The sequence below is a fragment of the Meleagris gallopavo genome, chromosome 7 (assembly GCF_905368555.1).
Source record: "Meleagris gallopavo chromosome 7, MGAL_WU_HG_1.1, whole genome shotgun sequence".
In the NCBI taxonomy this organism is placed as follows: Eukaryota; Metazoa; Chordata; class Aves; order Galliformes; family Phasianidae; genus Meleagris; species Meleagris gallopavo.
This window is the reverse complement of record NC_139410.1, coordinates 21,318,028-21,593,080: the sequence shown is the minus strand read 5'-3', so window position 1 is coordinate 21,593,080 and position 275,053 is coordinate 21,318,028. Positions and strand designations below refer to the sequence as shown.

The 275,053-nt window shown below is 51.6% G+C and overlaps 17 protein-coding genes across 50 annotated transcripts in view; 10 read left to right on the top strand and 7 right to left on the bottom strand.

Annotated features, from left to right (window-relative positions):
* Nucleotides 1–19,021, top strand: part of SPEG (striated muscle enriched protein kinase) — a 31,047-nt gene extending 12,026 nt beyond the window's left edge. For 4 of the 10 annotated variants that reach the window (XM_085228253.1, XM_085228246.1, XM_085228245.1 and 1 more), the window contains 38 exons: nt 1–243; nt 349–492; nt 947–1,129; nt 2,607–2,818; nt 2,982–3,070; nt 3,267–3,448; nt 5,386–5,646; nt 6,541–6,699; nt 6,860–7,049; nt 7,163–7,392; nt 7,506–7,625; nt 7,798–7,902; nt 7,974–8,180; nt 8,283–8,406; nt 8,482–8,654; nt 9,300–9,412; nt 9,608–9,776; nt 9,865–9,958; nt 10,108–10,308; nt 10,430–10,490; nt 10,654–10,731; nt 10,841–11,013; nt 11,095–11,121; nt 11,289–11,441; nt 11,558–11,600; nt 11,695–11,763; nt 11,869–14,044; nt 14,154–14,300; nt 14,376–14,492; nt 14,580–14,747; nt 15,083–15,205; nt 15,357–15,521; nt 15,699–16,311; nt 16,396–16,635; nt 16,706–16,929; nt 17,240–17,315; nt 17,505–17,654; nt 17,798–19,021. The exon at nt 1–243 is cut by the window's left edge and continues 1,172 nt beyond it. In XM_085228253.1, coding sequence (XP_085084379.1) covers nt 1–243; nt 349–492; nt 947–1,129; nt 2,607–2,818; nt 2,982–3,070; nt 3,267–3,448; nt 5,386–5,646; nt 6,541–6,699; nt 6,860–7,049; nt 7,163–7,392; nt 7,506–7,625; nt 7,798–7,902; nt 7,974–8,180; nt 8,283–8,406; nt 8,482–8,654; nt 9,300–9,412; nt 9,608–9,776; nt 9,865–9,958; nt 10,108–10,308; nt 10,430–10,490; nt 10,654–10,731; nt 10,841–11,013; nt 11,095–11,121; nt 11,289–11,441; nt 11,558–11,600; nt 11,695–11,763; nt 11,869–14,044; nt 14,154–14,300; nt 14,376–14,492; nt 14,580–14,747; nt 15,083–15,205; nt 15,357–15,521; nt 15,699–16,311; nt 16,396–16,635; nt 16,706–16,929; nt 17,240–17,315; nt 17,505–17,654; nt 17,798–18,005 — 8,210 coding nt within the window. In that variant the 3' untranslated portion in view covers nt 18,006–19,021. Of the gene's footprint in view, nt 244–348; nt 493–946; nt 1,130–2,606; nt 2,819–2,981; nt 3,071–3,266; nt 3,449–5,385; nt 5,647–6,540; nt 6,700–6,859; nt 7,050–7,162; nt 7,393–7,505; nt 7,626–7,797; nt 7,903–7,973; nt 8,181–8,282; nt 8,407–8,481; nt 8,655–9,299; nt 9,413–9,607; nt 9,777–9,864; nt 9,959–10,107; nt 10,309–10,429; nt 10,491–10,653; nt 10,732–10,840; nt 11,014–11,094; nt 11,122–11,288; nt 11,442–11,557; nt 11,601–11,694; nt 11,764–11,868; nt 14,045–14,153; nt 14,301–14,375; nt 14,493–14,579; nt 14,748–15,082; nt 15,206–15,356; nt 15,522–15,698; nt 16,312–16,395; nt 16,636–16,705; nt 16,930–17,239; nt 17,337–17,504; nt 17,655–17,797 lie in introns of those variants that run through there. The other 6 variants (XM_085228247.1, XM_085228251.1, XM_085228248.1 and 3 more) reach the window with 6 other exon arrangements.
* Nucleotides 19,022–19,428: 407 nt separating this feature from the next.
* GMPPA (GDP-mannose pyrophosphorylase A) lies at nt 19,429–23,533 on the top strand. Its single transcript, XM_085228263.1, has 12 exons — nt 19,429–19,471; nt 19,540–19,637; nt 19,712–19,815; nt 19,913–20,105; nt 20,239–20,298; nt 20,376–20,506; nt 21,171–21,305; nt 21,481–21,578; nt 21,713–21,759; nt 21,832–21,924; nt 22,005–22,173; nt 22,261–23,533. The coding sequence occupies exons 1-12, from the start codon at nt 19,429–19,431 to the stop codon at nt 22,359–22,361; spliced, it is 1,272 nt and encodes a 423-aa protein (XP_085084389.1). The 3' UTR covers nt 22,362–23,533.
* Nucleotides 23,534–24,160: 627 nt separating this feature from the next.
* On the bottom strand, nt 24,161–28,322 carry LOC104911763 (rac GTPase-activating protein 1-like). Of its 2 annotated transcripts, none has more exons than XM_085227797.1 (16): nt 27,893–28,322; nt 27,596–27,798; nt 27,395–27,519; nt 27,241–27,322; nt 27,078–27,131; nt 26,619–26,696; nt 26,409–26,529; nt 26,006–26,226; nt 25,746–25,907; nt 25,561–25,656; nt 25,302–25,494; nt 25,125–25,230; nt 24,904–25,036; nt 24,721–24,823; nt 24,525–24,642; nt 24,161–24,452 (listed from the first exon to the last, which is right to left on the bottom strand). In XM_085227797.1, exons 1-16 carry the CDS (start codon nt 27,975–27,977, stop codon nt 24,401–24,403), a joined length of 1,932 nt encoding a protein of 643 aa, XP_085083923.1. In that variant the 5' UTR covers nt 27,978–28,322; the 3' UTR covers nt 24,161–24,400. The 2 variants fall into 2 exon arrangements, with proteins under 2 accessions (XP_085083923.1, XP_085083922.1); XM_085227796.1 differs by having other exon boundaries at nt 24,162–24,452; nt 26,006–26,166; nt 27,893–28,321.
* A 3,950-nt stretch (nt 28,323–32,272) lies between these two features.
* LOC146543993 (acid-sensing ion channel 1-like) lies at nt 32,273–32,998 on the top strand. The gene has a single exon (XM_085228287.1). The coding sequence runs from the start codon at nt 32,273–32,275 to the stop codon at nt 32,996–32,998; it is 726 nt and encodes a 241-aa protein (XP_085084413.1).
* A 17,715-nt stretch (nt 32,999–50,713) lies between these two features.
* Nucleotides 50,714–71,484, top strand: ASIC4 (acid sensing ion channel subunit family member 4). The gene is made up of 10 exons (XM_085228016.1): nt 50,714–52,234; nt 67,007–67,151; nt 67,309–67,436; nt 67,646–67,805; nt 68,055–68,111; nt 68,195–68,348; nt 68,705–68,796; nt 69,045–69,124; nt 69,442–69,546; nt 69,692–71,484. The coding sequence occupies exons 1-10, from the start codon at nt 51,659–51,661 to the stop codon at nt 69,809–69,811; spliced, it is 1,617 nt and encodes a 538-aa protein (XP_085084142.1). The 5' UTR covers nt 50,714–51,658; the 3' UTR covers nt 69,812–71,484.
* LOC146543992 (acid-sensing ion channel 1C-like) lies at nt 57,151–67,001 on the top strand (the record flags this gene model as incomplete). Its single annotated transcript, XM_085228191.1, has 1 exon — nt 57,151–67,001. A coding segment is annotated over exon 1 (687 nt), but the record flags the coding sequence as incomplete, so codon positions are not given.
* Nucleotides 71,485–71,625: 141 nt separating the features above from the next.
* On the top strand, nt 71,626–73,859 carry LOC104911692 (uncharacterized). Of its 5 annotated transcripts, XM_085228015.1 has the most exons (4): nt 71,626–71,993; nt 72,120–72,884; nt 72,970–73,123; nt 73,230–73,422. In XM_085228015.1, exons 1-4 carry the CDS (start codon nt 71,644–71,646, stop codon nt 73,284–73,286), a joined length of 1,326 nt encoding a protein of 441 aa, XP_085084141.1. In that variant the 5' UTR covers nt 71,626–71,643; the 3' UTR covers nt 73,287–73,422. The 5 variants fall into 5 exon arrangements, with proteins under 5 accessions (XP_085084141.1, XP_085084140.1, XP_010711949.3 ...); XM_085228014.1 differs by having other exon boundaries at nt 72,553–72,884; nt 72,970–73,859; XM_010713647.4 differs by having other exon boundaries at nt 72,153–72,884; nt 72,970–73,859.
* Nucleotides 73,860–75,171: 1,312 nt separating this feature from the next.
* CHPF (chondroitin polymerizing factor) lies at nt 75,172–79,586 on the bottom strand. The gene is made up of 4 exons (XM_085228613.1): nt 79,146–79,586; nt 78,013–78,577; nt 77,668–77,850; nt 75,172–77,474 (listed from the first exon to the last, which is right to left on the bottom strand). Exons 1-4 carry the CDS (start codon nt 79,457–79,459, stop codon nt 76,212–76,214), a joined length of 2,325 nt encoding a protein of 774 aa, XP_085084739.1. The 5' UTR covers nt 79,460–79,586; the 3' UTR covers nt 75,172–76,211.
* A 1,719-nt stretch (nt 79,587–81,305) lies between these two features.
* TMEM198 (transmembrane protein 198) lies at nt 81,306–85,956 on the top strand. 7 transcript variants are annotated; one of them, XM_085228616.1, is made up of 5 exons: nt 81,306–81,461; nt 83,262–83,512; nt 83,615–84,190; nt 84,311–84,519; nt 84,672–85,956. In XM_085228616.1, exons 2-5 carry the CDS (start codon nt 83,281–83,283, stop codon nt 84,816–84,818), a joined length of 1,164 nt encoding a protein of 387 aa, XP_085084742.1. In that variant the 5' UTR covers nt 81,306–81,461; nt 83,262–83,280; the 3' UTR covers nt 84,819–85,956. The 7 variants fall into 7 exon arrangements, with proteins under 7 accessions (XP_085084742.1, XP_085084743.1, XP_085084744.1 ...); XM_085228617.1 differs by lacking the exon at nt 81,306–81,461 and adding an exon at nt 81,751–81,881; XM_085228618.1 differs by lacking the exon at nt 81,306–81,461 and adding an exon at nt 81,769–82,201.
* On the bottom strand, nt 83,614–98,798 carry OBSL1 (obscurin like cytoskeletal adaptor 1). Of its 4 annotated transcripts, XM_010713654.4 has the most exons (28): nt 98,264–98,797; nt 96,419–97,450; nt 95,886–96,155; nt 95,549–95,809; nt 95,120–95,425; nt 94,927–95,022; nt 94,750–94,827; nt 94,388–94,663; nt 94,036–94,308; nt 92,689–92,961; nt 92,229–92,504; nt 91,877–92,149; nt 91,323–91,598; nt 90,957–91,232; nt 90,536–90,811; nt 90,177–90,458; nt 89,367–89,642; nt 89,015–89,290; nt 88,676–88,942; nt 88,333–88,602; nt 87,998–88,264; nt 87,582–87,848; nt 87,230–87,342; nt 86,951–87,104; nt 86,707–86,868; nt 86,510–86,614; nt 86,172–86,438; nt 83,614–86,040 (listed from the first exon to the last, which is right to left on the bottom strand). In XM_010713654.4, the coding sequence occupies exons 2-28, from the start codon at nt 97,407–97,409 to the stop codon at nt 86,033–86,035; spliced, it is 6,915 nt and encodes a 2,304-aa protein (XP_010711956.2). In that variant the 5' UTR covers nt 97,410–97,450; nt 98,264–98,797; the 3' UTR covers nt 83,614–86,032. The 4 variants fall into 4 exon arrangements, with proteins under 4 accessions (XP_010711956.2, XP_010711955.2, XP_010711957.2 ...); XM_010713653.4 differs by having other exon boundaries at nt 94,750–95,022; nt 98,264–98,796; XM_010713655.4 differs by lacking the exon at nt 90,536–90,811 and having other exon boundaries at nt 94,750–95,022; nt 98,264–98,798.
* Nucleotides 98,799–99,119: 321 nt separating this feature from the next.
* INHA (inhibin subunit alpha) lies at nt 99,120–101,403 on the top strand. Its single transcript, NM_001303163.1, is given in 2 exon segments — nt 99,120–99,483; nt 100,203–101,403. Coding segments are annotated over 2 exon segments (990 nt in total). The 5' UTR covers nt 99,120–99,227; the 3' UTR covers nt 100,937–101,403.
* A 497-nt stretch (nt 101,404–101,900) lies between these two features.
* LOC100549421 (gap junction gamma-1 protein-like) lies at nt 101,901–105,432 on the bottom strand. 6 transcript variants are annotated; one of them, XM_085228622.1, is made up of 3 exons: nt 105,303–105,432; nt 102,893–104,084; nt 101,901–102,805 (listed from the first exon to the last, which is right to left on the bottom strand). In XM_085228622.1, the coding sequence occupies exons 2-3, from the start codon at nt 104,058–104,060 to the stop codon at nt 102,798–102,800; spliced, it is 1,176 nt and encodes a 391-aa protein (XP_085084748.1). In that variant the 5' UTR covers nt 104,061–104,084; nt 105,303–105,432; the 3' UTR covers nt 101,901–102,797. The 6 variants fall into 6 exon arrangements, with proteins under 6 accessions (XP_085084748.1, XP_085084747.1, XP_085084746.1 ...); XM_085228621.1 differs by having other exon boundaries at nt 105,299–105,431; XM_085228620.1 differs by having other exon boundaries at nt 105,168–105,306.
* A 2,147-nt stretch (nt 105,433–107,579) lies between these two features.
* On the bottom strand, nt 107,580–125,894 carry STK11IP (serine/threonine kinase 11 interacting protein). Its single transcript, XM_019617138.2, has 24 exons — nt 125,689–125,894; nt 125,404–125,606; nt 123,956–124,030; nt 123,553–123,648; nt 122,540–122,647; nt 122,266–122,337; nt 121,272–121,401; nt 120,987–121,090; nt 120,266–120,355; nt 118,525–118,566; nt 117,866–118,033; nt 117,489–117,570; nt 117,023–117,379; nt 116,670–116,860; nt 116,184–116,294; nt 115,188–115,383; nt 113,451–113,936; nt 111,869–111,984; nt 111,569–111,666; nt 111,199–111,377; nt 110,877–110,961; nt 110,541–110,623; nt 108,888–109,114; nt 107,580–108,563 (listed from the first exon to the last, which is right to left on the bottom strand). The coding sequence occupies exons 1-24, from the start codon at nt 125,750–125,752 to the stop codon at nt 108,423–108,425; spliced, it is 3,504 nt and encodes a 1,167-aa protein (XP_019472683.2). The 5' UTR covers nt 125,753–125,894; the 3' UTR covers nt 107,580–108,422.
* Nucleotides 125,895–125,898: 4 nt separating this feature from the next.
* Nucleotides 125,899–156,470, top strand: SLC4A3 (solute carrier family 4 member 3). Of its 6 annotated transcripts, none has more exons than XM_085228608.1 (23): nt 125,931–126,234; nt 129,977–130,117; nt 130,810–130,966; nt 134,231–134,568; nt 134,858–134,991; nt 135,561–135,772; nt 140,640–140,791; nt 141,804–141,984; nt 142,644–142,779; nt 142,978–143,152; nt 143,582–143,678; nt 145,394–145,578; nt 147,508–147,721; nt 148,048–148,269; nt 148,710–148,798; nt 149,315–149,509; nt 149,948–150,154; nt 150,848–150,937; nt 152,527–152,693; nt 153,093–153,346; nt 153,567–153,736; nt 153,879–154,052; nt 154,755–156,470. In XM_085228608.1, the coding sequence occupies exons 2-23, from the start codon at nt 130,064–130,066 to the stop codon at nt 154,830–154,832; spliced, it is 3,681 nt and encodes a 1,226-aa protein (XP_085084734.1). In that variant the 5' UTR covers nt 125,931–126,234; nt 129,977–130,063; the 3' UTR covers nt 154,833–156,470. The 6 variants fall into 6 exon arrangements, with proteins under 6 accessions (XP_085084736.1, XP_085084734.1, XP_085084732.1 ...); XM_085228606.1 differs by having other exon boundaries at nt 148,650–148,798; XM_085228607.1 differs by lacking the exon at nt 125,931–126,234 and adding an exon at nt 129,724–129,901 and having other exon boundaries at nt 148,650–148,798.
* Nucleotides 156,471–156,543: 73 nt separating this feature from the next.
* Nucleotides 156,544–159,468, bottom strand: LOC146543991 (uncharacterized). The gene is given in 3 exon segments (XM_085228623.1): nt 156,544–157,309; nt 157,410–157,864; nt 157,867–159,468. Coding segments are annotated over 2 exon segments (771 nt in total). The 5' UTR covers nt 158,426–159,468; the 3' UTR covers nt 156,544–157,309; nt 157,410–157,652.
* A 1,541-nt stretch (nt 159,469–161,009) lies between these two features.
* Nucleotides 161,010–228,938, top strand: LOC100548805 (myosin X-like). The gene is made up of 41 exons (XM_085228160.1): nt 161,010–161,153; nt 169,068–169,166; nt 172,075–172,233; nt 174,569–174,756; nt 174,870–175,004; nt 176,453–176,577; nt 177,343–177,356; nt 177,967–178,051; nt 178,891–178,994; nt 179,747–179,876; nt 181,028–181,146; nt 183,786–183,932; nt 184,679–184,779; nt 186,808–186,874; nt 187,192–187,284; nt 190,045–190,113; nt 190,707–190,789; nt 191,825–191,933; nt 192,706–192,786; nt 193,754–193,878; nt 194,595–194,712; nt 198,087–198,193; nt 201,026–201,331; nt 205,196–205,235; nt 206,738–207,529; nt 209,542–209,665; nt 210,081–210,324; nt 211,069–211,164; nt 212,778–212,871; nt 213,459–213,514; nt 215,181–215,323; nt 216,275–216,469; nt 217,253–217,410; nt 218,754–218,877; nt 221,082–221,379; nt 222,279–222,486; nt 222,896–223,032; nt 224,068–224,191; nt 224,501–224,950; nt 225,652–225,843; nt 226,612–228,938. Exons 1-41 carry the CDS (start codon nt 161,133–161,135, stop codon nt 226,723–226,725), a joined length of 6,174 nt encoding a protein of 2,057 aa, XP_085084286.1. The 5' UTR covers nt 161,010–161,132; the 3' UTR covers nt 226,726–228,938.
* Nucleotides 228,939–229,645: 707 nt separating this feature from the next.
* Nucleotides 229,646–272,311, bottom strand: LY75 (lymphocyte antigen 75). The gene is made up of 35 exons (XM_085228161.1): nt 272,077–272,311; nt 270,230–270,604; nt 269,672–269,845; nt 269,239–269,403; nt 268,616–268,726; nt 267,252–267,392; nt 265,809–265,997; nt 264,802–264,959; nt 264,335–264,445; nt 263,105–263,193; nt 262,593–262,765; nt 262,221–262,417; nt 261,275–261,417; nt 255,688–255,769; nt 255,050–255,121; nt 253,570–253,693; nt 252,167–252,202; nt 251,753–251,928; nt 250,645–250,709; nt 250,059–250,135; nt 248,832–248,968; nt 247,711–247,816; nt 246,345–246,505; nt 245,527–245,656; nt 242,598–242,830; nt 240,505–240,673; nt 239,360–239,521; nt 238,319–238,441; nt 237,694–237,888; nt 237,093–237,313; nt 235,982–236,156; nt 235,317–235,484; nt 233,963–234,085; nt 233,324–233,491; nt 229,646–232,220 (listed from the first exon to the last, which is right to left on the bottom strand). The coding sequence occupies exons 1-35, from the start codon at nt 272,159–272,161 to the stop codon at nt 232,036–232,038; spliced, it is 5,199 nt and encodes a 1,732-aa protein (XP_085084287.1). The 5' UTR covers nt 272,162–272,311; the 3' UTR covers nt 229,646–232,035.
* Between the last annotated feature and the right edge of the window lie 2,742 nt (nt 272,312–275,053).

Genomic DNA, 275,053 nt, shown 5'->3' with positions numbered 1-275,053 from the left:
GGCTGTACCGGAGGCCGGAGGTGTCTGCTGAGGTGCGGTTCCTGCCCTGGGCAAAACCGGGCATGGAGCAGGAGGCCCGGCTGGAGAGGAGCTGGGCAGGGCAGCACGGCACAGGGAAGGAGGTGGAGAGAAGACAGGCAAAAGTGGCAGAGAAGAAAGAGAGCGTCCGGATGGCTCAGGAAGGCAGAGGCACGCGGAGCAAGGGGAAGGGGCGCCGGGCCCGGCCCACCTCTCCGGAGCTAGGTAGGGCTCTTGTCCCATGCACAGGGGGTACTGTGGTGCTGCCACACCTCACTGGACCCTCTGCTCAGCATGCTCATGGCCTTGGGGCCATCTATCCCTGTGCAGAGTCCTCCGATGACTCCTACGTCTCAGCGGGCGAAGATCCCTTGGAAGCGCCCGTCTTTGAGATCCCCATCCAGGACACAGCGGTGGCTGTGGGGACAGAGGTGCTGCTCAAGTGCATTGTCACAGCCAACCCACAGCCAGAAGGTGAGTGGTCGTGGGGCATGAACGCAATGGGCTCTGGCACGATCCCCCTGCCTGTTCCAGGCCCTTGGGGCCACCCGAGCTGTGTGGCAGAGCTGCAGCTCTGTGCTCCTCAGGAAACAAAGTGCCAGTGTGCGGTGCAAAGGGCAGGGTGCAGGCAGAACCTCTGTGATCCTCCTGCGCTGGGATAGCAGGAGAAGGCACCAGGCACGGAGCAGCTGGCAGAGGCTGGAAACGAGCAAAGAAGCTCTGGTTCCCTCCTCCAGCCTCCACTGGAGGGCAGAAGGATGCCAGTAACCTTAGCAGGGCCTCTCTCCATCAGAGGCCCTGGGGACCTGGGGCTGTTCCCGATGGCAAAACGGTCCCCAAGCCGAGCAGAGACCTGTGCTGACAACCGGGGGAGTGAGGACTCTCCTACCCCGGGATGGTCCCGAAGTGACCCTGCTTCTGTCCTTAGTGTCCTGGAGGAAGGACGGGGTGCCACTGAGGAGCAGCACGGCACGACCCATCAAGGCGGAGGGCGAGCGGCACACCTTGCTGGTCAGGAGCGCCCGGGTGGCCGACGCCGGTCTCTACACGGTGACGGCGGCCAACGAGGTGGGAGCCACCTGCTGCAGCGCCATCCTCAGCGTGCGGCCCGGTGAGTGCCGGCGGCCGGGATGCAGGCGGAGGGGGGCGGCGAGAGGGCCGGCGAGGCGACGGGCTGCCTGCCAGCTCTGCTGTCACTGCTAGGAAAGCGGCTTCCTTACCCTACAAGGCTCTGTCTGAACCGAAGCAGCTGACTCGCTGCCGGGTTCTGCCGTGGGGGGAGCGGGGTCAGGCTCCGAGCATCCCCAACGAGTTGGCAAGTCCCGTGCCTTGCGGGGCACCTCAGCTGCCCGCCGACACGCAGCCCTCGCTGATGCCCAGCATGCTCTCCGCCATCCGGGGATCCCCATCCCATCGCAGCCCCGAGAGGTTCCCATCCCAAAACTTCCCCTGGGAAGCGCAGAGCCCCGGGGAGCTGCAGGATCCCCGATCCCCGCTGCCCCGCGGCGACCCGGGGCGCTGAGCGCACTGCCAGGCAGCTGCGGCCCCTCGGGGCCGCTCTCCCCCGCGGCCGGAAGGGAAGGGGTCGGCAGCCCCCAGCCCGTCGCTGGGCCCTCCCCCGATTCAGGCCCAGCCCCGAGGGCCGGGCGGCGGCGCGGGGTCGGGGCGGCGCTCGGCCGGGGAGGGCTCAGCGCTCCGGGCTGGATGTGCGCCCGGCGCCGCCGCATCGGCCCCGGCCCCGGCCCCGGCAACGACAGCGGCGCTCCCGCGGTTCGGTCCTGCTTGGGGAGGGGGCCGCGGCCCCTCCGGTGAGTGCGGGGGGCACCGGAGGGCCGCGGGCGGAGGGGCTGCAGGGAGCCCTGGGGGATCGGCGGGAGTCGGGGATCCGGACCCCCGCAGCTCTCCGCTCTGCTGCTGTTGCACGGGGGCAACGAGGGGGTGAGGGGCCGAGCCGTCACCGGACAGTCCGCCCGCCTCCCCGCTTCGGCAGCTCCGTAAGGGAATCCGCTGATGGGGGGAACGGGGGGGAACGGCAGCGGCCACGGCCGGGATGGAGTGGGGGCAGCCCCCCCACCTCGGGCAGCGCTCTGCCGGCAACACGCTCGCCCCCGGCCCCGCACACATCTCACTCCCATTCCGGCCCCACGCTTCCCCCACGCCGGCTCCTCTGCCCACGCGTGCTCCCTGCTATGCCGAGCTCGGACCCCGGGAGCGGCCGTCCGGGCTGTGACGGAAGCGCAGTTGCCAATGTCACCTTCAGCCTTCTGCCGGCTCGGGGCAGGGGCAGCCATTCCCGGAATCCGGGCGGCTTAAGGATGGGAGCACGGCCTGCTGCGTAAGAGCCACTTGAGCCCCGCTGTCGCCTTGTGGGATATCGCGTCCACTTATCGGCCCCGGGGCGTGTTTCGCACCCACCCCCCGCGCAGCCCAGCACCCCTTCGCTGCCGGCTACTGTGCTGCTCCCGGCGGGATGCAGCATGGGGTGGGCTTCCTCGGGCGCCTCCAGGCACAGAATGGTGTGGAAGGGTCCCCACGCCCCCTGCCTGGCTCTGCCTGCTGCCTGCTCCTTACTTACCCTCTCCTGCTAGCCCCCGCCGTGGAGCGGCATGGGAACCTGGCCCCCCCCCTGGGCCAGGTCAGCCCCATCACCTCAGATGAAGAGTACCTGAGCCCACTAGAAGAATTCCCTGAGTCTGGGACCCCGCAGCACCGACCAGCCATGAAGCTGCAGCCCAGAGCGGAGCATGGGGCTGCCCACAGCTCTTCGGAGAGCAGCTTCAAGGCTGCACCCACCTTTGAGGTGAGCTGAGAGCCCCCCTGGGACCTGGCAGAGAAGGAGCTGTGCCCTGCGGTGCTCTAGGGCTGCCCCTATGATGGGGGACAGGTGGTCCCCGGGGTGGTGCCAGGGACATGTGGCCCCAGGGTAGTGGGTGCTGGATGCTTCCTGACCTCCACTTCCTCAGGTGGCCCTGTCGGACCAGTCAGTGCTGGAGGGACAGGATGTCAGCATGAGTGTTCGTGTTCGCGGAGAGCCCAAGCCCATCATTTACTGGTGAGTCCTGATGCTCACTGGGTCACAGTAGGGCAGGGAAGGGGGCAGGCATGGGGATGTCCCCATTTGGGGCCTGCCAGCTGAGAGCAGCACCAAGGAGAGGAGCTCTGATCTTGGTCTTTGTTGAGATTGAGGAGAACGGGGCTTTCTGTGGGGCCAGCTGTGACAATGCCTCTCTACCCATGTCCCTGAGCAGGCTGCGGAACCGGCAGCCCGTGAAGTACGGCCGCCGTCACCATGCAGAGGAGGCGGAGGGGGCTCGGGGTGTGTACACACTGCACATCCTGGCGGCTGAGCGCACTGACACCGGCTTCTACACCTGCAAGGCTGTCAACGAGTATGGCACCAAGCAGTGCGAGGCCAAGCTGGAGGTCAGAGGTAAAGCTCTGCGAGGGCATCCCCATTTCCCCATGGGGCTGGCCAGTTCCGGCACCCTGCATGAGCTGTGTGGGGAAGGGGCTGCTGCAGACCCCTTCTCGGTGGTGCTGCTTCTTGTCCTTCCCTGCTGCAGAGCAGGTGGGTGTGAGCCCAGTGCGGGAAGGGCAGTGCATGGGGGGGTGTCAGGAGGGGGACACGGAGTGGTCATACTGCTGCAGAGGCTGGCTCCACAGAAGGAGGCAGGCTGCCCCGCTGCCCAATCCAAATGTGCGACCCCACAATAGTGGGTCCCGCTGCCCAGCTATGTCAATGTCCCCAGCCTGACCCAGAGGCTGCTGCTCCACCAGCATAGCTTTACCTTAAGTCCCCTTGTCCACATGCTGGGGCTGGGCGCTGGCCCTGGCTGTGCAGAGAAGGCTCATGCCCTTGGTGGCCCTGCAGGGGACATGTCCCTCCACCATGCACACAGCTCCTTCCTTCCCTGCCTGCAAGCTGTGCCCAGGGGACTGCTCAGAGAGAGCTCTCCCACCTGTTTGCTCCCAGCTCAGAGCAGGTCCCATAGAACCTGGGTATCTGGGGCTGGGCTGCCCCTCCCCAGCTCTGCCGTGGGCTCCAGCATTCTCCTATGGCCCCTTATATGTGTGTGCAACTGGGGAATGTGTGGGCCAAGGGACCAAGGGACTTGCAGGAAGGGGATGAGTGATGCTGCCTTTCTCTTGTCCTTTGTTTTGTGTGCCCTGCTCCCCCCAGCCCTCCCTGCTGATGGCTGCCTGAGTCTCTGGGCTGTCCCAGTCCCACCCCAGCCTTCGCTGCACTGCTTCTGTCCTGCCAGGCCCTCGCTCCCGGCAAAGCGTGGTGGCACAGGAGTGGCCATGGGAGCCAGGCACGCACCCAACGAATGGATGGGTGATGGCTGAGGCACCAGTCCCCCTGCCGTGCTCCATGTCTGTGGCACACAGCGTTGCGTGTTGGCATGTGTGTGTGTGCCGGCCCCGTCTCCGCTGCACTAACCCTTCTGCTTGCTGACTGCGGTTTTTGTCTGTACGCAGGGGGAGTACGATAAGGGGGTTCATCTCTCAGAGCCACGGGGGCTCTTAGTTGGACACCTCTTAGGCAGTGGACCTCACCTTGCATTATTACCTTCTGCTCCATTCGCCGCCTCGTCCTGGACGCACTGCGGGGACGCGCGGGCCCTCGACGGCGGGTGTGGGGCATGTAGGGTGGTTGGGCACCATGTCACTGGGGCCGAGCAGTGGGCGGAGGGCGGTCGGTAGTGCCAGGCACCCCCTCAGCCGGGCTAGGGCGGCTGCCCAATGCTGTCTGGTGTCTTGCTCCATCCGTGTGTCTGTGTCTGTGTGTCCTGCTGCTCCTCTCCTCACTGCTCAGGGGAAGGGAGCAGGGAGCTTGGCCCCATGGCTGCTCTGTGCCAGCCGGGGACGTAGGAAAGGGAACATGATGCAATCGCTCCCACCTCAGAGTGTGAGGGACAAGGGACTTGGGGACCCCCGTGCTGGGGCCATGACCCTAGGGTCTGCCCAGTTCCACCCGCAGAAGCAGCGCCAGCTCTGGGTCTCTTCTCCCCAGGTGGGGGGGCTTGGCGGGATGTGGGCTGCGAGGCCGTGACCCTTTTTGTAGCTCTAATAAAATCTGTTTGGTAAAGCGCTGTGTGGTGTGTTCCTGGCACGGACACTTCCCCTCACCCCCCCGTCGCCTTCCCTCCGCCTCCCACCCCAGCTCAGCTCTGCTTTTCACATCTCGCCCCCACCTCTTCCCCGCTGCACCCCTTTGCCTGCACCCCGCTCCCTGCCCATTGCACCGGGCCCCTTCCCTGCATGCCCCCGCCCTGCACGGCCCCCTCCTTGCCACCCCCCATGGTTGCTTTTCAGTTGCTGAGATGCGTCTCTCTTTCTCTCTCTCTCTCCCCCCTTCCCGGGCAGCTCGGCCCGAGTGCCAGTCCCTGGCCGTGGTGGTTCCCCTGCAGGACGTGGTGGTCGGGGCGGGGGAGCTGGCACTCTTTGAGTGCCTGGTGGCTGGCCCGCCAGACATGGATGTGGACTGGCTGTCACGGGGCCGGCTGCTCCAGCCCGCCCTGCTCAAATGCAAGATGCATTTTGACGGGTGCAAGTGCAAGTTGCTGCTCACCTCCGTGCACGAGGACGACAGCGGCATCTACACCTGCAAGCTCAGCACGGCCAAAGGTAAGCTGTGGGCACGCAGCCCTCGGGGGTATCACTCAGGATCCGGCCTCGGTGTGGTGCTGGGGGGACCAACACACCTCCATCCCAAAGCATAGCTAAGTGCTGGAGGGGGTGGGGAGATAAAGAGCGATTTGTGCCCCCAATAGCTGGTGCTGCACAACTTCATGGGCTCTAGTGCCCTATGGAAGGGCACCAGTCAGTGAGCCTGAGCCTGAGCCTGCAGCCCACACCACTCAGCCCCACTCCAGCAGCCATGCAGCACCCAGGCACTGGGAGATGTTTGTGTCGTGACTGTACCATGCATCAAGAACTGCATGCCTTCCCCCGAGCTGCTTGCAGAACAGCTGCACCCATTCCCAGGCTCCAGAGCTTCTGGCTCCTGTTACTGACATGCTCCTGCTAGTCCAGCACAGGGATGTGGACATTTGGTGTGGGGCCCGTCCTCTTCTCCAAAGATGCCACTGGTGGCAGGAACCACTGCACACTGCTAGCTGCCCTGTCCTGTGCCCTCTGCACTTCCCCCTACATACAATCTATTTCTCTCCTTCACCAGTCAGGGACAAGTGTCTCTGTCCCATTCCCCTCCTTGGGTGGACAGAGACCCTATCAGTGAGTCCCTGCTACAACCATCCCCATTGCATTGCACTTGCACCCCCAACCGTGACCCCCCTGCCCCAGAAGGACAAGGCACCTTCCCACTACACCCAGCAGATGGCATCTCTACTGTTTGAGGGGAGGGAAGAGGCACTCAGCCAGCAGAGCCCAAGCGCTGGATGCCTTGCACATGCATTCTGAGCCCCACAGCCCCCATGAGGTGACATGCTGTGCCCTGCCCCATGTGTTCAGTTCTGTCTCTGGCCGTGAGGGGTTCACCCCCCCATGCTCTCCTTGCAGATGAGTTGACTTGCAGTGCCCGGCTGACGGTGAAGCCCTCCGTGCAGCCACTCTTCACCCGCAAACTGGAGGATGTGGACGTGGTGGAAGGACGGACAGCACGCTTTGACTGCATGGTCAGCGGGACCCCTGCGCCAACGGTCACCTGGAGCCACTTTGGTAACCCCTGTTCCATGGCCTCTATCCTATGGCCCTCATCCCATGGGGTCTGCACTCCTAGAGGAAACCCAGCCTTGGTCTTGGAGCATCAGAGCCACAGGGCCAGAGACACCAACGGCTGTTCTAGGGCTGCTGATGCCATATGCATGTCTCCACACAGGCCAGATGGTGCAGGAAGGGGAGAACGTGCGTATCCAGCGGGATGGGGGACTGCACTCATTGGTCATTGTGCATGTGAGCAGTGAGGATGAGGGGCACTACATGGTGACTGCCAGGAACATCCATGGCCACGTGGAGTGCTCCGCCGAGCTCTATGTGGAGGAGCCACGGCCGTCTGCTGCCTCCCAGATGTAAGATGGTGTCCCCCTGCATGATGCCCATGGGATTTGCCCCAGCTTTGTCAGACAGCTCTGTGCTGCTGGGGCCGGGCTGGGCGCACTGTGCTCATCACAGGTGCCCACAGCTCCAAGCTGGAGAAGATGCCATCCATCCCAGAGGAACCAGAGCAGGCGGAGACCGAGGCAGAGTGTTTCACCATGCCCGACTTCCTGAAGCCACTGCACAATCTGGAGGTGGTGGAGTCCAAGGAGGCGGTGCTGGAATGCCAGGTGGCTGGGATGCCCTACCCATCCATCACCTGGTTTCACAACGGCTCACGCATCGACAGCACTGATGATCGCAAGATGATGCAATGTAGGATTACCCATTGCTTTCCCCTTGGGTAGAGCCACCTCCTCCCAGGCACAACACTGCCCAGGGAGGGAGCTCTGCACCACGCTGATGGGCTCTTGCATCCATCCCTGCAGATAAGGACGTGCATCGCTTGGTGTTCAGAGCCGTCAGCCACACGCATGCTGGCGTCTATAAAAGCGTCATTGCCAACAAAGTAGGGAAGGCCACATGCTATGCACACCTCTATGTCACAGGTAAGTAGGGTCACCACCAGGGGCTGCTACCCCCGTGCCCCAGATCTGGAACTTAGTATCCCTATAGCAAGGTGACAGCGGATGGGACCACAGAGTAGTTCAGCTTATGAGGGAGTTGGTGCTGTTTGGGGGCTCCCGGAGGCTCACCCCACTCCCCACCTCTCTCGTGCAGATGTGGTGCCAACCCCCCCGGATGGGCCTCCCACAGTGGCCTCGGTGACCGGCAGAGCCATCACACTGACATGGAACAAGCCCAAGTGGCTGGACACGGCCATAGGTGAGGGGCAGAGGGTGGGCATTGCTGTGACACAGTAATGGGGGCTCTGCACTGACCCTGTCCCCATACAGACCCCAGCTCAGTGACATACGTGGTGCAAATGCAAGTGCTGGGCATGACACAGTGGATGGTGCTGGTGGCTGGCGTGCGGGACACTACCTACACGGTGCACGGGCTCACCAAGGGGGCTCAGTACCTCTTCCGTGTCATTACCGCCACCCCCAAGACCAACAGCAAGCCCTCCCCGCTGGTGGGGCCCGTGAAGCTCCTAGATCGGGGTAAGTGCACAGCAGGGTGCTTGGGTGGAGGGGCAGGATGGGCGGCTGCAAGCCCAGGGCTGGGTGTGGGATCTGGAGTAGTGGTGACAAAATGTGTGGCAGGTCCCTACCTGGACGAGGCTCCAGTCATCCTGGACAAGCCTGATGTAGTATACGTGGTGGAGGGCCAACCAGCCTCCATCACCATCACCATCAACCACGTGGAAGCCACTGTCACCTGGAAGAGGTAGGACGCACCCTAGGTGTTCCTCGGGGCACGCACCCAAGGGTGACATGCAGAGCTGATGGCGTGTGCCCACAGGGGCGGGCAGGTGCTGGGGGAGCAGGAGGGCACGTGCGAGATGACGATGCCGGATGATGACCAGCACTGCCTGCGGCTGCTGCACGTGGGTCGGGGGGCTGCAGGGCTGCTGGCCTGCGAGGTGAGCAACCGCCATGGCACTGCCCGCTGCACCCTCCGCCTCCACCTCGCAGGTAGGTGCCCCCGTGCCGGGGGGCTGTGCCCCTCTGCTGTGGGGTTGGCATCCTCCCATAGGGTAGCACTGCCTTCGTGGTGCGCCATGGCTGTGTGCCATAGGGGGCACTGCCTCATTGCATGGCGTTGCTCATCTATGATCCGTACTCATATGCTGTGGGGATACTGTCCTACTGGGTGGGAGTGCCCCATGGGGCTGAAAGCCTGTGAGCCATGCATGCATGTCTGGTGTCTTATCTGAGTAATTTTATTTATTGAGTAGAGGTGTCCCACATGCCCCATGATCATGTGCATGGGGTGGCACTGTGCCACGGGTGACGCAACCCCCATGGGTGGCACTGTGCCACGTCCCATGGTGCCCCTTGGCCATGTGCTATGAATAGCACTGCTGCATTGTGCCCCTTACCTGTGTATGACACACATTGCTCCATAGCCAAGAGCCATGAGGAAAGCTCCACAATACCCCACATCGGTGTCATGGCTGGCGCTGCCCCACAGTACCTCACATCCATCTAAAAGGGGGAGATGTAGCCCCACTCTGCCCCATGTCCACGTCCATTGAGTGGCACTGCCCCATGGTGCCCTGTTCTCAGTGTGTTGGTGTGGCATTGCCCTATGGTGTCCCATGCCCCATCTCTTGGCAGAGGCACCGCGCTTTGAGTCCATCATGGAGGACATCGATGCCCAGGAAGGGGAGACACCCCGCTTTGCCGTGGTGGTGGAGGGCAAGCCGCTGCCGGACATCATGTGGTACAAGGTGGGATGGGACCCCAGCACTTTGTCCTGATCCACAGCCCACCAGACACACAGTTGCTGCTCCCCTCTCGCTCTGGTTTGGGCTCCTTGTGCTGGGGCTTTGGGTTTGTGCTCTCCCCAGATGACAGTGTGCTGCAGGTGCTGGCAGTGGGAGCTGGTGGGGGGGATGGACCTATGACACCTGCTATACCCCCAGGATGGGGAGCTGCTGGAGGAGAGCAGCCACCTGAGCTTCGTTTACGAGGACAATGAGTGCTCCCTGGTGGTGCTGGGTGCTGCCGAGCCCGACAGTGGGGTATACACCTGCACGGCCAGGAACCTGGCAGGAGAGGTCTCCTGCAAGGCTGAGCTGGTGGTGCGCACAGGTACAGACAGCCAGGTCCCCTTGGCCCTGTGTTATGGGTATGCCCCCGGCCCCTCGCTCAACCTTGACAGCACCTCTCCTTCCTCCAGCCCAGCCTGCAGCTGATGCCACCATGGAGGAAGATGCGCTGCACAAGGCACGACGCCTGACTGACTACTATGATGTGCATGAGGAGATCGGGAGGTACGGGGCCAGGAGATCCTCTGAGGACAGTCATCATCCTCCAGCAATGGTCCTGGGGCATCTCCCTGCGGGTACAAGTGCCTACCCCAGCTTCTCAGCGATGGGGAGGTCTTCCCTCCCCACCTCCTCATCCCACTGGCATGTTGCAGGGGGGCTTTCTCCTACCTGCGGAGAGTGACAGAGAAGAGCAGCCGCCTGGACTTTGCCGCCAAGTTCGTCCCTGGCAGGACCAAGGCCAAGCAGTCAGCACGCCGGGAGCTGCACATTCTCTCACAGCTCGATCATGAGCGCATCGTCTTCTTTCACGATGCCTTTGAGAAGAAAAACGCGGTCATCATGGTGATGGAGCTGTATCCTCCAGGAGCATGGTGTGGGGGCCAGGGGAGGGCTGAGGGGCAGAGTGAGTGCATGGGAGCAAGGTGGGAGGAGGGCACGGGCACAACGTTCTCTGTGCTCCTTGACCATTCCCAGCTGTGCTGAGGATGAGCTGCTGGACAGGATGGCAAGGAAGCCTTCAGTTTGTGAGTCTGAGGTGGGTGAAGTAGGCAGGGAGACAATTGATGGCGGGGATACCAGTGTCCGCCTCCTCCTACAGATGCATGATGCTCATTGCATCGTGCCAAAAGGAGGTGGCATCTGCCAGCCACATCGGGCCTCCTGCTGCCTGGTGCCATCCCACCTCTGCTCCCTCGCAGGTCCGCTCCTACATGCGGCAGATCTTGGAGGGGATCTGCTACCTTCACCAGCACCAAGTCCTGCACCTGGACATCAAAGTGAGTGCACCCTGGGTCCCTGCAGAGGGGGCAGCCCCTGTGCCCCGCTGTGCCTCTCCCAAGTGGGAGTCTCCTGCCAAGCTCCAGCCTGCCCTGCACTCTCCTGTAGCCAGAAAACCTCCTGATGGCAGATTCAAGCAGTGAGCAGGTCCGGATCTGCGACTTTGGCAACGCGCAGGAGCTGACACCTGATGAGCCACAGTACTGCAAGTATGGCACGCCCGAGTTCGTGGGGCCCGAGATTGTCAACCAGAGCCCTGTCTCCATTGTCACCGATGTCTGGTAAGGGCAGCCAGGTAGACCTGGCATCCCCACTGTGCTGAGGGACTGGCACTGTGTGGTGACCCTTTCTCCTCTCCACAGGCCTGTGGGGGTCATCGCCTACCTGTGGTAAGTGCCTCACTGCATCCCCAAAGAAGAGACCCACATTCTGTTCCCTTTCCGTGCTACTTACCTCCTCTCTGGCTGCTCCTGCCCATGGCAATGGGGCAGCCCTCAGTCCCCAGGACATGTCAAACTATCTCCTGCATCCCAGTGACAGTGTCCCCTCCTCACAGCCTCACTGGGATCTCCCCCTTCGTGGGTGAGAACGACAAAACGACGCTGATGAACATCCGCAACTACAATGTGGCTTTTGAGGAAAGGATGTTCCAGGGGCTCACTCGGGAGGCCAAGGGCTTCGTCATCAAAGTGCTGGTCAATGACAGGCTGTGAGTGCTGCGGAGCCCATCCCCTCCTGGGACATGGCCACATGCCCCGTTGGGATGGAGGAGCTGGGTGAGGAGCTGACAGGATGCACGCCTCACCTGGCTCTGCTGCTTCACAGGAGACCCAATGCGGAGCAGACTCTGGAGCACCCCTGGTTCAAGGTGAGTCCCAGCACGGAGCAGCACCCAGGGGCAGCAGTGTTGCTCAGGGCTTGCTGTAGGGTCTAAATGACTTTGCTGTCCCCTCTCTCTGCAGACGCTGGCCAAGGGGAAGGTCATCAGCACTGACCACTTGAAGCTCTTCCTCTCCCGTCGGAAATGGCAGGTGGGGTTAGGAGCTGGGAGATGGGAGGAGGGCAACATGTACCATGCCATGCATGGTGCTGTGGTGCCTGCCTGGGCCTGACCCAGCCCTGTCTGTGGGCTGCAGCGCTCACAGATCAGCTACAAGTGCAACATGGTGCTGCGGCCGATCCCGGAGCTGCTGGAGGACACCTCCAACCACCTCTCCATCGCCGTGCCTCGCCACCTCAAGGAATCTCCAGCCCTCTCGTCCTCGTCAGATTCGGATGACCTGGACGAGCTGCCCTTCATCCCCATGCCGCACCAGGTGGAGTTCTCTGGCTCCCGCATGTCCCTCAATGAGATCCCCACGGATGATGAGATGCCGGGGCCAGCTGAGGGCCTGCGGCAGGAGGTGGCCATGCCAGGGGACGGCTCTGCCATGGAGTGGCAGAGCGAGGCCAAGGGAAAGGCTGTGCTGGCCCTGGGGAAGAGGCCGAGGGCCCCAGGGCCGCGGCGGCAGTGTGCAGAGGTGGAGGCACCCAGCTCCTCCGATGAGGAGGCCCCTGAGGCCCAGAAGCGGCTCGAGTATCCCCGCAAAGCCATGAGGAAGGGCTCCAGCCTGGAGTCCCCAGAGAGCGCCCGCCGGGGCGAGCTGAAGCGGGGCAGCTCGGCCGACAGTGCCCTGCTGAGCCGGCCTCCAGGCCTTGAGGAGGGGGCTGAGCTGGGCCGGGAACCTCGACGTGTCCTGGCCAAGGCGGCCTCCATGGAGCTGCCGCGGCGGCGGGGGGCCGAGGACGAGCACGCCCAGCGCCTGGAGCTGATGCGGCAGCGCCTGCTGCGGGGTGGCACCGCCGACGGCAAGGTCAGCGGCCTGCGGGGTCCGCTCCTGGAAACGCTTGGGGTCAGCCCCAACAAGAAGGGGCAATGGCCGCCCCGCATGGAGCAACTGGCACCCTCAGTGCCGCGGTTGGTGCGGGCAGCGTCCAGCGAGGCAGCCACGCCCCACCTGCTGCCCCCGGAGCGCGTCCTGCAGAAGAGCAGCTCCTTCAGCCACGGCGATGCTGAGCCTGTCGTCCGGCACCGCCGCTCCGGAGCGCCCCTGGAGATCCCAATGGCCCACGCTGAGATCCAGCGGCTCAAGGAGTCCCCGTCACTCTCGGCGCTCTCCGAGGCACGGCCCCAGGTGCCGGAGACCATGGTACCGCAGCCCCCTGCGGCCAAGGCTGCCCAGGAGAGGAGATCCAGCACCGAGGAGCGGGCCCAGTCCCAGGCCAGAGCTGCCACCACCACTGTGGGGAAGAAGCCAACGGAGGAAAAGGTGCCCACTAAGGCTGAAGCCACCAGAGCAACAGAGACCCCTGGGGTGGGGGCTGCCAGGCTCAGAGCAGCCACCCTGCAGCAGCCTTCGGCCCCTGGTGCTCGCACCCCTAAGATGTCCTCCTACGCGGAGGTGATGCAGGCAATGGGAGCCACGTGGGAGGGGGAGCTGGCCACCAAGGAAGCCCCCCGGCCCGCCTCTCCCACTGAGCCCCCTGCACCGGCACCAGCACCAGAGAAGAAAGAGGTGCAGCCCACCGGCTCCTCCAGCTCCCTGCTCATCCAGGACATTGACTCTGAGGAGGTCTTCGAGGCCAAATTCAAGCGGAGCCGTGAGTCATCCCTCAGCCGTGGGCTGAAGCTCCTCACCCGCTCCCGCTCGGAGGACCGGCACTTGGCCAGCCCCTCGGCCCGCGACGACGGCATTTACCGGCCCACACCAGCCGGCGTGCCCCTGGAGCTGCGCCGGAGCCAGCCCGCCGGCTTGGAGAAGTCCAAGTCGGTGCAGGACCTGCACGAGGTGGAGAAGGACAGCAGCTTCCTCCGCAGGATGTCTGTGCTCCTCAAGCGCACCCCACCCCCCGAGAGGAGGAAGAGCAAAGGCGAGGAAGGTGGCGGTGACACTCCGACCCGCGGGCGCCGCTTCTCCTGGAGTCTGGGCTTGGGCAGCTCCAAGGAGCGCAGGGACTCGGAGAGCCTCAAGTCGGAGCCGGGGGCTGGCGGGGAGTCGCCGGTGGTAGCAGTGCGGCGGAAGATCAGTGCCACTATGGAGCGGGTGTCCTCGCGGCTGCGCAGCCTGTCAGACGAGCGGCCCGAGGACGAGGGGCCGGGGGAGCTGGGTCAGCGGCGGCCCTCCCTGCTGCGCCGCTCCATCTCGGAGGGGGACAGCCTGCGACGGGTGGGCGTTGTGGCGCAGGACCAGGTGGGACCACCTCCGGCACCCGCACCATCCTCCGAGTCCCTGCGCTCGGAGGGCAGCACCCGCTCCACCGCCTCTGCCAAAGGTGAGCTGGGAGCACCCTGGGGCCGAGCTGCCTCAGCACGGCCACGCAGGCGTCCCGGTAGGTCCCCAGGAATCAGTCTGAGCCACCCTCTCCCCTCTTGTACCCGCAGGTGAGGGGCAGAAGCGGTCACGCTGGGAGCGCTGGGGGCTCTCCCGGACGAAGAAGGAGAAGGTGGCCTCACAGCCCAGCATCCCCTCCAGCCTGCTGCGGGAGGATGGCTCTGCAGCTGGGCGGCAGCATGCACCCAGCGAGTCAGGTAGGCATGACCGGCATATGAAGCACATGGGTCATCTCCGGACACCCCGTCCTTACCATGACCTCTGCTCTCCAGATTTCCCACCCATTTTTCACATCAAGCTGAAGGACCAGGTGCTCCTGGAGGGCGATGCCCTGACTCTTTGCTGCCTGCCTGCTGGCTGCCCGACCCCCAGAATTGTCTGGATGAAAGGTGGGGGCTGCTGCTGCCAGAGCTGCCTGAGTGAGTGGGTACCCAGGGAGCAGCTGTAGCACTGCTTTCCTCTGCTCCCCTTTGCAGATAAGCGGTCACTGCAGGCAGACAATGTGCTGAACATCATCTCCTGCAAGGACGGCCGCCAGATGCTCACCATCTCCAAGGTCTCCAGGAAGGATGCGGGGCTATATGAGTGTGCAGCCGCCAACACCCTGGGCACAGCCATCAGCTCCTGCACGCTGGCTGTGGCACGTAAGGACACGGGGGTGGGGGGATCTCAGGGGACAGAGGTGCTGCCCCACAGGGACAGAACACATGCCACGTGCTGGGGATTGTTTGCTCGGGCTGCTCGGGGCTGGCTCTGGCAGGAGGGATGCATGCTTAGGCACTGCTGCTAATATGGTGAAACAGCCATGGGGCTGGGGACTCTCTGGGGCAGAGCACTGGATCACTGCTCTGCACATCCCAACTAGGAGCTTCCAAGGCTTTTCAGGCTGCTGCTGCACAGGTATCTCCCTGTATGTCCAAGCCCACACACCCTTCTGCTGGCCAGGCATGCAGCCTGCCTACTATGTGTCCCCTGGCAGGGCTTCCTGGGCGGCCAGGCACCCCGGAGATCGCCCAGAAGTACAAGAACACGGTGCTGGTGCTGTGGAAGCCCGCAGAGAGCAAAGCCCCCTGCACCTACACGCTGGAGCACAGGCTGGAGGGTACGTGGCCAGTGAAATGTGGCCGCCCCCACTCTGCCTGGGGGCACCTTTGGCTGGGCTACAACGCTCACCCTTGCATGGATGGGTGCTGGAGGCCTGGGAAAGTGGGACAGGGTGCAGCCGGAACCTCATCATGCCTCCATGCCGGCAGGGGAGCACGAGTGGAAGTTGGTCAGCACTGGCATCACTGACTGCTACTTCAACGTGACAGAGCTGCCCCCTGGCAGCGCTGCCAAGTTCCGGGTGGCCTGCGTCAATAAGGCTGGGCAGGGGCCTTACAGCACCCCATCAGGCAAAGTGCATCTGGAGGCAATGGGTAAGCCAGCTGTTCCCGTAGGGTAGTGCCCACTGTGAGCCCCGTGGCATGGGGATGCAGCAGCATGGTGCTTTGGGGGCTTTTCCTCCAGGGATTTAGACAGTGGGATGCTGCTTGCACCCTGCTCCTGGATACACATACCACAACTCTGCTCGTGGTTCTCCTTCCTCCCTGCAGACTCCCATGCTGCTCCAGCCAAGAACACTGCCATCCCCGTGCCTGACAAGGCAGCTTCCAGCCGGTCAACCCAAACACCCCAGGCACAGTTGGAGCCCCCGGCCCCAGGGCTGCCCCCAACCACACCACCTCGCAAGCACAAGGCAGTTCTGCAGAAGCCTGAGCAGCCACTGCAGCCATGTGTCCCTGAGGGGGCGCAGCCAGACCCCAAGCTCCCACCCAACATCACTGTCTGCGAGCCCCCAGAGCTGGTGTTCACTGCCCCTCAGACTGCTGCCATGCCCCACACAGGCACCACTGCTGCTCCCATGGACACATCTGCTCCCACCTTGCCCACGCGGGTGTCCCACCAACCCAGGGCACCCTCTCCATCCAGACCCTCCCCTGCTCCCTCGGCATCCACCACCCCCAACACTGCACCCACCAGGAAGATGCCCCCCTACATGGTCACGTCCTTCGTCTCTATGCCCCCCGCCTCGCCCCCTGCCCAGGAGGCACCTGCCTCCACCCTGTCCTCCAAGGAACCCTCAGGTGACAGCAGGGCCCCGGACGGCACGGCACTGCGGCAGGGTGTCCCCCAGAAGCCATACACCTTCCTGGATGAGAAAGCGAGGTGAGGAAGCGAGGGGGGGTGTGCTGTGCCAGGGTTCCCCTGGAGCATCCTGCACAGGGGGCTGAACAAGACACTGTGCCTCAGGGGCCGCTTTGGGGTAATTCGGCTATGCAAGGAGAACGCCACAGGAAAGCTCTTCATGGCCAAGATTGTGCCCTACGAGGCAGAGAGGAAGCAGAGCGTGCTGCAGGAGTATGAGATCCTGAAGGCACTGCATCACGAGCGGATCATGGCCCTACACGAGGCGTACATCACCCCTCGCTATCTGGTGCTCATCTGTGAGAACTGTGCTGGCAAGGAGATCCTCTACAGCATTGTGGACAGGTCCAGGGGGTGGGGGTGGCAGGGTTTGGGGGCCCAGTGTGGGAACCCTGCTCATGTCCCCTATCCCCAGGTTTCGCTACTCAGAGGATGACGTGGTGAGCTATGTCCTGCAGCTGCTGCAGGGCCTTGAGTACCTGCATGGCCGCCGCATTGTGCACCTTGACATCAAGCCTGACAACGTTGTGGTCTCGGGCACAAACGCTCTCAAGATCATTGATTTTGGCAGCGCCCAGACCTACAACCCCCTGGTGTTGCGGCAGCTGGGGCGACGTGTGGGCACACTGGAGTACATGTGTGAGTGAGGCATGCTGTGCCTGTGCACGGAGCCTGGGGAGCCGAGAGGTGCCTGGGGAAGCTGAATAGTGGTTGGGATGCTGGGGGTATCTAGAGGGGACTGTTGGGCTCAGTGGGAGCATTTGGGTGTCTGTGGGGCAATTGGGGTACCTGATGCTGGGTTGTGTTGGGGTGTCAGCAAGGGGTGCTGGGAGGGAAAAAGGGTGGGGTGTTGGTGGTGCTGTGTTGGCTGTGGCTGTTGGGGGTGCTGTACTAGGGGTGCTGGGTTTGGCTGCTGTGCATATGACAGAGCTGCTCACTCTGTCTGCAGCGCCAGAAGTGGTGAAAGGCGACCCGGTGGGCTCCGCTGCGGATGTTTGGGGTGTTGGCGTCCTCACCTACATCATGTAAGAGAAGGGGACTTGGGGGTGAGCATCTGAGATGTAGCAATCCCCATGAAGGGCCGCCAGGCTAGGGGGGGATGCTGTAGCCCTACAGACTGTTCTCAGCTGGATGTTTGTCCCACATGGGGATTGGGTGGGTGCTCGGTGCCCTCTCACCACTGTGCCCAACCCGTGCCACTTGTTCTCTCCCAGGCTGAGTGGGCGGTCGCCATTCTTTGAACTGGACCCCATTGAGACAGAGAACCGCATCCTGGCAGGACGCTTCGATGCCTTCAAGCTGTACCCCAACGTCTCACAGAGCGCTGCCCTCTTCATTCGCAAGGTCCTCACCGTCCATCCCTGGTGAGTGCCTCCTGAGCCCCATCCCTGCTTGGGAATACTGAGGGGGACACCCAGGGGGTCTTGGAGGGAGGTACTGGTGTTTGGCTTGGGGACAGTGTGGAGGTGGTGGGCACCCCGTGGTCTCTGACACTGAGCTGCCGCAGGAGCCGCCCCACAGTGAAGGACTGCTTCGCCAACACCTGGCTCCAGGATGCCTACCTGATGAAGCTGCGCCGCCAGACTCTCACTTTCACCACCAATCGCCTCAAGGAGTTCCTGGTGGAGCACCAGCGGCGCCGTGGCGAGGCTGTCACCAAGCACAAGGTCTTACTCCGCTCCTACCAGGGCAGCCAGCCACCAGGGCCGCAGTAGCCATGAGGGGTGAGGAGCCAGAGGAACATTCCAGGGGCCGCGGGACAGGGCGGCCAAGGAGCCAGGATGAGCCCACGGACCCCACCTGCCAGGGATGCCGGCAGGGCAGGACAGGGACAGAGACGAGTGGCGTCTTTCAGTGGAGTCTTGAAGAAGAGTTTCTGGAAAATGGTGCCCCAGCTGGGGTCAGATGGCGATGCTGGAATGGATGGAGAATGTGGCAGAGGGTTGGGGGAAGAATGTGATGGGGACAGGATGGAGATGGGGGTCTGGAAGATCTGCCAGCATGCCGGCCAGCCTAGGCCACGTGGTCAGTGGGGGACTGGCCCCAAAATGTGGCCGCCCCTGCAGTGTCCAGCGCAGCCACGTGCCTTACCCGCAGCCCGTGGCTCCCACTGTCACGACACAGGGGGACAAGGGGTGGCCCCATCCCCTAACATAGACTGGGGATGCCCACGGTCAGTGTGCTTTGCACGGGAGTGCCGAAGACAGAGGCTGCTCCGCTGGGCTGCGCAGAGGGGCCAACCGGCAGCACAGGCCTGCTCCTGCTCTAGAGGGCTGCAGCCCAGGCCCCACACCGGTGCCTTCCCTGGGCTACACATGCTCTGCACCTACTCAGGCCCACACTGCTCTTGCTTCTGGGGGCACCCCGAGCAGGAAGAGATGCTTGCAGCCGCCCGTACCCAAGACGTCCCGTGCAACCCCTCCCGCCCCACGTGCAACTCCACATGTGCCTTGCTGAACCACACACCCCACGCACACGCGTGCCCTCGCACACACACGCTGCCCTGCGGGGTGCTCCATGCTGTGCGGACCCCATCACCTCCCCTGGGTGCCCCCGGCTGGGGCAGCACTGGGCAACTGCACTGCAGCGACTGGACTTTATGGATAGCGGGGAGAAGTTCTGCCCCTGCTCTGTGCCCCCGCCTCTCTGCCAGGCCTCAGAGTCGCTGCTGTCCCTGCGAGCCGAAGCGAGTGCCGTGCCAGAGCAGCAATAAAGGCCCTGAGCAGCCCGAGTCTGTCTGCGTGCCTCTGTGGGAGGGGTAGCGTGGCTACGGGGTGGGGACAGCCTGAGGGGGCCTCAGCTCAGGGGCCAGCTGAGGGCTGGGAGCAGCAGCGGCTCAGGGCTGGCTGCGCACACACACAACGCGTTCCCTCACGCCCGCACCACCAGGCCTCGCTCACAACCCGCATCGCAACGGCCCCACGCACAAGCGCACACCCACACGCCCCGCACACGCATGCGTACAGCCACGCCCTAAACTCGCGCGCGCGGCCGCTCTAGCAGCGCTACGGCGCCCCCTCGCGGGCGGCGGGCGCGGCGCCGGGGAGCGGGGCGGCGCCGTCGGTGACGCGGCGGCGCCGTCGGAGCGCGCTGATGTGTCCCGGAAGTGCCGCGCCGAGCCGGGGCAGCCGTGCCGTCATGCCGCTGAAGGCCGTGATCCTCATCGGGGGCCCGCAGAAGGGTAAGTGGCCGGGCTCCGCGGGGCTGTCGGCCCACGCCCGGGCCCCGCCGACCCGCTGTGCACCGCAGGCACCCGCTTCCGGCCGCTCTCCTTCGAGGTGCCCAAGCCGCTGTTCCCCGTGGCCGGCGTGCCGATGGTGCAGCACCACATCGAGGCGTGCGCCAAGGTACGCGGGGGCCGCGCTGAGCCGGGCCGGGCCGGGCGCCGCGCAGGAGCTGCCCTCCCACTGTGCCCCCGCAGGTGCCCGGCCTGAAGGAGATCTTGCTGATGGGCTTCTACCAGCCCCACGAGGCCCTCAGCCGCTTCCTGGCGGCGGCCCAGCAGGAATTCAGGATTCCCATCAGGTGGGTGCTCTGCCGGGTGCCCCCCTTGGCTCTGCTTGTCCTTCTCACCCGCCCCTAAGCTAAGCACGCCTATCCCTGAGCCCTCTCTCCCTCGCAGGTACCTCCAAGAGTATGCGGCTCTGGGCACGGCTGGGGGCATCTACCACTTCCGTGATCAGATCCTGGCAGGTGGTGCTGATGCATTCTTCGTCCTCAACGCGGACGTGTGTTCCGAGTTCCCCTTGCAGGAGATGCTGGACTTTCGACTGCAGCACGGTGACAAGGACAGCTTCGTCATCCTGGGCACCACGGTGCGTGGCAGGGACAGGGAGCGATGCAGCTGTGGCATGGGCTTGGCTGGAAGCTGTTGGATGAGGCCCAGGCTGTGAGCTCTGCTCTCACCCACTTGCTGCTCCCCTGGCACTGACACTCCCCACTCTGCAGGCCAACAGGACGCAGGCTCTGAATTATGGCTGCATCGTGGCCAACACGGACACGCAAGAGGTAGATGAAAGCAAAGAGTGAACAGTAAATTTGGTGCTGAGGTTCTGCCCTGGCCCTCACATCTCTCCTTCACTCAGGTCCAGCACTACGTTGAGAAGCCCAGCACGTTTGTCAGTGAGATTATCAACTGTGGCATCTATCTGTTCACACCAGCTATCTTCCAGCACATTGGCGAAGTCTTCCAAAGGAACCAGCAGGAGCTAGCGCTGTGAGAGCCCCTTTCTGCCCTGTGTCTCTCCTACCCCACTGCTTCCCAGGCCTGCAGCAGCACACTCATCCTCCATTCTTTCTCTATCTTCTTTCCTCCTTTGCCATCACTCACTTGTTTCCTGGTCCTGCACCAGCTGTCCTTACCTTGGGTAAGTCAGTCCTTCTGTGTCTGTGATGGCTGCTTTGTGCTGGATTGTGCCTAGTGGTAATGCGTGCTTTTCTCCCTGCTACAGCCCTGCAAGGCTGTCCTGTGCATCTCTTCCTGATGCCTTTTCCCTTCCTTTCCTCCCATCCCATTCTCATACAGCTCTGGACAAGGGGCTGAGCAAGCTTTTCAACTGGGAGCACTCTGCTTCCCCTTTCAGCTCTCTGCACCAGTAGCCTGTCACCTCTGCCACCACCCAGCATCAATCCTGCTGTGCAGGGCTCTGGGCTAGGTGACAGTATCTGCCACACCTACACCAACCTGGGTTGGGTGGAGGTCTTGCACCATCCACTTCTGGCACAGAACTTATTCCAGCTAGCAGAGTAACTGTAGGCTTGGCAGGGATGACCCTGTCTCTGGGGAGAAGTGCACATCTAGGAAGGAGTCCCCCAGATTTGGAGGGGGTCTGCCTGAGTCCCCTGCTGGGGCAGGGATCTAAGAGACCTCTTGCTTGCAGAGAGGAGAGCTCCAATGGCTGGCAGCGTGCCGAAGTGATCCGGCTGGAGCAGGATGTGTTCACGGCCCTGGCTGGGAGCGGTAAACTCTACGTCTACAAAACTGATGGCTTCTGGAGCCAGATCAAATCAGCTGGGTAAGAGCTTTGGGTAGTGCAGCAGGAGCTCTGAGTAAGTTGTGCCAGATGTGGGAGAGGCAGATGCCCAGACAGAGCCTGGTGGATGGGTGGGATGGCAGGTACTGAATTCAGACTCTCCTCTGTCCTGAAGGCACCAGAGACAATAACAAAATCTTTTACTTTTTCTCTCCAGCTCTGCTATCTATGCCAGTCGTCTCTATCTGAACCAGTACAGCCAAAGCCACCCAGAGAGGCTGGCCCAAAACAAACCTGGAGGCCCTATCATCCGAGGTACTTCACAGACATCTCCCCAGAGCCTGGGAGCTGCCTCATGTAGCCAGGATCCACAGACAGCTCTTCCCATGCTCTCAGAGCCAGGTGCTCATCTGGGCTGCTTCCCTTGACATAGCTGCCTTGTGTTGCAGGGAACGTGTACATCCACCCTACAGCTTCTGTTGACAGCACAGCAGTGGTGAGTGCAGGGAGACCACGGGGTTGAGGACACCACTGTCCATGACCTTACCACAATCCTCTGTCTTCACAGCTAGGCCCCAACGTCTCCATTGGGGAAGGAGTGACGGTGGGAGCTGGCGTGCGCATACGTGAGTCCATCATCCTGCATGGGGCCTCACTGCACGTAAGTAGGGTTTGCCGTTGGGCAGGGGTGGTCTCCTCTTCAGCCCCCTGCTGCACCCCTCATTCACCACTGTACTCCAGGACCACACCTGTGTCCTCAATACCATCGTGGGCTGGGACAGCACCATTGGGCGCTGGGCCCGGGTTGAAGGGACACCCAGCGACCCCAACCCCAACGATCCCTATGCCAAAATTGACAGCGAGACACTCTTCCGTGACGGCCGCCTCACGCCTTCCATCACAATCCTGGGTAAGTACATCCCAGCCCTACACCAGGTCCTACAGTGTGAGTCAGGGTCCTCTCCCTCTTCTTAAACTCCTCACGCTCTCCCTGTAGGCTGCAGCGTTACCATCCCTGCTGAGGTTGTTATTCTCAATTCCATCGTCCTTCCTCACAAGGAGCTGAGCCGCAGCTACAAGAACCAGATCATCCTGTGAGTCAGCTGCTTGCTGGGGTGGGGTGGCCACTGCCAGCCCCCAGAAAGGGCTTCACCTCCTGGGGGCTCCCAGCACTCCAGAGAGCCAGGTGTGGGAACCTTGCAAGTGCCTGAAGCCAGCTCCAGATAGACATTAAAGCTGGTGAGCAGTCAGCCTCACATGCTGCTTCTCTTGCAGCCCAGGGGTCTGGGTGAGGCTTTGGACCTACACAGGGCCCTTGGCTCCAGGCCAGCTGCTGGCTGAGCAGAACACCTGCTCCCTGCGGCATCTTAGGTCCCGTACTCTGGGTACTGCCATACCGAAGGGCACTACCGGCACGGCCTTGCCCTGGAAAACTTGGTACTCCTGCCCCAGCTCTTCAACAGCTGCTCTTTCCAACTCCTCATAAGGTGTTGGCCCATCCCAGGGGAGCCTTTGAATGTGCCTATTCTGCCCGAACATCCCACCCAGCATAAGCCTGGTGGGAGGATTCAGCAGTGTAATTGCAATAGCCTGAGCTGGACTTCTGCCTACCATGGGGCAATGCCAGCAGCATTGGGCTGGTCTAACAGCACTGGATGGGATAGCAAGCTGTCACATCACTACTGGCCCTGGAGGTAGCTGTGAGAGTACCTACTCCCACAGAAGCACCTTCATACAAAGGCTTGGTGTGAGGCAGAGCTGGCAGCCTGTGCTCTCATCAGGCTGTAACCTGCACAGGTAGCAGTAGGGCAATGGCTCCCTGCCTTCCTGGGGGCCTCACTGCATGCCTGCCCTTACACCAGCGATGGCCACAGGAGCAATCATCTCACTTGTGTGCAGGGGGCAGAGAGATCTACCACCTTGCTGCAGCTTGTAAAACCTGTTTTTATTGAAGGCAGCTCACTGCGGATCCTGGCACATAGTAGAAACCAGTGCTGCCCTTTATCCACTTATCTCCCTGCCTTCCCTCCATGTCATGCAGCTCTGCGCTAAAGTCCTGCGTGCTGCCGAGGGCACATCACGCCTCACTTCCCACCAGGCAGTGCATTAGGGATTCTCCATCCATCCCATACCACCCCAGCTGGATGGATTTGTAGCAAATCCTTGCTCCCAGCCTTGTGCATTCCTTTGCCAGCTCTGCTGTGGTCCTGGGTGGGGATTAGCTGTTCCCTGACTTTAAGCACATTAAACTCTTTCAGTTTTGCCTCTGCCTTGGATGTGCTAATTTTCTTGCCCTCTGGTGAACACCCCTGCATTGAGGGGAGCTGAGCCAAAGTACTTGCTCCCTTCTGATTTTTTTTTTTTTTTTTTTCCTGTGTCCCATATCTGCCCTGGGTTTTAGTATGGACAAAGGTTTCTCAGCTGCTGGACATGGCTCTGGCAGTTTTTCCCCCTGTTGTGCAAGGCCCCTTTTCCTTAAGTAACCCCTTTACTGCCTGTTCCTTGTGCTACATTATAGGTGTCGGGGGAGGGGGGAAAAAACAAGCCCTACCTGGGCCATTGCCCATCTACCCACTCTGCTGCAAGCAGAGCCTTGCATACTTCTGCTGCATGTTGCAGCTCTGCTGAAGGGGAGGAAGGAGTTAAAAGGGGCCCTGAGTTAAAAGGAAGGTGGGAAGTCTTGAGGCTGTTCTGCCCTTAGCAGCAGCTCTGATTACTGGAGACCATCAGCATCTGGGCTGACAAGGGGCCCCTCAGTAGAGGGGCTGCAGGGGGCCCTGTCTTTCCCTCCCTGCCCACCCAGCCCAGGAGTGATGGCAGCTGCCTTGTCCCTGTAGAAACAGGATGCTGGGGACTGCTGTGCACAGTGCTTTCAGCACAGCTCTTGCCCACTGAGCCCTCAGCCCAGCCCAATCCTGTCCACACAACCTGGAGCTCTCGTGCTGCAGATGCCACTCACACCCAGGCCAATTTTGCTGCAAACATTTAATACAAACCAACCACCAAGCCCAGTGTGGGGCATCATCCCTGTACCACCCAAAGCTACAGGGAAGCTGAGCACCACAGGCCCACGCTGCCCTCCTCTTTCTCTTCCTCCTTGCTATTCTGGCACCAGCTCCATCCCTAGGGAGCCACAGCTACACTGGAGAGGGGAAGAACCGCCCCACCTTCCCAGGGTCTGCCCTCTGCCTGCGGGGGAACACGGGAGATGAGTCAGGATGCAAGGCAGGCACCCCCACACTCCCCTCCAGCAGCACTCACGGTGCCTGGGTGGCTGTGCCCACGCAGCTCCGCAGGGCACCAGGCAGGCAGCACGTCCTGGTAGGGCTCAGCTGCCCCACGTGTGGCTCTGGGGCGGCGATGGGGCAGAACAGCGGCTCTGCAGGACACAGGGTGGGTCAGGGGTAAGGGGTCACATCCTGGCTCTGCTGTGACTACGAGAGTCCCGCACGCTCACCGTGTTTGCTGCTTGGATCTGGTGTTGGCACCGGGTTCTCTTCTTCTGTCCCCACAAAACCCCTCCAGAAGTCAGATGGCAGTGCCAGGAGCCGAGCCACCACCTGTACAGAAGGAGGAATGGAGACTGGAGGAAGGGGCCGGCAGCACCGGTGGCAGCACCTGCAGCCTGTGCTCCACTCACCTTGCACTGCCGCGGTGTGTCCTCCATGATGGCCAGTGGTGTGGGGTTGGCGGAGCCATGCCCCACCAGCGTGGGGCCAAAGACACGGGAGAGGTTGAGGACATCCATCTTGCAGTCGGGGCTGCGTGACACCCTGTGAGGGGATAGGGTGGGCACAGGGCTTGGCTGTAGGGCGCCCACGTCCGCGTGTGGGGTGGGGGCTGGAGTTCTGCAGCCCTCACCTCAGCAGGTGCAGCATGAGGAAGGCCAGCGTGTCCCTGTTGGCGGCAGGCAGCTTGCCCACCACGTGCCGCAGGGCCGTGTCGCAGGCGGCCTCGTCGGGGATGTCTGCGCAGGCACTGGGTGTTACCGGAGCGGAGCGGCCCCCGCCCCATCCGAATCCCCACATCCCCGCTCACCGGCAGCCCGCAGGAAGGCCGGGTGCAGACCGAAAGTGACCAGCGGCTCCTTGAGGCTCCGCAGGAAGTCCTTGAGCACGCTGCACACCACGTGGATGTCGGCCACGCCGCTCGGGGTCTCCTCGCCGCGCAGCAGCCGCCGCTTCCACTCCCGCACCAGCGGCTCCGCGCCCGGCACCCGGTACAGCCCAGCCTGCGGGGACCGAGCGGCTCAGCCTGCGGGGAGCACGGCCTCACCCCACGCCGCCACGTCCCCTACCTCGGCCAGGCCTCGCTTCTCCACCTCGGTCACGCACTGCACCACCAGCGCGGGGATCAGCGGAGCGGTCGGGGGGGCGAAGTCGGCCAGCACACCCTGGAGAGGGGGGACAACGAGAAGGGAGGGCAGCGCTGGGCCCGCTCAGCGCCCAGCCGCGGTGCCCGGGGACGCGGCCACCCGCTCACCTCGCGGGGCCGGGGCTGTGGGCGAGGCCGGGCGGTGCACGGCCCGGGGCAGCGCTCCCGGCACTTGGGGTGCAGCAGCAGCTGGCACTGGCGGCACCTGAGCGCAGCCCTCCCGAAGCGCAGGCGGGAGCTACAGGCACCGCAGGGCTCCGGGCGGATGACCTGGGGTGGGGAGATGGGGTGAGGGCCCAGCACTGCTCTGCCGTGCTGGCTCCCCTCACCATAGGGGCCAATGAAAAGAGAGGGTGCTCGGCACGCACCATTTTGGAGGAGAAGTGGTGCTGGGGGGACGGGAGATCGGGTGGAGGGGAGTGAGGGGGGCCCGGCGCTGGCTGCCCCGCAGAGCTGCCCTCAGCCTGGCTCTCCTGTGCCGATGCACGGCCACCCCGATCCTTGCTGGTGCCCCACACTGTGGTCAGCTCTGCAGAGAGAAGGAGCAGTGCAGGGATCCCCAAAGCCAAGGGATGTGGGAGGCTCCCCGCTTCCTGGGAATCCATCAGCCCCCCAGTGGGGACGGAGGGGCATGGCACATCCAAAGGACCTCAGTGCCACACAACCATCCCCCAGCTGATCTCCCCTGCAATGGAAGCACCCCAGTTCCAGTCTCACTTCCCCCGCACAAGCATCCTGCTTGCGCCCAAGCCCCCTGCCCCCCACCATGACCTGCATGCGTGGAGATGCGGTGTCCCTGGCGCGAGCAGCGGCGTGGCACCAGCACAGGAGGAGGGGGGCTGCGGGCAGACTCCAGAACCTCAGCAGGATGGGGCACAGGGGGGATGGTCTCCTGTGAAGCGGGGACAGTGAGGAGGTGCCTGGCTGCAGCCCCACAGGTTGTGCTCAGTCAGCTGCCCAGCCCAGGGGATCTCCACTCACAATGCTGGAGGGTGCCACAGAAGAACGGTGCCGCTTTGCCACAACCACAGGGCCAACCTGAGGGGCCAAGGACAGGCGCTGGGGACAGAACAAAAGTATTGATGAAGAGCAGACAGAACCTCTCCCTATCTGCCCACCAAGCACCCAGATGCAATGGTTTCAGCCCCCCAAAATCTGGCTGCATCCAGACCCCACAGCAGCCACGGAGGAACCCAGACCTGGGCAGCAGGAGCAGGGCTGCAATGCAGAGCAGCACATGGGATGCCCACACGTGGGGATGAATTATTAAGGAGCCCAGCTGGGCCACAGCACAGGGTAATGGAGTTTCTATTGATTGCAAAGGTTTGCTGAGAGACTGCGCTCCCAGCCCAGCAGCAATACATTAACCCCCTGCCAGGTTCCTCACAGCCCTCTGCGCAGGGATGGGAGATATCATGCCCCAGCATCCCTCCTACATACCTGTCTCTCCTGGGCCTTGCGCTTCAGAGCCCGCACGACCATCAGATCAACATCCTGAAAGACAGCAGAGACGCTGGCGTTTGCCAGGCCAACAGCACCCCAGCACCTGAGCTCTGCCCATCACCATGGGCAGTTCCTGAAGTTCCCCCAGGTCACTCCTCACCACATCATCCTCAGTGCGGTCATAACTGATGTCTGAGTGGGACAGGAGGGACTGGCACTGTGACTCATCCACAGCAGACGACCTGTAAAAAGAGCTTGGTGTCAGCACGGCTGGGGCACCCCCAACCCTGCCCAGTTTCCCCAGCCCCACTCACCTCCTGCCTGCTGCCAGGGCTGTCCCCAGACGCCATCCAGCCAGGGCACTGAGAACAGAGAACTGCTCTTCACTGCTCCACGGCTCCTGCATCAGCAGCTCAAGCACCAGCTGCAGCCTGCGCTCCTGTGACCCAAACAGAGTGGCATGAGGCAAGCACTCCCAGCACCCCTGGTGCATGCCAGCTGTCAGCCCAGCAGACCTGTTTCTCCAGCTCAGCCTCTGCGCGGTGCCGCTTCTTCATCTCCACCTCCACCTGGTTGCGGGCGTGCTTCAGCTTCACCTCCAGCGCCGCTCGCTCAGCCTCAGCACGGGCCAGATGCTCCTGGGCACGCTTCCTGTCCTTCTCCAGCCAGCAGCACCGCTGGCGTGTCGCCTCAAAGCCGCGCACAACGCGGATGAAGTCTGCAGGTAACAGCAGTAGGTGGTAAACCGAGCTGGAGGCCGCCCCCCAGAACCCCCCCCACGAGCCCCACACAGAGATGCCCCACACACTGACCTTCCTCCAGGTGTCCGTCCAGCTCCAGCAGCTGCCGTGCCCGCTCCAGCTGGGCCAGCAGCCGACCGCAGCGCCGCCGCAGCATCGTGCCCCGATGGGCGGATAGACGGGACGCACCGCACACCCCCTACCCTCCTCCGCCGCTGCAATCGTGCTCCGCCCCGGGACAGCGCAGGCTCTGGGGGGCAAGGGGCCCTCTCTGCCGGCCTATGTGGGCCGGGGGCCGGGGTGGAGCCCGGCCCGGCCCCGCCTCCCGCAGCCCCGACGGCTCCCGGCGCGGGGCCCGCGGCTCCCACGGCTTCGGTGCTCCCGGCAGGGCTATGTCCTGCAGATGGAGCCACCTCCCTGCCGCAAAGCCCTGCTGCTGTCCGGGCCCGCTGGGATTTTGTACCCCACAGGACCCCCGCCCTGCGCACCCTCTCTGACAAAGTTTCCAATCCCTCTGTCCCAGAGCAGGGGCTCTGAACGGGTTGGTGGTGCCTTTGCTGAATGGCAGCCACCCCTCCTTGATGCCTGTTCCGACCTGCTGCAGATGCCGGGAATAGCAGTGGGGCTGACGGCAGGGCTGGGCGTGCAGAGGGGCCCCGTGCAAACGCGCACACACATACACACTGGCTGGGTCTCACCTGCTCTCACATCTCTCCGGCTACCTCTTTGTGCCCCTAGCACCTCAGTGCCTCCAGGCACTGAAAAGGGAGAGGGGGTGGACAGGGCGGGTAGTACCTCACGTCGCAGGATGGCTTAGAGACACAAAGAGGCACCAGCATGGGCTCATTATGTAGGGTCCAAGTGAGCAGGACTTAGAGCAGAGCCCCAGGAGCAGATGGTGTGGGGCGGGGTCCCCCCATGGGCACGGAGCTGTGCCAGGGCAGCCCCAGCACGGCCACAGTGGGTGCTGAGCTGGCAGGTGGGGAGCAGAGAATGCCTCTCCAAGGATCTCCTTCCTCCCAAGGTTGAATATGAGTCAGGGTTTGGAGCGACTTTAATTACTGCCAGATCGATAGGCTCAGCGTGGCCGAGCAAAATCCAATTGCGGCCCCAGGAGCCTCTCCGCTCAGCCCTAGCAGGGGACAGAGGGGTGTTTGTCCCCTTGGGGTAGCTTTGCCTCAGCCAACACATCCCCTGGGGCTGGACGGCAGGCTGGGAAGCCTCCAGTTTGACAAACTGGGGAGCTGGGACCTCCACTGCTAATCCCCTTCCTCACCCACATGCCAAGGCCCAATGCATGGAAGAGCAGGAACAGCCCCGAGGACACCTAAGCCCAATTACAAGGGACACAGCAGGGACACCTTCTGATGCTCATGGCTGGGCAGGGTGCACCCGCCACCCACCCCTACTGACTCTGCGGCTTGGCCAGGCGCTGCATAAATAGCTGTTTGTGCCTCCGCTCGGCCCCTGCGTGGAAAATAATATCGGCTGATGGAACATAATGCCCTGCTTCACATGTTCAATTTTATCATTTTCCGAGGCAGGCAATCTTCGTTTAAAGCTGAATGGGCTGGGGAATGTTAATGAAGTGCCGGCGCTGCTCTGCACCGCGCTTTATCTCTTGGAGAATAATTTGGGTGAGCTCGGAAATAGAGTTCCCAGTCCCAATTCAAGCAGCGGCAGCACCGTGTGCCGATAAAAGTGTAATTCCTGGCCAGCGTGTGGCCCTGAATACATGACAGCTTAACCCTTGGAGCCCCACAGGGATGGCACAGCCTGCCTGCAGCTTCCAGCCCAGCCACCAGCCCTGGCGCAAGGTGAGTTTGCAGGAGGGGTCTGCTGGTGCGGGTGCACCTGGGCAATGCAGCACTGCTGTGGTCCCTCTGAAGATACTGAGGTCCTTTGGCTTGGCAGCCACCAGCACAAGAGGTGAAGGGACCCCCCTGCTGGGGCAGCAGTGGGGTGCGGTGGATGGAGTCTTCCCCCATGGCTGAGCGGGGTGGGCAGGTTTCCAGCACCGTTAATCAGGGCTGTGAGAGCCAGGATTAATGTGCACTCCAAGCCTCTCCAGTCCCAGCTGTGATCCAGCCCTCTGCTCTCAGCCAGAGCCGCCTCCACGTGCTGAATTATCAGCCTGAGTAATTAAGTGGAGAGCTTTGTTTTAACGCAGACATCTGATGCCTTCACACCGAGGAGCACAACAACTGGTGCGGGTGTTTATGCTCCATGCAACACATCTGGCTCATGGGGAGAAAACCCATCACCGCCTCCATGGCACAAAGTTAGGTGGACGGGGTGGCAGTGAGCAGTGAGCTTCACCTCCATGGCGTCGTCCCTGCCCCTGACCCCTCCAATGTGACACTGTGGTCCAGGGCTGCCTGCAAAACAGGAGCTTGCCCCACTGCGCCCTGCGCACAGCACAGCGTGTTGTGAGATGGGCGATAATTGCTGGCTTGGAGATAAAATGGAAATGGGACACAATAAAACATGGGTTTATCGGAGGTAGGTGGTGCCTGGCTCACCCGATACCTGCTGCTGATAAGGGAGCTGGCGTTCAGAAGGGGAGGAATGCAGATCTCAGCTGTCTGGGCCTGTGAGAGGCAGACACCGTGCCATGCAGGAAATTGTTGCTTTGCACAGATTAGGGGATTAGCACCAGTGGGAGGAGGGGGAAGAGCCTGGCGCTGGGAGAAACCAGGCTGCGAGGAGAGAGGAGATAGCAGGATGGCAGATGCTGCTCCTGGCACTGCTGTGAATGTGCCTCATTGAACAGCTTCCTCTGCTCCCCCAAAACTGATGGCTGCTCCAGTATGGGGACAGAAATCTGCCCCGAGCATCCCATGTGACAGCAGGGGCTGTGGCACATTCAGAAGTCGGTGCCATCACGTTCTCTATGCACCCGCATCGTGGGGTTGCCCCGTCCTCCTGCTCCTGTGAAGGAGGGTTGGCCATCCCCGCCAACTGGAACTGATTCCATGAGAAGCTACATCAAACGCTTTAATAAAAACCAGATATATCACACCTCTTGTCTCCTCTCCATCGATTCATTTAGCAATTTTACCCAAAAAAGGCAATCAAGTCAGACCGGGCAGATTTATTCTATGTGAGCTCTGAGAACATCTTTATTGCTCCCCATTCCCCTGCCCTCGAGGTCCTCAGAAGCATTTTTCTCTCAATATTTGTTCTACTCTTTTACTAGGGATGAAGCTCTGTTGATGGGCAGTAATTGCCATGACTGCCCTGCCTTCCCATGATAAAGATTGGTACCTCCCCGGCTGCTACCTCTCCCTACCCTGCTCTCCCATCCTTCCTCGACAACATTATTGACTTGGATAGTTCATTAACAACCCCCCTTAATGACTGCAGCCCAGCCCACGAGGCAAACCTCTCCTGTGATTTCCCTTGGCAGCTGGCTGCAGGATGTGGTGCAAGATGCTTTCTGCATCTCTGGAGCTACTCAGGTCCACAGCCTCTTCTAGAACCATCATTGATATAAGCTGTCTCCATTTCGGCTCTCATTTTTGGGGACCATTCTGCCTGCAGCATTGACCTCTCTGGCCGGGCTGGCTGGTCCATGCAGATGGGCAGACTTTGGGTTTTGGCACACAGGATGCCGGAGCATCCTTCAGGCTGCCCGCCCCGGCACAGCTCCCAGGCTGCCGTGTGCCCGTGTCACTGCCATCCCTGCGCCCTCATGAGCTGGGCTGGATCTGAGCCAGGCGTGATGCCGGGATTAGGCACTGCCTCCTCCAAATGAGCTGTTAATTATCATAATCTGGTAATTGAGAAAAATCTAATTATGCAAAGCTAATGGATTTAGAGCTATGCAGGGGAGCATGGGCCATGGGAGCACAGCCGGTCAGGGCTGGCACCACAGAGCTGTGGCTGAGCCACCACCAAACCCACCACTCATAGGGCTGTTCTGCTGCTGGGTGCCAGGCCAGGGCTGAGCGGCTGCAGGAGAGAGCCCAGCCTCGTGCCTGGGCGTCCTGGTCCCCATGGCCTCTGCCAAACTGTGGCTGAGCCTGAAGGTGCAGAAGATATGACAAGGGTGGCACTGGGTGGTGAAGCCTGATGTCCTGGAGCTCTGCTCTGGTGAGGCTGGGTCAGAGCTGGGGCTCCTGAGGGCCACCTCTGTAGGAGACACTGCACTCCCATGCATCTCTCCCCACACCAGAGCTGATGCAGCTCTGCCCAGGCACCTCTGTGCCTCCCTGCAGAGCTTGTGCTAAGTACCCGGAGATGGAGGAAGGAAGCAGGGCTAATTGCTAGGCTCTCAGGGGATGGATGAGAGTGCCCATGGTTTCCAGGGTTGCTTTAGAGTCTCTGGCTCCATCATTAAGTACGTCTGTGGTCTCGGCACTTAGAGAACTTCCTGCTCTTCCCACTTTGTCAGGGCGCAGCATTACACTGCTCAGCGCTCCAATTCCTCCATTGCACTCACAGCTCAGCATGTGGCCGGAGGAGACTCAGGGGCCTCCTCTGCGCACCTGGGCACATCCCTGGCCCTCAGCACCCCTTCACCTGGAGGGCTGCCCCGCCGGGCTCCCAGTGCATTGTGCCCAGCTGAAAGATGATGCTGTGGTCCCACAGCAGCGCCCGTGGAGCCTGGAGGAGTTTTCCCGGCGCTCCACACTGCACGGCATCCAGCATATCTTCCAGCACCGCCGCTACACCACCCGCAACCTGCTGTGGCTGCTGGCCTTCCTCGGCTCACTCGCCCTCCTCATTCACGTCTACACCAAGTGCGTGGGTTTGTACTTCCAGTACCCGCACAGCACCCAGCTGGAGGAGGAGATGGAGCGCAACAAGACCTTCCCCGCCGTCACGCTCTGCAACCTCAACCCTGCGCGCTTCTCGCGGCTCTCCAGCCACGACCTATACTGGGCAGGGGAGATGTTGGGGCTGCTGGACGGGGCGGGCCGGCCCCTGATGCATGAGGGCACGGAGCAGGATGTGCTGGTGGCTCTGCGGGGAAAGCTGGACCTAAGCGAGGAGGAGAAGAGCCGCCCCTTTGACTTTGTGGAATTCGTGGAGCGCGTGAGCCACCGGTTGGAGCTGGGCGAGATGCTGGTGCGCTGCACATTTGGAGGCAGAGACTGCTCCAGCAGTGATTTCCAGACTGTGAGTACCACTGTGGGGGGCAGATTGGCACAGGCATGGGGCATCTCTGGGTGATGAAGAACCCTTGGTGAGCCAGAGCCAGGGTGGGGGGAAAGGACGGACAGGGGAGCACGGATTGGGATCACCCTGTGTGGAGCAAAGCCCAGCAGGAATTGGATGAGACTTGCAGCTGTCTCTTGGCCACAGTGCCCACCACAGCCACTACTCCACACTCTCTGCTGCTGGCACAGCAGATGCATCACTGTGTGGCGGGTGGGTCTCTAATTCGCCGTGACGGCTCCGCTCGTCGCACTAATGAGAACAAAGTGGTGCTGCCATGCCAGGTGCCAGGCAGCTGGCAGGCACCAGGAAGACTCTGCATGGCCCCATGTACTTGTGCTGTAGTGTCCCCGTCCATTCACCCTGCTCCATCTCCAGTGCCCCAATGGTGCTGCAGAGCCTGGGGTGAGGCGAGGTGCAGGCAGGGAAGTGGTGATGCCGTCTCCTCCCCTTCTCCTTGCTCCTGAGTCAACAGAGTAAGGATTACGGGGCTGTAAACAAGGGGATCAATGGTGCTGATGGGAACATTTTCCATTAATAGCTCCGGCCTGTAAAACACAGCGGTCAGGGAGCAGGGGGAGGCTCTGCTTTCAGAGCCATTAACCCTTCCCACTTGTGGTCATGACCTGGCATTTTGGTGGCGAGGCCAGGCTGCTTGGTGGTGCATGAGCTTCCAGCACGGGTGGGGGATGCTTTGCCATGCGGGATGCCAGCATATCGCCATGCACGCTACGGCATGCCACACACTGTCCCTCTGCAGGCCATGTCCTATGTCACCTGGTTACCTGACCTTCACTCCAAGCTTCCTGCCTCAGCCAATGGCAGATATTTTAATGTTCTATTAATAGTTTTACCCCCTTAAATTATTGATTCAAATTTACAGCCAGTGCTGCCTGCTTAATAACAGGATCCCTCAACAATCAATCGTAGGTCCTGCACAGGAGGTTGGAGGAAGGATGCAGGTGATGGTGAGTGCCGGCCGGGCTGGGAGCATGGCACAGGGCTGGGCATGGGCATCCCTGCACCAAGTCCCACCTCTGCCGGTGCCTCTCCTGCAGCCAAAGGTGCCATCAGGCAGGGGGCAGCCCGGGTATGATGCAGGGTGCTGGCAGGGACGCACCGCTATCTCTGCCACCCAGGCGCTGCCTGGCTCCGCACACCCAGTGCCTGCGGCAGCAGCTGTGCCGGAGCTCATCCTGGTGAATTATTTAAAGCGTCCCCGGGTGCCGTGATAAAGCCAGACGCAGGGATGGATGGGGAGCTGGGGCTGATCCCCCCGGCCCTGGTGCCAAGCTCTGCAGAGGAGACAATATGGGACAGCTGGAGGTGAGGGGATGAGACCAGCACCAGAGAGAAGCATGTTGTCCTCCCATGGGCACTCGTGGGTGTCCATCCCCGAGGGTGCTGCCAGGCAAGGAGCGGGTTGGGGGAGGCTGGACAAGGTCCCTGGAGCAGGGCTGATGTGGGCGGTGGGGAGGCAGAGAGGGGGTGCAGGTGGGGGAGCCCCAAGCACTCTGGCACTGATTACGGATCCGCCTGGCAGGGGATGCGGAACCTGCCGAAATAACAGATTTAATTATCTCCGTGAAGCAGCAGGAAACCAGCATGCGGGGAGGGGGTGAAGGGAAAGGGGGGGACAAGGGCTTTATCTAGCAGGGCTGTGCCCCCCAAACCTCCACCCTGGGGGTCCTCACAGCAGACTCTGCTAAGAGTCCCTCTCCCACCTCCCCTGAGAGGCTCAGCCCCTTGCTGCAGAGCAGTCCTTCCCCCTTCAGGGTCCCTGTGCAATGCAGAGGGGACCCTCTCACCGTGTACCCCGCTGTGCCTCCCCCCTCCCCAGCCCCAGCTCCTGCTCAGTATGCTGCTCGCTCCCTCTGGGCACTGGGCAGGAACTCTTCATTTCACACATCATTTCCTGCCGCTGCTGCAGAGGCACCCGCAGTCCCCATCCCCTCCCCAGCCCACAGAGCTGCCCCCATCCCCAGCCCCGTAGCACTGGCCTGTCCACTGGCCCGGGGACTCCTCCCTGCTATCCCCTGTGCCCTTGGCTGCCCAAGGCCATCACACTCCGTCCCCTGATTTCATCCCTTTTTCACCACCTGCCATCCCTGTGTGCTCAGCACTGCTCCAGGTGCTGCACCAAGGCACTGTGCCCCATCCGCTCTGATCTGTCTCCTTATCACTGCCCACCATCCCCATCCCCTTGGCACCACAGGCCACTCCATGCCCACAGCCCTGCCCCTGTGCCTCACTCCTTGCCAAGCGATGTCCTCACCCCCAGCCCCAGCAACCTGCCCCTGCCCAGAGCCCAGGGTGGTCCCAGCCCCCAGGACAGGAAGAGTTAATGGCAGGGCTGAGGTAGGAGGGGCTGCGAGGTGAGGGAGCAGCGGGAGCAACCAGGAGTGATCAATACCGTGTGCTTGAGCCGCGCACAAATCGCAGCTTGGAGCCATAAATCTCCTTCCCGTCACACACAATGAGGATGAGAGGGGAGCTTATCTCCTGACTGCTGCTCTGCCAGCGCTCCTCCTACGCGCGCCTGCTGTGCTGCCAGTGGGGCCGTGCCAAGCTGCACCCTGCAATGGGCACCCCATGGTGAGCACCCCACAATGGGCACCCCACGTTGGACACCCTGCAATGAGCACTCCATTATGGATACCCCACGATGAGCACTTTATGACAAACACCCCATGATGGGCACTCTGCAATGGGCACTCCATTAAGGGTACCCCATGATGAGCATCCCATGATGGTGTCCATCTACAGGGCAAGGTGGAAAGCTCCTGAAGTATGGGTGCTGCCAGGCTGTAGGGAGCAGGGTTTGGAGAGTAGGACTCAGCACATGTGGCTTGGCTGAGTAAGTGGGTGTCTCCAAGCAAGATGCCCGGCCCTCTGCTGCTCTGTTGGCTGCCTGGGATGAAGGCTGAAGGCAGACTCAGACAGCCTGCTGCTGGCTGCTGGCCTGGGTGGGTGTCAGCTCTCCAGTGCTGGGGAGCACTGGTGTGTGGAGCAGCAGCAGGCACACATGCTGGGTCAGCGACCCTGTGCCATGTCCCTAGCCAGCCTCCAGCTCCCCATGGTAAAGCATGCCTGGCTGCTCTGCTGAGTTGAGATGAGGCCAGTGCTGTGCTGGGAGCACCCAAGCCCTGCTTGCAAGCTGCTGTCCAGACCACCCATCCAGACCCAGCAGGGATGCTGTGGAACAGCACTAAAGCAGTCCAGCACTGACCATATGCAGGAGCTGGGTAGTGTTCCTCCCTCACTCAGATCTCCCAATCAAGCAGCCCAGGAGCACGGAGCTGTGCAGTCAGCAGCTGGGCAGGTCGATGGATCAATCCAGCATCAATACAGGGCGGGAGCAGGGAGGAGCGCTGCTTTGATCAGGCTGGTATCAACGGGCAGACAGCAGAGGCGGTGCACGGGCAGCCCTGGGACTCCCTGGGATGCAGGGGAACCCAACTGCTGTGCTACTGGGAGGTAGGGGATGCCCAGGGACAGAGATAAGCTCCAGGCTGGGTGTCCAGGAGGCACAGCCCTGGGCAGGGGGCTCTGCTCTAGGCAGGAGTGTGGGAGAGGTGCTGGGAGCCAGGCAGGTGTTAGCGCAGCTGCTAAGCAGGGGTGACAGGTGGGATAAACGAGCCCGGGCTCTCCAGGGGCCAGTAAATTAGAATCAATAGGAAGCAGGAATAATTTATTTGTTTGATACCGCGTGTTAATTAACTGGGCTGATGGGTGTGACAGGAATGGCACTGAGGGGTGCTGCCCACCCCCCTCAAAGCTGGTGCCCCTCATGGAGCTGGGATGGATGCTGGGAGCACCATCCACACTATGGCCCTGGTTGTGGGCCCACGCTCTCTCTGGAGCTCATTACTCACGCACGTGCTGCCCACTCCTTCTACATGTGCCCTTGACACAGCTGGCTGCAGATGTGTGCCACTGCCATGGGGATGGAAGGGACACCAGCCACCCTGTAGCAGTGCTTGGCTGCACCGGGACCCTCCACCCTGGCTTTGCCACCCCAGCTTGGCCCTCTGGCCCCAGGCAGCACCATCACCTCCCTCTGTTTTTTTTTTAAAGAATAACATTTCTGCTAAATACTTTAATCAGATTAGTAGCAGTGTGTCTGCAGTGCTGTTAAATCAATGCTCCCCAACACATCTCGGCGGCTAGAAATCAATTACTGTTTAAGCCGTGCCTTGGTCCCTGGCCTGCGATCAATATGGGAGATGTATTACTCTCCCAGAGTCTTTCCCACTAAAAACCTTTCATTTGTATAGCAGGAGCTGAGGCAAAGTGCTGCTGCCCTCCCCTCCGGATGCTCTGTGGGGACCATGCGGCCCCAACTTGGACTCCATGCCTGCCCCATCCCCACTGCCCTGCATCCCAGCCCTGCATCCCCTACCAGAGCTCCACATGCCCAGGTACCCCTGGCCACCACCACTGCCCAGGCCCCTATGGTGGTACCTCTGCTCCCCGTGTGCCCCTACACCACAGCTGTATCCCTCTGCAGCCCCAGTGCATTCTCCCCCCCCAACCTCCTCCATCCGTGTCCCATAATTTGGAGTCAGAACTCCATTATTCACGATAAGGATCTTTAATTAGCTGTGAATATTAATGACTTACTCTGTAATTAATCACGCTTTGCTTGCTGGGGAGGGGGTAGCTCCCACCGATATCACAGCTGAGCACAATGGGTGGGGGGACTGCTGGGCTGGGGGGGCCCTCCATAACGCAGGTGGGATGTGGGGCTTGGGGGGCTGAATCCAGTGTGGAGCCCCTGCCCGTGGGGTACCATACGACTGGGGTCAGCAGCCACATGTCAGGGTAGGAGGAAGATGTGGGCAGCAGGAAGGAGAGCTCGGAGCCCCTCAGCCACTGGCACATGGCATCAAGCGCTCCCGCGAGGGCACAGTTTGCTTAAACAGAGACAGATTTAACTATTTCCATTACAGCTAAATGATGAGGCCCATAAACTTTATGGCTCCGTGCGCACGAGAGCGGCTCTAATGGCCTTCGCCATCTGGAGGAGACGGCTCCGTGGGGGCCGTGCTTCCCGCCCTCCGCCAGGCCCCGCGCTCCCCGCCTGGCAGCCTGGCACCGGGCATGCAGCCCATCACCCCATGCTGTGGCCAAGCATGGGGCACGGCACAGCGCCCCGTGGCACCGGGTGTCACCTTATGTCCTGAGCAGAGCCGTGTGGCCGCCGGCAGCACTCCCAGCCCAGCAAGGGCTGCTGGCAGGGTGCTGTGCGGAGGATTAGGTTTGGTGCAGATGCTTTGAAGTCTCATGAATATGAAGCAGCGGCTCAGGGCGGCTCTAATCTCTCCCTTGTCACGGTGACAGGTGTGACAAACACCGGGACACCAGGGCAGGGGGCAGATAGGGGACAACAGAGCACCTCGGGCTGTGGGCACATGGCTGTTCCCACCCCAGCACCTACAGTGCGTTGGAGCCCAGCACGGCTCCCATCGATCTGGCTGGGTGCCATCTGCTCAGTGGCACCGTGTCCCTGCCTGCCGTACCCTGGGCTCCATGGAGATGTCATGTTTGGGGCCGCTTCTCCTGTGACAGCCTGAAGTCCCCAGAGCTCTCCTAGGAGACAGTAACTAGAGCGGACGCTTGCTCCTCATAGGACGTGACTGGGGCTTGCAGAAGAGTCTCAGGGATCAATTCAGAGGTTGTTTTGATGCTCTCCTGGATGCAGGTTGGTGGTGGCAGCTGCTCGCTCAGCCCAGGGGGCTGCACATGGACGAACAGTGGCTGGTGATGCATGGAGAGGACTGGAGGAACGCCTGAGGTGTGAGCCCCAGGGCGAGCCATGGGCTCTGTAGCACTGCAAGGTGGGAGCAAAGCTGCTGAGCCCAGGGAGCAAAGTGCAGGACGGCCCACAGCACCCGTGGCTCTGTGGGTGGAGAGCAGGGGACAGTGAAGGGTGCGATGCCGCACACCCATAGCCAGAATGGAGCGAGGCAGGCAGACAAATGCAGAACAGATGTTTAATTATCAGCCCAGTGTTCTCAGATCCCTGGAAATCTCTGCTTCCAAATGTAGATATTTTACTACAGCATACGCTTCTGATAAAAGCTAGAGCAGTACCACCAACCCATACCCCCGCCTTCCCACGTGCCATTTGTCTCTGGGGCTGGCACCACTCTGGGTGGGGGCACATGGCACACTGCAGCCCCAAAGGCACGCCGGGGTGCCAGTGCCTTTCCATCCATCCCTGATGGCCTAGCACTGTGGTCAACACATCCCTGAAGGCTGTGCACACGGCGGATTCCCTGCTCTGCCACTTTGCAGATTCAGGGCATGTTGCTATCTTAAAACCTATCAGGTTTGCTGTCACCTCGCAGGGCTCATGAATCTCAGTGCTGGCTGGCAGAGCTGTTACCGAAATGACCCTGCGGGGAATGGCTGTGCACACCCCGACCAGGAAGCACCTCCATCTCGCAGGCTGTCAGTCTATGGATTTCTCACCACTCTGAAACCATGGGGAGCAGCTCCAGCACTATGTGGGGAGGAGCCTCCAGAGAGCCATGTGCCACCTCCGGGTGGCATTGCATGGACATGGGGAGGGAGGACCCCAGTGCAAAGCAAGGGCAGACCAAGCGTCTATCACACAATCATCCCAAGGAGCCAGGATGCAGAGGATGGGGTACTTTTCTTGCTGTGATCACCCCAATCAGCACTTGGACACAGGGGCTGCTTCCATCCCGTGGAGGGCGATCGGTGCTGAAGCCACAGTTGTTGGTCAGTGGTGAACACCACCAGCAGCTGACAGCCCAAACCCCTCATCAATCTCCCTCACACGGCCCACGGATCACCTAAGTACATCTGATTTGTCAAATATTACAATTAATTTAGGATTGAGCGGTAGCCCCGTCTGCGTGCCGTGCTCTCCCGTCTCCCCCTGCTGCCACCTCTGCCCCTGCCCCATGCATCATCCCCGGGCCCCCGCTCTTGCCTGGGATAAATCACCGCACTGCCGTGCTGGGAGCCACGCCGATTGCTTGCTGTGCGTTATGGGATCACAGGGGAAATCATGGCACAGGGGCGGGGGAGATGCCGCGCTCCGGCAGAGATTTATTTATTTGATTTCATCGGGCTCAGGGACTTTTTTTTTTTTAATATATTTTTTTTTTCATCTCTCAAATGCCCGCTGGGGAATTGCAGCCCATGGAATATTAATGCTGCGCAGGACGCCGGCTCGTTAAAATGTCACCTGGCTGTAATTCCTCCTGCGCTTATTATTCCCTGGGGAGCGCTGGCTCCCATCCCTCTCCGCCTATGGGGCAGCCCCACACCCCCATGCCGCAGCGCCAGCGCATCATCACCCCGATGCTTCTCCATCACCACCTTCCATCACCATTTTCCATCACCGCTGCAGTATGGTGGGATGCTTGGGCTCCAACACAGCCCTGCTGCACTGTGGGACACAAGGTTGTCCATTGGGCAGGGCTCGGGGTAGGGTGGCACCAGGAACAGCTGCCTTAAGGAAACTTTGGCTCAGTTCCTGCAAATTAATGTTTTTTTCCCAAACAGTTTCCCAGCGCTAAGCGCGACGCGGGGAGCAATTATCTTTAGTGTCGATGTTATTACCATAAAAATTGCATTGAGGACTTTTCTCCTCCGATTAGAAAGTTAACGATCATCACTGCCTTCATTGTTCCCCGCACCGTGCTCGCTCTAATAAAGAGTCTGTGCACTTTACTTTTCACTTAGCATGAAAATTACCCAGCTGCTGCTGCGAGCGGCTGTGCAGCCCCCGCGCTCGGCTCCCGTCACGGGCCCTTGGCATCCACTGGCAGGGCGCAGCCGCGAGCGCACGGGGCAGCCCAGGGCTTCCCCAGGACCTGGCACTGGGCTGAGTGTGGGCTGAGTGACAATGATGCTTTTCCAGGGATGTGCCATCAGCAGTCCCTGCTCCACCCCCTGCACCCCTGGCTCCCCAGCTCCAAATTTGCCAGCATGGCCTCCTGAATGTGCCAGTGGCTCTCAGCTCTCTCCGTGCCCGGTGTGAGCTAGCAGCACGGCTCCCCACCACTCCGCTTCCCCCTCCTAGGCACCCACTGGGGTTCCTGCCCTGCTCTTCACCTGGACACCCAGGCTGCAACTCTCACTGCTGGTACCATCATGTGCAATTATTACATGGAGTGTTTGTATCATTTTGCTCAATACCAGCATAGCTCTTTAAATTCTCAAAGTGCTGTAAAAATCTTAGCTCATCTTCAGAGAGCGTTTTCTTTTTTTTTTCCAAAGCTCTTCATTACTCCCTAATTGTTCAAACTTCTCTTCTTTTCCTTCTGATTAAAAGCAGATTTTAAAAGTGCAGCTCAGTTTCTCAGCTATTTTCAAGTCAAATGGATTCCATCCCCCTCTCCGTGTATTAATAACCTGTTCTCGTGCATCCCCCAGTGAGCCAGTAAAAGCCCTTCTGAGCAGAGACAAGGTGACAGCAGCACTCCGGAGGGAGCGATTGGAAGGGGGTTACAGCTTGGAGGGAGAGCGATCCATCCATCCAGCTATCTATCATCCACCCTGCTATCATCCATCTACCGGAGAAATAACATTTGCAATTCCGCTTTAGCTCTTTGTAATAATCATTAATATATTTTTTTTTAACCTTCCCCAACTGGCAGCAGGAGGAGATGCGGCGGTTTGGGGAGCAGGCAGTGCCGCAGGGTGTGTGCAGAGCGGGAACGGGGCTGCATTGGCATTGTGCCTTTGTGCACGATGGCCCTGCTGAAGGGTGGCTGGGCAGCATGGGAACAAGGGGACATGTGTTCTGTGGGGAAAGCAGCAGATCCATTCCAGGGAGGGGAATCCCAGACAACCCGGGTGCCTCCTCTGCCTCCTGGATGTGTGTTCTCTATTTGGCATGCATGGCACAGCCCCTTGATGCCCACACCCTCAGCACAGGCCATGGGATGCCCCATTGTGGCAGAGCCAGGGCTTACCCACACTGGGCTCCCATGCCAGAAGAGCCTTTGGGGATGCCCGTGGACTCATGGCCCAGGTGTGAGGGGAGCTGCCAGGCACCAAGGTGCCGGTGTCCCGCCCCGGCAGATGGCAGCAGGGATGCACCACAGCCTGGCAGCGTGGGGACCTGCCTGGCGCCCCGACCTTGGAATAATCTTCAGTAGGATTAAGAGCTTAAATGTATCCATGTAATTGCCAGGCCCCTGCTGAGCTGGAGAGCGCGTGAGTGCCAGCGCAGAGGGAGGCAGCGCCCAGACATGCTCCCCCTACTGCCACCACAGGCACCAGGCTTGCTGGGTCCTTGGTGCAAGATTACAGCAGCCATCAGCACTCAGAAGATGCTTTGGGTGCTCAGCGTGCCCAGGGGTCTCAGGTACCCCAAGGTGAGCCTGGAGACTGGGCTCAGGGCACCCATCTGCTAGCCATGAAGCCATGAAGTGCCAGGTCCCCAGGCGCTGGTGGCTGTGTCCCATTGGAACTGTCCTGCCGGCTGTGCGGGGCTGGGCACTGAGTGGGGAGCTGCCATCCCAGCCCCCTCCCTGTCTGCCTAATGGTCCCTGACATTTAAATGAGATTTAGTGCTCAGCCCGATGCTGAATATTCATGAGCCCATGCGGCCCTGACAGCCCGGCTGGGGCTGCTCTCATGATTAATAATTTGTTTTTCCCGTTACTGTAAACCTCACCTGCACTCACTGCTTGATCCAGCTCTGCTGGCACCATGGGGGCACCCATGTCCTCACAGCGGGGCCAGCGGCTCCATCCCACCCTGGACATCCCCTGGCAGGGGTCCAGAACAGCAGCCTCCAACTTGGGAAACCCCACCACCATACATGGGGGGTGAATGTATGACTAGGAGTGAGAAGAAGGATGGGCGGGGAGATGTGAACTGTGAATGCTTGCTGCTCACTGGGCACACAGTGGTTTGTCACCAAATCGTGGCTTTATCCCACCCTGCCAAGCACCAGAAAATCAGTTTATTGCTCCAAATAGGTGCTGGTGGCTCCTGGAGTGATTCCATGCATCCCAAAATACCAGTGCCATGGACAGATGCCACTAGGTCCTCCTGCTCCTTGCAGGCTGGGCTCCATCACTGCACCAGGCACGATGGCTCTGCACAAATTGCATAAATATTCATGGCAAACATACAGAAATGTGCCTGTCCTGGCTGATTACACGCGCCCATCCTGAAGGCTGTGGCTGCTCCCTGGGTCCTGCTGGCCAAGCGCTTGCTGTAGGGCAAAGCATGGCAAGAACAGCCGCAGTGCCCACCCCAGTGCAGCACAGGGGGAATAAGGAGGACCTTCCATAAGCACAAGGTTGAGGCTTCACCAGGAGAGTCCCCAAGACACTCAGTGCCACCTGGGGTGTCCTCTGGGGACCCACTTTGGGGTCCATGATGCTGCTCCTGATGCTTTGGAGGCTTTGGAGGTGTCCTCAGGATGCCCATCAGTGTTCCCATTCAGATCCCTGCACGCTGCAGAGATTAATCCCCCGCAGACCTGACCAAGGTGCTGGGCTAATAGCCTGATTTATTCCTTCCCGTCTCTCTGGAGCACGCGAGGTTCCCCACTGTGTCCTGAACGACCTCATGCATAATACCATGCACAATCCTATTAACACCGCCCCGCCACGCGCTCCCTGCTTAGCGCCGCCACTCGCCGATGCAATTTCCCCATGATATATGGGAAAAATAATTGAACTATATTTGAAAATATATTGAGAGTTATGGCTCGCACCCAGTGGGATTTATAGGGGCCATATTTCACAAAACCACAGCCCTGCTCACCGAGGGGTGATCCCGAGGAGGTGAGGAGAGACCTGTGGCCAGAACAGCAGAGGAATGAGCACCACTTCTTGGTGGACTTGGGGATGCATGGCACAGGGGCGCTGCCCCCAAGCCTGTCCCCATCACATCCTTCTCCCTGTTCCACGTGCTCTGCAATGGCTTTCAGACAAATCACCATGCCAGGCACATCAGGTACCATGGGGCTGTAAATGATGCCGTGGCACAGGAGAGCATCCATCTTTCATTGCATGGCTGTGGTGCTGCATGGGGAGACCCAGACCTCCACTGCACATCACCACGCCTCAAGGGGTACACGAGATGATGGACAGATGTGCTCCAGATGTGCTCCTGGGGCTGGGGATGCCCCTCTCCGTGCCTCAGCCAGAGCAAAACACCCATCTGGCTGCAGCCCAGAGAGCAGCCCTGAATGGGAACACGTGGGCATGGGGCAGCTGCAAGCACTTCCCGGGCACCCGGGGCAGCACAGCAATGCCAGGGTTGTGTCTGTCTGCAGGAAACTCCCGGCGTGCCCCGGGGAAGGGATCTATAAATAACCGGCGGGGACTGTTTGGGAGCTGCTTTGTGATCAGGACAAAGAGAGGCGGCTTTGCGCTCGCTCTTCATTAGCTGCCTTCCTCTGGCTGGCCGGGCCGGGATGCGCTCGCATCGAGCGACAGCAGGATGTAGCTGCCGGTGTCAAGGACGTGAACAATAAGGGCTTTAAATAGCAGCGCTGCCTTTGAAACCCGCTCGCCTGCTCCAGAGATGGAGCTGGGGAAAATTCCACGGTGCGAGAAGGCTGGGAATGATGCACCCCAGGAAGTGTCCCCATGGATGGGACCATGGTGACAGGGGGTGAGCAGGTAGTGCCGTGGATGGGACGCACAGAGCTCACGGGGCCATCCCACTGCCAACCTGCCCCAGCAGAAGGGGCTATCGGTCAGGGCGGTGGACGCGGGGCTGGGTGCTGGGTGCTGCCCATCACGCTGATAGAGATGGATCGGTGCTGGAGGGACACGTGCGCCCGCATGCATGTGTGCGGGGGGGGCCCGGCTGCGTGTATTAGCAGGCCCTTAAATCAACACAGCACTTCAGACAGGAAGGAAATAGGCTTTGCCGACGGCAGGAGCGGCACTTGCTTTGTGCACATTACAGAACATCAGGAAAATGTCAAATTTACATAAAAATGATACAAACTCATTGGAAGAAACATGCATCCAATTATCGGCCCTGGCGCTGGCACGGCTCCGCAGCCAGAGGCTGGCCGGCCGGCCGCTGCGAGGTGCCCAGCCCCAGGGCACACATTTCATCTCTGAGTGTTTAACATCAAAGCAGCGCACAGCCAGGGTTCTGCGGGATGCAAGCTGGGCATGGCTGGCGCCTATTCTGCTGTTTTCGGGTGCACTAGGGCCATGGCATGTGGATGGGGCTGTCCTCAGCTGCTGCCCGCCAGCTGTGCCTGCTCCCTGCTGCCTAGGACTGATGGCCCATCCCGACTCCCCGGCACGATGGATGCTCCGTTCCCACCCGAGCCGCCTGCTGGGATTGATGTCTCACTGTGCGCAGGCAGCGGCCGTAATTCACGTCCAGGAGCTGGGCTCCCGGCTCGTTACTCACTGGGCACCGACATGCCGTGAGTTACGACTCTGCCTCATAGGGGCAGCAGCAAGGTGCCAGAGGACACGGTATGGAGACAGAGACATTCCCGTCCTGTGACCATGCTGTGCCCATGTACCAACCTCCTGGCACTGGGGTGGGCATGGGGGTGACGCTGCTGCCTGGTGCCCATCTGGGAGTGGCACCTGCTGGGATTCCCTCTATTGCACCCGCCGGAGGGTGCCCGGGCTGTGCTGTGTTGTGCCGGGGAAACTGACGAGCTGTTAATTACAGGTGCTGCTTGGCTGCTGCAGCGCGTCTCTGCAGCTCGGCTGGCAGAGCCGTGCGGCGGGTGACACACTCCATGATAAATTGATATCCCGTTTAGCATCAATTTTCCCTTCTCTGGTGGCAGACAGCTGTGCTAATGGGATGGGACAAGTGAAAATGAAATAACAGGCCCTGAGCGCACCAGCACGCATCGCACCGGCAGCCCTGCTGCATGGCTGTCACTCCTGTGGGGACAGGCAGGGACACACACCCATGGGGACAGCACCCCAAGCTGGCACACTGTACGGCTGTTTGCAGCACTCGGTGCCCTGTCTTGGCTGCAGGCTCCTCTGCATCAAATTGGTGCCTGCAGTGTGTTTGCGGTCACGGTGTGCGCAGCGCACGATGCCCAGGGATGGCTGGTAATTGCAGAGTGCACTTACTACCTGTGGCATGTTTGTTATTTGCACAGCACTAGCCCTGTGTCTAAAGCGCTGTGTGGCAGCTGCTGAAATGCGTTCAGAGGCAGTGCCAGCTGTGGTTTTCCTGTTTGCCAAGCGCTCAGCCATCTCTGCAGGCAGCGCTGTGTTCCAGGTGTGCCCAGCGCCTGTTCCATTTGGCATTTCAGCATGACCGATGCTCGTGCTGCTGCTGTCTGCAGTGTGCTCGTGCTCCTGTTTGCACCCCGTGCCCAGGATGCAGTGCAGCATGGCACTTGGTGCCTGCAGCGCACCCCATGCTCAGTGCCCAGCTTGGAGCACGTGGGTGCCCATCCCCACAAAGAGAGCCGGAGAGGGCTGTGTGCTGTGGGGTGCTGAGCCCACAGCCGTCCCTCTGGGCAAGAAGAAATAAGGACACATGGCTCCTGATGGCCCGTAGGACACGGGGGTGCCCTCACTGCATTGGTGGGGCCATGGCACGGAGGTTGAGGCTTTAATCACACAGATGTCAGGGAATCAGGAGCAATGGTTCCCATGGTAACGCTAACTCTGCCCCTTGCCCGTGGCACGGCGGCTGTGCACGCGCGGGGCCATAATGGGCACCATGTGGCTGAGCTACGGCTGCTCGGGGACCCATAACTTTGAATTCCTGACTTGGGTGCATTTAAAACCTCAGTCGTAATGCCGCGTCAAGGCAGTTTATAGCTCTGTTGTTTTAGGACAGATGAGCAGGAGGCAGGAGCTGCTGGTAGGGCAGTGGGCAGCACTCCTATGCTCCTCCTGCCCTCTGTCCAGGGGCGCTGCCAACTATCCCGATGACAATGTCACGGTCTTGGTGGCTGTAGGGCACAGGGCAGGGCCCGCCGGCGCAGCCAAGCGCGAAGGAGCAGCTGAGCAATGTCTCACGGAGCATGAAGAGTCGCTCCTCACGCTCTGCTGGCTGGGCATGCTCCCCCAGCTCCCCACGGCCCCGAGGAGGGGGTGAGCAGGAGGAGTGTGTCCTGCGGGTACCAGCCCTGCTGGGACGCATCGCTCCGCAGACAAGCCCAGGGACCAGAGCAACTGACTCCGTGCGGCTCCAGCCCTGCTGTGCGTCCTCCTGCTCCCCCAGTAGGGACGGTCGTGCTGAACAGGGACGCTCAGGGTGGCACTGGGCTCTCGCCCTCCCTGCGCACAGCTGTGCTCTGCCCCTCTGCTGTCATACGGCTACGGGGACGGCCCGTGGCTACAAGGTGTCTCACAGCTGTGCCAGCTGTGCCCACGCAGCTGTGACGGAGCGGCAGCCGTGCACAGGAGCTGGAGGACGAGGACGTACGCCCGGCACCGGGGGCTGCCCAGCGGCTCGTCCCAGGACAGCATCCCGGCGCTGAGCGGCACCGCTGGAGCACCTCCCAGGCCCACTGCTGCCCTCCGTGCGCAACTGCCGCAGCTCCCGTAATGTATTCATCCCAGGGTGCCCCGGTGCAGCTGCAATATCATTATTGGCGTTTATTACACCATTAGCTTTAAAGTTTTATAAACCACAAGGCAGGTGACAAGTGGCTGGGGGAGACAGACGGGCTATGTGGGGACGGCAATGGGGCGGTCCCAGCTCAGTGCTGGCCCCAGCATTCTCACCGCGACGGAGCTTTCTCCAGCAAGTCTGTGGCACCCTGCACGGGCACGTGCATGGTTGCAGAGCCACTGGCAGACATTTTCCTCCCAGTCTACCCAAATCAGGCCCTCAGTCCCTACAGAAGCCCCTTGGTGCGTCCCCACAGCCAGGACCCAAAAGCTGCAGCATCCCGGTGCTGGTTTGCAGGAGGCAGCAAAAGGTGTCCAGGGCACCTTGTGAGAACTCTTGCGCTCAGCTTACAAAAGAGACGTTGTAATTGAGGTTTTGTGCTTAATGAAGGAATAAATTGAATGGGAGTGTTGTCCTTAATTGGGGTGTTGCATTAATTAAGGTATTGCACTTTGTTGGGGTAAAGCATTTAATAAGGTATTGTGTTTAATAGGGTTTTTTATGCAGACGGGGTCAGTGCATTGATGGGGTGTTGCATTATGGATGCATGTGCTGTCCCCGGCAGATGCCACCCATGGCTGGGAACAGGGGACTGACACCCAACATGTGGGGGGCTTTGACTGTGCCCAGTCCCACTCCTATAATGGGACCAGACACCCTGTCATCCCACATCCCACGGCTGCCCACTCCGACCCGCCAGGCGGGCACGGGAGCACAGGAAGGATCCAACTGGCACTGCGGCTTTGCAGCCACGTTTCCTCCAATTAGATCAAAATTAATGATTATCCTACAGCCGCTCCCTGTGGGCGCAGGGCCGCATCCAGCTCTGGCTCCGGTCTCACTGCCTCCCATGGCTAAGACTGGTGCTGGCAGCTGGGGAGAGGACAGGGGGACCCTCACTTGTGCCTTTGCGTCACAGTCCGTCCGGATGGAGGGGGCACAGCCAATAATCAATCTGTCGGCTGGGCAGCAAGGCAGGAAAATCACAAACAAATCTCTCCCAGATTGGCCTGAGAATAGAAAAGGACAGCGGCTGTGTCTCAGAGGGGATGAATCATCACCACGGTGCTGGAGGGCAGCGGGCAGGATCGGTCCCACGCACACACTGCTGTGGGTCGGGGCCAGCCGAGGGGCACCCTGCTTAGCTCCAACTGCCCGATACGCTGCAAAGCTCCTCCTGCTGCGCTCACAGCATTCATATGGTCTGAGGCTGCAGTCTCCCTGCCTCCACTCTCGCCCAGACCCCGCTGCCTGCAGCCTCTGTCACTGCTCTACTATTGCTATCCTCTGTGCTCTTTCCAATTAGCGGGGATTTTTCCTGATGGCTGATCCCGGACCGGGCATGGGGCAGCTGTGGCCAGCAGTGAGAGCTTCAGCTGCCCTGCAAGCAGCGCTGTTCCTACTTTCCATATCTGAACCAATGAGGCTTCTCCTCCCCTTCCCTGCCTCCTGGCTGCTTTTCCCAACAGCTGCTTGCCTGCTGGGCATTTGGAATCCTGGCTTCTATGTGCACAGCCCCCTGCGTGTCCTGTGTAGATCCAGCTATCACACTGTGTGCCCGGCCAGGGCTGCCCTGGGCAGTGAGTGTGGTGACACTGCCCACTGCCCATCCACTCGCCCTGCCCTCTGGCTGCTCATGGGCTCTTCTGCTCCCCAAGCCAGCCAGGCTCTTCTTGCTTGTCCTTTTGAATCGGATCGGATTGTTTTCAGGCCATTTCTCCGATTTGTCAACATCATTTCGAATTCCAGTCCTGGCTTCTCCAGCCCTCGCAGCCTCCCCCTGCCATCAGAGCGCAGCGCGTGGGCTCTGTGCCAGGACCCTGCTGCTCACCCAGCCCAGCGCAGCATGAGGGTGCAGGGTTAGCCAGGAGGATTCCAATTTCCTGACCCACCAGTGAGTTCCTGGCTGGCTCCCTTGCCCTGCCTGCTCCTCGCCTCCTCCCACCAGCCCTGTGTGCATGTGCCATGCTCAGCCAGTCGCAGGTGGGAGGCTCTGGTGCAGAACAGTGAGAAACCAGACATGCTGCCAAGCCCCAGCCGAGGCTGATCCAACTGGTGCCTCACTGTGTCCCAGGAGAAAGCAGCCTCCAAGCACTGATCTCCCTGAGCCCTCCCAGCTGCCAGTCCTTCGAGCAATAGCTGCCTGTGCTGCCCCAAGAGCTGAGTTCCCAGCTGGACCCATCGCATTTGGGCAGTGGGCATCTCTGCCAGCCTCTGCATACACCTGCCAGCTCCATCCACAGCACATTGCCTGTGGCCCTGCTCGCTGCCCTGCCCTGCCCTACCCATGCCACAGCTAGCATGGGGCTTGTGTCCCAGTGCCACCTGTTTGGGCACAGCTTGACCCCGATCCCAGCCAAACTCTCACAGCCAGTGGGCACAGCAATGAAGGAGCGGAGGGAGGAGAGGGTGCACCTCTTTGGCCGCAGAAGGTCATGGGGAAGTCTGCTAGCCACACAGCATGGTTTGCCCGAAAGATATGGGGCACAACCCCCACCCCGCGGGCATTCAGGTCCCTGCCGTGGACCAGGGCAGGCACGTGTGCCTTGCACACCCCAAGCAGGGTGATGCGGGCGGCTGGGCTGTGCGTGCTGCCTGCCGGAGGCAGCCCATCATGCCGTATTGACCTGCACGGAGGCAGGAACATGTGTGCCATGCACGGATCGATGGGAAGATTGAAGATGCGTGTGTGCTCGCTGGACGACCGGGGAAAGCTTTGCTGTTGGCATCGGCAGCACAGTGAAGGTCACGTTGACCTGCGGCGGGCGCCCCGGGGGGATGCGAGGTCTCGCCGCCTGTACCCTGCCAGACACGTGCCTCCCGCGTCTCCCAGGGGCTGCCCGGTGCCGGGCTTATGCCGGTGTTCCCCCTGCGGTGCCACCCGAGGGCTGCGCGGCTCGTGGGTCTGAATGGAGCGAACCCTCCGCCTCCAGCTGGGGAAACTGAGGCGGGGAGCCGGGGCGCATCGCGGCGGAGCCGCGCACGGGGAGCGGCAGGATCCGGGCAGCAGCGGGGGCCGCGGGCAGAGCCCGGAGCAGGGCGACGGATGGGGCTTCCGAGCTGCCACGGGGGCTGCGTCCCGCGCGGGGAGGGCGCGGAGCGAGCAGAGCCCGGGGCTCGGGGGGAGGCACTGCCCGCAGCGCTGCCCGCCCGCGGTGACCAGCTCCCGGGACCGCGCCGGCGGGGGTTTCCCGGCCGGTCTCTGTGCCTCCCGAGCCTGGGCGCGTCGGGCCGCGGCAGGGAGGCGGTTAACGGCCAGAGAGCCGCCGAGGCAGGAGGAGTCCGCGGGCGGGCGAGCAGAAGGGAGCCGCCGGGCGAGCTGCCCGCAGGCTGCCCGCCCCCACGCGCCGCGCCGCGCCGAGCCGCGCCGTGCCGCGCTGCCCCGGGGCGCACGGGCCGGGCCACGGCGGGGCGAGGCGGGGAGAGCGGCGGCGGGGGGCAGGCTGCGTGCCCCGCCCGCCTCGGCACGGTACGGCTCGGCACAGCTCGGCACGGCTCGGCGCGGCACGGCGTGGTGCGGCTCGGCTCGGCACGGCGCGGTTCCGCTCGGCTCGGCTCGGCGCGGCTCCGGCGGGTCCCGGCCATTCAAACAAGTGGCTCCGGCGGCACTTCGGAGCCGGGGCTGGAGAGTGGGCGCAGCGCGTTCCCTGCCCCGGAGGCGCAGGGCCCTTCACACTGCCTCTTTCTCCGGCGCTCGCTCTTTATTTGACGATGAAATAATGTTGACATGTCTTGAATTATTAAGTATTCCCTGGATTTTATTAGCACATGATGCCTAAATGCTGCCTGTATCTGCCGGGGTCTTAACCAGAGAGGAGCGAAGGAGAGAGGCAGAGACACCGAGCGAGGGAGAGGAGAGAGAGGGGTTTTTGACAGCTGTATTCGTGCTGATAAGCGAAGGCACAAGGAGACGATCGACGAGTGAGACAAGAGGGGAGCGGCGGCTCGGAGCTGCGGAGCGGGGCCGCGCTCCCTCCCGACACGGCTCGGCCCTCCCGGCGCCGTGCTGGGCCGTGGGGGGGACCCGAGCCCCCTCCCAGCGCCTGGCCGGGCTCTCGGCTGCTGCCCGTGCCGGGGGGCAGCTCGCTGGCGGGGCAGATGCCGATTGAGATCGTGTGTAAAATCAAATTTGCCGAAGAGGATGAGAAGCAGAAGGAGAAAGAAGAAGGGGACAAGGAGAGCCTGATCGAGGAACCGGCTCGGCCGCGCTCCCGGGACCTGGCCGCGTTCGCCAGCGCCAGCACGCTGCACGGCCTGGGGCACATCTGCGGCACGGGGCGGCCGGGCGTGCGGCAGACCCTTTGGGCGCTCGCCTTCCTGGCCTCGCTCGCCTTCTTCCTCTACCAGGCGGCGAAGTCGGCGCTGCTCTACCTGGAGCACCCCCACGTCGTGGCCCTGGACGAGGAAGCCATCCGTGAGATGGTCTTCCCCGCCATCACCATCTGCAACATCAACCGCTACCGCCACTCCGCACTCACCGACGCCGACATCTTCCACTTGGCCAACATGACCGGACTGCCCCCCAAGGACCGTGACGGCCACAAGGCCACCGACCTGCTCTACCCCGACCCCGACATGGCCGACATCGTCAACCGCACCGGCCACCAGCTCGACGACATGCTCAAGAGCTGCAACTTCAGTGGCGAGAACTGCTCCTCCCGGGATTTCACGGTGGTGAGTGCGCAGCTGGGTGCCCCCCCGGGGACCCTATCGGTGCAAGGGCTCTGCCCCTGTTGTGCCACATCGGAGCAGGGCTCCCTGGCTCGCTCCGGCTGCTGAAGTTTGCATCTCTCCGTGCTTGAGTTTCCCTCCAAGTTTCACACGGAGAGAGAGAGAGAGAGGATGCTTGCTCCTTCTGTGGGAGCACTCTGTGCTGCAGCACGGCACTGCCGCCGGCCCCAGGGCTGTGGGGGGGGATCGAGGGTGGCTGGGGAGCGGTCCCCAAGTGGGTGAGCAGCGGGAAGGGGGAACACGATGATGCAGAGCTTCTCTCCAGCCTCAACTCGCCACAAGTTGAGCTGATCCATCGCAGGATGTTCTGCACAGTGAGAATGGAATGGGGGGGCAGAGACCCCTTGGCACCTAGCAGAGCCCCCCTGCCTGTGGGCCATGCACAGCGATGTGTGCAGATCGGGTAGGCACATGCACGTGTGTGCGTGCAAACACACGTGCCCAGTGCCCTGAGTGGGTTCTGCTCCGGGCATGGCCACGTCCATGAACCCCGGGATTGCCCTTTGTATCCACGGGTCCCCAGCCAGCCCAGCACCCTGCTGCCACCTGCGAACACATTGCCAGGCACTGCGAACTCATGGCTCTGCTAATATTGAGCCTGGAATCGCAAATCCCTGCTGTGGTTTGGGAAAATAAATGTGCTGAACGGGCTGAATACCTGATGGGACCCTTTTCAGACCATAATGACTCTGGAAATGAGCCGGCACTCTCCCACGGCTGCCAGGGGCTGCTCGGCTCGCTGCACTCCCGGAGCAGTGCTGCCAGCCGGAGCCGCTCAGTGCCGGGGAGCGGGATGCAATGCCGGGGGCTGTGGGGGGAGAGGAGGCTCCATGGGGCTGGAAATGGCTGATGCAGCACGTCCTGCTTCACCACAAAGCCTGCTCTGTGATGCTGTCTTAGGCAAAGCAGCGTCTGAGAGGTGCTTTGGGGGGGGGGCTATGCAGGGTGGAATAGTGGGGGGGGGTAAGGGAAGGGGAGCAGCAGGGACACCCCACAGGTGCTGGGGCTCTGCAGGACTCCCTGCCTGCTGTAGCTGAGCAACTGGGTTTGGCTGCTGGAGAGGAGTGGGGTTCAGTAGGGTGAGCACAGGGAGCCCTGGTGCGGGACATGGCATTTGGGGTTTGGCCAGTGGAAAGGCAGTGAGGCCACATTGTGTTGGGTGGCAGCATGGTGTGGTAGTGGGGTTTGGGCTGAGTATAAGCTTGCCAGTGTGCAGAGTGACCATTAGGACAGTCACCAGGACTGCCCCGTGTGCCATCTCTGTGCACCAAAGTAGGCTTCAGGCAGGAGGGCGGTGGAATCCTGAGCTCAGGACATTGGGGGCTGCCAGCAGAAAGGGGGCATTCCCATCACCTCTCACTGGCTGCTTTCCTGACGCACCTGGAGCAAAGGGGAAATCTTGGGGAAGAAGGTGCAGGGCACGGGCTTGGGAGGTCCCTCTGCTGTGGCCACATCCCAAAGCCTTGCCAGGGGGACCTGCCGAGGCAGCACGCCATTTGTAGCGGGAGCTGCTGCTCCTGTTCCCTGAGCCAAACCCATCCCTTGTGCTTCTTCCTGGGGGCGACCGAATCACAGCACCAGCAGCATATCAAGCACCAGTAGGTCCTGGCTGCTGCGTGTGGGTTAGGAGCTGCTGTGCCCACCAGCCGTGCCCTGGAACAGAGTACTCTCAGTCCAGCCCTGGGTCACCACATCCCTTTCAGAGGTCACCGATCTCCATGTCCCCACTGCGGAGCATCCAGTGCCCAAAGCAGCAGCTGCGGCCCCAGGGAACGCAAGGAAGGGAAGTTCTCCTTGCAGCCCCCAGAGCTGCATTCACAGGGTAGTGGCCACCCTCCCTTCTGCACACAATGGCCACATGCATGACAGCCGTGGTGGCACTGGGCAGCCCACCCGCTGCGGCTGGAGCGTGCCCCCCGGCGCTGCCGCTTGCACGATAAATAACTCGTGCGGATCCTTTAAGTAAGAGCCGTGAGTGGTAAATGATCTTCCCCTATTTAACGTCACAAATCCTCGTTCTTTATGGGATAGCAAATTAAGAAACTATGGGGAGAAAAATCCCCAGCGTAAGCATCTTCCGTGCAATAAAGCCGGGCTGGGCTGTAAATCTCCCCGGGCGGCGGGGACAGCACTGAGCCGCAGCGAGCTCCCCTGCAGCCTGCTGCCAGCTGGGCCCCATGCACAGGCTGTCGGCAGCCCTGGGAGAAGCCTTTTCCTGCGCATCCCTCACTTGGACGTGCCCCGTTCCCCGTGCTGCACAGCGGGCAGAGCCGGAACCACACTCCTTAAATGTCACGTTTTCAGCCAGTTTTCGCACTGGTCTCAGTCCTCTGCCCAATGTGGTGCTGCCGCTCAGCCACCGGGGCACTTGCCCATCCCATTTTGCCCCAGCAGGCCGTGCCGTGCCGTGCTGGTGCATCCCCATTCCCATGTCTCTGAGGCTCCCCATGTTGCTGTCCAGAGCAGCCCTGCTGCTGTTACACACGAGCCACCCAGGCACAGCTCGAGGCGCTGCTTGTGCCAGAAACCGGGGGACTTGAATGCAATTCGTTGCCATTTAATTTTACACAATTCCTGCTGCTTAATCCACTGAGAAATGCTAATTTATACAATTCACGTCTAAAAATAAATGTCAGTCCGGCAGCTCCCAGCAGTGGGTAGCTGTTCCCCCAAACCCCTGCCATGGCCTTGTGTGAGAGACCCCAGCCTAGGGAAAACTTCTGGCCCCCATGTACCCAGGCACGAGGCAGCCATGTGCTCAGATACCCATATGCCCGTGTGCCCAGGTCTCGGATTGCAGCAATGGGGCTGGCGGATGTGGGGTGGTGGGATGTGGGATACTGTGGCATGACAGCAAGGAGCTCACGGAACATGGGGGTGTCACTGCAGCCCTCATCACAGCCGCTCTTGGGGCACCGTGGGATGTCGGGTGTTCCTGCAGGGGACACGAGCAGGGTGGCTCCAGGCCTGGTGGCAGCGTGGGGATGGAGTGCTGGGGCGGTGGGATGGCAGCGAGGGCGGTGGGTGCCCAAGGGATGGGGGGGGAGTGGGGCGCGGGGGCAACGCAGCGGGGGAGCGGAGATGCTGGAGGAGCCAGCGGCTTTCCCACCGTCTCCCTGATTGAGATCGGATCACCGGGAGCATAAAAAAGCTCTCTTCATAATTATATTTAATGAATTGACTTTAAAAGCTCTTACACTCTTATCTGGCTAATTTAATATCGCACACTTAATAAGCCTGTCTCCGATACGGGGGGAGCCAGCGGCCACGACGCCCGCGCCTAGTGTGGCTCCCCGGGGATGTGCCACGTGTCCTGTCCCGTGTGCAGGGTTGGGAACACTGCTGTCCCCTGGGGCTGGGGCACGCGTGGGATCCCGTGTGGCTGTGCTGGGGCTCCCTCCGAGGAGGGAACAGAAGGTTTACAGAGATGCGCTAAGTGATGCCAATGGTTTGGAGCCCATAAAGAGAGACGGTTTTATGTAAGACGACTATATAAAGCGCCGCTGTTCTGCCATTGATGAGATATAGGCCTTTATTTATAGAAGGCAATGTTTGCGGTGTGAGTGCTGAAAGCCAGCCAGGGACCCGCAGATAGGGCGTCGAGTCATTTCACATGCAGCTGCCGTCGACACTGTTCACACATTAAAGAAAAAAAATTAACAAGTTTGCAGCCAGTCAGGTGGAAAAAACAATAATTGTCGAAAACCGTATTTCCCCCTTTTTCCAATAACAAATAGCTGGAGCGCTGCTGAGGAGGTTTGGGCTCGCTTGGAGCCTGCAAAGAGTGCGCTGATGCTGCGACACAGCTGGGTGGGAACAGGAGATGGGCACCACGAGGGACCTGGGAGCAGGAAGAGGTGGAGGTGACGGCATTATCACCACGGCATGGAAAGGGGCCGCACAGCAGGAGCGTGGGTCTCCCCAGGGCACTGCATTTCCTCCCTGTGCACACTGTGGGGCTGAGGACGCTCCGTGCATGGCAGCTGCACACAAGGGGATGGTGTGGGGTTATCTCTGTGCCAGATGTGGCCGGGTTTTTCACCGGCGAGCGAGCAGCACGTCCCCGTGGTCAGAGTGCCCTGCCAAATTTCGTTTCATGCACGAAAGGAGGGAAAACTTCTCATGATTAATTGTGCAATAGGGGAGAACATGCAGCTCTCAAACCTGCTCCGTGTTGATCACTGCCCTTTTTTCCCTCGGTGGAAGTGCAGCCAGCGAGAAGGGGCGGCTCTCCCCCCCGGCACCACCCGGCCATGCACAGCCAGGTCAAGAGGGTGTGAAACCCCACAGGGGCCGGGAACGGGAGGAAAACCGGCCAGGGTTCAAGCTGCTTTCTCGCAGCTCCCTGCGCATTGCTTCGGGCTGATGTCTGAGGCTGTCCCCTGCTTACACTGCAAAACCTTCCCTGTGCGCGTTGATCCGTGCCCCCGGTGTGCTGCGCCAGCAGTGGCTGCAGGCAGGGCACTGCCAGCCCCTCCACGTGCTGCTGCCTCGTGTCGCCGGTAGCAAGGAGAGGAGCAAGAGGCTGAGTGGATGCATCTGGGGTCTGCGCCCTGAGAGACGTTGTTGCCTACGTGGCCAGTACTCGGGCTCTGGGCATGGGTGGGGAAGGTCCTCGCATGGGCACCTTGAGCTTGCTGCTGCCCTTTCTGGGAGCAGATGCGTGCTGGGTGCTGAAGGGCCATTAAGTGCCGGTTCAGCTTAGATACAGTCAACAGGTTTTACTCCAGCAGAACAAAAGGTTGCCTTCTTGATTGCAAAGCCAGGAACGCAAGCACAGGTGGAAAGGGGAGGGCAGCAAAGCGAGAGGCTGTGAGCACAGGGGATATATGGGGCCAGGGCCATGGGGTGGGAGGGGAGAGTCAGCACCAAGCTCATCAGTCAGAGCCCCTGATTAATCACACGCTGCTGGCCCTGCAGCCTGCAGCTCATTAGCAGTTTAATTCCCGATGCCCATCGCACTGGAGGGCTGTATGGTTCTGATTGCTGCCTTCTGCAATCAGACCGTGTCCCCCCCGCTCCACTTGCGGGCACGTGTGCTGCTGAGGTCTGCTGTGCCCCCTGGGATGGGACGGTGTGGGTGCTATGGGTGCTGTGGTCAGACCTAGGTGCTGCACATTGGTGACAGCCACTGCAGAGGGCTGGCAGCTGTCCCTGGGGCCAGGACGTGTCCATGTCCCCTCGCATGTCCAGCCAGACCCCATGGCCAAGCCAGCCTCACGGTGACATTGGGCCAGGAGCGGCTGTCATGCTGTCAGGCGCTGTGCTCTGCTGCACTCATTCCTCCTGACGCTCCCACAGGGTGGTAGCTTTGCACCCTGCACATCCCCATGCAGTGCCCCTCACCTCCTGCATGCTGAGACCCTTCCCGAGTTGGGTAATGGGCACCGAGTGGGGGGACATGCAAAAAGCTGTCCTGGGTGCACAAAGGTGGGCACTCCAGGGCTGCAATCTGCGCTATTTCATCACAGCCTGAGGAAGGAGGGGACCACACGAAGCCACAGCCCCAGAGGAGTGGGGAAGCATCTCCATCTGCCTGCAATGCCTCAGTGGCAGGAGTGACCCCAGGCATGGGGCTGTCCCCAGGCCACTTCTGTGCAGGAGGCATCTGCTGCAGCCCCTGGCAGGGCAGGGAGCAGCCGCCTCCAGGTCAGCATGGGGGGTGAGGACGTATGCAAAGCTGAGATTGATGCAAATAGTAATTATGTCCTGGCTGCTCAGCCACCACTGTGGCTGCAGAGGAAAGGGGCTGAGCCAGCAGCATGTCCTCTGTGTCTGTCCCCATGTCCCTGGGCAGCTGTGGCCCTGCTTTGCCCCCACTGCCCCGTACTGCCCAGCTCCTTCTGCTAGCCCACAGGACGCAGATGGAGGAGGCAGAAGTGGTGCAGCCAGCGTGCCCAGTGCTGAGGTCCTGCTCATCACAGAGCTCTGCAATTACATGTGCTAATTATGGGCAAAGGTTCACAGGCAGTTCCTGCCCTGCCAACACCATGCTGCTGTGCAAGGATATGACAGGAAAACCAGGGCTGCTCAGCATCTCTCCCTTCTACACCAGCCCAGTGTAGAACAGCCAAGCTCCTTGCAGCCCCACCCCACCCCATCCCATGCCATTCCATTCAGCCCCACCCCACCTCATCCTGCCCCGTGCCAGGTGAGCTTGCCCGAGCTGGCAGTGAATGATGGCATCCTTTGAGCCCCGCTGCTCATGGCAGTGATGGCTGCTCCATCCACGGTGCCTGGCAGATCTCAGTGCAGTTGCTTTTCAGGAGGAGTTTTTCAGCCTCTGACCCCCTGTGCTGCCGCCGCTCTGACATCTTGTTTTCTTATCGCCTGACATGACCTTAATTAACTCCCCAGGCTGATAACACTGGGCTTCTCCTCGCAGAGCTGGATCTAAGCATCGCACTGTGCCTCACCCATCAGGGAATGACTGTGCACACACTGGGGCAGGCAGGGAAGGGATACCAAGTTGACACGAGTGGGACAGGTGCTGCATGGCACTGCGTCCTGCCCAGCTGTCTCGCTGCCACCAGCCTGTATCGATGGAAATGCCAGCACTACTAACTTCTGTGGCCACGTTATCTCCTGCACTAGCAAATATTAGCAGGGGGCAGATTATTCAATAGCAAAGTTTGTAGATGGGAATCACAGTGTGCCACAGTCCAGCAGAAGCCTGCACTCTGAGGGGTTGGACCCCACTTGCAGCCCCCTCCCCAGTTCACAAAATCCTGGTCCTGTACATCCCAGGTACTCCGCTTCCATCCCAGGGTTTCCAGCAGCTGAGCTTCCCCAGGTGTGGGCATCACTTGGAACATCTCTTGCAATGCTGGAGCCTGCAGCCAGGTTCCCTCTCTGTGCAGCTTCCCTGGGGGAGGCTCTGGTTGTCACCTGAGCTCCTGGCCCCAAGGAGGGGTGCCCAACCAACCGTCCCCACACCCAGGAGCACACAGGCTGGGGAGAGCCATCCCCTATCATGTTTGTTCCATTGATTTAGCGCCGCGGAGAGGGTTTAATCAGCCTTTAGCCTGCACGCTCCAGCATTAAGAACAAATCCATTAGCCACGAGATAACCACAAAGGGTTGCGCTGAGACTGGATGAGGTCCCAGCGCCTTCAAGATGCAAATTGGCAATCAAAGATCAAAGCCGTGCAGCTCCCTAATCTCTACTAAAAGGGCTCAGCTATTAACGAGCCCTTTACCGCTGGGCTGTGATCACCCCACTTCACTCCCGTCCCGAAGTGCTGGCAGTTGGCACTAGCCCCTGCCACCCCTCTGACCCCCGTGCTGGCTCTGGGGATGAGGGTGCAGCAGGGGCTCAGATTGTTTGTTTATGCCTTGCTTCCTCCAGCCCTGTCTGACAGTGTTGGTGCAGTGAGCGAAGCCCCAGGAGCAGGGAGTCAGTGGGGTGACGGGGGCTGGCGTGGAGTGGTGTAATTGGAGCCATACAGGACTCATGCGGTGACTCTGGGGACGGGGGAGATGGTTGCAGTTTGCTTCCCTCCTTCTGTTCATGGATTTATTTTGGTTCAGCCTCAGTACAGCCTCACCAGGTGGCTCAGGTCAATCCCTGCCAGCCCCAGGGAAATCAGCGCTGGGGAGAGTGGTGTGGGGGCGGGCGATGGGACTTGAGGGGGGCACTCTGGGGCTGTGTTCCCTTTTTTTGGATATGCCCATGCTCCGATACAGTGCTGAGGGCCAGCTGCAGGATGGGGGCTTCGCCCCACTTTCCTCCTGCTTATAGTCCCAGCACACCAGAGAGCTGCGAAGCCACCAGGCTGTGACAGGAGCTGAGCTGCCAGCCCCATCAGCACATCTCCAGCAGCACAGATGGGCTGCCAGTGTTGGGGCACGGCTCACCGGGACCCTGCTGGAGCAGCACGCGCCACTGCCCAGGAGCCAGCACAGCACTTCCAGCCTGGCGGGCTGACAGTCCGATGCGCCTGGCCCAGTTTGGGGAGCAGCATCCTGCCTCGCCCGCTGGGGTGCTTGCTTTGGGCTGGGCTTGTTGTCCTCAGGCTGGTGGTATAGCCATGCCATCACTCAGCAAGAGGAGCAGGCAGTGAGGCTCTGGCAGCATCCCAGCTGGGCTGACAATAAATCTTATCAGTGTAAACCCATCCGCAGGCAACAGGATAACCCCCGTGACAACCGGGCGAGCACGGAGGCTTCATCTGCGCGGCAGCAGTGCCGCGGATTCGCAGATAACTGCCACGGCTGGAGGGACCTGCTTTTGTCAACACCTGCAGGGAGGCAGTGGGGCAGCCCAGTGGCGGCCCCACGATGCCAGCCACGGTGTGCCCAGTGGGATGGGCAGATAGCGTGGGATCAGGGCAGCACGCACATAGCTGAGGCTGTGCCACGCGCAGTGACAAAGAGCCAGGAATGTGTGGCGGTGGCAGCGCACCCCCTGCCCGTGCCCTACTCCGGCCGGGCAGGGGACAATGCCAGCTGCGGTGCCATCCGCGGTGCCAGGCGGTGCGGGGACGGCGAGGCGGGCTGGCAGGAGCTGCTGCCCCGGGCTGTGCACGCCGGCTCAGCGCCCGCATTTACTGGCGGTGCGGCCGCGCAGCCGTGGGAACGGTAATGAGATGGAGCAGCAGAAGGACGGCGAGATAAGGCTGCCTGCGCTGCCCCAGCAGATTAAACGCTGGGATTAAGCAGGCGGTGCCAGCTCTGCTGCCTTTTTATCTCGCTGCTTCTCCCCTCTTATTCTCCCGCAGTCGATAGTGAACGGTCTCCGAGCTGTCAGCAAAGGAAATTGCTTGTTAACCCTTTGGGGACAGGCACAGCGCTGCTGCACATCTGCCTCCAAAGGGATGCAGTCCCTGGGGCTGCTGCTGCCAGCACCATGCTGGGCACTGATGTACTGCAGAGTGACAGCACGCAGAGAGCAGAGCCCGATCTGTGTCTGGCCCCAGGGACCCTGCGTACCCCACCTTGGGGCATTCCTGATATCCCTGCTTCCAACAGCGTGCGGGATGGATTGGCTCAGCACTGCATCTGGACACGAGACCACATGGTGGGGACCATCCTCCGGTCCTGCAGCCAAGTGGCACAGCCGTGCCGCGCCTGCACCGCACAGCACATGGCATCGCGTCTCCGCCATTTGGAGCCCAGTACCCAAAACCACAGTTATTGCTCTGTGCGCGTGTTTTGTTCAGTCTGCAGCAGAGCGAGGCTGGGCTGCAGCCCATCACAGCGATTTTCTGGAGCATGATGTGCATTGCGTGCCTGGGGGCTGCATTCCCAGTGTGCGGGGGGGTCTGAGGATGCGGAGCTGGCAGGGGAATGATGGGGGGTGTACAGAGATGGCAGGAGCACTGCTTGGCACGGGCCAAACCCATGCCAGGAAGCACTCCCTCCTGCTCTTCACCTTTTCCAGTCCCTCTGGCTCCGTGGTGCCTCTGGCTCAGTCCACACCAGCCTTCTGTACAGAACCACGGGGCATTGCCATGAGGCAGAACCTACAGCTCAGCACCCAACCATGTGCTCAGCATCTTAGAGAGGTTTACTGTCTGCCATCAGGATGAGCAGAGCCCCCCAGCTCATGTCCTTGCCCCTCTGCATCCCTGTTCTGCGCTGGGCACCATCCCCCATCATCTGTCAGCAAGCCCCAGCTCTTCATCTTCAGCAATTCCCTTTGCATTGGATCCTTCAAACCACCCAGGTGACCCTCCTTGTGTCAGCTTTAAAGTGCTCAGCGCAAGCAAATGGCACGAATGCACAAGCAGCTGCAGAGCAGCTGGGAGATCTGCAGGGAGCAGCTTAGCCCCACCAGCTATTGCCTGCCCTGTGGCCAGGGCAGTGGTCCAGCCCCGGTGGGACGCTGTCCCACAGCTGCTGTGGGATGCAGAGGGCATGTTCAAGATTCTGCATAGCCTTGCAGGAGAAGCGTGGCTTCTGGGCAGAGAGCTGCGGGAGCTGGAGCAGATGCTGCGCGGGACATCGGGCTGTGCAAGCAAGCACAGCCTGAATTAGGAGAGGAAATGGGAGCAATTGGCACGTGTGGGCTGGCAGGAGAAAGGCTGCGAGGGGATGGGATTGCTGTTTATAAATACATCAAGGGAGTAAACACAAGGGAGGGAAGAGAGCTATTTGAGCTGAGGGACAATGCTGGCGTGAGAACAAATGGTACAAACTGGCCATGAATAAATTTAGGTTGGAAATGAGGAGATCAGTGAGGAGCTGGGACTGCCCTCCCTCCCTCTCCCTCCCCCCCCAGGAGGGGAAAGAGGGAAAGAACAACACTGAGAAGGCATTCGTTGCACTGATGAAGGAGGCTGTGTGCTGGCACTGAGGACCACAGGTCCCAGCCCCTAGCCTTGGTGTCGCATCCACCCTGGCACCGGTGGTTAGACCCCTTGGGGCGGTGGTTTGTGGGAAGGGCTCCACACAAGTGCGGGTGCCCCAGCAGCTCTGCCAGCTGACAGCACAGCTGAGCACTTGGTATTCCGGCCACGAGCCCACTTGGCACCAGCGGGGCTGCACCAGCCCCAACTCCCACGTCTTTGCATTGGCTCAGCTGGCCCTGTGCAGAGCAGCACATCTGTGTGAGGAGGTAGCAGGAGGGGTCCCGGTCCCTCCAGGATGTGCCCTTGTTTCAGGGACATCCGATGCAAATTGGAATGCTGCGGAGGATGCTCCAGAGCACCCCCTTGCAGAGCCCAGCTTGGTACTGGTGTCCTCTGCTTGGGGCCAGTGCTACTCTGCTGTCCCAGAACTGTGGCTGCAGAGCCCAGTGGAGGTGTCAGTCCCGTCCCCAAGTAGGGCTGAATCCAGCAGGAGCCATCCCTGCTGCCAGCATTGGCCCTGCATGGGGAAGGGGCACATTGCAGAGGGCTGCGAGAGTAGGGGACAATTGCACCGGTGCTGAAGCTGGGATAAAGCCAAGCTGGCACTGGTCCCCATCCCTCCAGAGAGCAGGGAAGGGAAATGGTGCGACCATGCATGAGAGGGGACGTTTGCAAAGGCAAAAACATCCCACTGGCTCAGAAAATTGCTGCAGAATCGGGCTTGAAATGAGTTGAAATTGCTGAATCCAAGCGGATCTCATATCCTGGGCAGTTGCAATGCTGGCGTCAGCGCTACGGCTTCTCTCTCTGGGCGCCCAGGCGGGAACTGTCAGCTCTTTGCAAGGGGTGGGATGCTGGGGACACAACTGAAGGCTCTGGGCAGTGGGGGGGGGCTGGTGAGGAGCTCCAGCAGGGCCGGTGCTGCAGTGTTTCAGGAAGGCAATAGCGGAGTGGGAGGCAGCATCTAAGGAGATGGCATCACCCCAGCTCTGCCCACATCATCTAGAGGACACCCCTGGATGGCCAACCCCTGATCACCAATCCCTCCATTCCCAGGGCAGCAGCACTCCAGTCTTCCATCCCCAACTCATGGTGCCCTGGTGATCTCTGGGTCCAGCGGGTGCCCGTGTCCTACAGCTGCATGTTCCAGCAGGAATACAAGACAGGGCTGTGTGTCCTGGGATGCAGGAGCAGGACCTGCCCGCACCACACATGCTGCAGCTCATTTCCCTCACATGCAAACATTTGGCTGGAAGCTTAGTGCGGCCTCTTGTCTCTGCAGAGCAATCAGGATTTGTCGCTGCTTGCAATGTTTAATGTCGTCTTCCAGAGGCTAAATACCATGGGGAGCCGTGTAAGCTGCAGAAATACCTGTGTGAGCTGGGATCAGCCGGAGGCAGACACAATGGGCTTGTCATGGCAGGGATAGGGGGGTTCGGGGATGTGTGGGCCAACCCTTGTGCTTCCCTGTCAGAGGAAACTTCAGTGTTAGCAAGTGGGCTGGGGTGAGGATGTTGAAGGCCAGCATCCACAGAGTGCCCAGCACCAGGGGAGCAGGACAGGGAACTCTGTGGGGTGGGATAAGGATGTGGAGGTCCCAGCACTGCTTGGGGTGGGAGAAGGAAGCTTTAGCCCCTGAGTGGCAGCGATCTCTAGCTGGGATCTGCCTGCTGCGGCGCCAGCAGCTATTTCTGTCAAGGTCAAAGTGTCTCCACGGCAGAGAGCAGGGAAATGAGGAATCGTGTTGAGAAATTACCTCCGTAATGGGGTCTCCCCTGCGTGGGGATGCCGGTGTGTGGCAGCTGAGCAGACAGACCATGAAGTGATGCGGGAGTTCTGCTCCCAGCCCTGAGGCCTGCAGCACCCATGGGTGCCCTCTGAGAGGAACAGGGTGGCCAGGGGGCCACGTCCCAGCAGAACACATGTGTTCCACCCCGCGAGGGGACTTTTCTGGGTCAGCTGTGGGGGAGAAAATCATCTTCCCTTCTCCTCTGTCCTTCCTCTCCTCCTCCTCCTTCTCCTCCTCTCGCACTCCCTGTTATCTAATTGGGTTTGTCATGCTGGAAAGCCAAAGCCCTTCAGGACTGTGCTGTGCTCTCGCCAGCGAGATTTCACAGCTGTCCTCAGCACCCCAGCAGCCGACAAGTGAGTAACTCAGCTGTGAGCTGTGGGCACCCCTGCCTGCCCTCCGCACCAGCGGCTGTGCCTGCCTGCCTATGGCTGCAGTGGACGGGGGATGAAGCCACTGCCACCTCCAGATCTCTTCTGCTCTGCCCAGCCCTGTCCGTGTCCCTGGGGTCACCTGTCCCCACGTGCCCTGCCTCTGCGTCCTACCGCATCCCTCACCCTGCTGCAGGGTAACGGTGATGCTGCTCGCAGATGTCTGAGCTGACACGAGATGGAAGCACTCAGAGAAATGACATTTCCTCTAGCTGGGGAAGCTCATCCTCCGTTTAACGAAAACTAATATAAAAGCTGCCCTGGTGTGTGCAGGGCTGATGCTATCGGGCCGGCAGCCTCCAGCTCTCAGAGCCGCAATCAATCTCAGTGAGGAGTCGAGCTCTGGCAGCCCCACACGGAGGCACTGGCACGAGTCCCAGGAGTGGGGGCACATGTGGGCAGCTCCCCTGGGCCGGGGTGAGGCTCCAGGCTGTCCCGGAGGTGCCAAGGGCAGGGAGCCTATAACACAGAGGACCCAAGGCAGCACTGTGCTGTGGGAGAGTCCTCACGTGCCATGGGGCAGGCTGCTCTCCCCTGCTGCCCGTGGGGCTGGGACAAGGCCCTTCCTCCCAGCCCGGCGCGGCCCGGCCCCGGAGCTCCCCCAAGGCCTGGCCGAGGCCTGCCCCGGGCCTACTCCCGCCCTACTGCCTGCCTACCCCCGCCCTACTCCGGGCCTGCTCCGGGCCGGGGCCGCGAGGCCGGGCCGTGCCCAGCCTTGAGCCGGCGGGGCCTGGCCTAGCGCGGCGCCCTGCTGCCCCCTGGCGGATCCCGGCCCCGCGGGCCCCGGTGCGGGCTGCCGAGAGAGCGGAGGCTGCGGGGAGCGCTTTGAAGCGGCCTGACGAGCTGTCGGGGCCCTGCCGACAGCCGGCGTGCCTCCCCCCTCCGCCACCGCGCTCTGATCACAGCCGCAGCCGTCACTTCAAAGCGCCCGCCGGGCTCGGGAGGGCTCCCACGCAGCACCGGGCCCACGACGCAGCCCCACGGGGACGGAGGGCGATGGGGCGCCGGCGGAGCCCGGCACCGCGGTGGGGAGTGGGGCCACACACGTTGATGGTGCCCTCAGGCCTGGCACCGTGCTGCCAGCTCAGGGAAAGGGCTCCCAGCCCCACAGCCGCTTTGCCCCACATCGGCTGGGTGCCCCTGGGGGTGCATGCAGGACCCTGGGCCAGAGAGCGGGGAGGGGTGCGCTGGGGTGCAGCTTCTCTGGGCGAGGAGCTGGACGTGGCATCCTGTCCTGGGGCGTGGGGGGCTGCCGGGACGCCCAGCCTGGGGTAGCACCACGTTACCCCAACCCCCAGCCCGGCTTGGGGAGGAATTTTCCATTCCCAAATCGAGGTTGGGGAAGGCGTGCGTCGGCACCAGCCCCCTCCTCTCCCTCCCCTCGCCCGTCACAGCTCAGGAAGGCGCCTGCCACATACGGCTCTGGGAAGGTGCCGAGCAAAAGGCTCCCGGGAGAGAGACGGTGAGCGGGGCTGTAGGGTGGGCGCGTGGGATCTGTCCTGACTACAGCCATGCCGCTGCCCCTATCGTGCTGCCCAGATGGAGAAGCCCTCGCACCAGGACAGGGTGGCTTCCTGCGTGCCACTCGCATCCCAGGGCTGCACTACATTGGCACACGGCCGCAGTCCCGCCTGCGCCGCCTGCTCTGGGGCTTGGCCTTCTTGGCCTCTGCAGGGCTGCTGGCCACTGGAGCTACCGACCGCCTGCACCACTTGCTCTCACACCCCGTGCACACACGGGCACGCCTGGCCAGAGTGCCCCAGCTCCGCTTCCCGGCTGTAACCCTCTGCAACCCGAACCGGGCGCGCTTCCTGCAGCTCACCAAGCCTGACCTGTACTCGGTGGGGCAGTGGTTGGGGCTGTCTCGGGAGGACCGCTCGCTGGTGCCTGAGCTGCTGGCCGTGCTGGAGGATGAGCAGCGCCGCTGGCTCACGCGCCTTGCCAACTACTCACGCTTCCTGCCACCCCGTCGCTCCGAGCGCACCATGCAGAGCTTTTTCCACCGCCTGAGCCATCAGATAGAGGACATGCTGGTGGAGTGTCGCTTCCAGGGCGAGCGCTGTGGCCCGCAGCACTTCAACCCTGTGAGTCCGTGCCTCACACCAGCCTGCGTCCCAGGGACTGATGCATCCTGTAAAGAGGGCAATGAATGTTACCTGCTTGCAGAGGGCTCTTCACCATCCCTCTCCATCTCCATCTTCAGGTCTATACACGTTATGGCAAGTGCTACACCTTCAATGGGGACCGGAGGAACCCTCGAGTGACCCGCCAGGGTGGCATGGGCAACGGGCTGGAGATCATGCTGGACATCCAGCAGGAGGAATACCTGCCCATCTGGAGGGAGACCAGTGAGTGGGGCTGCGGGTGAGCCGGACACTGGGGGTGCTGGGGCTGAGGTGTGGGTGCTGGGGTGTACAGGGGTGTGTGGCTGAGGGTTGTGCTGTGGGCAGGCATGCAGCCCTGGGACAGGGCTGGCTGCCCACTCTCCCTTTCCATCTCCCACAGATGAGACATCTTTCGAAGCTGGCATCCGTGTCCAGATCCATAGCCAGGATGAGCCGCCCTACATCCATCAGCTGGGCTTTGGTGTCTCGCCCGGCTTCCAGACGTTCGTGTCTTGCCAGGAACAGCGGGTAAGTATGGCTCAGAGGGCTAGTATGAGACTGAGCTGGTGTGGAGCCACGCAGGAGGGCAGCTGGGCAGTGCCATTTGTGGAGATGCCACTTCTCCCCATGAAACTCTAACTTCTGCTGGGTGGTGCATGGTGCCCCGCAGCTCCAGGGAAGCACCCCCAGCACCCAGCACCATGTGTCACTACAATGGTACTCTTTCACCCTGGCAGCTCACCTACCTGCCGCAGCCATGGGGGAACTGCCGGGCCAGTGTGCAGGGAGAGCAGACACTGCCTGGCTATGATACCTACAGCATTGCTGCCTGCCGCCTGCAGTGTGAGAAGGAGGCCGTGGTGCGGAGCTGCCACTGCCGCATGGTCCACATGCCAGGTAAGGGGTGTACCTGCTCGTGGGGGGCTCCCCAACACCCCACTCCTCCTTCCCAGGGCTGCTTCTTCCAGCCTGCACCCAATGGCCACTACAGCCAAGGGTCACTCCTTTCCCATCCTTCTGCACCCAAGGCTCACCCCATCTCTCTGCAACACTTAGCCCCTTCCCAGTCTGCCCCACATCTTTAGGGGAGCGAGCATAGGAGAGGGGGATCGGATTCCCAATCCCTGACCCACTGCTTCTCCACAGGCAATGAGTCCATCTGCTCTCCCAATGTGTACATCGAGTGTGCTGACCACACGCTGGGTAGGTTTGGGGGATGGGCAAGAGATTGGGTGAACTGGGGGAGATCAGGGGGTGCAGCTGTGCCCAGTATTGCATGCCTCCAGATGCAGCAGTGGAGGACAGCCAGGAGCGCTGCAGCTGCCCCACACCATGCAACCTGACCCGCTACGGCAAGGAGATCTCCATGGTGCGCATCCCCAACAAGGGCTCGGCACGCTACCTAGCCCGAAAGTACAACAAGAATGAGACCTACATTCGGTGAGCTGCTTGGGGCAGGAAGGGTCTGGGGTGGCTCTCAGAGGCATGTGGGGATTCTAGGAATCTGGGATACCCCCACCCTGCTCCTGGCAGTTTGTGTAGGCCAGGTCTTGGTACACATAGTACCTCCAGCATCCTCTCCCCAGGGTGGTTGTGGTGTCCTCCCTGGTGTCCTCTCCCCATCCCACAGTCCCACCCAGTCCAGGACATGTCCCTGTCCCCACCATAACCAGTGTCCTGTAAATCCAGCCTGAATAACACACCAGAGAGCTCTAAGGGGCGGGTTGGAGAGGGCCTAGGGGAGTCTGGGCTCAGTGGTGGTAGGTGGGCTGGTGACAGCCATGGTGTCCCCACAGGGAGAACTTCCTGGTGCTGGATATCTTCTTCGAGGCACTCAACTATGAGGCCATTGAGCAGAAGAAAGCCTACGACCTTGCTGGGCTTCTCGGTGACTCCCCAGCCTTTCCTCAGGACCCACTTCATGGCTGGCCATCCCTCATCCTGCACACGCCTGCTCCCTCCATCCTGCAGCCCCTGATCCCATCACCATGCTGTCCTATGCCATCCTGCAGCCCTGTCACCATGCTGTCCCCCTCCATCCTGCTGCCCTGGCACTGCTGTCTGGCCTCAGCCCCAATGGCTTTACTCAGGCTGTGCAGCAGCTGCTGGTGACCAGTTCTCTCTCTTCCTCCCCAGGGGACATCGGGGGGCAGATGGGCCTGTTCATCGGCGCTAGCATCCTTACCATCCTGGAGATCCTGGACTACATTTATGAGGTGCTCTGAGTCCTCTAAGGAGCATGGTGCCAAGCAGGGGCGAGACTTTCTGGGGAGAAGTGCCATGCCACCCCAGAGGGCTATCTATCTACAGCTCCCAAACTGGGGAACTCCCAGCAGGAGGCGGTGGGAGGAGGATGGGTATCCCTCAGAGGGATGCAGGTAGAGATGCTGTACCCAGAATCACCCCATGTCCCTGGGCCAGCAGTGACCATGAGGCAGGCCCATGCAGACTGGGTTGCTTCCACAGGGTCCCACCTTGGGGCACCCACAGGATCCCTGTGGGTGCCCCAAGGCTGACCCCCTTTTGCCCCCAGGTGATCCGCGACAGGGTGAGTCGTGTCCTGCGGCGCTCCAAGCCACCCCTGAAGAAGCCCTCGGGGAGCATTGCCACACTGGGGCTGGAGGAGCTCAAGGACCAGGTACTGGGGACATGAGCAGCTTCATGGGAAAGGGACATCACTCCCAGGAGCCAGGGAGCTTGATGGCCTCAGGCTGCTGAGCCAGGCTGGATGGGGGAATTAATGGGGACAGGCAGGATCCCCACTGACGCTGCCATCCCTGCAGAGCCCCTGTGAGACACTGGGCCGGCACGTGGAGGGCACCTACAATGCGGGCATCCTGCCCAACCACCACCACCGTCACCACTACCCTCACCAGGGTGTCTTCGAGGACTTCGCCTGCTAGGACAGCTGGGGTCAGGGGGTTCCAGCTGGGGTTCCCCACCCCTTGCAGCCCCATCCTCATGGAGAGGGATTGTGGCCCTGGGACCGGCACTGTCGCTGCCCCCAGCCCCTTCGTCCAGCCCCTCCGCTTGCCCTGTCTCAAGCACACAGAGTCGGGGGGCCGCCCCGCCAGCCAGCAGCAGAAGTGGCCTCACAACTTGGCTGCCTGCAGGAGCAGACTAGCAGGGGGCAAGGACAGGCACACTAGGGGGGATTGGGGGGGCAGGGGGCCCCCGCAAGGCAGTGCGTGCAAGGGGTGAGCTGGATTTCCTGCAAACCCCTCCAAACCCCTCCCCACTGACCTCTCCTGAAGGGGGTCTCTGCCCTGCACTGTCCCCCCAGGACCACTCATCCCCTCCCAGAGAATGTCGCCATCATGCTGCAGGTCAGGCAGGGCCGGAGGACACTATCTGCAGCTTCACCTGCATGGCACCACCCTGCCACTCATCTGGCCCCTGGCACCACCACCACTGTGACACCCCCCAGACATCTCCCCACCTTGCCCCAGTCCCACATACCCTGCCAGGGCTGAGGTTCCCTCCCCACTGCTATTCCCAGCTAGACCCCTGCACTGTGACTTTCCACACTCCTGTTTTAGCCCTGCAAAATGACTGTCTGCCCCAAATCCTCTCCTCCCAGTGCCCCACATCCCGTGCATTGCCCAAAGCAGATTGCCCCAGGTGCAGTTCCCCGGCACGCCTGGGCAGTGTTGAGGCACCTGTCCTTGTTACCCAACTGTTGCAGCTCTTCTGCACCATGCACGTACCCCTGCCACCTTCCTCCCCCCAGGTGCCGAGCACCCACTGTGCCTCCCCCAGACTGTATACAGATAGGAAGGTGCCCTGCACCCAGTCCTCCTGCTGCCAGGGGGTGGCAGGGCCTCAGCAGGACCCCCGGCACCCCAATTCCCATAGGACATTGCCTCCCCCTCCACTGTAGCAGACACCAGCGCAGGGCAAATAGCCCCAAAATATCTCAGGAGGCGGGGGGCGGGCTAACAAAGCCCCCCTCAAGACGCACATGTGGCAGAGAGGAATCCCCATGGCAGGAATTGGTGACCTCAGGGGGAGGCTGGCTGGGACCAGTCCTTGTCCCCAGTACCCGGAGACCACAGCCATGCCCTGGCCAAAGCCATAGTTGCAGGAGGAGTCCTATGTGTGGGGCATGGGACATAGGGTACGAGGACCAGGGCATCTGCATAGCCCAGTGTCCCTGCAAATACACCCACAGTTGGAATTGTTTTCTCCAATGGTGCAAGCATTGTGGGTATCCAACACTCCTGCACAGGGGCACACAAAAACAACCCCTAAGTAGGGCATGCACAGTGTGCACCAGGGGGGTCCTGGTGCCCGTGGGGTTGTGGCATGTATGGTGTGGGTCCCCAGCCCCAGGGAATGCCCCCATCCCCCATGCCTACCACCTCCTCCTGCACCATCATCTGGGCACAAGCAGCAGCATCTCCACGGTGCTAGGTGGGCGGGATGGCGCCCAGTGCTGTGTGCAGGCCATTCCAATAGGAGCAAGCCCTGGAAGGGGTGGGCATAGGCACCATGGTGGGAGGGGACCATTGGAGATGTGCGTCATTGTTTTATAAATGTACAAAAGCTCCCTAATAAAGAGGCACAAGTAGGTCTAGAGCTGTCTGCATGACTGGGGGGCACAGGTGGGGGGAGGTCAGTGTCGCTGCCCTGTGCATCCCCAAAATGAGGAGCTGTGTGTGCCAGCACCCAAATTGTCTGGACTGGGCTGGAGCACAGTAGGCAGGGCAGCACTCAGCTGGGCTCTATCGGCCTCATGCAGGCAGTGCTGGGGGGAGGGCTGTGCTCTCCCTACCCCAGGAGCTGCCAAGAGCCCATAGGGGAACCAGAAAGGGCAGAACTGAGGGTTGGGGACTGCAGCAAGTGCTCCCCATGCTATCACTGCACCCTCTACCCCAACGCATGGCCAGGGTTCCCCACTCGGTGTTGGGGTGCCCCAACAGCAGCGCTGATGAGCACTGGATCCCAGGCATCTTATCAGCGCCAGACACGGTTCCTATCAGTGTGTCACTGCTGCCTGCTGTGCCACTGCCCTCACAACTGCGCTGCTGGCCGCTGCTTCTCCACCAACCATCCCCAGCTGGGGCACTGCACGGGTCGGGTCAGGTTGGTGGAACCCCCGGGTGATGGTGGAGCCTGGAGGTGGGAGGTGGAGGGTGAGGGCTGGAAGGTGAGAGCTGGGCTGGAGGGTGAAGGTAAAGGGGGAGTCTCCACGCTCCGGGCCATCTGCAGCACAGGGAGGTGCCCTGACCCGCTGCCCCGCAGGATGTCCCAGCACAAAGCCGCCCTGATCCACACCAAGGTGGTGACGGGCAGCTGGTGCTGCGTGCTGCCCCGCTGTGAGGACGTGTCGGAGGAGCTGAGCGAGGAGGAGTGCAGCATTGCCCGGCGGGCGCAGCGCGTGGCACTGGAGGTGCTGGAGGATGCACTACGCAAGGACCGTGTGCTGATGAAGAACCTGAAGGATGTGGTGGTGCTGACTGGGGTGGGAGGAGAAGGCTGGGTGGAGCGTTACGCCATGCTGACCGAGCGGCTGCTGCGGAGCCTCATTGCACAGCTCCAGCAGGCAGCCTTCCTTAAGAACCCGCGCAAGGCCGGCTCCTATGCCTACGTCAAGCAGAACTCATGGGACCGCACCATCTACCTGTGCCCGCTCTTCTGGCAGGCGCCCGATGAGCTGCAGAAGGACTCACAGCCCGGCACGTTGATCCACGAGGCCTCGCACTTCCTGGGCCTGCACGACATCACTTATGCCACGGCCAGCTTCAGGGCAGGCGGCGGCGGCACGGCCATCTGCACAGACGGGCACATGCCCCTCTCCGAGACCCTGCGGAAGGCGCTGCTCAACGCCAACAGCATCGAGTATGAGTTTGAGATCGTGCTGAGGCACCGGCAGCCCTATCAGGGTGGCTGCTACGCCTGCTGCGGGGAGACGGCACGTAACTCCGTCTGCGAGAACGCACTGCCCTGGGGTGGGCCGGCCTGCGGGCCCCAGAGGTGAGCGTGGCCCAGGATTGGGGCGGTGGGTGGGAAAGGCTTCACGGCCACATCCCCAGATCTAACAGCCCCCTGTCCTGCTCAGCACGGCTGCCAGCACCATCGGGGACATGGTGCAGCTGGCCCTGCTGCCCACCCGGGATGCCATGCGGAGATGCCTGTGGGACATGCGAAGAGCGGCAGAGGCCCTGGGCCAGTGCCAGCGGGCCATGCTGGTAGCCAACATCGCCGGCGGGGTGGTGAGTGTGGCAGGGGGGGTGGCAGCCATGGCCGGGCTGCTGCTGGCCCCTGCTGCATTGGTTAACACGCTGCTGTTGGCGGCCGTGGGTTTCGGCATCACCACAGCTGGGAGCATCACCAGCACTGCCGCCACCATCAGCAGCAGCGTGGGCTGCCTGGTGAGGAAGGGCGAGGCTGAGATGCTGCTGGAGAAGTTTGCAGCACAGGCGCAGGCGTTCACGGGCTGCCAGGAGACTGTGGAGAGGGCACGGAGGCTGCTGGAGGCTCTGGGGCAGGAGGAGAGCCTGGATGTCATCCTGGGGGTGTTCCGGGTGGTGGTGGGGCTTGGGCGCAGCATCTTCAATGGCAGCAGCGCTCTCAGAGTCAGCACAGTGGTGGCAGGGGCCAGCAATGCCACCAGCCTTGCCGGGACAGCCTCCTATGTTCTGCTTGGCCTCTGCCTGGCCCTGGACATCTTCTTCATTAGCAAGGACTCAGCACATCTGCACCATGGCACATGCTTGGAGCTGGCGGAGAGAATCCATGCAGCCACAGCCATGCTGGAAAGAGAGTTTGGTGCCATCGATGAGTTCTGCGAGAAAATCAGGCTGATCCTGGAGGAGCAGGAGTGAAGGCTGGCACAGGGCTGAATCCCACACTTGGTGCTCCTGCCCAGTTGCTGGGGACGATGGGAGCCCTCCAGCAGCTTTGAGTGTGCACAGATTTCCAGTAAAGCTATTGTACTTGCTGCCATCAGCACTCCGCTCTTTTAATTCTGTTGCACTCTAAAGGACACAGGGCAGGCCCAGAGTTCACCACCTGGACACCACCTCCTGCCACATTCCCATCACCCACGTCCTCTCCCACAGGCATTGCTGGCCCCTGCGGCTGCTCCTTGCCTGCACTCTGCCAGGGTTCAAAGTGCTCCCAGTTCTCCACACCCTGTACTAATATAGTGCCCAGCAGCCGCCTGCTGGGAGCACGTAGTGCCTTTTTGGAAGGCTGCGGTGAGGGAGCAACGCCTTCAGAAAATCCCTGGGAGGAAAGCTGTGAGCAACAGAGAAGTGTGCTCTCCTGCCCTGTGTGTTGCTCTCTCTGCAATTGCATGCAAAAATACAGTACACAAATGCGCCACTCACACATGAATGGGCAATTGCAAAAGTCTCTGTTTGCTCGATCGTCACAGCTCAGTGACAGCTCAGGGTTTGTTTTTGCAGCCAGCTTCACCTGATGCCGGCTTGCTGCATTAACACGGGATGTTCTGTCAGCTGATCAAACTGGGCTCCTCTCACAATGAATGTATCTGTAACGCATCTGCGCTGGCCTCGCTCCCTTCCGTCCCAGATTCAAATTTAAGGGGAATTAAGGATGTGCTTGGGGAAGATCAAAAATAGCAATATTCAGAGCCTGCTGATTGTTAGCATCCAAACTGTAACAGCCGTGCATTTACACACACGTGTCCCTACAGTATGAATCCAAGGAGCAGAGCAGGAACACCTGTATGGCTGAGATAGGCTTCTGTGGGAAATAATTGCCATAGAGCCCTGGGGGCTTCAGGGGTGTGCAGAGCACTCGTTCACTAAAAGCAAGTAGGTTTAGCTGATTTCCTTGGGGATTTCTTCTTTGACGCAGGAATTTCGTGACCAATTGCTGAAAGCAGCTGCCCCAGAAAGTGCTATTGCTGCACTAAGTGTGGCCAGGGGCCTCAGGCAGTCCGGCTCCCTGCCCCACAAGCTACTGGAGCACTTTGGGGATCAATAAAGTGTAGAAGCAGCTCAGAGAGAGAAGGCCTGATGCTGACATCACAACTTCATCAGCACCCTGCTTTGGCACCAGCAGAGCTGATGCAGTCAGGAGGAACAAGAATTTTGAGCACCAGGGACACCAAGGCAGCGCACCAGGAAGAAAGCAAAGCCACGGCTGTCACCTTGCAGCTCCCAGCCCAGATACAGAGAGCAGCAGGTCGCCCAGTGCTGAAGTAAGTCAGCCCTCATCCTACAGTGGAGGGGACACAGTACTCACAGTACTCACACAAGCAATACCCCCAGGCAAGAACCAGGCAGAGGCACTCATTCATCTCTCTTTTATTAGTGTAAACATCCCCCCCTCCTCTCCCCACTATTAAATACAAACCAGGAGCACGGAGCAGCTCCCTCAGTCGCTTTCTCCTTAGGAGATGCGTAGCTGAACCTCCCCTGGAGCCCAGCAGTTTAGGGAGGGATGGGAATGTTGGATACCACATTTCCCCCCACCCAGGCAAGCAGGGCCAGGGGGAACTCAGGGGGTCAGCATGGCCTATAGGCCACATCCCCGAGGCAGGGACGGCTCTTGTCAGAGGGCTGTGACCTCCAGCGTCCTATCAATACTGCAAAGGCCAAGGCGGCCCGGGTCAGGGTTCCCATGGGGAGCAGCTCACAGTATGGAAACACGGCAGGAGCCCTCCAGTACTTCCCGAAGCCCCAGGGCTGCAGCTTACTTGCTGGCAGCCTGGAAGACTCAAGCTTCTATCTCCTTGCCACGTGACGTATGCTAAATCCAACCTCATTATTGCTTTGTTACGGGCCCACCCCGCTGCTCCAGGCTGCAGCAGCACAAGGACATAGCCCTGCCCACGGCACAGGGCTGATGCTGCCTTTTGCCACAGGGTGCCTTGAGGGCCTGGCCAAGGGAGTTGAATGAGCACCAGGCACAGCCCTGCATCATGGGGGGGAGGAGGGGAAGAAGGAAGAGTGGGATCTGCCCCAGTCCCAGCTGGTCCCTCACAGCAGTCACAACTCTGCCACAGGGACTCAGTGTGGAGCGGTTCATGGGACAAAGCGAGGACCTCCTCCCCACTGGGCCAGCAGCGAGCAAGGTGGCAGCAGGCAGTGCTGGGGTGAGGAGCTGGGGGTCCCAGCACGCAGCTCGGCAGCTACAGCCCAGCTTCACCCCACACTCTGCAGCATTGCCGCCGCCCCGGGACCAGCCCAGGCTGGCAGGCAGCTCTGCTTAGGGAGCATCGGCAGCAAAAGTGACCGCCATGCTGGAACGAGGAAGACAGATTTGGGGCAGCAGATCAGGTGGGGCAGATGGTGAGACAGGCAGGGCCAGCACCTCTGTGCCCCAGGTTCAGGTGCTGTTCCCCTGCTCCTGCTCAAAGAGTACCATGGCCAGCTGGGAGCGGGATCCAACACCTTCCAGACTGCTCTGCACGCAGCGGTGGTAGATCTCCTCACTAAGCCGCGGGTTGCAGGCCTGGTGCCGGTAGTGCTGCAGCAGGGCAGGCTCGACAGCCCGGAAGACATGAAGGTTGGAGTACTTGATGAACATGTCATAGATGTCCAGGGTCTCCAGGATGTCCTCATTCTCCTGCACGTCACCTGCCATGCGGGTGCGTGCCGCCATGTAGTCAGCATTGTAGAAGCAGGCCTCATGGAAGACATCACGGTCAAAGCGTCCTGCATCCCGCAGGAGGTCCAGCGTGGCAGGTGGTGCCTGGTTGTGGTAGGCGACTGCAGGGTTGTAGCCCTGGAAGTGTATGGGGAAGAAGACCTGCCAGTTGTTGATGGTGTTCATCCGGCAGCGGTTCAGGAAGTCAATGGTGACCTCTGTGCCCACACCGGCCACAAAGAACAACGTGTCCACAGGATGCTTCTTGGAGATGATGTCCATGACCTTGATTTGGGAGGGGGCATCTGTCTTCACGCTGATCCATGGGATCTTCACCTCAGCATACTTGCGTTCATACTCTGTGATCTGGGCCTTCACAGGGGCAAAGATATCGTTCTGGGTCACCTGCTGGGCCTCGAATGGATCGTAGATGAATAGGAAGGTGAGCACTGCGTTCTCACTGCTTTCGAAGGCAGCTGCCGCATAGGCCTCCAGGAAGCGTGCAGCATGGTCCCGCTCGTGGGCAGTGAGTGGCAAGATGACGTTGATGCGGCTGGCCTCCGTCACATAGGGCATGGGGATAATTTCCACCTCGCTGAGGGGTCGCACCAGGTGCACGCGCTTGGTGACAGAGCGGCTGTGACCCTTCTGTGTGACCACCTCCACCTGCAGGTCCAGCGTGTACTCCATGCCACGCGTGGGGTCAAAGCGCCGGTAGCCATTCACCAGCTGCTGCTTGCGGACGTGCAGCACCGGCTGGTACTTGCGATTCAGCTCCTCCATGGCTGTGGCCACCACATCAGCCACATCAGCTAGGTCCGCACCCTGCAGCTCGCACTTGGGGGAGCCATCCACACAGGCATAGACCTGATCCTCTGTGAAGTAGTCCCAGCGCAGCACCTCAAAGCGAGTTTTGGGCTGGAATGGAGGAGGGATGCCGACAGGCCACATGGCACTGTGGTCCCCGTCTGCGGACAGGCTGCTGGCATTCTGGATCTCAAGCTGCAAGGGGAGAAGCAGAGGAGTCAGAGCCCAAGTGGGTGCAGATACACCTGCCAAGTCACACTACAAACAGCTGATCCCACCCCAGAATGTCTGCAGATCTGAAGGCCCCAATATGAGGGCAGAAAGGTGACCCTGACTGGAAAGTGACAGCAGAATAGCCCAGATCCCACCCAGCCAAGCCAGCTCTCACCTGGAGTTGCTGAATCTCCTGGTATGTCCTCTCCAGCTCCACCTGTGCAAAGTACTTATGCAGCCGGTACATCTGGACAGGATCCAGCACAGGGTGGACAGTGAATGCACTCTGGAAACGGAGGTCAGTCTCCTGCTCAGGATCTACATTCTTCCCCAGCTCAAAATACTGGTAATGTAGGCCCTGAATGAGTAAGAGATGGGTTAGAGCTGACCCAGACCCACAACTCCACCCCTCTGCATAAAAGCATAGAAGGCTTCAAGGAAAATGGTGCACAAGAAAAAGGGCATCACTGGCGACACTGCCAGGGGCTCTGCTCTGTGCCAGCTCTGCTGCAGGACCTACCTCATGCTCCTCGGTGCAGCTTACTGCCGTGTGATCAATGATGCAGCGTCCCAGCCACTCGTCAGGCCGGGAGCTGAGGATGTCATTGCGGCAAGACTCCAGGTGCTGCTGCAGGCGCAGAAGGAGGCTGCGGGACAGCAGGTACCCAAAGCCTCCAGAGCAGTAGCGTCCCTCGGTGTCCCCGCCAATGAACTCCTCGGGGCGGCCCAAGTAGAGATGGGTGTCGATGCTGAGATGGGCCACCAGGCGGTTGATGCGGTGCGCCTCAGTGTAGGTGTCATCCTGCACCAGGAAGAACCAGTCGAAGTCATTGACATAGTGCTCCAGCAGGTACCGGATAGTCTGGTACACGTTCCAGATGGGCCGCTCATCACCGTGGGTCACCACCGTCATGCCGTGGGGCACCTTGCGGCCCCGTGTGCCCGTGAAGTACACCAGGCGCTCCAAGCGGTGGGCCAGCGTGCGGTTCACAGCCACCGCCAATGTGCCCAGCGTGCTTTTGGAGGTCAGCACACCCACGAAGAGTCGCTGCCGCATCCCCAGCTCTGTGCTGATGTAGCGAGTCCTGCAGGAGGGACAGAACCTGAGCCCACAGTGCCGGCGCTGGGCCACATGCGAGTGCAGCCAGAACCCAGCTGCGGGAACCGGAGGGGAACAAAATCCCCATCTCACAGCCACCCCCAGCTGCCACTCTCACAATGCTTTCCAGGTTGAATCCTTCCAGCCGGCCCCCAGGCAGGAAGCGACCCCCCCCCCGGCTCCCACGCTCGCATAGTGGCCCCATTCAGCCCCACGGCTCCCCCCGCCTGCCCGCCCACCTCCCGTCAGGGGACAAGGAGGGCCTTTCAGAGCTCGCTCTGCACCATCGGTGGGGTGAGGGCTGGGAACACCAGGGTGCCCGGGGCGGGGGAGGGGGTGGCGGGGTGGCAGGGCAGGCAGGGCTGGGACGGAGCAACAGGGGCAGGAGGTCAGGAGGAAGAGAAACAGCAGGAAGACGCCCTGCAACAGCCCACGGGGCAGCGAGCAAAGGGCAGCACAGCCCGGGGAAGGCAGGCGGGAGGCGGCCGCCCCACCCAGTCCCTCCGCTCGCCCCCGCCGAGCCTCGCCCGGCCCCCGCCGCCCCCGCCCCGCACCTGACGGCCTTCTTGGCGACCCTGCCGGGGCTGGGCGGCCGGTAGGGCACGACGCGCGGCTCCCAGCTGTCGGCGCCCAGCCCGCCGGGCACGGCGTTGGGCCTCCGCGCCGCGTTGCCGTTGTGCAGCCCTCCGGCCGGGGGGCCTCCCGGAGAGCCGTCGGAGGGCGGCGGGCGGGCGGCGGGGCGCGGCGGCGGCCCGCAGGGCTCCTCCACCCAGGTGACGCTGAGCAGGCTGAGCGTGAAGCCCAGAGACACGCCGATGGCCACCGGGCCGGCGGGCCGCAGCACCGACAGCACCAGCGACAGCCGCATGGCCGCGCGGCTCCGGGAGCGGACGGGACGGACGGGAGCGGCGGGGGCGGCTCCCACTACCCGCTCGCGGCGCCGCCGTCCGACGTGTCACCCCCGGGCTCCGCCCCCTACGTAACGGAGGGGAGCCAATGGGAGACGCCCGCGTCGGTGACGTCACGGCGCGGCGCGGCAGAGAGAGGGAAAGGGGCGGCGTGGGGGCGGGGCGCGGTTGCTAGGAGACCGCGCGGCCTAGTGCCAGGCCCGGCCCCGCCGCGCTGCGGTGAGGCCCTGCGGGAGGCGGGCGGGCGGGCGGCCAGCAGCTCAGGGCGCCGCGGGACTGTACTCCCAGCACGCCTGAGCCGGAAAAGCGTTCCCAATTAAGGAGCAATTAAGGCCTCGAGCCTTTAGGAGCCCCGCGAGGCCGAACTTCGCGCAGGGCCTGGCCAAGCGCTCTGCAGCCATCAGTCCCAGTGCCACGGGGCCCCACATGAGCAACGGGGAACTGCTTAGGAACGAGGGAAGGGGCGCTCAGCCAGCAGAGCTTGTCCCATCCCCTCCGCACGCTGGGGCACGGCAAGGGGCCGAGGCTGCAGGGTCCAGCTCAGGCCCTGCTATGTGAAGGAGCAGCTGGCAGCGTCACGCAGAATGTGGGACAGTTGTCCAAATGCAGCCCATTCAGAGGCTTTCTTCTGAATAGGCGAGGAAGTGGAATAGGCAGAGGCGGTCACATAGAGAGCAGTTTTATAGAGGTGCCAGAAGGGGAAACATGCAAAAGAAAGAAATGAGCTGAGATTTTCCATGGAAAATGGCCAGAAAGCAAATGGAATCATAAACAGCCAAAGTTGCCTTTGTTTTCTGTATGCACAGAAACACGACAGAAATAGATACATTTGATTTCCTTCCCAAATGCAAATATTTAATGTTGATCACCTAACACGAACCCAAATAATTCTACACTTGCGATAGAAAGAGACACTCGGCTCTGAAAGTGCTCTCATTGGCCTGGGCTCGAATTCAAACACAGAAAGGGACCGGAAACAGCACCAATCCTTCAGAGCCACAACACAGAGCTCTGAAAGCCGAACCAAGACAAAGCGGTGGCAGAGCAAGGCCCTGCAGCAGCCTCCCCCCTTTGCAGCCCATCGAGACAGCAGCCAAGCCCGGTCCCGAGCATGGTCCCGAGGAGCTCTGAGGCAAAGCAGTCCCCCGGTTGTGGCACTGCTGCCCGGGCAGCCCTGGCAGCTGCAGCTCTGGGCTTTGTCTCAGGCTGGCGTGGGGCTGTTGGGGGCTGCCAGGGGAACGGTGCCTCTGCCAAGAGCCTGCTGCCTGCCAGGAGGGGCCGTGCCTGGGGGCTTTGAGAGCTGCAGCTGGGAGATGGAAGCCAGGGGAATTCTGCCTCTGCAGAGCTGCTGGTCGTTCCATTTACCCAGCCTCCTACCTGGGTAAGCAGCAGCAGGTTCCCCAGACACAAGGACCTTTCCTTTTTGCTAATTTCCCCTTGTGCATGATTCAAAGCAAGGCCCGGAACACAGTGCATACCACAGAACAGAGCCTGGTGCATGGCCTGATGCACACCTTCATGCATGCCCCAGGGCTCTCCGTAGCATACCTTGGTGCATAGCCCAACACATGCTGCAATTCACAACCCCAGTGCACAGCCCAATATACTTCGGAAATCTGAATGCACACTCTGGCACATGTCCCTATACAGTCCGCAATGCGAGGCCTATTGAACAGCCAAGCACATGCCCCAAAACTCAGCCCCTCTGCACGTCCTGACCGTGCCCGAACGCACAGCCCGAACGCACAGCCCCAGCGCCGCCCCAGCGCCGCTCCATCACTGAAGCCCCGCCCCCTCCCCGGGGCCCCGCCCCCTTCCGGCGAGGCCCCGCCCCGGCGGCGCGGTGACGTCAGGCGGAGCTGTCCGCTCAGCACCGCGCCGCCACCATGCGCGGGGGCCGGGTCCGGGGCCGCGAGCGCCGGGCGCCGCGGGGCCGCCGCCGCTGCGTGGCCGGGAGCGCAGGTGCGGGGCGGGTGCTGCACGGGGGGGACCGGGGCGAAGCTGCGCGGAACGCACGGAGCGCCGGCGGCGGGCGGGGCCTGGGAGTACCGCCGGCGGCGGGAGGGCGGGCGGGGCCGCGGGCGCGGCCGGGGTTCAGGCGAGCGAGGGCCCCGCTCCCGCTGCGGGCCGGGGGGAACCCCGCCGCCCCCGCCTCGAACAAAGAGCGAGGCGGAGCGGCCCGGCAGCCCTTGCGGCCGTCGCGTAGCAACGCCGCGCCGAGCCCGCCCCGCCGGGGGCCGGGGAGCGGGACGGGGCGGGAGGTGGGGGGAGGGAGCCGGGGGAGCCGGGCCGGTGGGTGCGGGGCGCGGGCGGCGCCGGGCAGGGTGACCCCTGCCACCGCTAATAGGATCGGCGCGTGAGCTGCTTTGTGCGGAGCGTGGGGTAATCCGGGGCGGGACGCGGCGGCGGGGCCGCGGGGACGCCCGATTGCGGGGGTACTGCGGCGGGGTTCGGCTGTAGGAGCGGTACCGGAGTCCCGCGACCGGGCCCGGCGGCGCGGCGGCGGCGGGTGGCGGAGCGCCAATGAGCGGCGCGGCGCTCCCCTAGCAACAGGGCCGCGCCAATGGGCGCCCGCGGCCGCCCGCAGCGCTGCCCGCGCCCCGCAGCCCTTCGCCGGTCCGGCGTGGGCTGGGGGCCGCGTCGCTCCGTGCCTTCCCCGCGCCGTGCCCGCCCGCACCCCGCGCGGCATCGCCTCCCGGCGGGTAAAGTCCAATCCCGCTTAGCCTCCTCCCGAGGGCATAGGGGTTTAGGCAGGCACCCGCCCCCGGGGATTAGGGGCTGCGTTTAGCCCTCCCCGCAGCCGGCGGCGGGCGGTTTGCAGCCGGCGGGGCGGTGGGGAGCGCTGGGGTGGTTCACCGGGATGCATTTGTGCCAGGGATGGGGCATGCTGCGCTGGCATAATTACAGACCGGTAACGCTTGGGGGGTGGTTGCTTTGAGGCTGCTGTAACGTGGCACTCAGAAGGATAATCGGTGACATTATACAGGTCCCAAACAAACTGAGCCTGGAAGCGTGTCCCAGGAACAAAGAGGTGTGGGACCAGGCCACAGGTGGGAGCGGGCAGACAGAGGGCTTAATTGGGCTTAAGCCGGAGCTGGATCCGTCTTTGCAAGGGATTATGACCCCTCCGTCTGTGCAGGCACCGCAGGAGCAGGGCACCCCCCAGCCCCGTCCTGACCCCTGGGTCAGTGTGAGCAGGGCACAGGGTAGGGGGCAGCAGCTCCCATCAGCCTCATGGGTCGGTGTGGGGCCGGGTCGGGCACACGGACCTGCTTTCCATAAGGACACTGCAAGCTGGAACGGAGATGAAAAATAGCCAGAAATATGATTAGAGGATTGGCGAAAATGCCTTAGAGTACAAGCGTTAAGAGCTCAATCTGTTTAGCCTATAAAAATAGAAGATTGAGGGGTGACTTAATTACTGAGCATAATTACTTCCCAGGCAGAAAATGCCAGGTAGTGGCAGGCTCTCCCATCCAGCAGGGAAAGGCAGCAACAGGAGGGTCAGCAGCAGGAGGTGGACGCTGTCCCCCTGCACCTTTTGTCCCTAGCCCAGCCGTGATGGAGCCATTTTCCCACGGATGGGTGCTGGGATTTGGGGCAATTGTCTGAGCTTGGCACAGAGCCTGGCTGGTGTCTGGGCCAGGAGCATCCCAGGGATGGGATGCGGGGCTGCAGCCTTCTTTACAGTGGGATGGAGGATCGAGTGGGCCCCATTGGAGGGGCTCACTGCATTCCCTCTCTTCCCCCCTCTCTCTGCAGCCGGAGCTGGTACCAGGGCATGGATTTGCCCACGAGCGATGGGACAGGAGCAAAGCTTTTGATGCCTCTCCCAGGACTCCCCAGAGCCATGACTGCAACTGTGCAGACGCTGCGCTTCAAGCTGCTGCCGCACGACACAGGCCAGGAGTGGACGCACAGCTGCCAGCAGGAGATAGAGCGCCGCTACCAGGTGGTGCCCTCTGTGGTGTGTGCCATGTGCTGCCTCTTTGGGATCATCTACTGCTTCTTTGGTGAGCCAGGCTGGGGCATAGTAGCTGGAGAGTGAGCAGGGAGGGGGAAATAGGGGCTCCTGGTGGCCGTGCCCGCCGCTGACTGTGGTGGTCTCTCCGCAGGTTACCGCTGCTTCAAGGCTGTCATGTTCCTGACGGGACTGATGTTCGGCTCCATCATCATCTTCATGCTGTGCTACAAGGAGCGGGTGCTGGACACGCAGCTGAGCGTGGAGGCATCAGTGGGCATCGGGCTGGGCATTGGAGTGCTGTGCGGGCTGGTCACCATGCTGGTGCGCAGCGTCGGCCTCTTCATGGTAGGGCTGCTGCTGGGGCTGTTGCTGGCGGTGGCCACGCTGGTGGTGATGGAGCAGTTCTACCACCCGCCCACGGTGTGGATCCCCATCGCGTTGCTGCTGGGTGTGGGGATGCTCTTTGCCGTGCTCACCCTGCAGTGGCAGCGTTTCTTCACCACCCTCTCCACCGCCGTCTTCGGCAGCGCCATTATGACCGTCACCGTCGATTACTTCATCGAGCTCTTCCTGCTGGTGCAGTACATCTACGAGCGCATCAAGGTGGCCCCTGCTCGCCCTGTGTGCTGGTACAGCTGGGTCATCCTGGGCGTCTGGCCGCTGCTCACTGTGCTGGGTGTCCTGGTCCAGTGGAAGGTCACGGCCGAGGGCTACTCTCACACTGAAGGTGAGCGGAGGTTGGGGGAAAAAGGGAGAGGGTGAGGTTGGACACGATATTGGGGTGCCACCAGCGGGTGGTTGGGGTGCGACAATGTTTTGAGGTGCTGACCACCCCGCTGCCCCACAGTGATCATCAGCCGGCAGCAGCGCCGTGTGCAGCTGATGCGCATCAAGCAGCGGGAGGACCGCAAAGAGAAGAAGAAGAAGCGGAGGCCCCACCACCCACCGCCCCACCAGCACAAGGCCCACCCGCCTGAGCCTGCCTACCGCCGCAAGCCCAACCCCGTGCGCCGCTTCGATGGGGATGTGCTCTCCCCAGTGAGTCCCGCACCCAGGGTAGAGATCTCCCCAGGCCTTGGCCGGCTCTTCCTTCTGCAGGGACGGGATGGGATGGGTTGGGATAGGATGGGATGGGACAGGATGGGATAGGATGGGACAGAGCGGGCCAGGAGCAGAGCCCGCTCACCATCTGCCCTTTTCTTATGCAGAGCTACATCCAGAGTTTCCGAGAGCGGCAGACGGGGCCATCTCTCAACAGCCTCATCGCCAGCTCCCATGCCGTGGTGGACCTGGACTATGACTGCAGCTCCACCGTGCCCCTCACCACAGGCTCCGGCCCTGCCATGCGGGTATAAGCCAACCCAGTGACCTCGAGTGACACCAGCACCCCAGCCTGCTCCCACAGACCTCTTTGGACACATGGGGCTGTTCCTTCAGCCTCAGGGCTGTGGAGGCTACGGATGGAGAACCTTCCTAGGGCAGCATGGGACTCATCTCGGTGAGCCCAGGATGCCCGCGGGACTCAGCCATGCTGGGGACACCCCCAGGCAGAAACTCAGCCCATGGATTGGGGCTACGAGCACCCGTGGACTCACAGAATGTGGTGTGAGCAGCTCTGCTGCACGTTTCCCCATGGCCTGGGCACACTCCTTCTGTACCCTGACACCCTCCTTTCCATGTTCAAGCCCTCCCAGAGCAGCTCCCCGTGCCTGCTCCTTCCCCATCACACCCCACAGTGACTCCCCAAGTGCCTGTCCCCATGTCCCTTTTTCAGAGAGCAGCTCCCCAAGCCCCTGCTCCCACCGTGACTACCCTGAGCATGTGTGCCCCATCCCGCCCCAGGCAGCACTCCCAAAACTCTGCCTTTAGGGGTTCCTGCCCTACACACCTTCCTTGCCCCCAGAGCAGCTTGCCTGCGTCCCTATTTTCCTGGGCTGAAGTGGGGCAGACTTGGGCAGAGGCTGCCAGGGCATGGGGCTGCTGCTGTGGGGTTACAGCACTGGGGCTCTGCCCCACCCGGGCACTGTGCGCACTCCCCTGAATGTTTTGATGGGAGCAAGGACACAGTCTTCAGGCAGAGACTGGGCTGCTCCAGGGACCCCCTGGCATCACAGGCCATCGCTGTTTTGCTGGCGACTGGATTTTATAGCAGCTGGGGGGCCCTGCGGGCAGCACCTCTGCAGGGCAGGGCAGGAGCCCCTGCTCAGAGCATCGCTGCGGACAGAGGCTCCCACCTTGTATATACTTCTCTTGCTGTGATTTGTATTAATTTATTACGGAGTGAGCCAGGACCTCCCCGCAGGCGGGATGTGGGGGGACCAGAGTGGGGTGCCCCTGGTGCTGTCCTGTCCCCGGCTGCCACCCCAGGAACTGCATGTTTCTGCCACACCGTCTCTGCAGCGCTGCGCAGCCGCCGTCCCCCTTTTCAGCCTCTTTTGTAAATGTGCCAAACGCTGCTGAGGCCACGGCCACACAGTAAAGAGCCTTTCAGAACTGCTGTGCCAAGGTGTGGGCTGTGCCGGGGGGCTGGGGGACATGAGGTCCGTGCACTCTGTGTGCACCCCAGCTTCTAACTCCCTGCAGGGACAAAGTGTGTTGGGGAGCAGGGGGAGCACAGGCCCCCACCCAGGGATCAGATCCCCAAAGCAGGAGTGGATGGGACAGATGGGCACGGGTGCCAGTGCCACTGCATCCCTCTACATGCTCACCTTCCACCAGGAGCCGCGCAGTGGAGCGGTCGTCGAAGGCATCGCAGGTGTACGAGTCCTCGTCCTCAGGTCCCACACAGTGGATGATGAGTGTGCGGTAGCAGTCCAGGTTGCAGATCTCATACTTATCTCCGGCAAAGATCTCGGTGTCCCCGCGCAGCCAGCGCACACGGCCCCGGGCGTGTGACACCATGCACTCCAGCGTTGCCTTGTGCCGCGCCAGCACCGTCTTGTCCCGCAGCGGCTTCACAATGCGGATGGGCAGCACTGGGGCACAAGGGGGGGACATCAGTATCTGCCCCCCATGGCCTCATGGTGCCACCCTGCACGCCTGCTACCTTCCACCTTCAGGCTGGCCTCTGATCTGGCTTTCCTGGCCGCAAAACGGATGGCACCCTCATCCTCAGGGCGCACGGTGCAGAGCAGCAGGAAATGCCGTGTGCCTGGAGAGGGGGGTGGAGATGGTTGGGCACATTGAATCCCCATCCCCAAAATGGGGTATGGGGCATGCTGCCCAGTGTGGGAGGCACAGCACCTTCTTGCCGTATCTTCACCGTGCTGGACACCTTGATTTTCTCCCCATCATGGAACCACTCGCCCAGAACGTCACCATGGGACACCTCACACGTGAACACGGCATTGTCACCTTCCTGCACACAGGCATCTTGTAGCTCCTGCACTATGTGGACCTGGTGCTCTGCAGGACAGGGACACAGTGCTGGGGCCAGCTGGGTGCCAGTCCCTTCTGTGGCATGAAGCTGGGCAGCCAGCAACCATACCATGGACACGCAGTGTGGCGGAGGCCCGGCAGTCACCTGCCTCACAGGTGTAGATGCCGGCATCGGACAGCGCACAGCGGTTGAGCTGCAGGAGGCGGCGCCGACCCACAGAATACATGCGGCAGTGGGGGCCCGGCTGCAGCTCCATCCCGTCCTGTGTAGGCAGTGTGGTCAAGGTCAGCTGGGTTGGTGCCCCCTGCTCTGCGCACAGCCTTGCAGAGAAGGTGGCACCTGGGGGATGAGGCCGTCAGCCTGGATGGGGAGGACATGAGCTCTCACCTTGAGCCACTTCACCTCAGCACTGGGACGGGACAGCTCGCATTCGAAGGTGGCAGCCCCTGCCTCCGGAACCTCCAGGTCCTGCAGGAGCTTCACCATGCTGATGGGAGGCTCTGAGGGGAGACAGTGTGGTGGGAAGGGTCAGTGAGGGAAATGCACTGGCACTGGGGCACAGGGACAGAGAGCAGTGCCTGGGGTATCTCAGCAGTGAGTAGGGGTGACCTTTCCCTGGGCACTTCTACAGGCAAGCTCCCCACTGCTAAGCACCCATCTCCACAATGGGAAGGTTGTGTGCCCTGCTCAGCCTTGGCATCACACCCCCAGTGCTGTACCCCATTACCCAGTGCCGTACCCCGCACGAGCAGGCGGGCGCTGCAGCGCAGAGTGTCAGCAGTGAAGGTGATGGTGCCTGAGTCCTCCAGTGCCAGCCCCTCCAGTGTCAGGCTGTGAGTACAGCCTGTGGCGCTGACCCGGCACCTGGCACTGGGCTTCACCCGCACACCACCACGTGTCCAGACCCCTGGCACACCGGCGTGGGACAGCTCCAGCAGAAAGGTGGCTGTTTGCTTCTCAAAGGTCTCCACGTCAGCCAGCGGCCTCCGGATTGACACTTTCTGGGCTGCGAGGGATAGGGACAGTGCTGACGAGTGGTGCCCTAGCTCAGAGCCCCTTATTCCCAGTCCTTGCTGGAGCAATCCCCAAATACAGTCCTTGTTCCTGGGCACCCCGTAGCATCCTGTCAGTAGGATGATCCTGCAGGGTACTCACGCTCCACACTGAGCTTGCCCTGTGTGCGGTCGTGCAGGCTCTCGCAGCGGTAGGTGCCACGGTCAGAGGGGCTGACACTGCAGATGGTGAGGGTGCGCCGGCATCCCGACTCACACATCAGGTACTTGTCGCTGGGCTGCAGCAGCACGCCTTGCTTCAGCCACTGCACTTCAGCTGCCTCATGGCTCACCTCCACCTCCAGGCACACGTCCTGCTGCTCCTCTGCCACCACGTCCCGCAGCTTCTGCACAAACAGCACCTGTGCCTCTGCACGGATGAGGGGATCATTGCGCAGCCCTTTAGATGCCCCACTGCCCTGTCTCTATCGTACTCACCCTGCACACTGAGCCGGGCCGTGCTCAGCAGCCCCTCGGCATTGGCTGTCACTGTGGCCGTGTCACCTGGCTGGCAGCCCCGTATGGTGAGGCTATGGCACAGCCCACTTCTGGCCACCTGCAGCCGCTCGCTGGGCACGACTGGCCGCCCATCCAGCTGCCATGTCACCGCCACGTCCTCAGGGGACACCATGCACTTGAAGGTGGCATCGTCCCCCTCCAGCACTGTCAGGCTCTGCAGCTCCACAATGATCTCCACCACTCTGCGCACTGAGTGCGGCCATCAGGGCACATGCCCATAGCACAGGGTTTTGGGGTACCCAGCCCATGGGATAATGCTTACCCTGCACTGTCAGCATGGCCAGCGTGCGGTCATCGTTGGACTCACAGCAGTACTCCCCAGCATCCTCAGGCCCGACACAGCTCAGCACCAGCGAGCGCTCCCGGCCTTGCACCCGGACCTTGCGGCGCGCATCAGGCTCCAGCACCCGCCCATCCTTCAGCCACACTACATCGCCACGGGCCTTGCACAACTCGCACCACAACACCACTGTTTCACCCTGCCGTGCCCGCACATCCGAGAGCCCACGCAGGAACTTCACCTGCAACTCTGCACAGACAGCCATCAGCGTGCACATACCCCCAGCACCATGCTGTACATCCCCCTGCCACCAGTGCTCACCCCGCACACTGATGTCAAACTGCATCTGGTCATCAGGGGACAGGCAGGTGTAGACTCCAGCATCCTCCTTGGCCACATTGCTGAGGACCAGGCTGTGCACACGGCCATCACACCGCAACTGGCAGCGCTCGCTGGGCACCATGAGGTGCCGGGGGCAGAGCCAGGTGATGTCAGCTCGCTCCTTGGACACGACAGCTGAGAGCACGGCACTACCACCCTCCAGCACCAGCAGCTTCTCCCGCTCCTTCTGCTTGTTCACAAACAGCACCGGTGCCTCTGCACCAAGAGCAGAGCTCAGCCCGGGGTTGGGGACATGGGTCCTGCTCTGCAGGGGACATCTCCATAGGCTCACCTTTCACATGCAGCGTGAAGTATACTTCATCGTCTCCAGCATCGCAAAGAAAGGTGCCGGCATCCCCCAGTTCCACTTGCTTGATGGTGAGGCTGCGTGCTGGACCCTCGCTGCACACCAGCAGCCGCCCACCTGAGAGCAGCATCTGCCCATCCTTCTGCCACTGTGCGGCCGCTGTCTCTGGGGACAGCTGGGCCACCAGTGTCACACTGTCTCCCTCCTGCACCTCCAGCGGGCTCTGTGCTTCCTCCTTGTTCACAATGCGCACAGCCTGGGCTGGGAGACATGGGCAGGGGTGGCACTGCTGATGGCAGGGATGGTTGCAGTGCCCACTGGTATGATTTAGGGACTTGAGTTGCCGTGGGGCTAATGGTGATCATGGTGGCACTAACTGGGGGTCTCTGTGGGACAGGCTGACTGAGGCTGGCAGCTAAGGTCCCTCTGGGTAAGGGATCCCAGCAGGGATGCTGGCAGAGCCCACTTCTGCATCCTTCCCAGCTGCTGAATTAAGGCCATTGATTTTTGCCCCTCACCAGCCCCAGGCCTTTCTGGGAGCTGGGATACGCGCACAGCCTGCTGATACAGGCCGTGCTGATAAAGGCCTTGCTAAGCTCAGCTCTTGGCAGCCAAAGCAGGAGGAGAGGCGCCTGGGAGCCTGCCAAGGATAAATTTAACCAGCCCCCGCTTGGGGGAGGTGGAAGGCGTGGATCTGATGGCCCTGACCTGCCCCTTCCAGGCTGACAGTTCTTTGGGGACAGGGCTCTCACCCTCACCTAGTGCTGCCACCCTGCTTCTGCCACCTCCGCTCACCTGCCACCTCCACGCTCGTCACCATGCGGTCGCTGGCAGCATCACAGACGTAGTACCCTGAGTCGCCCGGCTGTGCCCCGCGCACAGTGAGCTCCCGTAGTGCCTCATGGGCCACAATGCACACCCGCTCCCCTGGCTGCAGCTCCTGGCCATCCCGCAGCCAGCGCACGGCAGCATTGGGCTGGGACAGCTCACAGGCCAGCACCAGGTCCTGCCCAGCCACCAGGCAGCGATGCTCTGTGGTGCCCATGTTCCCCACGATTCTCACTGGTGGCTCTGGGGCTGGAGAGAGACACACCGTGACACTAGGTGCTTGCCTGCCCATTCAGCCCATCTCCACTTCATATGCTCCCTGTTACCTTCCACAGTGACACAGAAGATGACACTGTCGTCTTGGGTGTCACAGAGATACTCCCCCGCATCCCCATCTGTGGCACCCAGGATGACAAGTGCGCGGCGCTGCCCATCCTCCTCCAGCCGCACGTGCCCCGTGTCCTGCAGCTTCTCCCCATCCTTGTACCACTTCACCTCCCCATGGGCGTGTGACAGCTGCACCTCCAGCACCAGATCCTCCATGGCCCGGCAGCGTCGGCAGGTTGGCAGTGCATCCCTCTCCAGGATCCTGACTGGAGGGTCTGTGGCACCGCTCGCCAACAGAGCCACCGTTAGCATTGGCCAGGAGCCCCCACGTGAGAGCAGACCCAGAGTGGGATCCTAAGGGGAGCGAGCTGCTGCTACCCTGCCCTATCTATGCACCCAGTGCCCCAGGTTCTCTCTCACCTGACACCTGGACAGTGAACGTCACCGCATCATCAGCCGCATTGCAGAAGTATTTTCCAGCATGCTCAGCTTGGGCAGCAGGGATGAGCAAGCGACGGTGGGCACCATCCTCCTCCAGCACCCAGCTGCCCCCTGCCTCCAGCTGGACACCCTCCCTGGCCCAGCACACGGGTGCATCAGCACGGGACAACTCACAGGACAGCATCACTGTCTCCCCTGGGGACACCTTCACAACAGGTGGAGGTCTCTGTGGCTGCAGGATCTTCACTGGGGGCTCTACAAGGACAGCATGGCACTGGTGCAACACGACACAGGAGATGAGAGGGGAGGGGGCACCCAGGGTGGTACCTGGGCTTCCTTGCTAACCTGTCACCTTGACATCGAATGAGACAGCTTCATCCTTGCTCTCACAGATGTACTCCCCTGTGTCCTCAGCACTGCTCCTGGGGATGAGCAGGCTGCGCCAGGCACCATCCGCCAGCAGCCGCAGCTTGTCGGTCTCATCCACCTCCAGCCCATCCTTGAACCAGCGCACGGTAGCATCGGGCACGGACAGCTCACAGCACAGCTCCACGTGCCCTGGCGCCAGCACTGGCAGCTCCAGCGAGCGCTGCGCAGGGTGCAGAATCCTGACTCGTGGCTCTGCCAGGGCACAAAGGAAGGAGGTAAGGATGCACATATCCCTGCTTACCTCCACTGCAACCCTAACTGCAGGGCTGTGCAGGTGCCGGGGCACTGCCTCTTGCCCCAGCACAGTGATGCAACAGCTGGAAGGCAGGAGCGGAGGGAAAATGTCCCGTGCAAGCAGAGGTGCACATATGCTTATTGTGCACAAGTGTCACAGCCAAGAGGCCCTTCCAGAAGCCCATAGATCAGCAACAGCACACTTCCCCACGTGCTGTCCCAGCTGTGTCACCCACCTGCCACCATAACGTGATAGGAGGCAGCAGTATCTCCGGTGTCACAGATGAACTCTCCTGTATCCTGTGGGCAGGCGCAGGGCAGCACCAGGCAGCACCGCGGCCCCTCACGCTCCAGCACCAGGCTCTCGCCCTCCTCCACCTCTTCCCCATCCTTGTACCAGCGCACCGAGGCCTCGGCATGGGACAGCTGGCACCACAGCTCCACACGCTGCCCGGCCACATAGGTGTGTGGGGTCTCCTCGTTGGAGCTGACAATCCTTACTGGTGCCTCTGCACGGGACAAAAGGCTCAGTGTTGTGACATGGAGTGGGTGAGCCTCATGCAGAGATGGGCAACACTGGCAGCTCACCGCTCACGGTCACCACAAAGCTCACGGTGTCATCCCCAGCATCGCATGTGTATGTCCCTGAGTCTGATGGCACAGCCGTGGGGATGTGCAGCCTCCGCCAGCATCCCTCTGACTGGATCCCCAGGGTCTCGCTGGGCACCACAGCCTCACCATCCTTCAGCCAGTGCACAGGGGCATCCGCTGGGCTCACCTCGCACTCCAGATGCAGTGGAAGCCCCACCAGCAGCTCCTGGAGCTGCTGAGCATCAGGCACTGGGGCGATGCAGGCCTGCGGGGCTGGGAGAACCAAGAGAACAGGGTACAGCTCACTGCCAGACTCACACACAGAGGCGCTGCAGAGGCATGGCTCTGTCCCAGAAAGGATGGAGCAGACCACCCAGCTGAGAAGCTGCATCCTGTGATGAGGCAGCTGGGCATGCAGTCAGGGCAAAGGGGAGAAGGGGAAGAAATGGGCACCCACCTGCCACCCTGATGCTGTAGAAGACAGAATCACCACCCACGTCGCAGACAAACTCCCCTGTATCCTGCGGGCGGGCGCAGGGCAGCACCAGGCAGCACCGTGACCCCTCACGCTCCAGCACCAGGCTCTCGCCCTCCTCCACCTCCTCCCCATCCTTGTACCAGCGCACTGGGGCCTTTGCACTGGACAGCTGGCACCACAGCTCCACACGCTGCCCGGCCACATAGGTATGTGGGGCCGCCTCGTTGGAGCCCAGGATCCTCACCGGTGGCTCTGCACAGGGATTTGGGGCTCAGCATGTTGCATGGAGGAGTACTGACGATGAGCATGCAAAGCCCTGCATTGCACAATGGCTTCACTTGCTCCTTCTTTTCAGGCTGCAAGCCACTACCTTTCCAACATTCTGCATGGCACAGGTACTGGGGCTGCCCTGCTGGCTCATGCTGTGCTGCCTGGCAAGGGACACCATAGTGTCCCCATTTCTGCTGCCAGCACTGTGCCATGGGTGCTCAGGCTGATTCAGTGACCTGCCCTTGTCCCTGCCCTGTGCCGGGTATCCATGCTGTGACCACGCTGAGATGTTTTGGTTGCCTCCAGTGCTTGGTGCCAGCACATAGCAGTGCATTGTGGCATGCAGCCAGCCTGCAGGGCCTGACCTGCCCCACGCCGAGCCTGCATCCGCCCTGCTCCCAGATCAAACACTGTGACCACAGGGGCTGCTAGAAGCAATCACATCGCTCCAGATGCTGAACCTGAAACCCACTACCTCCTGTTGGGGTCTGCCATTTCCCCATGCCCTGGAAGCCCCTCAGAGCAGCAAGCGGCTTTAATCCATTGGAAAGTGGGCAGTGAGCCTGCAGTATGGTCAGCCAGAGTGAGATGGGCTGGAAGCTCCAGCACGTCCATCCCTGCCCTTAACTTCTGTGCTGAGCACCATCAGCTGTCAGGTTGAGGCTGTATGCCTGCAGCCCTGCTACCTTTCACTAAGTCAGCCCCCATGGCCTTCTTGTTTGTGGGGCTGTGGATTTGGGGCTGGCAGCAGGAAGCCTTTCACTCCTTTTCAGGTCTCATTATCTTTTCCCACCTGAGCCACCAACAGCCAGGGCAGCTGCTGTGTGGTGCTGCTGCCAACAGCTGGTCACTGGTAGCCAGGCAACTGCTAATTTTTAGGGCAGCAATTACCACTGTCCATCAGTGTGGCGTCCAACTGCGAACTGCCCTGTGCCAGGTGCTGGCTGCCCCACCTCTATTTTTAGGCACTGGAGTCATGCTTACCAGGCAGCAAATACCATTTTTGCAGGGATTCACAGTGCCCAGTGCCATGCACCCCTCTCACCATGCACTCACCTGCCACCGTGATAGTGTAGAAGACAGAGTCACCACCCACGTCGCAGACAAATTCCCCTGTGTCCTGCGGGCGGGCGCAGGGCAGCACCAGGCAGCACCGCGACCCCTCACGCTCCAGCACCAGGCTCTCGCCCTCCTCCACCTCTTCCCCATCCTTGTACCAGCGCACCGAGGCCTCGGCACGGGACAGTTGGCACCACAGCTCCACACGCTGCCCGGCCACATAGGTGTGTGGGGTCTCCTCGTTGGAGCTGACAATCCTTACTGGTGCCTCTGCACGGGACAAAAGGCTCAGTATTGTGACATGGAGTGGGTGAGCCTCATGCAAGGACGGGCAACTCCAGCAGCTCACCGCTCACGGTCACCACAAAGCTCACGGTGTCATCCCCAGCATCGCATGTGTATGTCCCTGAGTCTGATGGCACAGCCGTGGGGATGTGCAGCCTCCGCCAGCATCCCTCTGACTGGATCCCCAGGGTCTCGCTGGGCACCACAGCCTCACCATCCTTCAGCCAGTGCACAGGGGTATCCGCTGGGCTCACCTCGCACTCCAGCAGCAGCGGCAGCCCCGCCAGCAGCTCCCGGAGTCGCCGTGCTTCAGGCACTGGAGCGATGTGGGCCTGTGGGGCTGGGAACCCACGTAGAGGGGTAAGAAATGTGGGAGGTGCTTCCCACCTGCTGCTCTTTGACTTGTGGGATGCTGGGTGAGCTCACCTTGCACATGCAGCGTGGCCGAGTCCCGCACACCGCTGGCCACAAAGGTGACATATGCACCATTCTCTCTCAGGCTTGCTGAGCGGATGAGCAGCGAGTGTTCCGTCCCACAGTGCTGCATACTGAAGCATCCACTCTCCTCACTTTGCAGCCTTTTGCCATTCAGGAACCACTCACCCTGCACCGTGGCTGACAGCTCCACAGAGAAGCGCGCATCCTCACCATCCCGCACCCATGCATCCTGCAGGCCCCTCTCCAGTCGCACAGCTGGCACTGCAGCACAGCATGAGCTCAGCTCCACAGCGTGTGAGCACCTGGCACCACACAGCTCCCATGCTCCCACCCGCATGGAGATCCTGTGTCCCCTCACCGAGATGCACACAGCCAGGAAATTCCACAGGGTCACTGCGGCCGTGCTTGTTGACGGCACAGACTCGGAAGCAGTAGTCAGCCTCGCGGGGCACACTGTTGCCCAGCACCTGCACGCGGCCAGGGAGCTCAGTGCTCAGGCACTGCACCCAGCTGCCACCCGCTGCCTCACGCCGCTCCAGAATGTAGGTACTGGGCGAGCGATGGTGCACATCGGGTGCAGGGCACCACGTCAGCAGGGCTGCGTTGCTCTGCTCCGTGCTCAGCTGGGCTGCCATCGGTGCACTGGGAGGGTCATGCTTCACACCTGGAACACATGGTGCAGTGGGGATTGGAAGGTGCCATCCCATCTCTCTGCCATTTCAGACCTTGGTGAATGGGGAGAATGGAGGGTGCGGGGAGGCCCCATGCAATCCAGCCCAGTGCTTACACTTGACACGGAGCTGGGAGGATGTCAGTGACTCCCCGACAGAGAAGCAGATGATGCCCGCATCCTCACGGGTGACGTGCACCAGCACCAGGAGGTGTGTCCTGCCAAAGCTCTTCAGCACGGTGCGTGGTGACTCGTGCAACTGCAGCCCATTGCGGCTCCAGCAGATCCCCTCCATGGCCTCCCGTGTCTCCACACAGAAAGCCGCATTCTCTCCTTCCATCACATCCAGTTTCCGTGGCAGCCTCTTCACAATCAGCCCTAGGAGAGGAGACATGTGAGGGCAGGGGGACACTGGAGCTGCATTATGGGAAGGCAGAGCTGGGCCCACCCCCACCTCGGACGGAGACCTCAGCAACACTGCGGCCCCGGTCTTTCATTTGGCAGAGGTAGACGCCGTCGTCGTCGGTGCGGGCATCGCGGATGGTCAGACGCCTCACCACACCGCACTCCTCCATCACGTACTTGTGACTGGGCTGCAGCTCCCGGTCCTCCAGGAACCAGGAGGTGGGGATGCTCCCCAGTGGCACCTGGCACTCCAGGACTGCATCCTCCCGCTCTGCCACCTCCACGTCCTCCAGTGGCACCTGGAACCGCAGCCGGTGCTCTGTTGCCAGGAGAGATGGGAGCTGAGGGTGCTCAGCATCCTCCTGCTCGGCACCCTCCCAGCCCCCTGAACACCACCTCTGGGAGCACCCATGTATCCCCGCATTCCTCCCATGTCGGCAGCACAGCCGTGAGGAAAGGATATGGCAGCCCCCAACAGCTATTTTGGGATGTGGCAGCTGGGCGGGAGGCATTCGGTATGGGGCCTCAGGGAGTACAGCCCCCGTGCAGGGTATCCAGCATGGCCCCAGGGTGCACACCTACCCTTCACCTGCAGCTGCACGGCACTCAGTGTCTGCCCGGCTGTGTTGGAGGCGGTGCAAACATACAGCCCCTGGTCCCGGGGCCGGCAGTACAGCACCTTCAGGATGAAGTAGCCCTCGCGGTCCTCGTAGACCAGATGCCGGCGGCCGGGGGCCACGACCTTGCCATCCTTTTGCCAAATGATCTCTGGCTTGGGCTTGCCGGTGACATAGCAGCGGAACTTGGCATGCTTCCCCGCGCTGACAGCGAACACCTTGGCTCTTGGTGTGCCGTTGGGTGCTGGTGCCCAGGTGTCGGTGCTCACGTGCCGCGGTCCCCGTGGTTGGGTGCTGTCAGAAGGGGAGCACCAGGGCTCCACCAGGAGCACAGCTGCAGCCAGAGCCTCCTTGGAGCCGCTGCGTGCCCGGCACACATAGACCCCTGCGTCCGGGGGTCGGACTCCAAACAGCTTGAGGTAGTGCCAGTCCTCAGGCTGCCGGCCCACTGCAAAGTGGCTGCTCTCGAAAAGGTCACACAGCCTGCAGCCATCCTTCTCCCACTCCAGCAGCGGGCAGGGTTGCCCCAACACTCGGCATGAGAAGGTCACATCTTCCCCACGGCACACCCGCACCGATGAGGGTCCCACCAGGAAGGTGGGAGCTCGGCCACCAGCATGGCCTTCCTCCTCCTCCTCCTCCTCCTGCTGATGCTCCCCAGCCTCCACTCGCAGCGTGGCGGCAGCATAAGTCTCACCAATGCAGTTCTTGGCCTTGCAAACATAGAGGCCGCTATCCTGCGGGGTGACGCAGGACACTCGTAGGCTGTACACATCCCCCTTGGCCTCCACACTGAAGCGGCCTGAAGGCTGGATCGGGGCTGTGTCCTTCTCCCAGAGGACGCTGGGCCGGGGGTCACCTGCGATCTGGCACCTCAGCATGGCGTCGGTGCCGCTTTGTGCCGTGAAGGCGCGTGGGTAGGCCAGGAACCGGGGAGCTGCCCCGTGGCTCTCCATCACCCTGGGATTGGGGCAGGAGGAGAGCCAGGAGCTTCAGCCTAAGGACAGAGTGGAATCAGGCTGTGGTGCAAGACATCCCACCCAGAGCAACACTTCATTATGCCTCAGCTGGGAGGTGGGACCTTCCCACGGGGCACGGGGCTCGCTGTGTCCCTGCAGTGCTGGGGATGGGGTTGGCTGAGGAAGAATGGGTCCCAGCATGGCCCTTCCCCACCCGCTGGGGCATTCCTGCAGTATCGGGTGGTGGCAGAGCCGCATTCCTTCTGCATCTGGGCTGGCTCAGTGCACAGGTGCTGATTAGAGGCTGTCATGGGGCTGGAGGCATCCAGACGCATCCGGGTGCTTCCTGCCCGGCTCAGCGGGGTGCATGGGAAGAGGGGTCCTGTCTGAGCGTGGTCCCAACTCCAGCCCCTGCATGTCCAAGGCCAGGACTGGACATCACCGCAGGGTGCAGAGGGACAAATGAAGAACAAGTCCTGCTTTCGGAGAGTACCACCTCCATGCCCAGTGCTGCAGGTACCCATGCCTATGCACCATGCCCATGCACCATGGGCAGCAGTAGTGCTCCGTGCTTGGAGCCTTTCTTGGGCAAGCGTAAACCTCAGCCCCTGCCCGTGCTGCGGCCAGGGCAGCACAGAGGCTTCTCTGCCCCCCTCGGGGACAAAGAGAAACCCAGATATTCCCTGGTTGGGCTGAAGGGGAACGTGGGACAGAACTCATCCCTGGGGGCCAGGGCCAGATTCCCCCCTCCAAGCCACACCAGCACACACAGCCCCACAGCTCAGCCCCCCCTTGGCCTCCCCCTCCTCCGATCACCCTGCCCAGCACCATCTCCTGCCTCAGGCACCCACCTCACACCAACACCTCTGTCCTGCAGCTCCTGGTGCCAGCACCCCACTCTGCTGCTCGCCCAGCTCTGCTCCCCAACGTCAGCATGCAGGGACTGACCGTTAGGAATGCCTGCAGCTGCCGTCCCCAAAAATACCCTCCGATGACACGCCAGGATGATAAGACTGAGCCTGCTCCATGCAGTGCCTCGACGGGGCAGGGCTGCCCTATGTATAGCACCAGCAGGCAGGCAGCACAGCAGCAGTGGGGTGCAGCAGACCTGCATGGTGTGGGGTGAGATGGGTGTGGGTTCAGCCCATGGCAATGCGCTGTGCACAGCACGCAACATAGAGATGGGATATGCTGCAGCCAGCCAGCCCAAGTGACACTGTGAGACCCTTCTCCCGTAACTGCCACAGTGTCCCAACCTCTATCTGATGCTGTCCCCAGCCATGGCCTATCCCCAAGCAGAGGCTCCCTATTCCCACCTTTCCTAGTGTTCCCAGTAGCCCAGTTGCTGTGGCAATGCCACTGCTTGCATTCTTGGGGCGTCCCATTCCTACCCACTGTGAGGGCACCCAGCCTGCCACCCCCATGTGCCTCCCGCATGTTGCTCTGCCCAAAGTGCACCCTCAGCCTCCCGCTGGCCCCCAGACTCCAGCATGGAGGCACCCAGCCACAGGCCCCCACACCCCTTCCATCCCTGCCTGCCCCCAGCCCCACACACTCACCACTCCAGCAGCATGCACCCCACCCACCCCCTGCCTGGGCGCCGTCCCCCCCCAGACCACACTGTCCTTGCAGTCCTCACATTCCAGACGTCTCAGTGCTTTCACTGCCCAGAGATAATATTCACGGCAAGCAGACATTTGCGTCAGTGTCAGATACGTCTCAATGCCACCCTGCCCCAGGGGCAGCGCAGTGGGCAGACTGGCTGGGCTGGCAAGTAGGAGCCCACGGCAGAGCCTCTCAAGCTGCCCCACAGCCATGCTGCTTCTCCTGCACCTGCTGCCTGCTGTGCTGCCTGCCAGTGCCCTGGGCAGCTGCACCGGGGCTGGTGTCGACCGGCAGCTCGTCCTGGCCAAGGTGCGGGCACGGGTACTGGAGCACCTGAGCCCCCCAGCCAAGCAGGAGCTCCAAAAGGACGTGAGGAGGGTGCATCGTAGAGATGTCCTTGAAGAAGTGGAGGTGCTACCTGAGGAGCAGGAGGACACATCCCAGGTGATTCTCTTCCCTTCCACAGGTAAAAGCCCTGGTGGGATGGAGAGCATGCAGGGGGTGAAGTGGGTGCTGCTTTGGGGCAATGGGGATGTGGCAGGGCCAGGTGGCCAGGGAGGTGACATAGGAAAGTGCCCAGAGGTGGAACACGGAGATGGGGAGGGCTTAGGAGCAGGCAGGGCTGGACACTGGAGTGGGATGGTAGAGAATGGGGCAGGATGTTGGGAACGGGATGCTAAGTGATGGGGTATGATGCTGAAGGATGGAGTGGGATGCCTAGGGATGGGGCTGCAGTAGGATGCTCAAGGTTGCAACAGGATACTCGGGGTTGCAGCAGAGTGCAGGACAGAGCAGGGCACAGTGGAATGGGTACACCATCACCAAACCATCCCAGGGCATGGGGGGGCTTGGTGACCTCACTAGGCAGCTCAGCCCACCCTGGCCATACAAAGCAGGCAGCTGAATCCCCCTTCCCAAAGCCACGGGATGCCAGGTGCCACAGCTCTGCCTGGCTGGCAGCACGAGCCAGGCAGAGCCTTGCACAGGGCTGGATCTGCTGCAGGGTTCGGCTGGAGAACACAGAGCAGTACGTGCCGTGTGGCACTGGATGTCATCAGCTCCCCTTTGTCTGCAGCAGGGTAACCTGCCTGTGCCCATGGACGTCCCCCACGGCACCCGCGGGTGTCCCCCATTCCCTATCCCCACACTGTGGCATTGCACTCTTGAGCCACTCTTTCCCCACAGATGTGCCGTGTGAGCCCACACAGCCAGATAAGCTGCTGGAGGAAGAAGGCATCTTCACTTACCTCTTCCAGCCCTCGGAGCACGCCCTGAGCCGCACGCTGACATCCGCCCAGCTCTGGTTCTACAGCGGCCCCTCAGCTGCTTCCAACCACTCAGCCCCTGCTGTGCTGACCCTCTCACTGCAGGGCAGGGTGCCGGTGGTGGCCACAGCGTCGCAAACACCAGAGCACTGGACGGTGTTTGACTTTGGCCCTGACGCGCTAACCCAGCTGGCACAGCCGCTCTTCGTGCTCCTGGTGCGCTGCCCCAGCTGCCCCTGCCTGGCCGATGGGGACAAGATGCCCTTCCTGGTGGCCACCACCCGTGCCAAGGCAGCTGGGCGGGTTCGTCGCTCCACCGTGCCCTGGTCACCAGCTGCACTCAGCCTGCTGCAGCGCCCATCGGAGGATGTGGCCGCCCACACCAACTGCCGCCGGGCGTCCCTCAACATCTCCTTCGAGGAGCTGGGCTGGGACAATTGGATCGTGCACCCCAGCAGCTTCGTTTTCCACTACTGCCACGGGAGCTGTGCCGAAGGCCATGGGCTGAGCCACCGGCTGGGTGTGCAGCTGTGCTGCGCCGCTCTGCCTGGCACCATGCGCTCGCTGCGCGTCCGCACCACCTCTGATGGTGGCTACTCCTTCAAGTATGAGACGGTGCCCAACATCCTGGCGCAGGACTGCACCTGTGTCTAGTGGCTGGCACAGCATGGCTGAACCCACCTGGGTCTCCCTGCTGCCTCTGGACTGCCCCAGTGCCAGATGATGAGCCCATCCCACGGATGGAGGAGTCGCTCACATGGGCACTGCACAGCCCAGGGCAGGGAGAGGGACCCAGGTGAAAGTTTTGGTGGTGCCACCCTCCCTGTGACAGCTGGGGTTTCATGGTTCCAGGCTGTGTGGGTACTGCAGCCCTGCCCTAGAGCTGTGCCCTGCAATGGTAGCCCAGTGCCTGGAGCCAGCTCACCTACATCTCTCCTCCCACAAGAAAGACAAGCTGCAGAACACAGCCACCTCCCCCTGCTCCCAGGAACAGGACAGAGACAAATGGATGTGCCAGGGCATGTCCACACTGGGGCTCACACAGGTGGCGAGGCTGGTGGCACGCAAGCAACAGCAGAACCTGTTTGCAAGATCAGTGAGGCAAGATAAATAAACCTGCTTTCTTTACAAAAGCAACACCCGCTTCCATCAGAAACAGCCTCGGAGGCAGTGCGGTTATGGAGTGGGGTGCAAACCCAGAGGCTTTGGGCTGGAGGAGGGAGGGGAAGGGCAAGCTGCAGGCACTCAGCAGCATAGTACGGTGCTCTGCAAGGGGCCCAGCTCTGCTCCAGCATCCCAGGGAGGGGACTGGTGGAAGCGCCAGGGCTGATCCATCTGTCCCTCCAGCTGCATCGGGATGGGGAGCACAGGGAAACCCTGCTGAATCGACAGCTGCGCAGGAATGTGGTAATTGGAGCAATCCTACTCCCGCCACGCCATCAGAGGCTGCCTTTGGCCGAAGCTGCCTCCGCACAGTTGGAATGACTGAGTCACCCTGGGCCAAGCAGGGCGTCCCCATCCCACCACCATCAGCCCCACGCAAGCAGCTGGCCCGCCCAGCCCATCTGCGCAGGATCCCCTTCCCCACCCCTTCCTCCCAGAGGACCGGATGCAGAAGTTCAGTACAAAACGTCTCCAGGCTTTACTGAATATAGATATTAAAAAAAAAAAAAAAAAAAAATTAAAAAAGGAAAAAAAAGTCACGATTACCCAAGTACAAAACAATGCTACAAAATTCACCGCGTGACCCATGAGATGATCAGAATGCCCGAGTGTCTCCCCACCGACCTGCTCTGGGCACTGCACAGACGCACACAGGGCTCCCAGCCCCACACCAGGCTGGAGAGGATTGGCTTTGGTCCAAAGCCCAAGCAGAGCTGCCGGCAGGGAAGTGGAGGAGATGGGAAGGACAAACACAAACCCCTGTGCTCCCTAAAAAGAGCAGCCTGGAGAGGGGGAAGCTGAAGGGGAGCCGAGAGGGACCCTGCGCAACCCACATGTGCTCACTCTATGGGCACCCCCCAGCAGTGGTGCCACTGGGATACATCTCTCACAGTCCCTGCTGTGAGCTCTACTTCAGGCTCAGTGCCAGCCCGTGGTGCAGCCTCACCAGCCAGACCTGGGTGCAGTGTGAGCATTCTTACTGCTGTCGTGACCCGCACATGCACAGAGAGGGCAGGGGAGGCACGAGTTGGGGGTGCTGTGGGCACAGGGCATGGGAAGGGACGTGGGGATACAACAGGAAACAGGGAGGGGAGGAGTGGGCTCAGAGTGGGAATCGGGAGGGGTGTATAAAAATGCCAGGGTGCACGCTGCTGAGTTTATAAAAATGTACAAAAATAAGATATTCCTTTTTTTAAAAAAAAATTAAGAACAGTGAAGGAAGGTTCCCCAAGCCCCTGTCCCCATCGCTGCCCACCGGGATGGAGATGCCCCAAGCAGCCCCACCGGGCAGATACATGTCACCATCCCATGCTGTGTCACACCATTGTCCCGCACCGTCCGTCCTCATCGCTCACAGCCCTGTGGGAACAAGATGCAGATCAGCGGCCATCCTGGGGTGCCCCACCGCCCCACCCCACCCACCAGAACCTGGTCCCCCAGGCTCACCTGTGCTGCGCTCGCAGCCGCCACCCTTCTCGTGCGCCAGGTTGAGGCGGTTCTGCTCGGCAGCCATGCCGTTGGCCTCGGGGCTGCTGCTGCGCGAGGGGCTGGGAGCCCGGGGGGGCGGCTGCAGGTGGAAGGCCATCTCCAGGTGCTCCTGGGCCAACCGCAGGTGCTCACGCAGCCGCTCCAGCTCGTGCTCGCGGGGAGCGCCAGCCAGGGCGAAGTGCTCGGTGGCCGAGTTGGCCAGATTCTCCCGGTAGTCCAGCTTGCCGTCGGGCAGCGGGGCTTTCAGCGGCTCCTTCTTCAGGGAGTGGTAGGTGGGCGGTGCACTGGGGGGCTTCTTGGTGTAGTGCAGTGCAGGGCTGCTGGTGGGTGGGCTGTTGGGCTGGCTCAGCGCATCGCGGATGCGCCCCACACCCAAGTGCAGGAGCTCGCAGATGTTGAGGAAGAGGCAGAGCCCGCTGACGGCGTACATGATGAGCAGGAAGATGGTTTTCTCGGTGGGGCGCGAGACGAAGCAGTCGACCATGTGCGGGCAGGGGCTGTGGCTGCACACGTAGGAGGGGCTGACCTTAAAGCGGAACAGCAGGTACTGCCCGAAGAGGAAGGCCGACTCCAGCAGCATGCGGCACAGCAGCTGCAGCACATAGGCACGCATCAGCCCGTCCTGCTTGATGCGGCGCCGGCCGTCGTGCTTCTCGCCACCCTCAGTGCCCTTCTCCTTCTCCACCTCGATCTCCTCGAAGATCATGGGGTCCTCTTCATTATCGTCCTCCGCCTCCTCGTAGTCCCGCCCGGCTCCACGCCGCACCACCGGCATGCGGCCGCGCTGAGTTGCCGGTGCCCGGCGCCGTGAGGACTCAGGCATGCGGGCAATGCGGTGCATGGCAAAGCCCAGGTAGAGCACTGAGGGGGTGGCCACCATGATGATGTGGAAGATCCAGAAGCGGACATGGGAGAGTGGAGCGAAGGCGTTGTAGCAGACGTTCTCGCAGCCTGGCTGCTGCGTGTTGCAGACGAACTTGCTCTGCTCATCGTAGTAGATGGACTCGCCCCCCACAGCCGTCAGCACGATCCTGAAGATGATGAGGACGCTGAGCCAGATCTTGCCCACGAAGGTCGAGTGGTTGTTGATCTCCTCCAGGAGCCGCGTCAGGAAACTCCAGCTCATCCTGGCCAGGCAGTCAGCTCAGCCCTGTGGGAAGGCAGGCAATGAGCCACAGAGCAGGCAGCAGCGCATCTTACCCGGCCCCCCAAAGGCAGCAGAAGCCCCCACGCAGTGCCTACATCCCATCCCTTACCTACCGGTGACTCCCAGGCTCTGTATAGCATAAAGGTGAGGGCACCAGCAGCCGCCAGCACCTCCTCTCCTACTGCCAGCAGCCAAGATGCGGGAAGTAGGGGAAAAGCCGGGACACTCACCAGTACCGGACAGGATGTATCTGGGGGAAGAGTCACCACGGCAAGGATAAACACAGGAGCAGGGCAGTGCCGGCTCTGGCGGGCGAGGGGACAGCCCCGTGGAGCCAGGCACTCGTCTGCCACCTGGTCCCAGGGCCGTGCCGCACCACGTGGCTCGGGCACGGCGAGGGAAGTGGAGCACGAGGGACCAGGGTGACGACAAGGGGCAGCACGAGGCAGGCAGGGAATTGCACAAAGTTGCAGCTGACGCCAGATGTCGGGGAGGAAATTGCGGGGAAAGCACAGCAGTTTCTAGCCAGATCCGCGGGGAGACGGCGCACAGCCCAGCCGCCGGCGTGGGGCCGATGCGAGGGCGGCAGGTGGCGGCTTCGCAGACCGCCCCGAGAGATCTCTCCTGCCGCTATTGTTCTGCTCCGAGCCTCGCACCAGCGATGGGCACGCACCGGCACCGGGACTCCGCCAGCCCCGAGCGACGGGCGCCCGAACCCGCTCCTCGGCCACCCCGTTCCCCCGGCCGAGCACCCCGCGGGGTGCCGCTGCCACCTGCTCGCCGCCGCGCCCCGCCTCAGGGACGACGCTTTGTGTCAGCGGCCGCTCCTCGCCCGGCGGCGCAGCGCCCCGGAGCCGGGGCGGGGGGTGGGCCGGGGTACCCAGGCTGCCCAGAGAGGGATGCGGGGCACGCAGGTGACAAGGGCTCCCGCCGGGGCAGGTGGCCGAGCCGCCACGCGCGGAGCAACACCGCGCGCCCCAGCCTGACCCAACCGCGCCCCGAGCCCTCCCCGCCCCCAACCCCGGGGCCCCGCACCCCACCGCACCCGGAGGATCTCAGCCCCGGCGCTCCCCCCGCCCCACTCACCCCACGCCGGGACGAGCGGCTCCCGCCGGCGGCGCGGCGGACAAAGCGGCGGGGCGTTACGCCGCCGCCTCCCGCCGAACAAAGGGGCCCGGGGCCGCCCCGCCCCGCGCCGCCCGCCCGCCGGTACGCACCTACCGGCCCGCCGCGAGCCGCGCCGCTTCCCGCCGAGTTCACGCTGCTCTCGCCCGCCCCTGGTGACTCACGGCTGGGACGGGAAGCGCGGCCCCCAGGGCCTCTCCGCTCGGTGCGAGCGGCGGCCGGAGCGGCGGGCGGGGCGCGATGCCGCCGGGCTGGGGAAGCGGGCGCGGTGTCCGTGCGCTCCGGCCCCGCGCAGGCAGCGCCGGCTCTCGTGGCTGCGACTTTGGGGCGCCGGGCCGGCCGCTGGCTTTCCGCGCTGTTGAAATTGGCTCCGGAGGGCTGGCTGGTCAGGGGATCCCCGAGGGTCCGTCCTCCCTGGGGATCCCCGTGGCAGCCCGTGCAAAGCACCGCGTCCTGCCGCCCCCGGCACCGAGGGAGAGCCGCCTTGTGCAACCCGGGGAAGCTGCTGCTGCGTAAGGACCGGCCGAGGGGAAGCGGGAGCGCCGTCACCGACCGCAGGACCGGGACCAGGCCGTGGGGCGAAGCCTGGCGCTGGAACAGGCGCACGGCACGCAGTCAGGGGGGAAGACAGCGGAGAGTGGGAGAATGTGGCGAGAGTGCGGATAAGCAGAGCTGCCAGGCCTGGGGGAAGCCCACCTTCTGCCCCCAGCAGGCCTCAGGGTATGCAGTGCCAGCAGCGGGGTCCTTCCTGACCTGGGTGGGCTATGCTGGAACAACCGCTGCTCCCAGGGCAGCCACCGAGCTGTGTTTGCTCAGCTGGGAGAGGAGCCTGACTGCCTGCCCTGGGCACAGCTTGAGCCATCGCCTCACCTGGCCCAGGGCTGTGCCGCACACAGCCTGTCCCCACTCTTCCCCTACTAATCAGCGTTTCTGGCACTGGGACAGGGAGCAGACGGCTCCATTAGGGACTGTTTGTCCTGATACAGGACAGCTCCACAGCCACTTCAATGACCCGATAACAGCCAGAGGCACGCTCCAGCAGAGGAGTGCAAAGGGCAGCAAGGTTCTGCTGGAAGTAAACACCCATTAGAAATAGGGCTCTCCCAGTTAGAGAGCTGAAAACCAGGCCCCAGGCTCTGTCTGCTCACAGCCCAGCTGCTGGACAGGAGAGACAGAGGAAAGTGGTGAAAGAGTCAGACTGATGACTGAGGTGTGCTTCTGTACACACTGCACTGGCACAATGAGACCGGTTACCCCATCACTAGTTCCAGCATGAGCAGCTCCACAGGAGCATTCAAGGTCAGAGAGCAACTACAGAGGGAGTGGGGGTATGCTCTGGTTGCTATCAGATTAAGGGAAAACAAAGCGAGTGCTTGATGAAGAGGCAGCAGAGGGGTTACAGCAGCACCTGTGAGCTTTCTCTGGCAGTAGCCAGGGAGCGGGTGAGAACCAACATGCTGGTGCTGAGCCAAGGAGATGCACCTGTAGAGAGAAAGGGCTAGGAGCAGGAGCAAGGGTGAGTGGTAAAAAGTAAGTAAAATAGCCTGAGAACAGGCATGGGCAGGCAAACAGCTAAAACTTTTAGTTCTGGCAATCCAGGCTTTGTCAGGTACCTCAACACATACCCAGGTGTAGCAGAGCAGGGATGCAGCTTGATTAGGGTGGAAAACACCAGCTGGGATGGAGCTGTGTCAGGGATCGGTGTGCACAGAGGAGACAAAGACTGGTCTGGTAACTCTAGTTTTGACTCTTGTACTTTATGTAAAACACAGTTAAGGAAAGGGAAGATAATACTTAACACAGGCACCTTAAATGGCAAGACGAAGACAGAAAAACCTTACTGTTGATTACTTGGTGCTGCTTTCTGAGACTCCTTCCCCCAGACAAAGTGCTGTGTGCTGGCAGTGCTTCCACTGAGCTCATTGCCATTCGCAGTCTGAGATCACTGCAAAGGAACGGAGAGCAGCAGCCATATGCCCATTTAGGAAGAGGGGACAAAGTGGAATGCATTGTGACATCTGCCTCAAGACACTATAGATCTTGTCAATCCGGTCTATAGAAGGCTAGATAAAAATATTGGCCACCGTGGGCCTTCAGCAACTGAAATTGCTTCTCAAAGTGACAAGAGAAATTCTAAAAATAAACAGATTCCAAGAAAGCACCCAGCGGCGTGCAGTGGGGTGGCCTTTACACTACTACGAAGTTGAACTTCCTACTCTCCTAAGGCTCTGAGGATGGTATAGCTGGGTTGGTTGTGGCCTTGTTCCCTTGCCAGCCCCAGAACTGGCTCCTGGAAACCGATGAAGCTAGTATGCAAGACCTTAGTAGGACATCAAAGCAATGCAAGAGGATGAGGCGAGGAAAATATGGCAATTCAATAAATATAAGCTTTTTATTACAATAGAAAATAGTAAAACTCATGTTAAAATAGACTCTTGCTTTTGGACTGCTCAGAAAGCCTAAGCCTCACTTCTACCTGCCAGTGTCCATGCGGGTCCTGACCCCCCCCCAAGCAATGAGCAACACACTTCCGTGGTCAGAGCCTCTCAGCTCCCCTCCCTCCCTAGTGACAGTGAAGGACTACAGCAGCAGACTGAGCCATGCCCTGCCAGGCAGACAGGTAAGGGCTCTCTGTGGGGTTAAAAGTACAACATATGCCTTATCCCTTTGTGCAGTCAGGCTCCTGTTTGAAGCAGGAGCTTTTGGGAAGCTGTGGATAAAAGAAGAGGGAGAAAGAAAAAGAAAAGAATAATCAGCAGACACTGGCAGCTATTCTGAGACAGCTAGGAAGGCAGCAAATACATCTGCTAGAAAGAACACAGCATCTAACTGCCTCTGGTCTGCTGATTTGCCTGAGTCACACCACAGCCCGTTGAACACTCTCTGGCTCAGCTTTCCTCTTCAATAATACTTCGTACTATCCTGAAGGAGACTAGCAAATACCACCAAGTCAAAACTCTGTAGCTTACACAGTATTACAAGGGACATCTCCAACCACCTCCTTCCATGGTTAGCCCCGTGCAGGTGAGTGACTGTGCAAAGTCTGGACCATTGTGTGCTCCCCTCCTCCTCACCAGAAAGGGTCAGGGGCAAGACTAGAGTAGAAAGCAAAGGCCATGGGACAGCAAGATCAGATGGGAGGGGACACATTTGTGCACTGCTGCCAGCACAGCAGCACTCACGACTCCAGGTTTTGCCTGCCTACAGCTGGCAAGCTCACTCCAGTCCCTCGTACACAGCTCTCCGTAGCTCAATAGAGAACATCTCTTCCCAGGGCCTGCGGATCCACTCCACCAGCTCTACCAGGAGCTCAGGGCACTCTGTGCGGATGTGCCAAGTGCTCTCCACCTTCAGCACCTGTAAGGGAGGAAAGAGAAGAGGTGGATGAGCAGGGCCCCACCTCAAAGGCATTTATCAGCCCTGAGCTGCTACTCTGCAGCACAGCTGCCAGCTCCTCCCAGTTTCTAAGTGATATCCTTTCTCCTGCTCTGCTACCAGCCATGAAAGTGTCCCTGCATGACTTTTGTATAGCAGCATATTGCTGCACCCCCTCTCCTCTGTGGTGCAGGGCCCTGGGTTAGGATGGGAGATGACAGCCCCAAAATGCTCTTGGCAGTAACAGGATTTGAGCACAATCCAGCCCCTAGCATCTTGTGTGCCCCATGACCTCCCCTTGGTTACCTCATCATAAAGCATCAGCTTGATGTCACAAGGACAGAGGCGATAGGTTATGACATTGCTAATACTGCTGATCGGCTGCTTCTCCTTCAACTGGATGTTGCTCCTAGAAGGCATTTCTGCCTCATGATCTGCATCCAAGGAGGGCTGCACCTGCCACTGGTGATTTTCTTCCAGCAGAAACAGCATGCTTCGTGTGCTCAGCAGGGTCACAGGGGAAGCAGATGCCCCTAAAAGGATATGAGGGAATGAGAGGCTTTGCTCAGAGCCTGAGTCACCACAGAACCAGCTTTGCTTTCCACTCCTTCCATAGGGAAATCCTTTCCAGCAACAGTAACTGGGTGAACAGCAGTATCCAGCTTCCAGACTAAAGAAGGGTATATAAATGTACCTGGGCTCGACCAAGCTCATTGCTAGAGCATGCACACAAAAGACTGCCACCCAGCTAGCCTTGTCCAGCCAATATCTTCATGTGAGGCAGGAAAAGGAACTTCAGTACTTTGACCGCTTCAACAACCTGCTATTCCTTATTTAAAAGTCAGCAGCTCTAGCTAAAAGGCCACCTTTTTTGGACTGAATTTGCCTGCCAGTAGATGTGATGGATGGAACACAGGGTAAATAAAATTAAATACTAAGATGGGACATGTCATAAATACAGCAGAAAGCAGGATAGTTTTGGAGGGAGTATAAGTATCACCCATTTGCTTCCACTGGATGCAAATGAAAATCACTAGAATTTGGGAGTAAGTCAGATGCACAGAACTGGCTGAGGCAACAGGGAATCACAAACTGCTATAGCAACATGTTGCTTTTCTTGTCACATTTCACTCTTGGGAATAAATAGGAATATCAGAGATGGGATGTTCAATTAGTCCTGTCTACTTGGCACAAGGCCTCAGCTTGAACTGTGTCCAGTTTGGGGCACTGTATTCTAAAAAAGGAAAAAAAAAAACCTGCTGAGTAACAAAAGCATAGTTTTAAATTCTTCTTTCCACAGGCTATCTATTCAGCTTAGATTGAGACTAAGAAGCATACTTCCCACTGAATCCTCCTAATTCTCTCTTATACCTTTCTGGTGGCCAACGGCAAAAGAGGCTGCAAGAGCAGTGACAAAAACAGGGTCCTAAGATAAGAGGACACCGGAATTGTTCAAGGAATACTCAAATGTCAAGTATAACTCATGTGGACATCAGCAAGATCTGGCATAGAACTGTTGGACTCAGCAGACTCCTCTTATTCCGTTGTGAAAGAGATTAGACATCTGCTTTTTCCTCACAAACTGAAGAGCCTTTCAGCTCCTGACACCTTACCAGCTGTGTGTGACCCCTGAGCTCATGGCAGTAATACAACCCTTGGGTCACCGCCAGCTTCTAAGAAGCCATTCTAAGTTTTCACCAAATCTGGTGTGCAGGACAAAATGCTCCCTAGAGTCTGGACTTCTGTGTAGAAAAGTGCTAGGAGATTCAGTGGATATATCGGAAGAAGCATACTACTGTCCTATATCTCAGCACTAAAAGTCTTTCAGCCATGCCCCTGCCACATCTTGCTAGTAAAGCCATGCCCCAACCGCATTCCCACATGCTGAATATCAAAAAGACAAGCACCTAAGAAGAAAACACAAGGTGTGGTAGATCTAGCCATTGAAATCTCCTGTACCTTGAATGAGGTAGGCCAGCAGGTAGAAGAAACATATGCCACCTGCAGCTGCAGAACCTGTGTCCCTGGAGTCCAGCAGAGGCCTGGAGGAGATAGAACAGTAGAACTCTCAAAGAGGCACTGCCTTGCTTAGCAACTCCAGTGAAACCCCTTTGCCTGCTCACCCCTGTGCAGCAGAGACCTGAGCCAGTTGCCATAAGCCTATCGCGCATATCTGGCAGCCACTCCTGCTGTGCCTCTGCTGCCCTGTCTTGAGTGCTCTGCTTCCCAGGCACTGCTGGACAAGCAGATGTCCTTTTCTACCCAAACCCCCAACCTCTCAGAGACTGCTCTTACCAGAGCCAATGTTGAGGATTCATTTCCACAGTGGGGATTTCCTTCACCTTACTCCTGTTCTTTGCAGGCAGCTCTTGCATAAGATCTAAAGAGGGTAGAAGGTAGATGTCTTATTGCAAGCCCAGGGGCAGTATGTAACAACTCAGGAGAGTTCTCTAGTCTGTAGAGAGACACTGGAATTCATGATACTAGTGGGTTCTCCCCCAGACTTTTTTCTGAGCTGCCAAGATGTGAATTTCCAACATACATCCAACTTCCAATCTCCTTTTAGCTTTCCTGGGGAAAATCCTCTCCCACCCCCCTGCTACAAATTCACTCTTACATGTCAGGGTCTGAAGGAACTGGTCACAGCAACTTTGGCTCCGGATCAGCAGATTGTAGGAGGCTTTTGGGTTCTCAAACTCCATTCGCAAGCTCTGGTGGCAAAGTCCCACTTCCAGATGGGAAATATCAGACAGGTAGTGAGAGTCATCCTTCTTCAGCCAGTCTGCAGGTTGTCCCCTAATCACAGAGCACAGCCCTCAGCAGCAGCAGGCTGCCCCATCTCCTTTCCCACAACAGATTGCAGCAGGGGGCTTTACCAGAAGAGCCTCTGCATGTCACCACACCTCTCAGGTAAGGCTGACAGAGGCGGGTACTACCCAACACTCACAGCTTTGCTGCAAGGTCTCACTCGCCACCATTCTCCTCACCTGATAACCCCAGTAACTTCCAGCACATAGATCCTGAGGTTAGAGGCAACCAGAATTGAGAGGAACTCTCCTTGCCGACCAAACTTCACGATGGTCACCTAGAGCACAGAGAGAACAAGTAATAGTACTGGCCTGCCTCTTTGCCAGTCCACCCATGGAAAGAGCTGACCCAGACATGCTTCAGCTTCCTTTGCACCTCTCAGTCTGCCCTGAGGTAGTCTGGAGAACTTGTAGCGCACCTAGGATAGCCTAGGAGCAGGGCTGCCCACAGGTTGTAGGAGAGGAGCTACCAGAGCTCACCTTGAGGAAGCACTGGAACTCCTCATCGTTCTCCTCAAAAACCTCCATATCCAGATACAGCTTCAGGCGATGATCCACAGAACGGAAGTCCCTTGTGTTCAGCACGCTGTTTGCAGCTGAGGAGAGCAAAGGGTGAGATCAAAACTCTTCCCACTGACCAGAAGCTGAAAAGCATGCAGACCTGGCACTAGCAGAGCAGCATTATCCTCTCAATATATTCCCTCAAGTAATCTCTTCTCAAAACAAGGACAGAGCTAAGGCTTTCTGGGCTGTGGCCTGGAACATCAAATATGAGGGGATTCCATCACTCTGACACTCACCCCTTGAGACGTTCTTTGGTCTAATTCATCTTCAACCTACACTCAATTGTTTAATCAGAGGGGAACACTGCTTTGCTGACAGATTTGGCAGGAGAGCAATTCCACAGCTTGCCCACAAAGCCAAAAAGACATTTCTCATTTCAGATGATCAGCTTCTTTAATTCTGACTCAGACTACAATAAGGCTGAAAGGGACTGCAGAAGACATGAAGAAAGTTACTCAAAAATTTAACTTGGGTCTGCCATGCAATTGTATGACCAAGTCCTATATACAATAGCCATGATACTGTCCAAGAGAACAAACATCCCACTAGGGCCTGTTCTCCACCAGAAATACTACACTAATCAACTTTTCAGAATATATGTTTTCATGGCCCCAGTTTTGTATTAGAATCTTGTGATTTGACCTAAAATGAGACTGCTTTACCTCTCATGCTTATTTTGAGTGCACAAGACTGAACATAGTGGTCCTTAAGACTAGTTCTATACCAAGTCCTCTTCAGAAGCAGAGCAGACTTGAAAAGCCAGTAAAGATCTCTAGATGGAGAAGCTGATGGGTTTTAGGTCTTGACTAGAGTGCACTTTCAATAGAGTCACTTGGTGGAATGGACCAGTTGACTGGTCCTCTCCAACTTCAGTCATTCTGTAAGCTACATACTGATGCCCAAGCAAAAACAGTCTCTGTCACAACAGAAATCCTAGGCCTTTCAAATAAAGCACATGTGGACATCCTAGTAGCTGCTGCTTTGTATGATATCCCTCACACAGTCTTTTTTTTTTTTTTTTTGGATGGGCTTTGTCATCTGAGCTTACCAAAACCACTGAGGAAAACACAAGTGGCTGTAAAACCTCTAAACAGAGCCTCCTGTAAACACACTAGCCTTACTCTATGCTTAGGCCACAAACTAGAAGCAGAGGAATTTTGTGTGTATGCTTCTCCAAAAACAACTTTCCAGCTGGCAGCTCACTAGTACTACAAGAACCCTGTGTATTGGTAACTGAGCAGTGCAGCTCCCAGAAAAAGATCCCATTAGTCAAAGTCTGAGCAATATTAGGGACCAATTAGGTGCTGACTCAGTTTTCCCTTCCTTCAGGCATGAGGATTGAACAGAGCGGGATGTGAAGCACTCTGCCCACAAGAACCAGTCACTGAACCTTGTGGTTGATAATCTCTTTCCACATTAAACTGGAAGCAACACAGCCTGCAAGTACTAGAAACAGTTCACAACACCTCTAAACCCTGTGCAACTCTGACATACTCACAAGGACTGAGGTTCCATGTTTCCTCTGAGTCAAAGTTCATAGAGAGATGTGAAGAAGTGGGTCCACGAGAAGCACTGTAACGGTAACTCCCCATCATGCTGCCCGCATTGATGTCTGTGTGGCTGAGGGACAAGTACTGGCTCTTCATGCCCAGCTCCTTCTTCCCATAGCCTCCATCTGTACTGCGAGAGCTGGAATGGATAGTGCTGTCATGCTCACCACTCAGCTCTGGAGTCCTGGTGCTGTTACTGGTATCCATCTCTGAGCTGTCCTCCCCACCGATGTAGAACTTCCCACTCTCCCTGGCCAGAGCAGGCACATCCTCCTGCTGGCTGCCTCCCTCCAGGACAGAGTCTGACAGGTCCTCACTTGTGCCATCATGGCTGGGTGGCACAGGCGTGCTGGAGCTTACTTCTGAAGGCAGGATTACCACATGGTCACTGGAACAACTGGGACAGGCTATGAGTTCACCAGCTGCTGAAGCATCTATGGAAGATTTAATTAGGGATAAAGGAAAAAAAGAAAAAGAAGGAACAGCTCTGCTACAAGGCTTTACTTTTTCCCCCCTCCCTCTGCAAACCTCAAACCATCCCTTTCAAAGCAGACAACAGATAAACTCTGACTTGAGCAGTTTGTTGAGCAATTCTGCTCTGAATCATATCCTACACAACTCCCCACTGCAAATCAATGAGAAATTCCAGATGATTGCCAACTGCCACCTGAAATAGCCATGCTCAGAACCAGAGTGACCAGCGTAACCTGTAGCTGCAACTGAAACCATATCAGGATTTTGGCCGATTTTGCCTTTCCTCCACTTAACATCCACAAGTGCTTACAGTGCCTCTGAAGCCCAAGCTTACCATCAGTCAATCCAACTTTCTTTAGTCACCTCCTTATCTTCAGCCAGCCAACCTACAAGCCTGCTGTGTCCATTCTCCAGCTGTCATCCCTTCTGACCTTACTTCCTGATGCTAACCTTCACCCACACCACACCCCCAGCTATATCCTGGAACTCCTTATGGGGAAAGACTAGCCTAGGGTGAAGAGGAAAGTTTCCTAGAATGGAAGAAAGCACTGCAGCCATGATGGTACTTTTGCCCCCAGTGCAGAGTTCTCTGATCCCAGAATACTTCCTCATACCAGCAGCATCTTCTGAGCTAAGGCTAGACACAAATCTGACATTTCAAGTACAAGCTGAGCTTTGAAAACTCAGCAATTAGAAGACGCTTATTCAGTACTAGTAATGCCTCAGCTAAAATACCACATCTAGCTTCAGACACTCAGAGAAAAATGTGGACAAGTCAAGAAGAGCACAGAGGAGATCAGCAAGAATAACTGGATTGTACAAGATATGACTGACAAGTAAATTATCTAGGGATTTGAGCTTATTTAGTCTAGTGGACAGAAGACAGGACTAGCTGTCTAGGGGGGTAACAGCTCTCCAGCACAAAGAAAGAAGGAAATCACTCTCCATAGAGGAAGCAAGAGTGGACTTAAGATCACAGCCTGGAAAGACTTAGGTTAGGGTTGTAGTTGTTTTTTTGATGTTCAACAGCCAAAGCTTTATCAAAAATACTGAAGCAGACTCTGTAAAAGCCTCTATTATCAAAGGCCTTTTAGAACAGCCAAGGCATCACCCCCTCCTACACATTCTATGCTCTGCACCATGGCCATTTTGGTAGTCTGCCTATGTACTAGAAAGCATCCTTTTTTCCCCCCCTGGAGATTACACCCTACCTTGATTTAAGGCAACTAGTGTCTCCAAATTTTTGGTGTCTCCATTCTCTGCAGGATAAGAACTTTGCTGCCCGGAAGCCAGGGACTGCAAAAACTCATGTTTGCACTTCAGACACTGGAGCCTCAGGGATTCCTTCTCCTGGTCCTGATTTCGCCGATTCTCTTCCACAGCTGGGGACAACACTTCAAGCACATACTACACAGCAGCAAAGGCAAAGAAAGTGTCAGCAGGCAGCTATAACTGACCTAATAAAAGCAGGCCTCATCACATCACTTCAGGAGGGAGCATCACATCACTGCAAGGGGAGCAGGACCACATCCCAGCTACATAAGACCCAACAGCCAGTCTGTGTAAGCTTTGCTATGGGCATGGAGCTCCACTGCTGAATACCAAGAGAACCTGTTTGCAGGTCTTTGCCTCATATCTACGTATTTAGAGGCTCCTCTTGGAACTCTAGTCTCAAATGTCCTACCTATTTGCATCTTCTCTGTGGCAGCTTGCATAACTGTACTTAAACAACAGTACTTGGAGAAAAATAGTTGGATTTGAGTTCAGGGTCACTACAGCTATGGTACAGACCAGAGTTGCTGTAACACCGATACTCTCACCATACAGAGAGCTGAGCACAAGCTAGCCCATCATGCAGCATCCAGAAAAAATTATGCTGCATGTTCACAACAAGTAGGGATCACTAACTTGACTACTAGAAACCAGCACACCTATTCCCAATGTGAAAAAACTACAAGGCTTTTTCCTTGAGAGCAGATTTATGCTCCTGAAGCTCTGCTGTTCATGGCCATGCTTAAAGGGCCCTCCACAGGTCATCTGTGCAACAGCATCAATCCTGAGCTTACAAGTGAGACATTGTCGACCTGGATTGTCACAGGACTGCAGATGTGTGTGTGCTCAGAGAACACAGGCTCTGTACTTGAAGAATCCAGCATCTTCCAGAAAAAACTGCCCACTTCCCCATTCTTCCCCCCAACTTCCCCTACCTGCAGGCACTGCTCCGGACAGTCATCCAGCACCACATATTTGCGCTTCTGCCGGTCCTTGCGAATGTAGGTAAAGTGCAATATAAGGACAGGGAAAACTCGTTCCAGATCCTGCAGGAGACAGAAAACCCAAATTCCAGGAAAATGACACAGCATCCAGCATTCAGACTACATTTGTTTGTAACAAATGTCACAAACAATGCCATACACGGACTTGATTCTCCCAGAAAGATCCTGATAGCATCTGGGAGCTGGACCAACTCCAGCATCGGAATAGAGCTGGTGCTGGCTTCTGCTGCTTTAGCGCAGGTACTCAAGCAATTTCAATGCTGTTAGATACATAAGCATAGAGTAGAAGAGACTCTCAGTCAGGCTTTACAGGCATTAGGAAAACACCTGCAAGGCGCTCGGACAGAAGTCAAAATCCAGAATGTTGACCCATACAAGGAGTAAGATGCCAAAGGCTCAGAAAGAGGAAAAGCTCACCATCCTCTTCCAGGTCATCTCAGAGGTTTCTATCTTCTGCAGGCATTTCAGCTCCAGCTTATGGAGGACTCTGGCAGCTTTCAGTTCCACCTCAATCACATGCCTAGCTGTGACCCGCAAGAAGATCCAGTCTGACTCTGGGTCCCCTTCACCTTCTATTTGGCTCACGAGCACTGGCTGGCAAAGGTCCACTGCCAAATAAGACAACAGCACAAGTCAGTGCAAAGTCACTAGAAGTCCCACAGTGTTGAGTAGTATGATGAAGGATTACAAATATCACATTTGATCCAACTATTCTACCATCATCCAAGCCCTCAAATACAGCAGTGAAAAAAAAAAAAAAAACCATTTACCTTCTGGCTTCTCATCTTCTTCCTCTCCCATCATTAGCTCATCTGCCTCCTCTTCTCTCTGTTCTCCTCCCAGAGGCTCACTTGGCTGTACTTCAGGTTCTTCTTCCCCAGCATTGTGGAAAACAGGAGAGGATTCTTTTGGAGATACTTGAGGTTTTACTTGTTTTGGGTCAAAGCTCTCACTCTGCAAATCCAGTGCTGCAGGCCTGCCTGTGATCTCATCAGCAGAACGGCTACGGCAGATGACAGGTACTTGGTCATGCTCCTCCAGTCTCTTGTACTGCAGCCAGTCAACACCAAAGCGATCTCTGAAACTGTCCATGCGCTCCATCTCCTTCTGATGCTGCAGAACCAGACCTGTAGAGAGAAAACCTGGGAAGTATAACAGTAGTCACCATGCCAAAGCGCTCATCTGACTGCAGGCAGCTCAGCTGCTGTATTACTAAGGAGGAAGAACAAGCCTCACCAGCAGAGGAAGATAAAACTTGGGACTCATGTTCTGTGTCACTGGGCTCTGAAATGCTTGCTCTGCGCACTTTGACTTTTCCCTGGAACAAACAGGATAAGAATAGTTGGGAGGCACCAGAACAGCGTCTGATCACAGGCTCTGCCAAGCCAAAAGGCTCACTGCTGTTACAGCACAGAGGCACATTGTGAAACATTTGTTACAGTACATCAAGATTGAATTTAAGACAAGTTCCTTCCTAATGTAGAGCAGTGCAGAGGCTCAGTCACACTCAGCCAGTACAAGACCACATTCCACAGCATCAGGCTTTCATGGAGCAGCAGCCCCCTCACCCAACACACCAGCAATGTGGTTAAGAAGCTGTCTCTGTTCCAGACCTTGCCTTTCTTTCGAGGAAGCCTGACAGCCACATTTTCAGCTGGGGATTGGCTGTCACTGAAGTCCGCAGCACAGGAACTGTCCAACGCATTGCGGTCCAATATCGTCTTCTCTGAGGTAGAAGTGTGGATGGACTGTGACACACTTGGCACTAATTCTGGAAGGTGCTGCATCCAGAAGAAGAGAAAGCTGTCTGCTGAGTGTGAAGGGGGGGGACAAGAAAACCAGGCCACAACTCAAGTTAGCAACTTCCCTGCCCCTCACCCCGGACCTCTACCATCTCAGTAGAAATGGTGACAACAGCTCCTGCTCAACTGACAGGACTGTTTATCAATTTAACTCAATCTCTGTGTCTCTTAAAAGCAGCAGATGAGATGCTGGGAAACATTTGTTTTGCTGAAATGCAATTCAAGTGTTAAGTGTCAGACAGTGCCTGAAAGGGAAAGGCAAGGCTCCAAGGTCTGCAAGGGCACATAGAACAGAATAAGTTATTCTGGCCAGTCCCAACAATTACTTAAAATCATCATGGACTGAGCCAAAATGAATGTGCTTAAAACAATCAAGATAGTTAATTTTACAGGATGCATGAGGATGCAGAAACCCGTCACACTTCCCACTCCCAGAGCCAGCAAGATTAGTTTACAGCAATTGTACTTACCATTAGGTCCGAGGAAGAGAGTGGCTCTCCATCCAAGAGGAACTGTAATTAGAGACCCATGTGCAGTCAGGTTCTTGGCTGGTATATACTCAGGACAACATTTACTGACTCCTATTTCCCTTCAGGCCATCCAGAGTTGGGATCCTTGGCACAACACTGCAAAGACTACCAGAAACAGCCCTGTTCCTGCCTATCCATAATGCCTTTAGTTGCAGCTACTTGACTCAATAGTATGTACGGCCAGAAGGGACCTGACCCTCCCCTGACGCAGCTCCATGCTGTTCCTTTGGGTCCTGTTGCTGTCACAAGAGAGCAGTCTCATTTTCTCTGGACTGAACAAACCAAATGACCTCAACCACTCCTCATACATCTTGCCCCCTAGACCCTTCACCACCCTCCTCTGAATGCTGATAGTTTTATGTCTTTCTTACCATTGTGGTGCCCAAACCTATTGAAGCAAGGCTGCACCAGCACAGAGTAGAGATGAACAACCCCTTCCCTTAATTGGCTGGCAATGCTTCAGATTAAGGATTAGAGTAAGAAAATGGCCCTGATGGACAGGAACATCAGTACAGAGGCAGCACACGGGTTTTCTGATGTGGCAGCAGGGAGCATGGCTGCGTGAAGCAGGATCCTGCCAGGAGCGGCAGCACACTGAGTCCTTAGCCTCAGTCCCAACTTTCTGCAGAAGTAGCCAAGAGCTGAGTGCACATCCAGCAGGATAAGATTTCAGTTTGCACTGTTACTGGAAAATGTATTAGACTGATGCGAATGCAATGCAGTATTTTCACTGAGGTAGAAACTGACATTGAAGGGCTGTTTATACAACTGAGTTTCACGTGAACAAGTTGCGTCTGGGAGATTCTCAGTTAGGGCACCATTTTTTTTGTTGTTCTAGAAGCCACTGAGCATCATCAATGCTTGCTATTACTCACTAGTTTGAGAAGAGGGCTCAAACAAATGACTGGAGTTTTAGAAGACAGCAGATAAAATAATTCCAGAATTTATAGTGTGATATTATATAGAGTGATATGATAGGATACACTGGGTTGAAAGGGACCTTAAAGATCATCCAGTTCCAACCTCTCTGCCTTGGGCAGGGCTGCCTCTCGCCAACTCAGGCTGCCCAGGGCTCCATCCAACCTGGCCTTGAGCACCTCCAGAAATGGGGCACCCACTGCTTCCTTATGCAGCCTGTTCAGTGCCTTACCACCCTCTGAGTAACATCTAACCTAAATTTCTCCTCCTTTAGTTTAAAACCATTTATCCTTGTCCTATCACTATTGAGACTGTGTAAAAAGTTGGTCTACATCTCTTTTTTGCCTGCTGCAGGGAGCCTGCTTTGCAGGGTGTGGACTCAGTGACCTCTAGAGGTCCCTTCCAGCCCCTACAATTTTGTGATTCCGTGATTTTTTTTAGGCTCCCTTCAATTAGTGATATGGTACAACGGAACACAGGGAAGTTACAAAAGAGGAGATTCCCTCAAGCACACTCAACTTGTCTCAAAACTGAAGAGGCAGAAGGGGAAGAAGTGTTAAGATCTGAGGTCTTACAAACCTGAGATCAGCCAGCATACTTCATAAAAAATTAAAGATAAGTTACTCTGCCTGAACCTCCCCACCCCAGAAGTGCTGGATTCAATTTTCAGGTTTACAAGATTATTTCTCCTCATTTGCCCCTGAGCACCAGAATACCCAGGATACCTTCAGCACCAGGGCAGGAGGCCCACAGCAATACTCACATTGGAGAAGGCCGCTCTGGGAGATACATGTAGCAGGGTTGCAGATCGGTGGTTTTGATGGAACCATAATGGGTTTCCCTCTAGATGCAGCTAGGGGAAGGAATTAGAGAAAAAGTTACTAGAAACCACATTCTATGCCTCAATTTAATCTACCTAGAGACTCCAAGATTTCTTTCTGCCTCAGGAAGCATCTTTGCAGAGGAATGGGGATCAATTCAGGAGACATCTAAGCTTTTACAATGCTTCCTGAAAGCTGTTCAGCAAATAGCAAATTAAATTCAAGTATTTCCTATCGAGCCCCTAAATTATCAGGGGCCTTTTCAGTACTGACTCTGAGAAATGCTGAGAGAAGTCCTTTGTAAGCAAATTTTCCTGCACAGATGCTATAGTGCCTGCAGTTATCTACCTTCAGACTTCTTCAAACACTATAAATCTGCAAAAGCACCACAGGAGAACTCCTAGTGAACTTGATGGTGTTAAAATTGGAAGAAAAAAAAAAAAAAAAAAAGAGATGGGGATGAATATACAGGAAAAGGCTAGCTTGAGCAGGGTCACAGAAAACAAACAAACACAGGTGTCTCTCTAAGGCTCTCTCATCACCTTCCCTCATTAAAATCAAATCCTCAGGAGTTGAATTTACTTTCCTCTACTTTCTTTTTAACCTTGCACTCTCCCAACCACTACATCTCCAACCTACCAACCCACCAGCCTTCACACTTACTTTTTTTAAATAGTGCAGAGTGGACAATGGTGCCAACTGGGCATGTTCCAGCAGCAGGTTATAGGCTACATCCAGGTGCTGAAGATTCACCAGCTGTTCAACCCCTACAACAAAGTGAGAAGCCATCGGCATACTAGAACATACAACTTTAAAAGCTTGTCCCTGCCCCCTTCCCCAAAATTGAACACATGTAATAATAGCTGTGCCCAAGATTTGAAATTCTGCTCCTCCTTGAGAAAAAGAGAAAAGCTCAGACCCAAAGACTCCTCTCAGCTGCAGGCTCACCATTAATGCTGTCAAGTTCATTGTTGCGCAAGATCAGAGTCACCAGCTTGGATCGGCTGAAGATGCCAAGGTTTGGCACTTTGGACAGGAAGTTATAAGCCAGATTGAGGTACTCGAGTTCTGAAAGGGTCTGTTAGGAGAGAAAAGCAGCACTGAGATCTTAGCTCAAAGTCCAGTCCTGAATGCAAGACAGGGTACTAGTCCCTGTCATTCTCTCCATCCCACCAAAACCACTTAAAAAGCAAGCTTCTCAAACTACAGCAAGACTTCAGTGTTCATATTTGGAGTAGTTTGTCTAGGGGTGCTGAGCACAATCTAACTGGTTTACAAACTTCGCTAGGAGGATTTTTCCTCTTATTCACCAACTTCAATGGAGCACAGGAAGGAGATCTGGACATCTTGCCCCAGCCAAAGGACTGAACTTGCTACCAAAAGAAGCCCTTTCTCACCTTTGGAAAGACAGTGGTAAATGACATACTGTGAGCCTTAGGAACTCACTGAAAAGATGCTTCACAGCTTCTATGAAAAGCAGCACACCCAGCTCACCCAGCAGAGCCTGGATTTTAATGCCTTTTCCCAGGGACACACGTGCTGCTTTGACAAACTTCCATCCTTCTAAAGTAACTGACAAGAGATTTTGTACGGCAAGAAAGAAATGCTTTTGGCTGCCTGGACAAACCAAACAGCAAATCTCAATAGCCCCACACCTCACTGCACAGATAACAGCAAAGCTTCAGCCACACTGACTTGTGGCCAAGTGATGAACATGGCAACGCATACAGCAAGGCTTCAGAGCACATGAGGAACGCTGCCTTCTTTGCCTCAGCGGTGCATGGGCTGTACACACAGGGGAACAATTTAAAGGCTGCAAGCACTGCCTCTACATCACACGCCTGTTGGACCATGTCTCCACCTCCTGTCTTACACCTCACTTAGCAAGCGGCAGTGTCCTCTTTATACAAGGGAACTCTGGTGCTCAGCCCAAGATACTCACCGTTAAATATTGCTCACAATCTTGGACCTTGTTGTGACTCAAATCCAAGACTCTAAGTGCATTCAGTAATTGCTGAAGGATGAAAAGATACTAGATCAGTTCTTATAAGTGTCTCTAGTGCAGCATGAAAAGGTTGTCCTGCTGGGAGAGGCCAGCAAAATTAACACCACTCATCCCTCTCACCCAGAGAAAGCACCAGAAACGAGTGGTCAATTTCTGGCCATGATCATCTGCACACTTATACTCACACATGCAGGAAAGATGCCCAACTCACCAGTGAATCATCCAAGGCAGTGATGGAGTTATAGCTGAAGTTGACCATCTGCAATTCCAACCAGGGGAGAGCACAGCTCAGATCTCCACCACATGCTGAAATGATTTCCTAGGAGGAAGAGAGGAGCCATTCCTTGGTTAGCACTAGCTGTTACTGTAACAGCAGATGAACATACAAGAACACCAAGTCTAGAACAACGGTGACAAATTGTGCCTTACAGATCGTGCCTTGCCCAGAATGGATTAGTGACTTATAAGTCATTGCCAAGTATTTGGTGGTAATTACATAGTTAGATATTCAGAAAGAAGGGGAGATGCCTTTGCTTCTTACACACAAGTAGCAATAGTTAACCTGTTACAATTCAGAGACTCTGAAAACTTAACCACAGGCTCATCCTAACAAAAACACTTTTTCAGACCTCCATCAAGGACAGACCCAGCAATCAGACACACATGCTCCCGTTGAACAACTCATGCTCTGACAGGCAAAAGAATCTCTCAAAGTGCTCTCTGTCAGCAACCACTGCTCCCCAGCAGGCAGCTGCTTCCAAGCCCCGCAGAAGCCCACAGCCCCACTGCTAATATGACCCACACTACTCAGTTCTCCATGGTTGGAGCTTGCTTTCATGTCTCAGAAACCTTCAGTGCAAGAGTGCAGATAAGGGCACAGCACTTCCTTCTGACAATCAGCTCTAACTTAAGATTGCTGAGGTGCAACCAAACAATCCCTGACCAGCTACAGAACTCTGAATGGAGAAATGGGCAGAGACAGACTTATCCAGTACAAATATTGGCCAGAACCAAAAATTCTCGAGCAGCTATAAAGGAGACTGCAGAGCACAGGTGTAATTAACCAGGGAACACTTCATCATTATTCATGGGGTAAGACACCAGAATGGGGTAAAGGAGAAAAAGCTGTATATGAGATGGATAGATATGGTGCTTAAGATTGCCCCTATACTTCCCTATTTGATCTCCTGCATAGCTTCCCATGAGCTGCACAGAGACACTCACCTCCAGTGTACTGATACATTTGGAGCAGGTTAAAGATTCCAGCTGAGAATAGACAAATCGCAGACCCCGGAGGCAATGTGGAGGGACAGATCTCAACTGCAGCAATGATGAGAAAGCAAGGACAACATACATCAAAATATACAGTGCAAGAGCAGCTGCTATTCTAGGCCCATCTGCACAAGGAGTCTCCCATTTTCCTGCTGGAGCCTCCCTTCCCAGTACTCTAACCATTGTTCACACCCAAGCTGCACCCTAAGCAAGTGTTGCAGTTTAGATGTAACCCTGTAGGCAGGCCACAAAAGCCAACCCAGTTTTTAGGAGTAGAGGCATTCTCCAACCGCAAAACTAAGTAAAGAGCAGCCACACCGCAAGACTGAAAGCCAGTTCTGCCTCCTGTACTTACTTCCAAGTGCCGGAGGGACTTGAAAGGGAAAATCTTCACAGTAGATTGTAAAGCACAGTTTGGAACATGAATGAGCTAGAAAAAAAATCAGGAAAGAAGCCTCATATAAACCTCAGTTTATTAAGCAATACTTGTGAAGCAATACTGTTGATGTACCATGAATGGGCGCGTTCTCCAGCTCAGATGTTACATAACATGCTCTGTTATTTAGCATTATTTAGTGCCCTCCATGCTGGCATCTACTCTATCTCATGGTCCCACAGTTCAGTAAAGACCCAACAGAAATGCAGGCAGCACAAGGCCGCCTGACCATATAGCTCTGTTTCTTCTCCCTTGCTCACGCGGCTTCACCACTTTCAGAGGTGCAGGAAGGTCTGACAGATGGGATCCTCATCAATCAGCATTAACTGAATAAAAACAAATCTAGCTGCTGGAGCTATGGTTATCAATCAGCTGAGTGGAACTAGAGTACTGGTGGGAGGTGTACGAGTACATTTCACAAGAATGGGCCAGTTAAGGCAAATCATGAGCAGATACGTGAAAAATAACGTTGTTCTCCAAAACACTGTTAACATCAGACTGATGTGGTTGAAAACATCTCCTTTGCATTCTGTAGTGCAGCCATAGGCTCTATCACCACAAAATAGCTAAGATCATGTTCATATATTACAAAGGAGCTTATTAGACTCAGCTCCTTTCCTTTTCTTTCAGCGGACAGCACAGTCTTTCAGACAAAGGAAGCAGTGAGGCAGTTAACGCTCCTACTGCAGACACCAGGGTACAAATGGAGAGACCATCTCTGCCAGCTACATGCACGCAGAAGTGACTCATCAGGTGCAGAAGAACAGACTCTCAGGGCCTCCTCAGCACTATGGCTTTCACAGCTCCAGCCACGGCAGCAATGAATCACCGCCTGCTTCTGCCAGCACTCATGAAGCATGCTGAGCAGGATCGTTTGCAGGGGACGCTCATTCTGGGAAGCAACCACGGTCAATTTCAACAAAGTTCACGTCAGCTACCATCTCTGTTTTGTGTCCAGAGAACTTAACCATATCCTTCTCTGTCTTTCCACAGACTTAGGAAGCTGAACGAGCTGACGCTACAGTAAGCAGCTTGCCCTCTGCCCGGGACCTGTTATTTGGTTAATACAAGTAGTGACCACAGCATACTCCTGACTGAGCATCTTTCCCTTCCTCACCCTGTCGGAGGAGCTGTATTTCTGCACTGCCTCTGGGCTCCCACTCTGATCTCCAGCTCAGCACGTCGCTGTAAAACTCCCAGCAACATTCAAACCGTTGTCTCCCATCTCCCCCACGGGGAAACACACAGACCCGCAGGCTCAGCCACAACACCTCTTAGCACAGCTGTGGGTCCCAGGAGCAGCCTATACGCGCAATCCCCTTCTCCTTCCGAGCCCGTTTCACCCCTGCTGCCCGGGCAGTACGGACCTTGAGGGAGTGCGTTTTCTGCAGCATGTCGAAAAGGAACTGCGCCTGGAGGATGGCGGCGGTCTCGGCCGGGTGGGAGGGCAGTGCCACGAAGCCGCGGTGCTGGTTGCGGGAGCCCAAGTGCTGCTCGAAGACCCGCGTCAGGTGCTGCAGCGTGGGGGTGAGCAGCGTCAACGTGCTGGAGCCGTCCAGGACCAGGTCTCCTACGGGGAACGGAGAGCAGGGCGGGCCCGTGAGCGCCGTCGCCGGCCGGGCCTTCCCACCCTCCGAGCGGCCGCCGCTCACCTGTGTCCTGCAGCAGCCGCGCTAGGCCGCTCACCAGCGGCTCCGCCGCCGCCGCCGCCGCCATCCGCACGGGGGAGGCCGACGCGGGACGCGGAGCGGAGCGGAGCCCTGCTCGGCTCGTGTCTGCTCGCCCCGCGCTCACCGTCGCTCCACGGCCCGGCGCACTTCCGCGTTACCACAGAGACGCGCCGCGCCACCGCGGCTAGAGCGCCGCCGCTTACATCCGGTTGCCATGGAGCCCGCCCCAGCGTCCCCCTCCCGCCCGGCGGGGCCCGCGCCCCCCGCCCCGCCGCCGTCCCCGCCGCCCGGGGGGGCCCGGCCGCACCGCCGCTGGGAGGGGGGCGCCGCGACGCCGCCCCGCGGCCCTACCTGCAAGCGGGGGCGGCACAAAGGGGCGGCGGGCCGCGGCGCGCCGTGCGCAGGGCCCGCGGGAGGCCGGGGCCGCAGCGCCGCCCGCCCGCCACCGGCACGGCACGGAGCGGTGCGGCGCGGCACGGGTCGGGCGGAGCGCGGCGGCGGGCGGCTCTCCTAACCCGGCTGAGCGAGGTAGGGGCCGGGCCGGGGCCGGGGGGGCCGCGAACACGCGTGGGGGGCGCCGGTGCCTCGCGGAGGGCGTGAGCAGGGCCACGGTGCGCCGTGCGGGGCGGCACCTGCCGCCTCCGTCCCGTCCTGCCGGCTATCCGTGCGTCCGTCGGGGCTGTCCGTGTGTCTGTCGGAGCTGTCCAGGCGCAGGGCTGGCTGCTTATCCGGTGCGGCTGCGTCCTTTCGGAGGGGCTCTGCCTGTGTCCGTGTCCGTGCCAGCTCCGTCCTGACCGGTGCCTCTGGGAGCAGAGAGCCAGGGGAACGTGCTGTACCCCACGCGTTATAGTCCTGTGTCCGTTTGTCTGTCTGTTCGGCAGGATATGGAAGTCACTGAAATGCTGGAACCTTATAAAACACTTTATTTTAGTTACAGTGTATCCGTATAGAAGAGGAAGCCGCTGGTTAAACCACTGATGCTTAAAAACTTCGTGTGCTCACTGCTTTAAGTGCTGCAGCTTTTCCTTGTGCTGTGCCTGGCCCTATCCCTCCCCCGGAGTGCAGGAGAGCTGGGCTCAGTGCTTGCATCGGATTTGGCTCTCAGGCTGTGGCTGCACCTCCTGCTCAGCACTGGCAGAGCTCAGCCTGCATGGGGAAACCTTTCCAGCCCCCCCATTCTGCCCCTTCTTAGCATCTCCTGCCCTCCCGCATCCCAGTGCTTGCTGTGCCTATGGGGCTTTATTCCTCTCCCTACAGCAACCCGTTGTCTAGACCCCCCCATGGCTCCCAGCCAGATTGCTGGCGGATTAGGGATGAGCTGAGGGGACCTGGGGGCTGCTTCTCCTCTTGTCTGTGCGGCTGGGATCCAGCAGCAGCCAAACCTTCTGTCAAGGGGCAGCAAAGGCAGCAAGCCCCCGTGTGCTTCCTTGGCAAAGCAGGGCAGTCCCTGCTCTGGCACAGTGAATTGGCCTTTGGGGACCAGGGAGCCCCTCTGGAAGCTGTCAGCAGCATGTGGCCCCTGGGAGCTGTCAGTGCTAAGGGGAGATTCCTGCCTCTTTGCCTCCAGCTGAGACCATCGGTGCACAGCACAGCAGTGAGGGTGAGCCCATGCTGTTGCTGATGCTGACGGCTGCATTCTGAGGAGAGAGTCCCTGCAGGAACTGCTGTGAGCAGGGTTAATGCACTGGTGGAGAGAGAGGGAAAGTGTGAGAGCGTGCCAGCCAGCAGCCTGTGTGTTTTGCTTCTCCCCTTCCAATCTGGCCTGCTGGCATCACACTTCTATTACTGAAAATCACTTGTAGCGGGAATGCTGAATCACGTCCTCCCCACAAGCAGGAGATAGAGCAGGATGGAGGTATCCTCCTTTCAGCTTTCTTTGCTGTTAGTACCCCTTTGTCTTGTATTCCTCTGACAGCAGCCTGGGCTAGGTTCGCAGCAGGTTGGGCGTCAGCATGATGCTCATTAGCAGAACCCTCCTTGATATTCATTTCAAACTTCTCTTTTACATTTTAATTCATTTCAGAGTCTCTTTGTGTGGGATCATCTGAAAAAAAAAAAAAAACAAAAACAAAAAAAAACCCAAAACACCAAAAACCTTTATTCATGTTTCACACCCTTGAGATGTTTCCAGAGTGCTGGCACGTCCCCTCCCCATCTTAGTCATCCTATACTGAGCCAGACAAATTTAGCTCCTAACCTTTCCTTATAACCAATCCCTCTGGCCTGCTGGCAGATTTTGTTGCTCTTCTCTGAACTCCTTTGGTTGCAGGTGATAGAAATGCCAGGCAGGATGCGAGGAGCATCTCTGACATGTTGCAGCAGGCTGCAGAACAAGGGGCAGGGGGCCTCTAGCGGCCAGCAATGAATGCATCCAACGGGAGTGATGTGCCTGGAGCGCTTCCCGCAGCCTTCAGTTTCAAATTTGCTGCTGTTGGATTTCATGCAATGATACCCTCTTCTTGAGTTAAAAGCAAAAAGAAATAAAAGACACGTATTACTCTTTTTTCCATCAAGTCTCCTGTGGAAAAAAAAAACAGTCTCCTCTTACAGCTCACTTCCAGACCTTTCTCCTTTTTCTGCTTTCTTTTCGAACCCCTTTTTCTTTCATCTCTTTTGGAAAACAGGGTGCAAACCTGAAGATTACAGCTTAAGGAGGAGCCCTCGCAGACCTACAGAATGAATTGGGTATTTTCATCCTGTTCCTTTTGGTTTGGATTCTGCATTTGCTTTTCAGACTTCTGTCTTGGCACAATATTTCTCTTGAGCTGTTCAGGTCTCATAAAGGGGTTTGGTCACTGTGGAGTTCCTGAAGTGTGCTTGAGGAACTTCTTCCATTAAGTTTTGCCTTGTTCATGATAATGAAGAGGGTGAAATTCAAAGGAAGGAAAAGAACAGCAAAAATCTCGGGTTATTTAGCTAGCAGGCTTTACCTAACATTTTGCTTCTCTTTCTGTCCACATAGCTGTGTTAGTTCCTCTGGTATTTCTCATAGAATCATTAAGGTTGGAAAAGACCTCTTAAGATCATCTAGTCCAGTTGTCAGCCCGTCACCACCATGCCTTCTAAACCACGTCCATAGTGCTCTATCCTTTCACATTCACTCCTGTCATTAACAAATACTCATCATTTAAGTCTTTCCACCACTGCTCTGCCCAGCACTGAGCAAATACTGCATGTGAAGTGCTCCTGGAACTGCAGAAGGAACAACCACCATCCATGCCTGCAAGGTCTGGGCCTGCAGCCTCACTATTGTGCTCTGCTGCTTGCAGCCATATCGCATTGCAGCATGCCTAGCTTCTAGCTGTAGTGCTTCTGGCACTGTTCAATAGTTTGTTCATTTGCATGACTGTATCCTGAGATAGCTGCTAAATCTATAGAAGTGGTCTGAGAGCTAAATCTGTACAAATGGCTTGAGGGAAGGTGGCTTGGACCAGGAGAGCGTACTTCATTGGTGACGACACTCGCTCTTCAAAGTTGCCTTACAGGTGGCCCCACAATTTTTGGCTTCATAACATGTGCCTTCAGGTTTGGAGAATAAGCAGAGACTCTGTAGTAGCACCTTCTGGAGATCTTCGAAGGTAGAAGAAGGGATGATGGAGTGGTCTTACTGGTGTCACCTTTAGACTGTCTGTTTTAGTGTTACGTCTCAAACAGTGGCCCATACCAGGTACTTCAGATGGGATGGTAAGAAGTGCCTGAGCAGATCTCTGGGATGTAGCCTGTAGTCCTCTCATACTTCTTCCAAAGCTTCCAAAGCTTTCACAGCTAGTTGACAGCTTATTATGGAAGATGGGTTTTGTCATAAATACGACAGCTTGTTACCCAGAGAGATAGCCTAGCTATCCTCTAATTTTGCACTTTTTTTCCCCCCAATGACATCACTGAAAAAAATGTTCCCTTTTGCCAATTTTGTAGTCATTTGTATTCTTCCCTTGTAGTGTTAACAAATGTCTCTTCTCTTGCTCAGCAAGATGAGAACACTTTGCTTATCCATCCCTCTGTGCAAAGTGCTGTGGATGTGCTTGCAGCGTCTGTCCTTCTCCGCCTGAGTTCAGATGGGTTTTCAGGGGCCTGAATCTTCCCAGTGCTGCTCTGCGAGCCGTCTCCAGCTCTTCCTGGTGGGACAGGACGTGATGCAGCTATGCCAGGTTCAGCCTGCCCTGTTACTGCAGCTTCCCCGAGGCGGCCTCTCTGGGTTAGGACCACAGGGACTGAGGGCAGTGGGTGGCAGTGTCCCACGACATTCCCTTGTCCTGCCCTCTCTCCACAGGTTATGCCACTCTCCAGGTTTGCTGGGTGCCTGCCGGTGAAAGAGAAGGGTTGATATTTTGCCCAGGCCCTTAGGTCCTGAACCAAAATGGCAGCTGGCGAGTCCCCTCCCGTAGGAGATGCCTTCATCGACCTGCAGCAGGTGAGGTGGAAATCTGGAAGCAGCAGAGCCGTTTCTATCTCAGGAACTGCCCTCAAGGCCGGATGCACTCCCCATGCAGACAGCAAGCTGAGGTCCAGAGAAGGCCGAAGGCTGCTTCCGTGTGCCATCAGGTGGTGTTGGCAAACAGCAGGAGCCTCTGAGTTCACACGGTGTCCGTAGTCCTGGTGGGATGGGAGCTGTAGGGGCTTTGTGGTGCCAGGGGGCAGCTGGGGGTGTTGTGGGAAGGCACAGCTTGGCTAAAGCCACCTTGCTCCCTCTTTGTGCCCAGCACAGACAGATTTGTCACAGTTGGGCCTCCTCCTGTTTCCATGGAAACTCAGGAGTCCACTGGCATTTTGGCTGTGTTGACAGACAATTGTATCAGCTGCAGCTGCTCAGGAGGCAGAAAGGGCAAGTGTCACCTGGTGATTCCCCAGCAGCAAAAAGCAGAAGAGCACCCGTAGCCTGAAATGTGAGGAAATTGGGCAGAAAGGCCTGAGGAAGGCATGCCAAGGGAAACGGGAGCCCCAGGATTGTAGAAGAGCTGTGCCCAGAAATGAGTAACTGTTCCCCTACCCTGTGGGATGCTGCCTGCTGCTTCTCAGAAACCCAGTTCCATCTGCAGGGCACAAGAACCTGGAGGATGGTAGGAGTCTGCAGTGTTTGACTGTTATCTGGCGATTTCTGTGCAGGGCAGAGATCATGCAGAAAAAGCTTCTCCTGGTGCCGAGGACGATGAGGACTTGGATAAGACTTTATCAGTCGAGAGATTTGGGGACCTGATAAGCAAGTCAGCATCAAGTGATCTGGAGAAGCAGAAACGCAGCTACAGTGAGAGAGATTTTGAATGTATGTAGCTTTGAACCATTGTACCCACATCCATTCCTAACCCTCGCTCAGCCCCATGTATTCTACAGCCTTTTGCCAGGGACCCGCAAACATTTCCTCCCGTTAGAGTGTTCCCAAATTGCTGCTTTTGTACCCAGTGCTTGCTGCCTTCTGTCAGTCTGTATCAGTGTCCCAATTTCCTGGAGGTGTAGCTCCTGCTCAGCCCAGGTAACATGTAGCTCAGGTCACCTCCTCACTTAGTGTCAGGGACCTCTGCAGCCACCTCTGCAAACTAAAGTTTCCACTTTGAAATTATTTTTCTTCCATATGGCTGCAAAGAAACATCCAAATATGGCTGGAAGCCAGGCTGTCCTCCCAGTCTGAAAGCAGATGGTTCCAGTCAGACATGCCCATGTATTTCTAAATAGCAACCATGAAACCATCTTATCTGCTCAAAAAAGGATTGAAAATTAGAAATGGAGCATGAGTTTAAAATGCTGCAGCTATTTCACCTGGAATCCTCTGATCAGCATGCTCATTCCTCTAATTGCCCTTCCATGAAGAAAGCAACAGTCAGAGTCACTTTGGCTGTAGAATGAGAGTGTACCCACAAGAGCAGTCATAAGCTGTTGCCTGCTGTAGATGGTCACAGTAGGTTCTAATAGTGGCAGTAACGGGCAGGAAGAGCCCCCCAGCCAGCAGGCCAGCCTGTGGCAGACAAGTAGCAATGGTTGAGTGAGTTTCCCTGTCTCTGGCTCTCTGCAATCAGATACTGCTTATTTCCCAGCTTAGCTTTGATAGGATACAACTTTAGGAACATTTTGTTCTAAGTACATCACCAGGCTGTTTTCTGCTTGGCCACTCATTTCCAATTGGTGTTGCAAAAGTTTGCTAGCAACATTCAATTACTATAATGTACTCCAGCTGCTACTTTCTGCTTGTGCCATCTTTCTACAGAGGTTACATTCAAACAGCGCTTTCCACCTGAGCACACACTCACACTCGTGGCTGCAGGGTACTCATTGCTTTGCTGCAGGTTGGATACCTGTACTGTGCTGGCAGTACTTACCTGCTCAGAGCTCTGTGTGCACAGGTGTGTGAGTTGGCGCAGAGCATGCAGATGATCTGCTTCAGCATGCATGGCAGAAGCTTCTTGGAAAATTTGCCTAGAGATTTGTGCTGTTCCGTTAGTTTGGGGTGTTTTCTTTTTTTTTTTTTTCTTAAATAGAAGAGCTTTCTCTCTTTGTTAGAATCTGGCTTGTTTTTCTTTGAGTTCCTGATGTAACCCTGTTACCTAGGGCTAGGAATGTGTCAAACCATGGCTCTCAGAAATTTTATACAGCATGTATTCCTGAAGCTGAAAGATCTGGTAGATTATTAGACTTTGAAAGATATTCCACAGGCTCATGGGGGTGAATGCTCTCTGGATTTAAAAATGTTTCCTGCCCTGGTCACAACCAGGAACTACTAATATGTGGGTTCTTTCTTCTCTTTTATTCGCTGGAAAGTGTAATCAGACGCTGGTTTGGCTATAGCTTTCCATTCAGACAGGCAATGTGAGGAAGGGCGTGGGGAAGGAGAGTAGAGGCTGGGTGCACAGAAGCTGCTGAAGGATGGGGAGAAAGAAGAGGGAAGAACAATGCATTCTGTGCTTGGGAAAGGTGTATTTTCCCCCCCTTCAGCTTTCCTTTGTGGGAGAGGTGATCAGCCGGCAGAAATGCTGAGGTAAAGTGGCTGTGCCAGACCAGCCACTCGCCATCGCTGCACTTTCCTGCAGCCTGAGATTTGGGCTCTCTACTGGTCCAGAATGCAGACATTTCTGTCTTGGCCTGATGCAAACAGCCCAGAAGTGAGAGCTGGGCTGTGACTTCAGCACCAGCTTTGTGCACTGTTGGGGCCTTACTTGCTTTTCGTTGCATGAGGAATTGATGCCTGACCTATCCATGGCAGGAGGAGGTTGGAGGATGCAGAACAGGAGTGCCTTTCTGCCCAAACCTGTCTATTCAAAGGAAAGAACCAAATAGCACTTTGGATGAAAAAGTGTTCATTAAGAACCTCATCTTCCCATTTTGCATTTGTCTGACCATTCACAACCTCTTCTAATTCTTGCCACGAGGCTTAACCAAGGGGTGTGTGAAATATTCCTGCTGTTCCCAAGGGGGGAAACAAGGGAGAAAAGACTTGAGAAACCAAAGGAAAGGAAACATGACACCAGAACAATGAACCTGCCTGGCTCTCCCAGGGAGAAGGTTACAGCTTCCATTGAAAATGTCCTTTGAAGGTAGTTTTCACTATAAACAGATTTTGCTGCCATGTCACAGGAAAGCTGGGAAGGAACCAAATCAAAACAGGCTGGAAACAATTCCTCAGGAAGAGCTGCTGAGAAAAGCCGCCTTGCAAAGCGGCTGGTGCCCCCGGCATTTCAGCTGCTCCGAGTGCGGCCCCAGGGGCCATGCATCCTGCAGGCTTCATCTGGGAGGCTTTGTGCCTGCAGATAGACCAGGCAGAAGTGGCTTTCCCACCTCTTGCTGGGAGATGCTGAGCTTACCCTGCTCCCTGCATGGTGCATTGACATAGGTTTTGAGTGATGGCTCAGAAATGCCATTAATTTCATCTCGTTGTGTAATTCCCACGACACCCAGGTCAACTCCATATGAATTTCTCTTTGTGGATTAGTTTGAAGAAAAGTCCTTCTGCCCTGTTTTTTACCCTGGTTTTTGAAGAGAACCTCCTAACTGAGCCTGCACTTCAGAGGCTGGTACCTCACAGAACCTGAGATGTGAATTTATGTTGCATCTGCACTAAAAGTCTCAGTCTGTGATTCCTGTCCAAACCCGTGAATGAAGTAAGGCACATCTACTTAAGTGCAACTAAAGAACACTATGCAGGAAAGAAATGTTTGTAAATGACCCAAACTCTGCTTGTTTGAGAATGTGAGAAGTATTTCCCTGTGTTTAGGAAGGGGGTGTTTTCTCTGGCAGATCCCTGCAGCTCTGCACAGCTGTGTGAATGGCTTTCAGCAGCCTCAGGAGAGCCCTGTCTTGCCCAGGGTGGCAAAGCAATGTTGGGGTGGTTTGGCACTGCACGAGGGCTGCCTCCTCAGCCGCTTCAGGCTGACCACAGCCTGCCACATTATTGGAAGAGCTTTGCTGTGTCCCTGTGGGCTGGTGGCTCTCCTTGCCCTTCCTGGCCCTTGATCTCCAGACCATGCTGTTTCCTGGAGGGGCGCCTGGCAGGTTCCTCCCAGCCTCTTCCTGCCCCTCTGACTCTCTTTTTCTCTCTCAGTCCACCGCCAAACCTCGCACCACATCCATCATCCCCTTTCCACTCACCTCCCTTCTGCCCTCAAGTTCCAAAAGAGGCCCCCCCGTGCCAGCAGGAGGAAAAAAAGAAGAAGGAAAAAGAAGAAAACCTCAGTACCCCCCTCAGAGGTCACCCCTACCATCCAAGAAGTGGACGAGGAAGGAGGAGAAGAGGAGGAAGAAGAGGAAGAAGAAGAGGAGGAGGAAGAAGGAGAGTCTGAGGCAGAGGAAGCCCAGGAGAAGGAGGTCTTTGCAGAGTCTGAGGGCGAAGCTCGTGGGAAGGACACATCCCCTAAGCTGGAGCCCCCAAGCAAACCAAAGGCAAGGCTGGGGCGTCCCTGCCTGAGTGAGGCTTGGAGGCTGGGGCAAGCGGGGCGGAAGGTTGATGGGACAGTAACAGAGAAGTCATTGCCTTGAATGGATGCTGAGGAAGGTGTATGCATGACCATGTTTGGGGTGTAAGACATGAGGGAAGATCAATGTGACCATTCTTAGAAGATATCAGATATGGGGGGGGGGGAGTTTATGTAGCCTTTTCTAGGCTGTGGGGATGGTGGGAGGGGACACGTGCCTGGCCTTGCTCTTGCTTTCAAGGCTTTTGTCTCTGCAGTTCACCATTGGCAGTGATGAGGATGAGTCTGGCAGCACTCTGGCCCCAGCACAGTTCCACATGGAAGAAGAGGTGTCCTCCACACCATGCCTCACTGACCTGCTGCAGGACAAGGGCCTTGCCTCCCTCCAAAGGTAGGAGGGCAGGTGCTGAGCTGCTGCCACTCTCCTTGGATTGGGTTGCTGCACAGACCCTGCACTTGGGGTGGCACAGGGAGGTGTGTGGCTCTGCCCAGTCTCAACTCTCCTGCTGAACCAGAGAGACTGTAGAGCCCAGCGACTGCAGCAACACTGCTGCTCTCCAGCAGGATGGTCACTTTCTGGGACTCTTTGGTCCTCTTTGTGTTTGGGTTCCTCAGCATGTGGGTTTGGGTGCACATGTGCAGTAGTCTTTCTCTCAGTTAGCTTGTGTTGTGGTGCTGACCAAAAGGCTGGGAGGCACAGTAGAAGGGCATGAGGTCCTCATCTCAGAGATGTGTCCCTAACACATACCTCAGGCTGATCCTGCTCTGCGCTGTGGGGCAAGGAGGAGCAGAAGGGTTGGTAGAACAACCTCTAGGCATTGGGACAGGTGACTTCTGACTCTGCTCCTTCTCAGGGAATTGTTTTTCTGGGCTGGGTCAAGGAATCTCATCCCCTGAGAAGAACCATTGTCTGCCCCCACTTATCTCGTTTTCTACCATCACTCTCTTTGATCCCTGCAGCCTCCCTGGACCTCGGGAACGTATTTCTCAGGGCTGGGAGAAGCGCAAGCCCTGGGGCCAGCTGGCAAGTGGACAACGAGTTACCTATGACTTAAAGGAGAGGATGTGCATTGGCAGTATGACCACGCTGGAGAGTGCAGCATATCAGCGTGTCCCCACGGATGAGGCTGAGGCCCAGATGCTGGCATCTGCTGATTTGGATGGCATGAAAAGTGAGATTTTACCACACTATAGCATGTGTGTCCTTTGCATCTCCCTGCTTTGCTCTCATTCCTGACAGCTCCACACACAATCTTCAGCCTCCCCCGACAGATCTGGTCTTCATCTCCCTGTCCCTCAGCCCCAGCTTTTCTAGCTTTGACTCCTCTCTGTCAGCTTGTTTGTATCCAGAGCTCTGGTTCCAAATTTCCAACCAGCACCTCTCCTCCCACGCACCCCACAGGTGCCAGCCCTCCTCCACTCACCCCACTGCCCTCTCCTTTTCAGGGCTCCTTGCCTTTCCCTGAGACCCAGCTCTCTCCTTTCCTGACACACTTTCCCAGTTAGCAGCCCTCTGTGTGACACACCAGCTCTGGAATCGCAGCCACCTGATGTGAGAAGCCTTCCCCCTCCTGCATGCTGCTCATAGAGAGGCAGCTGCCCCTTCCAAAACACATCTGAGGGGACTGCCCCTGTGTGCGCGTGAGAGCAGAGAGGAGAGACGTCATGGAAATGCACGCTCCGGGCCTGAGGACATGGAGAATTCAATAGGTTGCTTTGCATGCTGGAGAGGGAGGGAGACACCAGAGGGGAGTGAGGGAGGGAAGCGGTGCTGCACGCGGAGCCTGCCTGTCCCTGGGCATCCAGCAAAGAGCCTGCAGCACAGCGAGGATCCTGCTCCGAGGAGCCAGAGGAATATTTCTCCCCAGGAACATTCTCGGGTGCAGCTATCCTTTCTAGGACCTCAACAGGCCCCAGCAGCTCCATGCCCTGTGCCCAGGAGAGGGAGGCACTGGGGCTTGCTCCAGGGCTGTGCTGAAGCCCCCCTAGGGCAGCTCGCTTTCTGCACTTCAGCCTGGCAGCCCCAGCCCCTCCTCGGAAGGTGAGTGGCTCATGGCACCTGACCCCTGACCTTCGCAAGGACAACATGAGCATCCTGCGGGAGGGCGAGGAGGCGGCAAGGGAATTGAAAGAGGGCGGCAGCCCTGAAGCAGCAGTAAGTGCCCGCGTTCGCAACTCGCTCGGCTATGAAGACTTTGATGAATTTGCCTTCAATTTTGAAGACTATGATTTATGGGAGGCCATCAGAAACCACCTGGGTTACCCAGGCGGGGAGCCCACCTGTAAGTACCACAGCAATGACCCCTGGGTGCAGCTGTAGAGCAGAGCCCCCTGCTGTAGTGCTTAGCCCTGACTCTGTGTTTGCTGCTCTCTCCGTGTCAGGTTGGTCAGATTTAGAGAAGGCACTGTCTGCCCCACTGCATGCAACCCGGTGGCTGGGGGTGTTGGAGGAGCTGTCTGGTGTCCGTGTGTTAGTATGAGGTCTTTGTACAGATCCATTTTGTAGTATTGAGGTGCTTCCCTGTGTGCTTCTTTCTTGAGCAGCCCTGGAGGCAGCTGCCCCTTGCTGTTTGTGCTTATTGGGATGTAACCCACATTGTGACCAGAGGAAAAGCCTCTGCTCCCAGTCACATATAAGAATAGAGTCATGTCTCCTTCCATCTGTGGCACAAGGTGACAGTGTGCTGTTGCTCTCTGTTTGCTGGAATCCGAGCGGGGCTGCAGATCTGACAGCAGTGCTGCAGATCTGACAGTAATGCTGGGTATCAGGTTCTCAGCTCTGCGCTGTAGACTAATGCCCAGAGGAGAAAATAAACTAGTCCCAGTGTCTGCAGGCTTAAGTGTTGTTTGTGAAAGTAGCTAACAGCAAGCTGACCAGAGGGCTTGGAAAGGGGAAAGAGGCAGGAAGGAAGAGTGGGAATCGCAGGGAAGGAGAAAGTAGGAATCCCAAGAGCAAAGAGCATCTTTCTGTTCTCTGCATGTTTCCTTACCTGTGCACCCCTTGTGGAGAAGTGGCTCTCTGAGCCACCCCAGAGGCTGCACAGAAAGCAGCACCTTACTGCCACCTCATACAGGCAGCCTTTTCTCAACAGCTGAAGGTGGCTGTGTGTGTCACCTTGGCAGGGATGCTGCTCGTAGTCATTGCTCCATGGTAGCTGCCCAAATATCCTCATCTGCATCATATTCTGCATGTTTCAAGGCATTGTACAAGTGCACAAAGGCAGGTAGCATGGCCCCAGAGCTATCCCCAGGCTTTGCAAGCAGGTGTGGGGAGGCAGAGTGCAACATGGGCTCGAGAGGCTTGGTGCAGTTCCGGGCTCTACCACAGCCTTTTGGTATGATCTTAGGTAAAACATTTAACTGCTGATTCTTCTCAGTCCCAGCATCATTATTTCTGTCTCAACTAGTCCATCTTCATAAGCCTTGCAGCCTCTGGGAAAAGAATGTCTGCCTTTGTGCTTCTACAGGGACCAGCAAGAAGGGATTTGCTTCTGGCTGGTTCTGATACTTGTTTCTGTAAATTCTTAGACAACTTAATAGGAGCCAAGTTGAAACCACGAACCTGGAGTTAATTGGCCCCATCAGCTGTCCCAGGCTGAGCACCTTGTTCATTAAGAGTGAGAGCAATAGCTGCAGGCTCACCTAGGGAAGGATGGCTGCTCTTGGGAAGGCGGAAGGTTGCTTCTTAAAAGTGTGATATGCATCACTTATGCAGTGGGGACATTTGGCTTGCTAGCAGTTAACTGATTCATTGATCGCTACAGCTAATACTGCAGGTGCTTGAAATAGGATGTACTGTACAGTCAACAATTATTTCTGCACAATAAATCCACACTGTGGATTAATCCTGCAGAGATGCAGCAGACAGAGATGGCAGAGACAACAGTATCAGGTCTGTGCAGAGCCAGCTCATGTCCAGCCAGGGCCACTTACTCAGCTACTTGCTGTGTGTTCCTCTTCCAGGATCAGTTCAGATCCAGGAGGAATGTAATAGCTTTTCTGCAGAGCAAAGTCCTTGTTGGACCTGAGTGTGTCTCTTTGCATTCCTTTTAATGACTGGAGTATGGGGAACACTTTGCAGGGACAGCTGGGTGGTAGCAGGGATAAGCACAGAGAGCTTGAATTTCTTCAGCTCCTCTCATATCTTCCCTCCTCTTCACAAATGTACTGTAGAAACAACAGGCATGACCCAATCTCACCTTGTGTGTCTGCATGGGTATAGTCCTGTCTTTGCCTTCACCTTCCCAATTACACATGCTCTGCTGCATGTCTGCACACACTTAGGTGCATGGTTATAGTACATATCCCAAATGTATGCCTATATATACACTCATATTTACTCACACATGTTCTGTCTCGCTCCAGCTAGAGCTGGGAAGGCAATTGCTGAGCAATAGCTTTTTCCAGAAGCCAGCATAGCGCCCTGACTTTTTATATGCTGCCTAGCATTTTGTTTAGTCTAACTTTAAGTATTCCAAGAGATAGGGTTTCAGTCTTCTTCCTAGAGATAATGCTATAGCTTTACACTGGGGCAAATAGGAAGGGTGTACCATCCCTGTGATGCTGGGCTAAGAAATTGCTTTTTAGTACCAATACAACTATTCTGATGCCTCTATCTGAACTTTCTGCTTGTGGATAAAGGGTAATAAATGGAGGAAAGCAGGAGCTAATGAATGAATTGAAGGCATTTTCCTGATGAGTTGGACTGACTAGGACAGGTACTCTGGAGGAAGACCTTAATCAGTGTAAAATAACATTTGTCATCTTCAGACTTAAGGTGGAGGAAAAATGAGTTATGGAAACCAACAGTGGCAAGAACATCTTTTGGAAAAGACTGTAGGAAGTGCTCTGACGGAGAGTAACGTACCAATTTGTTGTCTTGGAGCCACCATAGGAATCACGCTGAATCCTCAGGTGCTGTCACTACCTCATGCTGTGCTGGAGAGCTTGGCTTCAGGCAAGGAGGGAAGATCTGCTCTCTGGGCATACTACCCTTGGATCTTGGTCTGAGATCCTGTGCTGAGTAAGGACACAAGACTTCAGGTGCTTGCTTGAGCTTGATGTTCATTTGGGGGAAGCTGCTGTGGGGCATGCAAGAAATGAGAAATCCATGCAAAAGTCTGAGGAAGCTGGAGACATACGTATCAGTGGGCAGTTATTGGCTCCTATTGACATTACAGCGCAGTAAGTAGAGCAGGGAGGAGTCCAGCTGGCAGCAGGACTTGCATCAGCATGGCAGCCAGTGGGTGAAAATCCCCTGAGGCTCAGTATTGATTCGTGTTATATTTAATTCAACAACCCAGATTTCCAAGAAGCAAGGCCATGGCATGCCTGGCCTGATGTTGGACTGTTACTTTCCTTGCCAGAGATGCGCAGATATTTTCCTGCAGTGAGCATCAGGGAGAGCACAAGGCCTTCAAGCCCAATGCTTTTCACTACCTTTCATGCCCAGAGAGCTGCAAGTCTTGAAGCCAACTGCAGAAAAATACATGGAGTCTTGAGTTTCACCCCAGAAGACTTTGGCTTCACCTTGCAAGGAGCTCAGCGAGCCTGCATGGACCAAAGCTGAGTAAGATCACTGACTCTGTGATCTACCTGGGACAGCTCACTTATTCTGGAGCAGGGCTCTGAGGTTTTCCCTGTCCCCATGATCTGAGGAAGATGCACTTCTTTGCCATACTGATAGGGCTTCAGGTTGCTTTTTGTTGTGGGAATATGGAGAGGGTTCGTGCACCACTTACTCAGGCACAGCGAATAAAACCTAAAAGCTTTATGCAGTCATGCTCCAGCATATGCACAGTCCAGGAGGAAATCTTGATCTTTAAAGGAATTAACTCTCAGACATCAGGAACAGCTGGAAGTAGGCAGGTGAGGCAGGAAGGATCTCCAGAGGACCAGAGGATGGTGGTGAGTTCTCCAACTGCCAGAGCTTTGCCAGTATAATCTAGAGAAAAAGGTGGGTTTGGATGTGTTCTCATGCCAGACAGTGCATTTCCCCTAGACACACTGGTGGTCTTTTCTCCCTTCCCATGTGTTCAGGCCACCGCTTTGAAGACAACCCTGGTGTGAGGAGGCATCTGATGAAGAAACCATCTAGGAGCCAGATCACCAGGACGAGCAAAAAATTAGCATCAACCCCATCAGTTAAAAAGAAGAAGAAGAAGAAGAAGTTGGACAGAAAACCCCATGAGGTATCTTTGTGCAGTCCTCCTGCACTTGTTCAGAAGTGATAAATCAGGTTGAGAAACAGACATTTTATAGAGTGATGAAAGTAGTTTCAATATTATTAATGTTTTACGTGGCCTCAGTAGGGATATTTCAATCTCTCATCCATTGTCAATAAAACCTGAAAACACACTTTTCTAATAAAAGCTGAGGTTTCTCTGAAATCACAGTGTTTCAACTTTAGGAAAGACATTAAAAAAAAAAGTTACAGAAATTGTAGTGCTGTTTGGGAAGTTGGCAATTGTATAATCAATGAATATATAGATGTTGTAATTTCTTGTTGAAATAAACAAGAGAGTTTTGGCTAAGCAGGTTATTATACCAAAAAGAGTACAGATAGAGTGCTTACCCTTGTCCTGGGCTTGCTGTAAAATTCCAAAGGAGGAATCTCCAGAAAGAGATCCTTCCCCACTGGTAGTCAGCTCTTAAATGGGCCTAGGAACGGTGGAGCCAGGCTCTACTCCTTCCGACAGCACAGGAGAATTGCCTTCACCCGTGCTCCTAGGGCTGACTCATTGCTCACCTGAGGTGATCAATCAGAGGTTCAGACTGTGATTCAGCAGTTCCCATATAGTAATACAGTAATATCACCATCTTCTGGTATGAAGGTGCGAAGGCCAAACCATGACAGAATATTAGCATGGGAAATTTGGGGGGAAACTTCTTACTCTAGCTGAGAAGCAGGCAGAGGACAAAGTTGTTAGTTTGGTAGAGAAGTGCCCAGGTTTGATTCACTGTTTCCTCTGCCTGCATTGTCTCACTTGTAACTTTCTGCTGCTCTATGTGCTGGTGAAGGCTTCTGCCATACTGCCAGACCTAGCTGTTTCTGTTCACCAAAACTGTTAGCTAAGGCAAGTTTGCCCAAGCATTGCTTTAGAACAAGCAGCACATTGAGAACAGACCTGAGGCTTTCCACGTATTGCTTATAGAACCATACTCATCAGGGGAATTCTCACATCCTCACTGCTATTCACACAGGTGTTTGTGGAGCTGAATGAGCTGGTGGTGGATAAGAACCAGGAGATGCACTGGAGGGAGACAGCCCGCTGGATCAAGTTTGAGGAGGATGTGGAGGAGGATACGGCCAGGTGGGGGAAACCTCATGTGGCTTCACTGTCCTTCCGCAGCCTGCTGGAGCTCAGGAAGACAATTGCCCATGGTGAGTCGGAAATTGCTTTGTGCTGCTGGCACAGGATTTGTATATTACCCTGGGACAAGTTTTACTGGACAGCTCCTGTTGCTGTTTGGCTGCTCGCTGAAGACATGCTAACAGTGTCTGTTCAGGCTCCTTGTTGGATGTGAGGAGACAGACCATCCTACAGTCTGTTTTCCAGGATACTGCAACAGCCCAAGGATGTCTGATGTGGCTCCTTGCTCTGCTTTGCTGTCCTCAGGCACGTGGCACTGCAACACCCAGCTGTGCCAGCAGGTCTTGGACCCATGAGGGGAAGGTACTAGAGCTACTAGTGCATCTGGAGTTGGGTGTCTTCAGTGTCTTCTCACTGAAGAGAGATGCTTTCTAACTGGACCCCCTCAGGGTGAGAGCCTGGAGTGCTCACATCCCACAGATGGGATACCAAGTGTTTCTTCAGCTCTCAGACTGCCTACACAGCATCTTATGGTTTCTCTGGGACAAAGGTTTACATAGAGGACATGGGATACCTGGACTTGTGGCATTTCTCAGCTGAGAGCATTTAAAATAAGAAGGCCCGAGAGGCTCCTCCAGTGGGAGGAGGGCCTGGCGTTTGTGGGGCTGTTATAGGGCACCTGTGTTCCCAGAGCACATGGGCAGCAGGGCTCTTCCTCTCCTCCTGGCAGGTGCTGTTCTTCTTGACCTGGAGCAGACCACGCTGCCTGGCATTGCTCACCTCATGGTGGAGACCATGATAATCTCTGACCAGATCAGGGCAGAGGACCGAGCCAATGTGATGCGTGCCCTGCTGCTGAAGCACAGGTGAGTGGGACACAGCTGAGGCCTGTGGGAAGATCAGAACTTCTCTGCAAGCCCCAGGTAATAAGGGAGACTGGCAAGAACTTGGCTATACCTCAGGTGACCAGATCACTGCCTTGGTGGGGCAAAGGTCTCTGATGGTGAGAGAGGGCAAGGAGACTGTCTAGAGCAGTATAATGAGGCTACTTCTCCCTCCTCCAGCCACCCAAATGATGAGAAGGAGGGCTTCTTTCCAAGGAATCACTCCAGCTCCAGCATGAACTCTATTGTGGGGAACCACCACCACAATCACACCATAGACACCTGTGTGCCCCTCATGGGAGAGGAGCGAATTGAGATGGCTGACCCCAAGGCCCATGAGACTGAATGCAAAGAGGTGAGGAAGATGTGGGGGGGTTACCTCTCCTTTTTCCATTCCCTAGGACCACCCTTTGGCCTGGGACAGCACACAGCAACGCTTGATGCCCACACCCGGGCACCTAGGAGGGCTCGTCCTCACAAAGGCTGTGCTTGCCTGAATCACCTGGAGCACTAGAAATCAGGTCACTGTATTACGGTTTTGGGATCTAATTTTAGCCTCATGCTTTATGTGAGTGTCTGCTGAAGCGTGTGATGGCTGCGCTGGCCCTGGCATTTGCAGGATGACCTTTTAATGTAAGGCTGCCTCGCTAGTGAAGCAGGGAGCCAGGCATCTGGTGTGGTCCAAGGCAAGCCCAGGTGCCAATGTGCAGTGGAAAGCAAGATTGTGTATGGAAACAAAGGCACAGGGACATGCTTCTTACTCATTTTTATTCTTCCTTGGCAGAAAAATGTGCATGCCCATAACTCTGAGGGGCACCGTAAATACCTGAAGTTGATGGAGAAGATTCCTGAAGATGCAGAGGCCACTGTAGTCCTTGTGGGTAAGAGGCTGCAAACCCCAACACCAAAAAGACCAGTTTAGATCCCGGTCTGGGACCAGCTTGGGTGCTCTTTCTTTCCTGAAAGATATTTGGACATCTAGTGCGCACTTCCAAAGTTTAAGTTGAGAAGGAGCTTTGTGCACTCGCTCTTGTGGTGACAACACACATCTTGTTTGTTTGTAATAAATATGAAGTGTGACTGGGTAGAATTGGTGGATTGATTTTTTTTTTTTTTTATTATTATTAATTTATTTTTTTTTAATTTTTTTGACAATTAGAAGTACTGAATGTGGGTAGTGGTGCCTAGCTTAGAGGTGAACACTTAACCAGTCACCAAAACATCCCATTTTGAAGTTCAGAAGTAGTTAAGTGCCCAAGGCATTGATTACCAGCACTGCTGTAAGGCCTTGTTGTCTTCTTCCCAGCCTCGGAGCACACTTTGCCAGCAACTGGGCTGGTTTTGGTTGTTGGTTGCATGTGCCAAAGAGCTTTGAGTTTTGATAATTAGAACCCAGCAACTGGCAAAGCCTCTGGGATCAGTATATCAGCACCAGGACGTATTTCTCTTTACAAGTGAGAGCCATGGGCAGGCAGGCTGAGCATCAGTGGGTTTAGTACCTTCTGACCACAAGAACAGTCCTCTTCAGCGCTTTGCTGGCAATGAGTTCTGAGCAAACAACTGTGCTACAAGCAAAGTAAATGTCACTGCCTGTCTAGCAGGCAGAAAACTTGGGCAAAGACTCTTGGCAGCTCAGCCAAGCTTAACCGTGATGAAGCCAGATTAGTTTCATAAATGCAGTTTGGGTATTCAGATGACTAAACACTGACCGTTTCTGTAGCTTGGGATCCTCACGGCCATTCAGATCGCACAGATTTGCCAATCTAACACAGACTATAGCTCATTGCTGGACACAGATGGCAGAAAGTTCAGTAATAATGTTAGAGAAATAGAAGTACTCAAACATTTGTGTTCAGCATGGGAAGGAAGCAGCTGGTATGCTGGAGGATGCGGGAGTGTTTCCCAATCTGTTAGGAGCTGTGAAGGCTGCCAAACATTCATGAGATATGGACATCATAAAACAAACTGTGTAATTTGTACCTATGAGTCTTTAGAGAAGTGGCTTATTTTCATCTGAAAAAGGTCTAAGAATTCAGGGAACATACGAGAAAACTGGAAGAAAGCTAATAATGTCAGTGCTCAAGAAAGAACATGCAGCAATCCAGCATCTATAGGTTGTTTAACCTGACATCCTTTCCAGTCAAAATAATGGCAGAGCTAATATGGCATTCAATTAATAAAGAGCTAATGGATAAGAAGGTAATTATTGCTAAGTAGTGAGGTTTATGGGAAATAGGTCATGTTCAGTAAACCTGATTTCATTTTTTTTTTTTTAGGAGGAGTTTCTTTGATAAAAGTAAATGCCAGTATGTAGGAGACTTCCTTCCATGAGGCATTGGCTTAGTAGTAAACAACCTTCTGATTTAAAATCAGCTCCTTATAATGTAAGTAGAGCTCATGCGTAGGAGATTGAGAAAGTAAGCTAGGGAATGATCAGTGACCAGGGAGACTTTGAGCAGTCCTCTTTGTCAATTGTCTAGAGAGCAGCTTGGGAGTGCAGGGCTAAGAGAACTTCCTGAATTGCCATTTCCACTAGGGCAGCCCAGTACAGCTCACCTCAGTGATTAACTCTGCTCAAAACATTGCCTCCTGGTAGGCTGTGTGCAGTTCCTGGAGCAGCCAACAATGGCCTTTGTCCGACTAAATGAGGCCGTCTTCCTGGAATCTGTCTTGGAGGTCCCAATTCCTGTCAGGTTCATCTTCGTGCTGCTGGGACCAAGCCAGGCCAACATGGACTATCATGAAATTGGTCGATCAATCTCCACCCTCATGTCTGACAAGGTGAGGAGCTGACTAGCAGTAATGTGGGATAGTTCCTTAGAAATCAGTCCTGGGATAAGAGTTCTGAGGTGAGGCCCAGGTGAGAAAGACAAGCCTGAGCAGCTAGAATTTTTAAAAGCAGCTTAGCTAGACCAAGGTAGGGTGCTCTGTTGCAGAGGGAAGAGCAGGATAGACGTTTGTCTGGAATGGAATTGGAGGTAAGGGGAAGGGTTTGTACATAAAAGCAAGAATAAAGTACCACCCAAGATTAGAAGAGTTGTGTTCAGTTCATATTTCACAAACAGAGGCGAGGAGGCTGAGTGGTGGCTGTGACCATGACGCCTGGCTCAGAACACACTGATAACACCACCTAGCAATGCCTGGTACTGTTCATCAAGAGTTTTGCCTTCTAGCTAACCCTATGGTTGCAACATTCTTGTAAGAAGCACATCAGTGCAGGAGGAGAGATGAGGAACAGAATAGTTTTTCTTCCAGGCACATGTAATACAAGAAGTTCCCCATCTGGCTAGATAGCAGGAAAGTGAAATTCATTATTCTGGTAAGGAATTAAAGGCAAAGAAGAGATAATCTAAATATCTGTTGAATACATTCAAGACAGGAGAACAGAAGTTCACAGTGTCTTCCTGGCTAGTGCCTTGAGACTATAACTGAGTAACAAGCCTAGCTCTCTCTTCAGGACTGGTAAAAAGTCCACTCAGAGCAGGTAGGTTGTAGGCAACAAGAGCTGAGCAATCCCTTCCCAGGAGTTTCATGGAGCTCAGCTGAGGCTGTTTTAAGAGATGAGCTGCCATATTCCAGCTTCAGTGCTGTATTTGTGGACTGATCATGCTCATCTGAGCCTCTGCTACTCTCTGATCCAGGATCAGGGGAGTGAGCAGCAGCAGCTGAGGCTGTCCATTGCAAGGTTACACGGTGACTGGCGCCAGGAACAGAGAATGGTATCACTTACAGCTTGAAGTTGTGGCTCCAGGGAGTCTGTGTACTGCAGAGACTTTAGCTATCCCTACCTGCTTCACAGGCTATTTACTTGTTCATCATCTTCTAGCCCTTTCAGGAAGTAATGCAACACTTCCACCTGTTTGCCAGCTACCTCCCCTACTATTTGTAGTAGCACTGTCCCCTCATGATCTCCATGGAGCCCTTCTTTGTCATCTTGTCCTTGTTGTCAGGAGCATCTCCAAACCTTCCTGCCTGGTTTCACCTGCACAGCTTCTCTCCTATTGTAGATACCTGTTTTCTCTTCCTCTACCATTGTAATAGTAGCAGAATCAGCACAATGATAAGGTGTTACAAAAAGAAGGATGCTCACTTGTCTCTGAAGATCTAGGCTTGCAGAAAGGGATCTCCAGCAAGAGATCCTTCCTTGGTAGCTGTCAGCCCTTAAATGAAGTCTAAGCCAGGTTCCGCCCCTTCCAGTCACACGGGTGAATTATCTTCACCTGTACTTCCAAGGCTGACTAGGGCTTTTCTCCAGGTGCTCAATTGGTGGTTCAGGCTGTGATTTGGTAGTTCTCATACAACCGTATTTTCTATATAGGCACCAGGATAGCTAGGAAGCATAGGGCTGGATTTGTTTGTAGGAGAGGTTCTGCCAGGGGAGTTGTGTGGTCTGGTGGAATGCGTAGCTAGCAGAGATGCTGCAGGAGCACAGTTCTGGGCTAGAGCAGTAGGGCTGAGGGAGAAAAGCAAGGAGGTCATTGGGAAGGATAGACCAGGAAGGGAGGAGAGGTGAGGTACTGGGTAGAAGAAGAACAGGGAGGGAAGGTTCAGAAGAGTGGGTCATGGAGTGGCAATAGTGATACAAGCAGCGAGTGGAGGGAGTGGGCTGTTACTGAAGGGTCACAGTAAGCGATGATTCTAGGCTGTAGATGGCTGAGCACAGGCTTGGTCTGAACCTTCTCTCTTTTCCTTTTTCTCTGCTCCTCCCAGCATTTCCATGAGGCTGCGTACATGGCTGATGACCGTCAAGATCTCCTCAATGCAATCAATGAGTTCTTGGACTGCAGCATTGTCATTCCTCCATCTGAGGTGGAGGGGAAAGACTTGCTTAAATCCATTGCCACCTTCCAGAAGTTGCTGCTGAGGAAGAGGAAGGAGAGGGAGCAGAAATCCATGAAGGAAGGAGATGTCCAGGAAGCCAAAGGTCTCTCCACTCACATTTGGGCAAAAGAGTTTGTGCCTAGTGTCCTGCGTGCCCCAGTGGGCCTTCCCCTCACAGAGCCTGGCAGAGGGGTGAGCAGGGCCTGGCTCCAGCAGTGGGCAGTGGTGGTGGGGGGCAGAAGGCAGGGGTATAATGGTGGCAGGACAGAGGCTGTAAGCAGCTGGGGACAACCGGAGGCTGTGGGATGTGCGGTTATGGGAGGCCAGATTAGCATGGCAAGAGGAAGATCTCCACGGGGTATGGAGAAGGGCAGCCCAAGGGTGGTCCTGAATTCCCTCGCTCAAGCCCTGCCCTCCATGCACCTCCAGAGCTGTGTGAAGTGAAGGCTGAGGAAGAAGAGGAGGAAGCTGAGGATGACCCTTTGAAGCGGACTGGAATATTTTTTGGAGGTCTGGTTCGGGACATAAAGCGCAGGTACCCCAAATACCTCAGTGACATCAGAGACGCCTTGCACAGCCAGTGTCTCGCAGCCGTTCTCTTCATCTACTTTGCTGCTCTCTCTCCTGCCATCACCTTCGGGGGACTCCTAGGTAATGGGCCTGCTTTCTGGTCTGCTCTTTGCACGCTGGAACACTGGCTGTGTCTGTGGGATGCTGTGCAGGGGTGGGCTTTGGTGTTGCTTACTTAGGGAGAATGGAGGTTCTGCACTGTGATCACTGCCTTGTCCTCTCCCTGCTCCTTGGCTTCTCCAGCCTCAGCCCACTGCTTCTTTCCAGGCAGAGCCCAGGGCTGGGGACAGGCACTGGGAGCCATCTCCCCAAAGCTCCCTGGACTCCATCTGCACTCCCTGCCCAGTGCAGGGGATGTCTGACTGGTGGGACTGTCTGCCTCTGTGTGGAGCTGTGTCTAGAGACTGCAGTGATAGTGCCTTGTCTGGGCTGTAACACTCACATGTTATTCTTTTTCCCAGGAGAGAAAACTGAGGGTCTCATGGGGGTCTCCGAGCTGATAATCTCCACCTCGGTTTTAGGGATCCTCTTCTCCCTGCTTGGAGCCCAGCCGCTCCTGGTCATTGGCTTCTCAGGGCCTCTGCTGGTGTTTGAAGAAGCTTTTTACAAGGTACTTTGAGGCAGTACCCATTTGTGGCACCCACTCACTCTGCTGATGCACTGAAGAGGGCAGTCAGCATTTCCCAGGTCTCCACAGGGACTGTGTTATCTGGATGCTGTGGGTCCTGCCAGGCTGTTCTCAGTTCAGCCAGGGCTGGTTCTGTTTTTGCTGACCTGCTGCACGTTAGACCACTGGGACTTTTGTCTCCCATTGCCGTTTCCCATGGGCTGACCCCATTAAAATGTGACAGTGGTAACAGCACTTCTTATCTGCTGAGTGCAGTTGAAACTTTGTCCCCCAGCCCTGCATGTCATTCTTCCCGATGTAATGAGCACATGTAGCAGCATCCTAAAATACTGCTCTGGAATATTTTACCTATGACTCCAGCCCTGAAATTGCTGTTTCTTGCTGGATGCCTGTGGAGAGGAAAATGCCTTTTTCCAAGAGAGCTATGGTCTCGATGGGGAGAAGAGGAGGGAGAAAGCCTGAGGAGGCAGAGTAATTTATTACCTTTTTCCATTTCAGTTCTGCCAGACACAAGACATTGAGTACCTGACAGGCAGAGTGTGGATTGGTTTGTGGCTCATCGTTTTCATCTTCATTATTGTGGCAGCTGAAGGAAGCTTCTTGGTGCGCTACATCTCACCCTTCACCCAGGAGATTTTTGCTTTCCTTATCTCTCTCATCTTCATCTACGAGACTTTCTACAAACTGTACAAGGTGAACCTTCCCCTGGGAGATGGGTTGCCATGTCTCTTGGGGCCCCCAGGCACCTGCCTCTTGAGCATATAAGGGCCATCACAGCCATAGCTTCCCAAGGTGTTGTGCAGAGCAGCTCTCTGCTGGCCTCCTACAGCCCAGCATAACTGGCCCCTGTGCCACCAGAGGCTGGCAGGGTGATCCCTAACATCTGCCTCCCATTCTCTTCCTGCAGGAGGCATTAAACAGAGGCCTCTTCCCTCTCCTCAGCCCTCTCCAGCCAGATTAGGTTGTGAGGCGAGGTGATAGATGCTGAGACTGTCTGTGTCCACCACCTAACTACCCCTCTCCCCCTTTCTGCAGAGCAGATGCCTTCCACATCCCCTCATCCCCAGTAGTGACAATATCCTCTGTCCCTCCCTGCAATGACTGTGCCTGCTATTTCTCTCACCTGCCCAGGTGTTTGCAGAACATCCTCTGCTGAAGTTTTACCCACCAAATGTGCAAAGCGGCCTGAACGCCAGCATGCTCTCTGCAGATGCCATGTCACTAGGAATCAGGATGCAGCCCAACACTGCTCTTCTCTCCCTCATCCTCATGCTAGGCACCTTCTTCATTGCCTTCTTTATGCGCAAGTTCAAGAACAGCCGCTTCTTAGGAGGAAAGGTGAGAAGTGGGGCCAGATGATGAGGATGGAGGGATGTGCCAAACAAATAATGCTTCTTGCTGCAGCCCTTTGTTCCTTGTTGAAAGACTGAATGAACTTGACTAGAGCACAGTGATCCCTTCATGTCTTATCCAGCCCTATGTGATCATAAAAACTGCACCCTGGAGTGCTGCTTTGCTCCTTGTGATGCTGGTACCATCACCCAAAGAAACACAAACAATTGCTTAAATGCCATGCAAACAGGATGGTAATTTGGCCATAGGCTGTGGGTGAGAGCTGGCTGTTAATCATAGTATCTTCCCTGTCCTGCTCCAGTGAGCCTTTCTGAAAAGTCCCTTGGGCCTTGGGAAAACTCCTTTGGCTGGATACACATCTGTTAAAGTAGAATAAAAGAGGATGAGCTTACAGCTTGTTCCCTTTTGACGTTTCTGTACATGCAAGGCATCTGTGTTATACCTGGAGCACCAACAAAGTAGGCCAATTGGAGCAACTGGCTGATCACATGGGAGTGGCTGGAGGACTGTGCCTTATAGGGCAGTGGGATGCTTAGCCCCGTGGACCAGCACTGCACTTCTTGTCTTGCTCAATGACAGCGCTCAGGTTCGCTGCAGCGCTTACCCCATCTGGCCCTTGGCATGGTGGGTGTGAGGAGCCAGCATGTGCTCTTTGCCAGCAAGGTGTTTGTTCCACAGGCTCGGCGGATCATCGGAGACTTCGGGATCCCCATCTCCATCCTAGTCATGGTGCTGGTGGATTACACCATCACAGACACGTACACACAGGTAGGTGCCAGCGCTGCCTCGGAGCCCCTCCTCCAGCACAGGCAGTGATCCATGCCATACCGTGGCCTTCTCTTGTGCAACTAGGGATTTACATTTCCTGCCTTGTTAGTCATAACAGTGCAAAGCAAACAGAAACGCTCCCCTCAACCTTACTCCCACACTGAAAGGAGGCTCTGAGGGTCTATCTGAGATGGAAACCAGAGCTATAAAGGCTGGAGTGCTCCAGAACCTCTCTGATGTTTCTGCTGTTAGTAGAGGAGGTTTTAGAGAACCAGAGAGAACCAGTGCAGTTAATTCTCTCTTAGTAACTCTAAAACTTCGTATTTGATTAACAAGACATAACCAGTTTATTCACGCTGAAAAGGATGCCATAGAATAGTTTCAATGGTGTACTCAGTTGTATTTTTAGTACTTATATGTATATGCTCTCCTTGTCTATAGGCTACCAAATATTTTCATCATTTCGTCTCAAACACAATGATCTCTTTCCCAGCTTATGCACAAATTTAAATGTTATGAAACATACCCATCTCACAGATTTCCTTATTTCCCCCCCTTGCCCCCCACCCCTTTTTATAATAGGTGCACTGTTAAATCTTTTTGTTTTGGTATTTATTTCAACTAACATTACGGAGAGGGTGAAAGGCAGTTCCTGTTTGGCATGCAAGCTTTTTATAAAGGCAGCCCAAGGCTTAATGGATTCCAAGTGTATTCTTAGTAATTTAAATATCAATGTAAAATCTGGCTTTATCAGACAATAGTAAAATCATATGCTTTGTTACATCCTTTCGTACCCCTCTACGCTTCTACAGTTAATATCAAAAGCATTATCATTTCAGTATTAACTCAGCATATGTACAAAGCTTCCTGAGAAAACAGTACTTAGTTACACAGCTTAGCTCAAGTACAAGCATTCCAGAAATATTATTCATACTTATGCTGATTAACATAAATGCAAATCATAAACTCTCACTGCAGTGTTCATGCAGACAGATAGCAAGAGCTGCTGTAGAGCACTGCAGAGCCAAGCGTTTAAGTGCTGGTGAATGCATGGTTGGGCCCACGGATGGATGGGAGTCCGTGTGGTCTCTGATGGGAGCGCAAACTTGATATGCCCTCTGAACATGCTAAGGGTGAGGTCATTTCCAGAGAATGTGGCCAGTTCCAGGGCCCACGCTGCAAAATTAATACTGAAAAATGTCTCAGAAAAGGCTTAGTGTTTGGAAAACCACCTCAGAGAAGAGTTACCAGTCCAAGATGTTGGTTTATCCAAGCAGAGGTCAAGGAGCATTTTAAACATGATCTGCAAGCCCTGACATGCGGGTGAGGTTCCTGAGAGAAGATAGATACTGGTCTCTTGGACAAAACCCAAGTGAATTCCAGAAGCTCAAAGAGGAAATGAGACAGGCCGTTGTTAGAAATAGGGGACATGGGCTTTTTACACTGAAATGGATAACCCATGAGAAAACTCAAGTCAGGGTGGTGTCCCATCACTAGAGGCGTTCAGACCAGGGTGTCCAGGAAGATCAAGGCTAGTGGGCATGTATGCATTGATGAATAACTGCTCGGTTTTGCGGCTACACCATCAGAAGCTGAATGTCCCATCTGGCTTGTCGGTCACATCTCCTCACAAGCGTGGCTGGTTCATTCACCCCATGGGCAGCAATGGGACCTTTCCATTGTGGATGATGTTTGCCTCTGCTATCCCTGCTCTCCTGGTCTTCATTCTTATCTTCATGGAGACACAGATCACTACGTGAGTACTTCCCCTGCTAATGCCCACCATCACTAACCTTCGGGAAGGTTAGGCTGGGGTGGCCACTGGTGCCATTGGCATGGAAATGCACCCAGCATCCCCGTGGAATAGCCGGGGCAGGGTCCTGCCTGTTTTAGGATGTACCTTCTTGGGTTCTTCCATCATCTCTCAGCTCCCCCGGGGATACAGTGTGGTGGAGATCTGCCTCATCCAAGCACAGGCGGAAACCTCTAACTTGAGGTTGGCTTCTGCCATTCCTATGCCTCTCCATCTCCTTGTTGTCCCCATGTATGCCCTGTTCAGGGAGTGAACGTTGTCCCCAGCTGCATTGCTGTCCCTGGGCACTGACGCTTCCTGTGATGCAGTTGTGCCTGACTGACGTAGGCTCTTTTTCCTCAGGCTGATTGTGAGCAAGAAGGAGAGGAAGCTGTTGAAAGGCTCTGGCTTCCACCTGGACCTGCTGCTCATTGGCACTATGGGTGGGCTCTGTGCACTCTTTGGACTGCCCTGGCTGACCGCGGCAACAGTGCGCTCCGTCACCCACGTCAATGCCCTGACAGTCATGAGCAAGGCCATCGCACCAGGAGAGAAGCCCAAGATCGAGGAGGTGAAAGAGCAGCGTGTGACTGGAGTGCTTATTGCTGCTCTTGTCGGTGAGCCTTTGCTTGGGTGAAGTGGAAGGGTCAGGGCTGCCCACTCAGATCTCACCGTGCCTGTGACCCTACCCTACTTGCAGGGACTGCCCCCACCTACCCTCACAGCAGCTCCCTCAACATTGGTCCTTCTCTAGCCAGACCCGTCTTGAACTCTTGGGGGGCTGGGGGCAGAGAGGCTGGCATGGGATGAGCTGTGCTCTGAGCTCTGTCTCTGCAGGCCTGTCTATTGTGATGGGGAACATGCTACGGCAGATCCCGTTGGCTGTGCTCTTTGGCATCTTCCTCTACATGGGGGTTACATCTCTCACGGGCATCCAGCTCTACGAGCGACTGCTCCTGATTTTCATGCCATCCAAGCACCACCCCGACCACATCTATGTTGTTAAGGTGAGTGAAGGCAAGCTGCAGGAGGGCGGAGGAGGAAGAGACAGGCAAGGGAGGATGATGCCTTCTTGGTGATGCTAGCTTTGATGACCCCTTGGTGATCCATGTGGGAGGATGTGTTCTTAGACTGGATTTATTTCCCTAGGTAAAGACGTGGAGGATGAATCTCTTCACCTGCATTCAACTGGCCTGCATTGTGCTGCTCTGGGTGGTGAAGTCTACGGTGGCATCTCTAGCCTTTCCCTTTGTTCTGATCATGACAGTGCCATTGCGACGCTTTGTGCTGCCCCGCTTCTTCCACGACAGGGAGCTCAAAGCTGTAAGCAGACAGCTGTCCTTACAGCCTAGCTCAAAACACTGTTGCGAGGTTGAGGAGATTGGGCAGACCAAAAGGCTCAGAGATCCGTGGTCACCAAAGCTTTGCCTTTCCCTTCAGTATCTGGTGGTCTGGGATGCATGGTGGCTTCCTCTGAGTTTGTAGCCCTGAAAATATAATGTGGGATGGGTGGGCAGCCAGAAGGAGACAGAGAATCTCTGCGTACAGAGATATGGAGAAAAGGCTTGCTTTTCCATCCTTCCCCTCACTTGTGGCTATTTCATCAAGGAGACACCCTGTTTCTGGAGGCAGCAGCATGGGCAGCATACCAGCTATTTGGCAGAGGAGCACTTAATCACGGTTTCAGGGTGCTGGCAGCTCCCCAGGTGTTGCCTCCTGAGCTCCTGTTGGAGAGCACTCTGGAGTAGCAGCCAGAAGCACGGTGTCCCTGGGTGCTGCTGGCAGTGGAGGAGCTGCTGTGCTGAACCAATGCCCCAGTGCTTGTGCACTGTCAGAATAAGAATGTTTTGGGTTGGAGAAGCATCAGTAGGCATGAGGGGCAGAAAAAAAGGGGCCTGTTGGGAGGGAGGGAACAAGAGCTTTGCTAATCCTGGAGCTGGTGCAGCTACACTGCATAGCTTACTGCACACTATTGGCACGCTGGGCTGCTGTGGCCTTCAAAACCTGCTCTCTGTCTCTCCCCAGTTGGACTCAGAGGATGCAGAGCCGAACTTTGATGAGGATGGCCGGGACGAGTACAATGAGCTGCACATGCCTGTGTGATCTGCAGCCTGCCCTCCCTGCACTTGGGACAGGCTGCTCACACCTGCTTGTCCCCTCAAGGACTAGTAGGAGACTTGCCACAAGTCAAGCAATCTTGCCTGGACCAATGAATGGCTGATCTATAGCTCCGCAGAAGGCAGCCCCTGCTCCTGCTGCCCCATCACTCACTCAGCAGAGGCTGCTCATCTCTCTCCTCTCAGACCTGAGCGGTTGAGAGGTGCCTCTCGCATCCCAAAACTGTGTGGGTCCAGAGCGCCTGTGGGTCAGGGGTCTGCCCTGTCCCTGCTGGAGGCAGCCTGTGTTCAGTCTCTGGGTGGTGAAGGGGAGCCATGCCAGCTGGTACCACTGTGTCCCACTCCATTTCCACGAAGCTTGGGTGTCGTGCCATGATGCACTATTGGGCAGTCACAGAAACAGGCTTGATGCTATCTGTGCACGGACAGTGGCCTCCGCACAGGCTGGGTGAGGACACCAGCCTCTATGCTCAGCTAACAGATGCCTTGCTCCTGCTCTCTCTGTTCTTGCAGCCAAATTGCTGTCCCCTGCACCTGAGTCTGGAGTTCCCTGGGAAGCACTGCCAACTGAGCCCTTAGTGTGTGCTCCAGCACAGGGGCAAGGAGAGACCAGTGCTCTTCCCTGCTTGGCACAGCTTCCCCTGCACCCCTGGGACAGGCACTACTGTGTCCTGGCATCTTGCAGATGAGGGGTGCTCTGCAGGTCCTGTCCTCCAGGCTTTCAGCTGGAAGCTGCTCTCACAGGACTGGTTTCCACCCTTGCCCAGCATCCAGGAGGCTATTTGTTTCCTCATACTTTTTCCAACACTCCTCCAAGTGCAGTTTTTCTTTTGGGAACAGATGAACAAGTACCTTGAAGCCTTGGGTGCTTGCCCAACAAACAACAAATGTTACAAGGGGTCCCAATCCCCATCTCCCTGTCCTTGAGCACAAACCACATTTAGGAGCTATGTAAGAGATATGGCGCTGGAGCATGAAATAGTCCTGTGGGTCCTCTCTCTTTCCCTGTGCGATGATCACTGGTTCTGGCTCCTCGCAGCCCTATGTTGAAGTCACAGAACCCCTTGGCCCCATTTCAGCTCCCACACTGGAGTGACCCTTCATGTCCATTCCATTTGGGAAGAAGCAGCATTCAGCGTGCCCAGCACTTAGCCCTGGCCTCTTCGGGCCTGGCAGGGATGTGTCCTAGGTCTCCTGTCCTAGGATCTCCATTCAGAGCAGGCAGACTCAGCTAGCAGCTCTGGCATATGGGCAGCTCTGATATAGTGCCCTGATGGTGGGAGTCAGAGTGGCCTTGTGGAGGAAGCTGGGATACGTGTTCCAACCTTGATCAGCCATCAGATTTGGGACAAGCCGCTGCCCCGGTTCCCGTTTATCAGCCCAGCTCCTGTGGGGAAGGTGGGTCCCACACCTCCCCAGGAGGCTGCACAAACACCCACAGAGAGCAAAGCCCCTCCAGCAGCAGGCTCCAGCCCCACCGCCGCGCCCATGCAGGGTCTCTGTGTGTCTGTGGCCGTGTGCATCCTGTCCTCCCTGTGTAGTGTAGGAGGCTGTTGTTGCTGTGCATTGTGACTCCTCTGACTGTAGTGGAAACAGCTGCACCAATAAACTTCACAGGAACCATGCCTGGCTCCCTGCCTCCCAGATGAATGGGGGAGATACAGTGGGCAGAGCTGGTGGGATGGGTGGGCACTCAGCGAAGGAGTAGCGGGGCTGGAGAGCAGGAAGCAGGGAAGTCTTTTCCTCATTTACCACCCGAATCAGTAACTAAAAGTTTATTAATTGGGGGTATGCTAAATTGATTAAAATTCCCTAAATCAAAATTGCTGCTTGCCCACAGCAGCAGCTGGTGAGGGAACAAACCTGGCAGGAGTGAGGACTGTCCCATCATCCGATGTGGGCTTTGCCACCATCATTAGTGGCTGCAGGAGCTGAGCTGGCTGGGTTGGGGACGCCATGCTGCCTGCTGGGCTAGTAGTTGGGAGCCCCATATTTAACCAGGAATATGCACTTGCACCTGCATGCAGCCATACACACACATGCCTGTGCATGCACATTCAACAGCACGCAAGCTCATCTCTTTACCCAGCCTGCAGAAACGCGCCAAGCAGCTAAGTACAGAGGAAACATCATTAAATACACTTTCCCTCCACACTTTCTTCCCAGATGTGAGCCAATCTGGGCAGACAGCCTGCAGCCCTGCCCCAGCACTCTTCCAGGTCCCTGTGAGCTGGTTCCAGCCTGGGGGTAGGTGCCGGTGCTGCTGTGGGACACGGGATATCACCCTGCTTCACGCGATTAGTATTGCTGGCTGCTCCTGGGGCTGGGTTTGCTTGCAGGCATGGGGTGGGTGGCAGAGGACTGAGTAGGGGCGGTGGTCATCCTGCTCCGGGGCTGCTCCCTCTGTGGGACAGCCAACTCCCGGCGCAACAGCATCTTCTCCAGGTGCTGGCAGCGCTGAATCTGCAAAAGGAGGCAGAAGGAGTGCTCGGCTCCTGCACGTGCAGCACGGTCAGACAGTCTGGACAGGAGCATTCACACAGAGCCAGACCGCACCACTTACTGCATTGATCCTGCGGATAAGGACGGGCCCGACCTCCAGCTCCAGCAGCCAGTCGGCTTCCAGGATGCTGCGGTGGTACTCCTCCAGCTCCAGGTGCTTCTGCAGCTCCTCCATCAGGGCAGCTGGAGGTGTATACCCCCCACGTCCCGCATTCCTGGGCTCCATCCCCTGGCACTGCAGCTGCAGGTGCAGGGCACGGATGCGCCAGGTGATGCTGCGGATCTGAGCGTGCAGGGCGGCTGCTTACTCGGCATGGGGCAGCAGGACCAGCAGCTCCTTCTGACTCTCCCGCAGCCGGACCCGCAATGCCCCAGCACTGCTTCCCGCTCCCCAGAGCTGCATTGGGATGAGAGAGTCTGCGGGCTGGGGGACCTTACTGCTTGGCTGTATGGAGCCTGGAGGTGGGCAGAGGCTGTACCTGCTTTGGTGCAGACGGATCCACGGCTGGGCAAGCTAGCCATGATTAGGCCCTGGTAGATGTCAAGAAGCAGCTGCAGAACTTTCTCTACGGGCCCTGCATTGGCAAAGCCAGTCAGATCACACAGACTGTTGGGGCTGAACACCCGCTCATGGAGCATCGCTCCCCGCAGCAGCAGTGCCCAGTTGTGGCGGTGGGCAAAGAGGAATGCGGCCAGGTGTGGGATGGAGGCCAGGGGGAGCAGCTCCTCACGTACATACAGATGCTCACAGAGTAGGAACACCACCCTTGTGTCAAACCTCTCCTTCAAGGCCTGCAGGTGCTGCAGGTAGGAGCCCAGGCAGTCCACATAGCCACACACAGAGGGGCTTGGTGAGCCGAGCAGATGCTTGGAGAGCAGCTCCAGGTCCTCCCAGCTGTCCAGCCACCCCAAGGGGCTGTGCAGCAGCACCAGCAGCAGCACTTTGTATAGAGCATGCAGGTCAAAGCTGTGCTGGCACTGCTGCATGTGCCCCACAAAGATATCAATCTCACCTTCAAGGGCAGAGTAGAGAGTCTCTGTGGGGGTGGAGGGCTGGCAGCTGGGATCAGAGCTCATCTTGAGGGCCAGAGCCGCAGCAATACACCATGCAAGGGGAGCAGCTGGGTGCCTATGCCCCAGCCAAGCTCTTTGGGATGCTCTGGGATGGGACAGATATCCTCCTGCTCCTTGCAAGTTGCTCAGTTATGTCTACACTCTGACTTGCAACTTCTCCTGTCTTGGCTGCCTATACAAAAGCAAGCTGTCAGCCTGCTTGTCTGGAGAAATCCTAAAAATAGGAAGTCCGTTCCCCAAATTATCAGCTGTATTATTTTAAACCATTGTGTGTTTATAGAAACTATTTGGTTTTCTGTCTCTGCCACCTGTGTCCAAGCACGCTCAAGCTATCTTCTTAGTAAGCTATTTTTGCTCTCTGCAGCCAGGAGGGGCTGGCATACCTCTGCTGGGATATTGCGCTGGCACCGCTCACATGGCTGCGCTGCTGGGAAGTTAAGAACATCACTGGCCAAATCAGCTACATGGCAAACCTGGGGGCCAATGCCACTGCCCGTATCTCTGTATATCCTGAGCCCAGCCATCTGCTTTCCAGTCCCTCAAACGTTAGAAAAGTAAATTAAAAAATCACAACAAGTGAATCACACTTCGCTTGGACTCCACACATTTCTGTTGCAGCCCCAGCCATCCACTCTGCCCCTTTCTGCCCTCCATGCACTGAAATAAGGCACACACCAGCCCAGGGAAAGGCTCTGAGGAGAGGAGAAAGGGCTGAGCCGCAAGCACCTGGACACGGACACAAACCTCCCTCCCCATGGGAACGGCAGGCTCAGACCTGCCCCGGCCTTACAGAGCTGGCTGCCATCCCCCAGACCTCAGCCACGACCTTGGGTGCTGGCAGGGTGACATCTCCCCTCTTGTGCCTTCCTGCAGCCAGAGACAAAGGCAGAGCTGCGGGTGCCTGCTGGAACAGCCTGGCCGGAGCGATGCCCGCAGCCGGCTGAAACCTTTCTGAAGCATGAGCTGCACAGCAATGCCGTGTGTGAGCACAGCCCTGCACAGACGCGTGGTCTAGCAGGATCTGTGAGGCTGTTTGTAACGGAGCCATCTGTGAGCTCACGGCACACGCGCCGTTAATAGCAAGGTCTGGGTCAAACAAAAGCAGGGCGGGCATAATGGGAGAGGAAATTAGGTGGATGTGCTTGGCTGGCCCCATCCATGCGTGTTCCTACTGTAATTACAGCCCTGTGCAGCTCAGCTCAGCTCCTCCATTCAGTGATCTCACCACCAGAGCTGCATTTCTCTTAGCCCAGCTGTGCAAACCACACGTTGGCCCCTCAAAAACATGCACCAGTGTGATGGGAGCAGGGGCAGGGACCTCAGCTGGGACATGCAAGGGAATAGCAGGATGGGGCAATAGGACCAAGGGCCCTATCTGCAGGAAGACAGCTGCTTAGGGACTTGGTATGCCCAGCACCACCATGGCAGCAGGAGAGGCACTGCTCATGCTCCTGGGGTGAAGCCAGGGGAGGTGCCCCTGACACCACTCTTGTACTCTCCAGGGGAGCAGGTGCTGCACTGCTCTGTGTTGCCCTGTGAGAGCCTCTCTAGGCAGCCTTAATCACATTCCTCCGGAGCAGGGACACATCTGGCACGAACATGATCCTGTCCCCAGGGAGCCTGGGCTGATTCCTGCCACATAGCTCCCCGGCAGCTCTTTCGTGTGGCTTTAATCATCACCATCCTTACCTTGCTGGGGACAGGGATGGTTTATGGGAAGGAGGAACTGCCCATTGCAGGATGGTGCTCACGCTGCTCTGAGGAGTCACAGGGGTGATACGCTGCCAGCCATGTGCCAGGCCCGTGGCAGAGGGAAGCAGGATGTGCCTGGTGTCCAGGAGGAATTCCTGCCACTGTGTCCCCCCGCCAGCTGCCCAGCAGCAGGAAGCTGACTCACGGCTTGCTGTGTATCCAGCCCCCCTGGTGAGCAGCACCTAGCAGAGACAGGGGTCTGCAGGGGGTCTGTGTGGATGTGGGGAGATGGCTGGGGAGGTACAGTCGATGACAAACTCAATGCTGCAGAGGGGACAGTCAAGGACAGCACTGCGTTGATGTAATCCCCTCAGCCAGCAGGGTAATTGGCCTTGTGGATAGGAGTATTAGATGGGAGATAAGGGCTGGAGCTGAGAGGCTGGCACAGCCTCGTGCCATGTTTTCCTAAGACAGGGAAAGAGGTGCTGATTAAGCTAATCCAGCACGGATACGGAACTCTATTTTATGATTCTATGGTCGTGCCCAAGGGGGCTCTACAGCGATCTGCTATCGAAGTGAAAGGTGCACTGACAGCCACTGACATGTTGGGAAACCAGAACGTTCGGACAGCGAAGGTGGACCAGAGCGGTGGAGGTGGTTGGCACGGGGCAGGTGGGCATCTGCCTGAGCGGGACTGTCCTAAGGCAGAGGCTGCACGGTGCCATTCCCATCAGCCGCACCACTCTCCCCGTTCCAGACGACATCTGTCTGCCCGCAGCGGTGTCCCCACCCGCTGTCCCCTCCGGCTCCACGCCCTTCGCCGAGTCCCGCAGCGCTCCGCTCCCCGCCGCCGTGCCCGCTGCCCGGAGGGGGGGTGGGGGGCGGAGGGCTGGCCGGGCCGCTCCCAGCTGCTTGCGGGGCGGAGCCAGCAGCACGGCGCGGTGCCGGCGAGCGGTGCCGGCGGGACGCGGCCAGCCCAGCTCGGCGATGCGGCGCTGAGAGCCGCTCCGTGCCGCCGATGGACGCCTCGCTCCGCCAGGTGGGGGCTCCGGGCGGGCAGGGGCAGGGCAATGGCGGGGCCAGGCTCGGCGGGGAGAAGGATGCTGCGCTGACCGTATCGAGGGAGCCCAAGTTTCACTTTTTCTCTGGCTCTCGGGTCTGGTCGGCGAGCGCCGCCCGGGCCCGGTGTGCCAAGAGCCGGCTGTGCGGAGAGAGCCGGAGCTCACGCGATGCGCGGTTCCGGCCGCTCGTGCCGAGGGCTGCTTGCAGGAGCGGGGAGAGGATTTGTCGCATGATAGTCATGGCTGCCCAGATACGCTCGCGTGCTGCTTTAATCCCCTGGAGCGACCGAAGGGTCCGGAGCCTGTCGCTGCCTGCGTGTGCGTGTCACGGCTCGGCTGCCGCACGTGGCACGGGGCCAGAGCCCGCTGAGGGATCGGGAAGGCGTGAGGTGATGGGAGGGGAGAGAGCGTCCGCCTCCATCCTCGGCCTCGCCGTGCCGCTGCCCGGTCACCGTCCTACGGCTGCTCTGCGGCCGCGCCGGTACCCGGCAGCGCCGGGCTGCGCTCCTGTGCGTGGGGCATCGCGCCTTCTGCCCTAATGCACGTGTCCGGCGCCGTGTGTGTCCCAGGCCTGCCCGAATCCTCCCTACCTCTCTCCTCACCCTGTTTCCAGTCCAGCCTGGTGCTGCTTTTGGTCGCGGCAGCGCGCAGCCCGTGTGGTCCCCTGGTCCGTGGCTTTGTGGGGTGATGGAACCATCCTGGGCTCTGCGACCGAACCTCGTGTTTGAGTCCGGGGCCGTCAGACTCCCCCCATCCGGCCCCCGGTGGTTTGCAAGCCGTTAAACCCAGCGTCTGCCCCCCGCACCCTCCCGCCTTCCTCTGGGTGCACGGGGAATGGGGCAGCCCCTGGGGAGCAGCTAATGGACCGGGGCCGCCCCATCCCCCTGGAAGCAGTGCCCTTATCGGAGCAGCTGTTTTCCCAGGTCTGGGAGGGAAGGAGTGGCTGCTCCGGGCTGCACGGCGGGGACTGCCCCCGGGCCGGCACAGCAGAGCCCAGCTCGTTGCAGCCATTAACTGATTAACCTGCTGCTCTGGCAGCCCGAACTGCCTGCATCTAATCAGATGGAGGCCAAGTTTCCCCAAGGGCCATTTCACCAGAGCCTTTATGCCCACTCCTCTGTCATGGCCTTTTGCAGCAGGAATAGCCACTGAGGTGCCTGAATGTGCCTGATGGAAATGGAAGACAGCAGGGGACCCAGGTGTCCGGGGCTGGAGAGCCACAACGAGCACGTGTGGGAGAGCCTCGAGCTTTGCTTTGCAGGAGGGATGGTGGAAGCGGGGAATGTGGTTCCCTGCAGCCGGAATGCTCGGCATGCACTGCACCCCGGCTGCTCTTCCTCTTTCTCCTTGGGGGTTCTTGGTGGGAGGGCAATGCCTGAGCAGAAGGGAGTTGCTCCACCTCTTGCCGCTGCAGCAGGAGCCAAGATCGTCCCAAGGGATGCATGTCATCCTTCACAATGAGCAGCTTAAAGCCAGCGTGCTGCTGGCCTTGCTTTAGCAGGCTCCCATCCTGTGCTCACAGTGTTCAGACAGCAGCTGAGCCACACGGTCGGGATCTGGGTTAGATGGGGATGCTCTGGATCTTCCAACTTCCCTATCTCCTTCCTCCCTTGGCGGTGGAGACCGAGGGAATTCTTTTTCTTTGAAGTTTATCTATGATAATTGGCTTGATGATGGGTTCAGCCTGCTTCTCCTGGCTGCGTCCATGCAGAGGCAGTGCCCATGCCCCACTGCTGTGTCCTGCTTGCTGCAGCCCATCCCGTGCCAGACAGGGAGGAGCAGCCCCGGAGGCAAGGGCTGTGGTTGGCGGGTGGTGGTTTCCCTGCATGTCTGGCAGGATGTGGGTGACACAGAGGATGTGACTCGCTCTCCGATATTCCCCGAGGAGCAGGAATGCCATGACCAGGGTTAGAGGGGACGCCGCTCCCATCCCATCCTTGCCTGTGCCTTGGCTGGAGGAACAGCAGCATGGCCCCACATCTGTCTGGGCCTCACAAGGTGGGGTTGATGTGGGGGGCAGTGAGCACAGGCATTGGAGGATCCTTCTATAGACTCATATGCAATGAGGAAAATGCTTTGGCTGCCTTTGGTGACACTGAGCACGAATGATGTGCTGTCTTTCCAGATAACAGTGAGCTGAGTGCCCAGTGTGTTAACTACTGTTGGCTTCAAAAAATGCCATGTTGGAAAGGAGAGGTGCACAGGGCATCGTCGTCAGCAGGGGGCTGCTGTGTGGGGGATTCCCAGCATCTTCCCCTGAGGACTGCAGGCTACACCGCTTTTCCCAACAGCCTCTGTGTAGCTCAGCAAGAATGTGGTGATCTCCTAGAAAAGAGGATCTTGAGAGACCAGGAAGAGAAGGAGAAATGCTGACCATTACGTAGGTAATGCTCAAGGTCAGTGAGAATGTGACACAGAGCAAGCCCTCTCTGTTCAGTTGCTCTGAGCGGTTCAGCAAAGAGAAGTATCGCTGCCCAAGTGCAGTGACCTGTGAGTGTTCCAGGCTCTTGAGATCCACTTTTCTAGGAGGTCACCATATTCCTGCTGAGCTATACAGAGAGCCCATCAGGGAAAGCAGTGCTGTATGGATGACCCTACATGCAGAATCCCCCCCATCCCAGATGCATGTTCCCAACACATCCCAGAGCTACAGAAGTGGGGTGAAAGGCTCCCTGCAGATAAAGGGCTGAGGTCTTTGGTGAGGAGGTAGAAATTAGGGCTCTGGGGCTAGGACTGGGGTGTGCTAGTCCTGTTACCTTCGTACAGAGTCTGTGATTGGGATTTGGCTGAATCATGCTTTCTGGAAAGTCTTCTTTCTGAGGATCCCCCGCTTTTTGCAGTTTCTCCAAGTGGTTACACAACCCTGCTTTAAAATAAATCCTGTTACATTTCTGCAGTGTCTGGCAGCCACATCCGCCTTTGGGTCCTGCTTTCCTTTTGCTGGGTGAGAGCTGTTCCATTCCAAGCAGCAGCCTGCAGGAGCTCCTTCCCTGCCCACCCAGGTGAGCAGCAGGCTGAGTGCTGAGGGCTGTGCCCATGCTGGGCCCGTGCTGCTCTCATCCCTGTGCTATGGGTGTCTGGGCCAGATAGGGCAGCCCTGGTTCTGGCTAATCTATCTAACGAAGTTAGCATTTTCACCAGTTCTTTTGCATTACAAGGGATCTTTCTGAATAGCAGAAATGACCAAGCTTTTTACATTTGCTCTTTAAGCCTTCTTTTTCACACCTCAAAGCATAAGTAAACAGGAAACTTCCTTGCTCCTGTTTATCCATCTGAGACACACATCAGCTCTGGTTGCAACCAAATGTCCTGGGAGCTTCAGCAATTCGCAGTCCTGTTGGGTCTGTGATTTCCAGAAGAAATTCCTCTCTTTGAAGTGTTCCTTGCATTCCTTCTCCTGAGTCTGACCTTTCAGTTTGGCTGTATGTTAATCCCATTTTGTCCAAACAAGCCTGGAATCCACAGCCTCATCCTCACGGACACTCACTGCTCCACCAGATGTTGGCATTATCAGCGCTGCTTTTGGTTTTACATCCTTACTGAGAACACGGAGTAGTACTGGCCCTGTCACTGCAGAGAACTGTTAGAAACTCCTTCAGTTAGTATTGCCCCTTATCTGCCCCGTATGCTTGTATACTAATTGAAGAATGCAGCAATCTGGTTGACTGGACGTCTTTCTACACATTGACCAGTGCTGCACAGTGATTGAAGCTGGAGTACCTTGAAGTTCAAATGGCTGAAAGCAAAAAGCTCTTTATTTCCCCACAGGCTGTCGCACTGAGCAGCATGTGGTTGCTTGGGATAACCCTGCAGAGCCCTCAGTGAGGCTCTGACCCTTCGGTCTCTTGGAATTTCCTCCGCATTTCCAGGCTTATCAAAAATGAGTATCAGCTGGTGGGGGACTTTATGGGACAGATCTCTGGGAACGCGTGGACCTGTTGATTTTTAAAATGCTTCACATCCTTTCCATTCATCAGTATGGGAAAGTTCAGCAGCATCTCAGTATGATGCAAAGGGGATACTTTCCAGGAATGTTTATTAAAAACTTGTGCGTGCTTCCATTGTTATTCACAATGCTGCCATCCCCAGCTAGTAATAGGATGCTGCTACCAGCACATGTCTTTTTCCCCAGAGATTTTGAAAGAGAAAATAGTGAAGCATGAACTCTACTGGCTTTACTGTTTCCCAGCCTATTAACTTTTGAGGGCTGTTTCCCTTTTTTCTTCTTTCACTATTACTTCAGAAGGGCTGAAAATGCATCCCAGTGCAGAGGTGGGTGCTCCACTTGTGTTCTTAGTGGTGTTCGAGGCAAGGACACTCGGGACGAGCAAAAACCAGGAATGTGTCTCATGTGAAGAGTTTGAAACACTCGAGAATTCTTTATTAGTGACATGACAAATAGGGGGAGACGTGGCAAAAGAGCAGAAAGTAATGGATGAGACAGAGAAGGTGGATTGGAATTTTCTGTTCCTCCACCTCTGACTGAGAGAAGGAAGGATTTTTTGCTTCGTATAAATAAGGGTGATTAAAAAGAGTGCTTTCCCATCTAACGTGGGACTAGAAAGTACAGCTCCACATGGCAGGGAATTATTGAAGTCAAGGATGTTGTGAGATGCAAAAAGGTGTAGGATGTATGGGACCTGCCTCACTGTGTGTTAGTTGGCAGAAGGGAGAGGGCACCCAGGGCAATGTCCAACTAGAGGGAAGGGTGGGGACAGCCCTTGCTCAGCTAGGAGCACCTAGCTGGTCAGTGAGAACTTAGTGGGGACTGGAGAGCACCTGCCATGAAGCTGGTGAGGGTGTACACTGGCTCCCTCCTCCTCTGTGCATCTCATGCCCATGGCAAAGGGTCTTGCTCTCCCCAGTTGCGCTGTGCCGGCTGCTGCCATCTCTCCTTTCCTATCTCTCATTGCCCGTGGTCTCCTGAGCCACCAAGCCCTGCTCCTTCTGGTCAGCCCTAACCTAGGGGCTGGCCCTGTGACTTCATCTCAAGCTGACACCAGAAACACCCCAGGGTTCCTTTGCTCCCTCCCATATGGATCTAGGGTGTCACAAACTCCCCTTCCCCATTAATCTTTTATCCATTAGCTAAGTCTTTCCATATCTATCCTATCACTTATTCATGATCATCCAGATCAATCTGTTGAGAAGTGCATTTATTGAAACCCGAGCTTGGCTTTCTCTGGATTGCACAGGCCCTTAAGCCCCATTGCTGTTGCCTGGCATACCACCACGAAGCCCACTGAGGCCGGGAAGAGAGCTGGCTTAGCACAGTGCAGCTTCCAAGCCTGGGTGCATATGGTTTCACCATCCTCAGGACAGAGGTATGTATATACACTGCAGTACGTATGGCTGAAAATCTTACAGCACCCACACTGATTCTTGAGTCTCAGTGCGGAGGTGGTTGCCCAAAGCAGCGTGCTGCCAGGGCGTCTTGTAGCACTGTATTTGCAGGTAGGTCTGGTGTCCAGTGACTTGCTTGTGGCACAGGAACTCTGGCACATCAGTACTTTGTTCTTTCAGTAGCTGCTGTTGCTTCATTTTTATTAAAAAGTAAAAAAAAAATATTAAAAAAGGAATTGGGAAGAGCTATTCTCGTTATAGAAGGAACTCGAGGGCTTCTCCCATGGAAGCTCAGCCTTGCTGCCTAGCAGTTCTTAAGTTTTCTGCTCAATTTAATCCTTTCAGAGGATCAATGCGAGGCATGGTTGTTGGTGGTGTGAGGGCAGCCTCTCCAGTGTCACCATCTGCTTCTGTATTTAGTCAGGGCGCCTAGGGGAATGTCTTGTTTAGAAAAAAGGGCTGATTGCAGGAAATGGGGGCAATACCGGGCAGAAGTTTACTCTGTGGTTCCTATTCTGAACGTCTCAGCCCTGTCTGGAAACAGCGTAAATGAATGCAAGTCTACTGGGCAGAGGTAATTGCCATTGTGAAAACAACTGCGACCTTGAAGTAAACTGTAGTAAGTTCTGGGAGCTGAAATGCTGTAGTGCTGGGGAGTTCCATCACATTGCCTCCTGCTCTTGGCAGCACACGGGAGAAGGGTCTCCAAAATCACATGGTAAATGGTGCAGTACTGTAATGCCATACAGTGCATTAAAAGGCCTTCTTTCATCTTGCTTTCTGCTGGAACTCTGGGAACAACTTAACAGTTTTCTGATGTCGACTCTTTGCTCTTGACACTGTGATGATAGCTGAGAACTTCTGGTGCAAAAGGTCTCACTAACACTTGTTGCTGTTAACACGTTGGTGCAGAATCTGTGTACAGTTTGGGAAATGGGTGATTTCTACTCAACCGTGTCTTGCCCACGTGCCTTAGGGCACTGCTTCAAGCATCCCATTTCAGTGGGACATCTGCAGAATACTGCAGCAAAGTTAGAATTAAGTCCGTTTTCTTCATGTCATTAAAACCAGCTTCTTTACTGGGAGGGCTGGAGGTTGTTGGCCAATAGGTATGTCGTCTACAGAAAGGAAAATCCAGGATACCAAAATAAAGGACAATGAACTATTGTTCCACATTCTGTCTAATGTAATACAGAAATCTCTTCAAACGTAATAAGCCCGTAAAATCTAATGGTGCTGACGTGTTTAAGAAAAATGTAAGGGCTTCTACAATCAATATCTTAGAGATAGAAAACAAATTAGAAAGAACATAGGTTTGTGAATCGATGAAAAAGTCCTTAATATTAGTGAACAGTTGAGCACAATGGCTTTTTCAGAATACCTAGCAAAGCAGAATTTGTGATTTCGATGGGAAGACGCAGGACAGATTGGTTTGCAATAAGCAAAGAGCAGGTTGTTATGCATAATTCTGCATGACACAGGCTGTGGCTGGGAGGGCAGGGCAAGCTGACCCAGCAGGCTGATCACCCCAATGCTTCTGTAGGAGAGCTGAAATCTGATTGCTCCATCCCTCCCCATTGTGATTCAACTGGTTTTTATTTTGGGAGAAGCGTGATGTGGGCAAGTTACGTTGCATCTGAAGATCAGTGAGGATCTGCACCACTCTGCAGGTGACAGACCTTTCAGTAAACCCATTTATTGCCTTTTTTAGGTGCTGACTGACTGCATCCTTGCACAACACTGTCGTGGCATGATTCTGGTGAAAGCTCTATCAAAAGCTAAACTAATTTTGGTCTGCGTAACCTTTTTGTTACCTAGCCCAAGAAAACATATAAAGTTTAAGACCGTTTGCAGAGTGATAGAACATCTGGTGGCCACAGGGCACTGATGTTTAGCAGAAGGCCATGGGTAGCTGCTTTGGCCGTACTTCTGTGTGACTAGAAAGTCTAATCCCTGTTCACATCTTAACCCCTTTCCTCATCCCAGATAAGTCCACTTTCACATCATCCTCTGTGATGCAGCTTGTATATTGAGGTCTGGGGGGTTGGAGATTCATGGTCCTTGAGGTCCCTTCCAACCTGGGTCATTCTGTGATTCTGTCTGGAAACACCTGGCTGAGAATCACCCTTAGCCGGGCACAAGTATATTTTGCCAGAGGCCTGCTGCTGGAAGATGCTGAGCCACTTAAGGAGAAACACTCACATCGTGTCCCTTGCCCAAGGAAACTCTTGCAAGAGAGGAAAACAGACAGCTCTGCAAAGTCTGCTTAGTGTTGGCTGATTTCTGAAAGCACTTTGACCTAAGTGATGTGTGGGTGTATGAAACTGTAAACACGCTTTATTTACATTTTCTATTATTATTATTATTATAGCATGACTTTTGATGACTGGCTGTTCTAAGTTTGAAAATGTTTAGACAGTTTAACCCACTATTCCATTTCTATTTTTCCTAAAGATTGATGTTTCCTCTGGCTGGCCTTGGGTGTTGGCACCCTGTGTGCAAATCCTGCCTGTTCCAGTTCTAATGGGAGGTTTTCTGTTTTTCTGCAGGGTGCCAGGGTATGGCTGCGGGAGCAGGACCAGCTGCAGCCATGCACTGTTGGCCTGTGTGCCGATGGAAACGTGCGCTTCACCTCCGATTACGGCACCGTAAGTGGAAATTTGCACAGGGCTATGCTCTATGCCTATGCAGGAAGAGCACCTGGTGGCCATACATGGTGGCTTTCTCTATTCAGTGCCCTTCGTGAGAGCTGTCCTGTGTGCTTCCTTTGCCTGCCCTCTTAGGTCAGTTGCTTGGTAACTGACTGGGCTATCTTGCCCGTAGTGAAAGCTCAAATGAAAACATCTTCTTGGATTGGATGGGTAATTGATCCCTAACTGTAGTGTCCTCACTCTCTGGCCCTGCTTCCCTGCAGCTCTGAGGTAGGATGTCCAGTATTATACTACAGGGCTTTTGCCATTTGTTGTTACTTCCTCAAAAACATCTCAATCACCAAATCCATCAGAAATGTGACTTCCTGGAAGGAAAGGAGGAGCCGATGTTTATGAAACACAAGAGACTGGAAAACACATTTGAAACAGAGCAGCCCAATGCTTTATGGATAAACGTAACTGAGATATTGAGCGAGATATTTGTTCCTTGCACTTAATGGACAGATTTGGGGTTGAGGAGGAAACCTTCCTCACCTGCTCAGCCTGGCCTGGTTGGCACTCCCCACCTTGGGTTGTCTGCTGGCCAGGTTTTGCTTTATTCCTGATCATTGTGGGGACTTGGAGCAAGTCTTGGTCATTTTGTTTTGACTGTGGGCTTGATCTGAGACAAAATCAATTCATCACTGGAGAGAAAGTGGAAATCTTTGGCTGTGTTGTGAAGTGCTTGTGTAGTAATTTGATGGCTTGCTTGTAGTTAGGAGACAAAAAGCTGATATTTTCTTCTCAAATTAATAAAGATCTTGTTAATGCATGTAATGTTCCCTTTTAAACATTAACTGTTGTTGAAAAGGGGGATTCCAGAGGCATCTCTGCTGGGAGATCAATTTGTCTGTGCTTTCTCTCTTGCTTCAGGGAAATTCAGCCAGAGGCAGCTCAGCCACGCAGACCACAAGCCAGCCCAGCCCCACTATGTGCAAAGCTGGGGAGGGGGTGATATCTGGACTGTTAGAAGTGTCTGGAACTGAGCAGTGGGAGAATGAAGGTCCTCTCACTGGCATGGCTGGAGGTGGGAAGGGTCTTGGACGAGATTCTTCTTTAGATGGGCATGATGTATAAAGCCAGCCAAGAGCCTCGGGACAGGGTTAATAGATGATGATCTAGTCCTGCTAATCATTTAGCCTTGCATTCAGGGCCAGTTTCTCTTCAGGGTCCCATTTTCTCATGTGTTGTCTACAGGAGGAAATAAACAAGCTCTGACCCATCACACAATTATTTTTCATGCATAGCAACCTCTTGGCACAGGTACTCTAAACACCCGGGATCTTCTTCGGGACACTTGTGCACTCAGCTTTTTCCCCAGACATCTTTTTTATTGTTTCTTGTCTGGCCCAATGGCCACAATTGCTGACAGTGTGGTGGTAAGTGGGTAATTGCCAGGGAGATGCAAGGACAAATCATGTCATGCAGTTTTGGACTTGCCCCCTTCCAAGATTTGTCTGAGTCAGCAGAGAGAAGAGAGGCGGGGGTTTGCTGACTCATGGGTTGAGAGTGCTATGGTGGCTTTCCTCCTGATGGTCCAGTTCACATCGTACCTCTGCAGCTCATATTCTGAATTTAGGTGTCTTATTCTCCCATCCTGCTTCCTGGTGAGCTCCCTGCCCCTTGGGTACAGCCCCAGCTCCATGAGGATGATGCTGCGAGGGGGCAGGGTGACCTCATTCTGTCTGCAGCTTCCAGCTGCCTGGCTGCCCTTCTGCAGCAGCTGCAGCAGCCTGCAAGGAGAGGGCGGGAGAAAGCAGTTAGATCAATGCTATGGATGATGTGCTTATTCTCTAGGGGATCTGTAGGGTTCTTTGGTGGCACCTGGGGAAGCTGACAAGCAGGGGTGAAGATGAAACGGTGCCCCAGAAGGGAGGGAGAAGCCCAGTTTATTTGCAAGGATTACTATAGGCTGCCTGTATGAAGTATCTCGTTTTTCTGTCTTGGTTTTTGCCATCTAATGCAGCTTGAGGTGCTGGGTGGGAGATGGCACACAGCTGAAACTGAGAGTGGGAAGCAACCGAAATAGCATTTGTGAAATGCCAGCATCATGCCTGAGGAGGAGGAAAAGAGGGCTGGGATATGGCTATGGTGGAGGGGAAAGGCAGTTTCATCTCAGTTGTGTGCAGGGAGGTGAGAAGGATGACCCAATAGCTGAAGTATGGGCTATTGAGGAGGAGGAAACTCCAGCAGGAAGAATGTTGCAGCAAATGAGGCAGGAAGAGTGTATAGATAGAGGAGAGGACACTTCTAGAATGATGATAGTGGTTAATAGGTGTCACTTTGAAGGCCACATCAAATGCATACATGCCAGCATATGCACAGGAGATCTCTACTTTGGCTTCTCAACTGCTTTGCCTTCCTTTGCCCTTGACACAGCCACCAGACACTCTGTCTACCCCAGGATGAAACCTGGGATGTGAACAAGCTTAGCCTGCACCATGCTGCAGTTAGAGGCATGATCCCACCTGTGCTTCTGTGCATGGCTGCTCCTGATCTGCTGGGCATAGCTCATCGCTCATACTGAGCACAGTGTGCAATACCTGTCCATGTGGTGCCCTGCTCTGGCCATAGGGACTTCACTAACAGCCAGGTAGCCCTGCACTGACCTGTCCTGGCAGTGCTGAAGATGAGGGGACAATTCTGTAGCAAAGGCAGGGAGTGTGCTATGTGGGTTGTGGCCAAGGAGCTCCAATAGGTAGGAACAAGAATGGAGAAACTGCTATAAAAATAGGAAACAAAACTGTGCCTTATTCATTTCCTTTTCCAGTGCTGAAATATAAAGAAAACCACTTGTTTCTGTAGGAAATCAGACTTGTATGCCCAGGTGACATGCTCTTATTTGTCCTTTTCCCTGTTTCTCCAGGTGTTCCAGTACCCCAAGGCCTCCCTTTCCGTAGAAAAAGTCTTGCCCATGCACCAGAGCAGCGTCAGTGGGGTAGAGGACATGTCCATGCTGGGAGATCTGCACGAAGCCTCCATCCTGCTCAACCTGCACCAGCGTTACCAGCAGGGTAACATCTATGTAAGTGCTGAGCTGAGCCTCGGCCCTGCTGGCTGACAAGTGTTGTTTATCTTTGGGGTTGCCACTTTACATGGGAAATACTGATTTAAGTTGTTTCCTGAGCATTGTTTCATGTGGATAAAAAGGGATTTTTTTTTTCTGCTTTGTGCCTTGTTAGCTCCATCAGCCCTATGAGATCCTTTTCTTACTATAGGGGCTTCTTTGCCTATGTAGAACTTCCAAAATGTGGCCTTCACCTATAGGATTTGTGTATCCACCACGAACATCTGTCACTTACTAGCTGGCACATGTGTTGCCCAGATTCCCTGTTGTTGCTGTTCAGAGGTTGTAGATGGCCAAGTAGACAGGAAAGAATAACAGGCTGTTGTTGTGTATCGCTCCTGCACTCAGCTAGGAAAGCAAACCTGTTGCCTGCTTTCCTGCTTTTACAAGGGGCTGTGCTTTTTTGAGTTGCTCTGCTCTCCTTGCACAGCAGAATACCAGCACATCTCATGATTTCCCTCTAGGCCCCAAGGAAAGAGGCAGGCATCAGGGGAGGGATGAGGGAGGGAGAGCACTCAAGGATGAGGCTGCTGGATAGCAGCGTGCTCTGTTTAGGCTGAATGTTGTGAAGACTGCCTTGGGCTGCTTTACCCCTACCTTGGCTGTCCATCCTCTGTGTGTACTCAGAATTTTTCAGATTATGACAGGAAAAATGTAAATATGTGTTGCATAGCAACTGTTCCTAAGGCAACCGAACTGTATGCACCTGTATTCCAGGAAATGGTCAATAAAGTGACCTGGTTTCTGAAGCACCTCCCGCTCTGGGACGAGGAGGATGAAGTACCGTTCTTACTGCGGCTGCCACCGGAAGTGGCACACTGCTGCCTCTGACCATGTCACCACAGCCCTGTCCCTCTGTTCCTCATCAGCAGTAGCTCTGTGCCTCCTCCAGCCATGTGGAAAGGTGTTAATGTTCAGACGTGGTGCCATTTTTGCCTGCACGCAGGTGTATTTAGTATGTTCCTTCACAGCTAGAATATAGTAGGCCAGGGTTGCAGGTGAAGCTTTACCAAGGGGAGTTATGCCTATAGGTCAGGGCAAAAAATATCTGGAAGGAAATCAAGGAGATCAGAAACAGGCAAGAAATGTCTCTGGAGAACAAAATCACCTGAAGGAAAGGTAACTCAGAAGAACCAGTATTTAAAATAATAACAATAAATAAAAAGGAGGAGGAAGAGGATGGCAATTGGAGAACTTTTCCAAAGAAATTTTATTCCAACTCTATCAAGCTACTTCAGAAAATACGAGCACAACAATAGCCTGCATCATCTGCTCTCTTATTGTTTCTGTCACCAGTGAACTGTATTTCTGCCTACAAGGCTCTGTATCAGAGGGTCTTCAGGTCTTATTCCCTTCTTGCCCACTTATGTGGGTACTGCTGGTAATGCAGTGAGGCTTAGGTGATGGCTTGTCCCTGGTGATCTGTATTGCTGCTGTATTAAATAACAATTAAATAGTTTGGTGACTATTGCATCTTATTAGCCTGGCTTCTGGCTTCGGAGCTTGGCATTACAGTATAACAGCGAGAAAGCAGATGTCTTTCTCATCGCCAAATGTTCCACTTACAGCTTCTTCAATGGATGCATGCAAATCCTTTTATCTGTACGTGATGACTGGTAGTTCATGGTTTGGCAGTAATACTATGCAGTGCTCCAGGGGTTTCATCTGACACCCTGCTGAGAATGGCTGCTCCTGGAGTGGAGCAGCAGCCCTGTAAAGGAGGTTCCCACCTCAGTAGCAGGATTTAAGCTGGACGTTGACCACATTGTGCTAGGAGATAGCACCATTGCTCTGTACTGCAGCTCTGAGAATAACTGGATTTGAGCTGGCTGGCTGAACCAAAAACCAGAATGAATTTCCTTCTGACTTCACAAAAGAAAATGTTTGAAATTGGATAAATTGACTTCAGGTATTTTGTTTTAAACCTTGCAAACTCTTTTCTTAAATTGAAGTATTTTCAAATGAAATATTTTCAAAATAAAGTATTGAGAAAATGTCACAATATTTTGACTTGAAATCCTTGAGCTTCAGCTGTCAATCTCGATTTGGTTTTACCACGTGATTTAAGCTGCTCCAAACATCATTTTTTCAGCAGCAGCAGAATGACACACTTTAATGTCTCTTGTCTTCATGTCCCCTCTTTGTTCAGGAGCTGCTTGAACCCATCCAAGCCTCCTGCACTGGGGATCCTGGGGTGGAGCCGTGAAGGTGCCCCCTGACGCTCCTTAGTCTTAGGTTTATTTTTTTTTTCTGGAGCTTTATTTCCTTGCTGTGTTTTGTTTTCTCCCCTCAGACCAACATTGGCTCCATCCTGGCATCAGTGAACCCCTACAGGCCCATCCCTGGTCTGTATAGCATGGATGCCATAGAGCTGTACAGGCAGCACCGCCTGGGTGAGCTGCCTCCCCATATCTTCGCCACCGCTAACGAGTGCTACTGCTGTTTGTGGAAGCGTCACGACAGCCAGTGTGTTCTGATAAGGTCAGAAAGGGGGGAATTGGCTACTCTCTGGCTGCATTACGTGCCGTGGGTGGGGGGGCTGTTACTTCAGTTTGTCCTGGAGCTGTGAGTGCAATGCATCTCTTCCTCCACAGCGGAGAAAGTGGAGCTGGAAAGACTGAGAGCACCAAGCTGCTGCTGAAATTCCTGTCAGCCATGAGCCAGACCTCCCTTGGGGCCCCCGCCTCTGAGAAGAGCACACATGTGGAGGAAGCCATCCTGGAGAGCAGGTGCATTTCGCCTCCATACCTGCAGCTATCACTTTGCAGGCACTATCTTCTGGGCAGTGCTTGTGTTTGGGCTGTTGGGCTTGAACAGAGGGTTAATACTCCAGCAAGGCTGGTATTTCTACACCCTTCAGTAGCTCCCCTGCCATGCCCACCCTCGAGCTGGCCCACAAATCATGGCACAGCCCTGGTCTCACATCTCCTGTGGCACAGTGCCCTATGGCCACAGATGGAGGGGACATGGATAACATCCCTCCCTGCGGCAGGGCAATGTGGACAGTTGGAAACTTTGGGAAAAAAATAAAAGCTCTTAAGTATGGCGCAGTCACGACTCAAGACTTGTTGTGATTAGTTGTTGTTCTATAATCTGCTATAATGATTAACTTCTGAATAATCCCCTATCTGCGTCCGTCTCAAGAAGAACCACGCAGCAGACAGATGGAGACATTTAAAAAGCCCGTATTTCTCAGGGTAACAACTGCAGTCGTTTTTTTGTTCAAAGCTGTGTATGTCTTAAAATTGAGCATGACGACATCCAGGCCGTGCTTGTAGGATCACCAGGCTCTGTGCTTGTCAGGCTTTCAGGTTATTTTAAAATTGGCTGCATTGCAAAATGGAATATTTTAATCCTGGGTTCTATGTGTCCCTTTGAATGGTATTAAGTTTTTTCCCCGGTGCAAGAACCAAACTGCATGGTAACTCGCCCCTTCCCATCTGTATGATCTTCCTGGAGACTGGAAGGTGACCAAGAGACACCCATCCAAAGTTTGATAGATTTTTTTTTCGGTACTTATTTGTGAAGTGGATAATGTGACTCTCCTAGATTGAAGTTCCCAATTATGTAATTTGTATGTATTCCCTCAGCTTGGAAATCATGTGACTTGTATCAACCTAATCATGTTTTTAAGTAACAGGACCAGGACCCAACCAATCAGTGCAGAGCTGTTTGTTTGAAGATGTTTGCCTTTAATTTTAAGAGATTACTGAAATTGGCTTCTCTTTCAAAAGAGGAAGTAGAAAAAAGGAAAAAAGAGATGGTTTGAAGCTACAGTGTTTGCCCTAGATGGCGTTCCTGACCATCGTTAACAAATTACAGGCCCATTCTGTGGGGTGCTGCTGTATGAAGCACACAGCCTGCCAGAATCTTGCCATTTCTGAAGCCATACTGGTGGGGAATGCCCTCAATGGAACGAACACCAGCTGCTCACACTGATCAGGGTCTGATTTAATTAAGTCAATCCCAAAGGTTTAAAATTGTGTTGCACATGATGACAAATTGCTCTTGCCATCCTTCCTTGCCCTTGAGCTCTTCCTGCTTGTCCAGACTGGTGTTTTAACAAATGAATCTCGCACAGCAGTGTGTGCTGTACGAATGGCAGAAGACTGGACACAGGCTTTGTTGTAATGGTATCACATCACCACCCCCATCTTCATTGCCTTGTTTCTTGCAGCCCAATTCTGGAGGCCTTTGGAAACGCCAAGACAGTTTATAATAACAACTCTAGCCGCTTCGGCAAGTTCATCCAGCTGCACTTCTCTCAGCATGGGCACATCCAGGGCGGACGAGTCACTGACTGTATCCTTTTCTTTGGTGGACCAGGAATGGTTGGAGGGAGTGGAGAGAAGGAGGATCTCAGGGTGGGTCCAGAAATGGCTCATCACCATTTATTGATTATTTAGAAGGGTGAAACCAAAGCAAGTCAATTGCTCTTGCACAATATTTGGATGCAGAGAACAGCAGGAATTCAGAGCACCAATTACAGCTCCTCCTTTTGGGGTGCCCATCTCCAGTTTCCTTGAAACCTTAATCAAGGACAGGAAAGGGTGGATGTAGTCCAGTTATATTGTGCCATGACCACTTTCTTCCTTGTTTGCCCACGTAGCCCTATCCCAAAGGCTGTGACACATCTTTTGTCTGCATGGGGCAGCTGAAGCTGCATTTATTGATGCTGATGTTCAAAGCCGCCGATCACTGCAAACCACACCAATTTCCACTGGAGCAGCAGCCAGATGAATTTACTACTGCTGTAAATAACAGGCTGGAATTGTTTAGTCTCTGCTCTTTCTGCTGTCAGTAGATGAAAGATAGCTGTCTCTTGCAGAAACCCAGCAATCTGATGCAAGACTTACGTGAAATGCAGTCTCTTGGGTTGGAGTGGCCCCTCTAATCTCCCTAAGTAGCTCATCCTTTGTTAGGTTACCCCACCATTATGCAGATCCTGTCTTCTATCAGACCCTGCCCTTCTATATGTCTCTTTGGCACATTGTACCTCTGTGGAAAGGGAATAGTGACGAATAGCCATATATCATTTGAATGCTTTCTCCTTGATACGTGGTTCAGATTTACTGGAAAAGGTAGGTGTCACCTCTACCATAGCCATGTTGAAGCAGTGTCAGTGCTGCTGCTGTCTCCACCCCTGGGAGCAGAATGCAGACACCAGCTCTTCAGATGTTACCTCCACAACTGCACCAAGTGAGGAAGAGGGTGGTGGAGGAACAGGAGGTTCTGTATCTACTAGACCCTGTTCTCATGGCTTTTATGAACACCAGAAAGTCCAGAGAGGCTCTAAGAAAACAGGTTCAATGAGGAGAAAAGGAGAGAGCAAGTAATTAAGTTCCATAGAGGGGCTTTTGGTGGTACTACTCCAAATGTCATCAGCTGTGCTCTGATTCAGTTTACTTTACTTTTACTTCAGACTCTGTAGGCTCACTGAAAAGCAGGGCCAGAACCTGCAAGGATCCATTTCCCTGTGGGCACACTTTCAGTGAGTTACATGCTTAGCAGCACAGTCGCACAAGAAAAGATCTTGATGTACAGCTTGTTCAGGCAACATCACTGCTGAGCTGGAGGCAGCCTCTCTTGTGCATTGGTCCTAGAGATTTACCTGTATCCCATCCTCCCGCTGCCTTCGCAACCACAAGTGCAGCCTCTTCCTTCTGGCTATGCCTGCATTCTTTGTTTCAGAACAGAGTGGTACACCAGAATCCTGGAGAGAGGAATTACCACATCTTCTATGCTCTGCTGGCTGGTGTGAGCGGGGAGCTGAAAGGTAACTCCATTTTCTGGGGTATTGCTTAATCTCTTCTCAAGTCCAGCTGTAAAGCCTTGGCAACAAAGGGAAACAGTGGGGATCGTGTAGGTACTTTAAGAAAGCACAGAAAATATATTCTGCTCTTAAGCAAATTGCTCTTCTCTGTCTCCCTTTCTAAGCTGGCATCCCAGGCTGCTTCCCTTCCCCTGTCTGTAGTGCATTCCTACCTCTTGATCATCCTTTTCTCTCTTTGTAGATCTTTCAGTTCTCCTCTATTCTTTTTGAAAAGGGGGATCAAATCTGCAGATAGTATTCAAGATGTGGTTGTGCCAAATATATGCGCAGAGACCTAATTCAGTTTCTTATGTTTTGCACTGTGTTCTTTCTGTGCAATTTTCAGTAATCAGTTTTTGATTGCTGCTCAGCACTGAGACGTGTTCAGAAATATTACTGTGGCTCTCTGAACCAAGTGGAAATACTTAATTTAGAGGTCACTGCTCATTGCGTATATAGTTGACTATTTTTCTGTATGCTTAACAAGATTGAATTTCATCTTTTTCTTCTCTTTTTTCCAAGTCAGTTCAGTATGATAAGGTGCTTCTGTGACTGCAGGCAGCCTGGGGTTTGAACGTTTTAAATCATTTTGATATCACTGCAAGCTTTGTTCCTGCACACCCCCTCGCCCAGTGCAGTCACTGTCTAGGTGCACCCTTTGAGCATATGGAATCTATTTAGATGAACATACCCATTGTGGTGACCATACCCATTGTTTTAGGGAACCAATACTGTGGAAGGAAAAGATTGTTTGCTAAATAAACTTTTTTCTCTCTCTTCTCCTGCTTCCTTTGCTATTGCAGAGAGCCTCTCCCTTGCTGAGCCAGAGACTTATCGGTACTTGAGCCAGTCTGGCTGTGTGAATGATGAGAACTTGAATGACGGAGAAATGTTCACTAAGGTCATGGTGAGTTCTGTTCTAATCCTCCTGAGCTTCCTGGGCACAGTCTCATGGGCTAAGTGTGCTGCAGGACCTGGACATTACGGGCAGGATTGATTTGTCCTACACTAAAATATGGTGTTCAGCAACCTTTGAATCTTTTCCCTGCTCATGGTAAAAACAAGGCTCATAGAGTGTTCTTAGTGTACAGGAATGGGAGAGTCTGGGAAGCAGTCAAAGATGAATAATCATTTAGAACGATGGAGACTCTGGAGGATATGATCCTCACCCCTGTGCCCCATACTGATTCCTGAGAGCTCTCTACATGTCCTGATCCTAGAAATCTCACTTTGACCGTTTGAAAGGGAACACTTAGGCATTCTCCAGAGATGTTCTAGTTGTATCACCCCTGCAAATGGCATATTCTGAAATGCCACACAGATTTCTGTCAATGTCTGTAACTTTACCAGAGGTCGTGAGTTTATCAGGATCAATATGCAATTCACATTTTGTTTGACAAGTGACGTGTTATCAGCCCAAGGGCTCTACTGATGTACGTGGAACCAGATAGGCAAGGTGAGAGGAGGCAGCTTAGGATTTCAATAGCTCCTGCTTAGATGTGATTTAAAGGAAAGAAATGTCTCCAGTACAGCAGAGGTTTTCAATGACAACATGGCATTTATACTTCAGCTGAGAAGAGAACTCAGGGTGTAAGCGTGGTGGTTCCATTGTACTTTGGCTGTATCTACAGCCAACACTGGCTGTGTGGTTTTGTGTAGACTGCCATGAAGGTGGTGGACTTCAGCTCTGAAGAGATCCGAGACATCTTCAAACTTCTTTCTGGCACTCTTCACCTGGGAAATGTTGAGTTTATGACAGCTGGCGGGGCCCAGGTTACAACCAAAGCAGGTAAGTGGGACCCTCATGACTTGGTCAGTCGTGCAAAACCCCCATAGGACCCCCAACAAAGTTCACTCTTCTCCCAGTCCTGACCAGCAGTGCCTTTGCCAGAGGATTCCCTGCAGTTTAGCCTTGCCTCCATTGCCACAGGAGGCATGGCTTCAAGCACAACATGGTTTAGTCGGGCTTGGATACTCTGAAACCAAGTTCACAATCTCACAGTTTCTCTTTTGCTTTGAAAGAGCAAGAAGAAATAGGAACAAGGAGGAGTTTTAGATTGTAGCAGAAATGCTAAATCATGGCCTGAACCAGTGATTTCCACCAGCACGTGGTGTGAAGGCAGGGCCAACCCAGGGGAGCTCAGGTGCATGCAGTGCATTGAGTGACCAGAAGAGGTGGAACCAGGATCCATCTCTTCCCTGACCTCACTTAAGTGTTGGCAGTAGAGGTAAGGGTATCTCATTGGAGATCCCTGCCTATCTGAGGTCTTTCTAAAAGTAAGCAGATTTTCTTCCTTTGTTTCTGTGTCTGTGGTTGCTGCGTTTGGGCTCATTCTCATTTGCTGCAGACAAAGATTTTGCCACCCTGCTATCTTTGTGGTACTTTCCATCACATTACAGCTTTACATAGATAAATCTATTTCAAATTTTTCTTTGAAGCACCTGCTAGTTTGCACTCTGTTACAGATAGCTGGCCTGAGCTGGGCTGATAAAGTGAGTCCCTAGACACATGGAGGTAATGAACATATATCACAAATGCTTTATGTCTGAAATTAATTTCATTTCTTCTGGACACGCAAGTTCAGCAATCTCATGCTGTGCTATTGTGCCTGTAGGAAAATGTACCTTCCCATTCAGTGAATATTTGCTGCTGCTGAGTTTTACCCTGTGTTCTGCTGTTCTTGTTGTTGGCAGAAGGGCTGAATTTAACCTGATTCTCTGAGCCCCTAATAGGAATTGACCCTGCCTTATAGTAGGTATGTGAGCACACAGCTTCAGGTGTGCCAAGGAGAATTAAGTAAAGGGGCTCCTCTTGCTGGGGCTTAGTTGCTTGCCTTAGAGGAATCACTGGGAATTCTATGCTGAGCTGCAGAACGTGGATTCCTTGCCCTGATGGGGATCCATGCAGGGGGAAAAAAATGTGTTTATCTTTCTTGTTAGTGCTGAACATTGCCAGTGACCTCCTGGGCTTAGATGCCTTCCAGCTGTCTGATGTCCTGACTCAGAGATCCATGATTCTGCGTGGGGAAGAGATCAGCTCTCCCCTCACTGTGGAGCAGGTATGTATCCTAGTGTATTCTGCTACCTCTGTGTTTCCAGGCCTTCTATCACCCACTCAGGTTTAGAGTTCCCTGTTAAACCCATTCAGCTCTCCGCTGTGTCCTTCAGTTTTTTGCCCTTAGCAGTAGATCAGGTCCCATTGTTGCCTCTTCTGCTTTTTAGGCTTTGGGGACAGGCAGAGCACGATAACAGTTTTAGATCACCTTCAGACTCCAGGAATTGGTTGTGCTCCTGTCGTGCAGAGGGTGCATCAGATGCTTTGTGGTCATTGCATGTACGCATGCTTTTGCCTTGCGGAACTCCCAAGTTATCTTGCATTTATTGGAAGGTAACAACTGACACACAGTTACCACAAACCATCCAGCAGGTGTTAGGCTGTTACCACAGTAGGCTTGTTTGTGTATCCACATGTGCAGAAGAGCTCACCAAACTTCTGTGTTCTTGTCTCCAAACCTGTACTGCCTGCTGGAGCCAGTCCTGCTAATCTCTTGTATTTCTCTGTGGCTCATTGCGGTGTTGTTCCTACCAGCTGTAACTCACGGTGCCACTAGTCACTTGAGGGCACTCTTGGTGTTTTAGGTCCGTACATAAATAACTGGTAAATCATCTTTTGTCATTAATAAAAGGCATGGTGCTGGGAAATGAGAGCTACTGCTATTAGGACAGAATAAGCATTGTGTTATAGCAAAATAAACATCTGTAATGGAAATCTTGGGCTAGCACAGACAGCAAAGGGTTATTGATCTGCCCTGTGCACTGGCAGAGAAGCCAGTGTTTCTGGGTTCCCTCTGACAGATGTCAGTCCAACCTTTCTTCTGATTTCCTGCCAAAGGTGTTTTCACAGCCTCTTTAAGTACATTTGCTCCAGCTGCACCGGAGACTGGAGCTGAAAAATGGCCCTCAGACAAGGCCGGCCTTTGGCATCCCAGCTCTTCACTTTACAAGCTTCAATTTATGATAAGTTTTTCACTTTGTATTCATTTTTCTCTAAATGGCTTAGGTACCATTGCTAGGTGAGCCTGTTGCACCGACCAGGAGGCCTATGGGGTTGTACAGGCTCTTAGCCCCCGTGTTCTGTGCTCACCTCTTCCCACTTGCTACTGTGGGAATGAGATGATGCTGCTGCCAAGGATTTCTTCTTCTGTAGCGGGCTTGCTGCCCATTTGAGCTTTGACATTTCAGTGGGTTGAATGGATGAACCCGCCTGAAGGCGGGCAGGGCTGGGAGGGTGAAAAGGGCCTTTGAGAATCTCATGCCATGTTGTGGGGGATGTGGTTTTGCTGTACAGCTGGATGGGGAGGTCTGGCTCCACTTGGATTCTGCAGGCAAAGGTGCTAGGGCGCTTGGGATCCTTCCCTGTCTTGATGCATGAGAAAGATCACCTGGTGGAGAGAAGAGATACCTGGAGAAGGCTTACGTGCCTGAGCTTTGAAATATGGAGAAGGAAGGTTGCTGTGTGCCTTAGACCTTGGGTTGCTGGAGAGCAGATGCTACCCCAGAGGGAGAGAGGAGGGAGAGTATCAGTGAGATTGGGAGGAAAGGAGGATCCAGCTGGTGGGCCTTGGGAGCAAGCTGAGGGACTGGGTGGATTCAGGTTCATTCAGTCAGAATCTTTACCTGGGGTCTTTCCTGGCTCCCTTCTTATCTTTGTGTTTGCTTCCTTTTGATAACCCTTCTTTTTGACCTCCTCTTCTTCCCAGAAACATAAGTCCCAGTTTTTTTATCTGAATAGCCTGTGTGTGGAAGGCCAGCATATGATCAGCCTCTTATGTTGTGGTTCTGTCTCATGTCTCTTTTTAATTGAAGGATTTGGGGCATGCCACTTTTGTTTAGTCCAAGATCTATCAAAAAGCACAACCAGCCCATTCCAGTTCCTTCTGTTTGAGAGTTCAGAAGTTCAGTTTCGGACATTCACCCCTACACTTAGACACAATTATCCACTCCATGTTAGCATTCACAGTTTAAGCTCTTTTTTTCTCTCTTGGTTATGATCACTGCATGGGATGTAGGATTGGCTCCAGGAAGGTCTCTCCACTCACCTCGTTGTGGGACATGTGTCCTGGCTGATGGTTGGCTTCCAGTGAGATGATGATGTTTTGGAGAGGCACCTGATAACTTGGTGGCAGAATGCTCTATTAGATTCTGCCTTGCTGGGTTTGAAAAATTGAGCTGACACCATCTGACTGTTCTACAATAGTACTAAACCAAGAAATCAGGATGTTCTGTGATTTTTTTTTTTTTATTTTTTTTTTTAAATGCTGTTTTGTATGTTGTTGCAAATACTGGCTCAAGTGGTGCAAATGACTGCTATGGGCTCTTAGTTGTGAGTTATTTTCCCACCTACCCTACTCCAGGACCTGTTCCAAAATATATTAGTGATTTTATTTATTTTTTTGCTACTTCCTTCAGCCTCTCAAGCTCAGTTACCTAAAGGTAAAACATGGTACATCCGTGCATGTCTGGCCTATTTGCAATCTTGAATATTGATTGTACCTATAAATACTGCGTCATATATAATCAGTACAGAGGCCAAGGCATCGAAAGAGGAATGGAGGGATCTGAATTCCTGTAGAGATTCCTGGTGCCCCTCATGCCTTCTGCTCTCCCTGTGACTCCTTTTTTTCCTCTGTGTTTACAGGCAGCAGACTCCCGGGACTCCCTCTCCATGGCGCTGTATTCCCAGTGCTTCTCATGGCTCATTAGCAAGATTAATACGAAGATCAAAGGCAGGGAAAACTTTAAGTCTGTGGGCATCCTGGATATCTTCGGCTTTGAGAACTTCCAGGTCAGGATTTTGTCTTTCACAGGGTGTGTTGGTTTTGGAGAGATCAGTTGATGCAGGGAGGATGTTCTGTAGGTTTGTATCCTGTGTAAGATAGCATAGGGCATTTTGGGACTTGTCTGCTGTCTCCTCCCTCTGGGAGTGGCAAAATCTGTTTAGCTGTCCATTTTTGGTACCTGTGTTTGTGCAGGCTGATGTTCAAGGTATGGTTTGTGACACAAACTCTAAGCAAATACTATTAATGCTACTTCAGTATTATATATACCTTTAGTATTACCTGTATCTGCTAGCTTTGTACTTACATGCAAAATAAATGTCCAGGTTTTACATGTACGTTATCTGGTTACCTCTATTTTGCCTTTTGCTGAGAATCTAGTGTGTAATGCTCCTGTTTGCAATTATGAGGAATGTGTGGTGAGCAATTATTTAGTGACTGCTCAGACATTTCAAAGAAGAGAAAGCCCAGTGGCCTAACCTTTACAGAACAGTGTTTCTTTTGTCTTAAGAAGAAATGTGATTGCCTCTAGCATCCTTTACTACCATTTAGGTCTATTGCGTTAACCAAGCATGAGCTACAAAAACTGTTCTCTTGATGGGCCTCCCCATACTGTCTTTCTCATGTCCATTTTGACACCCTTGTCCCTGTGCTCTCTGGCTTTGTTCCAGGCCTGGCACCTTCCTGTATCTGTTGCAGGAGATAGAGCAAGGACAAGACTATCACATTTAAAAATCTTTGTTTCTTCCCACAGGTGAATCGTTTTGAGCAGTTTAACATTAACTATGCAAATGAGAAGCTCCAGGAATATTTCAACAAGCATATCTTCTCCTTGGAGCAGCTAGAGTACAACAGGTGACAAATTGCTTTCGTGGGTGGTAGAAAGGAGGACTATATTCTTCCTTCGTGCTGTCCAAGCAGGAAAGGCAGCTGAGCCTTGGTGCAGCCCTGACTTTGGTGCATCTCTAAGCACCATCCGTGTGCTCTTTGCCAGCATAAGTCACTTGTCTCCAAGCAAAAGCTGTCTGTACTGTAGGATTTTGAGCCCTCCTGTTATCAAATGGTGAATCTGAGTCTAGCCCAGAAAGAACTTGGCTTAAGCAATGACTTTTTGCCAGGCTCTCGATCTAGCTAGCAAACCCTCCCCAGCACCTGAAACACAGTCCAAAGCAATTACAACATGTTATGGGTCTCCTGAAAGTTGTGGCTCTTTACATACAAGACTCTTCTATTAGACCTGTGAAAACTTCACCTTGATAGTATGTCTGAACACGTCTTCCTGTTCTGTGCCTCTCCATTTGAGTTCATTGCTTACAGTCGGGTTGGTTGTTTCTGTCACTTGCTGAAGATAGGATCAGAGGGGTAGCTGCACTAGGTTAGTCAAAAAACCTTTCCTCTCTCCAACATCAGCTGAAAGTGGATGTCTAAAGGAGAGTGGGAGAACAAAGAAATGCACCAGATACTTTTTCCTAGTGTTTTCCCATTTTTTCCTTTCACTTTTTCCTTAAGATGTACCATAGTTGGCTGTGGTTTCATGTACCTCGTGTCTGGCACACAGTGCTGCCCTCTTCCATGAAGTTCTACAGTCTTTCCAGAAACCCATGTCAACTTCCAGTGATCACATATCGTGTAACAGCAACTCCCAAACTCACCCACTTATTGCTACCTATTGGTAGATATCTGACAGCTCTTTCTGATCTAAAGTTTCCAATGCTGTGAAAATATCTCTTTTCCTCAGCAAGGAGACTTTAATCGGACTGTTTCCTGAGGTTAAAGAGCACAGGGCCTTCTGCACAGTTGTTTTTCCTTTGTGAGCTTCATGTTGGATTGTACTTTGTAAAGTACCTGGGATGCTCTAGATTATTGCAGCTTCTAGAGGAGCCTGCTAGAGAACTGCTTCAGTTCTTGCTCTGAAACAGAAGCCTTTATGTTTGTGAATGAAGCAATTGAGTAGGGTCAGTGAGGGCAAATGAGAGCAGCCGTGTAAAAGGAGAAGCTGAATAGGCAATTCATGAAATTCTAAAGATTACAAAACTGCAAGGCTATTTATGTACTCACTTCTCAGGCCAACTCCTGCAGGAAGCTTGTGTTGGGAATGGTAGCATTGCAACAAAAGATTTTTTTTTTCAGATGATTACATAGGAGTTTAAATTCCATGACTGAACTTTGGGAAGAATGAGAGCATTTTGTTATTGACTACTCTTCAAGTTGTTGTAGGGTGATGTGATTAAAGCTCATCATCCACAGTACCTGCCCTGCTTCTTTGGGTTTAGTAAGTAGCCCTATGTCATTCAATCAGACGAAAGTGATCTGTGACACCTGAGACAACTTGACTCAATGGTGATTGCACTGATTTCAGAAATCTCTACTTTCTTCAGCTCTGGAAGTACTTAATGCTCTCAGAAGAAATCCAAGAGGCCTTTTGGTAAAAAATATATGGCCTTTCTGATACACATTATTGCAAGCATTTAAAGCTGCGAGCTGGAATTTTTGTCATTAAAGCAATAAGATTCTCTCTTCCATGTAAGGGGTAGATAGTTTTTTTTTCCATTCTTAAGAACTGATTCCACTTGGCTGCTCCCAGCTGTTGGCCACAGATTTCTGAATGCTGTAGACTAGAAAGTATGACATCTGGGCTGAGGGCTTGTAGGGAACACTTCCACTGTCTTCTTAACATTAGCCTTTACCTGGAGGAACTCTGTGTGAGAAAATCACCTGTTGCCTGTAGTCTTCCTTGCAAGTGTCTTTCTTGGGCACAGGATAGCCCAGCTCCTGTAAATCCTCCTCAGTCCTGGGAAAGCCATTCTCAGCCACTTCTCTCCTGTAGCTCAGGGCATTGGTTCTTCCTTTTCACTTATTTTTCTGCTTGTTCTTGACTGTCAGGGAAGGGATAAACTGGGAAGCTATTGACTGGATGGATAATGCGGAGTGCCTGGACCTTATTGAGAAGGTGAGCAACTGTCTGGGACAGATTCCAGGGATCATGGTTGTGTTTGCAGATTGTCTTAAGGCCATCCATGGGGTCTCTTGATTTTTAAAAACAAGTGGTTGCTTAAGACCTCTTTCCTTTATATTTGCCAGAAGCATGAGCTGTTTTAGCCCTAGTCCCAGCTCAGGAAAATGTATCCGTGCTTTCAGCTTGAGCTTTGCTGGGTATAACATGTGGGTTATTGCTCACCACATTGTTCTAATCTCTGTTTCTTGGCTTGGTGCTATGTAGTTCAAGCTTTTGCTGTCTGTGAAAGCCTGTCTCTTGTTTGGCTGCAGAAACTGGGTCTGCTGGCTTTGGTGAATGAAGAGAGTCGATTCCCCAAAGGCACAGACAACACCCTTCTGGAAAAACTTCACAGCCAGCATATGGTAAGTAAGAAAATAACCCGACAGGCAAATGATCAGTATGTTAGCCCCATCAGCATTTCAAAGCTGAAAGTGAAGGTTCTGTTGATGTAAAATATGTGCTTTGTGCAAGAAACTTGAAATGCCCTAGGCTCGAGTCTGCAAGTGTTTAATAAGGCTGCGCTGAACAACAGTAATAAGTGAAGGAACCTGCAGATGGTTTCTTGCACACGGAGAGGGAGTGTGCAGGCTGCAGGTGGAGGTCTGACTTTGTGGCATGGGAAGGAGGTCGGGTTCTGCTGATCTGTGATGGGACGTGCAGCAGCGCCGTGGGCACAGGATGCGGCCGCGTGGCGTGGGTGGTTTTCTTCTGCCAACTGACTCACAGCAGCCTGCTCCAGAGCACGTCAAATCTATCTCCTGGGGCTGAGGATGGTTTTTGCTTCGTGACTTTTAATGGAAACTCTTATTGTTCTTAATTAGTTACATTCTTTCCTCCTCTTTCTTGTGTTCTGGACACAGGAGTAGGAGGGCTCTTTCCTGCAGGTCAAAAAGTTATCCTGTGGACACAACAACCACAGTGAGATCAGTGTAGCAATCCTGTACCCTGTCTCCAGTACAGCCACCACTCTGTTCATCATAGCAGACGAACAGAGTCCTAATAGACTGAAAACAAAGCAAATCAAATGCTGTAGCAGGCACTGACAGAACAATTCACTATTTTAGCAATAGCCATGTTGGCCAGTAGGTTACCCGCTCCCCTAATTAAGGGTTCATCCTAGCCTGAAAACATACTACTTTATATCCTTTATCAGACATTTTTTGCTGGCATAGATGCAGATATTCTCATTTTTCTCATGAAATTTTTTTTTAGAAATATTTCCTTTCTTTAGGCTTAAATGGATGCCTTCAAGTCAGTCCACTTCAGATTTCTCTTACACATCTCAACCTTTAGTATAAGAATGCCTGATTTAGCTTCTCATTGGTATTTTGTGTATTTTAATATATCGATATTTTAATATGTCACTTACCTTGTATTTTCTTTGTTAACTGTCCCAACCTCTTCAGTTTGTCTCCAGATGGAGAAATTTCAAAGCTCCTCTTTCTTTCTGCTGTTTGTCTCTGAACTCCTCTAGGTGTTTTCCCTAATCTTTTCTGAGATAAATAATCAAACCAGAAAGCTGTTCCCTTGGTAAGAAGGTGCCTGTTTACTGTACAGCAGCATGAGACTGTCAGTATTATTTTGCATTCTTTTATGCCCCATGACATTTTGGTTGCTGTTTTTGGTGATTTCTGTACATTAAGTGGCCTTCTCATTAAGCTGTTCATAGTGTCACCTCTATCTGCTTTGAGGAGATAGCAGTTAACGTGGAACCCCAGAGCCCATAGGAGAGAGAGAAGAACTCTGTGAGGAGCTAGAGCACAGGGAGGAAAGAAGAGTGAAGTAGACAGTGGTCTGGAATTGGTATTTTTAGAAGGCTAAGTGTTCTTTGTACTGGTCAAGTGTCTGTGGTAGGCTGGAAGAGTGTTAGAAGGCATCCACTCGCTTGCAGGAAAGCCTGATGGACCTTGCAGGAGAAAAAGCCATCTTCTATGTTTTCTGTAGATTGCAAAAGGGGGAAGAGCATAAAAGCTGAGACTTAAGAGAATATGACCTTGTACAATCAATAGGTGTACAAAGGTTAGGCTTAATAAGATTATCGCAATGGAAAGACTATCAAAATAAATGGAAATGCTCACCGGTGTCATAGGCTTACAGTAAAACTCCACAAGGAGCAGTCTCCAGAAAGAGATCCTTCCTCAGTGGCAATCAGCACTTAAATGGGATCTAGGAGAGATGAAGCCAGGCTCCACACTTTCTAGTAGCACAGCTGAATTGCCTTCACCTGTGCTCCCACAGCTTGCCTCAGGTGGTCAATCAGAGGTTCAGGCTGTGATCAACAGTTCCCCTACAGACCTCTGACTCTGGGTTGAATAGCAATAGGGGAGCTGGGAGAAGGAAATTGGAGAATTGTAGGCATGGATGAAACATACGAACCTAATAGCTGGGAGCTGGGCAAGCGTTTGGCAGTGAAATCCACTTGGGGTTACTAATCAGACAGACCTTGTGGAAATAATCAGAGTTGTAGAGAGCGGGAGTATAGAAGTATCATGAACTTGCGTTTTTCTTACTCTGCATAGCCAATGCTGAAGGCAGAATGCTCAGCTGAATGGATCACTGATCTCAAGTAATGTGGCTGTTCTTGCGTGTCTAGGGGTTATCATGTAAAACGGGGGAGGGGGGAAAAAGGGAGATTGGAAGAGCTAATAAGAGAAAGGAAAATTAATGTGGAAAAAGAGGAAGAGAGGTGCAAAGGAAGATGAAATATAGAGGAAAACAGGAGATTGATATGTACCTCTTTTGACAAATACATAGGAGTTCTGCAAAGCTGCCATCTTCCCTGCATCCTGATCCCATGTACTGCACCACGTGGTTTGTGTGGAGCCGAAATTTCATGGGTGTCAGACATGCAAGAATTAACATTTCATCCATGGCATGCCTGCCCAACCTTGATTCTGCAAGCCCTTGCTCACATGAGGAATGCCTTGAAGGACTGGATTTTTCCATCTTATGGGAATAACATATTTGCAATGCAGATGCAGATAACTGCTGCACATGTGATCAGGCTCTGCAACAAGTAAAGTCCTTACCCATCTCAGCATTGCCATAGTCACGGCCAAGCTCCTGACTAATCCTATTTATTCCTGCAGTGACGTTAAGATGCTTTTTCCCTTTCATTTCAGAGCAATCCTTACTATGTGAAGCCTCGAGTGACAGATCATCAGTTTGGCATAAGGCATTATGCTGGTGAGGTAGGTGTTCACAGTGTATCTATGAGATGCTTGCACCTGGGTGTGAGGTCATGGAATATTTAGATTTCCAAAATGAGGAATCTCTCTGAGCTGTGTGTATGCCTCATACCAGAGCATAGGAGGTGCAATGGGCTTGAAACAGCATGTCATTTTCAATCGCTATATCCTCTAAGTCTGAGAGGAAGGAAGGGCTAAGATTCTCATAGGCTCTCAGCTGCTGAGCAGTGGTAGCTGGGAGCACAGGGCACTACGTGGCACTGGTGATATTTCCTGACACAAATGGAGTAGCTTGCACCTTGCAGAGGATTTCCCCACTTGTTGACTGCAGGGCGTTTCTCTGCAGCTGCTACACCTTAGCTCCTGGCTTTGAGGTTGGTTTTCCTTGTTTGTTTAAATTGATGGCTAAAAGCCACCTTTCTGCTAGTAACTGCTGAGCTCTGGAACTCCTTCTTTGATCCTAAGAATTGAGCTCCTGACATGTGCCTGCAGCATTACTTTGTAGCTCTGCTGGAGGTCTTATATATTGGCATGCTAACGCAGAAGCGCTTAATGACTTGTACTGCCCTGTTCCAGCAGCTCTATCTTTGTTGCAGGTGCTTTATGATGTAAGAGGCTTTCTGGAGAAGAACAGAGACACCTTTCGAGATGACATCTTAAACATGCTGAAAGACAGCAGGTATGTATGTCCCCCTTATGCTTGAGAGGAGCCCACATCTGCTGGACTGGAATAAGCCATGTTCACCTAATAACCAGAACAAGTATAAGAGTTTCTTGCCTTTGTGTAGAGGCCACTTGGTTTCCACTCTGCTTGTTAGTCACGGGCTCTCATAAAAGCATAGAATCACTCAGGTTGGAAAAGACCTTAAAGACCATTGAGTCCAACCATGACCTAACCATACTACCCTCCAACCTGAGCTGTTGCTGGGAGACCAGGCACTGTCCCCAGTATTATACCCCAGTGCTGCAATGTGACCTTAGAGAAATGGGCTGTTTTAAAACTGTGAAACAAGGGCTGCAAGGCAGAGATGGGACCTTGAAGATAAAGTGAGGTGTTAAGTAAGGTGGTGCACCTCAGAAATGTTTGTGCTGCTGCTTGACCACATGCCTCTTACCAGAGTCCGTATAATTATTGCTTTTGGTCTCCAAACTGCTGAGGCTGTTTCAGATCGTGTCTGCCCTGCTGCAGAGTTTGCGCTGTGAGAAGCCTTGACACAAGCTGAGGGAGCTGAGAGAATGAGCTGCTCTTGATTGCCTTACTCAGACAGCAACATCTGGGTAACATTTATACAGGGCTTTAAGCCAGAATTGCGGTCACTATTGTCCAGCACTGCAGAAGGACTTGATATTTCAGCAAACCAAGAAGGGAAATTCTGCTAGAAATACTCATAACAATCACAGTGCTTGTGCCATTTTGTAAGAACTCATCTAAGGAGAGGTAAAATGGTGTAGAAGAACCCACAGAGATGACTTACACTGAGTAGCCCTAGAATCTCTCTGGTTCCAGAAGAGCTGTACTTGCAACAACATAAGCATGTCTTGGGCACCACAGGTGCAGCCACAAAAGCTGTTCTGAAGAGGGACCAGCACAGTGTAGCTGGAATACCTTGCAGGATGCTTCCCCATGAGATGGGGCGGTACCCAAGAATGAGAGCCATACACTCACAGATGGCAGGTGCCTTGTGTCGTCTTTAATTCTTTTCTTCACCCTTAGGCTGGACTTCATCTATGACCTTTTTGAAAGAGTCTGCAGCCGTTGCAATGAAGAGACGCTGAAGATGGGCACCCAGAGGCGCAGACCGACTGTCAGCTCCCAGTTCAGGGTAGGATGTCTTCCAAGAGAGCAGAAGGCTGCTGGGGAGGAGCAGATGGGTAAAGCGAGGCCTGCAGCCAAGAAAAGTCATTCATTCTCCTTTTGTGTCCAGCAGTGGAAATGTGCAGGAATGTGGTAGAGCTAAAAAAAGACAGTGCCACTGCCCCAAGGATTTCTCTGCATAGTGTAAAATGCGAGATGTTAAGATTGGGTGGAGTGATGGAGAAAAAGAATATCAATTATATTTTTTTATCTGAAGCTCTTAAGGTTTTTCGATCTCTCATGTTGGTTTGGTGCTTCAGTTAAGCGTGTGTGTTCTGTTCAGGCTGCATCTTTCACAGGTATAATGTCAATCCCAATAAGACCTTGTTGGGCAGACCTTGCGGGTATGAATCTATCCACCAAGACTGTCTGCACACTCTTGTTAATTTCACGGTTTTAATTTCCTTTATTTAAAGTTTAAAAGATGTGTAAAAATAATTTGAATTGGCTATGAAGCTCAGAGAGCAGGGATGGACATGTACGCAATGTTATGGGAAGCTGTGGGTATATTTTGGATGGGAAGGGACAGTCTGGATTATTGAGGGCAGGCTCAGTAATACTACTGATGGTGTGGTAGAACAGCTTTACTCTTTTACTTGATGAACATGATATAAGGAAAAGTTTTTGGTAGGAGAGTCAATGGAAAATATCAGGAGTGGGTGGCTGCATGAAAAGTGTATCAAATGTACCCCTTCCTTTCCTGTAGTCACCCATCCCCATTTTGTCTTGCTGCTTTTTAGGATTCTCTCCATTCCCTGATGGCAACGCTTAGCACTTCCAACCCGTTCTTCATCCGCTGCATCAAACCAAACACAGAAAAGGCAAGTCTTTCATCCAGCAGAATGCATGCATGTGGTGAAGGCACCTGTGAGCACTTGCAGAAACGCTTGCCCAGACCAAACAGGGAATAAAAGCAATCCCCCCTTCTAGTTGCTCTATGGTTGAGGAAAAATATACCTTCCAACTGATCAGATTAAAAAAACCTGCATGCTGAATAAGGTGCAGCTTTTCACCACCTCCTCCTGTGCTTGCAAATCCTGGAAGATGAACTGGGCTTGTGCAGAGCCCATTGCTGTGGTAGAAGAAGCAGTGACTCCTGTTTGTGGTGCCTACAGAACTTCTGGAATGCACAGCTTGTGTGGTGGGAAGCATCTCCTGCAGCTCCCTGGCTCCGAGGCAGAGGAGGTGGATGCTTCGTGAGCAAGTCACTGTGCTTAGAGACAGGCTGGCTCCTGTTGTGCTGCGAACCATGGCAGGAGTTCTGCAGCTAAATAGGTTGGGTGGGGAGCCCCAAGCTGATAATTTTCTTTGTGTATTTTGAAACCGTGTGTGATACGGCAGAGAAAAGCCTGCTGGGATCTGTGTGCCAGGAAGAAATCTGCGGTTTGTCTTTGGTTTTGGCAGTAAAAGGCTGATGGGATCTTCTGCATGGCTGCGAAGACATCTGAGTCAGAGTTATGCATTTTGTGTGTATCAATATATTATATCATTGCTGTGCTGCCACAAGCTGAATGTGACTGCACTCTGCAGACCTTTTTTGCAGGATCTGCCCAATTCCCTTTTGTCATCCCTTTTCCTGCACCATGCAGTGCTGGGAGGTTGCTTTCCTAATAAGCCAAAGCTCACCCTTTTCCCTTGGTGCTCCCAAATAAGCAGAGTTAACCATCTAGAAATGGACATACAGGCTGTGGCTACCTGTGCTCGGAGGAACCATGCAGGTCAGCAAAGAAGTAATAGCACACTTTGTCTCTCTTCTGTTGTATTTTTTCAATCTGGATCACAATGCAGGCACCGAACCTCTTCAATCCGGATGTGGTTCTCAATCAGCTCCGGTACTCAGGGATGCTGGAGACAGTGAAAGTCCGGCGAGCAGGTTTCCCTATCCGATGCCTTTTCCAGGACTTTCTCAGCAGGTAATTGCTGGTATTGTATCACAAGCTGTAACAGCGCCAAGATACACGACTTCAGAAGTTTGTTCCCTTCGCCATTACTGATACGGATCATTTGTGTGATGTTTTTCTAGCCAGGCCCTTACTGACCATATCCTAGATCCATTTGAGTATACTTATGGAGACTGCCAGCCTTTAGGGTAAAAGTAAGAATGTTCAGGTTGTGTGTAACTTTGCCGTAGGTTTGGTGCTGTGATTCTATGAGAACCAGCTGTTCACAGTAGAGAGAGACTGTATAAGTTTAAGACCTTTACTATGGCAGGCCGAAGGAAATGTTAATGGCAGTATGATTGATGGTTAATATTGAGCGTTGCTTCCTTTGTGTTTTGGAACATTATAGGTGACCCTTATACTGAACAAAATAACTTCTGCATGATGAAGGCATATGCTTCAGAAATATAGTTGTTCTTTATTGAAAAATGCAGTTGAGTTGGTCCCAATTACTGGGATTGCAGCAGTAACTGCCAGCACAGTAGGAACAGAAAAATGGAAGGAGGAATGGAGGTTTCCAGATTGGAACGGAGACTTCCAAATGAAGAAAGGTGGTTTTAGCTGGGATCTGTCTCCTAGAGGGAGAAGGACTGATGGGAAAAAGATCGTAAGAATCATGTTAATAGATGGGGTGGAGGTGTGAGGGCTAGTGTCATGCATAGTCTCATGAGATTTTGTTTGGTTCCTAGGTACAAAATGCTTGTGAAGGTACCAAGTTTCTCAGACGACAACAACAAGGCTATATGTGCACGCTTTCTTCAGGCCTATGACAGCAGCAAGAAAGAATGGCAGTTGGGTAAAACCAAGGTACTTCAGTGTGGGGCAGGGCATGGCTTTGTTCAAACTACAAGAGGATGTGATTGCATCCACTGAGTTGTTTTGTTTTTTTTTTTCCTGGGAAAAAGCATTCAAACGCTTGTTCTCACTTGCTTAACTCAGGTTTTCCTCTCTTCTGGTGAATGCTTAACACTTCTGCCATGGCCTTCATGGTGATGGTGTTTTTTTCTCCAGACAACCACCTGGAAATGTGCCATTATCTCTCATGTAATGGGAAGGGACCTGTGGGATTCATTCTGAGTTTTTTTTTCAAGTTTTGAGACGGCTTCATAAAAAGGTGTGAGGTACATTGCTGGGAGAAGGGAACTGCCTCTGACATAACTTTACACATACTCCAATAAATTATTTGAAGAATATGCCGAGATAGATGGTATCCAGTGCAGACAGCATTATAAGCAGCGGGTGTACAGTCCACATCCAGAGCAGATGATGGTTCACTTTCTAAGGCCTTGCTTTGTATGACTGCAGTAATGTTCTAGAAAGAAGCTTTTCTCATTTTGGTGTATTCCCAGCCTGTGATTCAAGTGATTTCCATGTTTGATTTGGGAATCTGCTTTCTCCTCACTGGTCTCTGCAAACCAGGAACCATTTCAGTCATTCTTGTCCCTAGATAACCCGTGCTGCTTGGGTAGCTGCCATTCTCGCAGGACTTGAGTGTTAAAGCCTGTGTGGCATGTGTGTGTGCTGCAGAGCTGCTTTGCTCAGAGAAAGGAGTTGCAAGAGCTGGTAAACAGGGAGCTTGAACTTTCTTCCTATTATGATGGGATAGAATATGTCTCGATAAAGAAAAGAGCTGTGATTTTTTTTTTTTTTTTTTTTTTCCTAGAGGCTTTTTAGTAAGGGTGAAGTGAAGCTACCAGCTAAGGGCGTATGGTGGAGGTTATCATCTTGGAGAGAAAGTCCCCTGTGTGCCCTTGGTACCTCTTTGGCTGCTTCAAGTGCAGCTCTTGTACCCAGGTGAGATCCACCCTTAGGGTACAGAGTTGGGAACAGTGCTGCAAAAAGGTGTGACAGGCCACTGAGAGCATAACCTAAGAAGGAATAGGAGGGGTGGGTGAAGAGCAAGGCTTGTAGAAGGGAGAATACTTCCTGCAGAATGAATGGAAGGATAATTATATCCCTTACAATTGTTTGGAGGAGGAAGGAAAGGACTCTGTGAATTAGTGCAGGGGATTGTGAAGCTTGGGAAAGGATGTGGGGGAGGAAGGGCAGGATGATCTTTGTGTTTTTTCATTAAGAATAGAGCAGCTGCTGTGCTGGCAATTGTCAAATTAATGTTTATGAAAGCTATTAGTGCAGGTTCAATCCGGTGTCATGGCAGAGGTGAGGGCTTGGATGCAGACGTAGTGATGGAGCATCAGCCTTGTGCTGATGTGCCCTCATCTCCACTGGGGATGTGTTGGGCTCCTACGTCCCTTTCTTCTGTGCTCAGGAGCACTGTGCTGATAAACTTGGCCAGTGTGCAACGTGAGCAGACAGAAGTAGCCTGTAGCTTTTTCTAACTGTTCGTTCCTCAGATGAAAGTGATCTCGTTTTCAGAAAGCGACTGTGAATTATGACAAAGAAACAGCCACCTTACAGCTATTTCCCACAAAGCATCCAAAATATTTCTGGATTCAAATTCACTTCACTCCCATTATCTGCAGGAGGCTGAGAAAACACTCTCAACATGCCATTAGCTTATAGACAGACACTATTTCTGCCACATGTTGTTTGAGATGAACCCTTCCGTCTATGAGTATATACAGAAAACTCTGCAGGGTTAGGGTAGGGTCTTGAACTTTGCAAGCTTCAAAGTTGTTTTTCCCCCCCTCCTTACTGGCATGAAGTCTGTTTGCTTGCAAAATGCTGCCAGACTTGAGTATTTTTGCAATTTGATGAAGATAATGAACTGAGACAATGTTTTGCTGGCTGCCTTCTTGAAATGGGTGACTGCTGCTCTGTTCTGGAATGTAATTGAAAGAGCAATCTCTGCCTCAAAGAAGTCTTTAAAAGATCATTGAGTTGACAGAGGGAGTGGATGTACAACTTGCAGGGAAGGGTGCCAGCTTCATGGTTGGCAGTACCCTGATAATGAACCTTCTTTTAAGGCTACCCACGGTTACTTAGTCATTACCAAACAGCTCATTTCTTTAGGCCATCTTAACAGAAGTCGTTCTCCGGGTAAGAGCTAAGGGCAGGGTGATAACTCAGGCAGAGATTTCAGTACGTGGTGGGCGTGGTTGAGGGGGAGAAAGAGCCTAAATAGGTGATGGGGCTAAAAGCAAGGATGGAGAAGGCATTTTAGTTCAAGAGGTAGTGTAGTTGTGCAGTGGTGAGTTCCAGCTCCCAGCCAATGCTCACGGCTGTGCCATGCTAAGTGGGGCAGCACTGCCCTCCTGCAGCCTGCCCTGCTGCCGACCCTGGCAGGAACTGAGCCCGTGTCACCGCGGCCATATGGCAGTGGTGCTGTGCCTGCAGCCTGTGATGACCAGCCGTAGCCAACTTTAATCTAGGCTAACCCTGCTGATAGCTCCGTGTGGGCTGCAGGCCTTCTCAAGAGGCAAAGCATGTATTTCGACAACTTGCGCTGACCTCCCTGCAAGTCAGCTGATTTAAAGTAGCTCAGATACGTCAGGCCGTTTCCTGCAAGCAAGCCCTTATCTTGCTTTGTCTCTAAGATAGCACTCCATCCCTCGTGCAAGCATTTAGCGCTGAGCAGAGGTTCAAAACAGAGGTGGTGGAAGATGGCAGAGAGAAACCAGTGGAAAACCAAGTGCAGCCGCTGACGCTCGGGGAGCTCTCCCGCGGGGCTCAGGTTCAATGCACGATGCTGCGCGGGACTTCAGCCAGGAGCTTCTCCCGGCTGCTGCTGGGGCTGAGCGGGGGGAATGGGGTACGCTCCGCTTCACTCCTCTAAGGGCCCTTCGGCTCTCCTGATGCTGCTAGGGCCGCTGCCGGGTTCCCGGAGCCTGGAAATCGCAGCCTTTCTCGAAACGCGGCGGAGTTCCTTCGCAAAGCGCTCCCCCGTGGCAGCGGGTTGCTGCGAGGCGGCGCGCGGGGACGGCTGTCAGCCGGGAAAGGGTTAAGGCCGGGCGCAGGCACGGGCTCTCCTCCTCCCTCCTCTCCCTCCTTCCTCCGCTCCCTTTCAAGTCTTGACCGCAGAGGGAAGGAGGCGGGGGCTGGCCGCGGGGCCGTGCTCCGACGCCGCCAAACTTTGCGCGGTGCCGTGAGCGAGGGCGGCCGGGGCGGCGGCGGCTGCGGGCAGCCCCAGGCGCTGCGCTCCCGCAGCCGGGACCCGGCTCCCCCGGGACTGACTTCTTTCCTCTCTTTGTGTTTCTCGAAACTCCTCCCCGCGGCGTCAGGTTTTCCTGAAGGAAGCTCTCGAGCAGAAGCTGGAGAAGGATCGGGAAGAGGAGTTGAGGAAAGCTGCTGTAGTCATCCGGGCCCACGTCTTGGGCTACATGGCAAGGTCAGTGCCGCGGGCTGCAGTCCCTCTGCTTGTGAGCCCGAAGTCCCGCAGCCCTTCTCCCCTCACCGGCCCGGGGACATCTCCTGCTTCCTCTTCTTGAATCCTCGCGCCCTCCCTCCACGCCGCTCCTGCCGGATCCCGGTGCCCGCGGCTTGTCCCAGTGCCACCTTTCCCAGCCTTTGGGCTTTGCTGCCCCATCTGCACGTGGGTCCCCTCCTTTTCCTTATGCTGTCAGCGCTGGTTCCTGCTCTGCCCGCAAACTGCTTCATCCCCACTCGCAGCTCTCCCTTTGCTCACAGTCTCCCTGCCTGCTCGCCTTGTGATCTCCCTCTCCTTTTAGTGAGCTTTTCAGCGTTGGGCTTTGGCCAGCTTTGCACCAGCGATCTCCTCTTGCCTCTCCCTTCTGCACCTGACCGGGGAGGGCTGGGTGAACCAACTGTGGTGGACAGCCTCTCCTCTGCCCCCGAAGCCGGCCAGCAGCTGACTCCCCAATGGCTGTGGCATGCACGCTTAATCCCAGCAAGATGCACTAGCGAGTCTCTGCCCCTACACCTGTCAGTCAGGGCTGAGGGGAGGTGGGACCCTGGGCTGCACGGCTCTTGCAGAAGCTGTTCCATAGAGCCCCAGGTGGCTCATTCTGCACTGGGAAATGCGTGTGAAGAGTTGTACCCTGCCTTGCCAACATGGGGGCTTCTATTCATTTATTTATTTCCCTTTAGAACTAGCTCATTTGTCTTCCTGTTTTTTGTATATGAGATTGTAAGTTTTCTGTGTCAGGGCCTCTGCTCTGTTTTACTTTGTGCCTAGCATTTGGACAGAGCGACTGGGATTAGCACAGAAATTGATTTTTCTGGGAAGCATCGCTGCAGGCACACAGGATTATTGCTTTGCTGAGTTCTTTGGCAGGTGGCTGCTGCCCAGCAGGGCTGTGACAGGCAGCAGTGCTCCTCTTGGCTGCAGATCCTGTGGTCTTGCAACCCGCACAGAGCTGGATTCATGTCCCACGTGTTGCTCCTCCACATCTCTAGAGCAAGCTATGTTCCCCAGTGTGGGCTGCAGGTTGAATTTCTGTGGGTTGGCAAGGGGATGAGGGGATAGCAGGACAAGGAAAATGAAATTGGTGGTTTGCGTGCAGCAGCTCAGGCTGAACGGTGTCTGCTGTGGTCATGAGGGATGAGAGGGCGCTTCAGCCTGGCAGATAGGCAGGCAGATCTGCCTGGAGCTGGGCAGGGTTTGGCACACTGGGGAGAACTTCTGGCAGATGCGTTTTGTAGAAGTCAGAGCGCCCTTTCTGATGCTGCCTTGGCAGAGGGTGCTGGTGCAGCTGTTTGCGCCCCGTGTGTGGGGCACAGGGAGGACAGAGGGACTGGAGCTGAAGGGCTGCAGCCCAGAAGCAATCCATCTGCAACTTCCCAACTCTCATTCCCTCTTCCCTTTCCTCTGCTTTTCACTGTGCTTCCTCCCTTTGACTTCATACTTGTGGAAAACGTGTGACCTCTGGGCACTGCTTCCATTAGCATCCCTCCCTTGATTTTCTTGATGTATCTGACGTGCAGGGAGGTGGCAAGCTGACAACGTGGGTCCCTGTTGCCGTTTGAAGAAGGTTTGATTGCCAGGAAGGGGATTCTGAGGTGTGCCTTCCCCTCAAGGGGTTGCAGAAGGTCTGTGAGAAGGATATGTAAGAATACTGTGCTATTTCTAGCATGCTTTCGAGGACTGTTAAGACAGTACAGGATTACTGTATCGTGCTGACCAGAGCTTCCATGCAACATGTTTTCCCTCTGCGAGTTCCAGTTTGGAGTTAAGGGGATTATGATTTAAATATTATCAATGACTATTTCCCTCAGCAAGGTATGAAAGTGTCTGAATATCTTCAGTTGCTTTAAAAAAAACATGGCGGCTTATTTCTATCCTGAATAGACTTTGGTTTCAGGTCAATTAAATCTTGTTACGGCCCTTGTCAAATAAATAGAAATGCTGCCCAAATGTGGTTCTCCTGTGGGTGCTTTGCTGGGATTAAGCCATTCTATAGCCTTCTGTTTCCTAATGTAATGGAGCAAGCTCCTGAAATCTCTCAGTAAGCCAGGATTTCTGGGTTCAGTCCTGCTTTGTCAGAAATCACTGCAGGGCCTTACATTGTTCTTGAAACAGAGCTGCTAACACTGAATACAGGATAAAAGCAGCAGCACTGTTCCCTTCAGCATAGTATTTCTGCCTGCAAGCATACAAATCCCAGTCTCATTTTTCTAGAGTATTGTGTTGGGAGTTAGCATCCAGCTGACAATCCATGTGACTCCCAAATCCTTTTCTGACTTGCTGCTTCCTAACACAGTCTTACATCAGGTGTGTTTGGCCTTTGATTCCTCTGTTCTTGACCTTATGGTTGGGTCTTTTGGACTTTTGAATGTTTGCTTGGATCTAGCTTACAAATGGGTCTGGATTCCTGTGCATTGGTTATTTGCCTGGGTTGCACATTGTGTAAAAACTTCCATCAGAGGCTGTCTTTTTCAGGTCTTTGATAAAAGCAGTCAGTAATACAGAGGCATCACTCGAGTACAAAAACAGAGTAATGATTCTTTTATTCTGGGTCCTACCATGGACCTGACTGCTTGGAAGGCACAAGTAGGTGCCCATAGAAGCCCACCACTGATGAGTGCAGTAAGGAAAACACAAGTTGCGGGCAGAAGCAGTTGAGGAACAATTTGTTTCGCTCCTGAGAAATGCTGTTCCAAGTTCATTTTTCCACAGGTATGATAAGATCAATCATACTCTAGGGCATAAGAAACATGGAGCGTTGCTTCGTGTCGCATTAAGTGTCTGGTTCTGTTTCAGGAAGAAGTACCGGAAGGTGCTAGCCAGTGTTGTTACAATCCAAAAGAACTACCGAGCATACTTCTGGAAGAAGAGCCTGCTGCGCCTGAAGGCCTCTGCCATCGTCCTGCAGAAGCACTGGCGTGGCCACCTGGCTCGCAGCCTCTACCAACACCTGCGGCAGCAGGAGCTCCGGCGGCAGCAGGAAGCAGAGGAGAGGAGGAGGCGAGAGAAGGAAGAACAGATCAGAAGAGAGGAAGAGGAAAGACAATGGCAAGAAGAGGAGGCGCGTAGGAGGAAGCAGGAGGAGGAAGAGGTGAAGGAAAGGTACAAATGGTCTTTTGTGCTCGTCGTTCCCTACTACTGGAGCTGCTGAGGTGCAGCAGTGGGTTTGTGGCAATAGGTTTTACTGATCAGGCGGAGGTGCCTAATTTTCTCTTTACCTTCACAGCAGTAAAGGAAACTTCATGCATTCTTCCAAAACCTGAAGGGAATAGCCGTGTGAGAGAGTACCAGAGTCTGTGGGTCTTAGTGTGTCCAACAAGCTTGGGTATGAGATGGGCAGCACACCTGTACTGCTACTGCAGCTCTTACACTTAGAATCATAGAATCATATCATTGTTTGGGTTGGAAGGAACCCTTGAAGGCCATCTGGTCCAACTCCCTGCAATGAACAAGGGCACTTTCAGCTTCATCAGGTGCTCAGAGCCTCTCCAGACGGACCTGGAGTATCTCCAGGGATGGGGCACCCAACGCCTCTCTGGGCAACCTGTGCCAGTGCCTCACAACCCTTACTGTAAAAAAGAGTGAGAACAGATATGCTCACCCTGTTCCTGCTCCTGTGCACCTCTCTACAAGGACACAGATGTGTCAGGAGGAGAAAGGAAAAGCTGATATGACAAAAAGAGGCAGTCTGAGCAGGGGCTGTATAATATAACTGTGGAGAATCTTGTACCTCATGCAATGTTTCCTATTCACTCCTTGGTTACCTACATCTATCCGGACAGGATGTCTCCTGACAACCTCATATTTTAAGAAGTGTAATGCTTCCATCATGCAATGATTAGGTACATTTGAAAAAGTAAATCCTATATAATTTTGAGCATTTTATGACTAGTTGATTATGTTTCTTACTATGGAGTTTTGTTATATGCTTGGTTTGGAGTTGGATCATGGCAGTCTGTGAGAAGCATCGTGGAACTCCAAGGTCAGAAGCATGGCAGAAGGAGAAGGTATTACTTAGGATTTCATAGGTGGCAGCAGAGTGATGTATCTGCTGGGACAAAGCATGGAGTCAGTGATGCCAACTGTGAACAGTTTGGTCAAGGAATTTGTTGAACATCACTCGCATCTCCATTTTATCATTGTGTCAGTTTTCAACAGCAGCCTCATCACAACACAAAACTGTACAAGTTCAGAATGGGAGTACCTGGTTTATAGGGATCAAATGCCACAGATGTGCTCTCAGGTTTGAAGTCCTGCTGAACAGAGCTGCTCTCTACCTTGTTTTAGATGAAAGGATTTCTTAGGCTTATTATTTCCTCTGTATTTCTGCTCTTGTGTTCTAGTTTTCAGCCCATGAAAGACATGTTGAGCCAGCATCATTACAAAGAAGTGGCAGTGTTCCTAGGAATCAGGAAAGCTTCTTGCTTTGTTTTCACTTCCTACTTGGTCTCAAAAGGTTTCATTCAATGAGTAGCTGAGAAAGGTACTAGGGGACAAAGTGGGGAACTCCTGAACTTCCATGAGGTGGGAGTCCACAAATTGCAAATTGGCTAATCTGGCCAAACTGGCAAATTTTGCTAAGCACAGAAAAAAAAAAAAAAAAAAAAAAACAAACACCAACCAAAAAAGCACAAATCAAGCAGAATATGCATGCAGAGAGAGAATCAGTAAGATCAGGGTGCAAACTGAGATATAACCAATTGAAAGGTGATATTCATGGTTATTGTGCATGCACTGTTAGTAAAAGGAAGACAAGGAACAACTTGGTCTAATGTTCAACAGGAAGAACAAATCAGGATGTTTAGAAGGGAAAGCACTTGACGCTATTTTTATTTGTCTTCCCAAAGGACTCAGCTGCTGTACAATTAGCACAGATGTTCAATTAACAGGGAAAGAAGAGTTTAGAGAATGCTCATGTAAATCAGATCACCAAGTCTAGGTAACTTCTTTGTAGAAATAATACTTGGAAACTTTGAGAAATACTGGCTGAGGCAGTTTGAATCAGTAGCTCTTCTTTTTGTCCTGCTTTGGAGTTTCCTTAAAACTGGAAAATTCTAAATGTAATGACTTCTTTTCAGCATGGAGAAGAGGAAGAACCAGGAGAATGAGGGGGTTGTGGAGCAGTCAGCTTAACCTCAATTTCAGGGGTAATACTGAAATGAATAATGAAAGAAATAGTTCTAAGTGCTTGATATAAGAGGTAAGAGCCAATGTAGGCACGTGAAGAGCAAACAGCATTAAAGTTATCTGTTTTGTTCTGTAATAGTTTGTCATATTTACAGATGGGGAAAGCCCCAAAGAGTAGTAGGTATCTTGACTTCAGTAAGGGCGTTGGTACTGGGACAGCACTCATAAGGCACCATAAGGAAGGTGGTTTAGTAGGTGAAAAAAGAGTAGGGTTTGTATTTTGCCTGTGTTGTATTATTGCATTTTAATTAGTAAACAATGGTAGTTATTTGTTAAGCGACGCCTATTGAATGGGATTCTTCCAGGACATGTGCTGAATATGGTCTTACTACAATGTTTCCAAAATAAGTTGGAAGAGGAAATAGAAGTAGCTTTGTTACATTTGTAGATAGAATTGTCAACACGCAGGATTATTTCTGTAAGGTGGGGGGTGATTACTCTGTTCCATACAGCCCTGGTAAGGATTCGGTGTGAGTGCTGTCCCTAATTTCAGCTATCATAGTTCAGGAAGAGTAAGGATCACCTGGAGATGGATGGAAAGTAGCAAGAAATAGCAGAGCTACAAAAGGTGCAAGGGGCAGCTGAGGGAATTGCTGAGTAGACTATAGGTGGTATTTCCCACTTGTTTTGTAATGGTGCTGCTTCTTGCACCCTCAACATCATTCCAGGCAATTGTTTAATTCCTGACTACTCCTAGAGATTTTCAGTAAAGTTGGAGTCATCTGCATCCCACTTGTGTCAGCTTTTGTCTGTAAACATTTCCTAGCTTATTTGTGTGTGAGAGAGAGTGCAAGGGCGGGAACTCTTGTGACTTGCAGCTGCAATGTAGAATTTGGCTGGGGAAAACCGTAGGGCCTGGGAAATAAATATTGTTGCCCTCCTGTTCTGCATGAGCCTGGATTACAGATTTGCAGGTGACCACTGCCAGGGTGAATGTAGCTGCACAGGGTTGCTGGCAGGCAGTCTGTCTCTGGCCACATCCCATCCCTACTCCATTCACATGACCCCAGCATTGGTTGTGCTGCTAGTTCAGCTGCGTGTGGCATGATTGCTCTGGAAAATCTGATCGTGGGGAGAGCTTCTGCTTTTTGATCTGGATGGAGACACAGCAGCGTGGGATAGTTTTTTCCTCTGTCTCATGTTTACTAACAAACTGTCTTACAGCCTTTACTAGTGAGCTAGGTTTTGCTTGCTGCTGAGAAATTCCGGGAGCTGGAGCACAGATCTTCAGAAGAGCAGCTCCCCAGCTTAGCTGCCTAACCAAGTGCAAATGTTCAGTAGTTTTCTTCTGGATTTTCTATAGTAAACGCAGAACAGAACACAGATTCGCTGCTGGGGTTGCAGTGATTCTGTTTTGTTTGAAAGCAGTATTTCCTGAAATCTATCAATTACGCTTGCAAAATGTTGTTTAATATCCATGGCCATGTAGTATACCCCATGATGTTCAGAGGATTCAGCTGATATTTATCATGAATCTAACTGATCTGTCACTGTTTCCAGTGTCCTTCTTCCCGTGTTTCAACTAATCCAATTTCCTGATTGATCTGCACGTTAACTGTGTGGCGACGATCTGTTGTATCCATGGAGGTCACGCCAACCACAGACAACTGGATTTATACTAAACTGTAAAAGCTGTTAAATGGATCTTAAAATGGGCACTTTACTTTTAACCCTTATCCATGGAGGGATGATGTGTCCATGTAATTCTAAAAGCCTTCCCCAGGAGAAATGAAGCTCTCTGACTGTCATGTCTTGTGTTTATCTTTCTTTCCTTCTCAGAGAAAAGGAACAGCTGAATTCTCTGCTCCAGGTGGCTCCGGTAAGTTTAGCAGTTATTCTTTAGATACAGCTTCTCTGAGTGTCTGTGAAGGGTCCCTTCATTGCCTGTGCTTTGCCTGGAGCTCATGTCTTTATTGTGGCAGCACTGCTTATAGAATGGGCTTTGTTCACTCAAAACTGCAGGTGCTTGGCTTTGGCAGAGGTGCACAGAGGTTACAAGGTGTGTTCGTTCTTTTTTTCTAGGCTTGTGTATTTGCTTGCATAGCTCCTATTTGAAAATTTCAGTGTTGAAATGCAGCATCCCTTTTTATCTCTACTGCTTGAGCTTGTTACATGACCTTGTGCTGTGCTCTGCTGTGACACAATCTGCTTTTCTGGACTGTTGCCTGTAACAGCCAAAATAAGAGTGCAGACGGCTGCTACTGTGGCTAAAATAAACCCCTGGTAACTGATCTAATTGTTGGTACTTGATACATCAAAGAGCAGACCACCTACCCTGAGGTGTGTGAAAACAGCTGTGTATCTTCTTACTCCTCTTCCCGAAGCATTTGTTCCTGAGATTCAGGCCAGCTCTGCTCAGGAGAGATAATGGATTAGAGTATAAAAGTTAATTTGTCTACAAGTAAGAGCCAAGTAGAGAACAAGCAACAGAGCAATCATAAAGAAAATATGGATTGTGGCTTAATGGGGCAATGCATGGTCTGCGTTGCTGTCTTCCTATTTGGAAGTATATTAAAACCTTGTATTTTTTTAGTTTTTATTTTTTACTTTTTTTCTGTGTGTCTGTTTTCAATATCCTCAGTTGAAGAGAGTGGCTTCATTATATTGCTAAACCTTGGTGAAGGCTACCAGTATTTTCTCCCTTCCAGTTATTGTGTACTTGCTAGAAATTTCGTCAGTTATTTCAGTGTGAAGAATAAAAGATGACTGAGTCCTCATCAGGCACCCAGGGATGCCAAAGAGTCCCAAGAAATTGAGGGTGGAGTTTGGATGGGGTTGGAGAGGGCACAGTCCTCCTCATTACAAATATTCCTTCCAGCCCCAAATCCTGATGGCGAGACCCCAAACCAAGTAAACAATGAAATCTGTAAATCTTTTCATGATGTATTTGGAAAACGTTCAATTTTTCAACCCATTATGCTTATGTATATTTGTATATAGCTACTTTCTCCTATTTACATGTGTATGTATGAGACAGAGATAGCTTAAAAAGGGAGGATGCTTCTACTGAAATATTAGAGGGCAGTAACTTTAGCAGCTGACAGAGAGGCTCTTCTAAAAATTCACTGATCCCAGTGACCTACAGAAAGGAGGTAGGCTGCTGGTAGAAAGGAGGTACCTGAAGATCAGTAGTTCTGCCTTTTAGCTTTTACACCATGGATGATCGCAGGTGCCAGTTGGAAAAGGAGAGGATGCCTCGTGTCATTCTTTTACATATGAGAAGTACGAGGCAGGCAGAGGAGATGGGAGAAATGAAAGATCCTGGCAAGGAACACATGTAGGTTAAAGAAGCTGCTTTAATGCTATTGTAAATTCTTTAAGGTGGAAACAGTAAAGACCGAGGAAGTAGATATTCCACTGCAGGAGGAAGAGAGACGTCAGATGGAGGAGATCTTAAGGCTGGAGAAGGAGATTGAGAAGTTGCAGCAACAGAAAGAGGATCACATGTCTATCATCTGTGAAAACACCAGGAATGAAATCAATCGGCAGCGGGAGGAGGAGATCCAGAGGCTGGAAAAGGAGGCATCTAGGGTTGCCCAGGAGTTCTTAGAACTGCTAGATTTTGGCAATCTGGATGAAAGTGTGCAGAACTTGGAGCGTTCCCTGTCTAGTGAGGGGACGCTCAACATTGACTGCAGCCTTGTTGCACCGCTGGCTGAAGAAGAGGTGGATGAGGGTTTTCATGCTGATGATGAAGTACGGCCAACTTCCAATTTGGTGGTTGTCACTCAGCAGGGCATGAAGAACAGTGATAACTGCCTGGAGGGAGATGTGGGCGCAAGACTTTTGCATCTCCAAAGGGAAATGGGAGAGGCTGCCCCTGCTTCAGCACAACCCATGGAAAGAACCAGTAGCCCCAGAGAGCGGAGTGTCCTCTCTGATCCAGCAGAAAGCAGTTACAACACTGTCTCAGATACGCTGAGAAGTAACAGTGGAGAGGTGGGAGAGCCAATTTACAATTCCCCTCAAGATGTGGAATCTGACTATGACCATGACGAGTTGGATGGTTGTGGGGACGCAGGCAGTGCCTCAGCTGAGCCTCTGAATGGTGAGGAAAGTCTGAGGCACTCCCATGGCACCAGCCTGGACTCCAATCGGGGCAGCCTGGACTCGGTAAGGATCTCCTTCCATTCATTCTTCTGGACCTTAGCATGTGACTTTGTTGATATTTATAACATCCTTGCTTGCTTACTGATGCCTGCTTGCTGTAGATATACTTGCTAATATGTAACTCTCTTACATCAGCAATCAGTTTGGGGAAAAAAATTGGAAAGAGAGAGAGAAAGAGAAGCTGAAGGCCAGCAGGCTTGTGTCTGTCCAGTGCCAATGGTACATAAGCTAGGATATGCATACCTAGGCTAGTTTAGATTGCTTCCTTCACCAGATATCACCATAAGGTTAAAAGCAGGCAATTGATATCTTGGAGGTTTATGTCCTGCTGCAGAGATGTCACAGAATTAGTCTGAGCTGCTGGTGTGCAGTCAGAAGAGGAAATGGAGAAGGCTGGGGTTTGGTTTGTTCCCATCACTTAAAGAAGTTCTGTTAGTGTTCAGAGTCAAGGGGTTATTTTCAGCTGATGTGCACAAACTGAGCTATTGTAAGGACAGAAGGAATTACTGTGCAGATCAGCATGGGTCTCAGTGCACACACAGGGCATGGAAGCTTTCTGTTCTTAAAGCTGGGCTGTTCGCCTTGCACTTGAAGCATCTCAGCTTTGAGATGGGCTTTCTGAGTGCCCCCAGGCTACAGCTGCTTAAGAGTGTCACGATAAACCAGGATGTCAGATGAGCCCGCAAATGATTGTAAAGAGTTCAGGAGCCCATATCAGCCATAAAAATCCTTCAGATGTAATGTCTCCGAAAGCAGGAACTTGAATGACAAAATGTCTTTTAGAAAATTACTTGACATTCAGTTTACTTCCTTTGTTTTTCTTTTGCAGTGGCAGATTTTGACTTCTCTTGAAAAATTACATGTTTTTTTCCTGCTTGCATTTCTCTAATGTCAGCTGCCAGCCAGCTGAATTTGTTATGATGTGATCTGCTTGAATAAAGGTACCTTCTCTGTGGGCAGGTACTCACAGATCACTGTCAAGTAATCTTTCAAGCCATGAATCATCCTGTCACAGTGCTTATCACGACATCACCTTGTTTCTACCATTCTTCTTAAAATTTAAATAGGATTGGAGGATTTTGTTGTGCTCCTCAATGAGAGAGACCCGTGAAAAATCCAGTTGCATTGTGTCATGGCACAAGCCACAGGGAGAGGTAACTGCAGCTGGCTTAGGGTCCCATCAGCAGCTGCTGATCCAGAAGTACCTGCTTTTTGAAGCTTAATGGGAATAGATGAAAAATGAGTGCATGGAAAATGAATGAGACAAAGAAGAGGGCAAAGGGATTGCAGAGAGGAGTCGGAAGTGGAAAATAAAAAGAAGCAACGTACGTTTGGTGAAGGAAAAAGGACTAAAGAGCTGTTTTCATTCCTATTAAATTAATGCAGCTCATCGTAGGAAGTTGTATTTAAGGCAAGGAAAAGCCTGGGATGTGAGGTACTTTCTTATGGCTGAGGGCAATAAGTTGGAGAACAAGGACAAGTAAACACTGTGTTATTATTTCAGTAATTTCAATCTTTGTTCTTCAGAATTCAGTTATTCTGGAATGTGCTTTTTTTTTTTTTGCTTTTTTTTTTTTTTTTAAATAAACTCATAGCAAGGCATTTCCTTGCCAGGAGTAGAGCAGTGCTCTGTCTTGTTCAGCATGCTGACCTGTCTGCCAGAAAAATCTTCCAAAATGAAAAATTCTCTCTTAATCCCATTAAATTAGATTTTGGACTGTGGGCTATGCCATGAAATAGGAAGGTTTGCTCCTTCAGGTAACTGGAGTTTTCTAACCATGTCCACTGCTGAATGACTCTCCCTTTCTGGTATGAAAATTCCATGTTCTCTGGAGACTCTTGCTTAAGGCATTAATGGGTAAGCTGTCAAGCTTTAGTTTCACTATGCTCTTTTTTATGAAGAGAGTAGGTGTTTTGCACCTTCTGGTCACGTGATTCTGCAGTCTTGTTGCTTTGCTCCAGTCCTCCTGTGACTGGGAGGACCCAAGTAGAATGGATTCTTCTTTTCCTTTTAGTTTTTGGACAGTGAAGAGGAAGTGGATGTTTACATAGATACAGATGAAGAGTTTTGTAACGGACGTGTCACTATCTTCAATGGCTCGGGACCACCCTATTTTCACAGCTATCTCTACATGAAGGGTAAGCCGCTTCTGCCAAAACTATAAAGGACTGGATTAGGAAACCTGCTTTCCTTTTTTATTTTTTATTCACAATCATTATCTTTCTTTGCAAATAATACAGAGAGCTAGAAGGTGTGTGTCAAGGATTAGGCTGAATATCTTTGGCTCTGAAGTGTGCACACTCAGTGTGACTCATTCTGAAACGATAGGACTGAAGACCATATGAAAGTATTTGGGTAGTGCATATATTTCATGTATATTTCATAAGTTCTGTATTCCCTCTATCCAAATTTCAGCATACTCTTCACTCTCTCCCTCAGCTCCTTTGTTGCAATTGGAACTGCAGTGGCACTTAAGTGCTTGTGGTGCAGGAACCGAGCGGAGAAATGGCCGTTGTTGCACACCTGATGAGATCTTGCTCCCTTGCTTTGCAGGAGGTCTCATGAACCCATGGAGACGGCGCTGGTGCGTTCTGAAGAATGAGGCCTTCATGTGGTTCCGCACCAAGCAGGAGGCACTGAAGTCAGGCTGGCTCTATAAAAAAGGGGGAGGCATGTCAACACTTTCACGACGCAACTGGAAACGTCGCTGGTTTGTGCTTCGGGAATCCAAGCTGATGTACTTTGAAAACGACAGCGAGGAAAAGCTGAAGGGGACAATTGATATTAGAAGGGCAAAGTGAGTGAGGAATTGATCTCTTTTGATCCCTGGAATTTGCTGTCTAAATTGATAGCTACTGAAGTGTCCAGCGCTGCCATTTCATCACTCTAAAAAAACTCCCATAGGGACTGAAGAATCAGAAACATAAGGGAAGGAAAAGACAATTAGGTCTTCTAGTTTTACTCTGTAGGGAGTCTGGAATTATTTGTTAGTCTCTTTCCCAGTCTTGTGTTTCATAACCTGGCAGAAGCTCTTTAAAAACCATGGATGAAGCCAGACCAGGAGGAGCTAATTAAGTACATACCCTATGCAACCAACGCTACCCTGTCTCCATCTGCTTCTTGGCTTCTCAGGCATTTCACAAAGATGGTATGAGGCTCACAGCGGGATTTGTATTTGGCAGCATATACTATGCCTTTTCCTGAGCCTTCGATGTTCTTTTTGCTACAGTGGCCAGTTCCTCAGCTCCTGTTCTCAGAAAGGAGAGGCTAGTCATCTTTTAGCTTTATGTGGCCCTATAAAGTACCAAGAAGAGTGACACTTCCCACTTTGTAAACAGCAATCTATACTGACTTCCCTGTTATCTATTCTGTTGATGGCTTGAAGAAAATTCATTTAACTCCTTAAGTTTTACTTTTATAGTAGATTAGTGTACAAATCTATTTAAGGGGATCCCAAAAGTTGTAACATGAACGTAACCGAAACAGTTTATTCCTGTAAAAGATCTTCAGCATGTGGATTTTGTAATTTGCTATGTTCTAGGGAGATTGTGGACATTCATGAAAAAGAGAATGCTTTGGATATTGTGACAGAAGACAGGGTTTATCACATCGTGGCAGAGTCACCTGAGGATGCCAGGTATAAGAGGGTCATTTTGTTGGGCTTGTTCATTTGGTTCAGATCTGACCTAGCTGCTCATGGGGCAGCCTGGGAAACACAATCCCAGCAGAAAAGAAGAGGTTAAGTCCTAAGAATCATCTTCTGGGAAGTGCCACTCGTACTCTGGGGGCTCCCTGTTGCAGCTATTGAGGTGGTGGTTCAGCCTATCAGTCATTCACAGGACTGCCACCTTCTGCATGTGGCTGTGAGCATGCTGTTTTCAAGGGTTACTTCAGGAGACACAAAAAACCTTAACATAAACTGGAACCCCTAATGGCTGATTTATTTATTAAATGGAATCTTGAATCAAACAAAAAGTCTATTCATGTTGCCTGTAAATGATTGTGAGAGCAGCTGGGTTTTATCCAGGAGACGGAGAAAATGCTGCGGCTTATCAGAGTCTGTAGTGTCATCTGATAAAATCTTCCCAGTGCAAAGCAAACAAATGACTCACATCCTTCCTTCTTGGCGGCCAGACCAGGCAGTGGGAAACAGTTGTTTGAGGGCAGGTTGGACAACCTGTTTGGGCTATAGAAAGCCAAGTTAAGAGGTTACTAAGCCTGGCTCCTTATGTCTTCCACACTCTTCTTCCACTCTTAGCAAGGCTTTTGCACTGTCAGCCCGGTTAGTGTAACTGTTTCCCTTATCTACTTTCATCTGATTCTGTGACTTATTTGGGTTTGCTGTTATTTCGTTTGGGTGCAGGGAGAGAGAGGGGTAAAGTGTTTGGACACAAATAAATGAACAGAAGTACACTGAAGAGCAGCCATACAAATGAGAAACAAGCAAACTCAAGGGGTAATAGCTGGAGAGATGATAATTTCTTAACTCAGAATCTCCACTACTGCAATAACCGTACCCTGAGATTACAAGTGACGCTCAAATGCAGTCTCTGTGTCGCAGCGGTCTCTGTCCTGGGGGAGAGGACACCAACACTTGCAAAGAGCAGATCAGCAGATGTCATAGAATATCCAGATTGAGAGCCCTCCACAAAGTGTAGATATTTGCCAATCTCACTGAAAGCTGCAGATAAGAATCTGATTGTTCTGCAGCAGAGATTCAGACTCCAGATACGTCTGTAATAAGAAGCCCTTTCACAGACAAATAGCTTCACTCCAAACAAGCTTATAAAAACCTCGTGATTAATAGAGAGCCATATGACTTGCAAGTTTATGAGCAGATCAGAGAGTAGTTAAGAAGGCTCCAGAAGTCTGTAGGACTTGAGTCCCTGAAGATCCCAAGTGACCCTATCTTTACACTGACTGTACACTCTTCTCATTCTGCTGCCATGTGCTCCCTGGCGAGACTGCTGCCTGCTTGAATTGCAGTTCCTTGAATAGCAAGTAGAAAACTAGATTTTGTGGGAGCAGCTGTCAGTGGGTTGGAGAACAAGCACAGAATTTTCACAGATAAATAGGAAGGAAGGAAGACATTAGGGTATGGTATGATCAGCCCAAGAGATGTCGTGCAGCATAGTCTGTAGGAAATTGTGAATGAAGCAATGTTCCTGCTCGCAGCTTTCCAGGTTCTTTGATATTCTAGACCTAGTTTCATTACCCCAGTCCTAACTTTGCCTCTGTTTTGGTTGCCAGCGGTTGGTTTAATGTCCTGAGCCGAGTACACAGTGCTACGGCGCAGCAGCTGAGGGAAATGCAAGATGAACAGGCCAACCCAAAGAATGCTGTGGTGAGTTACTGTGCAACCAGTCCGTGGGCACATCCAGAGCTATCTGCATTTAACTATTTTATGTGTGTTTTTCCAGCACGTGGCAGTGCTGTAGTTCATGAGCAGTATAAGAAAACTGCACAAAGCTGGTAGAGCAGAGGGTAAGCAGTGGGAGCAGAGTGGCTGTAGTGGGGTATCAACTCGATCACTGTTGCCTCTCCTCTTTGGTTCACCACTTGAAAATGAAATGCTTTTGGGTGGGACTGTGGGAATATGCTTTTTGTCATGGTTTTTGAGACAGAAGATAAAGAGTTGAGAAGAGCAGTGTGTCTTACTGGCATTGAGATGTGGAGGCAGAGGTTATTTCAGACTTTCATAGCGCTGTCTGGAAATGTCCAGCTCTTTCCTCCTGTCCTCTGGAGTCCTTGCACACCTCTCATGCTGTTAGGGAGCAAAGATGACTCACTCATGCCTTTCTCATATATTCATTTCTACTCAAGCTATTGGAATTCATAAGAATGCTTTCAGGTCCAATGTTATTCATCAAGAATAATGCCTGTAATTTAAGATGTGAGCAGTTCCTGTTGCCTGTCTCTTTTGCTGCACAGGGAACACTGGATGTTGGGCTTATTGACTCCGTCTGTGCCTCAGACAACCCTGACAGGTAGGTACCACAACCTGACCACATCTTAGATTGGAAACTCCCTCACATATTTTTGTAGGTAAGCCCAGATTTTGTTTGCGATTTGTATTTGTTTAAACTTGTATGGGTTTGTCTCACAAATAAGCTCAGCTGAAACCCTTGGAGTTCTTCCACGCTGTCCTACTTTTCAGGCATGAAGGTCACAAATATGTTATTGTCTTTTGAGTGAAAGTTACAGTACTCTCCCATCCAAAGAGTGGGAATAGCATAATTTTAATGTCATTTTGTATCACTTTGCATTAGCTTTTAATTATTTCCTCTAGTGGTAACAGTTCAGCCAGAGCCCAGCTTCTTGCTTCAGCACTGAAGTAAAATGTTAGCTATTAAGCCATTTACCTCTCTGCTCTGGTTTTGGTGTTATTATTTGCTTTCTCACGCAGATTGCAGGAACTTTGTGGCTACTAGTTTAGACAATGTGGATCTGGGTAGCAAACTAAGATTTCTTTTAATCAAAAGCTTTTTGCTAATATTTAGCTCAGACTCCTTATAGTAAATCTGCATCCTACTGAAAAGAAAAAATAAGAGCACAAATAGTAAGGTGAGCAGTCAGAATTTCTTCATGGATCTGCTGAGGTACGGTCTTCTGGAGCATCAGTGTTTGAATATGTTAAACGCATTCTGAGGAGAATGCTTATTTTTTGTCGTTTTATGCAGCTTATTTTTATTTGCTGCTGCTGGGACCTGCTTTTGCTACTGCATTGCTACTTTTAATAAGAGCAAGCAGATCAGCTATACTAGCTCAGCCCAGTGGTACCAGCATGAGCTCAGCCCAAAGTCCTATGCTTATGAAACCAGGACATTTTACACAGAGTCACAGAATGGCCAGGGTTGGAAGGGACCTCAAGGGTGATGAATCTCCCTGCCACGTGCAGGGCCACCAACCTCCACATTTAATACTAGACCAGGCTGCCCAGGGCCCCATCCAATCTGGCCTCCAGGGACGGGGCATCCACAACCTCTCTGGCAGCCTGTTCCAGCACCTCACCACTCTCTCTGTAAATAATTTCCCCCTGACATCCAACCTAAATCTCCCCTCCCTCAACTTAAAACCATTTCCCCTTGTCCTGCAGTTATCAACCCTTTCAAAGAGTTGATTCCCCTCGTCTTTGTAGGCTCCCTTTAGGTATTGAAATACTGCAATGAGGTCACCCCGCAGCCTTCTTTTCTCCAGGCTGAACAAGCCCAGCTCCCTCAGCCTGTCTTCATAGTGGAGGTGCTCCAGTTCCCTGATCATCTTCATGGCTCTCCTCTGGACCCTCTCCAACAGCTCCCTGTCTTTTTTGTACTGGGGGCTCCATGCTTGGACGCAGTATTCGTGATGGGGCCTCACAAGAGCAGAGTAGAGGGGGACAAGAGCAGAGTAGAGGGAGGATTTTACAGCTGGTTCTTAGCGAATGAATGTATTATAGTTTTAGAAAGAAATTCAATTCTACCTGGCAGGTCTCTGAATTCATCAGTTTGCATAGGTGATGCTTTTAATTTTTTTTTTTTTTCACTTCCCTGTAGTTTGTATCCAAAGACTTTCTGCATTACTTGCAGAACACTGGAGGACATGGCTTTGAGTGTGCCATGACTAGAGATATTTTTATGGCCGTGGCTGACACTTACTGCTTATTTTTTCTCCCAGACCAAACTCTTTTGTGATCATCACAGCAAATCGAGTGATTCATTGCAACAGTGATACCCCTGAGGAGATGCATCACTGGATCTCCCTGCTGCAGAAACCGAAAGGCGAATCTAAGGTCGATGGCCAAGAATTTCTTGTGAGAGGTAAAAAGAAACGCAACAGTTATGAGATGTGAAACTCATCTGTTTGTGATCTGAGCAGGAGGTTTGATTGTAGCTAATCCAAGTGCTTAGCAGTATTTAGCAGCAGCATTTTGCTGCTCCCCCTGCCTTTCTGCTTGTTGCTGGTTGTTTTCTGTGCTCTACTGGCACCGGCTCTTCTCTGAATCCGCTTCAGTGTGTTCAGAAAGCTAAAAGTAGAGTAGAGGAAGAGTAAGTATTTATTTGTACGTTTATTTTTCTGGCGTTTAGTTCCATAGCCTATTTCAACAAACTGCCCAGCAAATGACAAGAGGGAATAGGAGAGATATGGCTGTTCTGGAGCAGCTGTCTTAGACTGACTATGATATGACAGTGCAGCTTTTGTTCTCAGAAAGCTCTGTTCCTTCTGACACCTGTTATGTTGAGACAGAGGGAGGGAGAGAGAGCTTTGTGAGATTGCTGCTGTACTCAGCTAAACAAACCAACCTGATTCTGATGGACACAGAGTAATGCTGTAAGGCTGAGCAAAAGATAAACTCTGTCTCTAGTTAGAGCTTGGCTGGAGATGAAGGCAGTCATCTCATGACGACTTGTAAATGATTTATTTCCATGGTCATGACTTGTGAGAGAAGTATCCCAGACAGAAGATGTCCTGATGGTGGGGCAAACTGTCACAGATTGCTGAGAAGAAAATACATTGGGCTGAAGGATAGATCAGATCAATGGAAATCTGTTTTTTTTGTTTTTTGTTTTTTTTTTTTTGTTTGTTTGTTTTGTTTTGTTTTAGAGTTATTGTGCGGGATGCTATGATAGCCAGTAAAGCAAGGCTGGCAGTAGGAGCTTTTTGTGGGGAGTTTGTATTCTGATCCCAGAGTGAAGAGAGCCACTGGGCAAGAGTCAGGCTTGCTGTTGAGGTGAAAAGCAACCACTGACATGTCTGTGTTCCTGTCCTAGGCTGGCTTCATAAAGAGGTTCAGAGCAGCAACAAAGTGTCCTCTCTGAAGATGAAGAAACGCTGGTTTGTGCTGACAAATACTGCCCTTGATTACTACAAGTCGTCTGAGCGCACAGCTGCCAAGCTTGGCACACTTGTGCTCAATAGCCTCTGCTCTGTAGTGCAGCCCGACGAGAGGGTCTTTAAAGACACAGGTAAGAAGAGGGAAGCAGTGCTCAGCAGGTGTTCCATGTCTGGAGTTGCCTGAAGAGGGGAGGATGCAAGAATGTAACGTGCATTGTGATGAGATGCAGTCTTGAGGCTGTCTGAGGCTCTGTGATTGCAGACATCATCCCACACAAACCATAGGAGACTTGCAAAGGGCCAGAGAATAGAGTGCAAGTGTGGTAATTCCCTCACACCTGATGGATATGCACAGCACAGGTGTTTTATCACTAAGTAGTGTCATTATTTATCTAAATTTTTTCTACATAAACCGTAGTTCTTAAAGCTCAAAGATAAATACCATTAACATAGTAAATAACTGGGATCAATGTGATTCTCTTAAATAACCAAAATGGCATACACCTGAGGTCTTTTTTCTGCATCACTCAGCTTGCTAGAAGCAAAAGATGACAGGGGTATGTCTACATTTGAGTGATGTGTGTTGACTGTTTTTTTTTTGTTTGTTTGTTTTTTGTTTTGTTTTTTTTTTGAGTGTAGCCCAAATCCAAACTGTGAATGTGAGCTGACTGGTTGGTGGGGAAGTATGTATGTTACACTGTGATACTGGTGTCTTGGAAAGCTTTGTTGGGACCATCCTGCTGCTAAGCCTGTTTTGGGAAGTGGGAACGATATTGTCTGCCCAGTCCATTTTAACCAGGCACACCGTACTTCACTATCAGAGCAGCAAAGGTTTTCCTCAAACACCTGTACAGACAAAAAGGGAAGATGAATGGAAACAAGGTTCAGCTTCTAGCTTCTTTGTATCTCTACAGGCTATTGGAACATCATTGTTCATGGGCGAAAGCACTCCTACAGACTGTACACAAAGCTGCTGAATGAAGCTATGCGCTGGGCCTCTGCCATTCAAGGTGTCATTGACAGCAAAGTTCCCATCGAAACACCTACACAGCAACTCATTCGTGACATCAGGGTAGGTAGCATCATGCTGATTCCTGCATGGCTGGGAATGGGATTGCAGTCTTAGGATAACAAAACATAAAAGAAAACAAAATTACTGTCTGCCTAAATAATCAAATCTAATATAATTTTTTTTTTTTTTTTTAACTGGCACACTATCTGTATTGTGAGACCGTAGGCTATGTGATCCTAGAATTGAAGAAATGGAAGTCAGCTAATATAACCAAGCTTTAAAAAAAAAAAAGAAGATTCAAGGGGATCTGAGGAAATACTAAAAAGCCATACTTGGCATATCTCCTACAGGTCTTTCAGGGGATGAGCAAGCATTTGGATGGTGGTGATTCTGGTCATAAGGTTTAATTTCCAAAAAGCTTTGATAAATCTTTTTGCAAAGGTGCTTAAGAAGTTAAGCTGTAATGAGACAGGTGGAAGGTCCTCTCATGGACAAAATATTGATTAAAGGTTAAGCTGCAGAGGTTTGCATGAATAGTTGGGTTTCATGTTGAAGAGAGCATTTCCAACTGCTTGTGTGCTAATTGCTGTGCCACTCTGCATTCGCAAGTGATCTTGAGAATTGAAAAGTAAGCTGATGAAGCTTCTAGCAATACAGAATTACAGCAGTCAAAACTAAAGGTGGTTGTAATGAGTTACTAAGTATCTTTTGACATGTGTATGTGGGGTAAAAGAACAGCTGAATTTCAGAGCTGATAAATTCAAAGTAGTGTGCATCAGAAAAAAACATACACATTGTGATGAGCTCTAAAAAAGATACAAATAGATAGTAAGCCATGCCGTTCATCATGGAGAGTCTCAGCTCAGCGTTCAAAGTTAAATGGAACATTGGATAGTGTTAAGGAAATCATATAAGGCAAAATACAGAAGAGTGTCATACCGGTGTGTATGGTAGTGACTGACTTGTATTTTGAACACCATGTATATGTTTGTAGACACATGTACATCACCAGACAAATTCAGGGTGGGCAGGATCACTGTTAGATACTGAACATGATGGATCTGTGGACACAACTTCCATCAGCTGTTTACTGTTGAAAAGATGTACCAGGATGGAATCGCGCCATAAATTCTATATGTGACTGCAGTAGGGATGAACCACAACCTACATTTGGAGTCAAGACCCTGTGCTTGCTGACCTTTGGCATGATCCAGTATGGCTATTCTTACGTTTTATTTTCAGAAATAACATACAGACTAATTTTAGATGAGTATTATGCTTTCATCGCGTAGTCCCTCTGTGAAACTTCTGAAAGGTGAATAAAGGAGGTTAATTTGACCCTAAATGTATAAAGATGTCTTGGGAATGACTACGGCTACTTGAGGACTTGCTTCTTCTTCCAGGAAAACAGCACTAACCTTGAAGTAGTGGAGCAGACATACAGGAGGAACCCAATCTTGCGGTACACCCAGCACCCTTTGCACTCCCCTTTGCTCCCACTACCATATGGAGATGTTAGCGTCAACTGTAAGTATTTTAACCATGTGACAATCTCCTCTTATTTTGAGGATTATTGAGGAGCCTGAGCACAACAAAAATGGTCTACTAGCTTCCTCTGTGCAGGTGAAGTTCATTTGAAGCAATGCATCTTGCAGGGTTTGGAGGGAGGGAGTAGTGCCTTTCTCTTCCCATAATGAGTTCTACATCTGCAGTGTTGTGACTGAGGAACAATTCTTACAGTAAATGGGGGAAGGTAGCTGATATAAATGTACAGCCTGCCTTCTTGAGTTGCACATGGTTCCAGTGTAAGTCCTAGTACAGGGTTACAGCATGCATCTGGCATTGGGATAGTATTTGTAGAGAAACTGATACAGACTGCAAATGAATCTTTGAATGCTTTAGGAACAGAAAATAGCTAGACTGATAGGCCTTCAGGTAGCCAAAGTGTGACAGTGGCACTGAGTCATAGCACGAGTAGGATGACTTTTTGCATGTGTTTATCAGCATAGAGAGGCCTTATGTGGGGGAGGAGAGTGGGAATTTGATTTTTGTTAGGAAACTCTTCCTTTGAGGGATGTGTCAAAGGACGGCAATTGAAGCCTCAGTAGAGGTTATGGAGCAAGTCAATAGAAAGAGTAGAACAAGCTGCTGTGACCAACTGGTCACCCTATGTAAGGGAACTTGGGAGGGCAGTAGGTGAATTATTAATAGCAACAAGCAATATCTTGCTTAAAATTGCCCTGACACCAGAGGAATGGCATTTATCAAAGGAATGACATATAGATAATTAATGCCTCTCTTTTAAAAGGTCTTCAGGAGAGATCTGGAGAATTTCAAATCAGTAAATCTGACTTCAAGAATCAACAGAGAGTCTGTAATAAAGAGCAGCAGTAGGGAACGAGGTGATAAGGGCTTTGTAGAAGCAAGTTATATCTCAATATACCTCAAAAATGTCTGAGAGCTCTTTGAAAGAGCTGCCAAGGCTTACTGGTACAGGTTATCCTCTGTTGTGGTGTAACCTAGTGGGCAGATTTCCAGGGCGTATTTCAGCAAGCCTTTTAAACAAGTTTAATTGCTTCAAGATTATAAGAAATCTTCAATCGGTTAATTCCATATTTAAATGACTTAAAAATAGGAATAAATGCAGTTCTCTAAAAGAGAGTGGTCATCGGAGGATTTCAGTGCTAGCACTGGTAGTGTTTGATATTCATAATTGAAGTAGAAAAGGGGATGAGCACTGAGGTGACAATGTTTGATGATGATCTCAGTCTGGCACACTGGAACTGAAAGTTGGTGATGTATAGGTGACGTATAGAAGAATTTTTAATGCAGAATGACTGAATTTCCAGAAATTGATTTCAATCTAGGTATGTAAAGCAATGCATTTGGGGAAGAACAGTCTGACTCAAAGCAGTGTTGGGTCTGTGTGATCTTGTTCTGCTTAGGGAAACGAGCACCAATTCACATAGCTTTACGAAAATGTCAGCTCTTACGCTGAGCAGGGAAACAAAACAGCTAATGCTACGGTTTGAATGCTTAGAAAAGGAAAAAAGAAAAAAGCTTTATGTTGCTATATTGATGTGTCGTGCACATGCATGTTGAATACAGAATGCATTTTGGCCTTCAGTTACAAAGATATAGAAGTTTAAAAAAAAAAAAAAGTTCAAAGATTATCGAAGGCACAGAAAGATCTGCTTCCAACAAAGAGATTAAATGGAGAAGGACTCTTCAGCATCAGAGGAAAAGAAAAAAAAAAAAGACTGGAGAAATGTTATGGAGAAAGTGAAAGAGGAGAACTACTCACTGCCGTTTGGGTACAGGGATCAAATTAAATGACATATTAAAAGCACAGAAACAAAGAAAGAAGTGCAATGTCTAAGAACAGATTGGCACTTGTGATCAGTTTATCATTTGTTTTGTATTGTTTTTTTTCCTTGAAATGAATTAGATTTCAACATTAATTTCCTTTAAAAGAATTATTCTTTTCTGTATGGAATATTCAGAAATGAATTCGCCATTGTGACAAGTTAAATATTGGCAAATACTACTTAAAACTGCACTTGCACACATAAAGTAGATGCGTTAATGAATTGTAAGTTCAATAGATGAACCAGTGCTGCTCCTCAGGTTGCTCTTCCATCACAGACTGTACTGTTGTTGCTCATCCTATTGCTGTGCCAATAGGAAGAGGGAGACGCTCACCTCTTGCCGCCTTTGTGATTGTTCCCCAGTGCAACAAGAAAAGGGTTACAGCAGCTTACAGGATGAAGCAGTGAAGATCTTTAACTCCCTTCAGGAGATTGAGACGGTGTCTGACCCCATACCAATTATCCAAGGCATTCTTCAGACCTGCCACGATCTGAAACCCCTTCGTGATGAAGTGTATTGTCAGCTCATCAAACAAACGAATCACATGCCGCATCCCAACAGCACTGGGAACCTGCACCATTGGCAGCTGATGGCATGTATGAGCTGCACTTTTCTGCCCAGCAGAGGGATCCTTCGCTACCTCAAGTTCCACCTGAGAAGGTGAAAGTCCTTTTCATTTGCATCGTTCCCTTTCTCTCTACTTATCTTGCGCTGTCTGTTATAGCTGTATGTCTTACCCTCTTCCTGTGGTGAAGTGAACCTGCAGAAACGTGAGGAACATACTCATACTCACTGAATGAGGTATTCTGCAGTACCCACAAGCAAAACTAGCATTCTGGAGTAGCAGATACAGTAAACTGGATTTGCAGTGTTTTTCATTTTTTGCCTAACTAAGCACGTTATGCTTACAATATTTATTTTTAATCTGCTTTATCCTCCAATTTTTCTGAAATAAACTGTTTACATTTCTTCACAATTTATGTTCAGCATCCAATGCAGCTTTTCAGAGCAGTCCATCCTGGAATAAATGATGAGAAAGGCCCGTAAAGTCTATTTGATTCCTTCCAGGTTAGGAAAGAGTGAGTCGAAATTTGTGCAAATATACAAATAGTTGAACCTCTTGGACGTTCAAGGCCTTATTCTAAGAGACGCTGAGCACTACTCGATATTGCCACTGTATGTTTTTATCACTGGATTTGCACATAATGTTATGCCTAAAAAAAGTCAAAAAACAATTAAGTATGAAAAAATTTGTATTCCATTCTGTATTTCTTCATTTCAATTGTGTAAATTTAGCTACTCAATTCTCCTGTCTTCAGCTAGTACTGTACGCTTTGAAGTTCGATCTGCTTTTTTCATATGCTCCTGAGAAATCCCCCTGAAGTGACTGCAGTAAACAGTGGGAGCAGGTTTCATAATTCCAGGAATTAACTGAGCTCGTCTTCTTGCAGTTGTGTTTAACATTGATGTCTTTAACTGCAGTAGTCCAAGTTATTTGGTAATGTTCTTGCTTTCTGTTTCGTTGTGTAATGGCTTATTGTACTTCTCTTTCCAATTAGGGTAAAAGACCTTTTTCCAGACTCAGAAATAGACAGATATGCACAATTCATCAGTGATTCCCTAAAGAGAACAAAGACAAGGGAGTTTGTGCCCTCCCAGGAGGAAATACAGGCTCTTCTCACCCGTGAAGAAATGACCACAACAGTGTACTGCCATGGTGGGGGCTCCTGTAAAATCACCATCAATTCTCATACAAGTGCTGGGGAGGTAATGCATTCGTAGCATCAACCAGATCTAAGAACTCTTCTGTGTCTAGGTACTGATCCTGTTGATAGGACTCCTTTTTTATATCCATCTCCAATTTTTCAGGGTTTAGGAAAAGTATTTTATATTTTCTTTCCCGGGTATCTGAGTATACCGCTGTCAGAGGTGGGCTGAGTAGAGCTGTGTGTATTGGTAGTTCCAATGACCAAAGTCCAGCTACATCAGCTTCCATCACCCCATCCTGCTCTCACCATTCTATCTCCATTCAGTTCATGGCTACTTGCGGTCCTTCCATTTGCACAGTCATTACACCAGGAACACAACATGTGTCTTTTTCCCCCTGAGGAGCTCACTTCTGAAAGTGTGTGCAATACCTACACTATAATCTGTATCTCTCTTGATTTTTTTGCAGGTGGTTGAAAAGCTGATCCGAGGTTTAGCAATGGAGGACAGCCGTAATATGTTCGCTCTCTTTGAACATAATCAGCAGGTGGACCGTGCTGTTGAGAGTCGAGTGATTGTTGCTGATATCTTGGCCAAATTTGAGAGGTAGAAAAATGTTCTGTAGAATCTTTGCTTTACCTCCCAGTTCGTCTTAACTCTGGGTTAAACGAGTGTAGTCAGGTAGTTTTATCCAAAAGAGGTGCAGTGTTTCGGGAATTCATTTTGGTGTGAACTCCCTTTTGGTAAGGTTAAAGTGCTCTTTCTCACTGTGGTGAAAACCACGTTCACATCTGTTTCGGTGATGAAAAAGCATTACCTGGGCAGGACAGAATTAGTGGTGCCTTTATCAAAGAGTAATACTTTCCTAGCAGAGCTCGGAGAAGGGCTGATTAACTCACTGTGCTGTCTTGATCATTCCATGTCTGTAAAAGGGGAATACTGCCTCCTGGCAGTCAATTCTTACATGATGCCTATGCATTTAGAAGTATCAAGGGCTATCAGCAGTTCAGAACAGCTTATAAAATCAAGCGCCATCAAAATGAGACATTCTTGCACGGTAACTTCTACTTTTGTGATTAATATGGGCCACACAAACGAATACTTCTGTGAGCTCCCTGTCCAAGGAAATAATACAGCGTGAAAATGAGATGCTGCTTGTCAGATGTTTGGAACTGTATGGTCATAGCCATCAGTGGCTGCTTTGATGCCTATGTAGACATTTCTGAACTGCAAGGAGTAACTGTGTTTGCCCTGCTTATGAATGTATGCTGTTCTTAGGGACCATCTCAACAATGTAGCTGCCAATGCCACTTCCTTTGAAGTTATTGGCTTCATCTCCTCTAGTTAGAACACATGAAAATTAATCTGTTTGATCTAATGTGTTGGTCAAGTATATGTGAATAAAAACTTTCGGTTCTTTTGAATCAAAATTTCATTTAATTAAGAGGAACAAAATGGAAGCCATCAGAGAAGTGTGCTGTGCTGCCCTGAGGTTATCCTGGCACATTAGGTAGTTCTCTATGTTTTCTTCAGAAATCCAGGGATACTTCTGCAGTGTGAGTTGTACTGTGGATGTCCTAGTACTGTGGTGCTTCAGGTTACAGTTTTGTTTTTTGCTTTTTTTTCTTTCCTGTCTTACAGACTTGCTGGCTCTGAGGAAGAAGAGGAGGAAGGGCAATGGCAGCTATATTTTAAACTATATTGCTTCTTGGATATAGAGAATGTTCCCAAAGATGGAGTGGAATTTGCTTTCATGTTTGAGCAGGTAAGCAGCAGACTTGGTTTCCAGTAGCAGAAGCACATTGGAGTATACAGAAAACTGGATTATTTTTGCTATAGAAGTGGGAATGCTGATCTGGACAGAAGAACTTATTATCTCGAGTTTTTGTCTGGAGTCCACCAAGCAAATAGACAGAGAAGTTCTCTAGGGAATAGGAGTATTAAAAACAGGGTCTTTCCTTCTTGGATTGGCTTTGTATTAGGGCAAATGCTATAGGAATCTGTACATGGACCCAGCTGTGAATAATGTTTCCATGTCCTAATAAGTCTGGGGGGACTTTTTGCTTGTTTTTAGGCTCATGAAAGCCTCATAGATGGTCATTTTCCTGCACCAGAGGACACACTGCAGCGCCTGGCAGCGCTCCGGCTGCAGTACCTTCATGGAGATTATTCTAAAATAAGCTGGAGTCTGGATGGAATCTACCCAGTTAACAGACTGAAATCCAAAATACTGCACTCCACAAAGAGCAGTGGCACCAGTAGTCACACTCTGGAGAGGAGACGGACCAGCTTCCTTGAAGGGACCTTGAAACGTGGCTTCAAAACAGGCTCTGTAAAGAAGCAGAAGGTAGAAGAAGAGCAGATGATGGAGATGTGGGTGAAGGAAGAGCTGTCAGCCGCTCGTGCAAGCATAGCACAGAAATGGACCAAGCTGCAGGGACTCTCTCAGCATCAGGCCATGGTGAAATACATGTCCATTGTAAAGGAGTGGCCAGGTTATGGATCAACCCTCTTTGACGTTGAGGTGAGAGATGCATTTAACTACTGCCAAGGAGAGGGGTCAGTCTGGAGAAGAGATACAGCTCTGTGTATGATATTGCTTAGCAGCAGAAGGGAACTTCAAGAAGTTGCTATTCTGTCTTAGTAAGCTGAGAGTAAGCTTGTAGTACCACATATCCAACAAGGTGTGATGCAGAGGTCAAGAAAACCAGTGCATCCTGCTTAACTGAGGGAGACAATAAATTCCAGTTTCATTTTTGAGAATTTTTTTCTGGGCTTAAGAAGGTGATAGCTAGTGGAGTGAAAGTAAAATGAAGCCATATTGTATTTGACAGCAAAAAATGCAAGCCTCCTCGGCAGCAGTGCTACAGAAATCTCTCAAACTGGGTCAGTTCGGCTGCTGGGATTATTCCTAGAGTAGGAATCTGCAGCTCCATTTTTCTGTTGTATTTAAGTTGCCTAGAAGGATTGTGTGCCCTTACTGTTTTTGCTGTAAAATAATATTTAAAACCCATTATTTTACAGATAATTATATGATGAGAAGTGTTAGGTACTACAGTCATTTATTACTCCACGAGTATTTACTCACAGCCATGTCACTTCTAAATCTTTGCAACAGGAGCATCTAGACGCTTCCTTCTGTAGGCTTTTCTATTTTCTATTGGGATAGAGAAATGAAATATCCTGCAGCGACCGGATACTGATGCAAGATTTCTGTTTCTGCAGTGTAAGGAGGGAGGCTTTCCAAATGATCTTTGGCTTGGAGTCAGCACAGAGAATGTGTCTGTCTACAAACGTGGAGATCCTAAACCACTGGAGACTTTCCAGTACGAGCACATTGTTTTCTTTGGAGCACCACAGCCCAACACCTTTAAAATTACTGTGGATGAGAGAGAAATGTTCTTTGAAACAGCCCAGGTATGTGAAAGCACTTGTTGCACATGCACTTTTACTAGCACTCCAGTAAAGCCCTAATTTCTGAGGACTAGACAAGATTATATGTGAGAGCTCTTGCTGAATGGTCAGGACAGCCAAGAAAAAGGATGAAGGAAGCTTAAACCTAAAGTGTTGTGGTACCTGGTTTTGAATACAGAGATGTACAGAAAAAAGAATGATGCTGGTTTGAAACTGAAGGAGATTGAGTGGCCTTCTAGGGCACATGGAATTGGAAATTTTGGGTGCTCAGTTACTTCATTCCCTTTCGGTTTATAAGTTGGGACTTCACAAAATTACCAAAAAAAAAAAATGTTTGGAAGCATTACACATGCTTTTTTTGAGTTAAAGCTTATAGAGGTCAGTAAAACAGAGCACAAACTTGTCAAGCATTAAAAGGTGCTGCTGTAAGGTCACAGTTCTCTCCCAGCAGAATCACAGCTTTAACTGTTGTATTAACTCCCTATCCTTAATGCATATCAGAGTTGAGATGGGTCTGTTCATTTATAGCTTCTGCATTAAACAACATGCTAGAGTAACCTAGAGAGGCTTTTCCAAATAGAAGAATCACAATATTTTTAACACTTATTTGTAAAGAAACAATTACATGCCTGTCATTATCCTTGCTTTCATTGTCCAGGTCTTTTTAGTATATAACTATCACGACCTCAATAAGAACTTTCTGCAAAACATCTGATCTTATCAATGGGAATACATCATAAATGTGCTTATCTCATTGTGTTCCTTCTCTAGGTGGGTGAGATAATAAAGATCATGAAAGCATACATCAACATGATAGTGAAGAAGCGTTGCAGTGTCAAATCAGGCACCAGTGTGGACAGTCGTGCCAGCATCTGGACTAGGTGATATGAATGGACTGCCATGAAAGAGAGGCAGATGTTTGATAATTTGTATTGGCAACTTGCCAGCACAAGTGTAGCAAAGATGTTTTTAAGGATTCCACTTGAGTGACTACTGTATTTACAAACTGAAGTGGCATCTGCAGTACCTAGGATTTTGCACCTCTGCCCAAAGACATTAAACAGTAACAACTTGTTAAATATTAACAGCCCAAACCTTGTTTTCCCTGGCTTGTCTGATGAACAATGTACCTTTTAAAGAAGCAAAGACAGAAGCATCTTCCTTCTGCCTGTCCTCTCTGCTGCTTTCACAACTACTTGTCACGTGGACAGCAACAAAACCGCAGGAATCTGGACTACAGGAGGCAGGCTTTTCAGCTTCCTTAAAAATATTCAATATGCAAACATCTGGGATCAGGGGACCGTAGTATGGGCTGCAAAGAGAATATTTTGTTTTTATTTATTTTGTAGGCGACTCTAAAATAAGTCACTAGGGTTTTCTCTTCAGGATATACTAATGATCTGATCTGGTTTTAAAAAAAAAAAAAAAAAAAAGCCTTTTTGCAACTGAAGCCAGACTGTCCAGCTAAGAGGTCAAACACTATGTGAAAGATCATTAAAAAAACAACTAAAAACACGTAAGGTGAGTTGTTACCTCCCAGTGTATGGTTACAGGTACACATATCTAAAAAATGGCACTTTAAGTAAAAATTCTGAATACTCCATTGTAGAAGAAAATACTGGGGCCTAGCACTGCTGAAATACCTTGTCAGCTGCCATTCTGGGTGCATTCCATGTAGCACCTGTTGCATAAAAATTAACAACAGCCTTTTCCCTGGTACAGCTGAGAAGGTGAGATTGATTTAATTCAATTTCCAAAAATCTGTTCTTCACAAACTTGGGGTTTTGGATAGAAGTCAGAGATTTCAGTGCCTGCATTAAGTTGCTTATTTCTCTAGATGGGATTTCAGGCTGACTGGGATCCCAAAATTTAGTTTTAGACAAACTGTTTCCTACTGAGTGAATAGATGCCTAGATAACCTCTTATAGGCAAGGATGTAATATGTAATTCCCCTGTACTAGTGTAAGCAAATGCCAACTCCTTCATTCTCTGGTGAGTTCTAATTTGAACTGCTTCCATCCCTAAATCCCCTTGCAGTCCCCTCTAGTCCCTACTCAGCAGCAAAACTTGAAAATCATGTTGTTTTGCTGAAACAACCACTTAGAGGGTTTAATAGCTACTTGCAATTCGAAGAAGAAGCAAAAGTTTTTCCTCCTCAGTGAAAGATAAAAGCAGGAGACTGAAGACAACTGTCATTGTTTAAAATAGTACTGAGTATCATTAGTTACATTGTAAATTGGCTGCTTTGGCAATCAAGGAGCCTTGAGGCTAGGCAATTTATGTCTTGGACTTGGAGTCCTGGACCGTCAAGGCCCTTTGTTTCCTAATGGAGCTGGAAGGCAGCATGTGATGTGGGCCATAAGATCACAGAATCATTAAGGTTGCAGGTTCGTTTTAAAATCAGCTGTTCCCATTTCTGGGAGGAAGAAAAAGGGGGGCATTTTAAGGCCTGTTAGCTGTGAAGGAGAAATTTCACAGAACAGAAAACGAAGAGTCAGCATGCACCAGGTTTGGTTCAAATTAACATGGGGCTTTTGCCATTTCACTAAAACTCTCACAGAGTAGTGCAGTTTTGAGCCCCATGCTGCACGAAGATAAACCATAGTTCATAATCTTGCTTCTCTCTCCTCCCAAGCCCACTGCAGCATGTATAAACACTGCCCACTTGCCACACAAGCCAGTCTACAAGGACAGCCACCACTGTGTATTGCACTTCCAACTGGAGTTTTGCCTTAAACAGCTTTACTGAAGGACCTTATGGACATCCCCTTTGTATCACGAGAAACAGACAGCTGGGTCACAGTGAGTGCATGGGCAGCCTGAGATGTGACACTGCACGCTGACTACATGGCTGTAGCAACAGCCTTGGTTATCCCTGTCCTAGCTCTGCACTGTTCCTGTGTTCTGGCTCTGGGGTTGCTGCAGGCAGCTTGAACCCACTTGGGAATGTAACTCCCATTAGTATTTGTTGTAATTTTGCTCCTTTCTATTACAAAATTCCTTCTGCTGTCTTTTTTTTTTTTTTTTTTTCATTTGTAACTGGCTTTACAAGATGAAAGTTGAATAAATTATTGGATTGCACAGGCTCTATTCACTTAGGCGCTGCGTGTTCATTTTGTGGCGTTTACTGAGAGATCTGAGGCTCGGAAAGCGTGAATGCAAAGCAGAGCAGCAGCGTGACCAGACGTACACGCGCCGCCCACACTGCGCATGCGCCGCCGCCATTTTGGGTGTTCCACCGCGTTCCGCGGCTTGCAGCGTGTGCTGCGTGGTTTCATCTAGGTGCTCATCCCCCCCGCCCCACCACTGCTCTAGGAGAAACCCACTTAATAATTTGGTCAATAAGAACTTTGTTTTCTTGATATAAGGTCACTTTCATTCTGTTTACAAACACCGGCTGTACATATCCTGCTGAGCTTCACAGGCAGCAACAACAGTGTCATAAAGGGACATCATTTAAAGCCTTACAGCAGTTATGTAGGCATGTGGTTGACAGCTGAATCAATTAAGTAATTAAGAGCCAGGTGTACCTCAACCTTTCTATGACTGGCAGGACTGCAAACTGCGCAAGCAGCTTGGTAAAAGTTAGGCATAATAAATGATTTAAGCTGGAAAGTTACTGATGTTCCTTTTCAATATATGAAAAACATTCTGATGAACTCTCCTTTTTCCTTATTGGGGCAGCATTTATCTGGTTTAATTGCGGTCACCGCCCCTTTACTATGTGCTTTTTTTATGCAGTGGTTAACAAGCTGTACCTTACCTCCGATCACTGCTTCCCTGGAAATAAAGCCAGTGTAAGCAGTTTAGTGTTTTATTAGTTTTATTCTTTCAGTAATAATCTTGCTGCGTATGTCAAGTGAGGTGGGTTATTCACCTGCACTAAGGCAGCTGCGCTTGTTCAAATGAGAATTGCCAGTGATGAGACAACTTGGTATGATGAAACAAACATAGAAAAGGGGCCTTACAAAATTATTTACATCATTCATAAGAATAAAATATACACTTATGTCAATTATAAAAAGTATATATTTATATTTTGGGTAGCTAGGATTTTTTCACTAATTTTCGCTTTCAACTTCAGCTTCACAACTGAAAACGTTCAAAGTATATAAACACCTGTAAAACTAGTAAATCTCAAAACAGAAATTTCGAAATATTTTCCCACTTATTGTTGTGAGAAAAGGACAATGAACAACACTTTTTTTTTTTTTCCATTAATTTAGAAGTCATTCAGCAAAGCAACTACCATCAAGAAAGAAGACTTTCTTTCACAATTGTGCTCAAGTACCAAATAAACAACAAAAGTGCTTGCTTCTTTATCAGCAAACTAACAGGACGTTTCTTTGGCTATGCTCCTTCACTCTGCTAGTTCAACAGGTACTGAAGTGATATCTACAAGAGATTCTCTATTATCAGTACAGATGATAAACACCTGCTTATCAAAATAGTGCAAATAGGTACAAAGGAAAGTGCTGTCAATTTCAGTAAACTGCAGGGAAATAAGGCAGTTGAACATTATAACCTCACAATGTTGCTCCAGAGAAATCAGTAGTACACTTTTCAGCATGTTAGACCTATTTATCATATCACACCATTATTACTACACAAGGAATGGATTTCATCTTTTGCATATACACCTTCATAAAAGTAAACATCTGTTCTTTGTATTGTGCTCTGAAGAAATCTAACAACTTCTTCAAAACACTGATCAAATCATTAGAGTATGTACAAAGCTGTCTTCCCTTTTTCCCTTTATAACTTTCTTTGGAGTGCATAGATCACATCATACAAAAATCAAGTTTAAGTTTTATGTAAAATACTCAAGTATTTTTAGCATTTACATACACAACTTAATTTACCATATATTCTTCCTCATTCCTTTCTTAGATATATCTTTGTTATTTCTTGAACAGATAACAGATATTCCGCTTCATATAGTTAAGCATTTACCCATAATAAAAACCAACAGTATTACTGGAGGTAAAATGTCAGAAGGATCTCATTAAAGAACGTAAAGCACTGTAACACTCCTGTCCTCAGATGTCACGCTGCAACATATTATAAAATGGAGGTCTTTTCTGTTTTATCCAGAAGAAAGTCACACAGGTCTAATTTCAGAGGAGTGTGAAGCCATGGGATAGAATGGAATAATTCTTCCTCTAAATGCTACTCTAAGTGCATTTTAAAAATGTTTTAATTTTTTATGCTTATGCCTAGATAATGATTTTCCCTGTAAACATTTCTGCTATTTGTGCTTCTAAACCTTTGTTGAAGGTGCTGTGGTGCTGTGAAAAGAAACTGAATGATTTATTTAACAATTATATCACAGGATAAAACACAACATTCATGCTTCTGCTTTCACAAGGCTGAGGCTCTTACTGTCTTGAGTTTTACTTGTACTTATAGTCAGCCCTTACTGGGTAGTTCTGATAGCTGTGCCATGCTTAGCGATCTGCCAGCTTGTCACAGTCTCAAATATAAAATATTTTACGTTTATTAATAAACTTACTCATAAGTGGCACAGCTTTAGTGCAGGATATTTTCCGTAATTCTCTGCATTCCAACATTCTTATCTCACCAGTATAGCTTTTTAATTATTATTATTAATTTGGGAGAGAAAGTAACAACATTATCTTCCTTCTAGAAATTTAAATTTGCTGTCTGATAACTCCTTTTTCTCCTACTATATAAAAATTTATAACAGCTTGCCACAAAAGTTGCTACACCAAGCATTTATCCTCTCTGTTCTAGCTAGATAATCCAACGCTAGCAGCAGAATCCTTAACACATCAAAATGGCACATAATTGGCCTGAAGTTACTGAGTGAAAATTGTACAAAGTTAGAGAATTCATGAGGCTACTTTACATGCATTCAATAAGGTGACATTGCGTGAAGTAAGTTGTCATTAATTATTTAATTAAAAACATTTTCCAGTAAATAGATGGAAAATAATACTCTAAAATACATTACACAACTCCAAAAATCTTGTACCTTAAACAACTGAGGCCAAATGTAAATAATTACCGTGGGCTCGAATAAAAATTGCACACTTGTAAAAAGGAACAAAACTCAGCCCCTATTAATAACCTTATTACTTTTTCAAAAAGAAGTAACAAAACATCAAGTAATTCAGTCCTTACGGCTTCACACAGTGAAGTTCATGCTAAATTGCCTAGAAGGAACAGTTCTTTTCAATAGCCATCTTTTGTGAACACATCATCAGCTTCATCATCATTTATCCCTCTTTGATAACGTACTGAAGAGAAGGCACTCCAGTGAAGACGCTTCTTTTTACAGATAAACCACACTAATCCAACAACAAGGACTAAGATAATTAGCAGGGCAAAAGCTACAGCCACCCCAGTGTGATTAGAACCTGTAAAAAAAAAAAAAAATTATTCTCTGAGAGCCTTGGTAAAATATTATTTTTACAGGGTTAATGTTTAGGTAGCTGTACACTAACACTGTATTTATGCAGATATCATTTGGCTTAAGTCAAGGTCAACAGATTTACCAGGTTAGGAGCTTTCATCATTAACTGGAAGTTTGTTTCCAGTATAAATTAGTATCTCTCTATTTTTAATAATTCAGTTGTTAGTTTTCTAATTGTGATGTGTTGGAAGGGACCTGTGGAGGTCAAAAACATTCTACTAATTTGCTGCACCAGAAATTCTGCACTCATTTCAAGCAAACAATGCGATACATCCTACCCTGTAAGTGTGGTGAAAAAGAGCGTGAACAGGTGTTTCATTTTTATGAAGTCTGTGTATTTCAAGAATGTGCTCCTGGGTTCTCTTCAATTGGAGGGAAATTATATTCCCCTTGGACTGAAAAAATCCTGTTGAGGTCTTCCTTAGCACAGCTAAGTTAAATCTATTCCTGCACTTACGTGAAAATGCATACAAAATCATAAAGATTTCACTGCTTCTCAGGAATTTGCTTAATGCTCAGGTAATTATTTCCTTTCCCAGGCAGAGCAAAACGTGAGCCATTAAAATACTCCCTGAGTCTTTCTGGAGCTATGGGACCAGTTTCAGAAGACTCCTCAAGACTGAAAACAAATATTCAGTGTCTGTTTACTCAACATTTCTTATTTGCAGAAATCTTTCTGCTCCTACCCACACAGATTCACCCATGAAAGATACCCTGTGGTAAAAAGAAAAGCCACAGCAACTACTCTATGCTGCCTTTTACGTGGAAATTTCAATCCTCTCCTTTAAATGGACTGCGGAAGCACGGAGAAGCAAATTTCTAGAAAATTTGTGCCCTGGTTCCTTAGAATATTGTCTTAGGCGAATGTAATTTCAGGCAGGACAGTCACAGAAGGCTCTTGCTTAAGGCAGTTATAAAAAGGTTCTGTCATGAATTGCACTTCTAGTTACTTAAAAAAGGCATCCCCCAGCAAAAAAAAAAAAAAAAGAAAATGCTGAATATAGTCACTGAAACTTTTAACATCTGCTAAACTCGGTGTTCCCATACCTAAAGGAGCTTTGCAAACCACTCTGCTTTGACTACGAGTGCAGTCAACTTTGGACCACTTGCCAGTTGTGGATACGATAACACTGCATTTTTCACTGAGTTCTGCGGTTCTGTTATCCCAGTTGGCGTAATTAACTGATGAGCCATCAAGCCAGTGCAGGGACTGACCTGTTGAGAAAAATTTGCTTAGTTAGGTCACCAGAATGTTCTCTAATATTACACTAAGGTAGCTCACAAACTGCTGATTTCTTTACACTGCTAAAAGAAACAGAGCTGACAATATATATCCCATATATTAAAAGCAATAAATACAAACATGTCACTTTTAGCTGCATCTCTCCTCCAGATCCTTAGGATCTGATGTATTTGGACAGAAATGACATCACCGTTAGGTATCAATGACAGTGTCAGAGAAAATCAATGTCACTTATTCTTGATTATCTCAAATGTGCAGCAGGAAGAAATTTAATATATGGAGAAGTCCAGAGTGCTCTGCACTGCTCAATGAGGGATGCCAACCTCAGGCAGGAGTTACCGTGGGCTACGAATATTATACAACTATTTGAAGATTTACGCTTTTTTTTTTTTTTTTTTTTTTACTTACTACATGAAACACTCATAATGATTGCTGCTTCTTACCCTTAGAGCTTTGAGTCAGTCCAAGCCATACTTTCCTAGTAATTAGATCATTTTTCTTTATGTGTGCGCTCACAAATGCATTTTCCTCAGCATCCCCTATGGTCAGAAGGGCTGCTGAAGGACCTAAGGGGAAATAGAAAAATGGTTAGAATTGTAACATCAACGGTTCTCATTGTGCTCATACATGAAGTTTTCTGCAGGAACAAATATAATAGGAAAAGATTTGCTGATTTGCGCTTACAACATTAATTTGAAGTAACCAGCAGAAGGAAGACAGAGATTCCCCTTCCCTCAAGCACAGCATAATGTTATGCAAAACAATTTCAGGAGACTGGTTATTCTGGCAGGTCACATAAAATAAAATGGTGTAAACTTTCTGGAATACTTACATGGAAGATATCAAAAGATATGTCCCTGATTCAGAATTACTAGTGTTGTCCAAGTGATAAGCCCTTTTTTAGAATTTACTTGAACAAAAGCTCAGCATTTGCAACTGTTCAGCATTTTGTTGAGGGAAGTAAATTTCTAAATCAATCCCCCACTGTACCTCAGATTTTTATATACAGTGTTACAGCAGTTAAGGAGTAAGGAGAGGGAAAAGCTACATCGGGGACAGGCTCAGACCGTACCCATTCTTTACCATTATATGCAAACACAAGCCAGAATCTTAATTTAGAGAAAGATTACTTTCTTTTTCCATCAGTAGGCCAGGCAGGACTGAATTGAACAACTGCATTCAGTACTGGGTCTATTAGCACTTGTTCTTCTTCTTCCTCTACCTAGTGAGTTTAACTTCACATCATACAATGACAAAACATTATGACAGTCACTTCTAAAGTAAGAAGTTCAAAGATTCTGCACACAAGGCTGCTTAAAATTATCATTTGCAATACAGTCCCCACATAAGAGAGAAAATCCTTTCATTTGACAGAGAATTAATACTTTCAGTGATACCATGTGTCCTAATAATACCTACAATGTATGTGCTCTGGACTATTTGATAGCGATATCTTTTAAAGTAGCTAATGAAAACCTCCAACAAGAAGCACAGCTAACAGCGCTAACTTTATTTCAAATAAGCCTATTTGTATAGAAATACAGTGTTTTCCTCCAAACCTTTAACCTCAAATTTCTAAATCTTCTGTCAATGGGCATCTGAATTTCCTTTGCAGATATCCACGTGCCAAAAATCTTATTGAGATGTTCAAAGCTAAAACTAGCTATTGTTTTTCCTAAATTAAGTAGAGCTGAAAAGCTGAAGTCTAACTAGTATAGGTTCTTTAGTTTTGCTTTTTAATTCTTTTGGTACAGAGGACTAGTTATATGTTGTAATGTGGTGAGAGTCTAAACATACTCAGTTTCTTGCAGACTTTCTTAGCATCTTCCACATTATATACTGAAAAATTGTAGAAAGCCATGTCAAATGCGTAACAGTGATCCTTATACTGTATCCATGGTAGTTCTCCACTGAGTTGCGAGCATCCTGAGGCTTGGCTCACTTGGTTTTGCTCTGATTGTCTCTCTGGAAAGATAAAGATATTGGAATTACTTCTCCTAAAGGAGTTTGTGTGGTTTCTTTGCTGCAGTATCAGGAAAGTAAATATCAACAAGAACTACTTGTCCTACCAGCATTCACGATTCAGTTAGAATACTTTCCTTCTTCATGTGCAGTAGATGATTTTACTTGAAAATGAACATGAGACAAGTCCCAAAGACTTGGGAACCATCTTTTTTCTCACCTTATAGGGTGTTTCAAAGTTTGAAGTGTGTATTATACAGATTTTGATTCAGAAAAAGATACATAAGAGTTGATACACCACAGGTGACCAAGAGATGACCAGAATTTTCTTCAGCAGAATGGAGAGAATAAATCTCTATCATATATTTAAAAGCATTCCATCATCCCTGATAGAAAATTCTTAAAGAAGTACCCAACATGGTCTTGCAGCTCTAACTAAAGCATGTAAAGAGACAATACACAAGACAACTGCAGAAAATATTTTAAAACATAGCACTTACCATTTGAAAAGCTATAGCAAATGGCTCCTTCAGCAATACTTGTACATTTTGCACGGTTCCAAGATCCTTTAGTATCCAACAGAACACAGTTCTCAGTCATATTTGAGTTTTCTAGTTCCCACGGGTAATAGTCAAAACTGCTTCCATCTGACCATTCAAAATTAGCTTTACTTCCCTAAGTAAAGACAAAAATCAAGCCGCTGCATACACTTGTGGTTTAATGTTTGTCAGTCATTAGTAAGTCACGTAGCACTAGTTATCCATCAGCGAGTAATCAATAAAAATACAAGTGTCTCTCTCTCTATCCTCACTGAATAAATGTGTAAAACAGCATTTTCCAACCAATTCTTAACACTGAAATCCTAGCTACTTCTGCTAACTGAAAAAATACGGTATCTTTTTAAGTTTAAACTTCCAGTGTGCCTGTATTATTCTGTGGGGAACATCTTAATTTAATCTTGCTGTTTCATTTAAGCAGCCTATCTTCCTTGATACGAACATTACTAGACTTGCTAATTGCTGGGCTGCAGTGAGTAGAGCTGGTCAGCTCAGGATCTGTTTGCAACATCAGCTCACACTTCAGATACACTGCTGAAAACCCTAGATAATGAAGACAGAGTTGTGAGAAGTGGAGGGACTCATTCAAGACCAAAAGAGGGGCACAGACAGCAAGGGTATATGTGGAAATCATGCTTCTGCTTTCTCTGCCAACTACCTCCCACTGTCAGTTCAAGAGGCAGCCCTGGGGAGCAGTACAGGAAGCAGGGCTGGGAACACACATTCCTGCTTCAAGGATAAAACAGAGATGGAATAAGATCTGTAGCTGCCTTCTGGGAGAAGAGATGGACAACTTCCTAGAGGGCCTTGAAGAGCCAGTCATGAAGTGCACTTAACAGGCTCCATAAATCCTTGCCCAATTGATTGTATTGTTTTCAATTCTCAAAGATTCAGAACTAGCACTAGTGTGTCTACATACATGGCAACTTAATATACTTTAACATACATTACATAAAAATAGAGCTTCCACAAATCCAGAAGAAAATATTTCATGTTCTGTGCAGAGAATTATTTACAAACTCTGTTACTGAGGTTACCAAAAGTACATACTTACATCATGAATGGACAACCCAAGCCAGAGCGGATAGCCATCCTGCTTGACAATATCTTCCAGAAATAACTGCTGTGATTCACTGTGTACACTTGCTAAATCACTCATATTTTGCTTGCATTCTCTCACTGCGTCATACCACGTTAACTTTTTCTGAAGGATTCTGTATGTTTTGTCTCCATGTGGAATGAACTCAGGCAGTGGAGGCTTGTGCTGCTGGGGTCCTATTTCAAAGAAAAAGAAGATAAGACATTCTATGCATTTCAGTCACATGACTAGGAACACATGGAAGTATTAAAATCCAGCTTTAACAATGCAATTCAAGAGTCAGATTGTTTAATTCAAGCTGCTTATATCATGTAAGTTATCTTCTGGTATTCTGAACACCATGGGCAGTTGATGGTAGAGTACAGCAAACACATTCAATTCTGATCAGAATATCACAGCAGTTAGGCACAGGCTGGCCCTATGCCCACAAGAGCCCATGATAGCTGTGCTACGTGTTTCAGTGAGAACAAAACCAAAGCTTTGTGTTTGTATACACAGGAGGTGCTGCAGAACCAGGACTTAAATTATGACCCTCATCCAACACTCCACCACTTACCCCTTTCAATTTTGCAGGCGAGAATACTGTACACATTATAGTGATGAGCTTGCCAACTTTGAGAATAATTATAAATATCCCAGAAACCATCAAGATTTACACCAGCAAAAAAGCTATTCTTCTTTATGATCGGTCTTCCCAGCCTCCAGTTATTGTAAGTCAGATGAGTTTCATCATACCACTTCAGAACGTTATCTGTGGAAAATATTGTGTACTTCTCAAAACATTGGCACTATATGTACAAATATCGTTTAGCTTTTAAGGACATTAGCAGATATTCAATTTGGAAAAAAAATTAGCAGTCTAAATTACTGTAAATCACTTCTGTATACAATGCTAAATATGTTAGCATTACTCATTCAGGCCCACATCCTGCTTTCCAGGGAAATCAAATCTAGACAAAACAGCACATACTGGATCTAATTATGACTCAGACAGAAAGCCTGTCCAGTTATTTTCTTCTAGAAGATAAATACAAAGATAAATGATTATTGTATGTTTGCATTCAGTGTGACTTTGGTTGATACCGAAGCACGCAAGAAGCACTTAATGCTGCAAACTGTCTTCAATCCAGTTATTACAAAAAAAGAAAAAAAAACAGAAAAGAAGAAAACTTAGAACTCACCACTATCATCGTAAATGACACCCAGCCAGACCCACACAGCCAGACCACTGAATGAATGAAGCTGCTCAGTAACAAAATTGTTTTCTTCTTCATCTCGAACACTCAGAACAAATGCTTCTGGGTCTGTTGAAATTTTTTTTCAATTACTTTCTTATAGATTCACCTTTCACTTACAACATAAATTACCTTTTCACTACTGTTAATAATTACTAAAATAGGTCAAAAAAAGTGTAAAAGCAAGACAAAATAACAAAATGAAGAGAGGGAAAAAGAATTCTCAAAGGTGTTATCAGCAGTGCTTCCCCCGGTTCAGGCTGGTTCAGATAAGTGAATGACTCAGCACCGGAGATTTTTATGGATTCTACCATCACATAGAGTTTCTTGTAGTAAAAACTGTCTGTGTAGAACATAAACATATCAGCAGTCTTTCACAATGTTCTTCATACTGTTTATCTTAATACTGTTCAAGAAAAAAGACTGAACTGAAATCAACTCATGAAAAATCAGTTTATGGCAAGAAGTGTGCACATGCATGCCAGGAGCAATTATTTAACGTAAGGGAAAAGCTTTATAAGTATCTGCTTCATTCAGGGCAGACAGGAAAAAGCCATGTGCTTTTCTGAATTGGACTGTTCTGAGCCTGTTTACTTTGTTCACTCCAGTGTTCCACAAAAGAAGGAAGATGAAAAACAAAGGAGATGTGACTGAAAATCCAGAATGCTGCAAAGGGCAAAACAATTACTCAAATTATTTAAAATCTGCTGATTTTATATTAAAAAAAAACAAAACAAAACAAAAACCAGGCATTTTCCATTTATTAAAGCTCTCAGAATTCAGTAATTCCTAATCAATTCCCTCTCAAACATTTCTAATCAGAGCAGTGCAAGCACAAGCAGCATCAGGCAGTGCAGCACTGGTACGTGCTCCCAAGTGCTGCAGCCTCCCTAACTGCTGATTTTGCTGTCCTTTTAAAACAGATCTGTAACTCATCTCCCCTAAGCTGGTATGTCTTTATTACCCATAGTATGAATAAATACTTACTCATTTTCTTGCATAAATGATGAGCTTCTTGAGACTTCATTTCTCGCCATCTATTTTTTGTTATCATAAAAGTGTAACAATTGTTTCTAAATGATATCCAGGGTGTATTTTTAATCTTATGCGGGCACTTAACTTGTGTTACTTGTTCTTTTTCATTCTTCTCTAAGGAAGGGAAGGAAAACAATCAGAACATGATGTTATTTTAACAGTTAATCTCACAAACAACAGTTTTCAGGCAGCATTCACAAACATGCATGAAAAATAGAAATGCCACCCTTAAAGGTGTAATACATTACTGTTCTCAGTTTCTTCATGGCAGTGAAGAGTTTGTTTGTGGTTTGATTTATTTCTTTATGTAACAAAAATGGTAGTAAGTGTTACAGATGCCATAGCTGGCAATCCCAGTTCTATGGCTTTATCTAATACTGTGTAGGTGAGAATAATTCTTCTTGCAGCTGCTGAGTGAGAGCACCAATTATTTAGGGATGCCATATCACCAAGTATATTGCTGTGACTCAGGATGTACAACAATGGCTTAAATGTGCCTTCTCCCTAAATAAACAGAAGTATATAATGGTTTCATAGGGAATAAATGTGTGACAATCTCTCCGAGATCTTTTCATGCTACATACGTATCCCACCCAAAAGCTGTCCTGCTATAATATGTACATATTTAGGACAGCTTATGTGAACAGAAGATGACTTTGACGTACACCTTTTAATTTGGCATCTACCTGCTGCCTTTCTCCTCAATACAGCCATTGTGTCTCCTCTGTATAGACTTCAGTCATGTAGGAGATTTCTGGAGGTCTCAATATCAAGATGTTAACAGTACCGAGCTAGCGGAATCTTCTTCTATATGCAAGTGGGAGAGGTGAATATACCACAGTCCTATGGAAACAGTGCAGCTGGTACAACCAGCTGATGATATAAAAGCTACACTGTGGCCCAAAGCATTCACACTGAATTCACTTGTAAGTAACTTGTGAACTAAGATCAATGGCTGCATGTAACCCTATTTTAAACAAGCCTGCCTCAGGGAGTGCGATAAAAAAAAAGTTTTAATTTTGAAGTTACAATCTGCAATTTCCAAATATATTTAACTGTAAATGCAGCTTTTGGAAGTGTTGTGCTCAGATACATACTTTCTGATGAGTAGCAAATAGCACCTCGATTTTCAGAGTAGCAGTCAGAAGTTTTCCAGAAGCCATCAGTATCCAAATACACACACTCTTCGCTTGTCTCTTCATCATCTTCAGACCAGCGACTGAAGCTTACATGTTTCCCATCCAACCAGCCGTAATGTTTTCCACCCTAACATTGTTAAGTGAAAGGGATGAGCTTACTTAGTAAAAAAAAGTATATATATATATATATGTAAATACTTTTTGTTTTCTGTACCTAATATATATATACAAATACATATACATATACACACATACATATATATATATATATATATATATATGGTACAGAACACAAAAAGTATTTACATTGTCCAGAAAGTGCTGAACGGATGCAACTCACAGTATTTATATATATATAAAGTATTTTCATATATATAAACACACACACACACACGTGTATATATATAATATATATATATATATATATATATATATATATATATATAAATAAAAGGTACAGAAAACAAAAAGTATTTACATTGTCCAGAAAGGGCTGAACGGTTGGCACTCACAGTGTCTACCTTTGCTGTGAATTCCTCATGGTTTGACTAATTTCACAACTTGATTGTTACTTTAATCATTATTTTAATCACAATCGCAAGAAAATAAATTAGTTGAGTTGAGACAGCAATTTTTTTGTTTAACTATGTTGTGGAGAAAGGCCTCGCTAAGAGATGTCCAGATTATATCATATGCACCTGTAAATCAATGACAGGTAAAATCATCCAATCTTGGAAAACCGATAACATCTGAAAACAAGGCCCAGTCTCAGTTTTCTCCACAGTGAGTTGAAAGTAATCTATTAGGTATTTCACTAATTTAATAAATTAGATGTGTTTCTACCCTGGAAGATGCAGGAGGAATAAGAACATGTGCAACAATCATGCTATCCTTTAAGAACCCTACATTTAAAGTGTTCTGGAAATCCCCCTCACGCTTTGTAATTTAATTTCCTTTGTATTATTTTTGTGTGTAAGATTCCAGCACTGGAATAACAAGCTCTGTTGACCAGTTTCATTAGAATTTCTTTTCATGTGACTTTTTAATTGTGCCCAAACAACAGAGTGTTGCAATATTGAAAAGCTACTGCATGTCTGAGCTGTACGCAGCAAAATGAATCATTTGATCTTCGCTTGCAGATAAAGATGCAAAAGAGGAGGGAAAGTAAGTTGTTCTGGTCTCTTCATCAAGATCAAATGCCTGTTTCCTTTTAAAAAATATTCTCCATGAAGCATACACCCTAAGTTCTACTTTTCCCCTGCTTTGCCTAGAATATTCAGTAGCCCTTTACTGACACAGGAAGATCATAACAGCATAGATGCCAAATGAGCATGATCAGCCTTTATTGTGAGGCATTTTTCAAACTGCTTTTAACATTTTTCTTGGAGTTATCTCAAGACAAAACTGTTGGACACACAAAAAAATAAAAATAAAAAAACAACTCTATCAAGTCCAACCCATTTCATAGCATTAAGAGCTAAGGGAGCTCTATGTGCACACCAGAGAGGTTGCCTCTCCAGGAGGTTCTCTGGATAATAAAATAAAGCAATAAAGCAGAACCTAACAAAAATAACATGAAGTAATGGACCAAATTTAAGCAAATATCTCCAAAAGAGTCCAATGATTCATTTTGGATTTTGTCACTTCTAGAGTCTCCCTTTTAAACTGATTTTGAGTCTAAAATTACAGTGGTACTATAAACAGTGGTTGATGATACCGAATGGCAGTATCAATTTCATTCATTAACAAAAGAGACAAAGATAATTCCACAACCTGTGTTGCTGCTACCTACAACATATCCTTTCATGGTATAATCTTTTAAAAGAAAGTCTCTTCTTCATCAATCCATTCAGCGGAGTCCAACAGCTCACTACATAATTTGGAGAACTGAAGATTTAGAACATTAATCTTGAGACCCTCCAGGTTATTATCACTAAATGAAAAGCTATCCCCAAAACTCATTTATTTCTGCATTTCTTTATCCCAGCTGCTATTTCATACAACTTTAAAAACTACCGTAAGCCACAACACAAAGGGATAATAAAACTTACATCTCTGCTGAAGAGTCCAATCCACAGTGGGTAATCATGAAGGGCAGCCTGAACAGCGAGAGAAGCCTGCTGGAACTGATCTGTGATGCTAACCAGCTGCATCTTGTGATTTATGCATGCAGCCATTGCATCATTCCAGGTCAAATTCTTCAGAATTATTTTATATTGAACATTTTGATAGCTAAATGTGTCATTGAGGACTTGCTCTGTCTGGTTATCAGTAGCTCCTATACCTAAAACAAGAAATCCAGTTAGCAGGGAGCTAAGCAATAAAACACATTCCAATTTCTCTGCAATGAACAGAAAAACCTTTCTGTATTCCCCCTAGAAAAGATCAAAAAATATTTTCCAAGGCAGCAGATTATACTCATGATTTTAGTTAGGAGCAAATGCCTTTGACACTTTAGATAGAGAACACATACGAATCCAGAAAGGGTTACTTTCAGCCCATCTATTTTTAAATCCCCTTCAATCTAGCTTCACATGTTTTTCTATCTGTTTTTACATACCTGCTAAATAATGTTAGAAATTTTATTTACTGAAGGGAAAAAAGCCCACATCTTTTCTAACTTTGGTTAAATACAGCAATGGAAAAATGACTGCTCTCTGCTATAAGACAGCAACTGTTATACCTGATCCATTCATCTCTATGGATCCTGTAGATTTATGTGTATGTGTATCCAATGGGCCATAAAACTCATCTGTCCAGATCCTATAGCGTAGTGCACAGTCCCAGAGTTCTTTATTGCCATCCATGGATACAAGGAGAATTTATTTTGTCTTCACATGCACTGAACTAATTACAGAAAACCTACTTCGCACAGGGAGGACTCACTCTTCATGTTTTTAGTACTGAGTCTTATCACAGTTATCAGCATCGTACTGAAAGCAGACAGCTCAGTGATGCGTTGCAATTGCAGGTAATAAAAGATGCAAACATTCCTATGGGTGGTAAATTAAAGCATGCAAAGCTGGTAGCCCCTCAAAATTGGTACACAACCAAAAATAAGCTGACTCTCCAAAAGGCAGAAAAAGATTGACACTGAAGGTATGTCAAGCAGAAAAAGGCTCACTGAGACAAAAAAAAAAAAAAAAACAACACTCATAATAGCATAAAAATGGCTAATTGATAGGCTGACAGGCCATTTTTCAAAACATAAGAACTGAGAAACATCATAGAAATATGATATTTATGCACTATTTACAGCTTTCAATAAACCATAGAAGTGACAAGGCTGAAACAGACTGTTCGCATGTTTTTGTTTCTGCTGCCAAATGCTTTCACTTAATATACAGCTTCCAAATAAGAACCATGGAACCAAAACTGTCATCACATATCAAGGGCTATCCAAAGCGGAAACAAGTTACTAGGGAAAATTTTCATTTCTGAAAGAGAAAATAAGTAATTGCTGATTATGAGCATCTGTATGGGAATCTGTATCACGGCCTGAACCTCTGATTGACCACCTGAGGCAAGCAATGAATCAGCCCTGGAAACACAGGTGAAGGCAATTCACCTGTGCTGCTGGAAGGGGTGAAGCCTGGCTGCACCTCTCTTAGACCCCATTTAAGAGCTGACTGCCAGTGAGGAAGGAACTCTTGGAGATTGCTCTTCTTGGAGTCTTCTCAGCGAGCCCAGGACAGGGGTAAACTTTCCATCCGTTCTTCTTTAGCGCAATAACCTGTTTAGCCTAACTTCCTTGTGTGTTTCTTAATTACAACATCCATACATTCGTTGATTATACAGCATCTTAAGAAATTGTGCAAATCACAATCACACCAAGACTTCCATGGAACTGGAAGTTATCTTTCTTCCTATAGGATAAAGCTCAAGGCAACAGGGATTGGTCTCATAGCTGTCCTTGCAACATTCCAACCTGAATCTTCTTAAGATCTGTATCACTAATGACCAGGACAGACATATAAACTGGCAGTCCCTAATCTTCTCTCATTACAACTTCTACAGCTCTGGCTAGGAGAAGTGCATGATGTTTTGGTTAGCCCAGGCAGACAACACATTGATCTACATAGATATATCACCAACTTCCTTTTAAATAAAAATTCATTTTCTATGACTACAACTCACCTAGCAAAGCTTTAAATTTGGATGCTTGGTATTACTAAAATCTTTGGCACTGGAATAGAAAATATTTTTGTGGGGATATAAATCACTTTGCCTATTTGAGAAATAAGAAGGTGGTTATTTTCTTGGGTGTTCGTTTTGCACAACTTCCTTTTTTCTTTTTTAAAGGAAGGTAGCATGTTAGTTACTTAAGAGGATTATTTGCATAGAGGAATGTACTCAAAAGTGAGTATGCTGAATATTAGCCCATAACAGTAATTAATGCAAGAGTAGGTATATATGTTTGATCCAGTTCCAGTACACGGTGCCGACTAACCTACACAGCTGCATTAGAATATTATTCTAAGTTCAGATTTGCAAGGTTTGCTCTGGGATACTGATCTTAGCTTCATGAGTACATGATACTACTTATTCTGATAATGCTAAGAAGCAGAGATGTTTAAGTTGGATGGAAGTATTGTGAGATATTTTTTTTTTTTTTTCCAGAATTTCAATTCTGCCACAGTTCTACAGAGGAGGAAGGAATCGCTTGTTCCAGCCCTTGATGTACACGGCATCAATACCCACAGAATGCTAAAGTTATGATAGGCTTACGAATGATTTTAGTGAAACCACACAGAGTCTCTCAAGAGAACAGGGTGATGAAAAAGGGAAAACTCTAAATAGTTGGAAAAAAATTTCCCCAGATCACCCTTCACACAATACGCTTTTCCAGAGTTTACCTGCTCACAGTCCATAAGCATCTTGCTCTTCAAATGCAATGATTTATACATACCTAAAAGGTCTTCTGGCACACATCTTAACAGCAAGCTCTAGCTCTAATTTATTTTGACTCTCCAGACTTACCTATAGGACGCTGGCATATACCCAAGAAGTGCCTGTCAGCACAAGCAGTGAAATTCCATGTTCCAACATACTGAGACTTGGGATCATTGAGGATTACACCACACTGATTGTTAAATTCTTCATCAAAAAGCTGAAAACCAGAGATACACTTATCAGACTATAAATAAGGCATAAACATACTTGTATAGAGAACATAAGGCTAGGAGAACATGATCTGTCTGAACTTGTTTAAGAACATTCAAAGGAGTGGTGTAATACAGTCTGCCTACTTTACAAACACTACCAGGTGCTTGGACTCAAAAAGAACTTGTAAGCTAGATATGGGGGAAGAATATTAAATTAATGCTTAAAAAAATAATGCTTAAAATAAATCTTGTTTGCGGGTGTGAATCCATTACATTTATTATTCACCATGGTAGAACAGCAAGCCAAATACCAATGTATGATGGTTTACAGATACATTCTAAAGTGAATCAATAATTATTGATGGCATCTTTTTGATGACTATATTTACATAGTCTATAAATTACAGATAGCAATTACAGACGACTCATTAAACAGTTGTTTGGGTTTTCTTCCTTTACATTTCAGTGTTCTGTATTTCAACTGAGAAGACATCATTCAAATAAAGGTCCAAATAAACAGAATTCCATTGCTGTCAGTCACTGTTTGCCAATTAAAGTCACCATCTGGGGGAATTGATCTGTTTTTTTTTGTTTCTTTTGGCTTTTTTTTTTTTTTCTTTTGATACAACCAATATTCAAAATTTCAATAGTCAATAGCCCAGAGAAATCTAATAGTCCAAAGTCAGAACTTACATCCAGTGGAATTTTCCTCAGTCTTCCTGTCAGGAGTGGGTGAAAGTTACTATACAACAGTCTGCTCTCATCTATCCACTTGTTTTCTCTTGTGCTGAACAAAAACTGCAAACCAATCCAAATATCTCTTGGCATTTGAGGAAGCAAGGATGTTATAAAATCTGTTGGACAAAATCGTAAATGTACATACTGTGGTTCAGACAGCAGCAGCAAACACTTGAAAAACACTTTGCATTAATAAGGAAATGCAACTCCATTTTTATTAGCTTCATTTTCCTAGACCCTCAAGGTTTTCAAATGCTCATCACCCCTTCCTTTTGTAATCAACCCCAGGTGTGTTATCTTCTATCTGAACAGAGCAGACTATTTGTATTAGTCCTCCAAATCTTCAGATGAGGAGTAAGCAGTGTATTTAACTTGGCTTTGCATCCAGTACTTTCTATCCTTGCATTTAAAAAAATTTCAGAAGATGTTTTTCCACAAGTCTGCAAGATTTTCTACTGTCTCTCTGTGGAAGAACTACCCCCCCACCCTCTCCAAACTGATGGAGGATGTCATGTCTCCCACCTAGAAAGATGGAGACGTACCCTGTAAAGCAGAAACATTTCTTAGATTCTAGCAGTTTGCTGACCCCACCAAAGTAAGTAGGATTGGAAAAAGAAGCCAGAATTAAATGGAAAAAAAAATCAGCAAGGAAACCTTAAAACTCAGACCCCTCTTACTGAGCATTTTGGAATGAAACAATGGCCTTCAGTGAACCCCCAGGCACCAAAGGCATTTGCTGAGCTTGTCTAGATTAGGAAAACAAATTGAAGCTATGTAATTAGCTACTGCTGATGTGTCTTACCTCCTGGCCAAATGCCAGGCTGGCCTTGGCCTATTTTCTGAACTAGACCAACCCATGGAAGATTTACGTGTCAGAACTAGCTACCTCCTAAGGCCACCGAAGGAGCCCACAGAAAGAGGCACGCTTCTTTAGGATAGCACCTTTGTTCATTCCACATATGTGGATTTTGCAATTGAGGGCTTGGTGACGGGACACAACAACAACTACGGCTTTTAAAGTACTAAGACTACCGTGCCAGTTACATTTTTAAGTTGCAAACCAAAACATGGGAGTTTTTCCATCTATTATCCTTTTTTTTTACAACAGGTTAAGTTAAAATGCTTGCTGACCATATTTCCATCTTAGGTTTCTAGCACAGCAAACAACAGACAACGCATTTTTAATCTCGTCTTGGATTTTTACAATGCTCCTGGTGCACCTTAACAGAAGCAAGAGATTTTACGCTCTAGCTCTTAAGCAGAACTATACTGAGTTTGGAAGAGAAGCTGCGCATTCACAAGTGCCCCCAGCTCACCATACCTTGCTCAGCTTGACTTGAGATGCATGGAAGAGAGCCTCCAAAAGTTACACACTTTTCATTAGCTGCATTAAACGTTAAGAACTCAGATTTCATCTTTAGGAAGCACTGCAAAAGAAACGTACAATTTTCGTTGTGCTATTGCTTCCTAAGAAGTAACTGATAAGAAAACCAACCTTAAAATTTCAGTTCATGTTCTGTAATTAATAATTACTTTTTCTCGGAAACGGGACTGATATCAGCTGCACGCCCTCCTGGTTATATTAACAGAATAACTAAATATAAAAGTGACCAATGAATAGTCCCTCATTCATTGAGGATCAGAATTCAGTAATTTTTAATTAGCTACGTCATGATCATGTACTGTTTTAAGAAAGAGAGTTCATATGTGAAAGTCAATTGGGTTGGGCCAAGTTTCTTTTATTGTAATTTACTATATTGTGAGAGAAACAACTTGGGAACTCAAAAGCTATATTCTGCAATCATTTGATATAAAGCGGCAAACCTTGGCAAGTGTAACGTGCCAGGTTTGATGCGCCCTCCTGTCTATGTACAGAGAACAGCAGCAGGCCACAAAAGAGGAATCACAATCTCACTAAGATTTCAAATGACTACCTTGAAACATAGAATTGAAATTTACTACAGTACGGGTTCTCACTTCTGGTTGGTTGGTCCCTTATTAAAAAGCTTCTTCTAATTTCTAATCAAGTGAAATCCCTAAAGTGGCTTGCGAAGCAGAACACCTGCCAGCTTGCTGGCTGCATATGATTACTCATCAAGAGAACCAAGATATTTCAGCCACAGAAATCTTATCTCTTCTTCTCTAATCCTTTTCTTAAAAACAGAGCCCAAGATTAGACAATAAAACCAAAATTCTTGGACTTCACCATGTGGTGAGGGAAAAATGAAAATCCTGAAATTACTGCTTTGAAAATAAGAAGCAGCAATTCTGCATACGCAACAGACAACTAGAGGGGATGATTTTAAATCACTGCACATAGTTTCCAAAAGGAATCCCACGGTTCATTCCTAAACATACTTCATTTTCCCTTTTAGCAGAGCACTCCAGCTTACCGATCTCCAAAAGATAGGTACTGATCATTGAACTGTATTATTTCTGTACCTTATTCCGAAATCGAAGCCAACCCTTAGGGCAACCTCCTGTGACTGGGCGGTAACTGGGATCGTGTTTCTCCAGCAAGGAGGCATTATTCTTCTCACAAATGAAGGGCAGCTTCATGTTACAGTTAACTGGGTAGTCTGCAAAAAAGTAAGTTTCGAAAAACAGTTATGACAATTTCTATCATACTCTTGCTTATATGCATACGTGGACATGAAAAAGACCATTCTGAAGCACAGTCCTTTTCAGTACAACCACACTGAAGTACGAAATAACATAAAGCTTGAAAAGTAACAGCAGAGTAAAAGACAAACGTAAATGCTTTATATATCAGACAATAATGTACTCTTCTTACAGATACAGATTCTGATCTCTTACTTTGAGTTGCAACACTTCACATAAGTGGAGGTAACTCCAACAGATAAAAGTTCGATTTAAAAAAAGATTTTGAATGAGGACTAATTGCATTTTCTAGCATAGAAGGTGCGTGCTCTGAAACCCACTGAAGCCAAAAGAAATATTGAGAGTCTGCCCTGTACTACTGCTTTCCATTATTTCAAAATTAACTAAACTGGCCTCCTAGGTAATAAGATTTTTTGGTTAGCAGAGATGGAAACACGTCAGCAGTATAAAACAGAAAAATATGCTTTGAAGTGGAAAACGATAATAGATGAGGTAACTATTTAGTCTCCAGAGGTCACATACTGGTTTTTCCCCAGTATGACTCATTGCTGATAGCAAACAGCTTTGAATACCACAAGGTAGGCATTTCCACTACTTTGTTTAGCTCTTGCAGTAGGACTCCACTACTTAATGAAATTTACATCTCCAGCTGGACATGCAGTTGCAGGTATTCAGTCAAGGTACTCTAACACTTAATTTTCACAACTTAGAATATATTGCTTATGCACAAAAAGGAAAACAGCCAAAAAAAAAAAAAAAAAAGATTTCATCCAATTAATTAATTTACAAAAGGAGTTAATGATCAATCATTGTTAACAATCAAAAAAGTTGTTTTCTGAATTCACATTTCCCTCTGGTTGGCAAAAAATATTATCATGGCTTCTCCCAAGAACAAGAAATAAATGATTCAAAATTGAATCAGATTGTTGTCAAGAAGATATTTGCTCCTAATTCATTATCAATTTGCAATCTGTATCAGAGTTTCAGCAGAATAGTAATTACTTCATAACAATGACTAGAAGGGCAGAAGAATAAAAATAACCATACCTCTATACCAGCTCTTCCTAGAAACATACCAGCAGTCCCTCAGGGATCGATCATGGAAGCGTGGAAATAACTGTAAACTGGATACAAACATTTCAGAGTCAATCTCCAATCCATTGTGATCGTCAAATGGAAACTCTGATAGGAACAGAGCCAGTGCATACAAAAATCTGGGCTGAGAACTGTTTCTAGGAGATGCCCTACAACACTGGAAAGGACATGGGAAGAAACTAGACCAGGAACAAATATTTGGTAGGTTCAGCAGTTATGTAGTAGTACCATGCCCAAATTAAGGAAATGTGCAGAACAAGGGTAGATTATTCACTGCATGCTGCAATTGCTTGCATGCTGTCAAGACAAGAGAGCATAATGAACAAGAGCCTTTCTAAAGTATTTTGGAAGGCAGTGTACTGCTACAGTATTCTGGAAAGCTAAGATTTTGCTTGTAAGAAGCCCATGATCCTTTGCAGCAGCCTTGTACAGTGCAGCCTTTGCTGTGAGGCATCCCAGCTCTACAGGACTATAGCATAAGTTCTCCACAACATTACCTAACTGGGTCAAGCTTAGAATAAAGCAGTATTCTACATACGGTGAATGATAGCTGTAGCCATAATCAATAAACTTCAGCCACCACTTCTGTTCACTGTTCGATAACTGTGGAGAAAAAAAAAGGTAATTTTAGAGATTACAGAAACAGCTCTCCAGACTCCCATCGTCAATAAACCAATGACAAAATTCACTTTGATTTAAAATATGTTTTTAAATGTATAAGAATTATAATTCTTCAAGAATAGAGAAGGATACAGATAGATATGAATGTGCCAAAATAATGGACGCCTGCACCTACTATTAAAAAAAAGCTTGTATTTTCCACTGTGAGGAACAAAGCTAAGAGAGTGCTACAAGGTTTCTCATGAGTACGTGCTAGAAACATCACTCCTGCAAAATTCATAGCAGCAGTGCTACCAAACAACCAGGACACGGCTGCAAGCAACCCAAAGCAGACATGGTTTCACAGGAACTTACACAGAGTAATTCTGTGTTTCCAGCAGTCCACCAATGAATAGATTGTGAATAGGGTAGAGATTAAAAAGGTCAAATCTTCAGCCTCTCCTGCCACTCTACTTCCAGGTAAAATTGTCAGAAGAAACTTTACTGAGAGTGCTTACAAACTGCTGATTTCGGAAAGTGCTATTTCCTCACAAGCCTGAAGACAGGCACTAAGAGAGGTGCTGAAACATGAAATGCTTCTGTAAGATTCCTTAAAAGAATGCACTTACGTGCAATGAACACCACAAACTCCTTTCTGTAAAGGCTATCAGACCATCATTGCATTTTTAATTAAATCCTCTCCTCAGGTAAGAAATTATGTGCTATCCCATGAGTAAAATTAATAGCTGGGGCAATTGTTAGTCAAATATTTGAAGAAAATGTAGTGTGTACAAATGAAGAGAGATTTTCTCTTCATTTGGAGATTTTTTTTTTTCCAGTATCTGAGGCTACTCTTAAATTTAAGAATTCTTTTACAATACCGACATGGTATTGTTTCAACTGATCTTTTTCTTTTAAATACAATTGAAAACAATTAAGGCCAATAGAACGAGAAAGGAAATTAACATTGTTTTAATATTGGAAAAGCTGGCAGCAAAACTTCCCTGTAGTGAAAAGTATCTGTTAGATAGATTCAACTTCCTTACCTTTTCTATCTGAGATAGTATTGTCCTGAGTTTTGGGTAAGACTCCACAGAGGCCAATTCACTATCATTTTTCTGACAGTAGGAAATAGCTTCTTGAAAGCTCAGGTTTTTATCTGGTACAAACCACAGCTCTGCTCCATCAACAACAAGTGGGACTCCGTGGATTCCAATTTCATCTATGCAGAAGAAGTGCTGCATTAGAAATCAACTCTGAGAAACTCGTTTCTTTTTCTTAATATAATAAATTTAAGTTTGACACTAGAAAGAATCAACACTCATTCTTGCACTTAAATGCTATCAGTCATGACATCTGCTGTTACCCAAAAGGCATTACGGTAGTGATGCAACAAAACTAGTAAAATATATATCAGCAGTAACTATATAAAGTTGAAGGGTATCCAAAAGTCCATTTACCTGGTATATACCACTCAGGTGTCTTTGGAGTGCTACCTGGCAGAGAAAAAAGGAACAGTCACTTCCAGTTCTAGTGAAACTGTGCTCATGCATAACAGGAGTGATTTGTTATACTCATGCTTCTCAGTCATAGAATCACAAGGTTGGAAACGACCTGCAAGATCATCAAGTCCAACCATCTTCTCATCACCACTGCTGCCACAAACTAAACCATATCTTGTAGCTCCTCATCCAGGCGCCTCTTGAAGACTGCCAGGGACAGCGACTCCACCACCTCCCTTGGCAGCCATTCTTGTGCCTGACCACTCTCTGAGAGAAAAAGTTTTTCCTCATGTCTAACCTAAACCTCCTCTGGTACAACTTGTGGCCGATTCCCTGGGTCCTGTTTGTTGCCTGGGAGAAGAGGCCAAACCCCTCCTCAGCACAGTATGCACGATGAAGGGAAAAAACAAGGAGGATGAAGTCTTGCATAGGTTTAATAGTCTAAAACATGCTGATTAAAAATGAGTGAAGTCTTTCCATACCTCACTCTTAAATACATCTGTGAGCTTTTTTTTTTTTGCTCCCAAGAAAGATATAAGCATCAAAGTAATATTTTACCTAACTATGTCCCCCTAGGACAGGAAAATTTCATGCCCTAAAATGCCTTTTAATGATCTACTAAAGCACAAAAGCCTTCTGGATTACAGCACTTCTCATACTGCATGAAAAATGTGGATCTGTGCAGAGATGCCATGCCATTCCTCTGCACTTCGACTCTTCTGTCCCACTACAATGAGGAGCTACTTCAGCAACTTTACCAGAATTAAAGAGGCTCATTCACCTGAGGAAGAAGCAAACTGTATACCCAAGATGTCTGTGGTCTTTTAGTTACAAGTACCACTTGATTCTATCATCTCACCTACTGAGAAGTCACTTCATGCTTCACGGGAAAAGAAGGAATAAAGGAACAGTGATAATACATCCTTCTCATGGTCATTTTCTGATGTGTCTTTGAGCATTCTAAGTACACTGCCTACGGCACAGGCAAGGCATCTCATGTACTGACCTCTAACGGTTCACATAGGAAATATAATAAAACATAGGAAAGTTTCTGCTAGAGGGCAATAATGATGGCTCAGTAGCAGATTTTTTTTTTTTTTCTTTTAGAATACCAAGAAAAATTATGTCTTTCTGAAGCTTATTACCCTAGTTCCTGCTTGTATTTCTCTGCTGCCTATTTTATATCTTCCAATTTGATCATGAGCAATATTTCAGATGTGCTGACCTACTCTCAGCTAGTTAGACCTAAATTACTTAAGGCTCAATTTCAAATTCCACCAACTTCCAAAACTGTTAACACAAGGGGACTAAAAACCTGTAAACAAACTCTTTTACACAAAATGCATGTAAATGCAGTTTACCTTTAGTTATCTGGCAGACCCATTCGAGTTTAGCCTCACAATCAAAAGGCTTGAAATAAAACTCCAGGTCTCTGCCTTCATGGAAATAATATCTCCAAAATGATCTCCTTGAAAACTGAAAGGTCTGTATAAAATAGGAACAGAGAATAGAATTAGTATGATATGGACTGTTGAAACGTGAAATGAAATTGTATTACAAAAGTACTTTGGCAAAGTCACCATGTACATTCCACGCAACTTGCTTTATAAAACTGAGCAGATTTAAGTTTTAAACTGTAACTCTCGATGCTAGCCAAGCTTATGAAGCAACTGGATAAAGCCTTTAAGGTTAGTCTACGTACAGAAGCCCTTCCTTGCAACATTGTTCCTTCATTTTTTTTGTGGCACAGGGGTCTTGTCTCTGCCTATTATTGAATTCTCTGTTACAACTCTTTGCCCTGAAAAAAAAACCTCATTTCTCCTCAGAAGAAGCACCCATCTGAATTAGAATAGAAATAATATTTTAATATAAGATTATTTCTTACAATCAAGTCTTGCTGGTCTCCCCAGTAAGGAGACTTTTGTTTCATTTAGTGAAAAGAGCACATATCTAGATCTAGCAGGTAAAGGAGGGAGGTTACTGTATTCACAATGCCTCCTTCAAAGTGCTCTCCTTGTCTCACGCTTACATCAGCTTCTTACTTTATGATCACAAACACAGGGGAAGAAAATGAGGGGAAATGGCTGAGAATAGAAACAAAGGAATACAAGTATTGTTTCCTGCAATAAGTCGGAAAAGCTGAAGTGGTTCTAAGTAGGTTAATATAATGGGCAGTGTTGGAATGATCTGCAAAGTCAGGTGATGCTTTAGGATAGTTAAAGGCCATATTACAACTCATGCCATTGAGATTGAAATAATAAATAAGCTACGAAGAACATCTTGAATGAAAAACTGAAACAAGTACACTCTGTTTCACAAGTAAGTAAAGAAATACAGCAAACACAAGCATACACGCTCTACTTTGGCTACTGCATTCCATTACACTGTTTCAATCATATTCTTTATTGGTAGTTCAGAAAAAACGAATCAAGATTTAAAAGTTACTTTAGAGTTCTGGTTGGTTTTTCTTCTTTTGCTTTTTTTTTTTTTTTTTTTTTCCTTTTAAGATTCCATGTTATGTTCTTAAGTGTTATGTATAATATTCAATGGATTTATAGCATGGTATTATGAAACAGAAAATAGTGTTAAAATATTCTGTAGTTCAGAAGAAGTCTTATGACAGATCAGCATTTGCAAAGCACTCAGTTCATTAAAACTGCTTGAGGAAGGGAAATGCAATACTAGGTATAGATTAATGAAGGGAACATCAGCAGCCTTTTACTCTACAAAGAAAAATTCTTCATCAGTCAACCTAAATTCAATATACAGCTAGCAGGAGTATTTCTTCCAAGTACTTTTATGTATGAACATGCTGCCATTATTAAAAACCTTGAAACTAACCTTTAAAGCAACACAGTCCCTCGTGTCATACTCATCTTCCAGATAATCGTGTGGCAAGACAAGACTAGTTACCTGCAAGAGGACAGGATGAAAGAATGATTACTTCAGAACTATTTTTGCTATGGTAGCCTCTTTAAACTTGTGATCCCATGAGGTTTTGTACCATTAGAATGCACATTAAAAGGCAATAATTGCATCAGAGAGTTTTCCTCTTATCGTAGAGGAAAAATAAATTTAAAAAACTCTCACAATTTCATGCAAATAAAATCAACGCCAGTTAAGAAGGCATTTTTGGAGAAGACTGTTCTATCAAGATAAACCGATAAACTCTTCCCTCTGCTGTTGCATTAAGACACCTCCACCAGCTCTTAGATATTTACTACTATATTTCCATTAAAATATTTTAACGTGATTGAGACAGATATCAGGTTAACTTTATTAATGATATGTTTTTAATTGGAAAAAGATATGGCTTTAATTGGAAAGCTGCCTGGATAATGGCACTTAAGTGCACAAGTCTCTGAATTATTCATCTGTTGAAAGATGTGCCATAATTTTGCTGAAGCATTTGTAAATTAATTTTTCAATCTAGTCCAAGAAATCAGGACATGACATTTCCTGGTTAAAAGTTAACTTACGGGTTTATCATCACTCCATTGCCAGGTTCCCAAAGAATCTGGACTCCTCTTATTCATTCCAATCCATACCCATCTGTCATTACTGTGAAGAAACAAAATAATTTTTTTATGCCAACTATATGTATCAACACATCTAACAGAAAGACTAAGGAATTGCATTACTTAGTATCAAGCAAATACTTAGTATCAAGGGCCAGAAGTTCACCACTGTACATTGTAGCAGGTCAAGCAGAAAATGGGCCTAGAAGGTTGGTCCTCCTTGCATTTCCATTTAGGAAGATGTGTCGGTTAGTTTTCTCTGAGGCAAGAGAAGTAAATCAGGTAATTCCTTCATTCAGTGAATCACCACTTTAACAGTTGTCACTTGAAATGGAGGTCTCTTTTCCATACTTTTTCCCAGTCTATCACAGGGGGTTATTTGGTCTGCTTCTCCTCATCCACCTCCAGGTCACCTCTCTCAAACACACTCTTCCTCAAACCACACGAAAACTTCTATTCACACAAAACAGTGGACTTCTTTTCTCCCTCAGGTTTGTCAGTGACATAAACAAACCAAGCACAGGTACATATTTGAACTTTGCAACTCCATAGAAGGGGCACAGTCAGTTAAACTGCAAGTTTAGTTTTGTGCTGCAGCCTATACTTTTTGAAATACCATTTTTGTTCTAGATATTGAAGCTTAAGACAATTCACTCCAATCTGCTAGCCTGCCCAAGAAAAGTAAGAGTTGGTAACTGCTGAAAGCAGCAGAGAGAAAAACCACAATTTTCTAATGAAATTACAGCCAACATGAAACCCAACTGCAGTGAAGTATCAGGGAGACACACTCCATGTGTTCTGACAGAAATAAAAAAGCACCAATGCCACAGTAGAGGGTTTCTGTAAACACTTATCTGGACTGCTGTTACATGAACCGATGTTGTACCAAGCATAGAGAAGGATATTTGAAGCTATGCAGAACATTTAAGATACTAGCTTACTAAGAAGAACTAGAGGTTTTCTTTTCTAGCATTTAAAAATAAAGGGGAAGGCATATAATTACTCTTACCAACAAATTAGGACACTGAGCCCCCAAGAGGAATAACTTTATGAGGAAAAAGTACATCGTGACTGAAGGAACCACAGTTCAGAAACAAATCTGGACTCAAAACGCGAAAGAGATTTCTGGCCAGCAGAGGTCAGAGTTTGGAGAAGGCTTCTAAAAAAACAGTGGTGACAAACTATCAGACTGATTTTAAGACAGAAGTTGGCAAGTTTGTGAACGTAAGTCTATTATGTAGAGGGATGGACCTAAACCAAGCTTAACAGCATAAGAATTGCTAAGAAATCCCAGGGCAACACAAATAAACTCTTTGTTAAGATTGTGTCACTGCCTTCCCACACATATCACCATAAAGACGCTAACCTGTGCCTGAAACAGCTGATAGAGCAGCACCAAAAAAAAAAAAAAAAAAAGCAAGTGGGACAGCCTGCAAGAAGCTGAGGATGTGTTCCCAAGACCTTAATACTGAAGTGTGAAAAAAATAAAAATTTCAAGAGTGGCTTTACAAAAACAGGTCCTAAAGCTTGCCCTTGGGACTCAGACTTACGACAAATAAAAGCAAAGCCCAGTGTACGTATGTGAGGCATGTGAAATCCAGGAAATCCAGAAAGCGCAATGGTGTTCTACTTTGTAGGGCTCCTATTAGGAAGAAAAAGCATCAAACCACCAACAAATCAAATTTTTTCTGTTTTTTTTTTTTTTTCCCTCCTTCTCAACTCCAGTATTAAATTCTAACATCGGTGTGACAATGTGATCACACTGGTGTGATCTTATCATACCGAACAGTCTTAAGGCATCACCAAGGAGTCCTCAGTGACATCAGCCTAAACGCCCTGCATCACTCCAGCTGGAAACTGAGCCACTCACCAGCTGTCAAGCAGCTAAGTGGCCTTTGGCAATTTGCCTTTAGGACTTATTTTGCCGTGATTGTTCTTTCCAATTATGAATCAGATACTGCTTAGCTCTCTGCTCCTAGTCGTCACCTACAGGCCGAGCTCAGTTCAAGCAGCTGATCATCACAGAGGAACATCTGCTAAAAAGGAAGTCTGAGACACTCATTTTGCAAGTATCTGCAGTAATTACCTGAGGAACTAGAGTGATTTTTCAGTCTTTCAACTCAAAGGGCTTCTATGTTACAAAGTAAATAAATAAAAATAAATAAAAAGTGTGTCAGGTCAAGAATTTCTCCAGCCTATCCCCTAGTTCACAGCTATTAGTCTATTATAACAAGGGTTTCCAGCTGACTGGGCACTTGCAGGTTAACATACATTTTGGAATTCTTTAGAAATGAACGTAATTCAGGAACTGTTCCACTGCTCTTGACAACACATCTAAGCTTACCTAAAGACATCTGATAACCCCTCAAAATTATACTGTCATCTCATAATGGAAAAGAATGCCATTAAGCATGTAAGACAAGTAAGACAAGGCTCTGCTGCAACTAGGCTCGCAGCAAGGGACCTGCTTGTACTTCACTTATCTGTTCTCACTGTGAAACATTTCAAACCCATACAGAAGACTGTTATCAGAATAGATTTATGTCTACCAGAGCATCCTTTGAGCTACATTCCCAGAATGACCTCTAAAATCTAGGTTATCCTGAGTTTTAACCTAGAAAATAGATGCAAAGTGTGCTTTATATGGACTTCATGCTGGTTAACAATGAAAGACCCAAAATCTCCAGTAATCCCTGCAGAATACCACTGGCTTATCTCTCGTACAGAACTAGAACTTCACAAAAGCCAACCTTGTGCAGGAGTCAACAAATATTGTTTAGATCAGTGTGACTGTGATGCGAAACAGCGTTCTTTCCACTATCCTATTCTAACTGCTGAAACAAAAGAATACAAGATGAAGAAACCTAAGCGAACTACCATGGTGTGCAGCTCTTCACATCTCTGGATAAAAGGTAAAGTGTAACAAACACACACGCACACAACCTACAAGTACTTATGCTTCTGACAGCAATATGCATGAAGCCACTTGATCCCTGCTCCTCTCTCTCTAGCAGGCTGCTGCCTCCGACTGAACCTCCGTCCAGCTCATTACCTACTCTGGCAGAAGAGCAGAGGAGCAGTGCTAACACAGTTACAACAACTTCACTTCAGTGACACTGCTGTTTTGGCAAGCACGCTGAGAATAAAGATCAGTCTTTTCTTGCAAACTCCCATGTTGAAGGGGCTTTCTAGATTCTGCGTAGTTACAGAAGCAGAGCTGTGCATACAAAAGGCAACTGGTTTCGTTCCAGTAAGGTGTCCTCAAAGCAATAATATTTCTAACCATCCCAAGCTGTTACTTTCCTTGTGTCCTGCGCTGCTGCCAGCTACAAGCTACAAAACGCCCAGAAAAACAATCCTAGTAGAATGAAAGTAAGATAACAGGATCTGTTCTGCCTGTATCGTGTCCCTTGAAGTAAAAAGAGGTTATCTCATATTTCTTTCAGACAGGAAGGCTGGCAGGCAAAATTTATTTTCCTTCGCAATGGCAATCGCCTGACTTGGCTGAAGCTGTCCTGGTTCTCGTTTGCCTCTAAGGTGGAATCCGAGTAAAGAACAAAATGGACTAGGCAAGCTGCCCTTTTCCTGGTAAACCAAACTGACTCTTGCTAACATTTGAAAACAAACAGTTCTCAATGACTCACTGGAGAACTGTGCAAAGTGGGAAAAAAACGAAACCAAAAAAGCCGAGGTGTGGCTCCTTCCCTGAGCCGAAATAACCGCGCTGAGTGAATACCTCAGGTCAGAGTTTGCACTGAGTAAACACGGGACAAACTGCGTGCCAGCAAACCCTGCTAGCTGATCACTCCTGACATTACCCTACAATGATTTCTTCCAGGTACCTAAACTGACTGCTCTTGGTGAAATAATCAGCTTGTTTTTTCCTCTCTCCTTTTTCAAATGAGCTTATTTTTAGACAAGCTACCCACTGCTCCTGATCTCTAAAATACTTCTTTTAATCACCATCTCTGTGTAATTTAAAAGTGTAAATAATGTCATTAAGTGCTTGTAAGTTGCATAAAACATTTTAAGTGTTTATGTAGACAACGTCAAATTTGTTACATTTCTGTTCAGAAAGCTCTGCAGTGTTTCAGAAGAGCTTAATCCAGACAAAAATACTGTGTCAGGGGTTACACTTGACAGGTGTAAATCTGACTGCAAGCCAGTTTATTCTGGGCTCAAAATATTGCCCCATATTTATATACTAAGTTCAGTGTATTACCCCTTAGAATATCAGAATTCAGGTGGAATAACACTGAAATACCAGGACCTTCTTTCTTTCAGGCTGTTTTCTGATACATGGGAACTCTATCAGTATCATGAGTCAGGTGATTTTCTGGAATGACAGAAGTCTCCACCATTAAGTCTCTAACAAAAAAAAGCCATTAACTATAACCCTCTGGAGATGGCCTGCAAGCTGCAAAGTACTTCCAAATGTTTGTACTCAATATGAAAATAAGTTAATTCCTTAATCATATCCCATAGTAGATTAGGTACAACATTACAACAAAATCTGTAAATGGTTTAAGATGCATTGCTAAAAATAATCTGTGCATCAACTTTTATTCCAGGGACTTCAGTCACTTCAGTAAAGGAGTCACGATGGCTTTAAGCAAGCTAAGCCATCTATTTATAGAGCATATGAGCTCGGTTTTGTCTTTTAGCATAAACAATGAGTAATTTTCATGACTTATGTGCTTCTAAAAAAAGTACACTGTTTTTTTAAGAAGGCATCTCTTCAGTCATCAAGTTTTAAAATTTAATCACAGCACTGTATGTTGGCAGCTTCTAAAATAATTATGATTTTGTTTGTTGATGAAATCAATTTAGATCACATAACTGGCAGCATGCAAGTTTAAGCTGGCAAAAGTTCTGAAAAACCAGGCTGCCAATCAAAAAAACATATTACACAATGATCTGACATCACACCAATGCCTAATAAAGCTTTGCAGTAACAGTTTCTTTGATTAAATAAAAAGCCTAAGATTCATAAATTATGTAGCATTTAATTTGTTGATAGCAGAAAACTCAGCACACCCATCTCATGCTCATGCAGTGTTAGTGCAGTTATGCCAAACGGGATCTGTGCCAACCAGATTGCTGGACACCACATTATTCACGTTTTCAAAAGATAGCACACAACTTAGTCAGGAGGCATTTCATGAATAAAGATGAGACCTATCTGAAAGGCTCAAATAACTCATCTCTGAAGAAAGTATCAATTAAGAACAGAAGCAACTCATTCAGCACAGAGAAGGAAATGCTTAAAACAGCACAGATTTAGAAGAAGATGCTCCAAGTACATCGCTCTTCTTTTGCATTCCCTTGAGCACTGTGAAACATTTGCCCAAGCTGTACTCCCTTGACATTTTCCAGGAAGGCAGCGACATGACCAGCAGTTCAAATGCCACATCTAGCTGTTTTTACTGTGGGAAACGCAGTCAGTGTACACCATCTCACACTTGCCATTTGGGGTCAGCAGCAGCATTTACAATTTACTGCAGCGTGTGACTGAAATCAAAATTCTATCCCATGGCTGCTTCATTACCTGATAATTTTTCTCAGGATGGAATGAAGCGCCTTGATTTCTTCTGTATGAGTGAAGCTGGGAAGATGGCCTCCAAGTGCTTCACAGAACCTTTCTGCCTCCTCCCAAGTTCTGGTTCGCAGCACTCTTTCACTGTGGAAGAACTTCACAACAACCAACCATCAGAGTAGAACAATGACAGCACTTTTCCAGTGATAGTATTTTTAAACATCTGCTATACTACTTAAACACGGACACCCCAAGTTGGAATCGATAATTAGTATTTCCAAAGGGAGAAAGCTTGATTTTAAATCCGACTTCTTAATTATTTTCTCAGTTTGTTTGACAACAGTCAGACTTTGAAGTTTAGCTGACAAAATTTGTTTCAAATGCAACCTATTCCATATGGCAGAATTTCTCTGCTTTTCTTTACCAGAAAGATTTTAGAAAACAACACCCAATTCATTCCAAAATAGCAAACCAAACTGTGTGTTTTAAGTGATGGTGTTCTTCAAAATGCAGGGTGAACAACAAAGCCCAATTTTTAGTGACACAGGACCATTTGGGTGCCGCAGATGCAGACAGTTCTTTGCCTCCTTCTTTGCTACCTATATCTATCAGAATTTTACATTTGGCTCATACACCTCAGCCACTTGATCCCCTTGACTTCAGTCCAAGCCAGTTCCCGTCAGCAGGATCTCTCCGCACAGACATGTTGCACTTGGTCAACAAGAGATTTGGAGAAACAGCCAGAGCCAGCTGTCACACCCCATCGGCCAAGCAGGGACAGCTATGCTGCACAACACGAGAGCCATCCATTCAGAATCCGTGCTCACAGCTCTGTTATTTAAGCTATGTTTCCCACACGTTGCTACATGAGCTGTGTCCAGAACACAGTTCATTGCAGACAAAAAATGGTCGCAAAACAATAATGAAAAATTAACATCCAACAGGAATAACGCTTTACCTTGTAGCAGGCAAGGCCAGATCCATTATGCCACCCTGGGGGACAGGGATCCGATGGCTTTGGGAGCACTTCTGGTTCCTTGGGCAGCCCGATGTATTTTTTGCAAACAGGGAAAGCTTTTGTGGTTTTACAGTCCTTAGTTTCCCACTTTCCAAGAGACCTCCCACTGGACATGACCACACATCCTCCTGAGAACTCTAAAATTTAAGCCACCAGAGAAATTTTTAAACTATTGTCTAGTTTTCAAAAAAAATCCAAGGATTTCTGAATGACTATTTTGTTTCATCCTAGGAATCCCACAACACAGTCCTCCAATGCTTGCTGAATATAAAACTATAGTATTTTTCACTTATTTTGAACTGTTTCATTTACCTGGTTGCAAGGAGTTCCAGTTAGTATATGTCACAGCTTCACTTTTTTCCCCATCCACTGCAGCCCAGGAATACATTCCAGACTGGCTAATGTCTTGCAAACCAGTCCAGAAGTATTTTTCTTCAACTTTGGTGTGTTTTCTAATCAGACTATTTATAAATTCTTGTTCAAACCTGAAAATTCACAGATTAATCTGAGTCAGTATTTGAAAGACACTCGAAACTACTGAGTCAATCTGAAAACCAGGCACTGTATTACTATAGTTAGTTGAAATAGTTGCTCAGACAGTCCTGTATTCAACACACAGCAGGCCCTGTGAATTCACACAATTCTAAGAAGGCTTCACACTGTAGGCTTGCCACTGTCACACCTTGGAAAACAGTTTGTCAGTTCTCTGTGGTAGCAGTTTGTCTGTTTGTTTGTAACTATTTCTTAGCAGATAGAGGTTTCATGGCTGTATCTTCAGGATCCTACTATAAAACACACACATAAATTACAGAGATTTGCATTACCTGTTTGTAACTGTAAGATTGCACAGTGCTCCAAATGAAACTTCCGTTTTCAAAATCTTGTAGCAGTAGTTTCCATGCATTTCCCAACCCTGGTTACAGAACAAAACACATGTTTACACATAACAGCTTCATTTAGGCATGATCTGCAGGAGAACAGAAATCACTAACACTGGTTGGTGCCTACAAGCTGGCACACCATATAAAAAAAGGAACACAGTGCATCACACACAGGGTCCAGTATTATCAACTCTCAGATTTACAGTCCTAAGAAATAATGTAACCACAGAAATAGAATACGGCACTGTTCTAGCTTGACTCTGCAGTGTCTTCTGACTGCTACGTGTATTTAGAGAGAGGAACACAAGGGAGACAGCCTAGTCCTGTTCAAAACAATAGGAGTTTTGACGCTGCTCCACCAATGCCAGGATTCACACAGAGCAAAGATACAAGGGTGTTATTAGCGTTTCTTTATTTAAAAAAATCTTTTCTACCGAAAACATTTCAATGTACAAAAATTCTCTCTTACTCAAATATTTTCTCCATAATCACACTGAAATTTCAAGGAATATTACGGTGCTCTTTGCTACCCTACCAATGTACCACCATCTGAATAGCACAGAAAGCTGTAACTGGCAGCCTCTGAAGAGACAGAGTATGAATACTTCCAGGATGTACAGAAAGGTAAGGGAAAAACATATTTTCTGTTTCAGGCAATACGCCCTACAAAACAAAAGAACTCTGAGGTTGCTAGTAATGCCATCTCAAGATTGTTTAAAATAGAGAAGACTTCAGGACTTATTTACACTGTAATATGTTACACATAAGAAGATAAAGAACCAACCTTACTGGAACCAAAGAAGTAAGATGAGTCAAGTAAAACATAGATAAATGAGAAAGATTACATTTCTGCTTTCTCTGCATACCCTTATGCTGCAAATTGCTTATCCTAAATTTTAGAAAGTGTATTTAAAGCAGAAACTACAAAACAAAGGGCATAGCAATAACATACCTAGTAAAACACCTAGATTTTTTCTTCCCAACAAATAAAATACACCTCCTGCACCCAACCTCAATACTTTTGCCCATAACAGATTGGCAATGACCCTTTTTCAGTCAAGACGTACCACAGATTTTATTTTACAAACGTTACAAAAACACTAAGAAGAGAAAATAAGTAATTTACTGCAAGCTTCTGAAGTGAAGGTAAAATATGTACAGACTCCCCATTACCTCATCCAGCGAGCAATTTCTGTCCGATTTTGTTTCATTTAAAATCTCTCCTTTTTTCTTACACACATATTTCAAGTTTTCTTCACAGGATTTGACTCTCCACTGCCCCAACTGTTCAAAGGAAAGGAAAAAGAGCATTTAAAATTCTCCAATCTTTCCACAGTGAAGGGGCAGTTTTCAGACATGGGAAAGCCAGAATGCCTTGGTTACTTGCAGTACCAAGAACAGTGTGAATGAGATGCCCTGGATTATACGTGTAGGTGCAAGTTTTGAAGAGGAGAGAGAAAGCTGAAATATGGACATAGGAGAATACTGGATCACATCTGAAAAGGGAACAGGTCAGGGTGGTGTCAAGTATAAAAATTCTTATTTATCTCCCTTGTACTTCACATACATCAATGTCAACTTACGGTAGGGATGAAGAGGAGGGAAAGGGAAGATAAAAAAAAACATCATCACATTCTTACCTTGCCTGAATAAGACACACAGTTAGGAGTGGCATTAAAAGGAACATTTGGTTCATTCTGATCCCAATATGTAAAAACCACATCTGTGTGATCTGACCATTTGAACAAGGTTGGTACATCTTCGTTCCTGAGACCCATCCACACTTCTTCTTTAGCATCTGTCATTTAAAACAGGGACAACATGGGGCCTTCAGAATAGCATTCAAACTAATTTGAAAAATAAAAACCTCATTTTACTAAATTCATATTCTATTTAAAATACTGACGCATTTATGCTTTTATTACAATAAGAAATGGAACTTGAGACAAGCCCAAATTATTTTTTAATTTTTAAGCTGTGTTCATGAATTGAGAGTACATTTTACAGAAAAGGCAACAAACAGGAAAAACAGCAAAACAAACAAACAAACAAAAACAATGAACATGCAAGAAAAGAAGCTCAACCAAAATCTATTTTAGAATGCAGACAAAAACAGAAGACCACAAGTACAGATCATGAATTATCAGTTCAGTGACCCAGCATTCAAAAATCCAGTCCAACTATCTATGATTCTGCCTGAATGAGAAAAGTGAACAGGTGTTAGACATTATAAATGAGACAAATAGAAGTAGGCTAGCCCACTTGCACAGGTAGCCCAGAGAGGTGGTGGATGCTCCAGCCACGGAGACTTTGAAGGTGAGGCTGGTTCAGGCCCTGGGCAACCTGATGTAGCTGTAGGTGTCCCTGTTCACTGCAGGGAAGCTGGGATAGACAGTCTTTAAAGATCCCTTACAACTCAAAGGATTCTTTGATTAATTAAGTAAATGCATGAATAAAATAGAACTAAAACAAGAACAAATAGAGAGGGACTGGGGCTGAGTGGTGACACTCAGCACCAGTCTGGATACAAGCACAGCATTAACACTTGCATTTAGAGCTAGAGATTCTCACAATCCTATTCTGGATCACAGAAAGCAATTTGTAATTTAGGGTGCACAGCACTTGGTGCTTGACTTTCCCAGCTCACCATTATGAAGCTTTGTAACAATGAGTTCCACATCTGCCAAAGAGTGTATGCTGATGAGGTTGCTTTTATTTGTTTTGCAAAACTGATCTGCTGTACTCCAAGATGCCTGGTTGTGCATCATCATGTAGCAAAAACCATTGTGGGGAAGCCAACCCACATCACAGCGAGTATCCAAGTGTCTCCAAAACTCTAAAAGCAAAGTGAAACTGAATTAGAGGCTTTTATTTAACACTGACCAGTGTACTGTGTTGGTATTTTCTTTATGTTTAAAATTTAGCAGTACCTTGAAAGCAGACACAAGGCAGCTATCGGAATACATTCCCAGATAAACAACACATCATCTCCCCGCTAACATTTTAAGAAAGGCTCACAATTTAGTTAAGCAAATAAGCTTGACTGAGCAGCATTATGGGGATTAGCATCATGCTGGGGCCGTGAGGTGTGCAAAAGGAGAAAGTAGTTAGTGGGAGTAAAAGTAAAAAGATAACTCATACTAAGCTGGTCTTGCTGTAAGCAAAAGGTTTAGAAGTAACTGTAAGCAAGATTTCAAAAGCAATTAAAGGCAAAACAAGTTACTTCACTGCAGGACAGCAGCTTCAACAAAAAGTTGCTTGCTTTGTTCTGGCAGGGGTTTGCACTTTTCTAGGGCATTATTATATATATGCACAGCAGTACCATGCAAAAGACCAAATCTGAGTAACTCGCATAGAAATGAATGGATGCTTAGTTTCAAGTATTTTTTCTTCTGCAAATTAAGATATTTGAGAATTCAAACTGTTTTTATGCATGCTGAAAAAGTTGTATGCTAAAAAGCTCTTCTGTTCCAAAACAATATTGTGGGTGTGTATGTGCAGGGGAGAGAACTTTTAAACTGTTCTGTTTTTCCCATTGTGTTACCATGTGCTCTTACAAGATAAAAGTAACAGATCCAATAAAGATTACGCACTGGGCAAGTTACCAGCTCTTGCACTCTTGATTTCTACTGCTGGGCCTGATTTCAAAATATAGTAAGGCCATTTAATGACTTCTACTTGAATTAAACAGCTTGATCCAAGCCCCAGGTAAGTCCCATTTTATGTTCATAAACACCGAGAGAAATGGGTTTAAAGCAGCAACTGAAAGGTTTGTCCATTCCAGACTTTAAGCTGCATGAGAGAGAAGGCACAATCCATGGAGGCCTGAAAAAACCATGGTGCAAAGGGCAGGACTGTGCTGGGAAATGCTTTGTGTATGAATGAGAAAGCTGCGAAGAATGAAAGCTGTTTGTGGTGTCATCTTGACACTGAAGACAGAGAGTCTGATTCTGGTCTGCTAAAAGACCCAAAGCTGCTGTGAAGCGTTTTGGCAGAGATTCTTCAGAAGTCTTAGGGAGGAAGGAAACGATTGCATAAGTGAGCACTGCTCTCACATTAGCATACAACACAAACACAAAAGCTGTCCTACCTGTGAGGTTTGAAACCTCCTTGAATGATTTCTTGCAAACATATGGAAGTGGATTCCCACAATGGTAACTCTGCCACTGACCGGAGGCAGCATTCATTGCCACACAGCTAGTCCCATCCAAAGGGGACAAATCCTGCATATCTATAGACATTACGAAAGAAAAACAGAAGAGCACAAGTTATCAAACAGCCAAGCAGTAACTGCATCTTTTTTTCTTTTGCTTTTCAATGCAGTAATATGCTTTGCATATTGAAGCATCTCATATGAAGAACATTTTTTGCTTTGAATAAAGGCACCTCTTCTCCACAGGTCCAAATAATTTTTTTTTTTTTTTTTTTTTTTTTTGTAAGAAAGTTACAGAATCAAGGTATTGGGACTTCTATGCCAGTGTTCAATCATACAACCAGGAAAAATGTTCTATTTACAATACAACAAACCCTTGGCTGAGAACTTTCCCAGACTAGAAATATCTCAAGGGAGAATTCTTTCTGCAGCCCTCAGTTTCCTTTGGCAGCCCCTTTCCAGACTAACTCCAAACATAGCTCTGCAGTTTCTCAACATAACCCTTACCTTAACAGAGAAGGCCCCAGATTAAACGTTCTGCAGTCCTCAGCTTCCCTTCAAGATCCCTTCCAACGGGACCTTTGACTTTCTATGAAGCTTAATGCAAATCTGACCTGTGTCCCATTTCCCTGCATTGATTTTGTTCAGTCTCACTCAGGAAAGACCTTCATTCTTCATGGGAGGGTACAGAGACCGGGCCAGAGTCTCAACTTTTGTGTTCCTGACTGTTACACCTCAAGGAGTCTCACGTATCAATATCCACATCATACTCATGAGAATATTACAAAGACATGCTGAAAATTCCCACCAAGTCTCTCACCGATTCTCTTAGGAACTTGGGAGTAATTAGAAAAGGTTTTCAAAGATTTTACACTTCTTTCATCTTCACCTTATAACAAATTTAAGCAATCTTCAAGTCTAAAAACATGTTAGACTTCTGAGTGACATTGGTTCTTAGACAAACACCAATAATATTATTCCTTGAGGGAAGCCAATGTCATTCTGTCAATGAGAGGAGAAATTTTAGTAGCAAAGGAGTCTACAGCTGCCCTAACTAAAACAGATCTCATAGATACTACTTAAGTTTTATCATTTTAGAGGTTTATCCTAATTTTTCATAAATATAGCAGGAGTGCAGAAAGATTTGTGCTCTCTAGGAGGAAAGGATGTTCTGAACTTTTAAGAGAAATGACAGTTTTGATGAAGTCCACTGAAAAAGATAAGAGTGAAAAACAGAAAAGAGAAAAATAAAATACTGGTTTCTGTTCTAAATATTTCAATACCACCAGAAACATCATTACCTTGATGCCAGTTGACAAAATTCAAAGGTTTGTGATCTGACCACTGCCAGCCTCTAGAAACATCCAGCTGATTTAAGCCAATCCAGAAGATCTCAGCGATGTCATCCTTAGCTGGATATATATTTTATACAGTTATTTTTTTTATAAAGAAAACAATTTGAATAAAATATTCATCTTTTATTATTCTCCTTTAAAATAAAAACATCATCTGAACGTGCCTCCAAGTATTTGACATCTGATTTTATATCACAAGCACACTGATAGCCCCTCCAGGCCAACCCTGAACATCACTGAAGGTGTCTCCTGAAATCATTCCAGCACTCAGTGCAATGAATGTGCACACACACTCCAGTAACTGCCACTCTGGCTCATATCTGAGATTTTGGGGACGTTATTCGGTATATGAAGAACAGCTGATCAATGAAACCACACAGATAAACTAAAAACAGACAACACGTGCAAAGTGAGTTGCTAATCTCACTTTAGTACACAGATTATACAACAAGGCATTCAATGGTGAATAAGTTGTAACCAAGAATTTTAAGGCAGAAATTAACATGCTGTCTTCACTGATGTTATTTGTCAACGTTACCTGATAAAAATATGCGAATAATTACATTTACCTTGTATGTAGTTTAATTCTGATGCATCTTGGATGCTAAGTAAGTCTCCACCTTGCCTCTGACATGAAATATAAGCTTCCTTCCAAGAAAGAGCAGACTGGGTATTGAACTGGTAGCAATGTTGAGAGCCTGCATCGTGTTCCCAGATATCACGACAACCATCCTCTGTGCAAAGGAAGCAGAATGTACTTCTAACTAGAGGTATACTGAAACACCATAAATATTTCAAACCAAAAAAACACTCTATGGATTTTTACACTAAACTCACATATACCACAGAGTAAATGGGTGCTGATTGTTCTGTCAATGCTGTGATAGAAAACCGACCTGTTTTTATCCAGCTTAACAGCGAGTTGTTGCATTGAGGCGGAACTGCACGTACATGAAGTCACAGCATGTTTTTTTAGGATCGCTATTTAAAAACCCAGCGTACCTGGCTGTAAGCATATTCCCCATTTTCCATCACGAGTATAATCTTCAGACGTGGCGCACCATTTCCCACCCGTTTGTGTCCCATCCTGAATGCAGTCATGATGCCAGGTCGCGTTGTACAGAAAGGGGAACTCACAGGGCTTCCCATAGGAGTTCCCATCTTTGGTATAAACCTCTACAGGGTAGAAAGGTAGAGAATTAGATACAAAAGACACCAAGTAGAAGTCATCGCCTGTACTGACATAGTTAATTCAAAAGCATGCAAATCACACTTGTGGTCTTAAAACACAGTCACTTGTTGTTACAGATAATATACAGCAATGCCAGAACTGAAAGAAACAAGAGAAAATATTTTTCTGTACTTTTTCTTCTGTGTGCTGTGTAACATATCAGAGATGTGCTTCCCTCTTTCTGCTAAGTTAGGGACAAATACATTCAAACCTTGTTGAAATCTAGGTCGTTTGCACAAAGCACTAAGGAATAAGGCTCTCAGAATCTACGAGTAGGGGGAAATTTAACACAAACTGGAGCCCCGACCCAAACCCCTGCATGAACCCACCATGGTACGGATACTGGCATATATCACCAGAGGAGTTGTTGCTTCTCCATTGGTCGGACGCGTTTATGCTGGCGGTTACATAGGCACTCTTGACGGTCACCTTGTACTGAGATGCACCAACCACCGAGCCATCAGCACACCGCCACCACAGCCGAAGGTCTGAGTTGCAATCCACCATTCTCAGGCGGGACGGTAATTTGGTGAATATATCGAGTCCCAGGCACTGCTTGGCACCCAGATGGAAAAGGCGATTCTGGGACACCCATTTCCACAGAGCTTCACTCGTCTCTCTGCAGTCATCTATCACAATCCGTGAGTTTTTTACTTGTATGCACTTGTTGAGCGTGTCGTGCCTAATGGTAAACGCATCGCTGCCTGCATAAGAACAAGTGAATGGCCACAGATGGTTATGACTCAGTATCACTTTGAGAGGAGGTTCTTTGAAAAAAACTGAATCACATTCTGAGGCGCTACTAGAAAACACAACAGCTGTCTTTACATTGCACTGTTTCTCATATAAGCTGCAGCTTCCCAATAAGCACATTTTCCCGTCCTTAGTGAGTTTTCTTTACCTCAGGAAAAAAAAAACCAACACAAATCTCTTTAGAAATCTATACAAAATGAAGGGACAAAGTGAGGCTGTTTTCCAAGCCTGATTCTGTCAATGAAAATGACTCTAATTTTAACGCGTACAGATTGGATCAATTCCTGTTTCAACAGACAGTCCAGAGCACATCTAACAACAACGTGCACTTAGCAAGCAGTGCCAACATTGAGAGAGAGGCTGGTCTCCAAGCATTCCCCAGCCGCCACAGGACGACCCCGCAGCACAGAGCCGGCAGCCGGAGCTGCGCCGTCCCGAGCCCGCACGGCTGTTACTCGGGCGTTTAAGGGAGGAATCTGCTGAGTAGCGCTTCGTCCCTCATAGTCATTCACCGACAATCGCATTCCTGTTGCGTTTTTTTAAATATGACTTAATAATAGGCTTGGCTGAACGGCAAGGAAAATAGTCAGCGCTGTTATTCAGTGAATTTTACCACTACTTCCCAGTACACCGGGAATTTTCCACCGCAGCAGTGCCAAGCAGCCTGCGGAACCGGGCCGGCCGAGCGCACAGCAGAGCCCCGAGGCCGCCTGGGCCGGAGGCGCACGCTTTTTTAACCCACCCATTAACTCCCGGCTCCAGCCAACCAGCGCTGCCTTTGCGGGCCCTTTCTACCCTGTGCTTCCCCAACACGCTCCCTCCCTTTCGCTTTTCATTCTCCGCTCCACTTCTACCGTGCCCCGCTTCTCCCCTCGAATTTTCCTTCTCCTCGCTTTTCTTTCACTTCTTCCCATCAAACTTTCATTCTTACATCCAGAAGAAAACCACTTCGCTTTAAAATCTCCCCACAGAAGCTTCTGCTCCCCCACCAGACCTCCCTGCACATCTGCTCGCTGTGCGCAGCGCTCCGACGCGGACCGTCCCGGTGCCCCCGCGCAGCGCCAGCGCTGCCCACCAACCGTTTGCCGCAGGTCAACGCTCCGACCCGCTTTCGGGAGGGCTGTGTATCCCTTCCTCCCATCCGTACGTGCAAAACTCAGAGCTAAAAACGCGCTGACACTCTGCCACGACGTTCCTAGACAGCGCAGGGCAGCGATCCGCCGTCTCTCGGTGCATCCCTCCGCTCCCAGCCGCCCAAACTCTTGCTGGATGCTCTCTGACCCGCTCTGAGCCCGGGACCCCGCGGGACGAGCCCGGTGGCGGCCGCTGTCACCGTCCCGTCCCGTCCCGTCCCGTCCCGTCCCGCCCGGCACCGGGAAAACAGCACAGCGGCGCCCCCTCGCCCGGTGGGCCCCAGCCTTACCCGCGTCGTCCCGGCGGGCCGCGCAGCAGGCGAGCAGCCAGGCGAGGCAGCAAGCGGCCACGCAGCGTCCCGCCGGCCGCCCCATGGTCCCGCGGAGGGACGCGCACAGCGGGCTTGGTAGTGGCGGAGCGCCGCCCTCCGATTGGTCCGCCCCGCCGCGCGTCACCTGTTGTCAGGAGAACTGCCTCCCCGAGTTTGGGGCGGGGCGGGGCGCGGCTGTGCGGGACGGAACGGGGCTGGCGCTGCGGGAACTGGGCAGAGGGCAGGGGAAGTGGCGTGGGGAGACGAGAGAAAAAAGTAAGGAGAGGGGGAAAGTGAAGGGAATGAGGAAAAAAAAAAAAGAGGGAAAGTGAAAGGAAAAGTGGAGTGAGGAAAAAAGCCTTGCAAAATGGGGGAAAATAAAGAACAAAAAAGGAGAAGCTGACTTAATTACTCCAACAGAATCCAAGAAAAGTAACAAAAAAGTAACTAAAATCAAAAGGAAATGGAGTGAAAATTCCAAGAGGACAAAGAGTGAAAAATTGACAAACCTGAGCTAATTAATATATGGCAATTAGAGTTAAAAGTTTTTAAAAAGCGATAGAAGAAAAGGAGCACCAATAATAGCAGACGTCGAAGTAAAAGAACGGAAATTGGATTACATCACAGTTTGCATATGCCACCCCTCAGCCCTCCCAGCAGCATGGCCATGGGCTGCGTTGTGCTGTGAGGGCTGCAGGGCCCTGCTGACAGCACCCGCCATGCCCACAGGCCATCCCCATAGGGTGTGCCAGCAGGCCATGCCCACAGGTCCCAGTTGCTTCAGTGCTTTCTAAGAGTTGGCGTTTTCAAGTCACTGGAAGATAAAATTGCAGTGAGCTGATCCAGTTGTGCCAGAGAAGGGGGAGGAAATGGGGTTGGGAGCAGCTGAAATAGCTGCTGCTGAGAAAATGATGATGCTGAGCACAGGAAGTTGCAGAAACCAAAAATAAAAGCAACAAAGAGAAGGGCGACCAGTTGGCCCGAAGGAGGGGAAGAGAAAGAAGGAGAGCCGACAGAAAGTATGTGAAATAAAATTGTGCCTGGTTGTAGCTTGAGATTCAGTGATTCATTGCTGACCTGGAAAGGCTGCAACCCCAGCTGTGCAAGAAAGCACTTGCAAAGTTGCAAGGAAAAAACATTTTGGCTATGAAACATCTATTTTGATTAGACTTAGAGGAGAAGTCATTCAGGGAGAGAAACATTAGATCTTCACTGAGCTGGGAAGGGCAGCACGCAGCTTGCTTTATGTGTTTCAGATGTGCCCATCATGCAGGAATCTGGCCACCCGGGGAAGGCAGGAGCGAGGGTGTTGCCTGACCAGGAACTGAGCTGAAAGAAGTGAACAAAACCAGGCATTTGTAAGTAAGCAAGTGCTCCATGCTGCTGGGAGCTGCAGAGCCAGACCTGGCTGCAGAGGCTATTCTAAAAATTGGTTTCAGGCAGAAAGAGGTTCCACAGCTGCAGCAAAACTGAGGCTCTGCTATGCAAAAGTGTTTTCTGGAAGAGCAGAGCACTTGTGTCTCCACGCAGAGAGTAGGAGGCAGAAATTCCCCGCTGATATAAAAGCAAGCTATTGAAACTAAAACGTGTTGGTGAGATGGTGTGCCGCTTCTTAAATAAAACATAACAACAAGAAACACTGTGTGTGAACCCTGCATCCCCATGAACCCTCCCACCTGCGTGCTATTTTTGATGTAATAATTTACTATCCCAGTTTTAGTATGGAGAGGAGTTCAGCTTCAAAACCAACAGCGTGCAGTGCATACTTACTGAACACAGCAAAATGCATAGTTCCCTTCTTCCCCAGCCAAGCAGCAGACAGGTGAGGATATACAGACTCAGATCTGTACACCTGCTTTACTGAACCAGCACAATTAAGGCAGCTCTGCTTTGATGACAGAAGTTCAAAAACAGAAAGTTACTGAAAGCCATATACCGTACATATAGTAGTTTTACTACTTTTTATATCAAGGACATTAAAAAAAAAAAACACGTACTTTTTGTTTGTTTCTTTCTTTTTTATCCTTCTACCATGATTAAAAAAAATTGCAGGACAATGTTCTGTGGAAATGATCAGCTAAAAGCTAAGTAAATTGTGGTTGTTAACCCATTGGTGGGCTTGGGCTCTGTGTGATTTGTCTAAGCAAATGCTGTGCAATCTGATGCCGCGCTGTCCCCCACTACTGACAGTGCCTGGTTTCTGCACATCTCTTCCTAAGGAAGCCAGCTTTCAAAGGCAGTATTTCAAACAGCCTTCTCTCTGTTGAACTCGCTTGCCCTCCCACCTAAATAACGTGCCTCTCACTTATAGAAGAAGGTCTTTCCTGTTTTTATTACACCAGATTTTGCAAAGGAGAATGAGAAAGTAATTCCTCAAGGTAGATGGTTGTACCTGGAATGATTACTTTGCAAATGAAAGCAAAACCAACGAAGCAAACAAGGCCAGTAAAACCAACCAACAAACCAGTATAGAGGAGGAAATAGCATAGGAAATAATATCTGCGTTTGTGTCATATGATAACCTTTAAGAATCTTCTACAGTGTTCTGTAGAAAGCTTATAAAAATTAAAGCAGTGTCAAAGACTATTTCTAAAAGGATTCATGCTGGCATTATGGATGAGGCTTCTGCGTCTGATGTGAACTGCTCTTTGAATGTACTCACAGCATAACAGGTGAACAGTTTCTGTATTGCAAACCACAAATGTTTCCTGTCCCCATCCATAACTACAGCTCACTGCAGAGCAGCACACACAGCAGAACAGACTTCAAGCATTCCTATAGAGTAACAGATAGAGAACTTCAGGTGCAGGGAGACTCTACAACAGCAGCCTTTCCTCCTGCTTCCAAGCAGATGACTTTGCCTTTACAATCAAAAAGCCTTTGGAGGTGCCAACATCATGACTAAGAGCTGTTTATTTCTAGCAGTCTTTCTTGTTCATCAACAGATATCTTCTTT

What these genes read in the sequence shown, in the direction of transcription:
- LY75 (XM_085228161.1), bottom strand. Translation starts at nt 272,161, where the DNA reads ATGGGGCGGCCGGCGGGACGCTGCGTGGCCGCTTGCTGCCTCGCCTGG. An exon ending in GGAGGTTTCAAACCTCACAG is followed by an intron (nt 265,998 to 267,251) that starts GTAGGACAGCTT and finishes CTTTGCTTTTAG; the next exon opens with AGTTTTGGAGACACTTGGAT. An exon ending in ATCCTGAGAAAAATTATCAG is followed by an intron (nt 255,770 to 261,274) that starts GTAATGAAGCAG and finishes GTTTCTTCACAG; the next exon opens with TAATGACAGATGGGTATGGA.
- TMEM198 (XM_010713652.4), top strand. Translation starts at nt 83,164, where the DNA reads ATGCGGGGCTGCAGCCTTCTTTACAGTGGGATGGAGGATCGAGTGGGC. An exon ending in GATCATCTACTGCTTCTTTG is followed by an intron (nt 83,513 to 83,614) that starts GTGAGCCAGGCT and finishes GTCTCTCCGCAG; the next exon opens with GTTACCGCTGCTTCAAGGCT. An exon ending in CAGTGAGTCCCGCACCCAGG is followed by an intron (nt 84,520 to 84,671) that starts GTAGAGATCTCC and finishes TTTCTTATGCAG; the next exon opens with AGCTACATCCAGAGTTTCCG.
- ASIC4 (XM_085228016.1), top strand. Translation starts at nt 51,659, where the DNA reads ATGCCGATTGAGATCGTGTGTAAAATCAAATTTGCCGAAGAGGATGAG. An exon ending in CCTCCCGGGATTTCACGGTG is followed by an intron (nt 52,235 to 67,006) that starts GTGAGTGCGCAG and finishes CTCCATCTTCAG; the next exon opens with GTCTATACACGTTATGGCAA. An exon ending in TGGAGGAGCTCAAGGACCAG is followed by an intron (nt 69,547 to 69,691) that starts GTACTGGGGACA and finishes CCATCCCTGCAG; the next exon opens with AGCCCCTGTGAGACACTGGG.
- GMPPA (XM_085228263.1), top strand. Translation starts at nt 19,429, where the DNA reads ATGCCGCTGAAGGCCGTGATCCTCATCGGGGGCCCGCAGAAGG. An exon ending in GAATTCAGGATTCCCATCAG is followed by an intron (nt 19,816 to 19,912) that starts GTGGGTGCTCTG and finishes TCTCCCTCGCAG; the next exon opens with GTACCTCCAAGAGTATGCGG. An exon ending in AACCAGCAGGAGCTAGCGCT is followed by an intron (nt 20,507 to 21,170) that starts GTGAGAGCCCCT and finishes TCTTGCTTGCAG; the next exon opens with AGAGGAGAGCTCCAATGGCT.
- OBSL1 (XM_010713653.4), bottom strand. Translation starts at nt 97,409, where the DNA reads ATGGAGAGCCACGGGGCAGCTCCCCGGTTCCTGGCCTACCCACGCGCC. An exon ending in CTTTGTGGTGACCGTGAGCG is followed by an intron (nt 94,309 to 94,387) that starts GTGAGCTGCTGG and finishes TGTCCCGTGCAG; the next exon opens with AGGCACCAGTAAGGATTGTC. An exon ending in GACGAGCGTGGAGGTGGCAG is followed by an intron (nt 89,643 to 90,176) that starts GTGAGCGGAGGT and finishes CATGTCTCCCAG; the next exon opens with CCCAGGCTGTGCGCATTGTG.
- LOC146543993 (XM_085228287.1), top strand. Translation starts at nt 32,273, where the DNA reads ATGTGGCCGGAGGAGACTCAGGGGCCTCCTCTGCGCACCTGGGCACAT.
- SLC4A3 (XM_085228606.1), top strand. Translation starts at nt 130,064, where the DNA reads ATGGCAGCTGGCGAGTCCCCTCCCGTAGGAGATGCCTTCATCGACCTG. An exon ending in AGCCCCCAAGCAAACCAAAG is followed by an intron (nt 134,569 to 134,857) that starts GCAAGGCTGGGG and finishes TTGTCTCTGCAG; the next exon opens with TTCACCATTGGCAGTGATGA. An exon ending in GGCCACTGTAGTCCTTGTGG is followed by an intron (nt 143,679 to 145,393) that starts GTAAGAGGCTGC and finishes GCCTCCTGGTAG; the next exon opens with GCTGTGTGCAGTTCCTGGAG.
- LOC104911692 (XM_085228013.1), top strand. Translation starts at nt 71,644, where the DNA reads ATGCAGGCAGTGCTGGGGGGAGGGCTGTGCTCTCCCTACCCCAGGAGC. An exon ending in CACTGCACGGGTCGGGTCAG is followed by an intron (nt 71,994 to 72,119) that starts GTTGGTGGAACC and finishes GGCCATCTGCAG; the next exon opens with CACAGGGAGGTGCCCTGACC. An exon ending in CCGGCCTGCGGGCCCCAGAG is followed by an intron (nt 72,885 to 72,969) that starts GTGAGCGTGGCC and finishes TGTCCTGCTCAG; the next exon opens with CACGGCTGCCAGCACCATCG.
- LOC100548805 (XM_085228160.1), top strand. Translation starts at nt 161,133, where the DNA reads ATGGACGCCTCGCTCCGCCAG. An exon ending in TCAAACCAAACACAGAAAAG is followed by an intron (nt 192,787 to 193,753) that starts GCAAGTCTTTCA and finishes ATCACAATGCAG; the next exon opens with GCACCGAACCTCTTCAATCC. An exon ending in TGGAGATGTTAGCGTCAACT is followed by an intron (nt 218,878 to 221,081) that starts GTAAGTATTTTA and finishes ATTGTTCCCCAG; the next exon opens with TGCAACAAGAAAAGGGTTAC.
- STK11IP (XM_019617138.2), bottom strand. Translation starts at nt 125,752, where the DNA reads ATGGCGGCGGCGGCGGCGGCGGAGCCGCTGGTGAGCGGCCTAGCGCGG. An exon ending in TGAACTTGACAGCATTAATG is followed by an intron (nt 121,091 to 121,271) that starts GTGAGCCTGCAG and finishes ACTTTGTTGTAG; the next exon opens with GGGTTGAACAGCTGGTGAAT. An exon ending in AGATGACCTGGAAGAGGATG is followed by an intron (nt 116,295 to 116,669) that starts GTGAGCTTTTCC and finishes TGTCTCCTGCAG; the next exon opens with GATCTGGAACGAGTTTTCCC.
- LOC100549421 (XM_085228622.1), bottom strand. Translation starts at nt 104,060, where the DNA reads ATGAGCTGGAGTTTCCTGACGCGGCTCCTGGAGGAGATCAACAACCAC.
- CHPF (XM_085228613.1), bottom strand. Translation starts at nt 79,459, where the DNA reads ATGCGGCTGTCGCTGGTGCTGTCGGTGCTGCGGCCCGCCGGCCCGGTG. An exon ending in GCTGCACCGAGGAGCATGAG is followed by an intron (nt 77,851 to 78,012) that starts GTAGGTCCTGCA and finishes TTACTCATTCAG; the next exon opens with GGCCTACATTACCAGTATTT. An exon ending in AGGAGATTCAGCAACTCCAG is followed by an intron (nt 77,475 to 77,667) that starts GTGAGAGCTGGC and finishes CTCCCCTTGCAG; the next exon opens with CTTGAGATCCAGAATGCCAG.
- LOC104911763 (XM_085227797.1), bottom strand. Translation starts at nt 27,977, where the DNA reads ATGCTGCGGCGGCGCTGCGGTCGGCTGCTGGCCCAGCTGGAGCGGGCA. An exon ending in GGACGGACACCTGGAGGAAG is followed by an intron (nt 27,799 to 27,892) that starts GTCAGTGTGTGG and finishes TGTTACCTGCAG; the next exon opens with ACTTCATCCGCGTTGTGCGC. An exon ending in AGATCCAAGCAGCAAACACG is followed by an intron (nt 24,643 to 24,720) that starts GTGAGCGTGCGG and finishes TGTGTCCTGCAG; the next exon opens with AGCCGCTGTTCTGCCCCATC.